The 288,358-nt window shown below is 38.3% G+C and overlaps 1 protein-coding gene, 1 long non-coding RNA gene and 1 other non-coding gene across 3 annotated transcripts; 2 read left to right on the top strand and 1 right to left on the bottom strand.

The window, feature by feature from the left end:
- Positions 1 to 88,673: 88,673 nt before the first annotated feature.
- Positions 88,674 to 285,259, top strand: FRMD4B (FERM domain containing 4B). The gene is given in 25 exon segments (XM_028517963.2): positions 88,674 to 89,254; positions 140,624 to 140,689; positions 143,073 to 143,167; positions 168,897 to 168,989; positions 185,156 to 185,240; positions 222,482 to 222,538; positions 223,461 to 223,483; positions 245,011 to 245,094; positions 246,750 to 246,815; positions 249,121 to 249,178; positions 250,527 to 250,613; positions 263,507 to 263,583; positions 264,947 to 265,085; positions 265,531 to 265,672; positions 266,569 to 266,702; positions 266,813 to 266,932; positions 268,030 to 268,258; positions 271,715 to 271,771; positions 272,949 to 273,096; positions 274,922 to 275,041; positions 275,845 to 276,206; positions 276,209 to 276,274; positions 276,277 to 276,633; positions 279,657 to 279,789; positions 283,736 to 285,259. Coding segments are annotated over 25 exon segments (3,084 nt in total). The 5' UTR covers positions 88,674 to 89,092; the 3' UTR covers positions 283,860 to 285,259.
- LOC118501666 lies at positions 260,059 to 261,983 on the bottom strand. The gene is made up of 2 exons (XR_004904300.1): positions 261,638 to 261,983; positions 260,059 to 260,975 (listed from the first exon to the last, which is right to left on the bottom strand). It is a non-coding gene; the product is annotated as an uncharacterized LOC118501666 (long non-coding RNA).
- On the top strand, positions 264,226 to 264,330 carry LOC114502249. The gene has a single exon (XR_003685079.1). It is a non-coding gene; the product is annotated as a U6 spliceosomal RNA (small nuclear RNA).
- Positions 285,260 to 288,358: the final 3,099 nt, after the last annotated feature.

The raw sequence follows: 288,358 nt of genomic DNA, 5'->3' as shown, positions 1-288,358 counted from the left end.
CTCTGTGGTGGAGACTTTTCTACAATTAGGGCCATATTTTGTGTGTGTGTGTGTGTGTGTGTGTGTGTGTGTTTATGTTTGTCTGTTTTTTCTATCACTAGATATACAAATATATATTTTTTCTTTAAATTTTGGTATTGACCTAATATCACATACTTCTCACTTACTCCATTCCACCTTCCCTACTCTGTTTTATAGTTACAAAGTAAATTTTGTTCTCTTTCCCACATTGCCTTGTTTCTCTTCCCTACTCTTATTATGGCCCCTCCCTCTACCCTCACCAAATCTCTTTCAGTGAGTCATCTCATATTTTTTTCTCTTTCCTATAATAGTTTTAATCTCTTTATAGTACAGGTGGCAAACACAAGGCCAGTGGGCCAAATCCAGCACCTTGTTTTGACTGGCCCAGCACCTTGTTTCTACCTGGTGGCAGCACTGAGCTCTCACTTAACTGTTAAGGAGTAGTTGCATTTAAACTGTCCTAAAATTACCTTCAGCCCTTTGAAGGTAAGGCTGATGTGGCCCCTAGTGAAAATGAATTTGACACCCCTGCTTTATACCATTATTAATATTAGCAAATTATATATTGATATCATAATTGTGCCTAGGGGATTTCTTTGCGGGTGTGAGTCTCCTGGGCTGTTTGGTTTGCATCCTGGCAGCACCTATACGATAGTATAAAACACATGGAAAGGGGAGTGACTCTCAGTCAGTCGTTCAGAGGGAAGAACCCACCAAAATATAACCAAACAACCACCAAAATCCAGTTACAATTACTTAAAATGAATAAAGGGCACCACAAGAGGTTCAAGTGCAGGTGATCAAGTGTATTGCATCACTAAGTCCCAAAGGTCTCCTACCACTTTGACTGCCTGTCTTCATCACACCACAAAGACAGTGAGTCAAAGTAGATAAATCTAACAAACAGAAAAAAAAACAAGAATAGTCACCTAAAATGGGGAGACAAATGAACAACACCTAGTTGAAAGAAAAAAAAAGAATCCCCAGAAATACTGCTAAACAAAGTTGAGGCAACCAAACTATCAGACTTTGAGTTCAAAATAATAATTATAAGGATGCTCAAGGAGCTCAGTGAGAACTTCAAGGAACTCGAGGGAAGCTTCAGAGAAAATACTGTAAAGTACACCAGCATGAAAAAGCACATAGAAACCATCAATAAAGACAAGAGGAAATGAAAAATACAATATCTGAAATGAAGAACATAGTAGAAGGAATTAAAAAGCAGGTTCGATGACAAAGAAGATCAAATAAGTAAGCTGGAGGACAAGGTAGAAAAAAAATTTACAACAGAGGGTAAAAATGAAAGAAGACTCAAAAAAAAATGAGGAGGAATTAAGGGTGTTTCAGGACAACATGAAAGTACTACTATCCATATCATAGGAATACCAGGAGAAGAAGAGGAACAAGGGATAGAAAAAAACATTTGAAAAAGTAATGACAGAAAACTTCCCTAACTTAATGAAAGAAAAATTCACGTAAGTTCAGGAGGCTTAATAAAACCCAAAATAAACCCAAAGAGGCCCACTCCAAGACACATCATTATTAAAATGGCAAAAATCAAAGACAAAAAGAGAATCTTAAAGGCAGCAAGGGAGAAACAGAAAGTAAAATACAAGGGAACTCTGATAAGCCTGGGAGCTCTAATAATTGTAGCAGCTGATTTCTCAACAGAGACACTACAAGCCAGAAGCAAATGGCAAGAAATATTCCAAGTAATGAAAAGCAAAGGCCTGCAATGAAGACTGTTCTATACTGAACCCCTCTCAATTAAAATGGAAGATGATATAAAGAGTTTCCCAAACAAAAAAAAAGCTAAAAGAATACACCTCCACCAAATCAGCATTGCAAGACATGCTAAAGGGACTGCTTTAAGAAGATGAAGGAAAAGAGTGAGAGAGAAAGAGAGAAACATAGGTAAAAGGGGGGAATTAGCAATAAATATCAATAATAACCTCAAGTGTAAATGAAGTAAATTCTCCAATCAAAAGACATAGGGTAGTTGAATGGCTAAGAAAACATGACCTGTGTATATGCTGCCTACGAGAGACCCACCTCAGAAAAAGACCTACACAAAATTAAAGTGAAGGGTTGGAAAATATATTCCAAGGAAATGAACAGGAAAAAAGCTGGCATAGCAATACTTATATCAGAGAAAATAGATTTCAAAACAAAAGCCATAAAAAGAGACACACAAGGTCACTTCATAATACTGAAAGGAGGAATTCTCCAAGAAGACATAAACATTTTAAACAAATATGTATCCAACATAAGAACACCCAATGTGTAAGGAAAATCTAGGGGGCTTCAAGAAAGATATGGATAGCAATACACTTATAGTAGAGGATTTTAACATCCCACTTTCAACAATGGACAAATCTTCCAAAGAAAGAATGAACACAGGTATTGTAGCACTGAACAATGCCCTAGATAAAATGATATAACTGATACATACAGAACCTTTCACCCCTAAGATGCAAAATATACATTCTTTACAAATGCACATAAAACATTCTCAAAGATAGACTGAATGATAAGACATAAACCAAGCCTCAGCAAATTCAAGAAAATTGAAATCATATCAGGCATTTTCTCAGATCACAATGGCTTGAAACCAGATACCAACCTAAAGGAAAAAACTCAAGAACAGTCAAATTCATGGAGATGAAATAAAATGCTATTAAACAATGAATGAGTTAACAATGAAGTCAAGGAAGAAATCAAAAAGATTCTGTAAACAGATGAAAATGAACACAAAATATCCCAAAAACTATTGGGACATGGTGCAAGTCCTGAGAGGCAAGTTCATAGCAATGCAGGTGTAACTAAAAAACATAGAAACATTTCAAATAAACAATGAAACCCTACAACTGTAAGAACTGGAGGAACAACAACAAACAAAGCCCAGAGTGAGTAAAAGGAAGGAAGGAATCAAGATCAGAGCAGAATTAAATGACATAGAGACTAAAAGAACAATTCAAAGCTTAAATAAGTGCAGGAACTGGTTCTTTGAAAAAATAAACAAAATTGGCAAAAGCTTTCCAGACTCATCAAGCAAAAAAGAGAGTGGATCCAACTAAGTAAAATCAGAAATTAAAGTGGAAAAATTATAACTGATACCACAGAAATACAAAGGATTATAAGAAAATAGTATGAAAAACAATATGACAAAAAATTTGAAAACACGCATGAAATGAACAAATTTCTACAAACATATAATCTTCCAAAACTGAATCAAGAAGAAGCAGAAAGCCTGAGTAGATAAATAACAGCTAGTGAAATTGAAGCAGTAATCAAAAACCTCCCAGCACACAAAATTCCTAGACCAGATGACTTTACAGGAGAATTTAACAAAATATTTAAGGAAGAGCTAACACCTATCCTGCTCAAAATATTCCAAAAAATCCAAGAAGAGGGAAGATGCCCAAACTCTTTTTATGAAGCCAGTATCACCCTAATCCCAAAACCAGATAAACACACAACAAAGAAAGAAAATTACAGGCCAATATACTGATGAACATAGATGCTAAAATCCTCAACAAAATATTGGCAAACTGCATCTAGCAGTTTAATGATCTACATTAAAAAGATCATATACCACAATAAAGCAGGATGCATCCCAGGAATACAAGTGTGATATAACATTCACAAATGAACAAAAATTACATGATCATCCCAATAGGTGCTGAAAAAGCATTTAGTAAAGTACAGCACCCATTTATGATAAAAGCACTCAGCAAAGTGTGAATAGAGGGAGCATACCTCAACATGATAAAGGCCATATAAGAGAAACCTACAACCAACATCATACTCAATGAGCAAAAACTAAAAGCTGCCCCACTTAAATCAGGAACAAGACAAGAGTGTTCGCTTTCACCACTTTTACTCAATATAGTACTGGGAGTTCTAGCCACAGCAATCAGACAAGTAATAGAATTAAAAGGCATCTCAATTGGAAAGGAGGAAGTAAAACGATCACTGGGGGCAGATGACATGATAGTGTACAGAGAAAACCCTATAGACTCCACCAAGAAACTACTCAACCTAATAAGTGAATTTGAAAAAATGAAGGAATACAAAGTCAATATTCAGAAATTGAAGGCATTTTTGTACACCAACAATGGAATATCTGAAACAGGAATTAGGAATAAAATCCCATTTACTATAGCAACAAGAAAAATAAAGTACCTTGGAACAAACCTAATGAAGGAGGTAGAAATCTGTACTCAGAAAACTGTACAACACTGGAGAAAGAAATTAAGGAATACACAAATAAATGGAAGCATATACCATATTCATGGATCCGAATAATTAACATCATTAAAATATCCATACTGCCAAAAACAATGTATACATTCAATACAATTCTCATTAAAATAACAATGACATATTTCACAGATATAGAACAAACATTTCAAAAATTTATATGGAACCATAAATGACCCCAAATAGCTGCAGCAAATTTGAGAAAGAAGAACAAAGCAGGAGGGATCAGAATACTTGGTATTGAACTATATTACAAGGCCACTGTAATCGAAGAAGTCTGGTACTGGCATAAGAAAAGACACATGGATGAATGGAACAGAATAGAGACCCCAGAAATAAACCCAAGCCTCTATGATCAATTAATATTTGACAAAGGAGACAGGAATATAAAATAGAGTGAAAATAGCCTCTTCAATAAATGGTGTTGGGATATCCAGACAGGTACAAGCAAAGAAATTAAATTAGATCACCAATTTACGCCATACACAAAAATAAACTCAAGATGGATAAAGAGTTAAATATAAATCGTGACACCACAAAAGTCCTGGAGGAGAACATAGGCAAAAAAAATTTCAGGTAACCCATTCAGCAGTATTTTAACTGATATGTTCCTAGGGCAAGGGATATAAAGGAAAGAATAAACAAATGGGGCTACATGAAATTAAAAAGCTTATTCATGGCTAAAGGAAACATCAGCAAAATGAAGAGAACCAACCATATGGGAAAACATATTTGCAGTGATACCTCAGGCAAGGGTTTGATCTCCAAAATACATAATGAACTCACAGGACACCACACCAGGAAGACCAACAATCCAAATAAAAAACGGGCAAGGGACCTGAACAAACACTTCTCCAAGAAGGACATACAGAGGTCCCAGAGACATATGAAAGGATATTCAGCATCAGTAGTCATCAGAGAGATGCAAATTAAAACCACAATGAGATAACATTTCACACCAGTCAGAATGCTCATCATTAACAAATCAACAAACAAGAAGTGCTGACAAGGTTGTGGAGTAAAGGGAACCCTAGTACACTGTTGGTGAGAATGTAGACTGGTGTAACCACTGTGGAAAACAGTAATGGAATTCTCTCAAAAATTAAAAATGGAACTGCCTTTTGATCCAGTGATTCTACTGCTGGGTTTATACACTAACAATCTTGAAACACCAATTCCAAAGAAACTATATGCACCCTAATGTCCATAGCAGTGTTATTTACAGTAGCCAAGTGCTGGAAATAGCCTAAGTGTCCATCAGTAAATGAGTAGATCAAAAAACTGTGGTACATTTACACAATAGAATACTACATAACAGAAAAAAAAAAGAAGAAACTCCTATTGTTCAGGACAGCATGGATGGAACTGGAGAGTATTATGTTAAATGAAATAAACCAGACAATGAAAGACAAATACCATAAGATCTCACCTATAAGTTGAATCTAATCAACAAAATGAACAAATGAGCGAAAAACAACCAGAGACATGATAATAAAGAGCAAACTGACAATGATCACAAGGATGGGCAGAGCGGGTAATGGGGAGAAGAAGGGGAAGGATCAAGTAACATGTACAAAGGACTCATAGACAAGGACAATGGGTAGGGATTGTCTTTGAGAGTGGGGTACTGGACAGGGCAAGGGAGAGCAACGGGGGAAAACTTGGGAGAACTCTTACTGAACTACAATAAAAAAAGCAAAAAAAAGAAAGAAAGAAAAATAGAATTGAAATATTTTTTACAATGTGATTATTTGACCAAAATATCTAAGTGTCCTTCTAGGTTGGAAATTTTATATTTAATTGAGTGGGAGTTAATGGGTAGCGTCTAGTAGATGCATTCATCAACTATTTTTTGTCCTGGTAGGTGATGATTATTTAAGAGTCAGACACTCTTTGATGATAAAGAATTTTCATAGCTCCTGTGTGACTACTCTGGAAGCAAAATAACCTCCTTTACATTAAAATCATGAGTTTCTCAAAACAAATGTGTTAGGACACAGTATCTGTTGTCATCTTCAGTGTCTCTGTGCAAAGTATGGCATTTCATTATAGAACATTTCTGTCTTCAATGTCTGTCTGGTTGTCTAATTTTAGTTGTTTTGTGATATTGAGATTGTGAAGGTAATATTAGAATTAAAATACTCAGGTTTTTATTAAATTTCTTACATTTGTAGATCTCAAGCAGTTTTGGGGTGATAAAAATTTGAGTTATGCATTGCATTAAGCTGAGTTATATAAAGCCTGTTGAATATTAATTTTGTAATGATTCACCTTAAAGTTTTATGACTACATATAAAAAAGATATTGTGAATAATTGATCCCATGGTCTATAAAATGAAGCCTAAAAAAGAGGGAGTAATTTTAAATGAAGAGAGCAAAGCTTTTTCCTTCTTTGCTGAAGTCATATTAATTCAATCCCAGCCCCTTCCTACAAATTTAGTCCCCGTAGTTTCTTAGAGCATTAGATGAATGTAAAGAATACAAAGCTAATAAAATGTGGATATTATTGTTTTCATTATTTTTAGTTTATCTTCTAAATACATTTGATTTTTATAGTCTAAATATTTTATAAATTCTTTTCCAAGTTACATTTTTTCAAGATTGTTTCTAAAATAAAGCAAGTTTGTTCACATGAGAAATGAAATTACTTATATCTCTTGCCTCTGAAATTGCCATTTGCAGAAGTGATACAAATAAGCAATAAGCATGTAAAAAGATGCTCAACATTATTAGCATCAAGGAAATGCAAATTCAGTGCACTGTTAAGATACCACCTCATTCTTATTTGAATGGCTAAAATTGACTGATAATACCAAATGCTGGTGAGGACATGGAGCAGCTGGAACTTTCGTGCACTGCTAGTTGGATTATAAAATGGTAAAAACACTTTGGAACACAGTGTTCAGTTTTTATAAAATATGAAATACCCTTATCATAAGACTTAGCCACTCTACCCCAAGGTATTTACAGAAGAAAAATAAAAAATATGTCTGTACAAAGACTTGTACTAGAATAGTCATGCAGCTGCATTCATGATAACCCCAAACTGGAACAATTTAAATATCCATCAGTAAATGAATGGATAAACAAATTGGTGTACAGCCATAAAATAAAACAAAATGATAAAAAAGCAAACCACTAATATGTGCAACAACATGGATGTATTTCATAATGCTTATCAAAAGGAGCTAGACACAAAAAATTCAGACTGTACAATTCAATTTATATGAAATTCTAGTAAAGTACACTAATATCTAGTGACAGAAAGCAGATCACTGACTGCCTGGTACAGAGGTAGGAGGTGATGGGGAGGGTAGAGTGTAGAGGGGCATGAAGGAACTTTCAAGTGATAGAGTGGTGGTAGGTATAGGAGTGTATGTATTTGTCAAAAATCCCATAAACTGAAGGGGAGTATTTTATTGTACTCCCCTTCAATAAGTAGGGATAATAAGTAGGGACAAGGTGGTTGATTTTTGGAATGCCATTTGCAATCTCTCTTGTTGGTTCATTAATATCCATAGTAGCTGATCTTCTAAGATCTTGATTCCAAATCAAGCTTTGTACTTTTTACTCATTTAGGATCTATGAGATCTGAAAAGTACATTTGACAAACCTCCTAGAATTGCCCTGAGAAACAAAAGAAATACTGAATATATAAAAGTGATATATAAAACAGGATATTGTGCAGAAAATTCGCATGGCTTGTCACTACCACTGTGTAGTTCACTGTGCGAGTAAGAGTGAAATTACCTTTAAGGTTGGGCCCATTTATAATTTAAATTCGTTGATCCTTTTATTTGGGCCTTATATGAACTACCCCCCACCTGGCATATTGAATGCCTAGTTAGAACACAGAGTAACCTACCAAATTTCCATAGCACTTTAAAAATATTCATCTGCCTCATTCCATGTGACATACTGATTAACCCACTCAGACTCTAAGTACTTCACTTCCACTGGTGACAACCTATAAAATTGTTCCCCCAAGTCAAGACACATTCTACATGTCATTTCAGTTTGTCAGTGAGGTTTAGATTTCATTTGACATCTCCAAAGATTCTTCTGATTTCAGACTCTAACCTAGTTGTGGGGTAACGATAAAGATATTCATAGAGAGAGAGATGTCTCTTCTGAAAATTAACAACTTGTCTTCCAGACAAGAAATTGAGTTTTTTGCTCTGAATGGACAGAACATTGAAAAATTCGGGCCCTGATTTAATCTAAAACAGCACTTGTTTTCATTTTATACAAAGTCACTGAGTATCTGCCAAGCACTTTATCCTAGGCTCTGAGAATTTAGCAGTGAACAGGACAAACAAGATCTCCCTCCTCATGAGCTTACATGTATAGGTGGTGGGAGGTAGCAGCAATCAAATAAACAATGCAATTTTGGGATCATACAATAAATAAATAGAGTGTAGAGTAACACAAATGCAGGTTATTACTATTTGGGATATAATGGTTAGGGAAGGTCATGCTTGTTGAGTTGGACTGTCCAGATGGAGCCAACTCTGTAACTGTGCAGAAACAGTCATGTAAGCAGTAGGGACAAAAGTGCAAATGGACTTGCAAAGTAATGAAGGAAAAGAAGTTTTGAGAGTAAAGGAAAAACTTACATAAAATGAGGTCTGAGAGATGCAGAGAGGATGGAACTTAAGTTTTATTGAATGAAAATCAGAAAACACTGGTAAGCTCAAAACAGGGGAAAGAAATTACCTGATATATAAATATGGCCACCATGTGAAGAAGGAATTTTTTCAGGGGGTCAAGTGGGGAAATTAGTACAAAGGCTATTGAAGCAATTTTAGGAAAACATGACAGTGGATCGGACTAGGATTCTGGCATTGGAAATAAGCAGACATAAACAAGCAGAGAGAACAAGTGTTAAAGACAGTGCTGCTAGGGGTTAACAAATGGGAAAGGGTATGAAAAGGGAAAAGAATACATACTTTTATGACCTGAACAACCAAGAGGTTGTGGGAGTCTTTCTTAGCAGATCACCTAGAGTGATGGTTGGGATATCTGCATCCTTTTGTCTTCTGTTATAGCAGTAACCAAATTACTTCAAAGATTGGAATAGTCATGTTTGTAAATATCCTGTGACAGAAACTCTGGTTGTTAAGACACTATAATCCCTTTCTATGATTCTCCAGACATGCTAATAAGTGGGTGCTGGGAATGTCATGATTTAATCACAGCCTGCTTTTCCTAGAGCCTTTTCAGCAGACATCAGTCCAGGGTGAGATCCAACCACTCTGGCTTCTGTCATTTATTGCTGGTGTGTCACTGGGACAGCAAAGTCACTGCAGGGGGAGGGTTCCTATGAATTTACTTTTCCTCTGGGGGTGCTTTTTGGAAGGCTACCTATTTTTGTTAATTATAGTGGAGGAACTACTTTGTCAGAAATGTTGGAACTTAGAAATCTAAAAAACTTACAAGATATTAAATATTTAAATATTTCTAATTTCTCCGTATAGTATGAGATTTTAGCTAAGATTGGATCTTTGGGTTGTTTAACTCTAGGTTTACTATTCAGTATCAACCTTGACCTAGGTGTGTTGAGATTTTGTTCTTTCTTATATTCATAAGGAGAAGGAAAGTATGTCAACTTGTAAAAATCCTGTTTGAGTAACAATGAGAAAATTATTTTTAGATGTTTTGGATTATTTTCCATTATAATATAAGCTCATCCTAGAAAATTTTCAAGGTATGGGATAAAAATTAGCCATCTTACAATCACAAAGAAATCCATGAGACGTTGAAATTTCTCATCAAATGTTGGAACAGAAAGGGAATTGTTGAATCACCTGGTCCAACTTCTCATTTTGCATACGAAGGATCTAAGGTGCAGGGCAGTGTGGAGTTTGGAATCCAGGTTTCCTAACTAACAGTTCTGAGCACTTTCATTAATTGTTTATGTGGTTTCATAAGCATGTCAGATTCTTGCAGGGAGAAGACAAGGACCTGATACATCCCCTTTTTGATCAAAAGAATATGATATACTTGAACTATGTGCGCATGTGGCTCCATCTGCCCCATGGTGTTACAGAGGCTGCATGGTCTTAAATAAGGATGGCATTAAATGGCTTTGACCTGGGTGAGCATTTCTCAAAGAAGGTTTTTGGACCACCTCCATTGTAATCATCAAGGGTATTATTGAAAATGAAGACTCCTGGGCTACCCCAGGTTTGTGGAATCAGAACCTCTAGAGGTAGGAGGGAGAATCTGCCTTCTTAGCAAACTCTGATCCATTGGGGAAAAAAATTTTGTCAACAAGAATAAAATTTCTTATATTCAATCATTCAAATTGTCTAATGTATGATAGATGATGATAGGTAGATGATGATAGATAGATGATAGATAGATAGATAGATAGATAGATAGATAGATAGATAGATAGATAGAAGATATAAATCAATAAAAAGTTTCTGGCTCCATACCAAGACTTTGTTAATGGTTATCTTTTGGGAGTAGAAATGGGGTGAATGAATGAATGGGTCTAAGTAACTTAGAAACCTGGATATACAGAGCATAGGTGTTTTCAGATTTATTTAATTAAGTATTCCTGCAATTAAGTTATTTTTTGACGTATTTGAAAGGTCCAACTAACATTACCTGTTTGTTAGTGTGTGTGTGGCCAGTAGGAGAAGGGGAATACTCCTTTGTTAATCTAAGAGAATAGAAAGAACAACCAGGAGGACCAGGAGAGCTCCAAGTTCTTTCATTTATTCACTCATTTATTCAACAAACATTCATGGAACACCTAGTATGTGCCAGGAACTGTTTGGGGAGCTGAGGACACAGGAGAGAACAAGACAGCAGTGTCCCTGACCTTGTGGGGCATATGGTCTACTATGGGGAAACAAAAAAAAGGAATTAAACAAGATAATTTTAAATGATGATTAGTGCTGTGAAGAAATACAGGAGCTATGTCATTATGAATGATTGGGGGGCTATTCTCTGGTGTGCAGGGGTAGTCTCTCTGAGAGATAACACATGATCTGAGGCTCTGATGGCAAGAAGAGACCAGCCTTGTGCATATATCTGGGGAACGGGGTTCTAGAAAAAGGAAGTGACAAGGACAAGAGTCCCAAGGTGAAATTAGCTTGACGTGTTGTGCATATAGAAAACCAGTGTGGCTAAAGCTTAATGGCTAACAGAAGATGCAAGACAAAGTTCAAGAGGAAGACAGGGCCAGGCCATGCATTGTAATCACACCACAAAAATGAGTTTGAATTTCATTGCAAGAGGAATAGAAAGCCTTAGGACAGCTATGTTCAGGGAGGGATGAGTTGACATATTCAGACTTTGGTTGTTTTAAAAAATCACTTCAGCACTGAAAATTATGCAGAAACCTAGAGTAAGTTTTAAAATAGAGTGAGTAGAACCTTTAAACCTTTAGGAAGGAAAAAAGAGGATATCTTTATGCTCTTAGGATAGAGTAGACTTTATAAGCCAGAAACACAAAAATCATACTGAAAAATAACAAGAATGATGAGTTTCACTGTAATAAAATGTATAACTTCTACACAAAATAGCACCATAAAATTAAAAGGCAAACAACAAACCTATAGAAATCTGTAACCCAAAATAACTAACAAAAACTACATTTCTAGAATCTCCAGTTAACTCTTACAAATCAATAAGGAAGATTCAAACTACCCAATAAAAAAAAAAAGGGTAGCTATTTACAGGTGCTTTCCTAAGAGGGAGCTATGAATGAACAATAACAATCAATATGAAAATGTTTTCCACATCACTAATATAATCAGGAAATGCAAGTTTAAAATTCTAAGATAGCACTTTATGCCTATCTGAGTAGCAGAAATTTAAAAGGCTGACAAAGAGACTTAGTAAGGAAATAACGTAAACAGGTACTTTGGAGAGCAGATTGTCATTCCTCATTAGACTTGAACATGCTTATATTGTACAACACAGAGATTCTTTAAAGGCAATGATCAGCAGTGTTGCTCAAAGGAGGGACTTTGGGTATTTGAGGCAATGCATTTTGATCATTCAGGGCTTTCATGCACTGTGGAAAAGTTAGTATTTCTTCCTCACCCCACCCCCAACTCACAAAAACACTCTCACACATTTCCCAATAACACCTAGGTGAGCTGGACTACACCAGGTAAGACCTTCCAAGAGGATCCTACACAGAATCCTCCATTACCATCATCCTTTTTCATCAGCCTAAACTGAAACTCTAGGCCCATTAAACAATGACCTCCCATTTCTCAGTTCCCTCATTCCAATAACCTTTTGTATTTTCTGTCTCTATGAATTTGATTACTCTAGATACCTCATACAAATGGAATTATACAACATTTGTCATTTTATACCTGGCTTACTCCACTTAACATTATGTTTTTGAGACTCATCCACATTGTAGCATGTATCAGAATTTCATTAAGAACAAATATAATTTCATTTTATGTTTATATCACATTTGGTTTATCTGTTTATCTGTCAATGGGCACATGGGTTGTTTCCACCTTTTGACAATTCTGAACAATATAATAGATAATGAAGCTGTGAACATCATCTACAAATATCTATTTGAGTCCCTGTTTTCAGTTCTTTGGAATATATACCCAGAAGTGGAATTGCTGGATCAGAGATCAATTCCATGTTTAATTATTTGAAATACTGCCTAACTTTTTCACAGGGGCTGTACCTTTTTACATTCCCAGCAAGGTACAAGGGTTCCAGTTTTTCCACATTTTCTCCAACACTTGTTATTTTCCAGTTTTTAAATAATAGCCAAAGTATTGGGTGTGAAGTGGTAATGGTGTAGCATTATGCCTTTGTCCTATACTTCTTTCATGTATAAGAAAGAATTGTACATGTCTTCTGTCTGGTTGATCCATAATATTCACATCTTTTAGTACATCAGCATTTCCCCAAATGTTTTACATGGAACATAGGTCCTATTACTGGCTTCTGTAGGGGTGGGGGAATAGAATAGGGGGTATCTGAGGTTAAATAACATTGAGAGGTGATGCAAACTATCAAAGTCAGATGAAGTGCATATTTAACTTCAAAAAATTCAAGAAGTGCATGTGAGATGCTCTCTTGAATCTCCCAATCCCTGCTTCATCTTAGTTTCTTCAACCATCTTACCAAGCCCAGAGTGATTCTATTATTTAAAAATACGCATCTTTTTTATATAAGTGGCAAATAAAGCCTATTATTTTATAGAATTGCTGGAAGAAAAATTCATCTGTTATAACTTTGGAGGGAAAAATGGCCTTGTGGATGGTGCCTGGGATAGTGGACTCCTCCACACTGCTTTCCTTAAGGAGTGAGTATTCAGTGTGAATTTTGACCATACAGAGTTTCAGTTTGAGCTGACTTTAAAAACTCCTTCCCATGTAAGATACAATTGTACTATACATCTTCCTCTTAAAGTTTGAAAATGTATGTTTTCAAGACCCTAAGGAATCCTACAAAAATAACCTCTGATTAACATAGTTTAAATCAGATGTTGGCAGATTATTTCTTTGAAGGACATGATAGTAAATACTTTTGTCCCTGTGTCTCCATCACAACCAACCAACTGTGTAGTTGTAGTTCCATGGCAACTATAGACAATCTGTAAATAATGGACATTCACCATGTGCCAATAAAACTTTATTTAATAAAACAAGCAGCAGGCTATATTTCACTTGCAGGAAGTTTTATGACCTCTGGTTTAGACCATTGTGGAAAATTACATTAAATTATGGCCCTTCCCTCCTTTAAAAAAACCTAAAATCTATAATAGTCTTAGATTTCTAAATTCAAATATTAGAGGACTTTAACTCTTCATGAGTGACACTGAAGGTAATGACATAAGCTGAACTAGTTATGTGGTGGATGTTATGGGCTGAATTATGTTCACCCAAAATTCATGCATTGAAGGTCTAACCTCTAGTACCTTAAAATATGATTAAACAGAGCAATAGGGCCTTTGAAAAGGTGATTGAGTTAAAATGGGGCTATTAATGTGGTCCCAATCCAATCTAACTGATGTCCTTATAAGAAGAGGAAATCTGGACACAAAAAGACATACCAGGGTTGTACAAGCACAGAGGAAAGACCATATGAAGAGGCAGGAAGTGGGCAGCCATCTACAAACCAGGGAGAGAGGCTCAAGAGAAATGACCCCAGACAGTACTTTATCTTGAACTGCCAACCTCCACAACTGTAAGAAAATAATTGTCTGCAGTTTAAGCCACTCAGTCTGTGGTATGTTGTTATGGTAGCCTGAACAACTAATACAGTGGATGATCGTAACTTGTTGAGACCTTAAACTTCTTTGGTCACCCTTTATGACAAGTATCTTTCTCAGAACTTTATGAGTGAAGTTATATGATATGCTGTAATTGTATTTGCAGGTTTAGCATGTCTAAAAATCTTAAGATATGATTTTTCTCATATCTTATATATTTTCATAATGCTCTTACCTCTCTTCCTTTCTTTAGTCTCCATCCAAATACTCTCCATTATGCTTCTATTCCTGTTCTGAGTTTTTCCGAGAGATGCTGCAGTTTCTGTGTTTTATAGTGCTGCATGTCACAGGCAGGAAATTGGTGTGCATGGTGGGCCAAGGAATCAGAGAACTGACTAGCTGTGTGTAACATTAGATGAGGTATCATATTTCACTGACTCAGTTTTCTCATGTTCATGATATGATAATACCTATATTACTTTCAGAATTTCTACAAGCATTAACAGCTATGTAAGTGATGTGCCTGAGACACTTTGGCTTATGGTGGGCATTCAATATGTGGTAGCTTTCCTAGGAAATCAGGAACTATGTTTGTTTTTTTGTTTGTTTATGTTGTTTTGTGATCTGAGCTGACATCAGCTATGCAGTTTTTGTCAACCTAAAGAAGTAAAGAACTTAACTTGTTTCTTACACATGATGTAGACACTGCTTGTTAGACAAAGTTTAACGTTCTCAAGGAGTAAGATGACAGCTGTGGAGAGATGCATCAATAAAGTAGAAAACATGTTGAGTCATTCCAGGACCAGGATCTTGGTGGAAACTTTTGCAAGTCGCCTTCACTCTGAGCCTCATTTATCCCATCTGTAAAGCATAGGCTTGGTATTCAACATACTTTTACTGGACTCCTTCTAACCCCAATGCTTTATCTAAAAGTCATGAGAATTAAGGAGATGACTGAGTGTGAGAGGTCTTCATTCTGATTTAGTGCTACCCAAACTGTTACCCATGCAATTGACTACACTCTATTAACATTAGCTTTCAGTATTTAAATTTAATTTTGTTAATGATGAATTTAAAATACTTAACATAAAATTAGCCTCCTATTAGCTGTAAGGGTTTTCCTCCTAATAGGATACTGAAAAGCACTGCCTACAAGAAGCTCCTGACCTACTCCATGCTCATTGTAGTTGAGCTCATTGAAGATCTAGTTTCTGTTAGAAAAAATGGATTTGTCATATGGCATCAGTAATGAGAGAAGGGGCAACAATGCTTGTGACACAATCGTTCTGAGTTCTTTTTGCTTACTGGCACCATTTTCACCTCATGCCAACATTCTCGTCTTGGGAGAGTTGAGGGCAAGATGGGTTGAGAGTTCAGGGAGGAGGTACGATGTAGCATTCCCTTAACCACATGGTAAAACAGTGCACACCCCTCTGCTTCTCTGCCTTCTTCTGTTTCAGTGTTTGCACAATGCTGTGTATGGGACAGTTTGGGCCTGGTGTTGACAAGGGGGAATCACAAATACATATAAATGAATACCTTATATGGTGCAGTATGCTAAATTTCATCAGTACTCATGATCTGCCTTTCATTCCCTCCACAACTGACATCTGTTAAAAATTAGATTAAGAAGTGCCATCCTGGTTTCAATCATTCTGAAACACAAATTCTGACATGATGTTTTATTGCTTTCTCCCACTTTGACAGCTCTGATTTTACAACTTACTGTAGATAACTTTTACTGCTTCAGAATCTCCTTCTACAGAGAGAGAAGTCTAACACCTTGTTTTCAATGAAATGCATCTGTAAGAAGTCAAAGTAATATCAAATGTTTAGTTGTTAAGGAGAATAGCCTCAATTTCATCTGTATTTTGAGATAGCTCTATTCTAAATCTCATCTGATTAGGTGAATTCCTAAAACTGTGATTACACTGTAGCCAGCCAAGGGAACATTGGAAATAAATTAGCAGTGTCACTAACCTGAGCTTTTAACTCTTTCCTACATGTCTACAGAATGAAGGAGCTTCTCTCTTCTGTATTACAGGCTTTAATGAGAAATCCAGAAGAAACAGTATGTAAGAGAAAAAGATAACCTCTGCCATGGCAAACAAAATTTGAAGATTATTAAAGTGAAAACAGAAGAAGGCAAGAGAATACTCCAAGTTCAAGGTAAATGAACATCTCTGTAAATGCTGAACTTGGATGTATCAGAAGGGAGAGTAGTTTTGTCATGTTTATGTGTCAGTGTTCATCCACTTGTCAGGTAGAGGTAAGAGAGGATATGATAGGATCTACCATCAAAATGTTTGTGTTACTGTTACAGGACAAAATAGGATTCAGCCACCTGCTGTTGTACAGAAGCATAACACAATAACTGTTAGGGAAGGAAAAAGGTTTTTATTAACAGGTTGCCAGATATGGGGGAGTTGGAGCTCCCCTGCTCCAAGCCATTCTCTTCAGCAAAATACAGAAATCCACTTGTTCACAAAAAGACTTGAAATCCAAATCCATGCTCAGAGACATTCCCAAGAGACCTTCCCTCTCCATTCTTATCTGTAGCCCAAGGCTGCTACACAGATAGATCTGTGTCTCTCCAACTCCAGCCTTTTACTCTCTCTGAAGTGCACACTTGTGAAGCCAGGAACTCCATTGCCCTGATACACCTTTCTCCATTTTCTGGGATGGGCACACTGCCAGATCACTGCAGCAGTCTGCCAGAGGCTCAGTCCACTGGGCCCCAGCATCCAGGGCTGCTTGCACCCTTGGGAGCTGGCAAAACATTCCCAGCCCACGTGTCTGTGTGCTGCTTTCAGGGCAAGAGAATGGGGGCAGTTCAGGACCCATAGCATGCAGGTTGGGACTTCAGTGTCCCACAGTCCCGCCATTGGTGGGGTGCACATCCTGCATGAGCCTGCCCCAGACCATGTGAGCAGGGTAACACAAGAGCCGCTAGCTGGGCCCATCATCCACTGGGTCCCACAAACACCCAGGCTTCTAACTGGGCTGGCAAGAGGTAGGAAATAAAGTGAGATTCTCTGTGTCTTCCATTTTTAATACTTCAGTCCCAAATCCCATGCGAGGTGGAAGTGTCCAAATTCCCAGGCATTTTGGGCCAGTGTCCACCATGTACTTCAGCCCTCACTGTATCTCTGCCTGTCCTCCCACTGCCATGATCCAGAAGCAGGTAAAAAGTGTTTTCTAGCCACACAGGGGTACCACCTCTCTGCTGGGGTGAGGTGTCACCTTCTTACACGTGTGTTGGGACCTTTTCAGCACCTCACAGGATCTGTGCAAGCTGCCCCTGGCTGTGCCACACCACACTATTTGGTTGCCAGGGCAATGCATGCTGGTGCACTGTGCCAGCTTGTTTACTGTTGCCTCGGTGGGTATGGAATCATGTCCTAGCTCTGGTTTCAATCCTGGGCTGCCTTTGGTCCTTCCCAACCCCTCTTAGGTGTACATCTTTCCTCCACAGGAGTGCAGCCTCTCACTCCCCAGTGATCTGGCCAGACCTCTCTATTACACTACTAGCAATGAGGTAGGAAATTAGTAAATACATTTAGTCCCCTACTCTCAAATAAAAGCTAAATGCCCAAAAGTTGGATAATAGTGTTACATTTTGTAAAGGGGTTTTCTTCCCAGAGAGCAAAACAAACAAACAAACAAAATAAACAATGCACTAACTGTACTGTGCATGTTTCCAATATTTTATATATAAGTTAGTAAAATTATTTTCTTTTTATTTTCAGTTAAGCAGTTGACCAGCTCAAGTTCCATGGGCAGTTGAGAAAGTATAATGGTTTATTGGCTCTGTGTGTTTTTCAAACACTTACTGATTTAGGTATTTTGAGAAGTATTGGGGAATATAGTCAAATGATGTAGAATCTTCTTAAATTACAGCATATCCTCAAATAATGTCCTTTTATTCAACATCATTTTATTATAATCTTGATTTTTTTTAAAGTCAATTTCTGGTGGGGCTACTATCTGTATGGAGTTTGCACATTCTCCCCACATCTGCATGGGTTTTCACCAGGACTTCCTCCCACATCCCAAAACTGTACACATTAAGTTAGTTGGCATGTCTCCATTGTCCCCATCTAAGTTAATATGAGTGAATGTGAGTAGCATTGTCCTAGATGGGCATTCTGTCTCGGTGGGTTCCACCTTGTGCTGAGAGCTTCTGGGACAGGCTCTGGCCACCCACAAACTTAAACTGGAATAAGTGGATTGGAAAATAATTATCTTACTTGTTTTTATTCATCTTCTTGAAATGTATGCATAGCTCATACTTCTTTTGATGTATAACATTAAGTGTTTGGGGTCTTCATTTAGAAGTTTGGTCGTGTTTCTGTGACCAGAAATATGCTATAAGAATTTAACTCTTGTTTTTATCACTTAGCCTATGGTGAAAATGGTTTCATTATACAGTCATTTCCTGTAAAGTCAGGTTCCAAGAACCTATTGAGAACGTCATGTACAAATCAGATCATCTAAATCACTTTGCTGTAATCTGTAAGACCTGGCCCTAGACATGTTCTCCAACCTCACTCCTATTGACTCCTTCCAGACCCTCTAAGTCACATCAGCTCATACCCACCTGGAGCCTTTGTGCACACAGCCCAGTGCAGCCTGGGTGCTTTCTCAGCCTTACACCTGACTCCTTTGCCTTTTTCTTTCAGCCTCAGACTAGTCTTTCTCTGGTTCTCTACTAAAAAGGGCCCTCTTTGTGATATTATCATTCAAATTATCACCCCACTGTCATTCTCATCAACAGTGACTAGGATAGCTTGTTTGTCCATATCCTTGCAACAGGAGTACTCAAATTTTTTTTTCATCCTTGTCAGTCTGATAGCTTGGTTATTTACAACAGGTATAAGAGAGGATGAACAGATATGCAAATGAAGGCTGAGGTTAGTCAGTTCATTAATTCATCTCCAAAGCATGCTTCCATGATAACAGTGGTCCCCAACCTTTTTGGCACCAGGAACCGGTTTCATGGAAGACAATTTTTATACAGATCGAGGGCAGAGGATGGTTTTGGGATAATGTAAGTGCATTACATTGATTGTGTACTTTATTTCTCATATTATTACATTATAATATATAATGAAGTAATTATACAATGCACCATAGTGCAGAATCTTTGAGACCCCTGAGCTTGTTTCCTGCAACTATGTGGTCCTATCTGGGGATGACTGGAGACAGTGACACCAGATGTGTGTTACTTATGTCCACTCTACTCCATAATTTCATTTTGGTTGCTATCACTGCAGAAAACCCTGCTTCACAAAGATAGAATGTTGGAAATTGAAGCAAGCTTTTCAATGCTTTTGTGGCAATCTCAGGATGTTCTGCCTTAACTTTAACCCAGAATGTATGGAGATTTGAAGTTGTCCCAAACACACTTTTAAGGCCGCCATCATTTGTGATCTCAAACAGTTGATCTTCTTCTAACACAAACTCAATTTACCTGTCTTATTTAGCAAATAGGTCACGGATCTATTCCCTCCCAGTTTGAAGGTCTTTGTGGTTGGGAAGTAATACTCAACCTCTTTTGAAAGCTGAGGTAGGTGACCATGCATTAGCTGGAAGGAAGAAGGCCCTGGCTCAGTCTCTTTCAAAATCTCTGTTAATGTTAAAAATGTGTCAACAATCTCCATGTTCACTCGTTGCCCTCATAATTCTAGTCTGGCCTTGAATTCAGCCACTTTATCTGCTGACTTGAACACAGTTGTTGTTCTACCCTGAAATGACAGATTTAGTTTAATGAGCAGGTTGAATATGTCACACAAAGAAGCAAGTTTGCAACCCATTCTTTGTCACTGAAATGTGCTGCCACTGGTGATGGTTTTCTAAAAGTAATCTCTGAAGTGGCTTGCATAACTAAAAATCTCTGGTCAGTGATCTACCTTTAGAAAGCCATTTCACTTCTGTGTATGAGAGGAAACATGTGCACTCTGTGTCCATCTCCTCACAGAGCTGCATGAACAGACGTGAATTAAGGGCATGCACTTTAATGCAGTTGGTAATTTAAACCACATCCTGTAAAATGTTGTTAAGTTCAGGTGACATTTTTTGGCTTGCCAACATTTTTTTACGGATGAGACAGTATGTAGATTCACATTCAGAAGTGACCTCTTTGACCTGAGTAGCAAAACCAGAAGCCATACAGTCATGGCAGCCACTCTGTCCATGCATATGCTGACACAAAATAACCACTTCAGTTTTTCTGATATGTAATCATTTAAAGACTTGAATAGTTCTGCAGCTGTGGTGTTTGTTGGCACCAAAATGCACATAACATATCCTCATGCACATCCTCCTGGAAAATATATCACACAAGAACAAACATTATTGCCTTGTTTTCAACATCGGTAGACTTATCAACCTATATTGTGTACCACAGTGACTCATTAATCCTCTCTAACAATGGTGCCTCAGTATCTTCTGCTATTTCATCAGTCTAGTTGTGGTGCTAGCTGAAAGAGGAACAGGTGCCATCTTTTGAACTATATAGCCTCTCCTAAAAGTTCATAACAACTGTCCTTAGCAGCAAGCCTGATCAACTCTTCACTAATAGTAAAGGGCTTCTTAGCTTTACCAATGTAGTTAGGCATGAAGAATAATGCTGTCAGTGCAGATACATTTGATGAAGTGGTGGCCTTCAATAATTGCTTCTATTCTTTGTGTTCATATTTTTTCTTTTGAAAACTCCAAAGCCTTGTATTTTAATGCAGAGCCCTTGGTCTCTATGTCCTGAGCGCTTTTGAAGGTTCCATGGCTTTGTTAGATAGCCAGTCGCCACATATTATACTAATTGGGCTTAGAATGTGAATCACCTGTTGCAATGAACCCATAATTTAAGTAAGACTCTTGGTATTTTCTTTTAAATGCAGTTTACTTTTTGTTAGCAGTCTTAGAGTCTTCTCTAAGTGAATTAAGGTATTCACTTATACCTAAATGAATAATTATTCAAGAACTGTCTTATCATTGGGTCTTTCCCCCTTCTCAAAGAACAGTGACATTTGCCTTTTACACATTTTGGCTAGGATTAGTATGTGGCCTGACCAAAACTGTGTCTGAGGCAAGTGCACAGTGTGGGAAAGAGGCATGGAAAGAAGTGGTAAATAAAATGATGGGTGGGCCACACATGGACTAAAATATGTCATTTCTGACTTATAGCCTGCCATCAGATCCAGCTGTACAATTGAAGTACATCAACTCACTTGCCTCTACAAAGCCTCCCACCAGATGCAGATTAATTGTCACTTGACATTCACTGTCATAGTTTTCATATGAGTCTGAAAGCAATTGATTTATTGTGGTCCCTGTGCAGTCAAACCTTTCTGCTAATGATAATTTGTATTTGAAGCTGCTCCCCAGCATTAGCAACACCACCTCAGCTCTACCTCAGATCACCAGGCATTAGATCCTCATAAGGAGCATGCAACTTAGATCCTTTACATGTGTAGTTCACAGTAGGGTTTGCTCTCCTACGAGAAGCTAATGCCTCTGCTGATCAGACAGGGGGCAGAGATCAGGTGGTAATGCAAGTGATGGGGAGTGGCTGTAAATACGGATGACACTTCTCTTGCCCACTGCTCACCTCCTGCTGTGTAGCCTTAGTTCCTAATGGGCCATGGGCCAGTACCAGTCCATGGCCCAGGGTTTAGGGGACTTCTTCTTTATAACACTCATTACTATTGGGAATTATTTCACTTGGCTCTTCAGTTATTTTTACCTGCCTTTCTTACTGTTTTATAGGTTTCATGAGGCCCAGGATGTGTTTGCCTTTTCACAGTAATACTCTGGGATCCTGGTCCAGCAGCTGTTGTATATGAAGTGCTGGAAAATATTTGGGGAGTTAAAGAGTGAATGAGAAAGACAGGGTATCTACCCCAAGGAGTACAGGGTTGTAACTGAGATAAACAATCACTTTACAGTGCTCTTAAAGGTTCAGAAATAGAGTGAAGAGGGAATCAATGGGTTACTCAAAAATTACTCATATAGTCAGAAACAATATTCTAAATATTAACAACCGGTCAGTACAAATAAGGATCAATTTGAACAGGCATCAGCCATAGTGTAGGGCAGGGTGTTCACCCTTCATTACTGGGTTGTGCAGACATGGGGTAGGTTTGGAGAGTGGAGCCAAGGGCAGTGATCAGTTGCCAGCCAACATGGAGGGATTTTCAGTATTTTATTTTGACATAAAGCACAGATGCATGTGTGCATTTCTATAGAATATCAGCCTCAACCATAGTATCAAGTGGAACCCCTGCTGGTCTTGTTTTTTCTGAAATCCTGTTCTCTACCTTGGTATGTAGGACTCTGACACCCTCAAATTTCACCCCTGCACCCTCTTCCCTCACTTCATACCTACACAGCTTCCTTTATACCTACTCTTAACAACCAAGCACATCACCATCATACTGTTGAGGATGAAAGAAATTCTACATATGCTTTGTGGGAAGGATATGGACCAAAAGGCTATCATAGCCACTATTGGTGAGAATGTCAATAGGGGCAATATTTTTGGAAGCTATCTTGGCAGGATTTATGAATATGTTAAATGTACATTCTTCATGACCAAGTAATAGAACTGGTATAAATATCAAACAATGTATGTACAGGTATGTTCACTCTAGCACTGTTTTAATTGCAGAAGTACAGCAACAATATATATGTCTACTAATATAAAAGTAGTAAATACATTATGGTAGTTCCATCTAATAGAACAATGTAGCCCTTAAAAAGTGTTAAGATACACTTTTTAAAAGGAATTAAGTGAAAAGGAAAAAAACTTCCAAAATTATGTATATTATGATCATATTTGTTCAAAGCAAATGAACACAATCTAAGTGTCTATCAGTAGATGAATAAATAGGCAAAATTTGCTATACAATGGAACATTATTCAGCCATTTCAAAGAATAAAGTTCTGCAATTACATGTATCAGAACTTCATTCCCTGAAATATTATGCTAAGTGACACAAATAGATAAATATTAAATGATTCCACCTTTATGAAATGTCTAGAATAGGCAAATTCATAGAGACAGAAAATAAATCAGACATGGTCAGGAGTTGGGATGAGAGGGGAATGGAGAATTATTGCTTAATGGGTACCATCTGGAGTGATGAAAGTTCTGGAAACAGATGTACAACATTGTGAATATAATTAATGCCGCCAAATTGTACTTAAAAGTGGTTAAAATGGCAGATTGTATGTCATATATACTTTATCATAATAAAATAAAACTGTAAAGAAAAGGCAAATGAACAGACAAAAAATAAAAGCCCCAAAACATGCATGCACACCATATAGTCTGGAAAGATACCTTCAAATATTGGGGGTGGTTATGTCTGATAGATGGAATTAGGACAAAAGAGCAGAAGAGGAGAACATTTTGTTTTGTGCACTTGTGTATTTTTTGCATTATTCTCAGTAAGCATACATTTTATAATTTTTTAAATAGAAGGGCTTTTTTTTTAGTCAGTCTGACCTGTGCTAAAACTTTAGAGTCCGTACAATTTTCTACTTTGTGCAGCAACACATCCTGACATCTCTGTTTGCAGTTGAACTTGTTCTTGTCTAACATTCCTGTGCAATGTTTGACCTGAAGTGAATGTTTAATTACAGTTTAAAACACAAACTGGTTTTCTGTTTCTAGATGAAATTACATCTTGTGGAGAAAGTCTCCAAAAATAGAAAGAATTTGGGCTTACCCCTCCCTCAGTGAAGACTGACTGCTCTATCTAGTAGTTTACTGCAGAGCGAAATGCTTCTGTTTGTAGTTTTACATTCCTTTACTTGATAAGGTATTTTAGACATGTTGGCTATTAAGATGAGTCTCAGTATTAGAACACATAGAAATTTTTATAGATAATAACAGATTTTATTAGGAGTTAAAAAACTCCTAATAAAGTTGCAGAAAAGGATCCATTATAATCAGTTAGCTATTTTACAAAAAGTTTAAACCCTATAATGTGATCACAAGTTTGTGTAAGTAAAGAGAAAATATGGAAGGATGTATACAGGCTATTCATGTTGGTAACCTCAGGAAAATTACCTGATAGATAGTATCAGATGAAAGGTTTTTTGAATTTTTATATACCTGTGCAGTGTTGAATTATTATAATTAAGGGCTCTTCCTCAAAGGATTATTGAGGTATAAATGACCTACCATAAACTGCACATATTTAAAGAGTGCAATTTGTTAAGTTTTGACATATGTATGTACCCATGAAACCACCACCATATGCAAGATAATGAAAGCATCTGTTATGTAAGGAAAAGGGGACCCTTGTATACTGTTGGTGGGAATGTAAACTGGCACAGCCACTGTGGAAAAAAAGTGTAGAGGCTTCTCTAAAAAAATAAAAAATGAACTGCCATATGATTCTGTGATTGCACTTCTGGGAGGGTATCTAAAAGAAACAAAAACACTATATCAAAGAGATATCGGTAGCCCCCATGTTTATAGCAGCATTATTTACCAGATCCAAGGCATAGAAACAACCTGTCCATCAATGAATGAATGGATAAAGACCTTGTGGTACATATATACAGTGGAATATTACTCAGCCATAGAAAAGAAGAAATGCTGTCATTTGTGACAACATGAATGGACCTTGAGGGTGCTATGCTAAATGAAATAAGTCAGACAGAGAAGACAAACACTATATGACCTCACTTATATGTGGAATAAAAGGAAACTCATAGAGATTAGATTTGTTTTTACCAAAGTTAGGGCATAGGGTGGAGAAGAAATTAGATCAAGGTGGTCAAAAGGTACAAACTTCGAGTTGTAAGATAAGAACACTAGGTACATAATGTACAGTGTGATGATTATACTTAACACTGCTATGTGATATATATATATATATTTATAGTTAACTATATATACATATATGAGAGTAAATCCTGAGTGTTCTCATCTTAAGGAGAAAAATATTGATTTTTCTTTTATCTATAAAAGATAATGGATGTTAACTGAACTTATTTCAGTAATCATTTTATGATATATATATATATGTCAAATTGTTATGCAGTACACATTAAACTTATACATCACTCCGTCTATTATATCTCAGTAAAACTAGAAAATAATTTTTAAAAGCAGCACACACAACAAAAAAAGGTCAATGAAAACATCCATCATTCTCAGAAGTTTTCTCCTTCCTCCTGGAAATCCCTCTCTCCCAACTTGCCCTGGCCCTGTCCTTCCCCAGGTAACCACTGGTCTTCTTTCCATCACTGTACATTAGTTTGCATTTCCTATCACATCATATAAATACAATCACACACTAGTAATCTTTTTGTTTGATTATGGCAACCACTGATTTGTTTTCTATTTCTACAAATATTTTGCATTTTCATACAGTATGTACTCTATTTTACTTGACATATTTTTAAAAAATTTTAATTAGAGTTGTCATTCAATATTATATTAGTTTCAGGTATACAGCCTAGTGGTATCACACCTATAAGTTTAGTACCCCAATTGACACCATACAAAGTTATTACAATATTATTGACTATATTCCCTATGTTGTATTTTACATTCCTGTGACTATTTTGTAACTGTCATTTTGTGCTTAAAATCTCTTCACCTTTTATTACCCAGCCCCCCAACCCTGGCAACCATCAGTTTATTCTCTGTATCTATGAGTTTGTTCCTATTTTGCTTGTTCATTTATTTTGGTTTTTAGATTCCACATACAAATGAAATCATATGAAATTTGTCTATCTCTGTGTGATCCTAACCCTCTAGGTCCATTCATGTTGTCACAAATAATAAAATTTTATTTTTTTATGCTTGAGTAGTATTCAATTGTATATGTGTACCACATCTTTTTAATACAATCCTTTATTGATGGTCACTTGAGTCTTGTTTTCTTATTTGTTCAGCTACCCCATGTCTTTTGATGGGAACATTTAATCCATTTACATTTAGTGTGATTATTGATAATGTGATTATCAATGTGATTATTGCCATTTTATCACTCATATTTATGTTCTTTCTTCTTAAAGAAGTTCCTTTAACATTGTTTATAATACTTATTTGGTAGTGATGAATTCCTTTAGCTTTTTCTTATTTGAGAAGCTGTTTTTCTCTCCCTCAATTTTAAATGACAGCCTTGTGGTGGAGTAGTCTTGGTTGTAGCTTTACATCACTTTGACTATTTCATGCCAATCCCTTCTGTCCTGAAAATTTTCTGTTGATAAATCAGCTGACAGCCTTATGGCTGCTCCCATGTAGGTATCTAACTGCCTTCCTCTTGCTTCTTTTAAGATTTTCTCTTTGCCTTCAACCTTTGGTATTTTAATTATTATTTGTCTTGGTGTGGGGTCTGTTTGGGCTCCTTGTTAGAGACTTTGCACTTCCTGGACTTCCATGTCCATTTTCTTTGCCAGGGACGTTTTCAGTCTTTATTTCATTATTTCTTCAAATAGGTTTTGAATCACTGGCTTGCTCTCTTCTCCTTCTAGTAACCCCATGATGTGAATGTTGTTACACTTGATGTTGTCCTAGAAGTCCCTTAAAGGATCCAAGTATCCTCATTTATTTTACTTTTTTTTTCCTGTTCCAGTTGGGTGTTTTTTGCTACCTTGTCTTCCAATTGTCTTCCAAATTGCTGACTCAGTGCTCTGCTTCATCTGATTTGCTGCTGTTGGTTCCATCTAATGTGTTTTTCATTCCAGATACTGTATTCTTCATTTCTGACTAGTTTTTTTTTATGATTCCTATGTACTCTTTTAAGTTTACCCTATTTGTTGAAATTCTCACTGAGTTCACCCACTCTTCCTCTAAGTTCATTGAACATCCTTATAACCAATGTTTTCAACTCTGAATCTTTTAGCTTGCTTGTCTCCATTTTGTTTAGTTCTTTTTGTGGAGTTTTGTCCTGTTCTTTCATTTGAGACACCTTTCTTTGTCTCTTCAATTTAGCTGCCTTCTTGTGTTTGTTTCTACATATTAGGTAGATCTACTACATTTTCCTGTCTTCTCAGGGTGGCATTATATAGTAGGTATCCTGTGGGGCCAGTGGTGAAGTCTTCCTGGTCACTTGAGTCAGGTATTCCAGGGGTATCTCTTACATGGGTTGTGTGTGCCCTCCTGTTATAATTGAGCCTTCAGTGCAGTTGACATGTCAGTAGGTGGAATTGACCCTCAGGCTGACTGGCTATGAAGACTAGCCACATCTACAGCAGACAAGCTTTTGTGTGGGGACTGACACCTGGAGAAGGATTACTGTAGCAGGGCTCTGGTACCTGCTTAGTCCATCTTCTGGGTGTGTTTTTCATCAACTTAATTGCACTTAATGGTACTCTAATGTCGTCCAAAGCTGGTCTCTGGGTGTGTTAGTTCTGGTGCATCAAGGGGAGGGGCTCCCATGAAGATCCAGCTTAGCTGCTTCCTTTTCTCAGCCAGGGGCCACCCAGTATGAGCTGCAAAGTAATCTGTGGTTGATAGCTGCCTATGCAGGGCTTGGAGGCACCTAAAAGAGGCTAAGCTTCAAACCAAGACTGACTGCTACTACAGCCTGGTTGGCTACAGCTTAGCAAAAGCAATAGGGAGCTCCAAAGCCAGTCACCATTTATTTGGAGTTTGTGGACCTTTCAGAGATTTTAGGGAAATCCACAGTGTAGGCTGAGGCCAGCTGCTTGTCAATAACAGCCACTGAAAGAAGTTTTAGCCTATGAGCAAGTTGGGTCAGGCAAGTTCTCAGGGAACCACCAAAGTGGGGGTGGGTTTGGTAGAGACTCAGATGTGGTCCCCTCCTGTGCCTGCAGGCTGAATGAGCGGAGGAGCAATGGTACCTATCTGCCAGCTCTGTAAAGGTAGGGCTCAACAAACAAAGAAAATGGCTGGGAGCTGCCCCACCTACCCTCACACTGAATTCTGACAACTTAATTTCTCCCCATCTGTCCCTGGTGCTTTTTGAGCTGCTTCCCAGTGCTGGAACTCAGAGTGAGAGGAATCCATCAGTGAGAAAGTCCCTCTGGACCTTTAAAAAGGAATACCTGGTATTCCAGCAGCCTTCCATCTCACCTGTAAAGAATACTCACTGATTTTCACAGACAGACGTTATGGGAACTCCTTTTTCCAGTACTGATGGTCTGGGCTGGGGAGCCCACTTTAGAGGTGAGAACCCTTGCTCCCTGAAGCTGAGATAGCCTTCTTGATTCTCAACTACCACATGTGGGAGTGGCACCAGCCTGTTTCCTTCCATAAAGCTGTTTTATATCCTTGGTTATAGGAGTTCTGCTCAACAAGTCTTCAGACAGATCTTAAGGCTGGATATTCAGTTGTAATTTTGATGTGGTTGTGGAAGGAGGTGAGGACAGTGTTTATTTACCTACTTCTCCATCTTGATGGGAGGTCTTGCCTGACTTCTTTCCCTCAGCACCATTATTTTGAGGTTCATTCATGTTGTAGTGTGTATGGATATCCCATTTCTTTTTATTGAATAAATGCCATTTTGTTTATTTATTCAGCTCTGATGGACATTTGAGTTGTTTACAGTTTTTCACTATGATGAAGAAAGCTACTATGAACTTTCATGTTCAAGTCTTTGTATGGACACATGCTTTTATTTCTCTTGGGTAAATAGCTAGGAGTATAATTGCTGGATGAGATGCTAGATGTATGCTTAACTTTTTAAAAACTTGCCAAACTGTTTTCTAAAGTGATTGTACCATTTTATATCTACACCTGCACTGAATGAGAGTTTCCCTTTCTCCACATTCTTGTTAATACCTAGCATGATCAATTTTTTTTCATTTTATCCATCCTAATAGTTATATAGCAATAACCCACTGTGGTTTTTATCTGTATTTCCCTAATAACAAGTTGTTGAATATCTTTTCATATACTTATCTGCCATCTATATATTTTTCAATAATTTGTCTGATTCAATCTTTTGCAAAAATTTTGGGTTTTTTTGTTTTTTTTTTTTGTTGAGTTTTGAGAGTTCTTTATTCTGGATACAAGTCCTCTATCAGATGTATGCTTTGCAAATATTTTCTCCCACTATCTAGCTTGTTTTTTTCTTTTTCTTAACAGTATGTTTCAAGGAGCAACAGTTTTTGATGTGTTTAATTTTTTTAATTGTAATTATTACAATGAGGGCATTTAAAGATATTTGTCAGTCATAGGAATATTTATATTTAGATATCCACCTCACATGATATCAAGCATATTAAAATGGTCATATTCACCATTAAAAATAATTTCTTACTCTATACATTTCTTTAAAAACCCTAAAATTTTGCTTTGAAGATGTTTGTTACAAGATATTGCCATAGTTTGTTAGGACTCATTATGTGTCCTTGATAATTCATGCCAAGTAAAAAAAGCTAACCTAAAAATTATTATAAAACATGATATAATTTTATGAGTATAAGGACTTATTAAGTAATGAAGATGACAATGTGTTACCTTTTACAGATATTAAATTAAATATTTATTACTTTAGCTTGGGTAGTTTTCTTCTCATATTTAGAAGCAAGTAAGATTTTGTTTTTGGGGTTTTGCTTGCTTTTTAATGCTAGGATAATTTTTTCTTTTTATTTGTTTATTTTTAGACAGAGGGGAAGGAGGAAGAAAGAGAGGGAAAGAAGCATGAATGTGTGGTTACCTATCACACACCCCCTACTGGGAACTTGGCCCACAGCCCAGGCATGTGCCCTCACTGGGAATTGAACCAGTGACCCTTTGGTTTGCAGGCTGGAGCTCCACTGAGCCACACTAGCCAGAGCCATAGAATAATATTTTTAAATCCCTGGAAAGTGTGTCATTTCTAGATTTTGAATAAAACAGCTTGGTTAAAGTATATTTAAGGAAAAATATAATAATTAATAAATTAAAAAGAAAACAAATAAACATCTTCCCAAGCATTTAATAAACAATCATTAGGTATGAGTAACAGGACTTGAAACAGACATTTGGAGACTGGCATTTGAAACAGTAATGTTAAGGAATTTGATGTGTTTCTACTGGTACTTGAATTTTTTGCTGAAGTTTGATTAAAACAAATAGACTCTCCTCTGGCTCTGTACCCACCCCCCAAAATGATGACTATTATTTTAAACATTTTCCTATTTTTTAATTATTTTTATTTCAAAATTAATTTTGATTTTTGTAAAAATTATTCAAACAGTAAAAGTATTTTGTGATGTGAAAGTTAACTTTTAAACATTTTATACAAACATATAAGATAGGTATCTTTTTTTTCCCCCTACAAAGCAAGGAATATCTCTCCATCATTAATGATGCATATGAATTTTGGAGAACCTGAATGTCAAATGAGTGCTAGGAATTAAAATAAGTGCTCTTCCTATGGAAGCCTGAAAAAACATTAAAAGAAGTGTTAAATGCTCAATATCACCAATTATTAGGGAAATGCATAACAAAACCACAATGAAATACCAGTTCATATCCATTAGAATACACACACATGCATATATATATATACACACACACATATACACATATATATACATATATACAAACATGTATATATACATACATATAAAGTTTGGTGAGGCTTTGGAGAAATTATAATTCTGTGCACTGATGATGGAAGTGTAAATTGGTATAGCCACTATAGAAAACAGTATGTTTTCTATAAAACAAGTCTTCCAAAAAATTAAGCATTAAATTACCATATGATTCAGCAATCCATATATGGATATATACTTAAAAGAATTGGAAGCAGAGACTTGAACAGATATTTGTACACCAATGTTCATAGCAGTTTTATTCACGATAGCTAAAGGTAGAAACAGCTCAAGTGTTCATTAAGGAATGAATGGATAAACCAAATGTGATATATATTGTACATGCAAAGAAATATTACTGTTCTTCTGGCCAAGCTAAAGGCATAGGTAGACACACTGTGACTCCTCACACAACCAAAAGAAGGACAAGAACAAATTAAAAAAAAAAAAAAAACAGAACTAACAGAAAATCAAACTGTATGGAAGTCCAACAACCAAGGAGTTAAAGAAGAAACATTAATCCAGATTAGTAGGAGAGGCAGAGAAAGGCAGCCAGGTGGAGAGGACTCATGACAAGGTGGCTTCTGGAGGACAGGATAGTCCCACATTTGAATGCAGATAAACTGGGAGGAACAACTGGAGAGCAAGATATACCATACAACCTATGGTCCCAGAGTGGGGAAATAAAGCCTCAAAACCTCTAACTGAAAACACCTGTGGGGTTGAGGTGGTGGGAGACGTTCCCAGACTCACAGGAGAGCTCCCTGGAGAGACCCACAGGGTCCTAGAAAGTACACAAACCCACCCACATGGGAATCACCACCAGAAGAGCCCAATTTGCTTGTGGGCAGTGGGGGAAGTGACTGAAAACCTCAGAAAGAAGAGCAAGTGACACTGTCTTCCCTTGGACCCCTCCCTCACATACAGCATAACAATGAAGCAATGTGGGTTGCCCCACCCTGGTGAACACTCAAGGCTCTGCCCCTTACTACATAACTGGTGTGCCAAAAAAAAAAAAGGGGCCTAAATGGAAGAACAAATCAAAGCTCCAGAAAAAATACAACTAAGTGACAAAGAGATAGCAAACCTATCTGATGCACAGTTCAAAACACTGGTAATCAGGGTGCTCACAGAATTGGTTGAATATGGTCACGAAATAGATGAAAAAATGAAGGCTTTGCTAAATGAAATAAAGAAAAATGTACAGGGAACCAACAATGACAGGAAGGAAACTGAGACTCACATTAACAGTGTGGACCAGAAGGAGGAAAGAAACATTCAACTAGAACATAATGAAGAAACAAGAATTCAAAAAAATGAGGAGAGGCTGAGGAACCTCCAGACGTCTTTAAATGTTCCATAATCTGAATCATAGGGGTACCCGAAGGAGAAGAGGAAGGCCAAGAAATTAAAAACTTATTTGAACAAATAATGAAGGAAGGAGAACTTCCCTAATCTGGTGAAGGAAATAGACTTTCAGGAAGTCCAGGAAGCTCAGAGAATCCCAAAGAAGTTGGACCCAAGGAGGAACACACCAAGACACATCATAATTACATTACCCAAGATTAAAGAGAAGGAGAGAATCGTAAAAGCAGCAAGAGAAAAAAAGACATTTACCTACAAAGGAGTTTCCATGAGACTGTCAGCTGATTTCTCAAAAGAAAGCTTGCAGGCAAGAAGAGGCTGGAAAGAAGTATTCCAAGTCATGAGAGGCAAGGACTTACATCCAAGATTACTCTATCCAGCAAAGATATCATTTAAAATGGAAGGGCAGATAAAGTGCTTCTCAGATAGGGTCAAGTTAAAGGAGTTCACCATCACCAAGCCCTTATTTTATGAAATGTTAAAGAAACTTATCTAAGAAAAGAAGATAAAGAAAAAAACATGTATAGTAAAAGGACAGCAAACTCACAATTATTAACAATCATGCCTAAAGCAAAATGAAAAGAAACTAGGCAAACAACTAGAACAGGAACAGAATCACAGAAATGGAGATCACATAGAGGGTTATCAGTGGGGGAATGGGAGGGGAAGAGAAGGGAAAAGGTACAGAGAATAAGTAGAATAAATGGTAGGTAGAAAATAGTCAAGGGGAGATTAAGAATAGTATGGGAAATGTAGATGCTAAAGAACTTATATGTATGACCCATGGTCATGAACTAAAGTGGGGGAATGCAGGTGGGAGGGTGTGTGCAGGTCAGAGGTGAATAAAAGGGGGAGAATGGGACAACTGTAATAGCATAATCAATCAAATATTTATTTTTAAAAGAGAAGATTAAAGTACTAACTCATGAGATTGTTGTGAAGATTAAAAGAGTTAACACATGCAAAGTGCTTAGAGTACTACCTGACAAATAAATTCTACATAAGTAGCTATTTTTTAAAAAGTGTGAGACTCTGTTCTGGCTGGTGTGGCTCAATGGAATGACTCCTGGCCTGCAAACCAAAGGTTTGACAGTTCAGTTCCCAGTCAAGGCACATGCCTGAGTTGTGATCCATGTCCCCAGATGGGGGTGTGCAAGGGGCAATCAATTGATGTATCTCTCACATATTAATATTTCTCTCTCTCTTTCTTTTTTATCTCCCTTCGCCTTTTTAAAAAAATAAATATAAAAATATTTTTTAAAAAGATAGAAAGAAATATTACTCAGCCATAAAAAGGAATGAAATTCTAACACATGGCACAATACAAATGAACCTGTAAGACATTATTTAATTTATTCTAAATGAAACAGTCAGACACAATAGGACAAGTATCAGAGGATTATGCTTAAATGAGGTACTTAGAGTAGTCAAATTCTTAGACAGAAAATAAAATGGTGGGTGCCAGGGGCTGGAGGGAGAAATGGAGAGTTAGTGTTTTAGTGGATACAAAGTGGCATTTTGGGAAGATGAAACTGTTCTGGTTGTGAATGGTGGTGATTGCCCAACAATGTAAATTATTTCATGCCACAGCACTGCATACTTAAAAATGGTTAACATGTAACATTTTTTAAATGTTAAGAAAGGAAAAATTCCCAGTGTTTCCAAATAAAAAGGGCTAATAGCTTAAAATATCACCCTAATGCATTTTATTGATGTTGGCCAAAATTCCTTAATGGTCCCATGACATAAAACAAAAGTATATTTTTTGAACAGAAAAAATATTTTTCTTTTAAACAATGTTTCTTAGTCCTGACTTTAGTAGTAAAAATTCAGAAACATCAAATTATGAGCCAAGTACCAAGCACTCATTTAAGACTTTATTTTGTTACTTCATTTAATCATCAACAGAACTGATATTCCCACTCAGTTCTGATATTCAAGCAACACTAATATTCCCATTTCACAGATGAGGACATCCAGAACAGAGAGGTTGTATAATAGCTCAAGATTACACAGCTAGTGAGAGGTAGAGCTGGCCATCAAACACTTGAGATATGGCTGTGGAGGCCACAGCTCTCTGCAGAGCTTTAGTATCAGGAGACCTGTCTATAACTGTGCAAGCCTTTCTAGCGTTTTCACTGGATGGTTATAACAGAAAAGTGTGAACATATTGAGACACTGTTAGCTTTTCTTCAGAAGAAGCCCAAAACCTGAAATATATCAATGATTTGTCTCAAGCTGAAAATTACTCTTTAACATTTACCCAGTTCTTAACTAATGCCAATTATGAAGGAGAGATAAGAGTATGCTACACATAAAAATACAAGTTTTTGAGATTTTATCAGAAAAAAAAACTTTGGAAAGGAAAACTCCATTTGGGAGGGAAAAACATGACCCCATAGTCTTCTCTTCCCCCTAATACTCACGTCTTTCAAAATAATAGGTTAATTAAAATATTTTTCATGTCTATGTTCAGATAAATTTAGGAAATATTTAATGAAAAGTTATAGTTTCTTACTGCAGAATGTCTTAAGGACTTACTAATAAATACTCTGAATTGCCAAGAGAGGAATGTGATATGTCTAGTATATTAAATAGTATATGAGTATATAATATAAAATTGTTTCCAAGTTATTTTACCACAGAGTACTTCTCCTTTGGAAATCATGAGGGTTTTGTGTTTCCTGGCACACTTTTGGGACTCTTACACAGTTCTAAGGATTTCCCAAACCTGCCATGAGAGGGCAGTCCCCCACACACTATTATGTTATGACAAACAATGAAAGTTTATTTTCCTTCAGCACACCTGAGAGAGGCTGACACTTTCAAGTTGAATTTGCTAAGACTTTTAATGGGTGAAAGAAAGAAAGAAAAGTTAAAAACATCATAAGTGTTGATGTGGATCCTGGCCGGCAGGATCCATGTGTTGTGGCCATGAGAGACAAATTCACACAGACTGCAGAAGTCCTGTGGAGAAAAAGGGACAGCATGGCCACTCTCTAAGTGAGAGAGAGGGCCCCTGCCCCTGCCTGGACAGGCTTTTTTGCTTTTTGGGGTACATTACATTGAGGATGCTCTTCATTTACTATGTACAGGTTGCTGTAGGTGATTACCTTTTACAGATAACAAAAGAATGTTGCTAATTACTTCAAAGAAAAGGATGTTACAGATCAAGGGGAAAAGTGGTTGCACTGGTTAAACTCCATGCTTGGGAGGTTTAGCACAGATTTTAGGAAGTCACAGTAAGCACTTGCTGCCTCAATCCAGGGTGAGGGAGTTTTAGCAAAAGCAAGTTTCATAGCAGCCTAGATACAACACAGGCCTGATTCCCTGCAGGAGAACCCATCCACGGGTGTGGCTCCTGAGTGCTGGAACCACACCCCCCCACACTGGCCTTTTGAATGGGTGCTGGGCTACATTCCCATGCCATGCAGGAAACGATTTTCTATAAGTAGTCATATTTCCGAAGTGCAAGAGGCTGAACCAAAGAAATAGCAAATCTGCCCATCTCACCTGAGCCAGTCCGGGACACTGGTTCTCAGCTATAGCACTTGGCTTTTTCCTCCTGTTGTTCAGCCAAGTGGCCTTCCCATCACCTCCACCCCCAAGAGCTTTTCTTATGGGCTTATCTCACCACAACTGATGATGAATCCCACAGTCTCTTGTATTTTCAAATCAAATTCTTTCTGATTTAAATTTGCCAGATCTGCACTGGGACCTTTCCTCTCAGTCCTGGCTGGCAGCTTTGAGGTTACTGTTGTGGTGATGAATAGATGTGGAGTCCCATGAATGTGCCCTCCCATGACAAGCCAGACCTTAATCAGCACAGCATGCCCCTTTGTAGGATTCAGGACCTGCCTCACAGTCCTTCTTCACACTGGCTTCAGACAGGCATTACCAACCAACTGCCAGTGCTGCAAGTGGGACACGGCTGTCCTCCAAGCCTATAGGTGCATTTCTCCCACCTCCGATTAATCCTTTTGTGGTGTCTATCTCCCTAATCCTCTATCCTAAACTAACCTCTGTTTCTCTCTCTCTGTCTCTCTCTCACACACACACACAGACACACATTTTAAAACGTGTATTTTAGATCCACTGTAATGAATGTTTCCATCCCAGCTCCATCACACCCTTATTCATATCTTACCTAAATATAATACACTGCACAGGTGCCCACCTCTTTGGAAGAAGGGCCTTGTTACATCCCAGCCTGTGCCAGAGGCTCCAAACTTGGCCCATTCTGTTGTTTAACTTCTGACTACTACTGATGTCATGAGTTGTGTGCCCCATTTAACTTAGCATGCCCTTAAACTTTGCTTTGTTAGAGGTTCTCAGAAATAACCTTTGTTCTTTGCTGAACTGAAGCAAAAGTTGTGTCAGGTATTAACAGGCCCAACCTGTGCAGTAGGCTTTGAAACTGCCATCTAACAAGTGTTTTTTTTTTCTTTAATGCCTAAAGTTTATTTTAATAAACTTAATGTTTATGTTAATTATATTTAATTTATATTAATATATAAACGTAATAATGAATTGAACATAAGGGCAGTGGAAGTGTAGTCATTAAGTGTGACCTCTAGAGTTAAATGGGGTTCAACTCTTTGCTCTGCCAACCCCTTCTTTTGGAGTGTTATTACTAACCCCTCCAAACTTCTGAAAAATAGAGATGTACTAATACCCATTTCATTGTTCATCATTTACAAAATAAATGTTATTGTGCATTATTGTAAGGATTGAGTGGATCCAGGCATTTGATTCCCTTGGCACTGAAGTTTTATACTATTATTACTCCTCTTTTAAAGTACTCTTGTTTCAGCTGAAGCTGTCATGAAAGGTGGGGCAAAAGAAAGCCATGCATGTTCCTGAATTCCGAACCCACCAGAGATAAGAATAAGGTGGCGGGCCAGCAGAGTACATATTTTGTTTTTAAACTATGCATTGGTGGTGAACTTTCTTGAGTGGCCAGTGGAGTGTGCTGTGTGAACACAATAGTTACTTCCAGGGCTAGTTCCAGGGTACAGGTGGCTCTTCAGCCCAAGAGAGTGGGACCTGAACATGACAAGCTCAATGAGCTGAAAATGAACTCTGCTGCTGTACTCTGGCTTCTGTTTCCTGACTCCGTCCATGTTTGTGTGACAGCATACTTGAGTGACATTTATTAAATGTCCTCTTTGCCCAGTGTACTTCAGAAACATAAAGATGTGGTTGAGGTCATTTCAATGTGAGAGGAGGTAATGCTGCCACATGAGTGATGCCTAAGAAAGCATTATGAAAATACTGTAAATGAGAAATTAACTATTAAGAAGAAAGAATACCGTCATGAAAAACTATGAAAGACAAGGAAATTTTTTAAAGCTGCTAGGTCTTCCAACTTCCTATCAGCCAAAGTCACCAGTTACAGTGACAGACAAAGGGGTGGGGACAAAACATAGGTGAAGGCAGAGGACCAGAGGTACATAGAAATATAGGCTGTTATACTCCATGTCCTGATTACCAAAATGTAAAGTTAATATCAACAGAATCTATGATTTTTATATTGCTTCTATTTAATTTGTGATTTAGAATCTTTCATTCTTTAGCCTTGCCTTTTGAAATCAGCTTCAGAAATTAACCCAGTCCACCTAAGTAAATTTTAAAGCATCTGTGGTCCAGGTGGATCCCAGAGGCAGGCAGGTGGCACTATCTCAGCTCTGGGCTGTGAGGGGGACAGCTCAGCTTCCCCTAGCAGCTTTAAGAGAAGGAGATGCTTAGCATAATATTTTCTGGTTCCATCCATGCTGCCGTGAAAGGTAGGAGTTCCTTCTTTCTTTCTGCTGTGTAGTTCCATTGTGTAAATGTACCACAGTTTTTTGATCCACTCATGTACTGATAGGCACTTAGACTTTTTCCAGCAATTATGCTAAGTGAAATAAGCTGGTTGGTGAAAGAAAAATACCATATGATATCACCTATAAGAGGAACCTAATGAACAAAACAAAGTAACAATCAAAACAGAACCAGAAGCATGGAAACAAGAAACAGACTGACAGCAACCAGAGGGGAGGAGGGAGGGGGGTGATGGTGGGAAGAAGGGGAAGGGTCTAGTCAAGAAACACATATGAATGACCCATGGACATGGGCAACAGGGTGGGGAATGACTGTGGGACTGGGGTGTGGGCTGGGTGGAGAAGGGCAAAAGGGGAAAATTGGGGCAACTGTAATAGAATAACAATAAAATATTTTTTAAAAAATGAAAAGAAAAGGAGAGGCATAATTCCTTCATTGGCTGGGGAGGGCAGTAATGAAATTGTATTCAGTTCTGCCTTGCACTTTGGGCAAATGTTGGTTGGGATGATGAAAGAATAACTTATGTGTCATTCACTTTGCCAAAATAGGGTTGCTCTTAGCACCTTGCTCTGGGAAAGGGGAGGCCTTCAGTAAGGTGAATTCCTTCTCAGAAAAAAATGTTTTTAAGTTAAAATAATATTGAATTGTATTTAAATAGTGTTATTAAAACATTTGTGATAAAACATTTGTGATAACATTTGTATTAAAATTTGTGAAATAATAACAAAGGTGCTGATTTATCCATGCAGTAAATAACAAGATCTAGTGTACCATATTTCAAAGCAGTCAGGAGTAGAAACAATGTTTTCAGTATTGACAATTAGTGTAGTGTGATACAGGAGAATTAGATTTCTACTAGAGACTAGTTATCATCTTCAGTTTGTTACTTATAACTGAAGTAATGGTAAATGTTGAGTAGATGTTTGTGATATATTTTAAAAGATGTTATTTTACACTAATTTAAGTTCTATTCTTGCATTCTGTGCAAGGATCCCTTGGTCTCTCGGTTTCAATAGGAATAGGGGTTGACTACAAAGGGCAATGGGGGAATTTTTTGAGGTGGTAAAACTGTTCATACTTGATTGTGATGGTGGTTAAATGACTGTATATGTTTGTGAAAATGGGAAATTTTATGGTATGTGAATGAGAACTAAAAGAGAAACAGAGGGAAGCAGGGAGGGAAGAAAGAGATAGAGATGAGAAAGAGATGAGTTAATGAGTTAGACATTGCTGTTACTGGAAGCAGCCACTGTAAAAATCCCTTTTGCATTGGAGCTGGGTTTCTTCTACAATTAGACTGTTCTTTACTGAGAGTCAATGTAGCAATAGTGATCAAGAGAAAAGACTCTGAAATAAGATTCCCTAAGTTGAAATCCTGGCTCTGCCATTTGTTTGCTGTATGACCCTGGGCAAGTTACATGATATCTCTGTTTCTCAGTCCCATCACCTATAAAATTAAGATGATAATAACTATGCCTTCATAACTTCATAACTTCATAACTTCATAAGATTATTTTATTATTAAATCAATTAATATACTTAAAGTGCTTAGAATAGTGTCTGGCATAAAGTAAATATTATAATGTCATCTAATATTTAGAATACTTAGGAAGAAGCCAAGATTATAATGAAGGACTCAATCAATGCCAATGATTGCAGCAATAATTACTGAAAGACTTTATGTTGTCAAGAGAAGCTAATCATTAACAAAAGAAAGTGTGTGTATATGTGTCTCTAAGACACATCAATGTTCTTGTTAATATTCTCCTAAATGCATTTGAAACTTTTTGGGGGATGCTTTGCTTGAACCTCAATCCTCAGTTGTATCAGCTCTCAGCATCCTCTTCTGTTTCCACATAATTTCCCATGCTGGGCCACCTCACTCGATGTATTTCCAAAGGACAAATCCAGTGCATTTTATGCAATGTTGCAAATGAAAATCACTCCCAAGGACATAACAAAGGTGCCTGGCCTCCTGTAAAACCCTGGTCAACTCACACAAGGAATACTTAGATTTTTTTTTTCTTTTTAAGATTTTATTTATTTATTTTTAGGGAGGGAAGGGCGGGAGGGAGAGAGAGAGAGAGAGAGAGAGAGAGAGAGAGAGAGAGAGAGAGATGTGCGGTTGCTGGGGGTTATGGCCTGCAACCCAGGCATGTACCCTGGCTGGGAATCGAACCTGGGACACTTTGGTTCCCAGCCCGCACTCAATCCACTGAGCTACGCCAGCCAGGGCTAGGAATACTTAGATTTTGGTTATTTATTATGATTGATATTTAGTACCATTCAGATAGTCTACAAAACTGTGTTGAATATTTACAATGTGGCAAAGTGTTCACCTGCCAAATTTGCAAGAGCCCCATAGAGACATTAGGCCTGGGGTGTTTCAGGCACAGTTTGTGAGGCTGAAAATTACCTAGTAAAACCTTTACTGAAAATAGCTTTCTATGTCATATACTGGAAAACAGCCCATTTATGCAGAGAACCAAAAACGAGAGAATTGTGGAAACCTGAAATCGAGAAATAATTCAAAAACTTTATTTAAAATAGTTTCAACCATTCTCAGTAAACTTGGAGTACAACTTATATGGTAGGGGAGAAGGACAATACAGGATATCACAGAAACAGCTTTTTAATGTCAGCAAAAATGTACACAATCAATTCTCATTATTTACAGTAGTTCTGTTCTATAAAGTCTCTAGGAACACTGAATTAGCAATTACTAAACCATCGTGCCATCACAGGTTTATGTTTCTGTGAATCTGTGGTCACAACATTTTCATCAACCAATCAATATATAAGCTTGTTTTATGTGTGTGTGTTTTTAAAGACACTTTGTTCATAGTGTATCCATTAACATTAAACTCAGCCAATAGCACTGTATCTCATGTCTGAATGAAACTTACCTAATGCACCTTTGTCTCTGTAAGACACATCACAGCCTTCCTATGCTGAGGACCACTGACCAGCATTTTGGCTCTAGGGTTGGAGGCCAGTTTAAACAGCAAAGTCACCAACAAAAACCACAAAAATGTAAAAACATTGTGCTACAATGACCATGAAAACACACTTCTTGACAATAGGAGAGCTGAGACAAAAGGCAGAATCACCTTGTATGACCTCAGCTGGGGCCTTGTTCTTGGGGTGACTAAAATTTTTTGCCCCTCTGCACATGTCTGAAAATGATTTCAAAAGCACCACAAGTACTTATTTGGGGGTTACATGTAAATTGTGGCAGGTAGACAGATTTGCAAATATAAACTCTAAATAATGAGGATTGCTCTATAAATACAGAAGTCACTAAGAAGGGCCTATGTGTTTCACCCTTCATTCCTGAACAGCTTTTGCCTGAAACTTCCATCAGATAAATGTCCAGTGAATCATATACATGTGCCAGAGCATGACTGTCCCTGGCCTGTGGCTCACCAGGCTGTCCACCAGGAATCTCACAGGACTTAGGGGTCAGCAAACTGCAGCATGTGAGCCAATTCCCACACACTACCTGTTTGGTACTGTCCCAGGCTAATAAAGGTTTTTTTCACTTACAATAGATAGGGGGCAGAATCAAATGAAGACTCATGATACTATTTTTTTAAAAAAACATAGCTTATTGATTATGCTATTACAGTTGTCCCATTTCCCCCCTTCACACCCCAACACCCTGTACACCCCCCCCACCCACATCTCCCCCCTTTAGTTCATGTCCATGTGTCATACTTACAAGTTCTTTAGCTTCTACATTTGCCATACTATTCTCACCCTCCTCCTGTCTATTTTCTACCTACCATCTATGCTACTTATTCTCTGTACCTTTCCCCCCTCTCCTCCTACTCCCCTGTTGCTAACCCTCCATGTGATCTCCATTTCTGTTGTTCTGTTCATGTTCTAGTAGATTGCTTAGTTTGTTTTGTTTTAGGTGTGGTTGTTAATAATTGTGAGTTTGCTGTCATCTTACTGTACATGTTTTTTGTCTTCTTTTTCTTAGATAAGTCCCTTTAACATTTCATATAATAAGGGCTTGGTGATGATGAACTCCTTTAACTTGACCCTATCTGAGAAGCACTTTATCTGCCCTTCCATTCTAAATGAAAGCTTTGCTGCATAGAGCAATCTTGGATGTAGGTCCTTGCCTTTCATGACTTGGAATACTTCTTTCCAGTCCCTTCTTGCTTATGAGGTCTCTTTTGAGAAATCAGCTGACAGTCTGATGGGAACTCCTTTGTAGGTAACTGTCTCCTTATCTCTTGCTGCTTCTAGGATTCTCTCTTTCATTTTAATCTTGGGTAATGTAATTATGATGTGCCTTGGTGTGTTCCTCCTTGGGTCCAACTTCTTTGGGATTCTCTGAGCTTCCTGGACTTCTTGGAAGTCTATTTCCTTCACCAGATTAGGGAAGTTCTCCTTTATTATTTGTTCAAATAACTTTTCCACTTGTTGCTCTTCCTCTTCTCTTTCAGGTACCACTATAATTTGGATTTTGGAACTTTTAAAGATGACCTAGAGGTTCCTAAGCCTCTCCTCATTTTTCTGAATTCTTATTTCTCCATTCTTTTCTGTTTGGTTGTTTCTTCCTTCCTTGTGGTCCACTCCATTGATTTGAATACCAGTTTCCTTCCCATCACTATTGGTTCCCTGTACATTTTCCTTTATTTCACTTAGTGTAGCCTTCATTTTTTCATCTAATTTGTGACCAAATTCAACCAATTCTATGAGCATCCAGATCACCAGTGCTTTGAACTGTGCATCTGATAGGCTGACTCTCTCTTCGTCCCTTAGTTGGTTTTTTTCTGAAGCTTTGATCTTTTCTTTCATTTGGGCCATTTTTTTTTGTCTTGATGCACCTGTTATGTAGTGAGGGGCAGAGCTGTAGGTGTTCCCCCCAGGCAGGGCAACCCAGTTGCTGTGTTGTGATGCAGTATGTGGGGGAGGGGTCCAGTAGGGGACTAGGGCACTTACTCCACTCTCTGCCAGATTTCAGTCACTTCTGCCACTTCCCCCAAGCAAATGGGGCCCTTCTGGTGCTGACTCCCAGGTGGGTCAGTTTGTGTACATTCTAGGCCCCTGGGGTCTCTCCAATGAACTCTCTGGTGAGGCTAGGAGTTCATCCCAGCACCTCAACCCCCACAGGTGTTTTGAATCGGTGGTTTGAGCTTTATTTCCTGTACTGGGACCCTGGGTTGCACAGTCTCTCTCACTCCCCAGTTTGTCCTGGTGTATCTGCACAGGAATGTGGGACCACCCAGTCTGCCAGCCACCTTGTACACCATTCCCCTCCACCATCTATGCCTCACTGTGTCTGCCCACTGTTGCCTTGCAGCCAGCGTTCTCTGCCCAGCCACCCAACTCCACCCCTCCTACCGGTCTGGATGAATGTTTCTTCTTTAACTCCTTGGTTGTTGGACTTCCATACAGTTCAATTTTCTGTCAGTACTGGTTGTTTTTTTGTTTCTAAATTTTTGTTGTCCTTATTTTGGTTGTGTGAGGAGGCACAGTGTGTCTACCTACACCTCCATCTTGGCCGGAAGTCCAATTTGTTCAAGACTCATGATACTTGAAAATTATATTAAATTTAAATTTTGGTATCCATGGGTACCAAAAATTAGTATTGAGTATTAGTATTAGTATTAGTTTATTGAGACACAACCATGCCCATTTCTCTACATGTTGTTCATGACTGCTTTCATGTAATAAGGCAGAGACCAGTAGTTGCCACAGAGACCATGTAGCCCACAAAGTCAGGAATATTGACTCTCTGGTTCTTTATAGCAGAGTTCACTGAACCCTGATTGAAAACCTTGCTGGCTGTCACAAGCACTTCAAATCTCTGTAAGGAAGTGAAACTTCATCCAGCAGTAGAGTGGGAAGAGTACTAGGCAACATAAAATAGGGTTTCTCCTTCCCCCACCCTACCTCCTTTTCATGTTTAGATTTCATATCCCTAGGAATTAAGTACCTAAAGTATTTACTTTTCATGCTGAAGCAGATTAGAAAGTATCAGCTGTTTTTGATTAACAAAACTGTTGAAACCAGTTTAAATGCAGCTGGAAGGAACTCATCAGTGTGAAGAAAAATGATGACAGCAACCTTTCTTTGTTGGTATTACACAATGAAGTTCCAGCTGCTTTGTTTCCTATCAACTGAGAGAGAAAAGCTCATTTCATTTTGCCTTTATATTGAGTTTTAAAAGCTTGAAGTTATCTTAGAGATCACTTAGCTCAAGCCTACCAGGATTGTCTGTGACATTAGGCATATTCCACATGTGCATTGTCTGGTATGGGAGCCACCCATCCATGGGCTATTGAGCATTTCAAATGTGGCTGCGGTGACTGAGGAACTGAAGTTTTAATTTTTGTTTAGTTGTAATTAATTAAATTGAAATAGCAACATTTGACTAGTGGCTACTCTATGGTCCAGGACACATCTAGACTCAAGATTGCAAACCACCTACTATATTGTTGGTTTGCTTGCACAGGGTTTTAAGGAGTTTGGATTATTGCCAGCACTAAAAGATTAGGAGATCTGATTAAAAAAAAAAGATCCAAATTTTGGCTTCTCGTGGAAAATGGGAACAGATGGAGACCCCAGGAATGCTCTTTCTAGACAGGATATTCTCTGTAGCCCCCCTGCTCCCTCCTGTCTTACATTTAGCCTGCCACATCATTGTCCTTACCTGCTTGGTCTCTAATGGCACTTGAATGTACAGTCCCTAACCAACTGAAGCCCATATTTTTCATATGGGGAACTGAAGCCCAGAGACAATAAGTACCTTACCCAGAGTCATCCAGTAATTAATACTTAGGCACACACCACAATATCCTGGGCCATGCTCCCTCTACTCCAGGGTCCTGATTGAAGTCTCAGGAGTGTGTGGGTGGTGGGAAAAGCATGTCCCATACAGCACCTGGGTGTGTCTGGGCTGTGCTCACAAACCTGATCCTCCCTATTTCCAGGCCAGTTGAAGGTTGGACTTTAGGTGGGTGAGGTGTCTGCTTTCCTCCTATATGAGCTGACTCAGTGAGAGCCACAATGGGCACTGATAATGTAGAAGGGAGCGAGGCCTGAACTTCCCTGGCCATTTCCCTCTCCCTTCTTCTTTCATTGTTTACCTCTGACATCTCCAGTGTCCTCAGTTTCAAGTGCCAAGTGGTATCCATGGGTACATAAAAACCCTTGTCCCCTGCTTATCTGCTGGTATCTCTGCTTCTGCAGTTCCTCTGCTCTGTGGAGTCTACCTTTCTTCTTCCAAAGACCTTTTGATTTTCTTCTGAATTCCTGATCAATTAAATCCTGGACCAAAATACTTAAATGCATGAAGAATGCTTTGAAATAGTCTTTCACAGTATGGGAGTTAAATTTGATTGGGCATTTGTCCATTTTTTTCCTGGTCAGGTTAAGGCTAATTCAGAAAGAGGAAGTTTAGCTCAGGGACTATGGGACACACTCACCTGGGTTTGAGTCCTTGTCTACCAGATACCAGGTCAGTGACCTCAGGGAAAATTTCTTAACCGCCTAAGCTGAATTTCCTCAAGAGTCAAAGTGCCTACTTCCTAGGTCTGTGGAGGAGGTGTACACCTGACAATAAAAGTGTACATAAGGTGTAAAGCTTGGCATCTGTGACCTGATTATTGCTTTGCAGATGGAAAAGGGTACAGCATTCATTTAAATATGACCCTTCCACATCAGACAGGCTTCTGCTGATCTCCTCAGGCCCCAGCCCTTCTGAAACCTTTCCCTGAGGTTACCTGGTTTATGAACTCTTGCAGAACAACCAACTTGACTCATTTTAACCCTCAATACCTCTTCTTACATATCAACAAGGAAATTCTTCTCTGTGTACTCCCAATAAAAAGTTCCACTTGCCATTTGATTCTTGACTTCAAAGGGCTTCTTCCTCCTCTTCCCACACATGGAGCTGGCATCATGTACTTCTGCCATGTTGCATGCTGGGAACAGGCACCCAAGACCCTTTTCTGTCCAGCAGCCAGTCTTTTTTCTTCTGATAAGAGGACCTCAACTGTCCTTTGGCTGAAGCCAGTCTGCTTTACCAACCTTGTCTGGTGTCACCATTGGACAATCAACATGTCTGGCCATGCAAAGCCTATGAAGAATCACTGAAGGACTCTTGTTGGAATTATTGGAAGAGAGAATCCATCTTCCACAGGGTTTGCAAAGCTAGCTGTATGTGAGCTTGGACCTGCTAGTGGCCACCACTTGCTCCACTGGGAAGTGAGAATGACAGCAACACTGAGGAAAGGAACTGAGACAGACAGTCAGAGTATCAGTGCAAGAAGCCAGTACCAGGAACTTCTCTGTTGTGTGAGCCAGGAAACCCCCCAATGTCATCTGTACTGGAGCTAGTCATTCATATTTGCTTTGGCCAGTTTGAGTCGGCCACTAACTGAAAGAATTCTGCTAAAACTCCCCCTTTCTGTATCCAAAGTTTCCCAAATCTGTCTCCCAATGTATTTACCAGCTAATATAGGTCCTGGGCTGGCCCTAAACCATCTCATGTATGTAACACATGTTTTTCCAGGTGTACTATGCTACCTGGGCATCTGGTGCAGTTGACTATCTTCATTTGGGCTGTCTATGATGATCTATTCTCCATGTCAGATCTGGAAACAAACACTTCACAACCCAAGTGTATTAGTTTTCTCTTACTGCATAACAAATTACCACAAAGTTAGTGACTTAACACAAATTATCTCAGTTTCTGTGAACAGGTGTCTGAGCCCAACTTAACTGGGTCCTCTGCTTGGGTTCTCACCAGACTGAAATTAAGGTGTTGGCTGGGGCTGTGATCTTGTCTGAGACTCATGATCTTCTTCCAGGACTGTTAACAGAATTTAGGTTATTATAGTTGTAGGACTGAGGCTGTCAGCTTCAAGAGAGCACCTGCAGTTCCTTGCCATGTGCTCCCTCCAAACATGATGTTTCCTTCTTCAAAGAGCAGGTGAGTCTTTCTCTTTAATTTCCTAAAATGGAGTAACCATGGCAGTGACAACCGTCACCTTTAGCATTTAATATAAGCTGGTCAGGGAGTGACGTCCCACATCTTTGCCATATTTTCTTGGCTAGAAAGAAGTTCCAAGCTACAGCTACACTCAAGATGGGGAGATTACACAGGGCATAAAACCACAGTGTGGGAACCATGGTGCCATGTTATAATTCTGCCTACCACACCAAACTGACTTCCCACCAAAAGATCTAAACCCAATTCAGATAGTTAACATTTATTGATTTAAAAAGTTCTGCATACAGATATAGATTTTTAGTAAATATGTTATTTGTTATAATCTGTGTGTACATTTTAGGGTTGAAAAAGATAGGAACAGTAGGCTGAATTATGGCCTCCAGAGACATGATCCTTAGGTTGGTCAGTGATGCAGGCTGTGAAAGAATTCACAAAGAGAAGAAAATGCAGAGAGCAAAGTTTTATTCTTTCCAAGAGAGGAAAAGGACTCAAGTGTGGAGAGATAACACCAGCAGTGAGATGTAGGGGCTTTGAGTATTTATTGGATTATTAAAAGGTGGAGGATTGCTGTCATGTGGTGGCTGGGCTGTTAGGGGCACTGCTTTATAGGAGGTTTTGATTGGTTTTGCATAAGCTTCAGTTTGCTACAATGGTATCTTTTGCCTGTGGCTGTGGGGAGTGGTTAGTCATATTTTGGTCTTTCTTTTCCAGCAGTTTTAAGGTCCTAGAGACATAAAGTCAGAAGAATAAAATGGAAGTCATGTTTACTAAGGGTATAAGCCTGCTCAGCAAATGTCACCACAATAGCAAATGGTGTCAGCTTTGTCCTTTCATTTCCCCCTCTGGTTTCAAAATGGATTTATTCTTAATGACCTGGCCCAGTTTGGGTTCTGGGGAATACAGAGAAAAGTATCATCTTCTTTTTTATGTCTATTTTGTTAACTATATCTTATTGATTATGCTATTAAAATTGTCCTGATTTTTCCTTCTTTCACCCATCTATCCAGCACTGCCCGTTTCCTCAGGCAATCCCCCCAGCATTGTTCATGTCCATGGGTCATGAATACAAGTTCTTTGGCTATTCCATTTCCTATACTGTATTTTACATCCCGATGGCTTCTCTGTAACTACCTATTTGTACTTCTTAATCCCTTTAACTATTCATTCATTCCTACCCCATCTGGTAACCATCAAAATGCTCTCCATATCCATGATTCTATTCTTGTTTGCTTAGATTGTTTTCTGGATTCAATTATTAATAGATATGTATTTTTGCCATTTTATTGTTTATGGTTTTCATCTTCTTTTTCTTAAATAAGTCCCTTTAACATTTCATATAATAATGGTTTGGTGATGATGAGTTCCTTTAGTTGTTTCTTGCCTGGGAGCTCTTTATCTGCTCTTCGATTCTAAATGATATCTTTGCTGGGAAGAGCAATCTTGGCTATAGGTCCCCGCTTTTCATGACTCTGAATATTTCTTGCCAGTCCCTTCCAGCTTGCAAAGTTTCTTTTGAGAAGTCAGTTGACAATCCTATAAGAACTCCCCTGTAGGTAACTAATTTATTTTCTCTTGTTGCTTTTAAGATTCTCTCTTTAACATTAACCACTGGCATTTTAGTTATGATGTATCTTGGAGTGTGTCTCTTTGCATCCATCTTATTTGGGACTCTGTGTTTCCTGGACTTCCATGTCTATTTTTTTCACCAAATTAGGGAAGTTTGTTTTCATTATTTTTTCAAATAGCTTTCTAATTTCTTGCTCTTTCTCTTCTCCTTCTGTCACTCCTATGATGTGAATGTCAGACCTCTTAAAGTTTTCCCTGAGGCTGCTTATACTATCTTTTCTTTTTCTTCTTGATCTGATCGGTTGTTTTTTGTTTCCTTATGTTCCAGATCATTGATTTGGTTCTCAGCTTGATCCACTTTACTATTGTTTCCCTGTAAATTGTTTTTTATTTCAATTAGTGTATCCATCTTTTCTGACTGGATCTTTTTTTATGCTGTTGAGCTCCTCCCTAAGTTTCTTGAGTGTCCATACAACCAGTGTTTTGAATTCTTCATGTAATAGATTACTTATCTCCATTTTGTTTAGGTTTTTTTCCTGGAGTTTTGATTGGTTCTTCATTTGGGCCATGTTTCTTTGTCTCATTTTGGCAACCTCCCTGCATTTGTTTCTATGTATTAAGTAGAGCTGCTTTGACTCCATGTGTTGGTTGTGTAGCCTAATGTAATAGGTGTCCAATAGGGTCCAGTGGCACAGCCTCCCTTTTCACCCAAGCTGGGTACTTGAGGTATGCCCTTCATGTGGGCTGAGTACACCCCTCTTGTAGTTGAGCCTTGGTTGCTGTTGGCAGATCAATGGGAGGAATTTAGCCAGGTCAATCAGCTGTAAGAATTAGCTGTGACTATTTACCACTAATCTCTGCCCTCTGTGGAGAGGATCGGCTGTGTAGGGACAATGTGTTGTGCTCCAATGTGGTCTGTAACTGCCTATTGGGTAAACAGACCCTGGCGTGTCCTGGGTGGTGCAGACCAAAATCAGCCCCTACCTGTGGTTTGTCCAGGGACACCCTGACTGAGCTGTAAAGCAATATTAGATGGCTGCTACTTTTCTGGACTTGGAGATTCCCAAACAAAGCCAAGCTGTGAATTTAGGCTGGCTGCTGCTAGAGCCTGACCTGGAGCTCACTGAGGCCAACAGTTGCTTGTTTGAGGGGATTTAGGTAGTTGTGCAATATGAGCCAAGACCAGCAATTCATATGGAAAAGCAACTCAAGTGGGCCCATAAATTGTATGGGGTGGAATCTCTGGGCACTCCAAGGTGTGTCAAACTGTGTTAACCATGTTAATGGAGTCTCAGATATGACACTAGCTTGCTGGCTTTGTGCAGGGAGGGTTTAGAAAAGGGACAATGGCCTCTGCTTGCCTTGATGCTAGACACTTCAGTGTCTCCCTGTATACAACTGGTACCTTTCAAGCTGTTATCCCAGTGCTGGAGATCAAACGGAATGAGTCTGAGTAGGTGAGTCCTTTAAGAGGAAGGGCTTGGGGCTCCAGAAGTTTCTTCCATCAACTCAATCCCTGCTGGATTTTGCAGCCAGAAGTTGTGGGGACTTTTCCTGGCACTTGAACCCTGGGTTGAGGAGCTTCTTGTGGGAGTGGGTCTCCTCACTCCTGAGATATCCCTCCTGAATTTTTATCTACCACTCATGGGTGTGGGACCAATCCATTCCACCTTTGTGCCCCTCTTATCTGTTGGATGGACTTGGTTTCTTTAATTCTGTAGTTGTCAAACTTCCGTTCAACTTGATTTCTCATGTTTCTGAGTGACAGTCGTTCTATATTCTAGTTGTAATTTTCATATAGTTGTGCAAAAAGGCAAGCCATGTCTGCCTACATCACCATCTTGACCAGAAGTGGTCTCATCTTCTTATGGCTACTTCCTGCTGGTTTGGGATGTACAGTTGTCCCTACCTCAGTGTCTGCGTATAGGTGGAATTGAACAGCCCCAAAAGCAAGGGGTATGACTGGAGGCCATTTGTGGAAGCAAAAATCCAGTGCCTGGATGCTCTGTGGAATGAAGAATATGAGATATTTGAGGATACATGGCCAAAAGTGAGAATAAAGAAAAAAGTTGCTATAGGTCCTAAGAAGGGTGTTAGCCAGGAAAACCAGGATCATATATTTCTCTTAAAATTCCACCTGTCATATCCTCCAGATGCCATAGCCAAGGGATTGAGTGAAATGGTAGCATTGAGAATGTCCATTTATCTCAATGATCAAACAGGTTTTGGAAGCCCTAAGGAGTGGGTCAGATTAGAGCAAGCAGCACCCATGTCTTATAAAATATAATGGGCTTACCTGCCATGTCCAAGGTCACCTGAGACTCCTCTGGTGTGATGATCAGATGGTCAGTAGGTGTGGTAGGAGGCCTCAGGCACCATCACATTTTGGAGCTATTAGGTTCCCTTCAGACCCTAGAACCCTCAACTTTTCTTTAATCTTCCCTTTTGCAGAGGGGGCACAGTTCTGGAGCACTCCCTTTCCAGTGTCCTCCTCACCTGTAGAAAGAGCCCTGCCCCTTTATTGTCCATTGTAGTCTAGGGGCTGGGTGACCCTGAGGTGGCATAAGGCTTAAAACTACAGCTGACAAGTGAGCCTTTTGTTTCCATTGATTGGCTCATTTCACTCCTTCTGCCCTGTCTCAATTGCTATAAAACATTGAAAGCCATCTCTACTAGTCAATCAGTGGAGGTCTGGAGACCCAAGGCTAGCTTTTGTAGCTTTTTCTTGGTATCTGGGGTTGCCTCCTGGTTAAAATGCATACCCAGAAGTGCTTGGCCCTCAGCAGACTTGAGTCAATATGTGTGTGCTTTTTTAGAGATTCAGTTAATTGTCCCTGAAAAAAGGCAGGGTTTTTTGTCCTTTCCCTCTTGTACTTTATCTGTCCCAATTTGATAGACCCATTTAGGTTCCTGAATTGGTATTGTGTTTCCCCTGGTTGAAATATGCCTTGGGAAAAAATAGAAAAATTAAGATTTAGTTCAGTTTTCGGTGACAATTGGGCATTGTGATTTCCATTTAAATCCAATTTCTCTCCCTAAAATTACTCTCATTTTTATCAAAGAAACTGCATTAAGTCCAGCTTCAGTTTGGCCTGATTGTTTTATTAATGCAGCAAGAATAGTAATTGATCATGTAGGCTCTTCCAAATCTGCTTTGCTGGAATACCACAAGGAAACTTCAGATTGAGCTTTAGTTAGCCCTTCAGGACCCAGAAACCAAGCCAAACAGTTGGCATATAACTTTGGCTGCAATACGTATGGGTTTGGGTGGATTCCTAAAGTTATTGAGGTCCTCAAAATGTCTTCAGGCTCCTTCCTTGCCATCTTTCAGAAAAACAACCTTTGTTCCTTACCTGGAAAGACTGCCAGGAACCACATGCCAAAGCAAGATACCAGGCCATTTCTCCAAAGGCCTCTTATTGGCTTCAAAAGTCAATCTTAATTCCTTAAAATTTTCTGATGACACCCACAGTCCAGGCATGTCTTTTTTAATCATGACACTCCAGACAAAAATTTAATTAAAAAACTATACTTGGAAACTGATGCTATTATAAACAGAACAGATTCTTGATGGATTTATGCAAACAAATAGATTTTCAAATTACCAGGTAGGGAGAAAAATATAAATACTTCAATATTGCTTATGTGGGTATGACTTATCAAATTGCTTTATGGAAAAAATGTTTCCTTATATCTGGAAAACAAAAAGATTTAAAATTAGCAATATTTTTAACAAAGTCATAAGAGTAATAATTATCTTAAGTTCATTTAGTCTTGTATAAACAATTTTGTTTTTTTTATTTACCAGTATTTCCATGAATCCTGTTATTCCTTAGAGTTCTATAAATCTTCATTTACTTTAAAGATATGACCTACTCACATACCTGTAATTTAGAATAAGAGATAGTTGTTTTCATGAACTTTTCCAAAGACATATTTGCCAATGCATTAGAGTAAAACAATGACTATAAATGACAAAACTTAAAATGACATGCTTATGGATTCTATTAAAATGAAATTGATAAAGAACTTTGGATCTGTGTAAGATTTAATATTTCAAGACATCAATTTCTTGGCAGGTAATAATTACTATGAAATAGGATAAAAGAACAATATAAACCCCACATTTTTAAATTTAACACACAATCACAATATATATATAAAGACCAAGCAGTATGCAAGGTTGTAAAACACTGTAAAGTACTTATCAAAAGTGTGCACTGAGCATGGGAAACAATTCATAAATTCCCAACATGTGGGTTACAAATACCAGAGTACTACTACTTGATGTCCCCACAGGGAACCATCACTTGTCCAGTGTTACTGACAGGACACCTGCTACCATTGAAAGTTTACTATTTGAACTTACCTTTGAATTTTTGCAAGTTTCTTCCTAGGTCTAATTGAAATTTCTACAATATCTATTTTGATAAAAATATATGTATATAAATACAACATACTATTATTCTGTTTGGCAAAGCTTTCCATGTAATTTCAAGCATATTAAATAAGACTAATGAATTCACAAAGACTCTTTTGAAAGGAGAGACAATAAATCCTTGATATGTTCTAGGGCTCATTAGAACAACCCAAAGTGATTTCTCAATTAAAAGGTCTTTTAAAATTTGAACTTTCAAAAGGTTGTCAAACAAGCTTAACTAAAAGATGATAATATAACCTTTTTGTAAAACAAACATATTTTTAATAACTCTAAAAACCGTTAATCAAATTTAAAACTGGTTTTGATATTAAACAGTTTGTCTAAACCACAGGATCCTGTTTAGTTTATGTCAGTATTTAATTTCTTTAAGCCAATAAAATATTACCCCCTAGTTATGCTATCCAGAGGCAGAAAATGTACCATGCATAATACATAGACAAATACATATCACATAAAGATGATACACATAATAGAAATTACTAATTTTTGTAGGGAAAGCATAAGATTTTTCTCATTTGCTTTTGACAACTTTAGGAAGACTGAGAAAAGGGATGGAAGCTTCTAAATACCAAGTAAGAAGACCTGTTGACTCTCAATGCAATTTTCAAGGACTGTAAATGAGCATTGGAAATAAAGAAAATCTTGGCTTCAATTCAAAGAATCAAGCAGCAGGGGAGAGCCTGGGTGGGGTTGCTTTGGCTCCCTGAATGGTCAGAAACCTGTGAGAGAAAATAAATGCTCCAGATAGAGCACCAGGTGTTATAGTCCATACCAGAAGGGAAATACAAAAAGATGGATGTGTTTACCCTGTGCCTCAGAGTGACCTTACCAATGAGGAGAGTACCAGCCAGATGCCCTGGGAATGGATTTAACCAACTCAGACAGGGGACTCAATAGAAAGCCCATTTGAGAGACCACACTAGCAGAGAAAGAGTGAGGGCAAGTGAGCATGTTTGACAATGAAAACAACCCCAGGTACCACCAGAGTCATCACATAATGTCACCAGAGAGAAATTCTGTGGAGGAAGGGGTGTTACAGCCTGACTGAGGTTTCTTTCTTTACAACTTTATACAACCTTCACAACATTCTATAAGCTTTTTTATGACTTTCACAATCTTTCTTATCCATTCAGAAATAACCATCTTTAAAACAACTCACTTTCAAACTTTGTCCTACAAAATTTCATATCCATGCCTTATGCCTTCTGTTACTAAAATCATATAATTTATTTCCAATTTAATTTGAGCTTTTAACTCTTAGAAACCTTACTTTCCAATGATAAACAAAAAGTAAGCAGCCAGTATTCCTTAGTTGGCTTTTATGAACACATTTTATGACAGAGAAAGGAGGGGAAAAAAGTTTATGAGTAAGGTAAATTAGAATGAAAAGGCATAGTTAGGACAAAGAGGCCTGTAATCCCTGCTGCAGGTTAAAATATTGTCTTCTCAAGAACAAACCTAAGTAGGGGATCAAAATGGTGACAGTAAAGGTCCAGTTGGAGGATAGTGTTATAGTTAAGAGATTCACCTCTAGACCAAACCTTCTGGTTACCCAGTTTATATTAGGGCCAGGCTGTATTGCAATAGAGAACCAAGTGCATGGGTTTGAGGTAGGTAAGTACCAGAGCCTTCAAGTTCTTAAGTAGACATCCCCATGGTGAGTCCTTTGGTGGGGTCTACTGAGTATTGTGCATGATGAAAAAAAAAAAAGGAAGGATGTCTCAAGGATAAGAACAAATTGCAGAGGGAGAAGATTGAGGAGGGTGTCCTCAACTCAACAGCCTAGAGATGTGCCATCAGAGTTGAGCATCCTTGAGCCCAAGAGCAGACAAAGCAAAGACCTGTCCCAGAGTCAGGTGTCTCTGAATTTGAGAGCAAACTAAGCTATGAAGATCTGTCGCAGAGTCAGGCATTCCTGAGTCTGAGAGCAGACCAAACACAGCAGAGAAATTGTTGAGAGGTATACCTTACAGCCAAAACCACAGGAAAGTGATAGACCCAGCACTGGGGTTTATTATAATGAGATAGGGGGCTAAGCTATGGCTTTTGACAGAATAAATGTATTTGTCCAGAGATTCAGAAAGACTTACCAATCACTGGATGTGTAGGGGGTGAGGAAGAGTCTGTCTGTAGAGTCTATAGAGATAGAAAGGGATTAGGATCCTCTCTTCAGACCTCACAGAGACAAGATTGGGGGTAAGCTTGGGATGAGCATCCACTGCCCACTACTCCCTGGTGTCAAGTCTCAGGAGGAAGAGAAAAGGGGGAAATAGAGAATGTCCCCATACAGGCCACCAAAACATTAGGGTGACCAGTGGTGCAAGCTGTGAAAGAATTCACAAAGAGAGGAAAGCACTGAGAGCAAAGTTTTATTCACTTTCTAAGCAAGGAAAGGGGTTTAAGTGTGGAGAGATACACCAGCAGTGAGATGTAGGGGCTTTGAGTTTTTATTGGATTATAAAACGGTGGGGGGTTGCTGTTGTATGGCTTCTGTGCTATTAGGGGCATTGCAACACAGGAGGTTTTGGTTGGTTTTCCACAAGCTACAGTTTGCTCCAATGTTATCTTTTGCCTAGAGCTGTGGGAGGTTAGTCATGTTCTGTTCTTACTTTCCCAGTAGTTTTCCAGTCCTGGGAACATAAGGTCAGAAGAATAAAATGGCAGTCAAATTTAACAAGGTCATAGACATGCTCATCAAATGGTGCCATGATAGCAAATGTCACCAGCTTTTTCCTTTCCATCCTTATCCCTGAAATATATATTGCTTTGTATGGCAAAGTCTTTGCAGATGTGAATAAGTTAAAGTTTTTGAGATGAGGACATTCTCCCAAATTGTCTGGTTGGGCTCACATGCCATGGCAGCATCCTTAAAAGGGATGAGTTGAAGGAGATTAGAGAGACACAGGAGGAGATGACAATGCAGAGACAGAGACAGAGATTGCAATGGTGTGGCCACAAGTCAAGGAATGCTTACAGCCACCAGAAGCAGAAGATATAAGAATGGGTTCTCCCCTGGAGCCTCTGAAGGGAGTATAGCCCTGCTAACACCTTGATTTTTGTAAAGAAATACAGAACTTGGACTTCTGGATTCCAGAACTATAAGAGAACGCATTTCAACTGTGTTAAGCCACTCATTTGGAGATAACATGTGACTGCAGCCTCAGGAAACTAGTACAGTAGTGATACTGTCTGACATAGAATCAGGTTTGCATTTGAGGTTTTTGAACCTGAAGACAATTTAATTAGCCAGATTGCAGTGGATTTCAATCACACCTATCCCATAATATTTCCCCCAGCAAGGTTCTTGGAGAACCTGCACTTCATTTTGGGGGGATGTTTGTTTAAAAATGTGTTATTCAGAAACACCTGCCAGATGATGCCGATTATTAAGGACAAGCCACAAATTTGGCTTTGAGCTCCTTGATATTACCTGGGAGTTAAAGCAAAAAATAGTCCCCTAAGAGAAAATATTTCATACTTAATTTTTCTATGTGGGAGGTCAGGATACCTTGTATAGCAGGGTGTCTAGTTTTCCTTTTGGATAAGGGGTTATTTCTGCACACACTGCTATCTTTTATCTGATTCTTAATCAGCCAGTGCTTCAAGGAATTTTCACTCAAAAAACATTCCTTGAGCCCTTACACAATTTGCCATGATGGATGGAGATAAAAAACACACATTTCCTGCTCTCAGGAAACTTGCCACACTCTGGAAAAGACAAAAATTAAATAAACAGAGGCAAAAAAATGGCCCAAATGAGAGAACAGACCTCCCCAAAATACAACTAAGTGATGAAGAGATAGCCAACCTATCAGAAGCACAGTGCAAAACACTGGTAATCAGGATGCTCACATAACTGGTTGAATATGGTCACAAAATAGAGGGGAAAGTGAAGGCTATGAAAAATAAAATAAAGGAAAGTATACAGGGAACCAACAGTGACAGGAAGGAAAACCAAGACTCAAATCAATGGTTTGGAGCAGAAGGAAGAAAGAAACATTCAACCAAACCCAAATGAAGAAACAAGAATTCAAAAAAATGGAAAGGCTTAGGAACCTCCAGGACATCTTTAAATATTCCAACATCTGAATCATAGGGGTGCCAAAAGGAGAAGAGGAAGACCAAGAAATTGAAAACTTATTTGAACAAATAATGAAGGAGAACTTCCCCAATCTACTGAAGGAAATAGACTTTTAGGAAGTCCAGGAAGCTCAGAGAGTCCCAAAGAAGTTGAACTCAAAGAGGAACATGCCAAGGCACATTATCATTAAGTTACCCAAGATTAAAGATAAAGAGAGAATCTTAAAAGCATCAAGAGGAAAGGAAAGAGTTACCTACAAAGGAGTGCCCATAAGGCTATCAGCTGATTTCTCAAAAGAAACCTTACAGGCAAGCAGGTGCTGGAAAGAACTACTCCAGGCCATGAAAGGCAAGGGCCTACATCCAAGATTACTCTATGCAGCAAAGCTTTCATTTAGAAAGGAAGGGCAGATAAACTACTTCCCAGATAAGGTTAAGTTAAAGGAGTTTATCATCACCAAGTCCTTATTATATGAAATGTTAGAGGGACTTATCTAAGAAAAAGAAGATCAAAAATATGAACAGTAAAATGACAACAAACTCACAGCTATTAACAACCAAACCAAAAACCAAAACCAAAAACAAACTAAGCAGACAACTAAAACAGGAACAGAATCACAGAATGGAGATAACATGGAGGGTTATCAGCAGGGGAGTGGGAAGCGGAGAGAGGGGGAAAAGGTACAGAGAATAAGTAGCATAAATTGTAGGTAGAAAACAGACAGGGGGAGGTTAAGAATAGTATAGGAAATGGAGAAGCCAAAGAACTTATATGTATGACACATGGACATGAACTAAAGAGGAGAATGCAGGTGGGAGGTGATATGCAAGGGGAGGGGAATAAAGGGGGGGAAATGGAAGAACTGTAGTAGCATAATCAATAAAATGTATTTTAAAAAATTATTTAATTAACAATACAATTAATTGTTGGTTGCTTCTGCAAAAAAAAACACAAATAAACAAACAAAAAATAACACATCTTTTAGTTGCTATAAATAAACACTGACATTTGGGAAAGCCACTAGAACTGATTTAGTCCAACACCCCACCTAGGGTGAATGATACTATGAAAAGTTGAGGTTTGGTTCAACTTTCCTGTGTAATAATCTTACTATGAAGGATTAAAGTGCCAGAGTAAGATGCCTCTCTGCAAGGAGATTATCACATATTCTACAGAAATAATTAGATGCCACATCAGCTACCTCACTAAACTAATTATAAAGGAGAAAACCTAGGTTGTCAATATAATGAAACATGAATTTTGTTATTATATTCCTTTAATTGGACTGAACAGGCTTAACAGTAACCATATCCCATAAAGAACTTATTCCAAGAAAGTAACAATAAACTTCTAAAAAATTAAATAATTCATGAATAAATGTATAATTTCAGACTGAGATAAGTCTGAAGGAAAGAAACATATTTTGAGAAGATTATTTAACAAAAGAGCCTTGGCTAGACTGAAAAAATCATGCACAGCTCTTTCCTGGACATGACTTTTCATCTAAGCATTGACACTAAGTAGAACTGAACTGGAGATGCATGAAGAGTCTGAGGGTTCCTCCAGAAGCAACAGCACATGCAATAGCCATAAGACCAAATGGTGTGGTACATTAGGGACTGAGAGGGAAGTGGCAGGGCCTAACTGTGGACATGGGTCACTCATAAAGGAAGATCAAGCACATAGGGTTAAAATGAAAACAATTAATGGTGTAAATCTGCTCCTCTATTCACCATATTGTGTGATCCTCCTTCCCTTTGTAGGTAGTTGCCCAACCTTGAGAAGCCATTATGGGGCTTTGTGTACATCCATTTGAGTGATTCACTCATTTTATTTCCAGTTCACGAAATATGCATGTCTAATACTTCTTTCTTCTTACGGGCTGTGGTCACTGCCTTAAAAGGCTTGTGAGCTATGGATCTCATCCTCAGTAGAAGCCAAGATTACAAAAAGAAGTCCCCATGGGTGTTCCTAAGGGACAACACTGCTGTCTGCTTCCTGAGCACACCTGTGCCTCAGGGAACACCTGTGATTTCCTTGAAATGTGCTGCATATCTAATCCAACTTAACAGCAGCTAACCTGCACCAAAAAACAATGTCTATTGACTTAACCCTGGTGGAAATCTAAGATTACCATTGATCTTTTTCTGCCCATTGACTAGACTTTCATGGAAGGAATGCCTTCTGGTTAAAAGGGAGCATTATTTTCCCATGTGGAAAGGAAGAACCTTTCATTTTCTGAGATGCTTGGTTCTTAGCCACATATAAGTTCATTAGAGGGAGGGAGCATACTTTTCAAGCAGAATTAGTTTGTATTATTCATCTGCCTCATGGAGAGTCCTATTCTGCACATTATTTCCTCCTGACTGAAGCCTTGTGAAGAGAATGCTACATATTTTATACATGAAGATCTTATAGTTCTATTCAGATATGCATGTATTACCTATAGTCAACTTTCTCTTTTGGAGGCTTTCTCTCTACATGAATGAAATATCACTTTGTGATCATTTCTAGTCTCTCTTGGGATATGGGAGCTCGCTGACATGGGAAACAGTTGAAAGTATTCCATATGCATATCTTTACCCTAGGCCAACATCACCTTTACTGAAAAACAAATTCAGTATAATGAAAATCCCAACAATACAGCCAGAAATCAAGAAGTTCCAGAAGTTTCCAAATTCCCAAGGGAAAGGAATGGATGGCATTGCTGTAAACAGAAGAAATTAACAAATAGATTTTCTTTTCTCCCCTTCTTTTCCTTGCATCTCTGAGAAGTAACTAGGAGCAGTTTGTACTGTTTTCTTCTTGCTGTCCTTCCCTCTGCAGCAGACGAGATGTGGAGTTTTATTGTCTTTATTCTGCTCCTTCTCAAAATGCTGCCTAGCTTTTGATTCATGATGAATTTGTCATGTTCCTTTGAGATTACTGAGACAGTCAAGTCAGACTCTTCAAACTAGTGAAACAGAAGAGGGAAACATTCATATTTTAAGCCTCTTACATATTTGTCCCTTTTAAAGCCATTGTTTGGATTAGATGACATTTGAGGAAGCCTGCATATGAGGTGGGGTTACAGTGACTGCACAGATGCAGTTTGGAAGGAGCAGTAAGGTGAGAAAGTATTCTAGAAGAATTGGTGAGAGAACATAAGATGCCCAATTGCCTTCAAGCAGATCAGTCAATGAGGGAAATGCAGTATGAGGTTAAGAGATCAGATTGTTATGGGTCAAATTTAGGCACGACCTGGGCAAGTACAGCCTAGATAAGTGATCTTGAGTAAGTTATTTCACTTCTCTATAAAATGGAGATAATCAGAATAATGTCTCCATTATAGAGTAGTTAGGAGATTGAATGAAATTATTGTATATGTAAACATTTACCTTGTTAGTGCTCAAGAAATATTAACTGTTTTATTGATATTATTGACGAGTTTCATGTGTTGGACTAGTTAGGCAAATGCAGTCATTCAACAAACATGACTCATGCCCAGTATACATCAGGCACTGTGCTAGGTGTCAAGAATGTGGTCATGAACCCTTATCTGAGACCATGGGAATTATTGTATGAGATATGAATAAACTACTGTACTGCAACCAACAAGGAAACGGTGATAATTTTGAGATCCACTAGCACTAAAGGGAACCACAAAGGTTTTAGTGCCTGGGTGGTATGAAGTTTCCCAGTGGCTTTGGAGGATCTGGGAAGAAAATGGAGTTTGATGTTGGCATTCTCTCAAGTATCTTCTGCCTACCCTCCATCTACCCCCCAGGGGTCTCACCCTATAACCAGGCAGCATGGGGTCTGCCTTTTGTTGTCATGTATATGCATAACATGAAGAATCATGGGGAAATAAATAGGTTTTCATTAACAGGGTTCCCAACTTGAGGAGGCTGGGAGCATTCCTGCCCTGAGCTGATGAAGCCAGCCTCTCCTGCAAAGCATAGAAAATCCAGCCCCACCCCCTCACCCCACCTCACCCCTGCCCAGGGAGATTAAAGTTCAAATCCATGTCCAGAAGTTCCCCATTATTGCTCATCTTTAGCCAAATTTAGTTACTCAAACAGGCCTCTGTCTCTCCAGCTCCAAGCCCTCTCTATCTCTCTGGTGCTCAAGTCACCATCACCTTGCAGCAACTCTCTCTCTTTCTCAGGGTTTGGGTTGCACTGCCAGATCATTCAAGACAGTCATGCAGGGGAAGCTCCATTCACCAGGAACTTCCCAGCTCATAGTCCAATGTGCCGCTCTCAGTCTCTGTTCATTTCTCTTAGGGCAAGGGAGAAGAAGCAGTCCAGGACACATGTGCTACACTGCACTGGGTTGTAGAGTCCCAAGGATTGGAGCATGGTAAGGCATGCATCCCAGGATGAGACCCTGCCTCTGGAAGCTGGCTTCTGACCATGTGAAGCCTAAGCCCCAAGCAGCCCCAGCATCTGTTGGGCAAAACAAGACAGCCCATGAAATCAAAAGATCAAACAGCCAAGAGGCCAAGAGCCAATACAGCAAGCCTCTGCCTGCCTTCTGTTTAAAAGTCCTCTCCCAGAATCCCACATATACTGGAAGCCATTGAGAGTGTCCAGCTTCCTAACCAATGGGGGCCAATATCAGCCATCTTTGCCTTTGCCTCTCTTCCTGTGGCCATGTTTAGCAAGGGGGCAAAGTGTTGAACCACACATTTTCTGTACAAACTCCCTTCTGCCAGTCATCTGCCTTAGGCAATCTCCCTCCTCTGGTGGCCCCTCCCTTCACAGGGAGGGAGAGTCACTTTTAATCTTCAATTCCACCTTGGGGTTTTGTCCACACCCCTTGCCTTCTCCCAGCCATTCGGCCTGACCCCTCTGTTACAATCCCAGTAGCTATTGATTAACCCCCATCTTGAACATTTGACATAAGTTAATCCTTTCTACAATAAAACTTAAATGTTTGGAGAGACAGTCAAGTTCTGAATCTCAGGTAACCTGAGTAAATTCATGGTTAGAAAATTTTGAATGCTTAATAAGCTTACATTGCATTATATTACTGCCGTTTGTGCTTTAAATGGAATCTCAGCTACATGGATTTCTCTTTGGAGCCTACAGAAAAGAACTTCCAACAAGGACTCTCTTCCTTCTCCTGCTAACTTCAGGTGGTGCACAGTTCAATGTATCTCTTTTCTCCCAGCTTGAATCTGCTTTCACTCCCCTCAGTTCTCTCTAACTTTTGGGTAATCAAACCATATATATGTAGTAGTCAGTGAAATAAAATCAACCTTCTGACAACTGGACAATCCACCATATAGTCTTAACTCCAACAACAAGCTCTTTTACATTCCAGGTGCCCTTTTTCTAGGACATGAAGTGTCCTCAGTTTATCTATCCTCTGTTCTTATTCAAAAGGCCTTTTAAATCTGCATTTCAATCCATTGAGGCAATGAGGCATGGGTATGGGTCTTAAATGTCTGGGATTTGAAACCTGACTCTCCTACTCACTGGCTGGAAAACCTTGTATAATTTTCTTAATCCTCCTCTGCCTCATCTGGAAAATGAGGAAAATAGTATGCACCTCATAGGGTTGTTGAGCACATTAATAAGTTAAAAGATGAAAAGTTCATAGAGTACTGCTTGGCACATAGTAAGCACTCAATAAATGTTAACCATTATTCTTCTCATCTAAAGAGAAGTAAGAATTCTAACTAGGTAAACAAGTGGGTAATATTCTTGCTGTGTTCTGAGCACCCAGCTACTTGTTTTGCAATTTAGCTTAAAGACAATCAAATTTAAACATCACTCAGGAGTTTGCTCAGATTTGATATAGATATTTGTTCAAAAGCATGGACCTTGGAAATCTTCCATTTTGAGAAATATATGGTGAAACCAGGATTTGAAGCTAGTATGTCATTAATCAGACTTCCAGTGTGAATTATATTACAACCACATACCTAGATGGTTGGGTGTCCAAAATATTGTAAATTACTTAGTACTTTATGTAATAGACTTCTTCAGGATTCCCCTATAAAGGGGTGGAAGGTCAGCTTTGTAGCTGAAGACTGTTCAGTGGGTAAACATTTTCATGAAGATGAAACAGAACATTTATAATTCCTTATGCTTCTGACAAAGAGATTTGCCCTGTGTGATTCACATACTGTGTGATGAAAAATAGAATTCAGAAATTCAGTGCTTTGGCTCCTCCCTCTCTAAGTTTGAATGATGTTGCTTAGATACATTTATAATCACCCAAGTCTGGCTTCAGATTGAGGTGGGGTGGTTAACTGTATTATGTTTTTTTAGTTGAGTCATATTTGTGAGGTACTCTCAAGGCAATTAGAATTTAAAGGAGTTTTAGATTAAACCTATTCAGATCTAAAGAAACAACTGAGAATTTAAGCATGGTTTGTACACTGGTGACTTAAAGTTTAAATACCTAGAAAAAAATAGCCAGCATACAGAAAATTGGGGTGGTATGTGTATAAAGTTGGTGTACTTTTAAAATCAGCATTCTGCCACCCCTAGGTCACCATTGCCACTTGTCAATACTCAGAGCAAAATGATCATGTCCCTTTCCATTAGGTGCGCCAAATCTCTAGTTTGCCACAGGAAAACACAGTCCACAGGGCTCATATTCTTCACCTGGCTGACCCTCTAGCTTTTACAGCCTCTGTTACAAAGCCGAAGTACAGATTTTCAAACATTATATTACAATACAATGTAGTTCTCTGTCTTCTTTGTTCCGCAACCTTCATTACTTACTCTTATTAAAACAGAAAGCTGTGCCTTCTGGGTAAATTATCTTGTTATTTTCTTTTTTTTAAGGTCAGTCCTGGATCATAATTCCTTCCTGTGTTATCAGAGGGGTGTCTGTGACAGTACACCCCTAGGTGAATCACTTTTCCAGAGACAGCTGTTCACACACTGCATACATTCACACACATTGGCATGCACATACACACTTGTGCATCACACACATGCACTTACAACACACATAAACACTCACATTCACTCTTTTGCACAATAATGTCAGTAGTGTGTGCATTATTACGAGAATTTCAGAGTTGAAATTAGACCTGCTTTAAGAATTTGAAGTTGCTAAGACTTTGTTGATGGTAAATCATTCCAAAAGGAATGTCAGGACAAAGAACAGTCAGGACCAAGAGATGGGTTCAGAGGTGGGAAGCTGCCAAAGTGAAGTTCTATACTTTTGTCTTTCTGCTGCACAGCCTGAGGGCAGCAAGCCACAGCATGCTCCCCTACTCCCACCCACCCCCCACAGGAAATCCCATTTGTCAGGAAATGTGATCCATTTGAAGAAAGGGTGGAGTTCTTGTTGGCATTTCTGGGGGCTCTGAGAATCCTGGAGGTAGGAGAATCCAGGTGAGCAATAAAACCCCAATGTGAACAGGCTTAAACAATAGGGGTGTTTTATTGGCTGTGTAGCTGAGAAATCCAGAGAGTTCTAATTTCAGGTGAGGTTTAGTCAAGAGACTGACACAGTTCTCTGAGTTCTCTCTGTTCTGTCCTCACCCACATGTGGGCTTTGTTGTCACATTTTTCTTCTTTTACCGCAGTAAGCAATTTGATCTTTGCCTTATATGTGCAAAGAGAAGGTAACTCCCCCCAGAATTCCAAGCCTGAGACTCTAATGGACTGGTGTGAGTCATGGGTTCATTCATGTGCTAACTGATTCATGCCAGTTATTTTTCCCCTTGGAGTGGGGGTTGGGGTCAGCACATGGGTTGAATAAGGTGAAAATACATTAAAAATAGGTATTCACAAGAAGAGGGAAGATGGGTGCTGGTGGACACTGCACAACCTGACTAACCCCTTGACAATAGGTCATTATGTTCCTTGTGACTTACAGGGACTGATGGATGACACACTAATGCCCCTTGCTCCCAAGCTACAGTTACCTTGCTGTGGTAAACATGGAGAAATGGAGCCATGCCTAAGGATCTCCCTGACTTTACTAGTTTTTTTGTGTGTGAGTTCTTTTTTAAAAGATTTTATTTATTTATTTTTAGAGAAGAGGAGGAAGGGAGAAAGAGAGGGAGGAAAACATCAGTGTGTGGTTGCCTCTTACATGCCCTCTACTGGGGATCTGGCCTACAACCCAGGCATATGCTCTGGACTGGGAATCGAACTAGCGACCGGTTCGTTCTCAGGCCAACAATCCCACAGAGCCACACCAGTCAGGGCTCTTTTTTGTGAATTCTTATTATTCGAAGTCATTCTACAGCCCAATAGATCTGCCTGTCCAATTTAAGGAGAGAAGTTGAGGCATCTAGCTCTAGGTAATGATTACACCAGAATTTGCTAGTAACTTATTCTTCCTTTTGTGGCCTCTGCTTGGCAAAGAAAGGCTGAATGAAATGGAAGTGTCCAGCTGAAAAGGTCTGAGTGTTAAAGGACTGGCCACCCCTCATGGAAACTCACTGGGAGCTGGCCTGCCCTGCAGATGATACCACTATGTACCTATTACTTATTAACAACCTTAGGAAGGAAGGGTTTCTCTCTACCTGACACATGAAAAACCAGAGCCATAGAGGGTTAAATAATTTCTTCAAGGCCACAGAGCAGGTAGGGCAGAGCTCGGAATTTTATCCCAGGATGGGTACATTCTGGCCTCAACCCTGTACCCACCTCTGTCTCATGGACTTGGAATTGAGCTCTCTAGTCTTCGCCCCCTGCTTCCTTGAGATTCTCCCTATTCCTAGCCATCCTTGCTCTAAGAGTGGCCCTGCCCCCTGCCAGATGCATGCAAGACAAATGTGTTGTCTTGCACATCGAGATAGACGGGCTTGTTTACTGCCCACTCAGACCTACCCTGTCCAGCCAATGCAGCAAGCCCTGACTCCTCTGATTTTGTTTTCCCATTTTATTGCATTTTCCACTCAAAATGTATATGTTCTGTGCCCCCCTCCATCATGGACCTGGTGTCTATTAGCTAATATGTTCCCCAAAACTGTGGGTTGTTGTCCTAAGTGTTTTGCAGAGATAGGTATACTTTACAATGAGGGCATTCTGGAGGAAATGTCCACTAGGTGGAAACTTCAGACCAGCAAGACAGTGTCTTTGGGAGCATTTGGCTCTCAAACCATCAGGTAGCAGCAGCAGTCTTTTGCTTGCACACAGAAGAGTCCATGTTTGCATTATTGACTATTAATTGGCAGGAATGTCCCAGAAATGCAGGTTTGCCATTCCTTCAGGGGGTGCTTTTCAGGTTCGCTTCTGAATTGCTTTACAGACACAAATTTCCTCCTGATTTTACTTTCCTATTTCACCCATGAATTATCTCTTACCTGTATCATTCATAATCTTGATCAGGGGTTATCAGGCCATGGCCTGTTTTGGTAAATAAAGTCTTATTGGCACGCAGCCACGAAGGTATTGTCTCTGTTTTCCCACTACAGTGGCAGAGTTGCATAGTCACAATTAAGACTTTTTGTCCCACAAAGCCTGATATAGTTACTGTCAGCCCCTTTAGGTAACTAAGCTCCATACAGGCTCCTTCACAACCTTTAACACTGTTCCCTGATATGGCCAGAAATAAAAGTCTCACATAGCCTGGGCAACAACAACAACAACAACAACAACAACAACAACAAACAACAACATCAAATGCCTGAAACTTGGGAAGGAAAACTACAGTCTCACCCTCAGTGCTGTTCCAAGGAAAGCAAGTGTATGACACATCTGCAGGCACTCTGGGTCCCTGGAGACATGGCTAACTGATCATAGTATTATGTCCAATTGAGCTTCAGATTTCTTCTTCAAAGCAATTCCCAGGCAGCCTCTACCAATCAATTGGAGTTGGCAGTCAAGTGGAAAACTGTTTTCCATCCTCAGCCCAATGATTACTGTCAAGTGGTTACTGTCATATCAGAGAATCACATAAGACAAAAGTCATGTTTAATGGATAAACCTTGAACATCCTTTGGGTAGCCATGCCAAAGGCAAACATAGTATCTCTTGTTAAGTCAGAACTGGAACTTAACCCACTGTTTCTGTGTCTTTGATTAAGCACCAGATGAAGTAGTTGGCTTGCAATTAAGGACCATGATGTATGAAAAATGCCTCCACTTCCTTTTAAATAAGAGATTCATTATACAAACAAATCAGTGCTCCTACCATGAGAGGCACACAGGAGCTGAGGCCCACAGACAGTGTTCTTGGGTCCCATATCAATGTCATGATCACCAAGTGGCTTTATCTACAGAATCATTGACACTGTTGATGTTTTTTCTTTTTCTCTCACAGCTAATCCTTATTCTTTCTTCCAGCCAAGCTCCATTGTTGAATTTACATCAGGTAAACACACGTATGCCTTGTTTCTAGGGGCTGGACTTGGGGCATCCATATTACCATACCTTCCTTAAACTCTGTGTTCTGGTTAATTCAAATTTCAGGAAGCCCCATACGACACTCTTCTCAAATGCCGGTGCAGACACTTACTGAAAAATCTGACATGAAGAGGCGGCAGGTCAGAATTGGCTAAAGATAGTTTTCCATTCACAGCTGTGGGGACCTGCCACAAAGGTCATGTTGACTGCCACAAAATTGACTGAGCCTGCTTCCCAGGAGTTGGAATAGGTGATGATAGGTTGCAAATGAGGAAGCAGCATCACTTAGGAGTTTCTCTGATTCTTTTTTCCTGCAGAAGTTGGGGAAGAGGGCAGGAAGGAAAGTGAATATTTTATGAAGAAAACATGACAAGGATATTTAAAGGGGCTGTTGGTGAGAGAGATGTACTCCTTCTTACTGTCTGGGGAGCATGTGAACCTGTGGGTGTAATGACTATTGACTGTGAGGATCCAGGTGCACTAGGAACTCATTCGCACCTTGCACACTTGGCATCTTGACAGAAACTGTAAGCACCACTGTGGAGTATCGGCTAGAATCCAGTGTGGGGTTTTCCAACAGCCATTGTTCATCAAAACTGTCACTTTAAAAGTTGAGCCAGTGAGAGTGTGAGCATGCTTTTGGCCATTTAAAAACGTTAAGTCAACCTTGGCAAATGTTTTAGTATTTGGGACCTGTGTCTTTTTTGCATTGGATTATGGAAAGGGAATAAGAAGTACCCTCCCAGAAGACAATGGTGAGAGCCTTTTTAATAATGTCTTAAGCTTTTAGATTTATGGAAACCCAATAAAATTGATAATGTGGTGTTACTGATATTTTGGGGGTGGAAAACAAAAAAGCAATGCACTCTTTCTAGAACAAACAGGAATATTTAATAAGTATTATACCCAAGTTGTCATATAACCAAATCATTGAAAATGCAAAAGAATATTATTAGAAGTCACTTTAATGTAAAGACTATGGCTATCAATATGGTGTGTATCCAGAGGTACTGTTTCACCAAGATGGACCAAGTTAAATTGAAATTTCAGTTGGATGGGCTTCCACGGAACCAGGAGGACCTTTCTGCAGACCAGAAATCAGGTCACCATGAATTATTTAATTTCTGCTGCAAATGAGGGAAGGACTGGAAAATATAGTATTGGAGTAAGGCAGACCTCATGGTGTACTCCACAGTAAAGGTGACATGAGTTAGCAATGATTCTGCCTTAGCTTAGTGTTGGTTTGCCTCAAAGGCAGGAGGCCTTGGAGAGGACATCTAATGTTTCTGCTGCCCAGCACCCCTTTACCTTCTTCTTCTGGGAACAAGAATTGCCTTCACTAGAGGAAATGTTCTTTCCACACTTTTGATCCAGTTGTTTGACCAGAGACTACTAATAATGGGTCCCCACCCTTCTGGACCCTGGGATGGTTCCTGTTGCTGACTGAGCCAATCACTACACACACACCCAGACCCTCTAACCTGGCCGCAATGCTTGTGATAGTTAATCAACATTCTTTCACATGATTTAACATACTGGACCTGGCAGGGAAGAGTGCTTTTTTTACTTCGATCAGTAGGCTATCAGAACATGCACCTAGAGCAGTTTTTGGTAGTGGTTTTATACTCTATTGAGATAGCCCACCTGTTGAGATAACAAACCTCAGAAAATGAATGAAGTGCAAAAGAAAAAGTGGCAAGTACAAAGAGAAAGAGAAAATTATTGGCACCCTCAAGACTCATTTGACCCTGACTGTTCCCCAGTCTGGTCATATAAACTGATAAACTCCCTTGTTTAAATTAGAATTATGTTTCTATCATTTGCAGGCAAAGAGCTTTGACTACAGCCTCTCATCAAAAAATTAAAAATGGAACTGCCTTATGACCCAGTGATTTCACTTCTGGAAATATATCCCAAGAAACCCAAAACACTAATTTGAAATAAGATACACACCCCTGTGTGCATTGTAGCATTATTTATAATAGCCAAGATAAGGAAACAACCCTAGAGCCCATCAATAGATAAGTGGATTAAAAAGCTGTTGTACAAAAATACAATGGAATAGTACTTGACCATAAAAAAGAATGAACTCATACAATTTGTGACAGCATGAATGGTCCTAGAAAATATTATCTGAGATAAGTAAGTCAGAGAAAGACAAATACCATCTGATTTTACTTACATGTGAAATCTGAAGAACAATATAAATGAACAAACAAAACAGAAACAGACTCACAGATACAGAGATCAGACTAACAATTCTCAGGGGTGAGAGAGGTGGGGGGATGGGTGAAAAAGATGAAGAGTTTGAGAAATACAGATTGGTAGTTACAAAATAGTCACAGGGATGTAAATTCCAGCATAAGGGATATAGTCAATAATATTGTAATTAACTATGTGTTGTGTCAGGTGGGTACTGAAAATATCAAGGGACTATTTGGTAAAGTATATGATTGTCTATCCACTATGTTGTACACCTGAAACTAATACAAATAATATTGAATGGGAGCTGTAATTTAAAAAATTAGAAAACAAACAAACAACAACAACAAAAAGAAATCACAGCCTCTGTTTATATGGCACCCACATTTCTCCCCTAGGAGAATATGTGTCTCACCCCTTCCACTTCTACCACTTTCAGCAAGCTTTTCTGAGTGCCTGTGGGTGTACCCCCCTGTGACAGTCCCTAAAGATATGACTATGAGGAAGACAGTCATTCGTGGTCCCTGCCCTCTTGGTAGACTACTGTGGGCATCACAAGACCTCTTGTACTTCCTTCCATTACTGCTGGAGTTTTGGGTTCTGAACCACCAGACCCACCTTTCTTGATGCCTTGCTTTCCTTTGTTGGTGTCCTCATTTCTAACTGTTCACATGAATTTGGTTTTTTGTCTTTCTTGACTGACTCTGTTTGTGCCCAACTCCACCTAGTATCAAATGCTAACCTTACTGCTCTGCTTTATTGTCAGCCTCTGGGTACGCCAGTGTCTGCCTCTCTTCAGACTCTAAATCTAACCTGTCAACCTTCTTCACCTCTCTATGCCTCAGTTTCACCATCTGTAAAATAGAGGTAATAGTAATAACATCTCTTCCACAGGTGATGGTGAGAATTAAATGCTAACTAGGTGCTTTTTTTAATTTTTAAAAAGATTTTATTTATTTATTTTTAGAAAGGGAAGGGAGGGAGAAAAAGAGAGAGAGAAATGTCAATGTGCAATTGCTGGGGGCTGTGGCCTGCAACCCAGACATGTGCCCTGACTGGGAATTGAACCTGCGGTGCTTTGGTTCTCAGCCCATGCTCAATCCACTGAGCTACACCAGCTAGGGCCAACTAGGTGCTTTATAATAAGAAATCAATATAGAACAACTATAGTTATCATCTGACACTTTAATAAACAGGTTTAAATATAGTCATATTTTATCCTAAGTATTAAGAAAGTTATATTTAAAAGATCTTGTAAAGTTTTAAATTTTATGCATTTTTAAATTTTTCGGTTTTATTACTGAACAGAAATCTCATGGGAAAAAATATATTTGCACTAGATTTCCCATTTGAGGTTTTTTAAGAGAACCCAGAATAAAACATTCTTAGGAATAGACTTGTCTATGATTCTAGGTAGAATTAAAATGTGCAGAGATCAGTATGTATGTGTGTACACTCATGTGGAATAGAGAGAGAATGCTATGCTGTATTTAATAAATGGACTACATTTAAACTTGTAAGGTCTGACCATCCTTAAAACTCTTATTTTCAAGCTTGATTGCATTAAATGCATATTTAAAGTTCCTACACACCAAAACCTGTCCACCCATTTATCCTGTCTGTGAACTATCCTGTCACTCTATTTGTATAATGTCTGATATTTCATAGTCTCGGGGGTAAGCAGTAGTTGCTGGAACTCCTTTTGTTTCTCCATTTACCTGATGAGAAAGAGTTTCCTCCTTCCTTGTTGAAATTTACCTATCACAGAGCCCGTTGCTAGAAAAGGACCCCTGATAGAATGCTATGTTATATGGCATTCCCTGTTGTATTTACCATTAAATTAATTATTTGTTTAATGGAAGTAACTGCTCCATTAGATCAGTTTTAAAATGGAAATGATGATAACACTTTTGAACTGTTGGGGACATTAGGATGGATTGATGGGTGGGAAACTCCCTAACCCAGTGTCTGACACACAACTTCTTTTCTCAGGAATATCAGGAAGGACTAAATTTGTCTTTTCTGAGGAATATTTGTGTGCCCTTTGGAGGCCTCTGTATCCATGCTAAACCTCAAAACATCTCTGTGATCTGAGCAGTCCCTGCTAATGAAGTGGTGCAGATTTTACCTAGTCTTTCTGTTTCATCAGTGTAAATACACATGGTATCATCAGGATAGCCTACACATCCAGCTGCTACTGCATGTCCTCCTGGATGTCCCACAGGTACAATGCTATATTCCTCTCCAGCATCCTGTGTTAGAATGATTAGTACCATAACTCAGACACCACACTGCAGTGCCTCCTTTGAACAAAATAACCATTTTGTACCTTTTTCACCTACTCTTTAGCCAGCCATTTTCGTTCTTGCTTCCCATGGGTTCCTGATACCTTTTTATTGCTGTTTGTCATGTACAATATTAGTCATAGTGAGGTCAAAGGTAGTACTAGCTCCTGAAGCCAACACTCTACCTACCTTCATGTCACAGTATCTACAATCTGGGTTGCTCATTTGGATATTAGATGTCTTAGAAGCCTCGAGTTGACAGGGATTTCCTATTGTACATCTTAAGTTTGATAATTCATTCAATGTATTCTTTCATATATGAATTAAGCCCTTACTATATGTAGGATATTGTATTGGCCTCTGGGATGAAAGACAAATAAATCATACATCCTGACCTTGACTAAGCTTCCAGTCTAATGTAAAGTATATTGTTAAAGATCTTCTAAAGAAACAGAGAAGGCACAAATTAATTGACTTAATTTAAAAAGATTGTATTACCTCAAGAAGTCTGGGTGGGAAAGCTTGAGCTCCTTCGCAGCACTACAGGTTTCTTCTTGGGAATTGTTTTGCTTAAATTGATTTCTGCATGGTTTCATCCTGTAGCTGGCAGAAAGGCGGCTCAACTAGCTCCAGGCAAAGTTTCCCAGAAGTCCCCAGTAGACTCCCCCATGGGGCTGAATCACCAAGACTGGCATGTACTTTCTTAAACCAAGCACACGGGGAGGAGAATGGAATTACTGCAAGTGGCTTAGGCTAATCATGGGTAGAATGGAGGTTGGTAATCACCCCATGACTACAGCAGTTGGACAGATGTGAGAAATGAGAAATTCACTATAGTGTGGCATGTGATATGACAGGAGTTTCTGTGAGACTGCAGAAGAATCATCTATACATAGCCTACTATATCTAATTACTTACTGATGAAAAAGTTTTATTTTACTCAGCTAAAAGCTTTTCTAAAATCTATAAAGATTATAGTGACTATATCCCCTAAAGTCTATATGTGTACTTCTATGTAGGATAATGCAATTTCCTCATCAAGGCATTGGGAAGTATCCTAAGTGATTATGGGAAACAATAACAACAAAAACATGGTGTGAAATTTTAGACAGAAAAACAAAGATATAGTATGAAAAAGAGTATAAAATCTATGTGAATCTTTAAGATAAAACAGGTGAATTCAATTCCTGATTGCTAACATTGCTTTGGGACCTGCCCTTGGCTGCTGAGGGTTCATATCCTGCCCTCTTTCCCATGTCATTACTTAGAAGGAAGAGTTGAAGGTAGCCAGTCTCCATAAATTTTCATTGCTATGAAAGCAAATTAAATTAATCTGGATGCTCTCCTTTCCACAAAACCATATTTCAATGATCATGGGCTTTTGAAAAATCTTCCCCAGCTTGAACATAACCAAGTATTTATGGTAGTTGTACTTGAACATGTAAATATAATGTTTGTGTTTTTGTGTTTCTCTGTTTCATATCTTAAATTATTTATTTTAATTCTTTATCTTCTCTGAAACTGTACAGTAGCATGTATGGAAAATGACATTCAAAACATAAGTAAAGAATGCCAATAACTGTTGGCATTCTTTGCACTCTTGTAGTTAATCAGTTAACAGACTTATGTATCTGTTCTAGAAATAGAGACAAAAAATCTGCAAGGCAAATGAGTTCAAGTCTTATCCTGCTCTTAGCATACCTTGAAGTAATAGAAACAGAACTAGTTTCTGAATGTCCTAAAGCACTTTTGATAGGGTTTTAGAGAACTAAGCCACTTAGGAGGACAAATATGCCTGGAGTAATCCCTGCTGCTACTGTCCAGATCTATTTGAATCAAATCAAATTAAAATTAACATAGTTCAGCTCAGAGATCTTACGTGTCACCTACTTTCTTAGCCTACAGTGTGCCCAAATGTATTAGAAATGTCTCACACTTGAGCCATCTGATGGCCTTCCTGGTCTCAACCATTGTATCCCAGTGTGGTTGTTTTCCATCAAATGATTGGCCCTGATCCACTATCAGCCTCATTTTTCTCCCTATCTCCTCATTGGAAAGAGGTTGGAAAATGCTTCTAGACCTCAGCGTTGCTTTCAAGCTTTATTGTTTTTAGCTCTCAGTAAATTTCAAGCTCTCTTTTAAATTGCACCTGATTTTTTTAATGAGCAAATTCTCTCCATTTGTAGGGTTATATGTAGTTTTTACATTTCCATGTAAATGTAAACTCATTTAACAGGTTATTTAGTACCTGCTATGAGCCAGACACCCTGCTAAGCAATGGAGATGCAGTGGTGACCAAATAGGTGGTCCCTGAACTCATGAGCTTATGGTCTGGTGGCAAAATCAGGCTGTAAGCAGTATTGTCAATGTAATGAATGTTCAAGGGGAAAGATTAAGTTGCTGTGATGGAGCACTCGCCTGCTTCAGAAGACTCACATTCAAGCTAAGACTAGAAAGATAAATGGGAGTTTATTGGGTGAAATCCTGGGAAGAGTGTTTAGGAATGAAGGAGCTTTTCAGGTGAAGAGCTTAGGCAGAGCTGAAACTCAGAAGACTAGCATTGCCTTCTGTAAGGAGGCAGGTAAAACATGTAACAGAAACACAGACAAAGTTAAAATGTTAGAGTGACAAAGTAATCCTTATAATTCAGATCTCATAATTTGAATTATTTACTGATTTAGCCATTATTACCCTAAGTAAACAAGTTGAAACTTCAGCCCAAGTTGAATGAATATAGAAATGTTGGAATGCAAATTAATAGAGTGCTGTAGGATTTCTATGTGAGCAGTTTCCTTGTTTTAGGGGACACTGGAGTGAATGAAATAGAAATCCCATCTTCACATGGGAGCACTCATTCTCATGTTTCTCAACATATTAAAAGCCAAAGCTTTGCACCGTGGAGGGTAGACTACATGCACATCACATCTCCTAAACTGTGGGGAGTGTGGTGAATGAAATACCAAATATGGACCCACTTGGCAATGAGTAACAAGCAATTTCATTTGCTGCTTAAGTAATGTATGTGAATTGTGAATGGCTAAGGTGGAAAACAGTCCAAGAATCAATGGAGTTAGGACTCTTCCCTTAAGGCTCGTTTGTTCCAAATATGTTTTTTTTTCCTTCCTTTAAATCCAATTTTACTATGCTACTTTGATGAGTTCTCTAGATGTATTTGAAATCTGATTATATTGTGTTGATTTTCTCTGCCATTTCTTTATTCTTTTTAAATAACTTTTTTGTACAAACAGTATCATGTATATGTTTGCATAACATAGACTATGTCTGGAGGGCTCTACAAGAAACTGGACATCATGGTTGCCTTTCAGGTGGGGAGCCAGGCAGAGCTTCCACTTCTGTACACAGCATTCCTGGACTGGGTTAATAACCCCACCCATTGCCTCAGCCATATGCCCTTGTGCAATAAGCAGCTTAACAACCTTACATAGCAGCCTGGAATTGAGGAACCAGGATGCAGAGAAGCATATGCTTTCTTCACTGAAAACCCTCTTGTATGATGATATATGCATTTCAAAAAAATTAAAAGGTAAAATGTGCTGATATAGAAAACCAGGAAAAGAAAACCCTCCTCACAAGTAAATGAAAATCATCCAGGGATCCCAACTCAGAAATGATTATGATCTATTTGATATCTTTTTCTCATTTTTTTCTGTGTGCACTCAGTTTTACAACGCAGTTCATGTGCAGGATTTTTTTCTTGCTTTCATTTTTACTTTGTTTTGTATAATAAGCAATTTTTTCCAAATAAGAAAAAATTGAACACCATTTTTTAAAAAACATAGGCATTTTATGCTCATTGTAGAATATATAGCAAATGTAGATGAAGTGTTAAAATGTAGTCCATCCTTTTTAACCTTTTTTGGTGACAGCTTTATTGAGATACATTCACATATCATCAAGTCCACTTGTGAAGCATACATTTTAGTAGCTTTCAGTCTGTTTAAAGAGTGGTGTATTCATCATTATAATAATGTTAGAAGATTTTCATTGTCTTAAAAAGAAACTCTGTGCCTACAGGCTTGCCCCCCATTTTCCTTTACCCTCTCCAAATGCCTTCAGCCCTAAGTAGCCACTGTTCTTTCTATCTCTTTGGATTTGCCTAATCTGGATGTTTTATATCAGTGTAATCATAAAATACGTGGTCTTTATGACTGGCTGTTTCACTTCATATAGTGGTTTTGAGATTCATCCATGTTGTAGCATGTATCAGTGTTTTATTCCCTTTTTAGTTATTTTTTATTGATTGCTTATTATTCTGTATTTTATTTATTCATATACTACAAAATTCACTTTTAAGTGTACAATTCACTGGTTTCTAATATAGTCACAAGGCTGTGCAAATATCATCACTATCTAATTCCAGATCATTTTCATTACCCCATAAAGAAACTCCATACCCATTAATAGTCACTGCCCATATCCCAACCCTACCCCCAAGCTGTTGGCAACCACTGATCTACTTTCTGTCTGTGTGGAAATATGGACTTTTGATCTGGCATCTTTCACTTAGCATAACGTTTTCAATACTCATCTATGTTGTAACATGTGTCAATACTTCATCCTTTTAATGGCTGAGTAATATTCCATAATATAGCTATACTCTCTCTTGTATATCCACCCATCAAGTGACATTTGAGTTGTTTCCATTTTCTGACACTTAATAATAAAGCTGTAGTGAACACTGATGTCCAAGTTTTATGTGAACATGTTTTTCATTTGTCTGTATACTTCATTTCTTTTTATTTCTAAATAATACTACATTATATGTATATGTGACTTTTTTGAGTCTATTCCTCAACTGATAGACATGTGAGTTGTTTCCACTATTTGGTCCTTATGAATAGTAATGCTATGAACATTTGTGGGTAAGTTGTTTTAAGAACACAGGTTTTTTACTTCTTTTGGGTATATAACTAGGAATGGAATTGTTGAGCCACATGGCAATTCCCTGGTATTATGTTTAACCCTTTTAGAAGTCACCAGTCTTTTTGGCAGTGACTGAACCATTTTACATTATCCACAGATAACATATAAGCATTCCAGTTTTTCCACATCCTCATCAACACTTGTTATGTCTGCCTTTTTTATCATAGCCATACTAGTGGGTGTGCAGTGATATATCACTGTAGTTTTCATTTGTATTTCCCTAATTACTAATGATATTGAGCATATTTTCATCTTCTTACTAGATATTTGTATATCTGCTTTAAAAAATCTTTATTTAAATTCTTGAATAAGTCCCTTTAACATTTCATATGATAATGGTTGGTGATGATGAGCTCCTTCAGTTGTTTCTTGTCTGGAAGCTCTCTATCTGCCCTTCAATTCTAAATGATATCTTTGCTGGGTGGAGCAATCTTGGCTGTAGGTCCTTGCTTTTCAAGACTTTGAATATTTCTTGTCAGTCCCTTCCAGCCTGCAAGTTTCTTTTGAGAAATCATCTGATAGTCTTATAGGAACTCCCCTATAGGTAACTCTCTGCTTCTCTTGTGTTTTTAAGATTCTCTATCCTTAACCTTTGGCATTTTAATTATGACGTGTCTTGGAGTGTGTCTCTTTACATCCATCTTGTTTGGGACTCTCTGTGCTTCCTGGACTTCCATGTCTATTTCTTTCACCAAATTAAGGAAGTTTGTTTTCATTATTTATTCAGATATATTTCTAATTTCTTGCTCTTTCTCTTCTCCTTCTGGCACCCCTATGATATGAATGTTGGACCTCTTGAAGTTGTCCCTGTGGCTGCTTATACTCATTTTGGGGGGATTCTTTTTTTCTACTTTTTGTTCTGACTGGTTGTTTTTTGCTTCATTATGTTCCACATTGATTTGACTCTTGCCTTCATCCACTCTACTATTGTTTCCCTGTAAATTGTTCTTTATTTTAATTAGTGTATCCTTCATTTCTGACTAAATCTTTTTTATGCTGCTGAGGTCCTCAATAGGTTATTTGAGCATCCTTACAACCAGTATTTTGAACTTTGCATCTGGTAGATTGGTTACCTCTATTTTGTTTAGTTCTTTTTCTGGAGATGTGATTAGTTCCTTCATTTGGGCCATGTTCTTTGTCTCTTCATTTTGGCAGCCTCCCTTTGTTTGTTTCTATGTTTTAGGTATAGCAGCTATGACACACTGTCTTGTAGTGTAGCCTAATGTATTAGGAGTCCTGTAGGGTCCAGTGGCACAGCCTCCCCTATCACCCAAGCTGTGTACTCCCCTATCACCCAAAGGTCAACGTTGTGACCTTTGTGTGGGCTGTGTGCACCATCCTATTGTAACTGAACCTTGATTTTTGTTGGCAGATCAATGGGAAGGATTTACCCAGGCCAGCCAGCTGCAATGACTGGTTGTAACCACTGGTTGTTAACACTGACCCTGTGGAGGATCAACTGTTCAGAGGCAAGGTGGTGTTCTCCAGCATGGTCTGTAGCTGTACACTGGGTACACAGGCTCTTGGGTTTCCCAGATGGTGCAGGCCAAGGTCAGCCCCCACCTGTATTCTGCCTTGGGCTACCCTGCCTGACCTATAAAGCAATCTGAGATAGTTGCTACTTGTGCTGGGCTCTGAGAATCCCAGGAGAGGTCAAGCTGTGAATCTAGGCTGCCTACTGCTAGTGCTGGGCCAAGGGCCACCTTCAAGTGCCATGAGAACTGGGAGCTCACTGAGGCTGGCTATCACTTCTTTGATAGCATTTAGGAAGTCATGAAGCATAAGTCAAGACCAGCAATTCATATGGAAAAGTCATGTTGTTAACGGCTTGGGTGGGCCTGTAAGTTGGGTGGGATGGAGTCTCTGAGGATCTCCATGGTGGGGCAAACAGTGTTAGCCATGTTAGTAGAGTACCATATATGGTACTCATCTGCCGGATCTGTGGCTCTTTGGAGGGAGGGCTAAGAAAAGGGACTATGGCCTCTGCTCACCTTTCTGTCTTAGCAAAAGCTGTGCCCCAGCTCCCACATTGATGCCAGTCACTAAAGTTTCTCCCTTTATGCCACTGATGCCTTTCAAATTGCTATATCAGTGCTGGAGCTCAGAAGGAGTGAATCTGAGTAAGTCCATATGTGGGTTATTTAAAGGGAACTGCTTGGGACTCCAGAAGTTTCTTCTACCAACTCAACCTCCTCTGGTTTTTGCAGCTAGAAGTTATGGAGACTTTTCTTCCTGGCACTGGAACTCTGGGCTGGGGGACCTGGTATGGGGCTGAGACTCCTCATTCATGAGATATCTCTCCTAAATTTTTATCCACCACACATGGATATGGGACCAACCCCATTCACTTCTCTGCCCCTCCTACCAGCCTATATGGCTATGATTTAATTCTATAGTTATCAGACTTCTATTCAACTCAATATCTAATATCTGAGTGATGGTTGTTCTATATTTTAGTTGTAATTTTGATATGGTAGTGCAAAGAGGCAAGCTGTGTCTGCCTACACCTCCATCTTGACCAGAAATCTTGCTTTTAATTTTTACTTTTATGTTTTTATTCTTATCCGAGGACATGCTTATTGATTTTAGAGGGAGGAGAAGGGAGGGAGAGAGATATGGAGGGAAACATCAACTGGTTGCTTCTCATGCACACCCCCACCAGGGACCAAACTCACAACCTAGGCATGTGCTCTAATTGTGAATCAAACCCGTGGCATTTAGATTTACAGGACAATGCTCCAATCAACTGGACCACACCAAACAGGGCTTAACTCTTCCTTTTAATTCTTTAATCTATCCTGATTTTTTTGTGTATGGTGTGAGGTAGGAGTTCATACTCATTCTTTTGCATGTGGCTATCCAGTGGTCCCAGCACCATTTGTTAAAAAGAATATTCTTTCCCAATGAATGGTGCTGTAATGCTTGTCAAAAATGAGACAACCATAAATGTAAGAATTTATTTCTGTACTCTTGATTCTATTTTATTGATTCATATATCTACCTTTATTCAAGTACCATACTATCTTGATTAGTATAGCTATGTGGTAACTTTTGAAATGTGATCTATTAAAAGTAACAAAACTTCCAATTAATATTAGCTTAAACTATGTAAGGCCATTCATTGTTTACATCTCACTACAAGTCATCTATAAGTCAGTTGCTCCCAGGTTGTTCCACATCTAAATGTTGTCAAGGACCCTGATTTTCACCATCTTCTTTTCTACTGTCTTTGCTGTCAACACATGTCCTCTTGGTCACAAGATAGCTATTATAGCTTGAAGTATTGTGTTTTCAAACAACACTATTCCAAACAGGAATCAAGCAATGTATTAACAAAATTCTCATGTTGTTCCATCTCTTCAAAGAAGGAAATCCTTTCCAAAACTCTTTAGAGAGCTTTACTATCTTTTTGCTAGAATGGGTCATGATGTCTTCCCTTAGAGTCTAAGGGAAGGCATGACAGGGGTGTCAAACTCATTTTCACCAGGGGCCACATTAGCCTCGTGGTTGCCTTCAAAGGGTCAAATATAATTTTAGGACTATATAAATGTAACTACTACCTTAACTAGGGGCAAAGACCTTGGCACTGCTGCCAGGTAGAAACAAGCTGCCAGGCCAGATTTGGCCCTGTGTTTGCCACCTGTGCCTTACTTAGAGCAATCATAGTTCATCCTGGGGGCATGGAAAATAGCCACCCACAAAGTCAGTCTTTGAAAAGGGGGTAGATACTGATGGATAGACAGGCAACAGTATCTGACAAAATATATAAGCGTACAAAAAACCCTACAAATTTATCTGTAAAACCACCTAACTGAGATAATAATGGAATCTTTTCAGGGTGAGGAGGACTACCTTAAATTTATTTGAGGCCAGCTCCATCCAAAGTGATATTCCTGTTGTCTTTCTCTTATGGAATCAAGACAAGATCATAGTTCTGTTCATTCTTCTTAAGCACTTCTAGGAGCTATCTGAACTCTTGGTCAGAAGAATATACAACTTTATGTCAACTTTATAAAATGTACTTAGGTCTTGAGGCCTGTAGCATGCTGCTTTTGGCTTCTTCATCTTCTTTTAGGCAATTTATTTGGTAGTTGATAGCTATATATTGTTACTGTCAGTTAATTTTAGGAAAGCAAAATACAAGAAATATATTTATGTTCCTTTTTTCTAGATGCTACATTGCTTTTATTTTGCTCTTGCTTCTAAGGGCCAAATAGTTGAAATTTTTTAACAATAGGCTTGCCAACTCATTCTGTATTTTTCAGTAGTAATGTGAAAATAATCTTTTTTATAACCTATTGCCCATGTTTGTTTGATAGCTGGAGTATACTTGGCTTTGAGAGTTTTGCCACTTTGCAATGCATTGATTTTGGCTGATTTCAGTTTTTCATTTTATTAAATTATCTGCATATCAGTAGAATGGTTAATCATTGGAGAGTCAAGAGTTTCTATATATCTTTTCATTTTTCTTCTACCATAAGAGTGAAGGTCCATTGGATTTTAAGTAACTACTCTCTTATCTCCCATTAAAAAATGTTACTTTTGTAATAGATTTTCTTTTTCTTCTCATTGTTATTTTATTCTTATTTAAATTGGGGAAACCTAAGGGGTGGACATTTTGTCACATTCAGTTCCTGGCGTATTAAATAAACCTTAGAGCCATCTATACCTTATATATTTTAGTATGAAGTCAAAGCAAATGATAACTTATCAAAGAAATTGTCCTTTTGTCTCTCAATTAAAGCAGGACTGAAAAATTAGCAGCACACCTTTTCAAAATGATTTTAAACTCTTCAGCAAATTATTCAGCTCTTCTGTGCCTCAGTTTCTTTAACCATGAAATGAAGTCAGTGATGGTTTTCTCCCCTAGATGTAGGGAGAAGATTGTGAGAATCAAGTGAAGCTGTATGTGGAGCTGCCTTTATTAATTTAGAAATAAAGGGTGCTATGTAGACAAATTTATTACTATTTTTGTCATTGTTGACATCCATGTAAATTAGGTATAAATAAAAGGTGACAAATTATGGGGATGGGTGATAAAAGATCAGATTGATACTATTTTTTCTTTTTTTTAATTTACTTATTTTTAGAGAGAAGGGAAGGGAGGGAGAAAGAGAGGAAGAGAAACCTCTATGTGTGTTGTCTCTCATGCACCCTCTACTACAGACCTGGCCTGTAACTCAGGCATGTGCCCTGACTAGGAATTAAACCAGAAATCCTTTGGTTTGCAGGCCAGCACTCACTCCACTGAGCCACATCAGCCAGGGCTGATACTATTTCTTTAAAGAAAGTCACCTCTTTCCCTCTTATCTACATGGGCTTCCTTGGAACCAGCATCCAAGTGCCTTCACAATTACCAGGGACTTCTAAAATTTGAACTGGCTTAAAATCTCCATATGTTTTCAGTGGAATATCTAGTAAAAGTGGATACAATGCAAAGTCTAACATGTTGCTCTCTTTTTTATACTTCTTTATACAATAAAGATAGCATCCATCCTCTCCTTTAAGCAAGCAGAATTTGATTTAATAAAATAACAAATGAGATTTTTGAGAAAGATGGAAATGTGTTTTGTTTTCTTTTCTTTTAGGAGTGTGCCAAACAATAGAAGCTGGATAAATACCTTAGCACTTGGATATTATGAGTATTTAGTTTGTAGTGTTTTTAGCCAAAAAGCTGTTGAATGTCATGAAGGCAGCTGCAGAATTTAACAGCTTGCTTACTTGTCAGCCATGGGCTAGGACGACCATGGCTTGTTCCTTCCTTTCAGATTCCACTGCTCTGAATGTTCCCTTTCATCTCCTGCTGGAGGCTGAGACTGAAGGATGCACCTTGCTCTTTCAGCCAAAGGGTGAGAGGAGAGAAAGTAGGAGAGGAGGGAGGAGCAAGACCACCCAGCCTCTGGTCAAGTGAAACTGAAATAGAACTTGTCTCCCACAAGCCCTCCTGCCTCCTTCTTGGGACAGGAGATGGAAGGGGAAGGGCATGCAGACCCTCTAAGTGGGTGGCCTGCCTCTGCGCAGTTGGGCAGCTCTCCCAGAGGCCATGAGAGGTACTTGCTTTAAAGAGGGTAGCTTTTCCCACCGAATTCACCCCATGATCCCAGGAGGTGCTGACACATGTTGACTCCTTCAGTTCAGTTGTGTGGACATTTCCACAATCCTACCATAAGCTCTTTATTCTCACCCCTGGAGCTCTGCAGCAGCCTCCCAGCTAGGCTTCCCCAGATCTCTGAAGCATCACCTCCTGCTCCTTTCCTTAAAGCTGCACAAATCTGAATCCCTCTTTCCATAAAGCCTTAATTTTTACAGCTTACTCTGTGTAGGACTACTAACTCTCCTTACTCAGCCTTCAGGTCTCAGCTGCACCATCACTCTCTGAGGGAGGCACTTTATTCCCCACATTCTGCGTTACACATCTCTGTTAGAGCCTATGTGGCAGTGGCTGCCCCTTTGTATCACTTGTTCAACCATTTGCCTTCCCCATTCTCCTCTATGACCCACTTAGAGAGAGACTGTCTCTGTTTTGTAACAGTTCATTCCAAGTACTTAACTCCTGCCTGACATGGCATGAAAACTCAACACATAATTTTTTTAATGAGTGTATTTTGGGAATGGATTAATTTCTTTCTGTATTCTCTGTTGAGACAGAGTCATTCATTTGTCAGGTCAATAAGGGGTAAAGGGCAGAAACCTATACTTGAACAACAATTAAAATAAAATTTAAAAATGATCAAAAAATAAAAATTAAAAAAAGAAAAAAAATTTATTGATTGCCTGTAATGTGCCAGTCACAGAAGAAACAAATATGAATAAGATTCTGTACCTACTTCCACCAGTTTTTTAATGAGGGTGGCTACCACCCACCCAGAGGCACTCAGAAATGTGTTCTTGTTGCTGTCACAATAACTGGGGGCACTATTGACATGTAGTGGGAAGATCCCAAGGTCACTAAAAATTTTCCAAGCAGGGATTCCTCACTGAGCTTACAGTCAAACAGAGAAAAGTGGACTGAAGGGGCAGTACACTGTCAGAGCAACACCCAGCACCAGGACGCATCAGCATTGCACCTTGGTCTCCTTATGGGAGATTCTTTTTTCAGTGTGTTTCATCCCCACTAAGGAGCTTTTAATTTAAATTAAATAATAAAACTAGAAGTTAAAGTAATAAAATATAAATAGCTTATGATGAAAATTACTATCCTTATTTTTATGACAAATATTCCAAAAAGGTTAATGAAAATAATGGAAATGACATTTTAGTTCTTTCTCAAAGGACTTACCTCTTTGTTGAAGTAATGAAAACAATTATAGAATGGTCATTGCATCTCTTCCCAATTTGCCTTTTGGGGAGGAAATATCAGGAGAGAAGAGTGTTTCCCCACAAAACTCATGTGAGAGGAACGGCAGAGTGTAGTGCTTAACTAGACCAGAGTTCCTCAATCATTGAACTATTAATATTTAGGGAAGAATAATTCTTTGTCTTGGGGACTGTCCTGGGCATTGTAAGATGTTGAACAGCATACCTGGCCTCTACCCACCAGATGCCAGTAACAACCCCAAGAAAATTTCTACTCAAAATATTGGACAATCAAAATATTTCCAGACATTGCCAAATGTCCCTGGGGTATGGGGGGGAGGGCAAAACTTCTTGGATTGAGAGCCCTGTGTCAGATACTCATGGTCTAGCAGGAGTTAGCCACACTGGTGTCAAAGGTACAAAGTATGGTTTAACAATGTCCACGGGCATCAGGTGGACTCTGGCTTTCTGATGGACAGAGGGGACCTCTGGAAGCTGCTATATTACCAACAGGCAATCTCTTTCCAGAGACAGGTTGGCATTTGTGCTGTCTTCTTGCTGATTGCTCAAAGGAGAACCTACAGGAGTCTCAGGGATGATGATGAGACAGTTTCTCTTTTGCATCTCTAGCAGAACTCCCAGGAGTGTGAGTAATGCTGTCACCTGAAGCAGCGCTATAAGCCTCCAGAGACAGCTTCAGGAAATTACAGTGAATTGCAGGGAACTCTGATGCTGGAGAGAAAACAAAATGTTCTTCTTAAATTATGGAAAAAAAAGAAAAAGAAAGAAAGAAAACACAAGACAATTTTGAAGCTAGCTTGATTTAACACCCTTTCAAAGGAAATTTTACACCAGTTTCAAGGGTGAGTGTCTGAGATCTGGTATGTGACGGGATCACCCACTGGCAGTGACCGTGGAATGCTGTGGATGGCTTGTCAACACTCGAGAAAAACATACACAGAGACAACCAGCTCTTGTAGGGAAGTAGGAATGGAATGGCTACTCTCTCTAATGGGGAGTGCACGCATTCCTCTGCCAGAGAAGCTTTTTATTGGTTTCGTTTGCATAAGAATTCAGGTAAAGCTCATTACTCATTGCTAGGAAGTAAGGATCAAACAATAGGTAACATAGAAGTCTGAAGGCCTATTTTGAGTCAGGGTCAAGCAGCTGTAAAAAACTTTAAGGAACAAACTTACTTCTTCCCTGGACCCTCATCATTCAACTGAGAGCATTCTAAACAAAACAGGTTTCACAGGATTTTACATATTCTTTCTTAGGCCTGATCACCCAGGGAACCCGCCCTTTTCAACACAGAGCTGCACCACCCTGTCATTGTGTCAGGCTTAGATGGAGCCAGGGAAGTAAGGCAACCAAGAGATAAGGAGATTTTCTCCCAAATGAGGAGGACTCAGGCTACGTCAAAGCTGAGGAGCGAGGGTCCATCACCCCCTTTTGCTGTAGCCCCCAAAGTCCTTTCTTGGGGGCCTCCCACATGATTGTGCCTGTCTTAGGTCATTCCCCCTTTGGGGAATCTTACCCATCATTGGCTAACTGACCAAGCTTTGGGGTTCAGTTATGAATGAAGCAGCAGAAGCAGCAGAAGCAGCGCTCCTGCCAGGAAGATAAGCTTTTGTCTCCTTGCTGGCTTATGGTCCAAGGTCACTCCCTCAGCCTTAGCCTTCGTGGGGGTTACAGCTTCTGATACCAGGCAGGGTGGTTCCCAACAGGTATGTCCCACTTGGCTTGTCAATTTTAAGAATGATGCCTCACTTTGGTCACCCTTTTCTCCACTGTTACACATTCAGTTTCCCTTGCCACCCAGTCAGTCTCCTGTGTGGGGGACCTTGCACTTCCTTCACTCAAAAATCCTACTCATTCTACCCTCAGCTTCAGATTTCTGCTGTAGGAGAGGAGAGCTGCTGGAATAAGAAGAAGCATCAGTGTTTATAGAGGTGGAAACAATATATCTTTTCCTGACTTTGCATGCAGCTTTGAGCATACACTATGCAGAGTCCCCAGGAATGATTGGCTGTGGTGGGGAAAATCTAGCTCCAACAGCTTTGGGGGGATTTAAACGAAAGTTGCAATACTACTCTCCGAACAAGTCACCACCAACTTTAACACCCAACACACAGAAAGGGATAGGAAAGCAGATGTTGATAATTAGCCAAGAAATTTTTTAAAAGACCACACAGTTTACTTGTACTGTTTTATCTGACTACAAAAAATAAAAAGAAAAAAATTCCTTTTTCAAGAGTGGTGGTAGTTTCTTTTCTTTAGGTGCTTATGCTTTGCCACCACTACACTAAACACTTTATACAGAATATTTTATTTAATTTTCCCCAACATTCTCTGTGATTAATTGTGATATCATACCCATTTTATAGATGAGGACATTGAGGCTTTGTGGGTTTAAAGAGCTTATGCAAGATCCCACAGGTCTTACATGACAGGGATTGAAGTCAGTGGTGTCTCTCTTAGGACACTTGTCTCCTAAATACCATGCCCTACAATAGTGCTTCTCAAACTCTAGCATAAGTGGAATCACACAGAGGCTGCATGATAACTGAGATCCCTGACCTAATGCCCTGGAGCAGCTTGGGAACTTGAATCTCTAACTAGTTTCCAGGGGATGTTGCTGCTTGAAGGATCATCCTTTGAGAACCCCTATTACACAACACGCTATTTTCTAGAACATAGTGTAAACATTGACTTTGGAAACCTTGAATGAAAATGACTGAAGTTGGAATTGACCACTGACATTAGACCTATGAACAGCCATGGTGTTTCCAGAGCAACACTTCTGAGAGAAAGGATGATGTCATAAGACAGAGGCAATTGCCCTGTTGTAGGTTTTATCCTGGTATTCCCTTGGCTACTCAACATTTTTAAGAAGACAGTCACACTGCATCATTTAAAAAAAGAAATGTACCACTACATTCATTGATACAAATTGGCCATTTTTGAAGTTCAGGAGTTTGTTATCAGAATTACAACATTTCTTTTTCAAATTGCCCTATGTTTATTTTCTTTTGATTCAGTAAAACCTAGTATATTCTGATTCTGTATCAATACTGTGACCATTATCTTGGAGAATATCTTTAGAATGCTAATACTAATGAGCATGCAGAGCAGACTTACTATAAAAAAGAAAATTCACAGATCTTGGATCAGATCTTATGTCCATTAACAAATTCAACAAAAGCTCTCAGGCAACTTTATTGGTAATAAAGAGAAATAAAAAATAGTGAAAGAAGAAATCTCATTTAAAAGTTTCTTGATTGTGGTTGCTTTGAAAACAACAGGCACTTTGAGGGCAGATTTTTGTGTTCTTTTGACTGATTGAGTTTCACCTGAATTAAGATTCCAACGGTATATTTGAAACCTGAAATAAAGCTGATTAACTTGTGGATAATCTGTTCTGAGGCCTTCTGAGCTAGTTCAGGAGAAAGGCTGTGGCTCCTTACCCTTCTACCACATAATGGCAAAGATAACAGCCCATGTGTGAAAGTGCCAATAAAATACAGACAATTGTCTTACAGATGGATTCAGGAGAACACAACAGTCTGAAATGGGCTGCAGTGCTTTTGCTATAAGAAATGTCAGTCTACCTGAATAAAATCTGCACACATCCTACAGAAAAACAGAGACTAATAGTATGTGGGGCAATCTGGGGTCCCCTTACCAAATACCTCGGGCAATATCAATTCCTGAGGGAGAACTTTAAAAAACATTAATTATCTGGTGAGTTTGTGAGTGGTGGAATAGCTTCTTCTGGTTTGAGTAGAGAATAAACTACCTGTGCAGGTTTGTGCTGGCAGCTGCTGCTAGACATGTTCAGAGGCTGAATTTTCCAGAATCAAAACAAGGATTCTCTTGTGAGCTCATATGTTCCAGCAAATAATGAGCAGAAGCTACCTGCTAGAGACCATGAACCCTCTTTGTTTTCTTATAACTGACGTCTGCGTTGGAATGAACACAGTGGCAGGGGTGCAGGGACCTGCCCCCTGGCTGGCAACAACAGGCAAGTTGTCATTTTTTTTGTAGACCCTCAAGATAGCAAAGTCAGGTTCTGGAGCCACTCACACACTGTTGCTTTGTAACTGGTATCTTCATCTCCTGGCTCTAGCCCAACCAAGGAAAACATTCAGAGCTGTTCCCCCAGGAGTGGGGTCCAAAGGGATGCTATGGAAGACTTTTTTTTTTTTTTACTCCTGCATGGGTTGTTGCCCAGGGATATTTATCAGTATGAGCAGAACCAGATGCCAAGCACAGACCCTGTAGGGAAAAGTAAGGTGGTCTCCGAAGCAAATTAGGAGACTCAGCTGTGTGTGTGTGTGTGGGGGGGGGGGGGGGGGGGGGGGACGTACAAGCCACGTGTGCTAAAATGCAGCTCTCCTCTCCACCTGCAAAGAGTTGCTCGGCTTACCCCCCTGCCCAGCGCACTCCGGGAGCACCAGGGGGAGTCCTCGCAGGCCAGGGCTTCCGCGCCGGGGGAGAGCCGAGGGCTCGCCTGGCGGAGCTTAGCGCAGCTTGCTCTGGGCTGCCAGCGAACGGGGCGGAGTGGACACTGGGCTTGTGTGTGCCAGCCGCAGCCGTTGGTTGGCGGGCGCCCAATCCCAGGGCATGGGGCCGGAGCCTGGCCAGCTCGGACCGTGAAAGGCCAGTGTGGTGGAAGATTGACCCCCGGCTACTAGCAGAAGTCAGCGTCTGAGCCCAGGTGCTGGGATTGCTGTGATCTGCTCACTGGGCTGCAACTGCGGGAGCCGGGCATCCCGGGTTCCGAGGGAAGGAGGAGGCATGGCCTCGGTGTTCATGTGTGGAGTGGAGGACTTGCTGTTCAACGGCAGCCGCTTCGTGTGGAACCTGACCGTATCCACGCTGAGGAGATGGTACACGGAGAGACTGCGGGCTTGCCACCAGGTGCTGCGGACGTGGTGTGGGCTGCGGGACGTGTACCAGGTAAGGCAGGGCACGGCCCCCCCCACCCTGCCCCGAGGGCCTTACAGTGTGCAAGGCGCTCATGGGAAGCCGGTTCCACCTGTATGATTTTATTCTCTCTCCCTCTACATCTCTTCTTAAACTCCTAGCAGGCTGCTCGACTCTTGGGTCAAATGCTGAGAAGCAATGGGTAACTGTTGCCTGATAAAGCTTGTGAATTTTTCCCATGGGGCACGGGGGGGCACTTGTGAGTTGGTCCCAGCAAACGAAGACATCTGGTGTAGAGTGAGGGTGTACTGGCTAGCACTCAGCTAAGAAAGCTGTATGTAACTTTGTAGCACAGGGTCTTCAGGAGACAACCTTGACATTCAGATGGTTCCTTCTTTTTTATGTCAGGGGCAGAGATTTCACACTAGTCTAGTCAGGGGAGCATTAATGAATTTGCATTTTTTCCTTTGATTTTATTTCATTTTTCCATCAAGCAGCCCCAACTTGCAAGGCAGAGCCAGGAAAAGCTGATTCTGTGTCTACTGGCTTTGGGAAGGATGGACTGAAAATTGTGAACACTTTGCAGGAGGATGATGGGCTGGGGAAGGGAGGGGTGGCCTGGCTGGCCTTTGAAATGCTTATGTTTAGATTTACTCTCTGTCACACAAGACAACACAACCCCTTTATTTCTCTTCTAAGTCCCATCCTACAGGCAAAAAATGCAGCAACTTTATTCAACTAGGAGACACATCCTCTCTGGGATTGCAGCTTCCCTAGATTTTTTTTTTTAAGCAGTCGTTTGTAGATTTAAAAGTCATGTGTTTTGGTTGTTAATATCTTTGTGGTTTTTTAAAAAATCTACATTGTATGTAAGAAGATTATACATGGTGTTTATTATAGGAATAGAGCATAATGGTTTTTTTCTTCCTTTTTATGTGGAATAACTTTGTTGCAGCTCTTAAATTCCCCCTACCCTGACCCCATTCTCAGTGTAACCATAATTTATATCTCACCCTACTGAGTCCCATATGTGATCAGGCCCCCTGGTTCTGACAAGCCACAGTCTTCCATCAATCAAGTAAAATGAAAAGACCAGCACCTACAACTAAACTGCGGGCATCTAATGAATTAGCATCCTCTTGTCATCCTTATTAAAATGTGAGGAACATTTTACTTTGTGCTTTCACAAGTCCTGCTTTGAATAACTTGTCTATAATGTATTGCATTTTGAAAGAATCCCAAAGCCAGGTTGAGAACTCGAGCAGCATGTGAGGCTTTGAGAGTATTATGGAGCTGGGGATATATCCCATCTGGCCATATTACACAGATTACCTGGATTTTTGGAGCCAGAGGTATGTCTGCCTCCCAACCTTTTTCTTTTTTGGGAAACCGTTGTTCAGTTTGGTCTGCAAGACAAAGTAACCCTGATATAGTTTTGTTTTTTTAATGTCTGAAAAAACTTTCAAAAGAACACAAGTATTGTAGCCAGCCAAACAGCTTCCATGCCTCTCTCCCCAAGGAATCAGGATACTTCTGCATTATTTTTTCTACTATTAGGGATCAATTCAAACATGAAGTTTTTAGAAACCTCAGACCCCATGGGTTCTTTATAAGGTTGATCAATAATTTTTTTAAAGCAGAACAGCAATTTGAAGGACTAACCTACTAAACTATAGGTTTTTCTTTTGTAAAATGGGTAGTGACCCAGCCAACAAAACCCTCTCATAATAATAAGAAAGAACATCTAAAATAATGATGCCCACTTTATGAGGCATAAGTAGAAAATGATCTCAAAGTTTAAAGTTGCTTATGTCTTTGGAGAAATAAGATTTTAAAAATATTTTAAAACTTTGGGAGAACCATAGATTTTTCCATTGCACAATATAGTTCATTGTTAGCAACCAAACACCATTTTATCTAATGCCTTTGAAATATCTAGCAAGAAAATAGTGACTTTAGTTGCATAGAACTAAAGGGTAGTAAAATAAAGTGATTAATACCTTCAGCTCCAAGTTATATAGACATACAAATGAACCTTCCCTCTGCCCATGTATGACTGTGGGCAAGTTACTTAGTCTAACTCTGTTTTGGTATTATTGTTTATAAAATGAGAAATGTAATAGTATTAGTCACAGACATTGCTAAAAGAAATAACATGTGAGATATTTAGCACAGTGCCTAGAGTTTTTGAAGCATTCAATAAATGTTATCTGTTTTATCAGTTAGGATTCATTTATTATAATAGGAAGCCCAACTCAACTAACCTACAGAATAAAAAGAAGGGACTTTTGACACACTGATAAGTCTAGCAGTATAATGAACTTGAAATATGGCTTGATCAGGGCATCATGCTTGTTCCCCATGATTCTGATTTGTGTGTTAACTGTTCTTCAGGTGATTTCTTCCCTCAGGATAGCAGATAGCCACAGTAGTTTCAGGGCTGAGATCCACATGGCAACCCTTCAGATAGAAAAGAATGCCTCATATTCACTAACTATCAAAAATTTTTCCAGTTCGCACTCCGTGGGTCAACTGAGGATCTGTGCCCACCCCCAATGCTATGTATGCACTGATTGACACAGGGAATAGGATTATAATAAATGCATTCTCAATAAGTAATATGGTACCCAAAAGGCAAAAATAGTTTCCTGAGAATAGGAGGGGACAAAAAAATCTTACCCTTTTTATACATACAATCGATATCCAAACTATAAACAGATATATAGTATATCTGTGGCATTAGAATATGGGGTGGGAAGAACTAGCTAACAAAAACTCTGCCCTGGCATGTGTGGCTCAGTTGATTAAGCACTACCCTGTGAACTTAAAGGTCACCAGTTCAATTCCTGGTCAGGGCACATGCCTGGGATGCAAACCAGGCCCCCAGTTGGGGGTGTGTGAGAGGCACCCAATCAATGTTTCTCTCACACATCAGTATTGCTCTCTCTTTCTCCCTTCCTTCCCTTTTCTCTAAAAATAAATAAAATCTTTTTAAAAAATCTAAACAGGCTTATTAAGGGGGTGATAATTAATCAAATATTAAGAAACACTGAATTATATTGATTGGTGTAGGCATGGAGGAAAGGACAACCATGTAGCAGCCAAACAATGAGGGAGGGTCAATGCTTGGTTGAAATGCAATCAGCAATGTTCACTGCATCTGTGTTATTAGACTCTCAAGTCTAGAGCTCCTTAAATAAAATAATGAGTTGTTTTTCAAGGCAAGTACAAAGATTCATGCACAAATACATTGGTAAGTATTTTGCCACAGTAATTTGAGTTAAGGAGGAGGGACCCATCATTAGGAAACCCATATTGCTATCCCATCATTATGAATTCTAAGCAATAGAGGGGAGTGTTCCATTGGACCACCTAGTTTTCTGGCATATGAACTGGAAACACATACCAGAGAGTTGCATATTTTACTGAACCCAATTTTTTATCATCTTGATAATACAAAGGTGTCATTTTTCTTGCATCTCATATGAATGGTCTTGTTTGTAAGGAAATCCAGACCTCAATTACTCTAGAGAGAAATAAGGGTGGGGCAGGAGATATCCATTACATGAAATACCTGGCTGTCCCCTGGGGTGTTTTCTTTATTCATACACTATAAGTGATATAAGATCTCCCACCTATTCATAAGGAATTTGGCAACAACCTTATGGCCTGGCTGGCTGCACCAAGGAAGCATAATTTATTTGGAATGGAATGCTTCCTCCTCTTCTAGATATTGGAGAAGCAAGTGCTTTAATTTACCAATAACCATGAATAATTAAGATACTAGCTATAAGGCACTTCTGTAGTAATATGACTAAATGAAAAGCAGGCTGAGGCTGCACTGAGCTGCCTTTTAACAAAGACACTTTAACACTTTGTGAGTGAAGCTTTGAATTAAGTTAAAGTTGCCGACATGGGATATTCACCTTCAATTTTGAGCTAAATACTAAAAACTGATTTGTTACTTATATAGCTATTCTACTTATATCTTGCCTGGATGGGTTGCATTATAGCTATTAATTAGATTTAACCAGCAATTAAGGTGAGAATGATGGGGGAATGTTGTTTTAAAAAACATCAACACTCTGCTTTTTATTAAGGGTGACATGTTCTAACAAAGCCCTCAGTTTGTGATTTGGGATTAAGTTCTCACTTTCTTCCCCATGTCTTAAAGGTATAATTTTGTACAAATCCTGAATGGAATCATTGCCTCCAGTGGGAGCAACTTGGATAGAATCCAAATGACCTTCAAATCGTGTACATTTTGTTTGTTCCCACCCACTGTCCACCATCCAGGCATATAAATCATATAGACTAGATGGCTGACAAACTATGACCCACAGAAAAAACACTGACCTGCCTTTGTCTTTATAAATAAAGTTTTATTGGCACACAGTCCTGTTCATTCATTTATATGTTGTTTAAGGCTGCTTTCTCACTATGGTGACAGAATTGAGTAGTTGTGACTCAACTACTTAGAGCTGAGTGGTTGAGACAAAGACTACATCGACCACAAAATCAAAAATATTTACCATGAAGCCCTTTGCAGAAAGAGCTTACCAATCCCTGAAATAGAAAAACATCAACAAAAAAAGTGTATTGGTTAGACAATGCTACAGGAAATCCAGAATTCAATCATAGAAAAACAGAACTTGAGGGAATATGAAAGAATTTTCTCATGAAAAACTTAGTCGCTAGGAAACTAATAAACAAATGATGAATGCTCAGTTTACTTTTACTAGGTCTTTCCTTATAGAACATAATAATTGGAGTTATAGTTGGGTTCATTTGTCTATTTATTTATACCTAAAAACCAACAGGTGCTTACCACATCCCAGTTACTGTGCCAAGGTGTTAGCAACACAAAGTCAAAATAGATATTTTTCATGCCCTCCTCAAGAAATGTATGGTCAAGAAGGGGAGACAGGTAAGGAAGTCAAACTCTATAGAAAGGTTTTTCCAAGAGTGCTTTAGGTACACATTAAAGGGGTCTAAATCAGACAGGCATAAAGCAAAAGGTGGTGGGGGAAGCCAAGGAAGTTTCCTGGAGGAGTTGAGCTCTAGCTAAGGTTTGAAGGACAAGAAGGAATTTGGTAGATGGAGAAAGGCAGGGGGTATTTCAGGCATGGGAAGACATAACTTTGGGGAATTTTAAGTATTTTAAGGTTAATGAAGAAAGAGGGAGAGACAGCATCAGGCAAACAGAAATTTTATGTAAGAACAACATCTGAACTTGATTGATCTTGTACTTTAGGATAAGGATTTTGATGTTTTTCTTCAGAAGTTCGGGGGAAAGGGAAAGATTGATAGAGAAAAGCACTGATAGCACTGGCCATGTCACTGATAGATTTGGGAGAGCGTGACATAGCAGAGGTAGGAAGAGGAGGGAGGTTGGGAGGCTGCTGCAGTGAGGAAAAGTTATAAATCAGGATAGGATAGGTTTTGCTATAGTAATGAACAGCTGCCAGGATCCTAATGGCTTAAAACAATAAAAGTTTATTTTCAGTTTATACTACCTATCCAGTCACAGGTTGGCTATAACCTCTGTCATCACTGTCACTCAGGCTCACAGAATGTTCCAGAACATAGCCAGTTGCCATGATTGAAAGTGAAGAACTCTTTGGGCCTTTTCATTGGCAATTAAGTGCTCAACCTCTAAGTGGCTCATGTCAGTTTTATAAGTCACTGGTCAGAGCAGGTCATGTAAACCTGCTCAACCACAGAGACCAAAGAAAGCAATCTTACTGTGGAACAGCATGAATACTGATCCTTAGGAAGTGGACTCTGAACTGGAGATTACCAGGGGACGTTTACTCTCAGGGTCAAGGTCTACAGGAGAAAACAGGAAGAGGCAGAGTTGAGGAGAGAAGCTGGACTACAATTCAGCTCGACAAAGGCCTCCACTGAACTCATGGGTAGCCCTGAAACTGAGAGTTGTTCCCAGTTGGAACAAGAGGGCTGGGTCTTCCCCTCATCTACATCAACCCATCATCAGTGGTGGGCTGCCCTTGAGAAGGCGGTGTGACCTTGAACTAGGCAGCTCTCTCTGAGGCAGGACAATTCCCAGAGGGAGTTGAGAGCTAAGAGCTGTCAGATCACAACAGTCCCAAGAGCTAATGAAATAAGTCTGGACAGCACATCACAGCAATATCTACAAATGCCTTCCCAACAGGTGCTGGGACCAAAGCCTGAACTAAGGTGGGGCCAGTGGGAAGGAAGCAGAGAGTGAGGATTGAATTGAGGGGAAGGAAGTAGGAGAATCTAGTTTTAACAGATGGCCTGGCTATCAGAGCAGTCTCCTGACTAGATCCTATACTCTGTTAAAGGGATGGGTAACCATGGAGTCAGCTACTAGTAGTAACACATACAGAAAGGAAAGAAAACTTGGCTGATAAATGAAATATGAGTCCATTTATTACTGAGCAAATTCATCTTCCACATTTTCTGGGTCTAACCAAAGACTGTAATTGTATGGCAGAGAACTAAGATGCTAAGTTCCCCCAAAACTGGGAAGGAAAATTATCTTAATATTTTAGCCCATCACTTGATATAAATAAATTTCTAAAAGACCATGCCATGCCCTAGCTAGTGTAACTCAGTGGATTGAGCGTGGACCTGTCAACCAAAGGGCTGTGGATTCAATTCCCAGTCAGGGCACATGCCTGAGTTATGGGCCAGGTCCTTAGTTTGGGGCACATGAGAGGCAACCATACATTGATGTTTCTCTCCCTCCCTTTTTCCTTCCCTTCCCTTCCCTTCTCTCTAAAAATAAATAAATAGAATCTTAAAAAAAAAATAAAGTGAAAGACCATGCCATTTAAGATCAACAAGATTAGTGTCAAGATCTTTGAAAAGATCCATGCTTGTGGTTCTGAGTGCAAACTCTGGCATCATTCCAGCCCAAACAGCCACAGCCTAGGAGCTCGGTGTCTCATTTTTTTGTGTTTGAGATGGGGATGACAGTAATTCTACCTCCCATGGTTGTTGAGGGGACAACCCTAGGTCACATAAATGAAGATCTCACTAGGGTGCCTGGCTTGTGGTAAGTATTTTAAAAGTATTAGCTATGGTTATTTCTACTTAATGCATATTTTCCATATATCAGACATAGTGCTAACACTTTATATTTACCATTTCATTTAATTCTCCTAAGAATGACATGAATTAGGTATTATTAAACCCATTTGGCAGATGTAGAAATTGTTTAGACATATTAAGTAAGCTGTCCAAGAGTAAAGATCTGTCTAAATCCAAATCCCATTCACTCAGCCATCGTATATAATGGACTTAGTTTGCAAACCATTCAGCCTCTTCCTTTTCTTCACTGCCCTTCACAGAATTCTTCCCAGGACACACTCAGTCTCTAATCTCTCCCTCTACCAAATCCTGGAACCACAGCAGGAATTAATAAACTCACTGAGACTAAATGGATAATGGCATTTTTTTCTGAGGTTTATTCTCAACCCAGCCTCCAGATTTTTTTGTAGACAAACCTATTTTGTTTATTTATTTTTAACTTAATCTTTATCATATTTTCCCATTACCATTTACTCCTTTTATATCCTCCTCCCCCAAGCCATCACCACTGTTGTCCATGTCCATGAGTCCTTTTTCCTTGTTGCTCCATCCCTCCACCTCCTAACCTCTCCCACCCCAAGCTGTCATCCTGCTCTTCACCTATGAGTCTGTCCCTATTTTTCTTGTTAGTTCAGTTTGTTCATTAGATTACACATACGAGTGAAATCTCGTGGTACTTGTCTTTCTCTGACTGGCTTATCTCACTTAGCATAATGTTCCCCAGTTTTATCCATACTGTCGAAAAAGGTAAAACTTTCTTCTTTTTTATGGCCAAGTAAAATTCCATTGTGTGAATACCCCATAGTTGTTGTACCCACTCATCTACTGATGGACACTCTGATGATGCACTTCTCCTATACAAAACCTTCCAATGACTTCCCAACTTGAGAAAAAGCCAGACTTAACTCTACCAACAAGCTCCTGCATGATTGGTACCCCCTGCTCAGTGTTCCTCCACCCCTACCACCAGCAAACACACTCAAGGTCTGGTCGGAACTCCCAACTCCTTTCCTCTTTCATCTTCTAATTCTAATTTTCTCCAGAAACACTGGCACTCTTGCTGTCCCTCAAACTATCCAAGCACATGCCAGCCTCAAAGACTTTGCCCTTAGACTTTTTCTGCCTGGGAACCTCATCACCCAGAAATCCATATGATGTGCAGGTCTTCCTTCAGGTGCCACCCAAACTGAGAGGCCACCCAACCATTCTCTTCTCTGCTTCATTTTCTCTATAACCCTATCACCACCCAATGTTGGGATAGATTTATTTACATGTTTATTGTGTCTCCCTGCCAACCAGAATGTCAGCTGAAGGCCTGGTGGAACTCATGTTCATCATTTATCCTCAGTGCCTGTAACCTAGTATGTCCTTCAGAGACACTTGTTGCCTAAATAAATAAGGAATCAGCTCTCTCTTGCACTCTGGGGGAATGGCTGGTGAAAGGTAAAAAACAGTTAGGAGGCCTTTTCTTCATGTCCAGCTAAGAGACAATGGAGACCTGGGCTATAGTGGAGGCAGCATGTGGTATAGAAGATGCAGAGAATTTGGAGGAGGGGGAAGAAGCATTAGGGGGACTCTATCCAAAGACAGTGTTTGAATTCTAGGGAGTTTTGGAAACCTCATCCAGGAAGAAAGCCATGCATGTTGAAATGTATCTGTACATGTGTGTTTATACTTTATTGTAATGGAAAATAGCCCCAAACTGTGTAAGCTAGTTAAGAATATATTGATTTGTGTTCTCTGGTGGCCATTTGATTAGGGAAGACTTTTAGAGAACAGAACAGGTCACTGCCTCCAGCCCCTGGAAAACAGGTTCACCAGAGAACCCTAGGTAGCTTTTGTGTCCAGCCAGCTGCAGGTCCTAATCACGCCCAGCTAGGGTGGGGAAGTTGGCAGTTTCTGCAGTTCTTGTTAGCTCCAATAGTCAAGTGATGGCTGCTTCCTGTGCCCAGCCCTGTGGTTAGGCTCTGGAAAGTGCTGTTTTGCCTGACCAATGCTGACCAATGTTTCAGGCATTTTTTTTTTTCCTTTTGGCATTCTATGGACATCGCTTTTCATTTGGACCCTGGCTCAGGTCTTTCTTGTGCACTGAAGTTAAGGATGGAAGGATCCTTTGGATTTGCCTGAATTCTTGGGAGGAAAAATAAAGCATTTTTCTGATCTTCATTAGTGTTTAATTAAAAACTTTCTTTCCCCAAGTCTTTGGCTACTTCCAAGCTTTTTAAAATTCTGCAAGCACAGACAATATTATAAAGAGAGTTTGACCCTTTGAGTACAAAAGCTGGTTATTTTGTCTATTTATCAACCTCAAATAGTGACAGAATCATAATCTCTAGAACAAAAAGTAATGCTAGGTATTGCCCAAGTAGTTCCTGAAGACAGAATACATTTACTTTTAATAAGTAGTCTAATGCCAATTTTTAAACAAAATTAATGTTTAAGTTTGAAACAATTTGGTCAAGGTATAAAGAATCTTAACTCTCAACTCATGTTTAAATTTATGGGATTCCTTCTTCCTTAAGGTATTTATACATTAATCTTTCTAGATATTGATACCAGATATAGTTCCAGACAAGCATATATAGTTACAGCTGAGCTCATAAGATTCTGCTCTCAAATTCTTTTTAGAAATGAGATTTTTTTAGTGAATGTGTTTTTCCTTTAATAATTTTTTGAGTTTATTAAAGAAGCCAACTCAACTTGGAGTTCAAAAACATTTGTGAGATGTTAGTGCCAGATCTTGAACAGTGCTCTTTATTCACTACTGAGTTGCATCAGTTTAATTTTTTTTTCAGGCTCATACACTAGATTAGTTTACAAATATAGTAAAAATTTTAACACTCCTTTGTGCTGTATACTGTGTATTTTATTTGTGTATCAAATTTACTTATGTTCTACCTTTTTCTCTTTTTCCCTGTTTTTTGTACATTTTCTCTGAGCTAAATAGGTCATGTTTAAATGTATAAATACATTTTATATATGAACATATCTATCACAAATGTGTACTTACATGGACATGCATATATTACTGTATCTGATTTTTTCCAGAAAAAAAAAAAAACCATGAACCAACATATTCACCAAACATAGCATATTTTCCCCAATCATCAACATCACATCTAAGGTTATATTATGACTCTGAAATAAGTAGTCAAACCAATAACATGATTAAGTTCCATAATAGATTGTATCCTTAGGAAGTTGCTATCAGTTTTGATGAAGTTCAGTCAAAGAAATTTTTGTGAACAACCAGAAAATTTGTTGTGTGCTATAACTCCCATGTTACCTCTTAGTTGGCCTGCTCACTCATTTATGAAAAGGGACCAGGCCCTGGGCTGCCACCCTGAGCTGCCACTCTGGGGGCTGCTGAGTAGTAAGTAGAGAGCAGCAGAGCAAGTCACTCAGTATTAAGCACTTGCCCACCCTCCTTACCCAGCAACCCCATTGCAGAAGGAGGATCAGGTGGGTAGCTATAGGTGGGAGGGACTGTGAGGAGAAAGAGGGAGCAGCTTGGGAAACAATAGTGAGTTCCTTGGCCAAAGCAGCTTCATTCATTATTTACAGTTACTTAATGACATCAGTCTCTTTTAATAGATGTTATAATGAAATGAAAAGTCTTATCTATTTCCTTTGAGTGATTTGCATATATCTTTTGAATACATATTACAAAAAATAAGAAGATAGGTGGGTATCTAAGGCATGTTCGTAAGTAAATATGTTTCAAAACAAAATGTATAGGATGATTTCATCTCTGTAAAATTTATATTAATGTAACATGTTTGTCACTACATGAGGATGTTGGAGTCAGATGGATGTGAGTTCTAATCCTGTGCCACTCTGGCTGGATGCCTAATCTCCTTGAGCCTCAATTTCCTCCTTTATAAAATAGGAACATAATATCTTATAATGTTATTGTCAATTTTAAATGGGAGGATGCCATATGGCTACTTACACCAGTGTCTAGAATATGACAAGAACTCAATAAAGAGAAAAGCTCTATTAAAATATGCAAAAAATAAAAAGAAAAAAGGAAAAGTATCCTAGAAGTAGGATGCTCTCTTTCTTTCTCATGTAGATGGAATTAATTTTGATGCACAAAAAAATAAACCATAATTGATTTGGTAAATTGTTACAACCTTTTTGTAACACAGTTAGTTGTATCCAGTCAAAATGTAAGGTGTGTGCTCTCTTTGACCAAACGTTTCCATTTCAGGAAATCACCTTAAAGTACATTCTCATATATTGGTGTATGTACAAGAATGTTTATTGCAACTTTATTTGAAATAGTAAACCAGTGGAAACATGAATTGAGGAATGATTGATTAAATAATAGTACCAGTTGACCCTTGAACAATACAGGTTGAACTGCACATGTACACTTATATGCAGATTTTTTCAATAAATACTGTAAAGGTATTTTCTCTTCTCTTGCTAACATTTATTTTCTCTAACTTACTGTATAGTAAGAATACAGTATGTAATACATATATCAAAACATGTGTTAATTGACAGCTTATTTTGGTAAGGCTACTGGTCAATAATAGGCTATTAGTAGTTAAGTTTTGGGGGAGTCAAAATTATATGTAATTGGAGCATTGTTCTGTACACTAAAATGTTGCAGGTTCTATTCCTGGTTGGGGCACATACCTAGGTTACAAGTTTGATCCCTGGTCAGGGCGCATATGAAAGGCAACCAATAGATGTGTGTGTGTGTGTGTGTGTGTGTGTGTGTGTGTCTCCCCCTCCCTCTCCACCCACCTTCGTCTCTCTCTACAATCAATAAGCATATCCTCAGGTGATGATTTTTTAAAAAAATTATATGTGGACTTTTGAGTTTGCTGGAGTAAGGGGATTAGGTCACCACCCCTGACCCCCGTGTTGTTCAGGGGTGAACTTTCTCTTCCTACCATGGAATTCTGAGGTCAACAGGAAGAACAAGCAGAGCTCTGTCCCAGACCAAAGCAAAAGCAAACAACAGAAAAATATACAAGATGTGCATATGTATATATAAAAATAAATAGATAATATACATGTAAAAATGTGTCTCTGTGTTCTGGTACATAGGAAAATAGGGTTGGAAATATATATACCAAACCATTACTAATTTATACCTCTAGGAACTGTAAGTGGATGAAGGGGGAGGTTTCTAGTTATTTCATAATTCTGAATTAAATTTTTATAGCAAGGATATATGTAATTTTTGTAAAACTTCCTATTCACACATTAATCCAGGGACTTATATTGAGTGTTTATGGAAAGCAAGGACCTGTCCAATTTCACCCTGAATCACAGCACCCAGCATATAGTAGTATTTCTGCAAGTGTTTATTATCTAGTGTGTCCATTCAATAAAGATCATTACTTATTATGACATGATTACTGTTGAATAAAAAGGAATATTTGTGCTCATTTGAGAACCATAGATTTTTTTATAATTAAAATAAGTCCATACGTTGAATTGTTCTAGAAATGCATGGCTTAAAAGTGAAAGTACTTTTTCAGTGGTATACACTCATTAGATTATTTTCTAAATACGTAATGACATACATATTACATCGATATAAATTTTACAGAGATGAAATCATCATGTATACCTTATTTTTAAGTGTATTCACTTACTAAGATGACTTATCTCATTTTTTATAGCTTGTTTATTCAATGGTATGAATGTAGTTTAATTAATTTCACTAAGCACCTATTAATGGGCATTGAGGTTGCTTCCAAATCTTTCTTTTTTTAAGAGAGAGGAGAAGGGAGGGAGAAAAACACAGAGAGAAACATTGATGTGAGAAAAAAACTTCAATCTGTTGCCTCACACCCCTGACCTGGGACCTAACCCACAACCTAGGCATGTGGCCCAACATTTGTGGGAAAATTTCTATAAGATAAATACCTTGCTTTGAAGGAATTGGATTTCCAGAAAGGTTGTACAATTCATGCTGCTATTAATGAGAAAGAATCCCTCTTTCCATACTCTAGCCAACAACTTTTGATTTGTACCACTCTACTAGCCGAAAAATTACATTTTATATCTATTTTTATTTTATTTCATGTTTTAGTGGAGCTGTCCAGTTTTCATAAATTTCTTAAGGGCCATAATACTTGGATCATGGGAATCATTCTCTCCTGAGAAGATAAAGGGAAGCATTCTGCCTTTTATCACACTGTAAATCGCTCTGCATGTTTTCAGAGCCAGACTTGAGAGAAATTTTTATTCTCTTAGAAAATATTTGTTGTCTCAAAGTGATATGGATTTTCTGTGTATAGTTAAAATAAGCTTTATGCAGAGCACTGCTGGTTAAAATCCTCTACTGTCATAAAGACAGGGTCTCCCATAGCCCTTCTGTCATGCACCAAAGTCTTAAGATTTAGGAATAGCTGAGCATAGTGCTTTTTTTTCACATTCACTATACTGTTGATTTCATACAGTACTTCCCATATCCATTGTTTGCCTTCTGCAGTTTCAGTTACCTGTAGTCAACTGTAATCCAAAGCTATTAAATAGAAATTTCCAGAGGTAAATAATGCGTAAGTTTTAAATTGTATGCCATTCTGAGGAATATGATGAAATTTCAGGCATCCTGCTTAGTCCTGCCTGGGAGATGAATCATTCCTTTGTCCAGTGTCTCCAGCTATATCAGACTGACTGTTGAGGTGTTGCAATGCTTGTGTTCAAGACACCCATTTTTACTTCATCATACCACATTCACATAACTTTCAATACAGAATATTGTTATTATTATTCTATTTCATTGTTAGTTATTGTTAACCTCTTATGGTGCCTCATTTATAAAGCAGACTTTATCACAGGTATATATGGATAGGAAATAATATAGGATATATATATAGGATTTGGTTCTATCCACAGTTTCAGGCATCCACTGGGAGTCTTGGAACATATTTCTTATGGATAAGGGGGGACGACTGTATGGTTTTCCACACTTACTATTTAGTGGATTTCAGCAATTTTATCTCTTCTGTGAATGCTCTATACTTCATTTAGAAAGCTGGAAAACAATTATCAAGGCATGTATTTATTATCTATCTACTTATACAAGGGATTAAGTTTAGCAGAACAAAATGATACATCATTTATTTTCTCTTTCATCTTAGATGCCTGAGGTCTCTAAGCTTATTTGGCCCTCTCAATCCATGTTTACTAACTTAAACATAATTAACCAGAGCCAAATTATCTCAAAGAGATTTCAGAGCCACAAGCGACTACCCAGCTGTCATTTGTCTCATTTTGGAAGGCACCAGCATTGATTAGTTGAAAGATGATTGAAACTGCTGGTCCCATAAATGTCATGGTTATTTGCCAAAAGTGTTGACCTGCAAGTTTGCTTGGATACAGACTTTCTGCAGGGCCAGCCTAACTCAGAGGTAAATTGGAATTGGTACAGGAAGCTCCTCAAAGAGGGCTTTTGTCACAGTTTAGCTGGCTAGCACTCACCATCAGCATCTTGTTAACCATCCATCTCCCTTCTAAAAGTGCCCACCAGAGAAGAGGGAATTTCAGGGTGGAATGGGTAGGGTTTACAGGAACAAATTTAGAGGACACATGGACAAAAACTAGGGGTGGGGGGTAATGGGGGGAAGGGGGGAGGGTTGGGTGGGTGAGCTGGAATGGGAGTAGGGGGGAGAAAACTGTACTTGAACAATGATTAAAATAAAATTAAAAAATAAATAAATAAAAAATAAATATAAGTGCCCACCAGGCAAATATCCAAAAGGCATATCCTAGTGAGGGCTTCCTGCCCAGATATTCCTGTCTGCCCTCGTTTAACTAGAGGCAGGCCTAGGGGCTCAGCTTGGCCAATGCATGCCTGCACATTCCTGTGTTCCTACATTTGGAGTGTTGAGCTAGAGGAGGGAACATTTGGAAGTCAGCACCATCAAGGAAGCAATTGAGGACGGGACACAGATAAGACAGTTATAGAGCATGATATTGGCTGTGTTTGCTCCCTTATGGGTTCTCTCGTTCTTGTCTATTTTCTATATCTCCTTCCAAGACCCATTTTTTTCTTTCTTCTATGCTGAAAGGCCTGATCTGGTTCAGGGATTGATATCACCTCCCCCACATCCTGGCTGGTGTCTAAGGCAGTGCTCCTCAACACTTTTCCAAGTCATAGAGTACATACAAAATTATAATGCCTGTATGGTACCCAGGGAAAATGTATATGGCTGCTCAGGGCTTGAGGTGGGCACTGGAGGATGCCCACCTCCACAGGATGTGTTAAGGGCTGAAAGGAGCTTATCTCAGGATAACTATTGCCCAGTATATCCATACATTGGTTGTAAAGCTGTGATCAAAGCTAATCAGGATGACCTTATTCCTCTTGGCAAGGACTGGTTTAGGGTAAAAATGCAACCCAGCTGTGGCCAGTAGAGGATGGCTAGCTGGTACATTTCTGTAAACACTCTCTAAAGAAACATAGAAGAAAGAGGGTAGCCATTTTTTGGAACAGTGGCAACTATATTGCCACCAGGAGGGAATGTTAGCTTGAGGAGAACATGTTGAATTGAAAAGGAGAGTTGAAAAGGAGTTGAAAAGGAGTTGAAAAGGAGAAGGGACCTGGGACTTTGGTGGCACTGCTAACCTGTGGACCTCATCAACCTGAAACTATCCTATTCTTAGATACTGAAACAGCAAAGCCATGTTATTAAAGTTATTCTCACTTCTTGTTTGCTCCTGCAAAAATGCATTCTGATATAAAATATTCTCAGTACTTGAAGATTGGAACTTATGGAAAAGTTGTGCAAGCAAAAAACATGCTCAAAATAAGAAACTTTTGAGTAATGAATGGAAAAAGAACTGATAAAAGGAAAATGTTTAAGTTCAGAGTAAGCTGGGTAGACGTAAAAATATTCTTTAAAAAAACAGTGTGCTTTATATTAGAGAGTACTTGTTTTTTTATTTTATTTATTTTTAATTAAAAAATTTTAAATACTTTATTATTCTATTACAGTTGTCCCAATTTCCCCCCTTACAGTGTTTTTTTTTTTTATTAATGTGATAGTAGTTTTGATTGGAAATATTTGCCAGCATCTCAGAAAAACATTAGAGAAAGGGAAAGGATTCTTTTTTATTTTATTTTTTAATTACAGTTTACATTCAATATTATTTTGTATTAGTTTCAGGTGTACAGCATAGAGGTTAGACAATCATATACTTTACAAAGTGTTCCCCCCAATATGTACATTACTCACCTGGCACCATACATAGTTATTATAGCATTATTAACTATATTCCTTATGATGTACTTTACATCTCTATGACTAAGGGAAGGGATCCTAACTAACAATTGCAAGAGACAGAAAAGCATACAACTCAGGGGCCTGAGTCCTGGAGCAAACAGCCTGCTCAGATCCTACATCTGCTACTTCTTCCCTGTGTGACTTCATGTAAGTTACTCAACCTCTCTGTGCTTCAGTTTTCTCACCTGTAAAAAGAAAATAATAGTTCCTATCTCAATGGTATTACTGAGTATATACTTATAAAGTATGGGAACAGGGTCTGGTATATGTTTGCTATTATTAATTTACAGTTATACTCATGTAAAAAGAAGCCACATAAACTCAGGTGCTTCTACTACTACATAGACACCAAAGTAGCTAACTTATAATAGAAGATCTGTAATACCAAGTGTTGACAAAGACCTTTCATGCAGTACCTGTGGGAAAAGAAAATGGTATAGCCTTTTAGAAAATAGGTCAATAGTTTCTTAAAAAATTAAATATATATCCACTTTATGATCCATTATTCTACTCCTACATATTTCTTTAAGCTAAACAAAAATGTGTATATAGACATATACAAACCTTATTAAAGAATGTTCATAGCATATATGTTTATAATACTCCTAAACTGAAAATATCCCAGGTTTCTATTAACAAGAGAATAAATAAGTAAACTGTAGTATATTCACGCAGTAGAATACTACTCAGCAATAAAAAAATGAATGTACTGCAAATGTATGCAACATCATGAATGAATCTCAGCATTTGCTCAATAAAATAAGCCAGACACAAAAGAATACATATGCCAATATTCAATTTATGAGAAGTTTTAAAAGAGGAAAAACTAATCTATGGTAATAGAAATCCAAACAGTGGTTGCTTATGGGGAATGAGGAAAGACTGGCAGAGGTAACTTTCTGGAAGTATTCTACATCTTGGCAGGGGTATGGTAACATAAGTGTATATATTTATCAAGACATATCGAATTATAATCCTGAAAATATATATTTTACTATACAAATCATAACTCAGTTTTTAAAAATGAAACAAAAAGCAACAACATGCTGCAGAGGTCTTGGTTAGTAAGTGCATAAGATGAGCAACTTTTCATCCCAAGTAGCAAGGAAAATATCAAACACTTTCAAGGTCATGTCAAAAAGATGGTATGAAAAAGCTTCTATTGACCAATGTAGGACAATTTGAACATCAGTGAGGAAAATAACTTTAATGGATTGAAATATATATTTAAATTCATGTGTTATATTAATAAATGCTTTAAAAACATTTTGGCCAGCATTAAAAGTGTCAACTCATTATTTTGAAAACTAGTATTGGTAAAGAATGAAGCACTCCATTTTCTGGCATGAATCATATCACAGGCTAACTCATTAGTATGTGAGGGGAAATTTCTTAGTATAGAAATATCCTAGCTGATGAGTAAAGGGCAATGAAATGGGAAACTCATATATTACAACAATTAATTAAATGGTCTAGCTATTGAGCATCACAGCTGCTAACATCATAAAAACAGATGCCCTTTCCTCAGTGAAAGGACTCCAGCTGGTGATCTCTGAGACAATCTTGCCACAAAAAAAATTCTAGTCAGAATTTGATTAAGCTGTCAGACTCTACCAAACTTTGGAAAACACAATGGACATAAGAATATGATGAATGACACCACAGAGATGTAATCAGCAACACTCCATGGTAGAATTTACAGCCCTGTTTTTTCAACAAATAAATTGCAATAAGAGAGAAAATAGAGAAAATGAGATGTGAATGGATGGAAATTAATAGGAAGCTAAAAGATGTCAACAAATTGCAAAGTGTGGACTTTTAAAATCTCAGTTCAGAGTTGAAAAATATAACATTAAGAAGACAATCGGAAATTTGAACACTGATTATCTGAAGATATTAAGAAATTATTTTTTCTTAATGGGGGTCATGTTTTTAAAGAGTTATTTTATATTGATATATTTACAGATGAACTTATTTGACATCTTGAATTTGCTTCAAAATAGTTATACAGAAGGACAGAAAGTGGGTGAACATATTGATGAAAACAAATTAATGAAGCATTGATAACTGTTGAAACTTGGTGATGGATACAGGAGTGTTCATTACACCAGCCTAACACTTTGTAAGTGCCTACAGTTTTCCATCATAAAAAGTTTTGTTTTTAAATAAAGAGAGAAAGAGAAAAACAAAACAAAAAGTCAGATTCTGCAGAAGTACAGGAAGGAAGTCTAACAACATGCCTGAATGTTAACCTCTGGGTGTATTTCTCATTGACTGTGGCAGCCAAGTGGAAAGGTTCTGTTTAAGACTATGGGCCTGGGTTCAGATCCTCTTCTTCTACACTCAATTGGGGGGACTTTTGTTACTAGATCCTCCGAGCCTCAATTTCTCATTTGTTAAGTACAAATAAACTAATACCCACTCCAGAGATTTGTTGTCAGGATAAAAGAAGATGATCTGTGGAAATCATGAGGCATAGTACCTGGCACTAGTCAGCACTCAATAAATGTGGTCTGTTGACTATTATTTTATTGCATGTAGAATTTAAAATCAGAAAATAAAATAAAAGTGAATATATGTACTTTTCAATAAAGGTTGGAACATTTTTTATGGTTTCTGAATTTCAAAGGTCTTTTTCTGTTCATTTTTTCATACATGGATGATATTAGGTTTTGCAAAGCTTATGTCCGTTACCTGAAAAACTGTATACGCCTGTGGTAAAACTGAACCAATAGTCATGGAACTCATCCTATTAAAACAGACAGAAAATAACACCCATTCCCATATGCACATACAATGCCTGCCTTTCTTCCTAACTTTTTTTCACCTGTTTTTCCACTTACGTTTAAGCAAGAGAATCTGCCTAGAGCAAGAAACTTCCCTCTTTTTCTGCCTGGGGGAGACCATGAGTAATGGACTTTTCCATAAGGGCTGTTTTTCCCACATAGGGTGTAACCCCTACAACTGCTAAAACATGTGATCCTGAAGGAGACCTTAACTGCACTTCAAATGTCCCTTATTGGTCAGAGATGCTGTCCCGATTTCTAATAAATTATGAATTAGTTTCCGGTATTTAGTGCTCTTCCTTTTTAAACAGAAGTTCTATTCATTCAAAATATTCAGCTAGTTGAGAAATTTCCACAGGCCACATGTTGTAGCAGAACAAGGCAGAAATGGCCCTGAAATCAGCCCCCAGCCATCCATAGTCCTAGCATGGAAGCTCCCTCTCACCGCCCTGTGTTCTCTGTCCTTCTTGGTCATGTCCTTCTGTTTTATTCTCTTCATAGGTCTTACCCTCATCTGAAATTACCTTATTTATTAATTAACTTATTTTCATTGCTCACCACCCTCTAGATGTCTCTGCTCTTTACCACTGTGTCCTACAACCTAGCCTGGTGCCTTCCACCAAGCTATATACTTTTCAGGACCCAGTGCACAATGAAAAGGTGGGGCTCCTTATTCACAAAGTTTTATTATAATACAGTAAGCAGAGCATTAACCCAAGCATAGGAACCTTCCAAGCATAAGATGCTGTGGGACTACATAGGTCATAAACCTATTCTAGCCCTCACACCAATAAGCACCCCAAAACAGTTATTGGAATGAATGCAAATCTAAGAAAAAATATCAGTTACCAAAAGAGCTCTAACATATAGAATGATAAAAGATTAAGAACAGAAACCAGTATGTTTGTAAAAAGATGCATAATTACAACCACAGGGCTGACTGTGAGGTGAAAAATAAAATGATCAATCTGCTCTCTTGGGAAACACTAAGTGTAGCCTGTAATGCCTGAGGATCAGGACCACAACGTTTCTCTCTGACTCTCCTACAGGACCTTGCACATATGCCATACTCAATGAACATTTGAAATGAATTGAATTGGTTCTAGAGCCAAAATTAGAGGAAAGGAGTTAGAATTATTCTTTTCTTTAGTGCAAAGTTCACTAAACTGAGAGGGAGATGAGCCAGTCTTAAAGTTTGTCCCCTAAGTTTATGAAAATGATCCACAATTATGCTCAGCTGTCAGAGTTCTAGAAATCTTGTGTTTTGCCTGTGTTCATACTTTATAGTGTGCCTGGCATTCATTCAGTATATGAGTGTTCTGTGATATGATGAAAGTGAGAGTTTTGCAATAAATGCAAAGCTTCTCATAGAGATTTCTAAGACTCTGTATTTCTGTAAAATTTGGTAGTACACTTCCACATATTTTTTCTAAATTGGTGGGCATATTTCCCTTGTCCCACTTCCAGGTCTGGTAAAAGCTCTCATGAAGTCACTGATCCACTTGTCCATGCTCACCAGTTAGATGATCATCTAATTATGTCACAATTTGTATTATATAAGCGTAATTCCCAATATGCTTTTATTTCATTAGGACCTATTCCAGGGTATAATTTCATTCTTAATGGAAATTCTTAACAGGGTTCCCAAAGTCTACATTCCTAGATCCCAGGTTAAGCCCTGCTCTGTTTCTGACTCCCTGGCAGGAGCCTTATGGGAGAGCAGTTGTTTCAGACCAAATGGAGATTAAGCTTTGTCATTATTCCTATTTGGGCCTTTGCAAGCCAGTTCTCTAAGACCACTTCCAAACTGATTCACTGAATATAAAACTTCTGTCTGATACCCTAGTACTGCAGGAACTATCCATTTCACCACTATTGAATCCCTGGCACCCAGGCATACCAGTGTCTGCAACTAGAGCTCCCCAAGCTCCCCTGTTCTGTATTGATAAGCACCTAAGTTGTTGAACACTTTTGGTCAGCTGGTGAACAGTATCTGGCTCCAGCTCTCTTTTCTCCCACAAACTGACATATTAAATAAGACCTTTTGTTTACAAATGAATTTTTTAAAATTACAACTAGCTAAATAAAGGTGTCTTAGAACTTCTAGTCAAGGTGGTGGAGTAGTTAAACTCTGTGCTCACCCCCTCCTGTAACTGCATAAAAATTACAGCTACATTGTACAACAACCATTCTCAACCATTTTGAGAACCACTTGAAGAGTAGCTGAACAAAATTCCCATAACTGAGGATATAAAAAGTGTTAAACAATGGAAAAAATGAATAAAACCAAAAGCTGGTTCATCAGAAAGAGAAGCAAAATAGATAAACCTTTAGCCAGATTTATCCAGAAGAAAAGAAAGAGGGCCAAAATAAATAAAATCAGAAATGAAAGAGAAGTGATAACCAACACCATAGAGATACAAAGGATTATAAGCAAATTCTATAAAGTACTGCATGCCAACATATGAAACAACCTGGAAGATATAGATAAATTCTTAGAAATGTACAATCTTCCAAGGATGAAGTAAGAAGAAACAGAAAATGTGAATAAGCCAACAACTACTAATAAGCAAAGGTCCTGGACTGAAAGCCTTCATAGGTGAATTTTACTAATCATACAAAGAAGAATTAATACCTACCCTTCTCAAACTATTCCAAAAAAATTGGGAAGGGGGAGATTCCCAAGCTAATTTTATGATGCTAGCATTACCCTGATACCAAAACCAGACAGACACAGTACCAAAAAAAAAAAAAAAAAAGAAAGAAAGAAAGAATTGTAGGCCAATATCTCTAATGAACATATATGCAGAAATGCTCAACAAGTTATTAGGAAACTGAATTCAGCAATATGTTAAAAAGATCATACACCATGATCAAGAAGGATTTATTCTTGGGCTGCAAATTTGATTCGATATCCACAAAATAATTAACCCGATATACCACATAAACAATAAAATCACATAGTCATACCAATAGATGAAGAAAAAACATTTGACAAAATCCAGCATCTGTTTACAGTAAAAACTCTGAGCAAAGTGGGAATAGAAGGAATATGCCTCAACAAAATAAAGGCCATATATGACAAACTTATAGCTAACATCATACGCAAGATGGAAAAGCTAAAAGCATTTTCCTTAAGGTCAGCAATAAGACAACGGTGTCCATTTTCACCACTTCTATTCAACATAGTATGTTTTAAGTCCTAGCCACATAAATCAGACAAGAAAAAGAAATAAAAGGCATCCAAATTGGAAAGGAAGAAGTAAAGTTGTCACTCTTTGCAAATTCCATGGTATTATATAGAGAGAACCCTAAAGATTCCACCAAAAATAATTAGAACTAGTAAATAAATTCAGTAAAGTTGCAAGATACAAAATTAATATTTAGAAATTAGTTGCATTTTTACACACCAACAACAATCAGAAAGTGAAATTAAGAAAAAATTTCACTTACAACTGCATAAAAATAAATCTTTAGAGATAAATTTAACCAAGGAGATAAAAGACCTGTTCTCAGAAAATTATAAGATGCTGAAGAACAAAATTGAAAAAGAGACAAATAAATGGAGAGATATAGTGTACACATGGATAAGAATGCTTAACATCATTAAAATGTCCATTCTACCCACAGCAATCTATAGATTCAATACAATCCCTATCAAAATACCAACAGCATTTTTCACAGAACTAGTGCAAATAATTCTAAAACATACATGGAACCACAAAAGACTCCAAATAGCCAAAATAATCTTGTTAAAGAAGAACAAAGTTGAAGGTATCATGCTATATGGTATCAAACTATATTATAAGTCCATAGTAGTTAAAAAAAATGCATGGTACTGGCATGAACAACAGACATATAGATCAATAGAACAGAATAGAGCCCAGAAATAAACCCATACCTTTAGTCATTAATATATGACAAAGGGGGCAAAAATATACAATGGAGTATAAACTTTTCAATAAATGTTTTTGGGAAAACTGGACATATACATGCAAAAAAATGAAATAACTAGCCACACCTGTCAGAATGGCTACCAATAAATCAACAAACAACAAGGATGCGGAGGAAAAGGAACCTTTGTGCACTGTTGGTGGGATTGTGTATTCGTGTAGCCACTATGGAAAACATTATGAAGGTTCCTTAAAATATTAAAAATAGACCCCACAATTCCACTTCTAAGTATTTATTCAAAGAAATACAAACACTGATTTGAAAAGGTATATGCACCACTACATTCACTACAGCATTACTTGCAATACACAAGATATGGCAGTTTAAGTGTCCATCAACAGACAAATGGATAAAGAAGAGGTGGTGCATACAGTACACAGTGGAATATTACACAGACATAAAAATAAAATTTTATCATTTGCAATAACATAAGTGACCCAGAAGGTATTATGCTAAGTGTAATAAGTCAGACAAGAACAAATACCATATGATTTGACTTGTATATGAAATCTAAAAAGTAAAATAAACAAACAACAAAGCAGAAACAGGCTCTTAAATACAGAGAATAAATTGATGGTTGACAAATGGCAAGGTGGTTAGAAGGAATGGGTGAAAAAGGTGAAGGATTAAGAAGTACAAATTGGTAGTTGTAAAAATAGTCACAGGGATGTAAATTATAGCATAGGGAATATAGTCAATAATATTGAAATAACTATGTGTAGTGTCAGATGGGTACTAGATTTATTGAGGTAATCACCTTATGAGGTATATACATGTCTAATCACTGGGTTGTATATCTGAAACTAATATATTATATGTCAATTATAATTGAAAATAAATTTAAAATTAATTAATTAACATTCCACAGAATTCAAAACAGTAAAAAATTAAAACTGGGTTAAGCAGAAGTGAAAATTATAGTAATTCAGATGGTCATTGGAGTTTGTCTCTCCCCAACATTTCTGTCCAATGTGAGGTACACTAGGAGCCTCAGGTTCTCATCCTGTCCTGTCCTTTCAGACTCCAGGACAAACAAGAACAAACACTCCTTCCTCCATGATGTCTATAACTAGTGAGTACAGTGATAGAATTTATTGGTTATTCCTGAATCACACATTCCCATGATATGGGGCATAAGTTTAGATTCATCCTACTCATTTGGATGGTGACCTCATTGGAAAGCAGGGATCTGTGATTAGAAAAAGGTAAAACAGACACCGAACAGGCAAAAATAACAAACATTCTGATTATTTCCTAGTTTTAACCTTCTCATGTGCTTTCACAGCCATAACCTGACCTTGTCCCACCTCTGTGTTTGGTCTGGCATCCTTCACCAGGCCCTTCAAGTTGGCCATCTTATGGTATTAGCCCTTCCTATTGCCCTGGTTCTGAAATTGGTTATCGAAATTGTAATTGTCCAACTGCAGTGAAAAGTTTTTATCATAGAAAATGTCCCATGAGTTCTCTTAGTATTCTATCCAACCCAGTGAGAAAAGTCACCATTTATGGAGTTTTTACTGCCCATATGTCCAAATAGAAGGTTTCTCCAACTATAAAGTAATTCCCTATTTTCCCAATAAGAAGATTCAAAACAAATGTTTTGGGCCAATTTAAATATATAAAAATGTAGGAATGTAGATGAAACAGTAGACTAGTGCTGACATTTAAGTTTATTCTGTAGATTAATCATTAAAATGATTGCAGTCTGGCACTCTCCCTCTTTTTCTTAGCCTCTTCACCTGCATTCGTGTGTTGGACCTGAAACATAAGTCCTTCTCTAAGCCATCCTTGTGGCTTTCCTAAGCTCAGCACCTTTGTTTCTGTCCCATTAATTTGAGCTACAGCCCCTTTTGAATCTCTATGTGTGATATTCACTGGGAATATTATGGCATGACTCTTCCTTCTCCATTCATCCTGCAGTTGTACATAGTCTCCCAGAGTAACCACCTACTGCATAGCCTTTCAAAGTAATGTTTAAGTAACCTGTTTATTCTAACATCCAACCTCTCCAACTGTAAGGTCACATGCACAAAATAATTTGCTTCTGCTTCTTCATTAGCAATGCTTCTGCTTGCTTCATTGAATAACCTGTATAAGCATCCAAACTTAGTAACAGGCTGTTGTCTTCCTCAAAAATACATTATAGTTCAAGGAAGTTAGAGTTTTAATAAGACTTGAAGGTAAGTTACTTCCTCATTTCTGAGGAATAATATTTTGGGGGTTCAGTCATGGGAGGGTATCTGACCTTTTATTTACATAATGTATATGCCTATGTGTTTTGCATGTATTATCTCATTTAATTCTCCAACACTCCTTATTAGGTAGGGATTTTTATCCCCATTTTACTGAGAAGGAAATGAATTTTCAGAGCAGTCCACTAACGTTTCCAAGGACAGACAGCTACAAAACACCAGGTTTATCTGACTCTAGAACTCATATTCTGTGCCATACCACACAACTTGCACAAAATTCCAGACTGCCCTTTTTACAATTGAAGAAACATAGTATCTTGTTATGGGTTCTTAACATTCTAAAAATAAGTGTATTTACTATTTTTCCTGTATTGTGTAATACAAGAGAGGACCCAAAAAACAGAATTTATTTATAAGAAGTTGTGTATTTATTCTCACATGTTTAAACTTTAAAGTACTCTCCATTTGATACAAAACACCTATCAAGACATTTTCTCCATGGCTCAAAACAGTTTTGAACTTACCAATTTTGATGCCTTTCAGTGCTTCTGCCATTTTTTGCCTCACCTCCTCCACCTCAGCAAAAATGTTCCCCTTTAAGGTTTTTTATCCAGAGAAACAAACAAAAAAAGTTGCTGGAGGTGAGATCAGGTGAATAGGAAGGGCGAGGCATGGGAGTCATGCCATTTTTTGGTCAAAAACTGCTGAACATTCAGCGTGATGTCGGCAGGTGCACTCTTAAATCACCCATCATGAAATGGGCAAACACATTGAAAGACTCTTCAAAAAAATTTCACTGAAGCCTCTCATAACAATGCCAGCTGGTACACTGATACAGATGGGTTCCTAGAATGCTCACCTAGCTGGGGAAACCTGTACTACAGGGGGCCCGCCCTTTAGAAGATAATTCCAGTTTTGGGAGAATCCCCCCGCTCATACTTTTCTCTCTCCCTCACCTTGAATATATTTTTATTTATTACTTAACTATTTCAGTAGGAATTATTTTGTTAAATGCAAATTATGAAATAAGTCCTTTTTTGAGACTATAGTCCTGCAGCCAAGATTTTTGTTTGTGACTAGCCTCACTGATTGATAGCACAAAGGTTGTCCCATTAAATTATGAGTTTCTTTCTGAGTGTAAAAGCAAAGTTGAGTTCAATATTATTTCTATTTGTATACATTAATTTACCTACCTCATTCAGCATACGTAGAAGCTAAAGAAAGAGTCAAAATTGAAATTTGGATTATTAGATGGCATAGCCCATATCTGATTAATATCCAGCCCAAATCAAATATTGTCAATGAATTTTAGAAAACAATAAACATTTCATCATGCGCTTCAAACATTCAAAGCATAGAGACTTCAGGTGGCCAAAAGCAATAGCAGAAGTGTTTGGCTGTTGTTGTTAGGTTTTCCCTCTCCTTGCTCTCCTGACTCATGTTGAAAGTCTTTTGTTTCTAATCAGAGCAACAAACAGTAAGGTCATTTCCTCATGATTATATAGCAGCGGAAGGCGTCAGGGGGGTTTTAGGTCCCTACTTCCACCAGCTTGTGGTTGGAGAAAACACACACACACACACACACACACAGACATTGCAAGTGCTTAATACATGTGTCCTTTGTCCTGCACGTTCTCTACAGTCCCTTTAAATGAGCCGAGATCATGGTTCAGAGGTAAGAATAATTTCTCTTATAATCTTCTCATTGCTGATAGTGAAATGCTGCTCTTACTGTAATTTATTGACAAAATCTTGGTATATTTTAATATTATACTAAGGTGGACTAAGTACTAACACTTCAGAACCCAATTTTCAGAAAAGGAGACTACAAGAAATATTTATTTTTGCTTTTTTCCCCCAAAGAATCACTCTTTTCAAACAAGTACTGAATTATGCTCCAGTTTGATACTGAAGTAAAGATGGTCCTTACCACTCATTCTTTTGGAGGGTTAATCTGTCACTGTTTTAAATGTTATCTCTTCTCCCTTCAAGGTCCTAAAAGGCTGTTTTCTTGTTTTCAATTCAGAACTTTGGCAGTTTCTGCTGAGGTCTATAATTCTACCTCACTTTACCCTCCACCTCACTACTATCTTTTATCTTTCTTTTGTTCTTTTAGTTTTAAAAAATTTAAAGACTAGAGCTCTTTATAGACATGGGAAGGAAAGCTAGATTGCAGGAACTGTGTCAGTAAGCAGCATGAAAATGCTTTGAGGTTGGCAGTTGTTAAAGATCTCAGCAGATTGTGTTTGGGGGCTTCTCTATCTTTGTCAACTCTTGGCATTACAGATCCTGTGGGGCCTAGAACTTGTTGGTAATTTTTCTGGAAAGGCCTTAATGTTCATCCCTGTTTTATCTCAGAAAGAAGCAGGAAAATTGAATCCTGTCCCCCGTTCTTGTTTATGACAGCAATCAGATTCAGCAGTTCAAGGTAGAGATCTCGGAAACACCATTTTTGGGAATGGCTATCAATTAATTAATAAAACTTTTATGATTTGTCAGAGGAAGTCTTACATCCTAATTAGAAGGAAACTTTTTTTCTTTCCTTCCTTGTAATGTGGTTATGGTAAACTCATCAAGTCCACTCTGTGTGTCTGTCCATTTTTTCTTCCCTGGTAAGTAAATGTTAGAGATGGAGGAGGGGAGGAAAATCTGTGTAGATGTCAGAAAACAAAGGAAACTGTGAACCAGGAGACTGCAAAGCTCTTGGCTATAAAAGGAAGTCTGTGGAGGAAGTGGGTAGGATAGGGGAGAGAAAAGAAACGTCAAGGAAGTAAATATATCACAACAGGGACTGGGATAGTGTTCCCTTAGTATAACATAACAAAATAGTGTGGCCTTAGAAATGAATCAGTTGTCTCTAAATCAGTCCTGTCTAAAGGTATTGACTGATCTGAAAGAGTGAAAAAATATATAAATTTTCCAAAATGTAAACCTTGGACTTGGATTGTCAGCACGGCATCATTAGATGATCCTATGACTCAGGCCATAGAAGCTTCCTAGAAATAAGATCATCTTTCACAGCAGCACTTTCAGGAATCAGAAACTACACTTCTTATCAGAGGATCTAAAATATTCCCAGGCACTACAACATTATCCTTCCCTTATAATCATAATCTCCCATATTAATAGGTCTGACTGATTCCAAGTGGCTTATTAATATCACAGTGATGCTGCTTTGAGTATAGCAACTCAGACTCCTCTATGTTGAAAAAAACCAGACCTCATATAGTTTCTCACACTAACATCTGGCCAAAGGGGGGCTGCTAGCACATAAAATATTTAGTACTAAAAAAGGGGGACATGTTAGGAAAGGTGATATCAGTTATCCACTAGGTATTTTACCCTCTTAATTTTCCAGCAAAGGAATCTAGATACTGAGTAAAAGGAAAAGATGCCACCTGCAATAAATACCTCAAAGCAGAAAAAAACAAATAAATAAAATAAAATATTCCTGGGCCTACCAAGTCCCACTCCCAAGCATATTCTTTGTGTTCAAATGTACCATTTACTTGGTCCTCCACTTGGAGTATGTAGTAACACCCTCTTATCTGCAGGGGATAGGTGCCAAGACTCCAGTGGATACCTGAAACTGTAGGTAGTACTGAACCCCTCTATATACTATGTTTTCCCTAAACTTCATAACTATGATGAAGTTTAATTTATAAATTAGGCACAATAGAAGATTAACAACAGTAACTAATAATAAAATAGAACAATTATAACAACACGGTCTAATAAAAGTTATGTAAATATGGTATTACTAAGTAAATAAGGCCGAATTGAACACTGGGACTGAGATACCTCAAGAGTCAATCTGATAAATGACTAATAGGTGGGAGCACATATGGGGTGGAGACACTGAACTAAGGCCCCCAGGCTGGATGGAGGGGACAGTATGAGATTTCATTACACTACTCAGAACAGCATGCAATTTAAAACTTATGAATTATTTATTTCTAGAATTTTTCATATAGTATTTTAGATCATAGTTGACTGAGGGTAATTGAAACCACAGATAACAGGGGGCCACTGTACAGGGAGGTGGATGTTCCTATGCCTCCAGGTAAAGAGGGTACTCGGTAACTCTGGGAATAGTGGTAGACAAATGCCATTGGTTGAGTGGAATCATTAAATATATTTATGTCACAGAACATTTGACCTGGAAGAAATCTTGTCTAATTCCCTCATTCTATTGCTGATAAGATTGAGATCTAGAAAAATGAAGGAATTTTCCTAAAATCTCATCCCTTTACAGTCAGGGTACAGCCTAGCATCCATGTGTCCTGAGTCCTGATTCTGTTCTCTGTCCACTGCTATGCTGTTTCCACAACCCACTTATTGCTTTGCCTGATGTCTAGTTTCTGTGCGTTTCATGCAGCAGGTTTCTCTCATACACACATTTCTGTATTGGACTAGACATGTGGGGGCTGCAGCCCCAATGAGGTTTTGCATTGCTTCCAGTTGCGGGCAGAAACCAGAGGGCAGGTGCACAAAAGACCCTACAAAAAAGAACCAGCAGTTTTATTGCTAGTCACAACAATCTGTAGCCCTGGCTAAAATGTACTAAAAACACTTTCTCCTTGTTTTGTAAGGAATCTTAAAATATTAGTAAGCTCTTAATAGAGGCTTGTCTGCTTATTTTTAATGCAAGAACAAGATTATAACTTATCCCTGGGACAAAGCTCTAATTAAGACTTTTTCTTGCTAATGTTGGAGAACTACAAAAACATTCAAATGAAAGACTTTTTGTTAACTGGAAAAATAAAGCTGAGAGCAGGTAAAATATACATTAGCATAAGTTAATGCAATCTGTCAAGGTTAGGCAAACTGTATTATTCCAATAAAAGCAACCTAAGAAAAGGAAAATTCAATACATTCTCTGTTTATTTTGAATGCTTTAAAAAACACAAAAGCAAAAAAAATACTATGCAGTTGGTTCTGTAAAGGTATGTTCACTCCTGACCCCATGTATTAGTTTGTTTTCTCTTTTCATTTTCTTTTTTTTCTATCATTGTAAGTTAAAATGAACAAGTCAGAAGAGTTTGTACTTGATCTCTCAAGATTCTACTTTATACCACCCTATCAAATGTGTTTATATTCAGGTTTTCAAATCAGGAATGGAACTAGTCCAGAAGCTGATCTTCTATAATAGAGAACCTCTTTCAGGTACAGCAGAGTGCATAGCTGAAAAGCACAGTAAGTACAGAGAACTGATCCCAGGTCTAACTGCCACTTTTCTGACAAGCTCTATGACCTTGGGAAGCTCATTTTTCCTATCCAGGCTTCAGAATCCACGTTTGTTGTTGAAGGTATTAGACTAATGCTGAGGCTCTTTTTCATCTTTAAAATGCTCTGATTATTTGTAGTTCCTTTATGTCACCCAGATAAATTGCAGCTATATCTCTCACTCTGCTCTCCTCCATCTCCCTGCTCTCTGATCCTTTTTTCTGTTTTTCCTTTCTTCTTCTTTCCCTTTCTTCTTTCCACTTACCTTTTCCTTTTCACTGGAGAAGAATTCAGGGCTAGGATTACATGACAAGATGTCTTATGGTGCCAATGGCAGTATATGGTTGAAGAAAACTGAGTAAGGTAAGGTTGAAGATGGAGAAATTACCGAAACTGCTAACTGGCATCAGACACTGAGATATTGTCCACGAAGAAGTCAAGACCTTGTGGTAATAGATATAACTCTTATATTGATTATTTTTTCAACAGACTTTTTTTATTGTTGTTCAAATATGGTTGTCTCCATTTTCCCCCCACCACTCCGTGCCACCAGGTATCCCCACCTTCCACCTTCAATCCTATCCCCCTTTGGCTTTACCTATGTGTCCTTAATACATGTTCCTTGACAACCCTTCCCCCTGATCCCCCTATCATCCACTCCCACCTCCCCTCTGGTTACTGTCAGTCTGTTCTTAATTTCAATGTCTCTGGTTATATTTTGGTTGCTTGTTTGTTTTGTTGATTAGGTTCCACTTATAGGTAAGATCATATGGTATATGTCTTTCACACCCTCACTTATTTCACTTAGCATAACACTCTCCAGATTGATTCAAACTGTAGATAAGGATAAGATCTCCTTTCTTTCTGCTGCATAGTATTCCATCATGTAAATGTATAACAGTTTCTTGATCCACTCATTTACTGATGGGCACTTAGGTTGCTTCCAGCACTTAGCTATTGTAAGTTGTGCTGCTATGAACATTGGGTTGCATAAGTTCTTTTGGATTGGTGTTTTAGGATTCTTAGGGTATAGCACAACAATGGAATTGCTGAGTCAAAATGCAGTTCCATTTTTAGGTTTCTGAGAAAATTTCATACTGTTTTTCATAGTGACTGCACCAGTCTGTATTCCCACCAACAGTGTACTGGGGGTCCCTTTTCTCCACAACCTTGCCAACACTTGTTGACTGTTGCTTTGTTTATGATGGCCCTTCTGATCAGTGTGAAGTGGTATCTCATTGTGGTTTTAATTTGCATCTCTCTGATGACTAGTGATTCTGCACCTTTCATATGTCTCTGGGCCCACTGTATGACCTCCTTGTAAAAGTGTCTCTTCAGGTCCTTTGCCCATATTTTAATTGGATTGTTTGTCTTCCTGGAGTGGAGTTGTAGGAGTTCTTTATATATTTTGGAGGTCAAACCCTTGTCTTAGGTATCATGGGCAAATATGGTTTCACATATGGTTTGCTCCCTTTTCATTTTACTGATGTTTTCTTTAGCCATGCAGAAGCTTTTTATTTTGATGAGATCCCATTTGTTTATTCTTTCCTTTGTGTTCCTTGCTCTAGGGGACATATCAGTGAAAATATTGCTGCATGGAATATCTGAGATTTTCCTGCTTATGTTCTCCTGTAGGGTTTTTATGGGGTTGTGACTTATATTTAAGTCATTTATCCATTTTCAGTTTATTTTTGTATATGGTGTAAGTTGGTGGTCAAGTTTCATTTTTTTGCATGTAGCTGTCCAGCTCTCCCAACACCATTTGTTGAAGAGGCTATTTTTACTCCATTTTATGCTTCTGCCCCCTTTGTCAAGTATTAATTGACCATAGAGACCTGGGTTTATTTCTGGGATCTCTATTTTGTTCTATAAGTCTGTTCTTATGCCAGTACCAGACTTCTTTGATTACTGTGGCCTTGTAATACAGTTTGATATCAAGTATTGTGATCCCCCTTACTTTGCTCCTCTTTCTCAAAATTGCTACAGCTATTTGGGGTTGTTTATGGTTTCATATAAATTTTTGAAATGTTTGTTCTATACCTGTGAAATATGTCATGGGTACTTTAATAGGGATTGCATTGAATCTATAAATTGCTTTGGGTAATGTGGTCATTTTGATGATGTTAATTCTCCCAATCCATGAACACAGTACATTCTTCTATTGTCTATGTCTTCCCTAATTTCTTTCTTCAGTGTTGTGTAGTTTTCTGAGTACAGGTCTTTTACCTCCTTGGTTAGGTTTATTCTTAGGTATCTTATTTTTTGTTGTTATTACTACAGCAAATGGGGTTTATTCCTGATTTCCTTTTCTGATATTTCATTGTTGATGTGCAAAAATGCCTTCAATTTATGAATATTACCTTTGTATCCTGTTATTTTGCTAAATTCTTTTATTATGTTGGATACTTTTTTGGTGAAGTCTACAGGATTTTTTATGTACACTATCATGTCATCTGCAAACAATGACAGTGTTCTTCCTCCTTTCTAATTTAGATGCCTTTTATTTCTTTTTCTTGTCTGATTGCTGTGTCTAGGACTTCCAATACTATGTTGAATAGGAGTGGTGAAAGCAGACACCCTAGCCTTGTTCCTGATCTTAGTGGAAAACCTTCTAGTTTTTGCCACTTGAGCATGATGTTGGCTATGGATCTCTCGTATATGGCCTTTATTATATTGAGGAATTCTCCTTCTATTCCCACTTTGCTGAGTGTTTTTATCATAAATGGGTGTTGTACCTTATCAAATGCCTTTTCTGCATCTATGATCATGTGATATGATCATGTGATTTTTTTCCTTTCCTTTTGTTTATGTAATATATTACATGTATCAATTTACAAATATTGTGCCATCCTTGATTCCCTGGGATGAATCCCACTTAATCATGATGTATGATCTTTTTAATGTATTGCTGGATGTGGTTTGCCAATATTATGTTGAAGATTTTAGCATCTATGTTCTTCAGTGATATCAGCCCGTAGTTTTCTTTCTTTGTCATGTCTTTATCTGGTTTTGTGATTAGGATGATGCTGGCTTCATAAAAAGAGTTTGGGAGTCTTCCATCTTCTTGGATTTTTGGTGAATAGCCTGTGAATGATACGAGTTAACTCTTCCTTAAATGTTTTGTAAAGCTCTCCTGTGAAACCATCAGTGCAGGGCTTTTGTGTGCTGGGAACTTTTTGATTACTGCTTCGATTTCATCAGCTGTTATCGGTATATTCAGGCTTTCTGCTTCTTCATTATTCAGATTTGGAAGATTATATTTTATAGAAATTTGTTAATTTCAACCAGGTTTTCAAATTTCTTGGCATAGAATGTTCATAGTAATTTCTTACAAGCCTTTGTGTTTCTGCGGTATCAGATGCAATTTCTCCCCTTTCATTTCTGATTGTGTTTATTTGGGTCCTCTCTCTTTTTTTCTTGATGAGTCTGCTTAAAGGCTTTTTGATTTTGTTTATCTTTTCAAAGAACCATCTCCTGGATTTACTAATCCTCAGAATGTTCTTTTAGTCTCTATGTAGTTTAAACATGCTCTGATCTTGGTTTTATTTCCTTCCTTCTACTCACTGGGGTCAAAAAGCTTAATCAAATGTCCAAGGCCACAGAGCCAATAATTTAAAAGGCTGCAAAACCAACCTATTTTCTTTTCTCTTCTTTTAAAACCTGTCCTTGAAGCTAACACACCTGGTCATGGCTCCATTATCTGGAGTTTCAGCCATACCCAATAGCCAGTACACTCTAGAATGTTTCTGTAATCACAGAGTTCTGCTGAACATTGATGCAAAAGACTGATTCCTTAGCCTCATCTCTGCCCTATCTTGATTGGGAAAGTTGGAAGGTCACTTAGTGTGATATATCTCATGACTATGCATCAAAGAAAAATAATTTCTGGTCTCCTATGACCAAACAAAAATGTGCAGTCACCATTTTATCCCCAAGAGCCCTGACACAGTGTGGGTGCTCAAAAAATATTTATTCATTGGAAAGCAAACAAAACAACAAATGAAGCCAGCAAAATGGGCAATGTTCACCGTTTTTCAGGAATTGGGTACTACATAATCAGAGGGAAGAAATTATAAAACAGAATAATATCCAATTACAGAAAAAATAGTCCTGGTTGTTTTTAATATACTTTTCAGCAATAATTTACCACTGTGTTTGCAGAGGAAGGAGACATACATGAATTTGTGTAGAAACAAAGCAGGATTTCAGTTGGCTGTAATACAAAACAAAGGCATTATAATGGAATAAAGTGGAAAATTATACAAATATTTCTAATTCTCAGGCACAATATTCATGGAAATCTAAGGGATGACAGGCAGACATCTGACTCTGGCAGGTCCACACCTTCTTCCTTCATCCTCAGTCCTTGCTAGCACCAAGGGACCCACTTTTCTTAGTTAAATAAATCACTTTCTCTTTGGTAAAATTCTTCTCTGTTCCAAAGCATTAAACCCTTCAGGTGTCTGAAAAGGTAACAGCCATTAGAGTAATTGTTCCCAAGCCATTAAAAACAGGACTTTTATTTCCAGGACTGTTATAAAATTTTTAAATTTCTTAAAAGTGTGCTTCTTTTGACTGACCTCAGGAGAATATAAGGCTTCAAGGACTGACAGAGTGATCCATCAAGGCAGGCAGGCTGTGCTGATGGACACTGTGGATGCTTTACAATTCCAGTGTGATTACATGGAAGTCTTTGCACCATGAAATGCACAAGCTGGAGCCCTGGCTGGTGTAGCTCAGTGGATTGAGCACGGGCTGGGAACCAAAGTGTCCCAGGTTCGATTCCCAGCCAGGGTACATTCCTGGGTTGCAGGCCATAACCCCCAGCAACCGCACATTGATGTTTCTCTCTCTCTCTCTCTATCTCCCTCCCTTCCCTCTCTAAAAATAAATAAATAAAATCTTAAAAAAAAGTTAAAAAAAAAAAGAAATGCACAAGTGTGCAGAGCTGGCTTGTATTTCAGGGTTTTTTTTTTTTTAAACTTTACTTTTCAGTGAATACTTTTGTAAGGATGTGGAACTTGTTTTGGGCAATAGAAAGCAGGAACTCCACATCTGGATCCTTGGGTCTGTACAGCTGTGTGACCACAGAGATGTCACATCCTTTCTTTGGGTCTCAGTGGCCTCATCTACAAAATGGAGATATGGCACTTCTGGCACATTAAAACTTATAAAGTTCAAAAGAAGAAGTAGAAATGAAGGCACTTTGAAAGTTTAAAGCTCACCAGACAAGCTAGGTGGTGTTGTGGATAACTGGAACATTCAGACAAAGTTTATTCATGAACATAGCTTCTTATTCTTCCCTTTTTTAGAATACGGAGGCAAAGTAGAACGTGCTCACCACCCACTCAGCACCTGAACATGGCCTTTGAGAACATCCACCCTGAAAAAGTCTATAGGAATTGCTTGGGTTTTAGTCGTGAAAATTATAATAATATTATTTTAAACTGCAGGCATTTTCAAGTAAACCTCTCAGCCCTGGGGGGGGGGTTCTATTATTATTCTCATTTTCAGGTGAGGAAACCAAGGCTCAAGAGAAGTGAGGTACCCTGCACAAGGCCACACAGGTACTAAAGAGCAGAGCTGGGGTTGAAACACAACTCTGACTCCAGAGCCTATGCTCTTGACCCTCACACTTCTTAAATAATATACTACATGTACTTTTAAAAGGAATAATAGCTGCTTCTTATGGAATAATTACAGTGCACAGTGGTTACTCAGAAATGGTAAGCAGCTTACCTGAAGTCTCCAGCAAGTTAGAGGCAGAACCAGACATTATGCCCATCTGATTTCCCAACCCTGCCCTGCACCAAGAAGCTGAGTGGGCAGCTCCACCCTGTGTTATACCCCTGACTAAAGCAAGTGTGATAAAAAAAAGCACTAGGAGTTATGGAACTTAATGACTTCCCAATGAGTTTGCTTAATGCCCCGTCCAAGTCACTCTTACCAAAAGCACCCATGATGCTTGTTTAAGTGCCCAGCCCATCACATCCCTTCAGACATGCTGCTCCAGATCAACAAATCCAAGAGACAATGCTGAGCCAGGGCCATGAGGTAAATATTTGGTTCCCTGGATACAGCTGCAAGTGTTGGGTGATATTTCTTCTCACAAGTCTTATTCCTTCTGAGAGAGGCAGAAGGGAACTGAGATTTGAAAGACCAGTAATAGAAATGGGGAGAAACTTGCTGACAGAGCACAATGACATGTGCTCAATTCTGCTTGTAAATGAAAACACTGGAAACAGCTCTCACCAATGCTTCAAGGTCATGGTGGATTCCCTCAGCAGGGAAAAGCATGCCAATGGTTTGATAGATTCCAGAAGAACAGTAGCTACAGAGTGGGTTGGAATTTGGTAATTAAGAGAAAAAGAAGTCACTCAGTTTCCAATGAGACCTGAACAGTAGAAATGGTAGGAAACTTGGAAGTGAAGCAGGAGAATCATTCATTCCACAGATATTTGTTAAGCCCCATGAGGGGCTAAGCACTGTCTTAGGAAATAGCAAAGCAGCAGTAAATGAAACATTCTGGTGACAAATGACAGTGAGCATGAGAGGTACAGTCCTCAGTCAGGAGAACCTCAGAGGTGAGCTTGCTCACAAGGGATTTTATTGGAAGTATGTGTAATAATAAATTACATAGTTATACATGAATCTTTGACTGCACAGGAGGTCTGCACCCCAGCCCCCAGCACTGCTGAAGGGTTAATGGTGCACCAGTCACCTTTCATGCCGGCTTCTGTTTGCCAAGCTCTGTGCCAGGCATCCTGAGCACGGCTGCTCTGTTGGAAGATGTATTAGTCCCATTTTAGAGATATACAAAATAAGTCCTAGGAAAGTTAAGTGAGCTGGGCATTCAACACAGTTCTGTCTGAATCTGGAGCCTCCGTTCTTTCATCTTTGCCTCATGGTGTCTCAATGGCCTCAACATCCTGACATCATGCTGTGAGCATGCACTCTTGTCAAGACCCCCTTCTCCCATTGAGCTTCTCCAGGGTGTGATGCTCAGTATTAAACAAGCAGCTCTCTGGGGAAAAGGGCACCGATTTGTAGCATTTGCCAATTTCCATGGTGTAAATGCTCTCGCCATGACCAATTTCATGTTATCAATTAACATCACTTAGCTGGAAAGAGGTGAGCACACCATTAATTACCAAGGCTACCATACAGATTCAATAGACATAAATCACCTCAAGAACAAAGATAATAGTGAAATGTAATAAAATAATTGGAAAGTGACACGTTTTGAGCATTTATTACCTTTGCTTTTAATGTAATTTATTTCATTGCAAGTTCATAAACTTTAATTTTTAATATTGGTTATGCTTAACTACCAGCTTGAAAATGGGGCAGTGGGCCCTTAGAGGCTGCTGTGAGAGACCCCATGTCACTACTCCTCCTCCCCAAGGGTTCTTTGTCCCTCATTCTATTCCCTGGTGTTCTCCCAGAAATCTTTTTGGGCTTCTTTTTTATATTCCTTTTGTCTTCCTGACCTGTGACCTTTTGATTTTGTTTTAATCCTTGAATATTGTGTTAGCTTCAAGAAAAGACTGAATCTCATTTGAAAACACAACATGTATTAGGTGGCAAAAATATTTCTTCGCTAAATATTAGAAGTATCTAAGTTCAGAGAGAATGTTTCTTCTATGATGTTAAATTCAGTCCTGGACATTATGATTAAGGATTTTTCTATATTGTTCCAAACAAGTTTGACTTTTCTGTTTTCACAGTTTGGTAATGCTCTTCTAAATCTCCTACTCAAATATGGCAATGCCACCAGCCAAAGCTAGGCTCTGGACCTAATAAAATCTGTTTGTGTGAATTATAAACTCCTAAGGACTTATTTTAACCTCCATTTGTGTGTGGACCACTTAGAACAAAGAGACTTTGAAAAGCATAAGTCAGAGACATTCTAACAGGGTTGATGAAAAATTGAAACATGAAAACTCTGACAATGAGTGAGTACTCAAAAATTAATGTAAAGTTGGTTTAGGTTTTCTATTTAAGTTTTGTTTATTTTTAGGTTTCAGGGCAATGTATGTGATTTGTTTGCCCTGTGAATGGCTTATATTCAGACCAAAATTCCAAGTGAATAAACAGTACCTAAACTATCTTTAACTTACAAGCACTGCCATTTATTTTTTAAATTTCTTCACCCTAGCTGTGCTTGTCTTTACTTCTAAGTTTTTGAAAAGCGCAGTACTTTTGCTCCTTCCTACAGACTGTTTTTCATGGAAAAAGAGAAAACTGACGTTTGGCAAAGTGGAAAGTTCCCGGACCGCAGAGTATTTGCTACTTACATAATTGCCAAAACCAAAATTTCCATTTTCTACAAGGCGCCTGGAGTACTTCATTTTTAGTCAACCTGAATGGCACACCAGAAGTAAAATCCCCCACAGCCCACAGGCTATACTCTAGGCTTTTCTTGGTTACACTTTGTGACTTCCTGTTGACAGTATCTGTGCCCTCCCTTGTTTTTTTTTTCTTTTCTTTTTTGACTCATTGATACTGTACTGTGACATCTAAAAATACAGCCTAACAACTGGTCTTAAGTAAAGAGGATGTTTCTTTCTGGAAAAGAACAGCAGAAATATCCTGCATGATTTTCTGAAAATAAACATTTGACAGTCTCTCATCTAAGTTTTTAATTGGAAGAGTGCAGAGTATTTATAAAGAGAACCCTGCTATTCACTGCAGCTTTTTCCATGAAGAAGCTTCCATGAAGATGTGCTGCCTGTTTACCCCTTTGTCATTCGGTGAACTCCTTGTTTAAATTGGCTCAACCCCTTATTAGTCAGGAACCTCAGGCAAGTTATTCTCAACTTCTTTGTGGTCTCAGCTTCTTCAGTGTGAAATTAAGAGCACAACATTTATTTCAGGGGATTTGTGAGAATTCAGTGGATAAAATGTGTCTCAAAGCACATGACATAGACAATGCAGGCAGCACACATTCATCTCCACATCCTGTTGGTGAGAACGAAAGTGGCTGACACAAGCCACCATCTGGACACAGTCAGATAAGGTTCAAGAGTTTGCAAAAGTTCCCAGCTTTTGGCCCATGGGGAAGCTAAAAATGGGGTTCTTGAGTTAGCCTGTTGATTTATCACTAAGAAATTAGAGTGGAATTAACTTCTACCTTTTGGGTTGCCCAATCCTTCCAGTGTTTAACTGGTAGGTAGATTTTCAACTTGAGTATGACAGTTTGACCTCTTATTAATCCAGCTTAACTTTTTTCTGAGAAAAATATCATTCATCCAACTCAAAATAACCACTTACAGTTGTTAACAACTTACAAATCATTTCCACTAGTGATGGTACTCATTGCACTGGGGTAAAGCTGATAAGGCATGTTAGGCACTTAGCACAGACCCTAACAACCAAACTCTGCCCAATAGTTTATTACCAGTAACAGGATTATCACCTGTACCTTTTGTGTAGATTTTAGGTTCAACCCTCACTAGTACTATAAGAGACAAACAAAGCTAAATGGTATTGATTCTTATCATTCCCATTTCTCAGAGTCACAAACCAAGTTCAACAGCCAAGCTGAGACATAAGCCTAGCCCTCCTGATTCTAAACCCTGTGCACTCCTCAGGGACACCAGCCTGAGGCAGCCTGATGGCCTGCAGCTCCAGACCTAATAAGTTGTTTTGTTCTTTTTTCTTCCTTTGAAACCTGGCCTTTATTTATGCCAGCCTCAGGAGATCTGGCTATACTCTGATAAGGAATTGTCTTTTATGAGAATGCCTTCTCCAGGGACGATCTGCCAAAGCTGACCGAAATTGCTTGCCAGCTAGACACTAGAGCTGCAGAAATGTCTGTCCCCTGACCAGCCTTTCTTGTTTGTTGTCCTCCAACCTCTGCCACAGACAGGAGCTTGCAGTTGAGTGCTATTGTCCAGAAAACAGGGTTATTCCTCCCGTTTCTGCTAGGAGTCACTTGTCAAAGCAGCAGTTCACTGTAGGTTCTCCCCATCGATTTCCTCATTTCTCATGTTTCCTGCATAAGCACAGAGTTTTGAAGTAAGTTTTGCACATGCTAAGAAATTCATTCCAGTTAAGCTATTTCAGAGCCTTTACTGTTATCTGAAAATAATGTATTTAATGATTAATAGTTTCTTTTCTTCTTTTTACCTCTAGAGCAGTTGTTTTTAACCAGGGATGGTTTTGTTCCCCAAGAGACTTTTGGCAGTGTCTGGAGACATATTTTCTTGTCACAAGACATGACAGGGTGAGGTGGGGTGTTACTCGCAACTATTGGATGCAGACCACGGGTGCTGCAAACATCCCACAATGCACAGGACAGCCCACAACAGAGAATTATCTAGCCACAAGTGCCAAAGCTGAAAACCTGCACTCTGGCATAAGCTCCAGAGACAGTGGCCTTGCTTATCTCATTTGCGGATATATATTAGTACCCAGCTTAGTGCTTACACTTAGAAGTGCTCAGCAAATATCACTTGAGTGAATAAATGAGCAGATGATCCAGAGATCTTCCACATTGAATTATTGCATTGTGTGCTAGAGTACATCTTGAGCCCAACATAATGTGGAGTCAGGCCCAGGCAGCCACATAAGTGATTGAAATCATCCTGTATCCAAAATGTTCAATGTCAGCATGAAACAGCCAGCAGCCCTACAGGTGGAGATGAAGTCCATCCTGAGGCTCAAAGGAAATCAATAGCAAACACATAGACAGGTGCCCATTTTTAGAAGGTTCCCATATTTCTTCAGTGCAGAACCAGGAGATAGCCAAGCATGGTCATTACAGAAGCTTTGCTTCTTCTCTAGTCTTGCTTCTAGTTGAGCCAGACAAATGTGGTTTGGGGAACCCAGATCTAGTTTTCCTAGAACAGTGTTGTACTTGGCAATCAAATATGTGAAATCCTTCAGCTCTGTGTGATTTAATATATAAGGCTCATCAGATGGGACTTATAGCAGAAGTAATACAACATAGCAATGAAGACCATGGGCTCTGCATTCAGGGTGCCTGTGTTCATGTCCTAAGCTGCCTCTTCCTATCTGTGGCCTTGTGTGGTAGGTAAGGTCAGTCATGTACCTTCTGTAAGCCTCAATTTTCTCATCTATACAATGAAACTAGGATTGGAATCTGCCTCACAAGGTTGTATGAATGAATTTAAATGGCCCTTGTAAATTAAAGCTAGGATGCTGGACAGAGCCAGGCACAGTTAGCTAGCTGCCATTACTCATTAGCATTTTTTCCTAAGGCAGATAGTTAATTTTGTCTTTGGTAAGCTGAATTTACCACATCTTTATCACTCCCAACTCCTGCCCATTTTCCTTTCTTCATTTGTTCCTTTTATGCCCCTTCTTTTTCTTCCTCTCTCCAGTCCCTCTTTTTCCTCCTAACTTCTAGTAAACCTGAGAGAGAGAGAGACCAGAGTCCAGGTCACAGCTACATGACCCTCTCTGCAATTCAGTTCAGCCACAAACTCTAAATGTCTTACATTATTGAAGGGTTATTGAAGGAAGATACTGTGTGTGTGAAGTGCTTAGAGCTCCTGGGGCATCCAGCAAGTGCTTAATAGAAGCTAGGAGAATCATTTATTGATACTGAGAAAGCAGCTCCCAATGACTACACATTGGGAGGGAAGTGCTCTTGAAACCTGAGGGAAAAATCACAGCTGACATAGCTTGGAGACATCTGTGTCAGTAAAGGCCATTATCTGAATGCAAGTGTCGATAGCTCATGTTCAGTCAACACCCACAGATGGTATAAAGGGACCCCTGTTCAGCTGGAGTTGACATCATTTGAGTGAAATATAAAACTCCATCCACTCAATAGAACCTAAAGTAAGAATGTCCTAGATACATGCTTTCTGCCTCTCTCCAGTTCCTCCAGAGTAACTCATCTGATGAGGAGTTTAACAGCACACCTTGTTCTCTGGATGGAGAGCTAGCTTTGTATGTGTAAGTCTGTCTGGGCCAAGGCTTGGGAGATGTTTTGAAACATCCTCCTTTAACATTATGTTCTATGAATTTAAATCATTTGTGATTTTTTTCATTGTTCACTGTGTCTAGGTTCTGAATAGTTAAGGTTCCTTCACTGGGCAGATATTTATTTACCACATTCTCACTATGTGCCCAGCACTGTTGTTCTAGGCCCTGAGAGTACAATGGTGAACTAATCAGTCAAGGTCACTCCTATGAAGTTACCTTTTGATGGTGAAGGATAGACAACTATGAACAAAAAAAATGGAAGGGAAATACTAGCTATAAAGAAATGAAAGCACCGTGATATGGGAGAGCTCTACTTTATTTGAGGACAGTGAAGGCCTTCTGGAAATGGCGTCATTTGATTTAAGATCTGGGAGAGGCAAAAGCACCCAATCATGAAATGATCTGGGAAACGGTAGTCCAGACAGAGGGAACAACATACTCAAAGTTTTGAAGTAGGAACAAACTTTTGTTCTGAGGAGGAAAAGGAAGCCAGTGTGGCTAGTGTGGCAATGCAAGACAGATGTATTGGAAACAAATTAGAGAGTGGGGGCACAGGAAATGCAGATATTGTTGGTGAGCTGAAGATTCTCCACAGTGGTACATGAGAAGCCAGTGGGTAATTTAAGTAAAGTAAAGGAATGGATCTGTATTTTAGAGATATTACTACATGGCCATGCAGAGATTGAACCACCACAAAAGAATGCAGCCTGGACAGATAGCTGATATTGCATACATCCAGGCAAGAGACAATGGTGGGTTAGACTCTGGACAAGAAACCCCACAAAAAATCTTGAGGAGCTATTTTTGTGAGGTAGGCCCTCTCATGCTAAGTTTTCAGAAAAGGTCAAAAGGGAATGTAGGTGAGCAGGAGAGGGCAGGTAAGCTTGCTGCTTCCTTAGCAACCTTTCATACCTTTGTGTCCCAAAGAACTACTAAACCAAAGCAGGCTGGAGTTCTGCTCTTTTTTATAGCTGTCATTTACTGTTGCTCTCTAAGCTGATCCCAGTCATCCTGAATGGTCCCACACTGCCTTGTGCTGACTTCTCTTTAGGCTTCTCTCTCCTCTCCTAAATGAGGTAGTGGGGTGGGGATTGGAGGAGCAGTATAACCACACAGAATGAGCCCCACTTTGGGTTATGCTACACTAGAGTGCTCCTGGAAGCTAGAGGTCTGGTCTGAGGCCAATTCTTACTTCCCTCCTGATCTTTCTCATTTGACCAGTGACCAGAGGGACAGGTCCCTCCACCAACATGCAGCCCTTACTCTGAGAACCTGCTCTGTCACCTGGGCAGAACATGTAGAGCAGCCACAGACCAAGGTGGGATATTAACCAGACATACACAGTCAATCTCCATATTCCTGGGCTCTAACAGAGGGGGAGGTAGTGAGAAGTGCCTCAAGTCTGGGTAGGTGCTACATGGATATTTCCAAAGAGGTCATCTTTATGTTTTTTATTCCACACAATGCATTGACACTTTTGGCTGTCACTGGGTAGCTGGTCAAATCTGAAATTTCTGATGGTCTCTGTGGGGTCCAAAAGTAATTCTTTGTACCTCAATTTCACACACAAACAGAGAGGAAATTTCTTATGGAAAGAAATTTGCACTTTTTAGGAACTCCTTAAAATGAAGTGTAGTAGCCTAACTTAGGAAACTGGTTTTTGTCTGGGATGAGCAGACTGAAGAGCTAAACAGAGAAGACTCTTCCATCTTAAAGAAGGAAGTTTGTAATGAGAAATGCTCATTTACTTATTCTTCTCCTAAGCGGAATTATAGAACTCCTGTTTTTGTAAAGAAAGCAAATTGTCAGGATAACCAAGTAGAATGTGAAATGGAAAGTCAATATATTTTATTTCTTCCATGGGTAATAATTACATTGAAAAATGGGGTAGCCCTGACTGATTTGGTTCTGTGAGTTGGGCATCATCCCACAAATCGAAAGGTCACCAGTTCTATTCCCTGTCTGAGCACAAGCCTGTATTGTGGACCAGGTACCAAGTTGGGGGTGTGTGCAAGTCAATTGACCCATGTTTCTCTTGCACATCAATGTTTCTCTCTATTTCTCCCTCCCTTCCCCCTCCCTAAAAATAAATAAGGTCATTAAAAAAAAACAAAAACAAAAGGAAAATGCGGTAATAATGAACACAAGTTCAGGAGCTTGTCTGCCAAGGCTGGAATCCCAGCTCTGCCTCTTAAGAACTCTGTAACCCTGAGTAAGTTACTTGGCCTTTCTGTGCCTCAGTTTCTTCAATTGTAAAATGCAGATAATAGAGATATTTACCTCATATCATTAAATGAGTCACTATATATTAAATATATTGAATGTTCTCAATAAAATTAGGTGCTGATTTTATTTTTAAAATTTATTCTGTATTTATGGATATAATTATTGTGATCCATGAATAGCTTCCTACAAATATGACTCCTGTTGTTGAAATTAGAAGATAAAACATCAATGTGACTCATGTTTTAAATAAATAAGAAATGCCTAGTTTGATGTTTTCTTTTTTGTAGTTACAGGTTTTTTTAATTAAAAAAAATCAACCTACTGGCAGAAATGCATTTGAATAAGATGGTATTATTTATTAGGTGAATAACCTGTGTGCAGCATTTATGTGCTGGCCTCAAGATCACTGCCTTGAGTTTTAATCTCCGGTCTCCCATTAACTATCTGTGTGGCCTTGGGCAGGTCCATTCCTTAGTTTCCCCAGATCTCAAATAAGCGGTGTTTTTAGATGCCTTGAAAATTCTTTCTATTTACAAACTTTACACTTCCAACTATTCCTAGTGAGTGTATTTTTCTCTGGAACCAAAAGGATTTTTTTATGCCCATTTAGGGCACTTTGTTTTCCCTTTTTTGCCCACTCATCTCACCATCAAGAAAGGGCTGTGAGTGGGGTTGCATGGGAGGCTGTCCCCAAGCTGACACGTTGCAGTGTACTGAACACCATGCATAGCTAAGTGCTGAAGAGCTTGGGTTTTGGTCTAGTTCTGCCATTTATGGATCTTGTTATTTATAATCTCTTTAACATCATTCACTCATGATATTAGGATAAAACCATCTACTTCATGTGAGTATCACAGGATATTAATCTATGAAAAGTGCTTAGTGCAATGCCTAGAACATAGAACATGCTTGTTAGTCATTTTATTACTGTTATTATTAAAATGCCTAGCTGGTGCCAGGCACACAGAATGCACACAGGAACCAGTCAGCACCCTTTTTCTTTATTTCTGCTCCATCATCTCTGGAGAATATTTCTGCCATGTGATTGTTAAGTTTACCTGTTATTTATCTTTTTTTAAATGGGTAATAATCTTATTTAAAAGCTTCTTCTTTTTTTAATGGGAGAATAGATGGATTACAGAAAGATTTAGCTAATTGTTAATTTCAAGCCAATAAGAACTATAATAAATGTGGCCCTCAGAAATGGTTTATGTCCCTCCCAGGATGTCACATGGAAATCAATCAGGACATTGCTTATCATAATTATAAAATATGATTTTGAGTCAGAGTCTGGCTTAGAACTTCTGGGCAAGTTACATCATTTCTGAAGCCTCAGTTTCCTAGTCACTAAAATGAGATACCCGCTTCATGGGCTTGTGTAGAGGTTGAAATACTACACATTGATCAGGGTTAAGTGTCAGCACTTTCCCTGCTACATGATATCTTTGAGGTAGGTGGAGTCTCTTCCTTAGTATTACATGGACTTGAATCAGGGTTTGCTAATTCACATGATGGGACTCCCAGAAATCTGCAGATAATAGGGTTAAGTGAGCCAGGGACCACAAACTTCATCTAGACAGGAAGCTGCTCTGCCCCACCTGGGCCAGATGTTGCCATGGAGGAAATCCAACTCACTGTTTCCAGGTCTTACCATCCAGATTTTTATCAAGTGACATCTCCTGATTTATGATATTATCAACTATAATTTGTTCATAAGCATTGTCTCGATAAACAAAATACATCCACCACCTTTCAAACTTCAATTTAAGTAAGTGACAAGGGCAGGGCTTTCTGTTGCTGTCGATGATCAAATCAGCCCTGTGACTTCTCAGAGCAGCCATTCTCACAGAGAGGAAAGGACTTTGTGAACTCTGTGCACAGGTGGGCAGATGTGTGGGGTGGGATAAAACTGTAGCATTTTTCTCCCCAATTTCTACACTGCCATTCTCCAGCATGTATCTTATCACATCACACAATGAGGTATTTGTTCATAACTCCTCCCCACAAAATGTCAACCTTGCCCTTGGCCACTGTATTGTCATTGGTGGGAGCATCAGTGATTATGAGTTGACAACTTTATCATATTAATAACATCACTGAGGGAAGTTCACCCTTTGGAAACCTTTTGGCTTGATTTACAGTATGGATACTTGTGGTATCTTATGAAGATGCTTTCAGTTGCAAGAAGCAGAATCCAATTCAAGTTAGCTTAAGAGAGAGGGGAAAATGTGGATTTATTGAAGGAATACAAGGGTGTTGCATGGAACCCAAGGACAAAAATTCACCCAAACCAGTGGAAAGACTAGAAGTGACAGGAAGACATAAGGGATACAGACAGCAATTCTCTCAGCTGTTCCTCTCAAGGTGCAGGATTTTTCTTGCCTTCAATTAGCTGCTTGTCTTCTTCCTTCTCTCTGCAGATGGCTTTCCTTCTCCTCCACACATGGCAGATACTGGCTGCCTCCCAGCAACCACACTGTCATCCTGTCAGTCTTAATTCCACACTTCCTGGACTGAGGTTCTGAGTGGCCCAGCTTGGGTCAGGTGTGCATAACTGGTCCAATTAACTGAGGCCAAAGGGGCCAATAACATATTGGTATGTTATACCAATATGGCCACCACTGTCCACTATTATGGACATGTTTGTCCTGAGATGGGCAGGCACACCAAAAAATTTACAATTTAATTCTCTAAGACAAAATTATATGTTCACAAAAGAAACAGTGACTAGCCCAAAGGAGGTCCAAAGCAAAATGGAAAGGAAAAAAGATTTTCTTTTAAAAAAAAATCAGGGAATAAGGCCCTGGCTCGCTAGTTCGTTGGTTAGAGTGTCATTCTGAAACACCAAGGTTGTGGGTTTGTTCCCCAGTCAGGCCACATATAAGAATCAACCAATGAATGCATAAATACATGGAACAACAAATCGATGTCTCTCTTTCTCTCTCTCAAATAAATACATTTTAAAAACATATAAATAAAATCAGTAAATAAATTCATTTGGATTATGCAACAAGGTAGCTTGAAATACTTTATGAGTTTTGACATATTCCTTAATGGATTCATACTGTGTGAGTTGATCTTTTGAGTATTATTTTCTTTCTGTGGGTTGTGTATTTGAAATTTTCTTGTATGGGTTTTACAAAAGAAATAAAATTATTTGAACTGACACATTTTTAAATTTCTTCCCATAATAAAGTGGAAAAAAGATGTCTTTAAATCTTGACTTGGCTTTTTTCTTGTTTAGGTAACTTTGAGTACACTGCCTTAAACTCAGTTTTTTCCTATAAAATGGGGGAGTTGCAAGCTGTCCATAAAATAGGTCTATTTTATGGATTTTTGTAGAGCTTTAGTAAGGTAATATACATGCAGTGCCATAACTCACTACCTGGGACAAAGGTGTGTATTTAGCCTTGGCCTTACAAAGTTCAGGACATAATTAAGGCCAGTGCAGTCACCTACTAGCATAAAGTTATATGCGAAATTGGGATAATAACACCAATAACAGAAGGTAACTTTGCTGTGAAACTCAGAGATGATATATGCAAAACACCAGAGAAGCACTAAGGATGTAGCTCAGTGAGGAAGCATTTTTTAAAAAATTAGATTTACAGGTATCTAAGTTTCTAGGTCTTATTTATAATGTTGTACAACAGCTGAAAAACAAAATGCTGCCCATGCTTTTCAAAAATGACCCAGCAACTATACATCTTTGGGAAAAGCTGGATATTGCAAAGTTCATGTACATTGCTTATGGTAACAAAAGACCAAAAACAGAGTGTTTCTCAGCAAGAGTATAGTTAAATTACTGTATGTCTACACAATGATTTGATACTGTAGAACCTTTAAAAAGAATAAGGTTGGGCTACATATGTTGACCTTGGAAAGATCTCCAGGACGTAGCATAGTTACACTTGAACTGAAAACAGGAAAATGCACACACACATACATACACACCCAACATGCAAAGACCCACAAACACACAAAGTCACATATACATATAAAGTTTCTGGATGGACTTCTGATCAAGATGGAGGCATAGGTAGATACATTTTGCCTCCTCACACAACCAAAAAAAGGACAAGAAAAAATTTAAAAACAAAAAATAACCAGAACTGCCAGAAAATTGAACTGTATGGAAGTCCAATTCATTCAGACTGGTGAGGGGAGACTGACACAGGCAGTTGGGGTGGAAGGATGCATAGCAAGGTGGTGGCTGGAAGACCAGGTGCCCCTGCATTTGCATGGGGATAAACTAGAAGGAACAGCTGGGGAGCAAGGCAGACTGCACAACCTAGGGTTCCAGCATGAGAAATAGAAGCCTCAAAACCTCTGGCTGTAAAAATCTGTAGGGGTTGTGAGGGTGGGAGAAATTCCCAGCCTCACAGGAGAGTTCATTGGAGAGACCCACAGGGTACTAGAATGTACTCAAACCCACCCACCTGGTAATCAGTGCCAAAAGGGCCCAATTTGCTTGTGGGTAGCAGGGGAAGTGACTGAAAGCCAGCTGAAAGCTGAGCAAGCAGCATTGTTCCCTCTCGTACACCTCCCCCACCATACACAGCCACAATGCAGTGAAGTGGGTTGCCCAGACCTGGCGAATTCCTAAGGTCCCACTCCTTACAATGTAAGAGGTGTGCCAAGACAAAAAAAAAAGTCCCAAATGAAAGAACAGATCAAAGCTCCAAAAGTAGAACTGAATGATGAAGAGGTAGCAAACTTATCAGCTGCAGATTTCAAAACACTGGTAATCAGGATGCTCACAGAAATGATTGAGTATGGTCACAAAATAGAGGAAAAAGTGAAGGCTATGAATGTGAAATAAAGAAAAATAGGGAAGCAACAATGAAGGGAAGGAAACTGGGACTCAAATCAATGATTTGGAGCAGAAGGGAGAAATAAACATTAAACTGGAACAGAATGAAGAAACAAGAATTGAAAAAAAATAAGTAGAGACTTAGGAACCTCCAGGACAACTTTAAATGCTCCAACATCTAAATCATAGGGGTGCCAGAAGGAGAAGAGGAAGAGCAAGGAATTGCAAACTTATATGAAAACATAATGAAGGAGAACTTCCCTAATCTGGCAAAGGAAATACACTTCCAAGAAGCTCAGAGAGTCCCAAAAACTTTGGAACCAAGGGAGCGCACAGCTAGGCACATCATAATCACATTACCCAAGATTAAAAATAAGAAGATAATCCTAGAAGCAGCAAGAGAAAAAGGAGACAGTTACCTACAAAGGAGTTCCCATAAGACTGTCAGCAGATTGCTCAAAAGAGACCTCGCAGGCAAGAACGGGCTGGAAACAAGTATTCCAAGTCATGAAAGGCAAGGACCTACATCCAAAATTGCTCTATCCAGTAAAGCTTTCATTTAAAATGGAAGGGCAGATAAAGTGTTTCCCAGATAAGGTCAAGTTAAAGGAGTTCATCATCACCAAGCCCTTATTATATGAAATGCTAAAGGGATTTATCAAAGGAAAAGAACATAAAAACATGAACAGTAAAATGACAGCAAAATCACAATTATTAACAACCACACCTAAAACAAAAACAAAAGCAAACTAACCAAACAACTAGAAAAGGAACAGAATCACAGAAATGGAGATCACATGGAGGATTATCAGTGCAGATTGGGCAGAGGTAGAATGGGGGAAAAGGTACAGGAAATAAAAAACATAAATAGACAGGTGGTATTTAAGAATGGTATAGTAAATGTAGAAGCCAAAGAATTTATATGTATGACCCATGGACATGAACTAAGGAGCAGAGGGATTCTGGTGGGAGGAGAGGTGCAGGGCATAGGGGAATAAAGGGAAGAAAGAACATGGGACAGCTATAATAGCATAATCAATAAAATATATTTTAAAAATTTCTGGATGGTTACACATACACAAGCACAAATATTAAGAGTATTTACTTAATTTCCAGAACATGTGTCCAATACAATAATAAAGTAAAACCTTTACTATGCAATTTTTAAAAATATATATCCTGTATATATTGGAAAGTCCATAAAAAGACGATCTGTGAGGACTCTCTTCAAATTGACAGGGTAGTGGTTTCAGTAGGTCAAATGACTTGAAGTATGAGTTAATCAAGGGGAATTTTTGCATTTTTGCATTATTTAAATATTTTAAAAAGAATATTTCCTAGTATTGAAATTATAAGTGATAAAAATTAAATCTAATTGGAAATGTACCATCAAATATTTTTAACTGTGTATCTTAATTTTCTTAATTACAGTAGTGACATAATGTGGGCAGAAGTTTCAAAAGTGGAAACTTCCCATTTGAACTTCAGAATTATGTTTTTCTTCCTATAATTATGCATATATTATATTTATTAAAACACAGCAATGAATAAAGACACTTCATTTGAAAAATAAAATATTGATTCAAAGAAAAATATAGTAGTTTCCTCTGGGTAGGAAACCTACTTTTTATAATAAAATCTTATGTGCATGTGTAGGGAATATTTTTTCAATACATTGATTCATCTCTGTTTTTCATTCTCCTTTTAAATCAAAGAGCTTAAAAAATTTTAAGTTTAAAAATCCAAGAGCTAATGCCATGTAATAAATCTGTTTATGATGAAGCCTCTTGAGTAACTCAAGAGAAGCCATTTATAGGCTGAGTACATCACATGTGAAATAAATGATAAATCATATTCAAGGGTCTTCCTGCTAGCTCTGTCCCTGACACCACTTTTGATGTCTTGCCCCACAGATGACAGAAGGCAGGCATTGCCAAGTGCACCTCCTGGATGGTAGGAGGCTGGAGCTGCTGGTTCAGGTATGTGTTGCCCACATGATGAAAGCCCACCCTGGTGTCCTCTGGGAGCTTCATAGCCTAGATTCAGGCAGTTTGCTTGCCTGAGGCTTAAAGCCAGTGACTGAGGATTGGCTGAGGAGGAAAAGGTAGATTTGAAGTCAGAAAACCTGGTCTGTATGGACCTAGAGCTTGGTAACATATGAGAGGGGACCCAAAAAACCCCCAAATGAAACAGAATTATCTTCTGAAGAGTGGCCCCCTTGTATACCCCACTAGCTGAGTATTATAGGAACCCATCTGTCATTGTTGTGAGAGGCTGCATTCAGCTTCAAAGGGAAAAACATTTTGCAAATGTGGAAAAAGTGAAACAAAAAAATGGCAGAAGCACTAAAGGGCATCAAAATTGACTAGTTCAAAATCTGTTTTGAGCAATGGAAAAAATGTATCAATAGGTATATTGCATCAAATGGAGAATACTTTGAAGGTGACAAGTTTAAACATGTAAGAATAAATACAAATTTTTTTTTATAAATTCTGAGGGTTTGGGGGGTCCTCCCTCACATATACAGAGATACTTATGTTCCAATCTCAGCTTCGACACTCAGTAGCTATGTGACCTGGAGCAAGTGACTTTACTTCTTTGGACCTTTTGTTGGTAAATTGGGGAACATAATGTTTCCCTGAAAAGGTTATTGTGAGCTGAAAATCTGTATTCTGCCACTTTCCTGCTACATGACATTGTTCAAGTTAATTACCCAGTTTCATAAACTATAAACTGGGATTAAGATTGCCTAGCCTTCCTCGCAAAATTATGATTAAAATCAAGCTACATTATATATGGGAATGAAATCTCTGTGTAAAATACATGGGACTATATGAGTAATGATATAGTGATTGTTGATGCTTCTCACTTTATCTACCCCATACTTTTGACCAAGAGCCTTAAAATTGTGGAAGTCCCTGCTGACAGCCACATCTACGGCTATGGTTAGAATTCTTTCCTTTGATCAAACTTAAATTTTACTCCCTTCTGAGGCTTATCCCTAGCTCACTATGCATAGGTTTCAATTAGAATGAAAATAGTATAGTCAACAATAGTTTTCCAACTAATTCCAAACCATGCTTCTTCACACCAAGTCCAGTACTGTTTAGGCAACCAAAACATTATGTTCCCCCATTTACCAACAAAAGATCCAAAGAAGTAAAGTCACTTGCTCCAGGTCACATAGCTACTGAGTGTCGAAGCTGAGATTGGAACATAAGTATCTCTGTATATATGAGGGAGGACCCCCCAAACCCCAGAATTAATAAAAATAAATTCACCAGAGTAGACATTTTAGTCTAGATTTCTACCTGTTTTTTCTTTTCTTTTTTCTTTCTTTCTTTCACTTTCTTTCCTTTATTTTTTTCTCTAATCACGACTTTTCTTTCTTCACCAATAGCAAACATTCAACGGTCAAACCATCATAATGAATCCTAAACTGGCTCCAAGTTCAAACAGAATCCATCCAGCATGCCCACCTAAAACCCCCTTTTATTCCCCAACTTCAGCAAACCCAGCATCCACTGTCACTCCAGACATTCTGACTAATTCCAAACCATGCTTCTTCACACCAAGTCCAGTACTTCTTAAAAGCCCATAGATTAGATCCTTCCTGTAGGTGCTTAGTATTAGTAGTCACCATCTATACAATGGGTACAATTACTCCCTGGAGAGAAATGAAACACTTAGGCTTTGTAATCAGATGGAACTGGGTTCAGATCCCTGCCCTCACTAACTAACATCAAACAAGGCCCTTAACTTTTCATGTCCTCGGCTGACTCATCCACAAAATGGAAATAAGAACCTGTACCTCAAAGGCTCATTGTAAGAATATGAGATAATAGATATAAAGAAGTTCAGCACAATGAATGGTTATTGTTATTATTATTGTTGTTATTGTTAGTTCTACCTGTGATGACCATCACCCCCACAGCCTTAAGTCTTGATTCTTTTCAACTACCCTGCACCAGGCAAAATTAATCCTACAGTTCAGAAAATGAGGTGTTTAACATCCTGAAGTTTTTTGTCTTGATCGCTAGCACCACACTACATATAAGAGAGTGTTTTTCCAAAATACCAATGCATTAGTAAGCACAGTTTTACCTTAGAAGAAAGAAGTAAGGCACTGGACTGAATTTCAAATGTATGAAAATGATGATCTCATTGATGTTCCTATTCCCATTTCCCTTCCTTCCCAATCACTTAGAGAATGGTCTTTAGTAGATTTATTGATGCAGCACAGGGGGGCAGGTATTTAAAAACAAACAAAAGTTGTTTCAAACTATTTGGGGCAGAGGATGGTGGTAACAATAAGAGAGAAAGGCAACCAAATTGTTTCTAATCAGATTTTCACACTGACAGCCCAAACTTTTATCAAGAGAGTTGCTGGACCTCGTGGCTTCACATTTCAACCTAAAAGAAAAAGAATACTTTGGAATCACCTTTACAGATGACACGTAAGTTTTTTTTCAGTTGTTTTTATTTCTTTACCTTTTGCCTGGGCTACTGACTCATTGTCATTCACAATTAGCAAAGCAGGAGGAAAATGCTCCAATAATTAGAGTACATCCTGCTTAAAGATTTTTTAATGCAAGATTTTTCTTCTAGGACTATTGCAAAAAGAGAAGAAAATGAATATTGATCATTGTAAGAACTCAAGATATTGTCCTGTTTTAGAAATTTGAAGGCACTGTGCTTGTTTCTTGAGCTCATGTATCAGTGAGAGAAATACAAGATAGTCATTCATTCAGATCTTAAAACTGAATAATGTTTTGGTGTTGGTGACAAGATATAGTTGGTAAACTATATATATAAATATATTCAATATATATATTTATATATAGTTTAATATGGAGTGGACTTCTTAACTTCCATCTAGGTCTATTTTATATTATCCCCTCATCATCTTTTTTGTTTTACATCCATTTTTTTGATAACTTGGATATTGTATATATTTCTCAACAATTTAAATCTTCTCCAAAATGAGGCAAGTCTATTTACAATAAACTTGTGATAATTTAAAATTCCATGTAAGCAAATGTGTTTGGACTTCTCAGCACTTTTCTATGTGTGTGTGTGTGTGTGTGTGTGTGTGTCTATCTGTTATTGGCAACAGCCCAATTCACCTGTATTCTAATTCACCCATATTATATTCAGATTCATACATTATCAAAGGAATTCTCTCCCTTTCTGGGGATAATTTCCAAAGATCTTATCAAATATTAAAATTTAAGAAAATGTGTCCCAGACAAACTATATTGGCCAACCACTCAGTATTCTTTTTTGACTCTCCAATTTAAGTATTCTTTCAGTCTGCAGCTTCACCAGACATAGGATCATCTCCAGAATGGGTTAATTTGTTTTTCACACCTGTGACTTCTGATTCTTCCTAGCCTTGTTGGCTACAAAGATAGGACCTCCTGGAAATTCCACTGGCTCAGGACTTGGGCTGAGGGAAACCAGGCAGCTAAGTTCTCAGGAGACAGGGAAAAGCCTGAAAACTTTGATTCTGGACTCAGTGTATATATTTTTAACTTTTTTATTCTTTTTTATTTTTACCCTAGGACATGCTTATTGATTTTAGACAGAGGGGAAGGGAAGGAGAGAAACCTTGATATGAGGGGGAAACATCAATTGGTTTCCTTTTATAGGGGCCCCAACCAGGGACCAAACCCAAAACCCAGGCATGTGCCCTAACTAGGTATTGAACCTGTGGACTTTCTGTTTGTAGGACAACACCCAACCAACTGAGCCTCACCGGCTGCAGCTGGACTCAATATATTTTCTGAGTAGGGTTCAACAACATAGAAAAAACTGCACTCAACAACACCTACCTCACTCTGAATCACAAAATTATCTGTTCACTCAGCAACTCATTGGGACTCTGCATGATCAGTCTTCTGCTGGATAAAAAAGGAAATGCAGGTGCCCATTGACCAAATGCTCTAGCGGGAAAACCAGGACTAACTAGTTCATGTGGATCAGTGATTACACACACACATATACACACACATTGAATCTGAATGTGAATGAAGTAATAGCTAACAGTGTAAGACATAAAACCATAAATACTTAATGGTTAAGCTATATGTTACAATCTGTATGTGCCATAAACACTATAATTTAAGGAGGTCACAGAGTAGAGGCTAAAAGCATAAATATTGGAGTAATTTGCCCACTCAAAAATGTTTCTTGCATGCCCACTAAATGTCAGGCATTATTCTAAGTCCTGAGAAGTCAGTTGTGAACCACACAGGCAAGGTACTGGCTTTCTTGGACCTTATATTGCAGTGGTATGGTCTAGCAGAACAAATAAACAAATAGATACATGGGAAAATACCAGAAATGATAGTGCTTTGAAGAACATAAAACAAGAGGCCATGATCAAGAAAAGCTGAGGTACAGTTTTAGATAAGGTGGGCTAGGATGGTTTTTAAATGTACAATTAAAAAAAAACCAGTATGGAGTTTCCTCAAAAAACTAAAAATGGAGCTGCTGTTTGACTCAGCAATCCCACTTCTGGGAATATATCCTAAGATCCCAAGATACCAATCAAAAAGAATATATGAACCCCTATGTTCACCGCAGCATTATTTACAATAGTCAAGATCTGGAAACAGCTCAAATGCTCATCAGTAGATGAGTGAATAAAAAGTCATGGTACCCCTGACCAGGGTGGCTCAGTTCATTGGGCATCATCCTGCAAAGCAAAAGATCCCCCATTTGATTCCCAGTCAGGGCACATTCTTGTATTTTGGGTTTGGTCCCTGGTCAGAGCACATATGAGAGGCAACCGATCAATGTTTCTCTCTCACATCGATGTTTCTCTCCCTCTCTTTCTCCCTGCCTTCCCCTCTCTCTAAAAATAAATAAATAACACTGACTGGTGTGGCTTAGGAAATTGGGTGTCATACTGCAGTTGAATTCCCAGCCTAGATTGAGAGACGGCTAATTGATTTTTTCTCTCACATATCAATGTTTCTATAAGATCTTTTTTTAAAGCTATGGTACATTTGCAGTGGAACACTATGCAGCTATAAAAAAGGAATTCTTACCCTTTGCAACAACACAGATGGACCTGGAAATTATTATGCTAAGTGAAATAAGCCAGTCAGAAGAAGATAAATACCATGATTTCACTCATATGTGGAATCTAATGAACAAAATAAATTGACAAAATAAAAGAGGCATAGATACATGGAACAGACTGACAAATCTAAGAGAAGAGTGGCAGAGGTAGGGGGAACTAGAAGAAATTAGGCAAAGAATATATATGCACCACAAAATTGTGGTGAAGGCCAGGGCAGGAGGTGCATGGGCTAGGTGGAAGGAGCAGAAGGGGGAGAAATGGGGAACACCTGTAATAGTGTCAACAATAAAAAAAATTAATAAATTTTAAAAAGCAAGAACCAAACTTCCAGCCAAGATGGAGGCATAGGTAGACATACTGTGCCTCCTCATACAACCAAAAGGACAACAACAATTTAAAAACAAAAAACAACCAGAAATGACAGAAAATCAAACAGTATGGAAGTCCAACAATCAAGGAGTTAAAGAAGACACATTCATCCAGACTGGTAGGAGGGACAGAGTCGGGCAGCCGGGGCAGAGAGGGCTCCTGGCTAGGCGGCAGCTGGCGGCAGTCAGGCAGCGAATTGTGGATTGGGGTGTGCAAGGCTGCAGCTGACCAGCAAAGCAGTGGCTGGTGGACCAGGCAGTCCCACTTTTGTGTGCAAATAAACCAGGCAAAACAAAGAGGGAGTAGGACGACTATACAACTCAGGGTCCCAGCGTAGGGAGATAAAGCCTCAGGCCACTGATTGAAAACACCTGCAGGGAGACCCACAGGGTACTAAAACATACACAAACCCACCCACACAGGAATCAGCACCAGAAGGGCCCAATTTGCTTGTGGGAAGTGGGGGAAGTAACTAAAATCTGGTAGAGAGTGAAGCAAGCGCCATTGTTCCCTGTTGGACCACTTTCCCACACACAGCATCACAACCCAGCAATGTGGGTTACCCTGCCCTGGTGAACACCTAAGGCTCCACCCCTCACTATATAACTGGTGCATCAAGACAAAAAAAAAATGGCCTAAATGAAAGAATAGATCAAAGCTCCAGAAAAAATACAACTAAGCAATGAAGAAATAACCAGTCTATCAGATGCACAGTTCAAAACACTAGTAATCAGGATGCTCACAGAATTGGTTCAATTTGGTCACAAATTAGATTAAAAAATCAAGGTTATGCTAAGTGAAATGAAGGAAAATGCAAAGGGAACCAATAGTGAAGGGAAGGAAACTGGGACTCAAATCAATGGTGTGGACCAGAAGGAAGAAAGAAATATCCAACCAGAAAAGAATGAAGAAACAAGAATTCAAAAAAATTAGGAGAGGCTTAGGAACCTCCAGGACATCTTTAAACATTCCAACATCTGAATTATAGGGGTATCAGAAGGAGAAGAGGAAGAGCAACAATTGGAAAAGTTATTTGAACAAATAATAAAGGAGAATTTCCCTAATCTAGCAAATCTATTCCTGGAAATAGACTTCCAGGAAGTCCAGGAAGCTCAGAGAGCCCCAAAGAAGCTGGACCCAAGGAGGAACATGCCAAGGTACATCATACTTACATTACCGAAGATTAAAATGAAGGAGAGAATCCTAGAAGCAGAAAGAGAATTGGAGACAGTTACCTACAAAGGAGTTCCCATCAGACTGTCAGCTGATTTCTCAAAAGAGACCTTACAGGAAAGAAGGGGCTGGAAAGAAGTATTCCAAGTTATGAAAGGCAAGGACCTACATCCAAGATTGCTGTGTCCAGTAAAGCTTTCATTTAGAATGGAAGTGCAGGTAAAGTGTTTCCCAAATAAGGTCAAGCTAAAGGAATTCATCATCACCAAGCCCTTATTACATGAAATGCTAAAGGGACTTATCTAAGAAAAAGAAGGTGAAAACATGTACAGTAAAATCACAGCAAAATCACAATTATTAAAAACCACACCTAAAACCAAAACAAACTAAGCAAACAACTAGAACAAGAACAGACACACAGAAATGGAGATCACATGGAGGGTTATCAACAGGGGAGTGGGAGTGGGAGAGAGGGGAAAAAGGCACAGAGAATAATTAGCATAGATGGTAGGGAGAAAATAGACAGGGGGAGGGTAAGAATGATATGGGAAATGTAGAAGCCAAAGAAATTATATGTATGACCCATGGACATGAACTAAAGGGGAGAGGGATGTTGGTGGGAGGGAGGTGTAGAGTGGAGAGGAGTGTGGGGGGGGGGGTGGGACAACTATAACAGCATAATCAATAAAATATATTTTTTAAAAAGCAAGAATTAGTTCTGTAAATTCTAGGGATGCATTCCAGACACACACACAAAAAAAACAAAAAATAGAAAAAGATGGCAGCAAGGTAGGTGGGAGCAGACCCCACTACTCCCTGTGCCCAACTGGAACACCTGGCCAATCTTCTGAGGAACTGAATGAATAGCCAATGGAATCCCAGTTTATATGAAGTTTGGAGGCCAAAATCATAGAGGACATTGAAAACAGATGGTAAGGAGATTGCATTGGGATGGTAAGGTCCCTGGGATCTGGCAGGGACCAAGGCTCCTGTAGCCTGGCCTGGTGCCTGCTGTAGATTCCTTGGTGAAAAGTCAGGTCACCAGCTCCCTCCCCTACCAAAATAGGGAGGACAGAGAGGCTCCAGGATGGATCTGGATGCTTGAAGTCACTGGGGGGGAATAAAGACAAAGTGGGAGACACACAGAGGTGGTGTTCAACCACTGGGACTGGACATCAGCTAGGTCATTACCAGAGAGACTGGGGAGCAGGGTGACACCTGGAGATGGGAGAAGAGTTGGGCTATGTTGGACCTTGACCTGGGTAGTCTCCAGTCTGGTTGGAAAGTTGGACTGTGTGAAAAGCAGGGCACTTGCTAAGAACGGTGGACTTAAACAAGAGAATTTTACTCAAAAAAAGGTTCTGAGCTGCTGTTTAAGGAACTCTTGCAAACTTCTGATAGTTTTCACTGCTCACACAGCAGCCAATTTGTTCTGCTCGCCGGGAGGCTGACTGGCGCCATTTGCCCAGTGGTGGGCTCTGGACATGGTAGACTCAAAAAGAGCAAGGAGGAGGGACACCACAGCGTCCATGGCACAACTGGTGGATTAAAGGCAGTGACCCAGTACAAATAGATAGTTGGGGCCTGGCAGCTCACTGAGGACCTCAGCTAGAGGCTGGGCATCTGTGAATATTGCAGCCCAGACCTGGCCCTCATCCTCACAAAACCACAGGATGGTAAAAATAGAGAAGACCAGCCCTCCTCTGCCTGTGACATACAGGAAGATCAGCAGAGCTCACTTGGAGAGTTTAAAGTCAGGAGGAGGCTTTTTTTTGTCCTTTCTTCCCCCAAGACAAACAATAAGACATGGAACCGTGACAGGTCCAGAGACAGATCCAAAGAGGGAGCACACGGCTAACCCCAACAACTGAGAAACTGAGACAAGTGTCACTCTGCCATCCTATTGAACTTACATTTTATTCTTTATTTGTATTATTATTATTATTCATTATATTTACTTCTTTTATTTTATTAGTTTTTTTATTTTTCTTCTTTCTCTTTAGTTTTCTGTTTTCTTTGTTAATTGCATTGTTTTAATGGTTTTCCTTATTCTCTCTTTTATATTGTATTTTAATCTTCCTTCTTTCACTTCACTCATTCCAATAACACACTACACTTGATCACTTACTTTCTATTCTGGTTATTCAAATAATATATTTCTTGTCATGTTATTGTTGTTCCAGTACTATTGTAAATAATTGTTGTTTCATACAATTGTAAGTGCTACATAGAACCCCTCTCTCTTCTTAGCCCATTTCACTATCTCCTTTAACTTTATTACTGTTGTGGTTCACTCTATTCTCTTGCACACTATGCCTACTTTATACTCTTTACTCTCACTATATTTCATCATCTAACCTTGCACATGTGCTCTGTTTTCTGGATTCAGCTCACAACCCTTCTGTCCTCTAACAAGAGTCTTACTCTTTTTTACCTTTTATAAAAAGTGGCTAGTTGGGTGAAATATCACCATTAACACTATACTTATCCAAGGGATCTCCTATCTCTTCTGTACTTGTTGGTACTTTAATTCCCATAGAATACTCTCCTGCTGTATTAATCCATTTTGCCTTCCCCCTGCCACTGATCACATGCAAGATTAGGTAGGAGCTGTGAACATCAGTATACCTGCTAGAGAAGAGAACCTACCAACAAAGGAACCACAAACAGGTAAAACCCCAAGTACAACAAGAAAGCCCACACAAACAGAAGGGCAAACCTAGAACATCCAGACAAGGAGATCAAAGAGACCATACCACTGAATCCCATGGAATTCCTACCATAGAAGTTCACCTTACAAAGGCAGCTACCGAAGCAGAACAGCATAAAGCACAGAAACAAACAAAAACAGTCACCTAAAATGGGAAGACAAAAAAAGAACCTGCAATCAAAAGGAATGGAAGACTCCTCAGTAAAGGAGCTAAATGAAATGGAGGTAAGCAAACTATCAGATATAGAATTCAAAATAATGGCTATAAGGATGCTCAAGGAACTCACAGACAACTATAAGGAACTGAGTGAGAACTACAACAGACTGAAAAGGAAATAGAAACTATAAACAAAAAGCAGGAAGAAATGAAAAATAAAATTTCAGAAATAAAATTTAAAAATGCACTATGGAAGGAATTACAAGCAGGCTGGATGAAGCAGGGGACCAAATTAATGAGTTGGAAGACAAGGTGGAAAGAAAAACCTAAGTATAGCAGCTGCACAAAAAAAGACTCAAAAAATATTAAGATAGCTTAAGGGAACTCCAAGATAACATGACATGCAACAACATTTAAAAAATAGGAATACCAGAGGGAGAAGAAAAGGAACAAGGAATAGAAACCCTGTTTGAAAAAACAATGACAGAAAATTTTCTGAACCTGGATAGGGAAAAAAACCATGCAAGTTCAGGAAGCACAGAGAGTCCCAAATAAGATGAACCCAAAGAGGCCTACTGCAAGACATATCATAATAAAAATACCAAGTTTTAAAGACAAAGAGAGAATCTTAAAAGCAGGAAGACAGAAGGAATAAGTAACATACAAAGGGGTCCAATAAGGCTACACGCTGATTTCTAAACAGAAACACTCCAGCCCAGGAGAAAATGTCAAAATATATTCCAAGTAATGAAAAACAAAGCCTGCAGCCAAGATTATTCTACCCAGTGAGACTCTCAATTAAAATGGAAGGCAAAATAGGAGTTTCCCAGACAAAAGAAAACTGAAAGAATGCACCTCCACCAAACCAGCAGTACAAGATATGGTAAAGGGATCACTATAAGAAGAGAAAGGAAAAGAGTGAGAGAGAGAGAGGAATACAGATAAAAAGAGGGGAAAATGAATAAATATCTATCAATAATAACCTTAAATGTTAGTGGATTAAATGCTCCAATCAAAAGACATAGAGTAGCTGAATGGATAAGAAAACATAACCCACACATATGTTGCCTACAAGAGACCTACCTCAGAAAAAAAAGAACTACACAGACCGAAAGTGAAGGGCTGGAAAAAATATTCCAAGCAAATGAGCAGGAAAAAAAACCTAGGGTAACAATACTCATATAGGACAAAATCAACTTCAAAACAAGGGTGATAAAAACACTCCCAGAAGGACACTTCATAATACTCAAGTGAAGAATCCATCAGGAAGACATAAAGATTATAAAAATATATGCACCCAACATAGGAGCACCCAAATACATAAGGAAAATGTTGGAGGACTTCAAGAAAGATATTGAAAACAAAAATGTATAGTAGGGGGTTTTAACACCCCACTGTCAAAAATGGACAGATCTTCCAAACAAAATATCAACATAGATATCGCAGCATGGAACAATGCCTTAGATCAAATGGACTTAACTGATATATATAGAGAGGCTTTCATCCCAAAGAAGCAAAATACACATTCTTTCCAAATACCCATGGAACGTTTTCAAAGATAGACAACACAATAGGACACAAAGCAAGCCTCAACAAATTCAAGAAAATTGAAATCATATCAAGCATTTTCTCTGACTACAAGGGACTGAAACTAGAAACCGACTTCAAGAAAAACACTCAAAATCATTCAAATTCATAGAGACTGAATAGCATGCTATTAAACAATGAATGGGTTAAGAATGAGGACAAGGGGGAAATCAAAAATTTTCTGGAAACAAATGAAAATGAGCTCACAAATACCCAAACTTTATGGGACACAACAAAGGCCATCCTGAGAGGGAAGTTTGCAGTGAGTCAGACCTACCTAAAAAAATAGAAACATTTCAAATAAACAGCCTAACCCTACATTTACAAGAACTGGAGGAACAACTACAAACAAAGCCCAGAGTAAGAAGAAGGAAGGAAATAACCAAGATCAGAGCAGAGTTAAATGACATAGAGACTAAAAGCACAATTCTAAGGATCAATAAATCCGGGAGCTGGTTCTTTGAAAGATAAACAATATTGACAGCCTTTAAGCAGATTCATCAAGAGAAAAAGGAAGGACGCAAATAAACACAATCAAAAATGAAAGAGACGAGATTACAACTGATACCAGAGAAATACAAAGTATTGTAAAAAATTACTATGAACATCTACATGCCAAAAAATTTGAAAACCTGGGTGAAGTGGACAAATTTCAGGAAAAATACAGTTTTCCAAAACTGAATGTAGAAGCAGAAGGCTTGAACAGACTGATAACAACTGATGAAATCGAAGCAGTCATCAAAAAGTTCCCAGCACACAAAAGTCTGGGTCCAGATGGTTTCACAGGAGAACTTTACAAAACATTTAAGGAAGAGCTAACTCGTATCATTCACACACTATTCACCAAAAATACAAGAAGATGGAAGACTCCCAAACTCTTTTTATGAAGCCAGCATCATCCTAATCCCAAAACCATATAAAGACACAAAAAAGAAAGAAAATTACAGGCCAATATCTCTGAGGAACATACACTCTAAAATCCCCAGCAAAATATTAGTAAGCCACATCCAGCAATACATGAAAAAGATCATACACCATGACCAAGTGGGATTCATCCCAGGGATGCAAGGATGTACAATATTTGTAAATCAATACATATTATATCACATAAACAAAAGGAAAGGCAAAAGTCACATGACCATATCAATAGACGTGCAAAAAAAAGCATTTGATAAGGTACAGCACCCATTTATGATAAAAATACTTAGCAAAATGGAATAAAGGGAGCATAGCTCAACATAATAAAGGCTATATATGAGAAACCTACAGCCAACGTCATATTTAATGGGCAAAAACTAAAAGCTTTCCCTCTAACATCAGGAACAAGACATGCATGTCCTCTTTCACCATTTCTGTTCAACATAATAATCGGAAGTCCTAGCCACAGTAATCAGACAAAAAAAAGAAATAAAAGGCATACAAACTGGAAAGGAGGAAGCAAAACTGTCATTGTTTGCAAATGACATGATAATGTACATAGAAAACCCTACAGACTCCACTAAAATACTACTCGATCTAATAAGTGAATTGTTTTTTGGCAAACAGTGGGATACAAAGTCAATATTTAGAAATCAAAGACATTTTTGTACACCAACAATGAAATATCAGAAACAGAAATCAGGGATAAATCCCATTTGCTATAGCAACAAGAAAAATAAAATACTTAGGAATAAACCTAACCAAGGAGGTAAAAGACCTGTTCACAGAAAACTACACAACACTGAAGAAAGAAATTAAGGAAGACACAAACAAATGAAAGCATATACCATGTTCATGGATTGGAAGAATTAATATCATCAAAATGTCCATACTACCCAAAGGAATTTATATATTCAATGCAATCCCTATTAAAGTACCCGTGACATATTTCACAAATATAGACCAAACATTTCAAAAATTTATATGAAACCATAAATGACCCTGAATAGCTGCAGCACTTTTGAGAAAGAAGAGTAAAGTAGGGGGGATCACAATATCTGGTATCAAATTGTATTAAAAGGCCATTGTAATCAAAACAGCCTGATGCTGGTGTAAGAACAGACACATAGACCAATGGAACAGAAAAGAGAGCTCAACAATAAACCCAAGTCCCTATGATCAATGAATATTTGACAAAGGGGGAAGAAGCATAAAATGGAGTAAAAATAGCCTCTTCAACAAATAATTTAGGAGATCTGGACAGCTACATGCAAAAAAATGAAACTCAACCACCAACTTATACCATACACAAAAATAAATTCAAGGTGGATAAAAGACTTAAATATAAGTCGTGACACCATTAAATTCCTACAGGAGAACATAGGAAAACCTCAGATATTCCACACAGCAATATTTTCATTGATATGTCCCCTAGAGCAAGGAACATAAAGGAAAAAATAAATAAATGGGATTTCATCAAATAACAAGCCTCTGCATGGCTGAAGAAAACAGCATTAAAATGAAAAGAGAACCAACTGTATGGGAAAATATATTTGCCAATGATACCTCAGACAAAGGTTTGATCTCTAAAATATATAAAGAACTCACACTACTCCACTCCAGGAAGACATACAATCCAATTTAAAAGGGGGCAAAGGACCTGAGCAGACATTTCCCCAAGGAGGACATACAGAGGCCCCAGAGACATATGAAAGGATGCTCCACATCACTAGTAATCAGAGAGATGCAAATTAAAACCACAATGAGATACCACTTCACACTGATGAGAAAGGCCATCACAAACAAATCAACAAACAAGTGTTGGAGAGGAAGTGAAGAAAAGGTAACCCTAGTGTGCTGTTGGTGGGAATGCAGACTGGTGCAGCCACTCTGGAAAACAGTATGGAATTTCCTCAGAAAACTAAAAATGGAACTGCCTTTTGATCTGGCAATTCCTCTTTTGGAATTATACCCTAAGAACCCTGAAAATCCAATTCCAAAGATCCTATACACCCCAATGTTCATAGCAGCACAATTTGCAATAGCTAAGTGTCGGAAGCAACCTAAGTGCCCATCAGTAAATGAATGGATCAAAAAACTATGGTACATTTACAGGATGGAATACTGCAAGAAAGAAAGAAAGAAAAGAAAGAAAAGAAAGAAAAGAAAGAAAGAAAGAAAGAAGAGAAAGAAAGAGCGAGCTCCTACCCTTTGGGACAGCCTGGATGGAACTGGAGAGCATTATGCTAAGTGAAATAAGCCAGGTAGTGAAAGACATATACCATATGACCTCACCTATAAGTGGAACCTAATCAACAAAACAAACAAGCAAGCAAAATATAACCAGAGATATTGAAATAAACAGCAGACTGACAGTAACCAGAGAGAAGGTGGGAGGAGATAATGGGGGGAAACAGGGGAAGGTTTTGAGGAACATCTATAAAGGACACATGGACAAAACCAATGGGGGGTAGAATCAAGGGTGGGAAGAGGGAATGTTGGGATGGGGGGAATCAGAGGAGTAAAATGGAAACAACTGTACTTGAACAACATTAAATTTAAAAAAAAACTTTTTAAAGAAAAAGAAAGTTATATTACTTGATAAAACAATGCAAAAGATGTGACTAAACTTGACTCTTTTTTTAGAAAGTCAATAAAATGCCAGTGTGCCTAGAAATATAGAGAGTAATTGGCAAAAATGGGACAGGATATCATATTGGGAGGGAGGCAGGGAGTAGATATAGAATCTTGGTAGCTGTCTGATCTTGGACCAATTACTGAATATCTCAGACACCTAAGTTTTCTCATCTGTATAATGGTCATAATAGTACCCATATAATAAGTACTACATAAGGTACATGTAATGGGGCACTAGTGTTACGTACTATTAAATCGGGTACGTATGTAAAGCCCATAGCACAGGCACATAATAAAAGGAAGCAGTCATGGCAGTAAGTAAGTGCTCAGAATGGGACTGGAAGAGGACTGGGGTGCGATCCACACAGCAGAATAACTAAAATTGGACTTGGCAAGGCAAGTAGATTTTAGATAGAGGGGACTAGAGATGATATTCCATGGAAGAGTCATTTTGTGACCAGTGTACAGACATGATAATGAATGTGATTCATTTCCTCATGGTAAGGAATCTGACCTGATTATGGAGATAAGATATAACAGAGACAAGATCATAGGTGAGCCGATAGTTGAGTTGATCATAACTCATGTAGGTGGGAGAGGAACCCTTAGCCATGGGAAGGTGTTAGATAGAGGATCGACATGATTCGGGACTGTGGGGTCACAGGTTCGCCAGGCTACAAGGGTGGAAAAAAGGGTACTGGCCCCATAGAAACTTCTGGGAAAGCTCTGAGCTCAGGTGAGCATAATCAAACAGTGCATAAATCAGAGGTTGAGGCTGTAAGACCATTTCTTCAGAAAGAAAAGGAAGAATATGAATGATGTCTTTTAATGACCTGAGCCACTTTCCCCCTCTCTTGCCCTCAGATTTCTTTCTAAATCCTCTGTTGAGAGAGGATTGTCTCACTCAGGCATCCCTCAGTTATCTCCTTTGGTGTCAGTGGCCAATGTTAACGTCTTTCCAAGAAGCCTGGTTCCAGAATGTCTTCTGTGCACTCCCCTGCAAGGGACAGCAGAGTCTATTTTTGAACTATGACCATTTTGGAAGGTGTCTTCTGGCTCTAGCTATGTTTAGTTTCAGAAGAAGTATGAGCTGGGCTTTTTGTTGGGGTGGGGGATGGTAAGTAGGAACAGTCATTTCCACCTTTCTGTGGAATAGGTCTGGAAAATTGCTTCTGTTTAAGGGTGTCTCCTTGGAATGTCTTGGTCACCAGCCTAGTTCTTTTTGCCTGGTAAATATTTTTGGAAAGTAGTTTCTTCCAGCACTCCCCCATACCATAACACCAGAGTTGGATCCCCACCAGGAAGCAGTCTGAACTGAATATTCCAGACTAGATGCCACCTCAGTCATTTGGCTTTGATGACTGGCTCTAAATAAAGTAGAAATAGAGATGGGCATTTTGTAAGTGAAAGTAGCTAATGTCTATAACCTACAACACAGACCAAAAAGAGAAATGGAAAAATAGAATCATGTGGTTACATAATAAAAGTAGTGATGATGACCAACAAAAACAAATTCATGGTCCTATTAGAGGGAGGGTCGAACAGTTTCTTGAAATTTAACGTTGTTACTTTGTTTCCTTTCTGGTGTTCTGTGTGCAAGGTGAGTCTTTTACCCCTAGAGGGCAGTCATGGCCCTCCTGTCACAGTGGCCCTTCTATTCACAAGGGTTCCCATTTCCTTAAACTCATTTCATATTTTTTCTTCTCTTGTTTTGAAAAGATTTTCGGAATAAGTTTTGCTTATCAAGACATAACAAATAGGTTTTACAACACAGTTATGACTTTCCACTATGGTTCCATCTGATGGGCCTTGAATTGATACAGTTCTAGCCAAAAAGGAAACTGGCTTTAAAGCTGACTTGTACAACTTAATAGAAGTAAATGTGTAGATTCAAATGCCTTTCTGAGAAATTGATTAGATCTGTTATATTTGCTGATAGAAAAACTTGAGCAAAACAGGTTTTTTTATCTCATGTGAGCCTCAAAGACTATAAAGTAGCATGTTAACTTTGATTACACCTTGGTGATAGAGTTATGTGTAATTTTTTACTTATTATTTTATCCTGTCGAGATTAAAAATGTAATTTCTAATTTACCCTTTAAAAGTTATATTACTTTTACATGAACATTTGTTATAAAAACGTATAATATTATAGTTGAAGCCTGTCACTTTTGATTATAACAATTTGTTTTATGTGTCTCCAGAACTAATTCCAAGAAGTTTCATCTATATATAATAGTATTTTGAGTGTGCTTCTGTGATTAATATAATTGATGTATCCATTCTTGGATATCATTCCATGCAAGTTCATATAAATAGACATTATCCTTTTTAAGTAATGCCACATCTTTCCTGTGTAAAAGCAAAAAAGACTATTCAAAATAAGTCTCATTTTCCATAAGAAAACTTTTAAGATCTGATACTATACAATATTTTATGTATTTTAAGATACACATGTGAACACCTGTAAAACTGGATGTATCTTTAATTCAGTACCATCCTGAACTTGATAAAATACAGTGTAAGAAACCCTAAACTTCCAGCCCTCCATTTTTATATTAGTGTACACACAACACCAATAGTTCTATGAAGCTCTCCTTATATCACTTATATTAGCTTATCTTCATAATATGCCTCCAAGGAAAGGTAGGAACAGTTATCAGAAACCTAAGTTTATAATTACAGAAACAAAAATAGCTTTCTTCAGTGTTAAAATTATAAGTGACGGAGATCAAGCCATAAGTTATTATAAAATTTAATGCAACTCTCTCATCTCATTTTTCTCCTGTATTGAAAGTCCTGGGTTCAAATCCCAGCTCTGCCACTTTCCTTGCAGAGTTATTGTTAAATAGAGTATTCATGCATAAAAGTCCCAGCTCGGCTGGCACAGAGCAGTTGCTCAATAAAGAGTAGCTATTATAATCAATATTAATGCTATTTATGCCCATTTTCCTCTCTATTTATAATGAATACAGCTTACAGTTTTCTGACTTTTTTTTAAGTATTTACTTTAAGACCAAAATAGTTTATAAAATGTCTTCTGGTCCATTATAGATTTTGTTATAATTTGACACAACCCACCACTATCACCATGTTAAGTTTTATGTAAGCAGGCAAAATGGAGTCTATGCCCTGCAGGAATTCAGAGTCCAAAATGGATCAACTAGTTAAAAAACCTTGAAGAAGTCATGTAAGCAATTCTGAACCACAGAGTCATTAGCCCTTTCCAAAAGTCTGGAAGAAATATTTATACCCATGAACGTGGTAAGGACCTTGAGTAAATAAATATACAGGGTGGGGCAAAAGTAGGTTTAAGTTGTGAGTATTGGAATGCAGAGCCTACTCTTGCATTATTATTTGTTAATCATTGTTATTTTCCATATGAAGAGCTGTAAACCTACTTTTGCCCCACCCTATATATGCTTCAATGTTAGAAAGTTCAACACACACACACACACACAGAAGCAGCACCCAGACAGTATTCAACCCTGCACTTTTTAAAAAGTTATAGTATTATTATCTGTGTCTGTCCAATTTCATTAAATGACCAAAAGTTTTTCTCTTTTATGACTATCTAAAATACTTCAGATTTTATATTTAATAAGAATTTAAAGATTGATATACTTTTTTAATTTTGTTATTTTAATCATGTTCATGTACAGTTTTCTCCCTTTACTCCCATTCCAGCCCACCCACCCAACCCTCCCCACTTCCCTCCCATTACCACCCTCCCCCTAGTTTTTGTCCTTGTGTCCTTTAAATTTGTTCCTGTAAACCCTACCCATTCCCCCCCTGAAATTCCCTCTTCTCTCCCCTCTGGTCACTGTCAGTCTGTCCCCTATTTCAGTGTCTTTGGTTATATTTTGCTTGTTTCTTTGTTTTGTTGTTTAGGTTCCTATTAAAGGAGAGATCATATGGTATTTGTCTTTCACTGCCTGGCTTATTTCGCTTAGCATAATGCTTTCCAGCTCCATCCAAGCTATTGCAAAGGGTAGGAACTCCTTCTTTCTTTCTGCTGCATAGAATTCCATTGTGTAAATGTACCATAGTTTTTTGATCCATTCATTTACTGATGGGCATCTAGGTTGCTTCCAGCACTTAGCTATTGTAAATTGTGCTGCTAGGAACATTGGGGTGCATAAGTTCTTTTGAATTGGTATTTTAGTCTTCTTAGGATATACTCTCAGCAGTGGAATTGCTGGGTCAAAAGGCAGATCCATTTTTAGTTTTCTGAGGAAGTTCCATACTACTTTCCATAGTGGTTGTACCAGTCTGCAGTCCCACCAACAGTGCACTAGGGTCCCCTTTTCTCCACAACCTCTCCAACACTTGTTGTTTGTTGTTTTGTTTATGATGGCCATTCTGACTGGTATGAAGTGATATCTCACTGTGGTTTTAATTTGCATCTCTCTGATAGCTAGCGATATTGAACATCGTTTCATGTGTCTTTGGATTTCCTGTATGTCCTCCTTGGAGAAGTGTCTGTTCAAGTCCTTTGCCCATTTTTTAATTGGGTTGCTTGTCTTCTTAGAGTGGAGTCATGAAAGTTCTTTATATATTTTGGAGATTAACCACTTGTCTGAGGTATCATTGGCAAATATGTTTTCCCATACAGTTGGTTCTCTTTTAATTTTGATACTGTTTTCTTTAGCTGTGCAGAAGCTTTTTATTTTGATGAAAACCCATTTGTTTCTTCTTTCCTTTATGTCCCTTGCTTTAGAGGACATGTCACTAAAAAAGTTTCTGTGTGAAATATCTGAGATATTACTCCTACATTCTCCTCTAGGACTTTAATGGTGTCAAGTTTTATATTTCACCTAGGTTTTACGTCTTTTATGCACCTTGAATTTATTTTTGTATAAGGTGTAAGTTGATGCTCGAGTTTCATTTTTTTGCACATAGCTGTCCAGTTCCCCCAACACCATTTGTTGAAGAGGCTATTTTTACTCCATTTTATGTTGCTGCCTCCTTTGTCAAATATTAATTGACTGTAGAGACTTGGGTTTATTTCTGGGCTCTCTCTTCTGTTCCATTGGTCCATGTGCCTGTTTTTATGCCAGTAGCATGCTGTTTTGATTACAGTGACCTTGTAGTATATTTTAGTGTCAGGTATTGTGATCCCTCCTACTTTACTCTTCTTTCTCAAGATTGCAGCAGTTATTCGGGGTCATTTATGATTCCATATAAATTTTTGAAGTGTTTGTTCTATGTCTGTGAAATAAGCCATTGGTACTTTAATAGGAATTGCATTAAATGTGTAAATTGCTTTGGGTAGTATGGACATTTTGATGATATTAATTCTTCCAATCCATGAACACATTATATGTTTTCATTTGTTTGTGTCTTCCTCAATTTTTTTCCTGAGTGTTATGTAGTTTTCTAAATACAGGTCTTTTACCCCTTTGGTTAGGTTTATTCCTAGATATTTTATTTTTCTTTTTGCTATATCAAATGGGATTTTTTTCTTGATTTCTGCTTCTGCTGTTTCATTGTTGGTATACAGAAATGCCTTTGATTTCTGGATATTGACTTTGTATCCCTCTGTTTTGCTATATTCATTTATTAAGTCAAGCAGTTTTTTGGTGGAGTCCATACAATTTTTTATGTACACTATCCACTGAGCTATGCCAGGGCCCTTATGTACACTATCATGTCATCTGCAAACAGTGACAGTTTTGTTTCCTCCTTTCCTATTTGGATGCCTTTTAATTCCTTTTCTTGTCTGATCACTGTGGCTGAAACTTCCAGCACTATATTGAATAGAAGTGGTGAAAGTGGACAGCCTTGTCTTGTTCCTGATCTTAGTGGAAAAGATTTTAATTTTTGCCCATTGAGTATGATGTTGGCTGTAGGTCTCTCATATATGGCCTTTATTATGTTGAGGAATGCTCCCTCTATTCCCACTTTGCTGAATGTTTGTATCATAAATGGGTGCTGTACCTTATCAAATACTTTCTCTGTATCTATTGATATGATCATGTGATTTTTGTCTTTGCTTTTGCTTATCTGATGTGGTACATTTACTGATTTGCGAATATTGTACCCTCCCTGCATCCCTGGAATGAATCCCACTTGGTCATGGTGTATGATCTTTTTAATGTATTGTTGGATGTGGTTTGCCAGTATTTTGTTTAGGATTTTAGTGTCAATGTTCATCAGCAATATTGGCCTGAAGTTTTCTTTCTTTGTTGTGTCTTTATTTGCTTTTGGAATTAGGATGATGTTGGCCTTATAAAAAGAGTTTGGGAGTCTTCCTTCTTTTTGTATTTTTTGGAATAGTCTGTTCTGGATAAGGGTTAGCTCTTCCTTAAATGCTTTGTAGAATTCTCCTGTGAAACCATCTGGTCCAGGGCTTTTGTGTGTTGGGAGTTTTTTGATTACTGCTTCAATTTCTTTGCTGTTATTGGTTTGTTCAGACTTTCTGCTTCTTTTTCGTTGAGTTTTAGAAGATTATATTTTTTCTAGAAATTCGTCCATTTCACCTAGGTTTTCAAATTTCTTGGCATACAGTTCTTCATAGTAATTTCTTATAGTCCTTTGTATTTCGGTGGGACCTGTTGTAATCTCTCCTCTTTCATTTCTGATTGTGTTTATTTGGGTCTTCTCTCTCTTTTTTTTTTTTTGATGAGTCTGCTTAAAGGCTTGTCGATTTTGTTTATCTTTTCAAAGAACGAGCTCTTGGATTCATTGATCCTTAGAATTGTGCTTCTAGTCTCTATGTCATTTAATTCTGCTCTGATCTTGGTTATTCCTTCCTTCTGCTTGCTCTGGGCTGTCTTTGTTGTTGTTCCTTGAGTTCTTGTAGACATAAGGTTAGGTTGTTTGTTTGAAATGTTTCTATCTCTTTTAGGTGGGCCTGTATTGCTATGAACTTCCCTCTCAGGACTGCCTTGGCTATGTCCCATAACTTTTGGGTTGTTGTGAGTTTGTTTTCATTTGTTTCCAGAAACCTTTTTATCTCTTCCCTAATTTCATTCTTGACCCATTCATTGTATAATAGCATGATATTTAATCTCCATGATTTTGAGTGTTTGGGATGTTTTTCCTTGGGGTTGGTTTCTAGCTTCAGTTTCTTGTGATCTGAGAAAATGCATGGTATGATTTCTACTTTCTTGAAATTCTTGAGGCTTGTTTTGTGTCCTAGCATGTGGTCTATCTTTGAAAATGTTCTGTGTACATTTGAAAAGAATGTGTATTTAGCTTCTTTGGGATGGAGGGCTCTGTATATATCAGTTAAGTCCATTTCATCAAGGGTATTGTTCAATGCCACAATATCTTTGTTGATATTTTGTTTGGAAGATCTGTCCATTTCTGATAGTGGGGTGTTAAAATCCCCCACTATAATTGTGTTGCTGTCAATAGCTTTCTTGAAGTCCTCTAAGATTTTCTATGTATTTGGGTGCTCCTATGTTGGGTGCATATATATTTACAATATTTATGTCTTCTTGGTGGATTCTTCCCTTGAGTATTATGAAGTGACCTTCTGAGTCTCTTTTTATGACCCTTTTTTGGAAGTCTATTTTTTCTGATATGAGTATTGCTACCCCGGCTTTTTTTCCCTGTCCATTTGCTTGGAAGACTTGTTTCCAGCCCTTCACTTTCAGCTTGTACAGGTCTTTTATCCTGAGGTGGGTCTCTTGTAGGCAGCATATGTGTGGGTCATTTTTTTCTTATCCATTCAGCTATGCTATGTCTTTTGATTGAAAGATTTAATCCATTTACGTTTAAGGTTATTATTGATAGGCACTTATTCATTGTCTTTTATGTATGTGTGTTCGTCTCTCTCTCTCTTTTCCTTCATTTCCTTAAAGCAGTCCCTTTAGAATCTCTTGCAGAGCTGGTTTGGCGGAGGTGTACTTTTTAGACTTCTTTTGTCTGGGAAGCTTCTTATTTGGCCTTCTATCTTGACTGAGGGCCTTGCTGGGTAAAGAAGTCTTTGTTGCAGACCTCTGGTTCTCATTACTTGGAATATTTCTTGCCATTCTCTTCTGGCTTGGAGTGTTTCCATTGAGAAGTCAGCTGTTAGCCTTATTGGGACTCCCTTGTATGTTACTTCCTGTTTTTCCCTTGCTTCCTTTAATATTCTCTCTTTGTCTTGAAATTTTGCCATTTTGATTATGATGTGTCTTGAGGTGGGCCTCTTTGGGCTCCTCTTGATTGGGACTCTCTGTGTTTCCTGGATTTGTGTGACTTTTTCTTCCATCAAATTAGGGAAGTTTTCCATCATTACTTTTTCAAATAGGTTTTCTATCCCTTGCTCTTCTTCTTCTCCTTTTATCCCTATGATACAGATATTATTACATTTCATATTGTCTTGCATTTTTCTTAATCCCTCTTCATTCTTTCTGAGCCTCTTTTCCTTTTCTTGCTCTTCTGGGTGTTGTTTTCTACTTTCTCCTCTAGCTCACTAATCCAATCTTCTGCTTCATCAATCCTGCTTTTCATTCCTTCTGTGTTCTTCAGTTCAGAAATAGCATTCTTCATTTCCTCTTGGCCCTTGTTCATAGTTTCTATTTCCTTTTTCATGTTGATATAGTTTTCAGTGAGATTGTTGTAGCTTCCCTCTAGTTTCTGTTGCTCATTGTGAGTTCATTGAACTTCCTCATAATCACTGTTTTGAACTCAATGTCTGATAGTTGAGTTGCCTCTATTTCATTTAGCCTTTTTTCTGAGGCTTCCTCCTTTCCCTTCATTTGGAGATTGTTTCTTTGTTTTCTCATTGTTCGTGGGATTCTTCTTGTTAGCCTCTGTTTCTTAAATTGATCTGTTCTGGTTCCCTGTGAATATGGTGTGAACTTTTGTGGTAGAATACCTGTGAGATTCAGTGTTGCAGTCTCCTTCATGTATCCTGCTCTTCACAACTTCCCCCTACTCTGTTTTGTGATCAGTTGGAGGAGTAAGGCAAAATGGTTTAAGACAGCAAGACAGTATTCTATAGTATTTACATTAGCAGCCAGTAGAGAAGAGATGGGATATCCTTTGGCATTTATAGTGTTAACCATGATCCTCCACCCCACTAGCCACGTTTTAGAAAGGATGGAAAGAAGGTAAGACTCTTATTGAGGATGAAAGGATTGTTAGTTGGATCTAGAAAGCTGTGAGGCTGTGGGAGATCAGATTCTGAGCTAGGGTTGAAATAAAGATTAGTAAATAGGAGTAGTGTATAAAAGAATAGAGACAACCCCCACAATAATATAGTTCAGGAAATTGCGAAGTAGGCTGAGATCAGGTAGGGGTGTTGAGTACTATTTACAATTGTATGAACTAGGTCTTATTTACAGTAATATTAAAGCAACAAACATGTGGCAGAATCTATGAGATCTAGATAACAAGAATAAGGAGTGTAGAACCTTGAGAAGTGTACTAATGGAACACAAATGAAGGATAGTAAATTATCAACACACTATGACTGAGATAACAGGGGGAACCTATCAAATGAGAGTATAACCAGCCAAGCAAAGAAGATTGTACAGAAAGGAAAAGAATTCCAAAATATTATTAAAATAAAAAATGTCAGAAAAGTGAGAAAAAGATACAAATTTGCAGTACCTTGCAAGCTCAAAAAAAAAAGGTTAAAAAAGCAGAAGATGGAGTGCAGGAGAGATAAATTTGGAGTGGAAGGAATAATACTAGGATGAATGGAAGAGAAACATAAGGGATTGAGAGATATAAAAATAATAAAAATTGAAAAATAAAAAGTCACTTAAAGCACAAGATAAAATCAATCAACCAACAATAGCCAAAAACAAAACAAAACAAACAAACAAAAAAAACACTCAAGTTGGTTTCTAACTGGCCAGACCAGTTTTTCTGGCCTTGCTGGCTTCAGCATGCTGAGGGGTGTTTGGAATGCTTATCACTCTTCCCAGTCAAAACTCAGTCAGTCTCTCAGGTACTGTCCCCAGGGCCAGCAGGGCGCTCTCCCCAGAGCCAATCCGACTTCCCCCTGCAGGACCCTGGGCACTCCCGAGCACGCTCTCTGGAGCTCACTGCTGGGTCTCCCGAGCTCCAGGACCCTGAAGAGCACCTGCCTCTTTTCCAGGTTCATGGTGCAAGCTCCAGGGATTGCAAGGAGATGCGCCCTTCTCCCAAATTTCACCACGGTGGGCTCTATGTTCTCAGAAAGCACCCTTATCTTTTCTGGATTCACGGTGCAAGCTCTGGGGATCTCAAAGGGGCACACACTTCCACCAATTTCCCTGTTTCGGGCACCAGGAACCCCCAAAGTGCCACGTCCCTTCCAGTTTCACAGCACGAGAGTCAGGATTCCCAAAGGGGCGTGCACTTCCACAGTTCACCGGCGCCAGCTCCAGAAACCCGAGAATGCCCATGCCCTTTCCTTGTTCAGGACTGCAAGGTCTGGGTTTTCCAGAGATCTACACTCCCACCAGGCTGGGGGTGCAGGCGCACGTCCAGGCTGCTCCTGGTCATGCCAGCTAGAGGCACTCACTTCTCCCAGGGCTCTGGGTGGGTGCTTGCAGGCCAACTTTGCAGGTCTCCCAGTCCAACTCCCCTCTCTGTGCCTTCAAGCCACAAGGTCTCCCCTGGTGTTGCTCAACCCCCGTTGTCCAGGGAGGGAGCAGCGACTCCACTTTCCCGGGTGCCCTGAGGCAGACCCGGGAGCATCGGGCGTGGGGGTTGCAACCCCCCTGGTCCCGTTGCTGATCCCTGGGTCCCTGTTGTCCTGAAGCAGTCTCCTTACCATCTGGTTTTTCAATGTCCACTATAATTTTTGATGTCCTGTTTTCAAAAATGTTTTGGTAACCTAGGCCACTTGCTCTGTTCCTCCGCCAATCCGCAAGTTTCTCTCCCCTGCACAGAAACAGAGAATCATGTTCCCTCAGGCAAAACTGCCATCTTTGCTCAAAGATTGATATACTTAATTTCATCTGGTTTTTGGTCTCTGAAAAAACAAGTGTTATTTCTTTTTAAAAAATATATTTTATTGATTATGCGATTACAGTTGTCCCATTCCCCCCTTCACTCCCCTCCACCCTGCACACCCACTCCCACCCACATTTCCCCCTTTAGTTCATGTCCATGTGTCATAAGTTCTTTAGCTTCTACATTTCTCATACTATTCTTACCCTCCCCCTGTCTATTTTCTACCTACCATCTATGCTACTTACTCTCTGTACCTTTTCCCCCTCTCTCCTCCTCCCTCTCCCCTGTTGATAACCCTCCATGTGATATCCATTTCTGTGGTTCTGTTCCTGTTCTAGTTGTTTGCTTAGTTTGTTTTTGTTTTTGTTTTTGTTTTAGGTGTGGTTGGTAATAATTGTGAGCTTGCTGTCATTTTACCATTCATGTTTTTATCTTCTTTTTCTTAGATAAGTTCCTTTAACATTTCATATAATAAGGCTGTGATGATGATGAACTCCTTTAACTTGACCTTATCTGGAAAACACTTTATCTGCCTTTCCATTCTAAATGAAAGCTTAGCTGGATAGAGCAATCTTAGATGTAGGTCCTTGTCTTTCATAACTTGGAATACTTCTTCCCAGCCCCTTCTTGCCTGCAAGGTCTCTTGAGAAACCAGCTGACAGGATGATGGGAACTCCTTTGTAGGTAACTGTCCCCTTATCTCTTGCTGCTTCTAGGATTCTCCCCTTAATTTTAATCTTGGGTAATGTAATTATGATGTGCCTTGGTGTGTTCCTCCTTGGGGTCAACTTCTTTGGGACTCTCTGAGCTTCCTGGACTTCCTGAAAGCCTATTTCCTTTGCCAGATTGGGGAAGTTCTCCTTCATTATGTTTTCAAATAAGTTTGCAATTTCTTGCTCTTCCTCTTCTCCTTCTGATACCCCTATAATTCAGATGTTGGAATGTTTAAAGATGTCCTCAAGGTTCCTAAGCTTCTCCTCATTTTTTGAATTCTTGTTTCTTCATTCTTTTCTGCTTTGTTGTTTCTTTCTTCTTTCTGGTCCACTCTATTGATCTGAGTCCCAGTTTCCTTCCCATCACTGTTGGTACCCTGTACATTTCCCTTTATTTCACTTAACATAGCCTTCATTTTTTCATCTAATTTGTGACCAAATTCAACCAGTTTTGTGAGCATCCTGATCACCAGAGCTTTGAACTATGCATCTGATAGGTTAGCTATCTCTTGGTTGCTTAGTTGTATTTGCTGTGGAGCTTTGATCTGATCTTCCCTTCAGGCCATTCTTTTTTGGGGGGGTGGGGTCTGGTTGCACCTGTTATGTATGAGGGACGGAGACTTAGGTGCTCACCAGGGTGGGGCAGCCCAGTCAGTGGGTTGTGACGTTGTAAGTGGGGGCGTAGTCTGAGAGGGAACAATGGTGCTTGCTCTGCTCTCCGTTGGAATTCAGTCCCTTCCGCTGCTTCCCCTAAGCAAGCTGGGCCTTTCTGGTGCTGATTCCCATGGGTGGGCTTGTGTATGCTCTAGAACCCTGTGGGTGTCACCAACGCACTCTCCTGTGAGGCTTGGAGTCTTTCCCTGCGCCTCAACCCCCACAGATTTTTGAGTCAGTGTCCCAAGGTTCTATTTCCTGGAGCTGGGACCCTGAGTTGCTGGATCTGTCTTGCTGCCCAGTTTCACCTGGTTTATCTGCCCAAGAATGTGGGATTGCCTGGACAGCCAGGTGCCATGTGTACAATGCCTTGCTTCACAGTCGCCACCTCGCTGGGTCTGCCAGCAGCCTGCACGCCCAGGATCTGCCTGCAGCGGTCTTGCACCTGGGATGCCTTACACACTTGGTGCCACTGCTATTTGTGCCTCGACCCCTCTCCCAACCCAGCCTCCTGACTCCTCCCTTCCTACTGGTCTGAATGAATGTGTATATTTTAACTCCTTGGTTGTCTCACTTCCATACATTTTAATTTTCTGTCAGATCTGGTTGTTATCTTGTTTTTAAATTGTGGCTGACATTATTTTGGTTGTGCAAGGAGGCACGCTGTGTCTACCTATGTCTCCATCTTGGCCAGAAGTCCCTGTTATTTCTTGTTTAACCTCTCAGAGATATGTTTTTAGATATTCATATATATTCATGCATACCAATATGTATACCTATTTTTTATTTTAAAATATAGTAATATACTGTACTTAGTCTTATGCATCTTGCCTTTTCATTTAATATCACATCTTGGATATTGTTCAAAGTAAGTTTTTAATCAACACTTGGATAGTGTTGATCTTTTGTATGGCTGCATTGTATTTTATCACTCAGGTTAAATTCATTTCTTAAAACAATATCCTGTTAGACATTTAGGTTGTTTTGAGCCTTTTTGCTATTATGAACAATGCTACAGTGAGTGAATTCATATGCAGGTCATTTTCCACACATGCAAGTTTATCTTTATAAACCCCTGGAAGTGGAAATGCTGATGCAGAGGCAGTCACTTTTATAATTTTTATAGAAATTGCTAATTGTCCTCATTACTAGTCGTAACAGGTTAAATAGCTACCATTAGTGTATGGGAATAACTGTTTCTCCACAACTTTGCCAACACAATGTATTATTGAACCTTTATCCAATTTTCTATTTAACCATTTTTTTGTTTTGTTTTTTTGCTTTTCTCTCACAGAGGTCAGCAGAACTGGTTGCAGTTAGATCACCGAGTTCTTGACCATGATTTGCCCAAAAAACCAGGCCCAACCATTTTGTACTTTGCTGTGAGGTATGTATCTATAGACACACCCAACATCCCCTACCTCCCTTTAAAAAAAGAAAAATTCTGGTAATCAGAGATCAAGAATTTAAAAAAGAAGCAACCTATCAAAATACTATTATGTGAAAGAGATTCTCTACTTCCTTAGTCTGGGGACCAAGTTACCATACAAGAATGGTTTTCTTTGAAGATGAAGGGATAGAATCACCTACCTTTATTACTCAAATCATCTTGGATCAATTTAAAAATCTATGTACCTAGGTTATAGTACCTATAATTTATAGTACCTATGTTTGAAAAACATAGGTACTATAACATACTTTACAATTTTTATATTTGAATTATGGCAAACTTTTATAATTACATTTTCTGTAGGAATGCTTTATAGAAACTGTGGAAATAATTGAATTTATATAATTTCACACCTTTAATTTGAATAGAAGATAAAATGCAAACAAATGCTCACTGAAAGAATGATTTTAGCACCGCAGAAATATGAAGTCAGCTAGCAGGCAGACAGAGAGACTTCCAAGAACAGTGTAGTCCTTGACTGTTCCCTGAGCTCTGCTTCAGTAAGTCGTGTAATCATGCCAGGGGTGGGGAACAGGGGATGGGTCATTTCCTCCTGCAATGGATATTTTAATTAAATCTCTGATTTCTTAAAACCAGGCCATGATGGAAATATTTTTCATGTTAATTATTCACACTCTAAGATAAATGAAATGTTATGAATAGTAACAGTTATGTCCCTGTATCTAGCTTAAGCAATAAAACATTACCAATTTTGTTAAAAGCCCCTCTCCCCACTATCCTGAATTTGATAAATTTTGCTTTCCTGGTCTGAAGCCAAATATGATAAAATAAGCTAAGATAATAGATTTACCATAAATCTATATCAACCTGAAAAATATTCCTTTAGTTTGAGTTTATGTTATTTTTTGGATGTTGAAATGTACTTTGTTTTATGACATGATAGTGGAAGCTTCTTATTTTTCTTTTGTGGGGGTTTTATACTATGATTAAGGAAAATCATGTTGATTTTCACACTTTTTTTCTTTAACTTCAGTGTGTTCCATGAAATCCAAAAGTGTGGTAATAAGTTGTCCTCCCTTTTTCTTTAAGGATCTTTTTATAATCGGAATTGATGGTGATTGTAGATGGTAGCTACTCTTTACTCAGTAAATGAAGTGGTGACAACCCCAATTTGATTTCTGCTTTCTGCTCTGAAATCTGGTTTAGAATTTCTTTTCACCACCAGAAATTACATTTTTAAACCCCAGGAATGGAGAGTATAATGGAAATTTGTCTAGGAATGCAGCCAGTATGGAAAAATGCACAGAAATCCAAAAGAAAAACACAGGAGCTTCTTGGAAGCAGTGTGACATGAGTCCACTGCTTGTGTCCATGGAAATGCAAAAAAAGACAAACATAAGCCAGCAAGGAAGAGGAAAAAATTCTATTAGTAATAAAACAGGGGTCAGAGGATAAAGAAATTTTAATCTTGTATTATGTAGGGAAAATGGCTCAACATATATCAGGTTTTTTACAAAGAATTATCACTGTAAACATTTCCAACTACATAAAAGTGTACTGTGAAAAATAAAAATTACTCTCTGCCATGCTTCTTTTTGAACCTCTACCCCCAATTCATTCCCCTTCTTAAAGAAAAATAAGGGTTATAAGTTGTTTGGTAACTATTTCTTTACTTCAAAATCATTCATTAGGTAGAAAAAAAATCTACTTTTGAGCTTCCATAATTGAGCTATCCAGTCTCCTATTAAGCATCTCAATTTCAGGTACTCCAATCTTTGTGCACACATGCAGTGTTTGTGGAGAACTTAGTGGAAGTGTTACATCTTCAGAGAATTTAACAAGTGCCACATATTTAGTAACCAGGCCTGTGTTCTAGTTCTTTGACAGCTATTATCTGGTCTACCATTGGTCTCAAAATACTAGTGGAGGAAACTATGTCTTCCCTTTTGTACAGTCATCATAAAGCCACCCTATCTTTTTGGAGCAAGTTCCTGAGATGCCAGAGTATCCTGCAGCTTGTCCCTGAATTTCAGCACTTACTTAGTATTATCTCTAGAGTGCCCCACAATCACTTGGCATGATGACTTCATGTTTAACACCCTTATAAAGTTTTTAATTATTCACTTAATTCTTCTTCCCAACAGAATAGTGAGATAATAATAGTCTTTGTTATTATTCTAATTAAGTACTTGTTGCAACTCCAATTTAATTAAAGAAATGATCAAGCAAAAACACACACCAAAAAATTATGGGAACTTGACAGAGGTCATTGAATGAAATGTAGTTCTTAGAGGTCCTACCAATTTGGTTGCTGTGAATTTGGTGAAGTCATGCTTTCAGGGGGCCTCTGACCTCCTCTTTCAAGAAAACAGAATGGATGGTGATAGTTACATCACAGCAGACACCAGCACCAATCTCTAGGTTGCCAGCATTACTAAATATTCCCTGAAGAACAGAACCAACAACAGTGTTTGACTTTGTTGGGTATCTGGTCACTATAGGAACCTCTGAAAACACCCAAGACCTCTCAATATAGCAGGGTCATTTTCATTACCTCTCCCATCAGCAAGGTAAGCTGTGTGCACTGCAACTTCGGTGACAGCCTCATTCATGGGCACCAAGCTGTGCAGCCACTGAGTTGTCAATGCACAGGGAGAAAGGAAAGTATCCAATGCCAACAGTGAAGATAGGTTCAGTAAGTTACAGCATATTTATAGTGAATAATTGGTCCCTTTGGTGAAAGAGATTAGATGAAAAGTACATTACTTTTCAGAGCTTCTCCCAGGGAGGGGATATATGAGCTTATCCTGTGAAATTTTTCAAATGACACAATCACGCCCCTCCAACCCCCAAATCCCCAGACCCACCCACATTCCTGGCCCAGATTCTGGTGCCCTGGAGATGGTGAGCATGGTCTTGGGCAAGTTGGTTGTGAGTAGTAAAGAGAGATCAGGAGGCACAAAATTATTTTGCAAAGTATTATGTAAGCATAATAAAATACCACCTTTTTTCATTGTAGCATTTTTGAAAAACAGAAAATATACTAGTTTTTCTCTCCAGAACCTTCCTCTCTATTGAACTATAGCATTAACCTTGGGTCAGGCACTGGGCTAAATATGGCTAATTGATTCCTGAACTAAGCCCTGGAGTCCTACAGCTTTGGGAGGTAAGACTTTCTCCTGGCTATTATTTCCCAGAATGCAGGGAGCAGCTTAGAAATGCCTGCTGCTTCTGCGTGGAGCAAAGAAAACATTTAAGGTTGAGGGTACTTAGTTCCCCCTTTATTAAACAGTTGTCTTTTCTTCAGTTATAATATCTCAATGATATATGCTAAATATGTACATGACATGTGTGTCCCAGTGACCCGTAATTTATTTATACACCATAATTCATTTAACCAAGTCTCCATTTCCATGTGAGTCCCAACTCCCTCTGGATGGTGGTGGAATTCTCGGGCTGGAGCTTGTTATTGTTATCTGCTGAGTAAATTATCTTCCCCAAACACATTGGCCTCTTTGGTAATGCAGCCCAGATGTGAGCATTTGAAAAGCTTGATAGTGAGTGAGCAACAGTTTAAATCAGAGAATAGGGACTTGGTGTGACCTCATGAGAAAAGCTCCCATTCCCTCCAGGGAGGGCAAGTGGAGGTAGCTCAGGCTGGTACCGCTCAGCCACATGCAAAGCCAAGATCTTGACATCTTTCACCCCCATTCTTCTGAATACCTCTAGTGTTCTTTTCTTCTTTCTAGTCTTTCCCTCCTCTTCCCCTTCTCCCTCCTCTTCCCCTCCTCCTCTTTCCAAGTCACCTTTTCTCTGCCCCAGGGCTATAAGGGACCATCAGAGGTACCCTGAAGCATTGTCTGTGACACTCAAGCCTGAGAAGTCACCACATTAGTGCAAGTTCTAGTAAGAGATGTAAAAGAAATTGCCACCTCTCTTGTCAAAGTAGCTGCAAACACAGAGTCTTTGAAAGACAGCTGAGTGCCTTTTTAGTGCACCCAGCCCTGGTTCTGGAAGTTTCAGCCTTTAGAAAGACTTTAACTCAAGGAAGCATCATGAGCAAACCCATGGGTCATCATCATTTGTCCTGATTTTTTTTAAAGAGAGCCAACTGTATGGAATACAATCTCACAGATAAAGGCTCTGGTGAATATGGAAAGGTGCTTCCAGTAAGCAGATCACAAAACAGGATGTGCGGCATGATTGCACTTATTTAGATGGATGGAAAATAAAGTTAAAAATGTTAACAGTAGTCGATCTCCAATAGAACAATTGTAGGAATGATTTTTTTTTTTTTTGCTTGTCTATATATTTTTTCCTACAATGAATATATAACTTGATCATTTTTTAGTGGAAGTCTGACTGATAGAAGGAAGAGAAGTTAAAAGGTTTGTGACTTTATGGCCATGAGTTATTTTAAAGCTATCAAAGAGTTGGTCATTTACAATAAGAAGAGGACAGGAAATTTATCTTTTAGGGAAGGAATGTGACTAAAAACCCAAGAGAAATGAGTCATTCCTCTTATGGATCACCAGAGGCTATTTGAGGGTGAGCTAGCCAGAGCTCTTTGCACACCCACCACACTCCCACCTGAATGCACGATACCCCAGAACCCGGAGAATGCGCTATCAGTTGTCTTAATATCCTCTGTGACCTAAGTGACCTAACCCATTCTTGAACTTCCAGGCAATTGGTTAGCAGCCTCCATCTGTGAGGATCCAAGATTCCTAATTCATATGAAAGTTCCAGGAAGGCACAGAATCTTTCAAAACTCATGCTCAATCCTGATTCCAGTTTCTTACAGGATTGTATATTTGTATGCTCCCTGACCCAACATCAGGCATCATTTGTGGAAATATGCTCAGTCTTCTCTGCAATCTGTCCTCAGAGTGACACCAAAAATGCAGAAGGAAAGAATCAGGATTGTGAGGGGTGAAAAAAAGATGTAGGATGCAGAAGTGAAAAGGTTGGCTTTTAGTGCAGGGTTTATCAATAATGGCACTATTGACATTTGGGGCCAGATAACTTCGCTGTAAGTAGCTATACTATACATAGGATGTTTGCAGCATCCTGGCCTCTATTCTCAAGATGTCAGTAACACCCTCCAAATCAAGACAACCAAATATGTCTAACATTATTGCCATGTGCACTTCACCCACCCAAAGAGAACCAGTGCATTAGCATCATTCTTGGGTTCCAGTCCCAGCTCTTCCATTTACTGAGAGCTGTGTGGCTCTTGGCCCCGTTATGGGCCTATTTCTTCATCTATAAAACAGAGCTGGAACTGGTTGTAGTAAAGGGGGTTTCAGAGGATTATAGGCATTAGCATGTAATGTAGAACCTCGATAAACATTAACCGTTTTTAGGATATAAATATTAGAGACTGCTTCAACCACATTCAGTGGGTAAAACATTTGTAATGTGACATATGGCTTTGAATATGAAAGTGTTGGGACTGTCTGGCTTGGGGCTAACCCATTCACTTTGTCTTCATCATTCACCAGGCCCAGCCCTACCTTCCCTGTTGAGCCTACCTTTCCTGTCCCCTACCTGCCTCATTCACAGAGCACACTTTCTATCTTCCTCTGGAGTGAGGGAGCAGGCTGTTTTGCAATTTTGAAGGGAAGAAGCAAGCACTTGGAATTTGCCTATGACCCTGATGTTTAATAGTTGCCTGGGGAAGAAGACTCCCTCCCCTTTGGACAGGTCACAGCAAGACTTTCTTTTCCTGGGCCTCTAGCTCTTCACTGGAGAACTCAGAAAACGTACCATTGTGGGAGAGGCACAGAGGGCAGGTTTCCACAAGCTTACCTGAAGGGTCATCTTTGGTCCTCCTGGCTGTTCCTAGAAATTTAGAAGCAAGGAAGAGTTTTCCTGGCAGGGAAGTCGCCAGGACTGCACCCCTTTCAGAGATGAAAGGATCCTATGGGACTCCCAGAGTACAACATAATAGCCTGAAAAAAGTGAAATACACTTAAATTACACTGCTATCTTCAGCATCATTATTAAGTCAGTCTATGATGTTGCAGGGTAATTACAAGCAATGAACGTGATCAGAATGTGAATTAGAATCTGATCAAAATCTATTTATGCAGGTGGCCACTCATTGTGAGTGATAAAAATTACCCACAATGGCTGAATGAGGTGTTTTAATTTATCCCTCACTGGATGCCAGCCACAAATTCAACATCATTCAGAACACAAAATAATTGAGCAGCCCTTGCCAATTTACCTTCTTGTCTGAGATATCACTCAGACATAGCAAAGGCCCTGGAACTCAAAGAATATATGCCCAGTTGGGAAGGAAAAGTCATAACTGGTCAGAACAGTTTTCATTTCACAGTATTTGCCCATTCTGTGTCAAAATCAGTGCTTCTGTAGCATTTTGCTTCCTTGAAAAAAAGATCTCAGGAGGGACACCTGGAATTTCCATTCTTGCTTTTATAGTTAAGTTTTAAAGAAGTTTTCAACTAAGTCATCACCTTTTGTTACAGTCCCTCAGTAGAGGAATAACAATGATACAGTAATAATCACCACTATGCACTGGCTGCTGACTGTTGACCACATTTAAAACATCTCTGAACCTGGCTGGCATGGCTCAGTGGATTGAGTACCGGCCTGCAAACCAAAAGGTCTCCAGTGCAATTCCCAGCTGGGACACATGCCTGGGTTGAAGACCAGGTCACCATTTGGGGGCAAGCAAGAGGCAACTGATTATCTCTCACACATCAATACTTCTCTCTCCCTCTTTTTCTCCTTCCCTTCAACTCTCTCTAAAAATAAACAAATAAAATCTTAAAAAATAAATAAAATAGACTTCCAGCCAAGACGGAGGTGTAGGTGTATACACTTTGCCTCCTCACACAACCAAAAGAAGGGCAACAAAAAATTTAAAAACAAAAACAACCAGAACTGCCAGAAAATTGAATTGTATGGAAGTCCCACAACCAAGGAGTTAAAGAAGAAACATTCATCTAGACTGGTAGGAGGGGCAGAGACAGGTGACCAGAGTGGAGAGGATAGGCAGCAAGCCAGGAGCTGAAGGACTGGGCAGGCAAGGTGGTGCTGGCAGTCCCACATTTGCATGTGGACATACTGGGAGGAACAACTGGGGAACAAGGCAGACTGTGCAACCCAGAATTCAAGTGAGGGAAAAGAAAACCTCAAAACCTCTGACTGAAAAGTCTGTGGGGGTTTCAGCAGCAGGAGAAACTCCAAGCCTCACAGGAGAGTTCATTGGAGAGATCCACAGGGTCCCAGAATATACACAAAACCACCCTCCTGGGAATCAGCACCAGAAGGGCCCAATTTGCTGGTGGATAGTGGGGGAAATGACTGAAAGCCTGCTGAGAGCCAAGCATGCAGCAGTGTTCCCTCTCTGACCTCTCCCCACATACAGCACCACAACTCAGCGACTTGGATTGACCAGCCCTTGTGAGTACCTAAGGTTCCACCTCTTACAACAAACAGGTGTGCCAAGACAAAGAAATATGGGGCAAATGAAAGAACAGATTCAAACTCCAAAATAGAACTAAGCAATGAAGAGATAGACAACTTATCAGATACACAGTTCAAAACACTGGTAATCAGGATGCTCACAGAGATGGTTGAGTATGGTCACAGAATAGAGGAAAAAGTGAAGGCTATGCAAAGTGAAATAAAGAAGAAAAATAGGGAACCAACTGTGAAGGGAAGGAAACCTGGACTCAAATCAAGAATTTGGAGCAGAAGGGAGAAATAAATATTCAACTGGAACAGAATGAAGAAACAAGAATTCAAAAAAACTGAGGCAAGGCTTAGGAACCTCCAGCACAACTTTAAACAATCCAACATCTGAATCACAGGGATGCCAGAAAGAGAAGAGGAAGAGCAAAAAATTGCAAACTTATTTGAAAACATAATGAAGGAGGACTTCCCCACTCTGGCAGAGGATATAGACTTCCAGGAAGTCCAGGAAGCTCAGAGAGTCCCAAAAACAATGGATCCAAGAAGCAACACATCAAGGCACATCATACTTACATTACCCAAGATTAAAATTAAGGAGAGACTCTTAAAAGCAGCAAGAGAAAAGGAGACAGTTGCCTACGAAAGAGTTCCCATAAGACTATCAGCTGATTTCTCAAAAGAAACCTTGCAGGTTAGAAGGGGCTAGAAAGAAGTATTCCAAGTCATGAAATGCAAGGCCCTACATCCAAAATTACTCTATTCAGTGAAGCTATCATTTAGAATGGAAGGTCAGATGAAGTGCTTCCCAGACAAAATAAAGTTAAAGGAGTTTATCATCACCAAGCTCTTATTATGTGAAATGTTAAAGGGACTTATCTAAGAAAAAGAAGATGATCAAAACTATGAACAGTAAAATGACAACAAACAACTACCAACAACCAAACCTAAAAACAAAAACAAACTAAGCAAACAACTAGAACAGGAACAGAATCACAGAAATGGAGATCACATGGAGGGTGATTATCAGCGGAGAAAGGCAGAGAATGGGGGAAAAGATGCAGAGAATAAGAAGCATAAAGTGTAGAGACAAAATATACAGGGGAGGGTTAAGAATAGTATAGGAAATGGAGAAGCCAAAGAACTTATATGTATGATCCATGGACATGAACTAAGGTGGGGACTGCTGATGTGAATGGGGTGCAGGGCAGAGGAGAATAAAGGGGAGAAAAATATGGGACAACTGTAATAGCATAATCAAAAATATACTTAAAATAAATAAATGAAATAAAACATCTCTGCTCTCTCTGATTTGTGGAGCAAGTAAGGAAGGTGAGACACTGAGAATCCAAGCATCTGTCCCAAGGCCCCAAGACCCATCAGTGTTGGAGCTGAGGTTCAAATTATTGGGTAGGCAAAAAAGTCTCTTTAGTTTTTTTGTAAAATCAAAGGTATGTTTTTTATTTTCACCAATAACTTTATTGATTTGGACATTTTTAGTATGTCAGCTATCTCCTTCTATTGACTTCTAGAGGGTAGAGACCAGGGGCACTGCTAAATATCTTCCAATGCATAAGACACCCCCACAGAAAAGAATTTTTGTCCAAAATGTCTAGTACCGAGAAACTTCACAAACCACTTTGATACATTTGATCAGTGACAGCACCTTCTCCATACACTGCACAAATCTTTTCTTTGCATTTCAGTTTCATGTTTATCTTTCTTGAAATAATAAAGCATAACACACTGAAAATTTTGTATTTTCTCCCCTCTTCAACATTAAAATAGCTGCACAAAAATTCACCAATTTTGATATTTTGTTTAAATGCACGCTGATAGTCAGCTGTCATAATACAATCTAACAAAATTGTTTTGAGTGAATTTAAAGACTACTGAGCACTACTAGAGCCATCACACACAAAAAAAAACCTAAACAAACATTTTGGCCAACCCAATAGTATCTCTCTAAATCCATTGTGTTGACTTTGACCATAATGAGTAAATGTGGCACAATAAAAATGGTAGCCACCTACAAATAAGAGACAGCTAATGATAGCCCATGCAAACAATCAGTGTTCCGCTCTGTGACATACGTGTGTTGTCACCTGGCTAACAGGTCTGCCTCCCCTCCAAGCCATCTCTGTCATGTCATTCAGGTGTGATGTTCTATTATCGCTGATGAGTGGTTAGGTGAACACCTGTCCCATCAAGAAAGGGGGAAAATGATAATGGGAGGAGTGTGAAAAGTAGAGACAAAACCTCCCCAAACAAATTCTCTTCTTAAGAAATTTTGTTACTCTGTATGAGATTTGTCTTCAAAACATATTACTAGTCAAAAAGCCTAGGTTCATTTTGATGCTGAATATTTAACCATAGGCTTTATCTCCACAAAATCTTAGTGAAAATGCTCACAGTAAGCATGCAGAAAGGAAATAGTATCCTTCTGCCAAAAAGGGCTGAAACAAAAAACTTATTTTATGAGTCTGGGGTAGTTCCTTTCATTTGATTAAGAAATCCTAGATTTGGTTTTCAGTTCATGGCACATGTTGATAGGTGCACCTGGGAGTCATTCTCCCAGATGATCATTCATACTCTTCATACACTCTATAAATATGAAATAATTACAGTGGTCCCCTTGAGGGAGAAATGGGATCATGAATTCAGCAAGCAGGTAATTGGATACCAAGGCAGACAGGTAGAAAGCAGAAGGATGAGTCACCAGAAAGTGGTAGGAAACAGGATAGGGACCTGATTACTAGAACTAAAGTGTAGTCAGGGGCTTGGGCTTCAGGAGCAAGGCCAACCCAGTTTCTAGTAAAAAGGTGTCTGTTCAGAGTTGAATAAGCCACAAGTGATTTGGTACTCAGCCACCCGTTTCCCTGCATATGGTTTCTTAAATTCTTGAAGACTAGCAAGAGGATTGCTCTGGCTAATATGCCCTTTCCCTGGAAGGCCCCTCTTCCCTTCATTACCTGGTGAACTCATGCATTGTTTAAGACTCAGCTCAATTGTCCCAGAGGACACTTATACTTAGTCCTATGGATTTCAGTTTGGCAGTCTTCTCCTTCTTAAATCATAAGCTGAGTTCATTGTATCCCTCCTTTGGGCCTCATTTCATTGTGTACATGTTATATTTCATTGTACTTATTATTGTAGGAAAGCATTATATCATATTGGCTTAGAATATGAACTTTGAAGTTTGATAGGCTTTAGTTCTCTAATCATGGCTCCACTATATGGTTTTGAGAAAATGCTCTAAATCTCAGTTTTCTCAACTGTAAAATAGGTTTATAATTTGCTATCTACAGCATCTGTTTGTACTGAACATTAAGGGAAATGATGCATGCAGAGTTGTGTTGTCCCTAGCACATGGGAAGGCCACTGTTAATTTCAATCATTTGGTTGCCAGCAACAGTAACCCATTGTGGTGAACAGAATTGAAGAAAAACTGAATTTACCAGGCCTCAGAAAAGGTATGAATCTAGGCAGAGATCTACAGAGCAGAAACCAAAGGAAGATTTCATCAAGGTATTGATGGCAGAACAATAGGCTCCAACCATCTTTGATCTTCAAGTCATTCTAATTATATTGATATTCCCAAGTGAAAGAATCTGACTGGTCTGGCTCAGTCACATGCTCATGCCTTGGAGACTGAGCTTGAGCTGAGTAGAAGGAATGTGCTCTCCTCTTTCGCATTAGCCAGTAACCCTCACAGCTTTTTGCCTATGTGACTCCTGCTGTAGACCACAAACACAAATTTAAAAAAAGTTTTGGAGATAAGGAAAAAAATCAATGACTAGATTTTAAATATTAAGGAATTATTATGAACTTTGTTAGTGTGAAAATTCTTTGAGGTTATGCTTTTAATACACTCCTTCTCTGCTAGATATATATAGAAATAATCAAAAGTGAAAGGTAAAATAATTAACCAATTTTGACAAAAAAAAAAAACAGATTGTGCATTCTGTCAATCTGACCTGAGATTTTCATAGGACAAGAAGATCACTTCCTTCTGAGACTACTCCTTTGAATTTTAAAAAGGTGTATTGTATGTGAATTGCAAACCTGTCACCTTATTTCACTCCCCCCCCCCCCCACACTCGTTCTTGTTCTGTTTTTGCAGCACTGGATAGCAAGCATACTTGTATGTGTTAACCTAGGGAACATTGCAGTGATCTTGTTTTTGTGTTTGATTTTACTGTGTCTGAGCTGCACCCAGCTACCTAGGGCTTAGCTTCCTGCATTAAATGCTGGTTGAATGAGGAGAGGTGGTCAGGAGGAGGTTCACCTAAGAGCACTGTGTATGGAGTCCCAAGGATTCAAATTGAGACCTTGCCCTCCCATGTAGATGCAGCTCTAAAACTCAGTTTCTGCATCTGTGAAGTGGGGATAATGATAGATATCTGTCTCTGGGGTTGTTGTGAGAATTAAACAAAGCACATGGAAAGCATTAGGCATGGCCAGGCCATCAGAGAGCTCAGGAAACATTAGCTGAGATGCTACTGCTGAACCTGCTCAATTTCTTAGAGGAAAGAAATAAAAGTACACAATGCAAATGCAAAGAAAGGGATTTCCACCCAAGGTGGAGGCATAGGTAGACACACTGTGCCTCCTCGCACAACCAAAAAAAGGACAACAATTTAGAAACAAAACAACCAGAACTGACAGAAAACTGAACTGTATGGAAATGTGACAACCAAGGAGTTAAAGAAGACATGTTCATCCAGACTGGTAGGAGGAAAGAAAACAAGCAGCTGGGCAAAGAGTACTCAATGAGGCAGCGGATTGTGGGCTGAGCGATCCCTCATCCATGCGCAGGTAAACTGGGAGAAACAACTGGGGAGTGGATGGACTGAGCAACCCAGGGCCCCAGCATGGGGAAATAAAGCCACAAAGCTCTGATTGAAAATACCTGTTGGGGGTTGAGCCACTGAGAGAAACTCCCAGCCTCACAGGAGAGTTCACTGGAGAGACCCACAGGGTCCTAGAACATACACAAACCCACCCACACAGGAATCACACAGAAGGGCCCAATTTGCTGGTGGGAAGTGGGGGACGTGACTGAAAGCCAGCAGAGAGCGGAGCAAGTGCCATTGTTCCCTCTTGGACCCCTTCCACACAACATCGTCACACTGTAGCAATGTGGGTTGCACCACCCAGGTGAACACCTAAGGCTTCACCCCTCACTATGTAACAGGTACATCAAAACAAAACAAAAAACTGGCCCAAATGAAAAGACAGATCAAAGCTCCAGAAAAAATACAACTAAGCAATGAAGAAATAGCCAGTCTATCAGATGCACAGTTCAAAACACTGGTAATCAGGATGCTCACAGAATTGGTTCAATTTGGTCACAAATTAGATTAAAAAAATGAAGGCTACGCTAAGTGAAATAAAGGAAAATGTACAGGGAACCAATAGTGATGGGAAGGAAACTGGGACTCAAATCAATGGTGTGGACCAGAAGGAAGAAAGAAATATCCAACCAGAAAAGAATGAAGAAACAAGAATTCAAAAAAAATTAGGAGAGGCTTAGAAACCTCCAGGACATCTTTAAATGTTTGAACATCCGAATCATAGGGGTGGCCAGAAGGAGAAGAGGAAGTGCAAGAAATTGCATACTTATTTGAAAATATAATGAAGGAGAACTTCCCCAATGTGGCAAAGGAAATAGGCGTCCAGGAAGCTCAGAGAGCCCCAAAGAAGGTGGACCCAAGGAGGAACACACCAAGGCACATCATAATTAGATTACTCAAGATTAAAGAGAAGGAAAGAATCTTAAAAGCAGCAAGAGAAAAGGAAATAGTTACCTAAAAAGGAAGGCCCATAAGACTGTCAGCTGATTTCTCAAAAGAGACCTTGCAGGCAAGAAGGGGCTGGAAAGAAGTATTCCAAGTCATGAAAGTCAAGGACTTACATCTAAGATTGCTCTATCCAGCAAAGCTATCGCTTAGAATGGAAAGGCAGATAAAGTGCTTCCCAGATAAGGTCAAGTTAAAGGAGTTCACCCTCACCCTTATTATATGAAATGTTAAAGGGACTTATTTAAGAAAAAGAAGGTTAAAATGTGAACAGTAAAAGGACAGCAAACTCACAATTATTAACAACCACACCTAAAACAAAAGCAAACAACTAGAACAAGAACAGAAACACAGAAATGGAGATCACATGGAGGGTTATCAAAAGGGGAGTGGGAGGAGGAGAGAGGGTGAAAAGGGACAGAGAATAAGTAGCATAGATGGTAGGTAGAAAATAGACAGGGGGAGGGTAAGAATAGTATAGGAAATGTAGAAGCCAAAGAACTTGTATGTACGACTCATGGACATGAACTAAAGGTGGGGAATGTTGGTGGGAGGGGGTGAGCAGGGCAGAGGGGAGTGAAGAGGGGAAAATGGGACAACTGTAGTAGTATAATCAATAAAATACATTAAAAAAGAAGAAAATACCTCTTCAATGATTAAAGATTTATTAAGAACTAAAAAATTTTAAAAAGCAAAGAAACCAGGAAACCACCACCACCTACTTGCACCAGAAGGTCCTTCAAGCTGCAAGAAACTGAGTGACAGAGGTCATTCCAGGTCCCATGCTTTGTGTCCACCATCGCAGCCTCACTGCTCTCCATTCTGCTCCATCAGCTCCTGCCCTTGACTTTTATCTGTTCCTTCCCTGACTCATGGCTGCTATGCAAAGCCTCTCTGCTTCCACCATTTCCCTCTTGACCTTCTCTCTGAGAGATTATGTATGATTGCTGTGTCCAGACCTTGCCTCACTGAAGAGGATCTTCTAACAAGGCCCTTCGTTCACCCATTCTGCTACAACCCACACCCCTCATCCTGCAAAGGCTGCTCTTGAGTCAGGTGACTAGCCTTGGTCTGTCCAGCAGTGGCCAGGGCAGGAGAAACTAAATTGATTGGAGAATACCCAAATTATAAAGAATTCTGCCTTGGTTAAAGCCAAATTATGAATGTTTATCACCCAAAAGAGATGCTCTTTACCTACAGTATTTTCCCCATCTGGATTTCTTTTTATCTTGCAGAATATTGTTTTATCCAAGCTTTCAGATATAATTCAAATCCCATCATGTCCTTTAAACTGTTTTAACATATTGCAAGTTTTGCTGTTAAAAGTTTTTGAATCCCTTTTGTGTGACAAGCAATATACTGGGTACTTTATGTATATCTCATTTAAATTACCCTCCTAAGTAAGCATCATTATCCCCTTCTGTGTACTAAGGATTTTAGACTCAAACCTGAAGTGTTAAATTCCAGAAAGTAAATTTTTGTCAAAAATTTGTTAAATAGTTTGTTTAAAAAGGTGTTAATTGTTAAACTGTATAGAGTACTTTAATATATTATCTCATTTAATTCTTCCCAAAACCCTGTGAAATGCAGTCATAAAACCCATTTTAGAAAAGACACAAAGACTCTATGTTCTAGATCTTTCTGATTCCAAAGCTATTTCCCCCAACCCTTCTGGACTTCTCTACCTTAATCCTTAACTTTTTCCTCTTACAAACCTAACACTCATCAATCTTCATTAATCTCACTTATAAGCAAGACAAACCCTGGTATGTGCAATATAATGGATTTATTCTCTTCCTGTAATTTCCCTTGATGATTCAACATTAGAGGTGAAATTCTTCAAATAATTTTACCATCTCAGTGATAAAATCTTCCATGGCCTTTTTTAGTTTTATTTACTTCTTAAATGTTTTGTCATTGTTGAAGACTGGTGAGGGGCAAGCAAATGTCCAAGGCCTGGCATGATTTTGCAGGCTAGCTTTATCCAGACTCTCAACCATTTGAGAGTAAATTCTCTTTCAGGACCCAAGCTGTAAATCGTCTTGGGATGTTATGTTCTTCCTGCATTAGTCAAGCTGGGTTCCAACTCTTGAGAAAAACAGAGCCTTGGATGGCCCACTCCCTCACCCCAGAGGCCCCAGCTTCATCCTATCAGGATTATGAAAACAGATATTGTGAAGGACTCTCCTCTCCTCTCTTCAGCTCTCCTAAGAGACCTGCAATCTCTTGGCCAAGCAAAAGCCAGGAAAGGGGATGGGGAGAGTGACCCCAGCCCCATCTGGAGATGGGGCCCAGAATGCTCTGATTTGCATGAGAAAAGACCAAGGTTAAGTACTACTGAGAATCTGGCTTCCAGCTCTGGGAAAGCCCAAAGCCTGAAAGGATGACTAGGAAGGAGGAGGATGAAACTCTCCTGCTGGAAGAGGGTAGGTAGACGGTAGGCGTGGGGCCCTCATACCAAACATGTCTGAAAACCACTGCACTGCCTGCAGGCCTCAAGGTTCAATTACATAGTGCTTAGTCAGCTGACCTCTGCTTTCAACCCTCAAAGCTCACTTGGGCCTGTTTTGAAGCTGTCTGAAGTGTTATAAGCTCCCAGAATGTGTGTCAAGGAATGGGCCCCACAGGGAAAGTGGGGTTTGCTGTTGGATGCCCCTGTGGATTCACTTTAACTCACCTTCCAACACACAAAAACCTAAGAGATTATCGGCATATATGCAAACATTCACCTACATACATATATGTTGCAGATTTCTTTGCAAAGGGGACAAAATGTACAACATCTACTGGTTTCTCAAAATTCTCTCATTGCTCTGGAAGAAATTAAATAAGGAAATGAAATCATGCCAAGAGAAGGAAAAACATCTGAAGAAACAAATTTGTGTTACTATTTTTCAGATTTTACATTGAGAGCATATCATTTTTAAAGGACAAAACCACTGTGGAGCTGTTTTTCCTGAATGCAAAGTCCTGTGTGTACAAGGTAAGGAAGCCTGTTATCTTCAAGGAAGGAGTCCACACAGACTGAAGGTGTAGGGAGAAATGGTGCTGCCTGTATTTTCATGTTCAAATGAAAAAAAAAAGCCATAATCTTTATTGTTGATTTTCCTACCCCAGCCTCACCCCCCCAAAATGGCAGCTCTTCTCAAATTCTGAGTGAGGAAGGCAGCTATCTGTCAAGGAGTCATGTTCACATAGTCACTACTACTTTCAATGCAGCTAATACTCCACACAGAAAAACCCAGAAAGGCAGAAAGATACATCGATCAAATTGTGATTGCAACTTCCCAAAAGTCACACCAGAAATCTTTTTAACAGAGTATGCCCCACATTCAGCACAACTCAAACCAAGGAGAGTTTAGGGGCCTCTTCTCAGATCCAGGTGTTTTAAAGCAGTTACTTACAGTGAAGAATCTTTTTAAAAAATGTTTTTACATGTATTAAATTGTTTTATATGTATCCAATTCATCAAAGACAGACTTCTTTTGTAAAATTCAATAAACACTTATTGCTAGAAAATGACTCCATGTTTGAATGTTGTAGCCATGTTACATTGCTATGTTTGAAACATGCTCAGTTCCTGTCTTATCCCCTTGCAGACTAGCATTACTTTAAACACCTCCAGTGTTGCCTTTCAGGTTATGGCCTCAGTGTTCAGGACCTCAGACCCCAAGCCTGTTTCCGGGGCTGTGGTGAACCTCTTCTGCTCATATACATGTATTCCCCTAAATCTGAAAGTGCCCAGGACAGGTGGGTGGTGTCTGGCCTGGAGAGACAAGGGAGAAAGGCTGTGGGTTAGAGCACCCACATTTGTGCTCATCTCCTAGGCTCCCAAAATGTTAGGGATGGCCCACTGAACACACATAGCTTCAATTGGTGTGAGGCTTGGCAAGAGCAGAGTTTTGTTTTTTGTTTTTTTTTAAGTTTATTGAGATATAATTGACTTTACACATTTAATTATATAATCTTTAAAGTGTTGACATACACAATAACTAGGAAATCATTAACATAATCAAGATAGGGAATATATCCACCCACTACAGGATTTACTTTTTCTCACAATAGATTAGTTTACATTTTCTAGAGCTTTATATAAATGCATCCATATGGTAGATAATCTTTTTGTCTTCTTTCAAAATTATCTTCAGATTCATCCATAATTGTTGCATGTATCAGTAGTCCATTCCTTTTGATTGCTGAATAGTAGCCCATTGTATGGCTATACCTTAAATAGTTTATCCATTCATCTGTATTTTTTCCATTTTTTTCAGCTTTACTGATATATGATTGATATATAACATTGTGTAATTTTAAGGGGTATGATGTAATAATCTGATACACTTATACATTATGAAGTGGTCCATTCACCTGTTGGCATTTAGATTGTACTAATTTGGAGACTATTACAAATAAATCTTCTATGAACATTTATGTACAAATCTTTGTAAGAATATGTATACTTTCTTTTCTCAAGGGTAATTAGCTAGGAGTGGAATGGCTAGATAATATGGTAGATATATGTTCAAGTTTTTAAGGAAATGCAAAACTGTTTTCCAAAGTGGTGTGCTATTTTAAATTCCCACCAGCAGTGCATGAGAGTCTTAGTTTTTTCACATCCTTTTACACACTTGGCATTGTTATTCTTTTTCATTTAGCCATTCTAATGGGTATGCAGTGATATCACACTGTGGTTTTAATTTGCATTTCCCTTATGACATATGATATTGAGCATTTCTCATGCTAATTTACCATCATGTCTTCTCTAGGTTTGATCTTTTGCCCAGTTTCTTTGGGTTGTTCGTTTCCTTCTACTGAGTTCTCAGAGTGTACGTATTCTGGATACAAGTACTTCATTTGTTATATGGATTGCAAGTATTTTCTCCCCGTCGGTGATTTGCTTTTTGCTCTCTTAATGTCTTTCAAAGACTAGGCTTTCATTTTGATGAAGCCCATTTTATCAATGCACTTTTACATAGATTGTGCTTTTGATATTGTATCTCAGTAAACTTTGCCCAACAGAAGGCCAAAAAGATTTTTTTCCATATTTTCTTCTAGAAGTTCTGAGTTTTCAGTTTTACATTTAGGTCTGTGATCCATTTTGAGTTAATTTTTATCTATGGTACAAAATATGAGTTGGAGCTCTGGTTTTTTTTTATTTGCATGAGCATATATAATTGTTCCAGCACCATTTATTGAAAAGACTACCATTTCTCCATTGCATAGCCTTTAAGCTTTTTCAAAAATCAGTTGTCCATGTATGTGTGTTTATTTCCAGACTGTCTATTCCATTCTACTGATGTATTGGTCAACATTTAAGCCAATAACATCTGTTTTGATTACTGCAGCTTTATAATGTGTTTTGAAATACGAACAAATTTCAATTTTGTTCTTTCTCAAAGTTGTTTTATTTATTCTAACTTTTTCCATAGGAATTTTAGAATCAGCTTGTCAAGTCTACAAAAAATAAATATGCTAAGATTTTTATTAGGATTTCACTGAACCTATAAATCAGTGTAGAAAGAATTGACAGTTCAATATATTGAGTCATCAGACTAATTAACAACATATGTCTCCATTTATTTATACCACCTTGAATTTCTCTCAGCAGTGTTCGATAGTTTTCAGTGTGTAGGTCTTTTTGTGAGATTTGCCCTTAAGTCTTCCATGTTACTTGACATGATTTTAAATGCTATCTTTTGGTTTCAATTTCTGAATGTTCATTACTAATATATAGAAATACAACTAATTTTTGCAATTGATCTTGAATCCTGAAATCTTGCTAAACTTACTTATTACTTCTGGTAGTTTTTTGTAGATTCCATCATATTTTCTTTATAAATGATCATGACATCTTCTAATAAAGATAGTTTTACTTCTTCCATTCTTATCTGAACACTTTTTTATTAGTTGTCAAATTTATAGGCATGATTGTTCATAGTATTTCCTTATTACCCTTCTGACATGTACAGTCTATGGAACTGTTACCTCTCTCAATTCTGATATTAATAATTGCTGTCTTCACTCTTATTTTACAATAAGTCTGGCTAGAAGTTTGTCAGTTTAGAGCTTTTCAAAGACCCAGGTTTTGCTTTAAATTATTTTTTCTGTTGTTTTACATTTTTCTATTTCATTGATTTCTGCTATGATCTTTATTGTCTTTATCTTTCATCTTTATTATTTCCCTTCTTCTCCTTCCTTTGGGTTTAATTTTCTTCCTATTTAGTTTCTTAAGATAGAAGTTAAGATTACTAATTTTAAATGTTCCTTGTTCAATATGGGCATTTAGTACTATAGTATTTCCCCCTAAGTATTGATTTCATGACATCCCACAAATTCTGCACTGTATATTCATTTTTATGTACTTCAAAATATGTTCAAATTCTTTTTGTTATATATTTACTGGTCTATTGTTATTTAGAAGGTTTCCAAATATTTGGGAATTTTTAGAGATCTTTCTTTTTTTATTTCTAACATAATCTTATTGTGGTCAAAGAACATTGTACAAATTAAATCCTTTTAAAATTATTGAGAGATCCAAAATGGCAAAGAAGTAAGTGGAAGCTACACTAACCTCCTTCTAGGACCAATCTGGAATCACAACTAAATTGTAGAGAAATCATTCTGAATAACCAACACTAACAGGAGAGAAGCCTTATAACCATGGAGAGACAGAAGAAAACACTTTACCACAATGTGACTGGTAGGGAGTGCAGAAGAGATGCAAGAGGGCTGTCTGAGCTCCCACAGGTGGAGGAATATTTCAGAGACAAGAGAATTACCCCTGATAAGTGTAGGGTCTAAACCCCAATCTGGGCTCCCCAGCCTATAGCAACAGAGCCAAAAAGGAACCCCAATAACATCCAGCCGTGGGAAGCAACAAAGGTTCTGTTGGTCAGGAAGAGATGGATGGAGACACAGAGAGCCTCTTAAAGGGCAAAGCACAAAATTTTGTTTGCAGTCAGTACCCTGGGTGCCAGTAAAGGGAAGGAAGACTGGATTAGAGATGCTTGAGGAGACTCTGAGGTTGGTGGCTCTGGGGAGGGAACTGAGGGAACAGCCCCCAGGATCCATGTGGTAAGTCATCCCCTAAACTGCCAGGGCCGTCTCTCCAAGGCAGAGCATGCTTCTCCAAATGGTATCAGCCTGAGGGGAGGCAATCCCCCACTTGCAAGAATTACTCTGCCCCACCCTGTGGCACTTAAACCTGACTTCTGATTATAGATTGATTAGATTAACAACTGCTCAGTTTAGTGGCTGATTAGTTTAGCATTCTAAGGCAGAATATAGAGAAATCAGCCAAAATGGGAAAAAAAGGAAACACACCTCAAATAAAAAACAAGAGAATTTTCCAGAACAGCTAAATGAAATGGAGGTAAACAATTTATCAAATAAAACATTTAGAGTAATGATTATAAGGATACTCAACAGCATGAAAAAAGTCATAGAAACCATGAAAAAGGATCAGTCAGAAATAAAGAATGCAATCGCTGAGATAAATAATACACCAGAAGGAATAAATAATAGGTTAGATGAAGCAGAAGATCAAATCAGTCATTTGGGAGACAAGGTAGAAAAAAACATGCAGGCAGAGTAGAAAAAAGAAAAAAAGAATTTTAAAAAATGAGGAGAGCTTAAGAAACATTTTGGATGACAGGAAGCGGAGCAGCATCTGCATCATGGGAATACCAGAAAAAGAAGAGAGTGAGCAACAGACCAAGAACCTATTTAAAGAAATGATCCTAATCTGGTGAAGGAAAAAGTCACACAAGTCCAGGAAGCTCAGAGTCCTAAACAAGTGGGGCCCAAAGAAGAGTATACCAAGACAGGTCAGAATTAAAATGACAAAGGCTAGACCTGGCTCAGTGGACTGAGCACAGCCTATGAACCAAGGGGTCACCAGTTCAATTCCTGGTCAGGGTGCATGCCTGGGTTGCCAGCTGGGTTCCCAGTGGAGGGTGCATGGGAGGCAACGATGCATTAATGTTTCTCTCTCTCTCTCCTTCCTCCTTTCCCCTCTATCTAAAAATAAATAAATAAAATCTTTCAAAGAATAAATAAAATAAAATGACAAGGCTGAAAGGTAAGAAGAGAATCCTGACAACTGCAAGAAAAAGGCAGGTAGTTACCTACAAGGGAGCATTAATTAAACTGTCATCTGATTACTGATCAGAAACATTTCAGGCCAGAAGAGAGTGGCATGAAATATTCAAGATGATGAAAAGCAAGAACTTACAACCACAGTTACTTTACCCAGCAAGTCTATCATTTAAAATCAAAGGAGAAATAAGGAGCTTACACACAAGAAAAAGCTAAAGGAGTTTGTTAACACCAAATCAGTCCTTCATCAAATGTTAAAGGGCTTGGGAGAAGAAGAAAGAGAAAAAGGAAAAAAAAGAGGAAAACAGTCTAACAATAAAATGGCACTGCATACCTGTCTATTAATAATCACCTTACATGTAAATGCCTTAAATGTTCCATCCAAAAGACAAAGCGTAGCTGAATGGATAAGAAAACAAGATTCATACTGGTGCTGCCTCCAAGAGACCCATCTCAAATCAAAATATTCACATAGACTAAAAAGAAAGGGTAGGAAAAACATGTTTCATGCAAATGGAAAAGGAAAAAAAGCTGAGGTAGCAGTACTTATATCTAACAAAATAGACTTTAAAACCAAGGCTATAGTAACAGACAAATAAGGACACTACATAATGATAAAGGGAACAATCCAACAAAAGGATATAACCCTACTAAGCATTTTTGCACCCAGTATAAGAGCACCTAAATATGTAAAGCAAATCTTGACAGACATAAATAAAAGGAGAGATTGATAGACATATAGTCATATTTGGGGGTTTAAACACCCCATTGTCTTCAGTGGATAGATCTTCCATGCAGAAAATCAATAAAGAGGCAGCAGCCTTAAATGATACATGAAATCAAATGGATTTACTGTGTTTTTCAGACTATAAGATGCACTTTCCTCCCCCCAAATTTGGGAGGAAAATGGGGTTGCATCTTATAGTCCAAATGTAGGTTACCTGGCTAGTAAATGTAGTTTACATTTACATTGGTGAAATATTATGTTATTTATGTTATTAAATATTTTACCACATTTTTTACTTCAAAAATTTTTTTCCTAGTTTCCTCCTCTAAAACCAAGGTGTGTCTTAAGGTCCCATGCATCTTATAGTCCTAAAAATATGGTAATTGATGTCTTCAGAGCATTTCACCCCAAAGCAGCAGAGTATACGTACTTTTTCAGTGCACATGGAATGTTTTCTAGGATAGACCACAAGCTAGGACATAAAACAAGTCTCAATAAATTTAATAAGATTGAAATCATATCAAGCATCTTCTCTGACCATAATGCTATGAAACTAAAACTCAATCACAAGAAGAACACTGAAAAACATGCAAAGACATGGAAGCTAAATAATGTACTATTAAACAATGAATGGGTCAACAATGAGCTCAAGGAAGAAATCAAATGATACCTTAAAACAAGTGAAAATGAAGACACAACAACCCAAAATCTGTGGGACACATGGAAAACAATTCTAAGAGGGAAATTCATAGCATTACAGGCCAATCTCAGAAAAAAACAAACAAACCAAGAAACAGTTCAAATAAACAATTTAAATTCACACTTAAAGGAATTTGTAAAGGAACTATAAACAAAGCCCAAAGAGAGTAGAAGGAAGAAAATAATTAAGATCAGAGCAGAAATAAATGAAATAGAGTCTAAAAAAAAAGATATAAAAGATCAATGAATCTAAGAACTGTTTCTTTGAAAAAATAAACAACATTAACAAACTTTTAAACAGACTCATAAAAAAAATATAGACAGAGAGAGAAAGGACCCAGATAATTAAATCAGAAATTGAAGAAGAGAAATAACAACTGACACCAAAGAAATACAAAGGGTTTAAAGAAAATATTATGAACAATTATATGCCAACAATCTGGACAAATGGGATAAAATGGATAAATTCCTAGAAATATACAATCTTCCAAAAATAAATCAGGAAGATTCAGAGTCTGAATAGACAGATAATACCTACTGAAACTGAAGCCATAATGTGCTTCCCAACAAACAAAAACCCTGGACCACATGACTTCACAGGTGAATTTTACCAAACATTCAAGAAGAGCTAATACCTCTCCTTCCCTATTTCAGAAAATTCAAGAGCAGGAAAGACTCCCAAATTCATTTTATGAGTCCAGAATTATCCTAATTCCAAAATCAAATAAAGACACTACAAAGAAAGAAAATTCTAGGCCAATATCACTGATGAGCATAGACACTAAAATCCTCAACAAAATATTAGCAAACCAAATACAGCAATGCATCAAAAAAATCATACCCCATGATCAAATAACACTTATTCTTGGAATGCAAAGATGGTACAATGTTCTCAAATCAATAAATATAACTCAATACATAAATAAAATGAAGTATAAAACCCACATGATCGTGTCAATAAGCACAGAAAAAGCTTTTGACAAAGCCATGCACTGATTTATGATAAAAACTCTCAGCAAAGTGGGATAGAGGGAACATACCTAAATATAATAAAGCCCATATATGACAAACCCACTACCAGCATCATACTCAATGGCAAAAACTGCTAGCATTCCCCTTAAGATCAGGAACAAGACAAGGATGTCCACTTTTACTTCTCTTATTCAATGTAGTACTGGAATTCCTAACCACAGCAATCAGACAAGAAGAAGGAAAAGGCATCCAAATTGGAAAGGAAGTAGTAAAATTTCTTTATTTGCAGATGACATGATACTGTACATAAAGAACCCCAAAGATTTCACCAAGCAACTACTAGGACTGATAAATGAATTCAGAAAAGTAGCAGGATACAAAATTAATATTCAGAAATCAGTTGCATTTTTATATGCCAGTACCAAACTAACAGAAAGGAAAATTAAGAAAACAGTCCCATTCACAATTGCTTCAAAAAGAATAAAATACTTAGGAATAAACCTAACAAAGGATGTAAAAGACCTGTACTCAGAAAATTATAAGACACTGAATAAAGAAATTGAAGAAGATACAAATAAGTGGAAGCACATACCATGTTCAAGGACAGGAAAAATTAACATCATTAAAATGTCCATACTACCCAAAGCAATTCACAGATTAACATGATTCCTATCAAGATGCCAAAAACATATTTCATAGAACTAGAACAAATAGTTTAAAAATTTATATGGAACCACAAAAGGCCCTACATAGCAGCAGTGATCCTGAGAAAGAACAAAGTTGGAGGAATCACACTACCTAACATTAAACTGTACTATAAGGCCATTGTAATCAAAACAGCCTTGTACTGACATAAAAACAGACACATAGATCAATGGAACAGAATAGAGAGCCCAGAAATAAGCCCACACCTTTATAGTCAATATTTGACAGAGGTAGCAAGCACATACAGTGGGCTAAAGGTAGTTTATTCAATAAATTTTGGGGAAAATTGGGCAGATACATGCAGAAAAATGAAACTAGACCACCTTCTTACACCACACACGAGAATAAATTCAAAATGTAACAAAGACTTAAATGTTAGACCCAAAACCATTAAACTCATACAACAAAACATAAGCAGCAAAATCTCGGATATAGCCCATAGCAATTTTTATCAGCTGTATCGCCCCAGGCAAGGGAAACAAAAGAAAAAGAAACAAATGGAACTTCATCAAACTAAAAAGGTTTTGCATAGCAAATGAAATCATCAACAAAGTAAAAAGACAATCCACTGAATGGCAGAACATATTTACCAGTATATCTGATAAGAGGTTAACATCCAACATTTATAAAGCACTTACAAAACTCAACACCAAAAAAAAATTTTTTTAAATGGGCAAAGGACCTGAACAGACACTTCTCCAAAGAGGACATATAGATGTCCAATAAACATGAAAAGATGTTCAATGTCACTAATCATCAGACAAATGCAAATTAAAACCACAATGAGTTACCATCTCACATCTGTCAAAATGGCTATCATCAATAAATCAGAAAAGAACAAGTGTTGGAGAAGTTGTGGAGAAAAGGGGACACTTTTGCACTGTTAGTGGGAATGCAGACTGGTGCAGCCACTGTGGAAAGCAGAATGGAGATACCTCAAAAAATTAAAAATGGATCTGCCTTTTGACCTAGCAATCCCACTTCTTGGAATATATCTGAAGGAACTCAAAACAGTAATTCAAAAGAACATAAGCACCCTTATGTTCACTGCAGTGTTATTTACAATTACCAAGATATGGAAGCAACCTAAACATCCATCAATAGTAGAGTAGATAAAACAAGTATGGGACATCTACATGATAGAATTCTACTTAGCTATAAAAAAGAAGAAAATTTTATCCTTTGCAACAGTATGGGTGGACCTGGAGAATATTATGTTAAGTGAAATAAGCCAGTCAGAGAAAGACAAATACCATATGATTTTACTCATGTGTGGAAGGTGATGAACACACTGAACTAACACACAAAACAGACTAGGGATGGAGAGCAGATAACAGCTAGATGTTGGGGTTGGAGGGATTGAGCAAAAAGGAGAAAGGACTCATGGACATGGTCAACAGTGTGCTGATTGCGGGGCAAAGGGGGTATAAGGGGGCTAAATGATAATGGGAAAATATAATAAATATAAATTTAAAAAATTATTGACACGTTTTATGCTCCAGAATATGTCTTATTTTGGTAAATGGTTCATGTGCACTTTGGAAGAATGTGTATTCTGTTGGTATTGGATGAAATGTTCTATAAATGTTAATTAAGTCAACTTAGTTGATAATGATGTTCAAGTCTACTATGTCTTGCTAATTGTCTGCTTATGTCAAGCAGGGGATATTGAAATCTCTAGCTATTTTTGTGGACTTTTCTATTTCTTTTTGTAGTTCTACTTATTTCTGTTTAATGTATTTTGAAGCTCTGTTATTTGGACATAAATATTTAGAATTGCTGTGTCCTTTCAATTATCATTATAAAGTGATTCTTATTATCCTGGTAATATATTTTTATTCTGAAATCAGCTTTGTTTGATAATAATATAACCAGTCCAAGTTTCTTTTGAAAAGTGATAGTGTGGTAAATCTCTTTTTCATTCTTTGAAGTTATTTGTGTGTATGTGTGTTTAAAGTGCATTTCTTGTATACAACACATAGTTGCATCTTGGTTTTTTTAAATCAATTTTGCTGATCTGTCTTTTCACTAGTTATTTACACTGTTTACATTTAATGTGATTATTGACATGGTTACATTTGAGTCTGTCATCTTGCTATTTGTTTTCTAGGTGTCCCATTTGTTTTTTATTCCTTCTTTCCTTCTTTTTTGGATTTATTTTGTATATTATGATTCCTTTTTACCTCCTTTGTTGGATTATTAGCTTATAACTCTTTGTTATTTCCATGGTTCCTTTAGGGTTTATAGCATACATCTTTAACTTATCAAATCTATCTTAAAGTGATATTATAACATCATACTCATCTTGTACTCATGTAGTACAAGAACTTTAGAATAGTATATTTCTATTTCTCCCTACTCAGCTATTATGCTCTCTGTTTCATGCATATTATTTTTAGAAATGTTATACATGTACAGAGCATTGTTATTGTTTTTATGAAACACTTGATTATCTCTGGCTACTTTTAAGACTTTCTCTTTACCATTGATTTGAGCAATTTTATTATGAGGTGCCTTGATACAGCTTTCTTTATTTTATTTTATTTTTTGTGATTGATGCTTATTGAACACCTTGGACTTGTGGATTTATGGTTTTGTCAAATTTGGAAATACCACAGTCATTCTTTGTTCAAATGTTTTTTCTATCCCCACCAACACATCTTTTGCAATGTTCAATTACACATACCCTAGGCTAGCTGAAGTTGTCCCAGAGCTCAGTGATGCTCTTTTCCTCTTAATTATTTTTTCTGTGTTTAATATTAGAAAGTTTCTATAGCTGTGTCTTCAGTTTCATTAATCTTTTTCATTAATCTTATTTGCCATTTTTCTCATCTTATATACTGGAATTTTATCTCTAAAACTTTGATTTGGGTCTTTTGTGCATCTTACATGTGACTAACTTTTGAACGTATGAGATACAGTTATAATAATTGTTTTAATGTCCTGTCTACTTATTCTAATATCCGTAAGTTCTGGGCGGTTTTCATTGATTGATTTTTTTCCTCATTATGGGTTAGGATTTTTTAAGTATATTTTATTGATTGTGTCATTATAGTTGTCCCATTTTTTTCTCCCCTTTTTGCCACCCTCCCTGCACCACCCCCCTCACTCTCCAGCATCTCCTCCCCACAGTTCATGTCCATGGGTTGTACATACAAGTTCTTTGGCTTCTCCATTTCCTATACTATTCTTAACTTCCTCCTGCCTTTTTTGTACCTACCTATTCTGCTTCTTATTCCCTATACCTTTTTCCCCTCAGTAATCCCCTCTCCCTTCCCACCAGTAACTCTCCATGTGATCTCCATTTCTGTGATTCTGCTCCTGTTCTAGTTGTTTGCTTAGTTTTTGTTTTGAGGTTCTGTTGATAGTTGTGTGTTTGTTGTCATTGTATTGTTCATAGTATTTTACCTTCTATTTCTTAGATAAGTCCTATTATTTCATATAATAAGGGCTTGGTGGTGATTAACTCCTTTAACTTTACCTTATCTGAGAAGCACTTTATCTGCCCTTCCATTCTAAATTATAATTTTGTTGGATAGAGTAATCTTGGATGTAGGTTCTTGCCTTTCATGACTTGGAATACTTTTCAGCCTTTTCTTGCCTGCAAGCTTTCTTTTGAGAAATCAGCTGACAGTCTTATGGGAACTATCTCTTTTTTCATTACTGCTTTTAATATTTTCTCCTTATCTTTAATCTTGGGTAATGTAATTATGATGTGCCTTGGTGTGTTCCTCTTTGGGTCCAACACTTTTGGGACTTTCTGAGCTTCCTAGACTTCCTGGAAGTGTATTTCCTTTGCTAGATTGGGGAAGTTCTCCTTCATTATGTTTTCAAATAAGTTCGAAATGTCTTGCTCTTCCTCTTCTCCTTCTGGCCAGCCGTATGATTCGGATGTTCAAACATTTAAAGTTGTCCCAGAGGTTCTCAAGCCTCTCCTCACTTTTCTGAATTTTTTTTTATTCTGTTCTGGTTGAATGTTTATTTATTCCTTCTGCTGCAAACCATTGATAGGAGTCCCAGTTTTCCTACCCTTCACTGCTGGTTCACTGTGCATTTTCCTTTATTTCACTTTTCATAACGTTCACTTCTTCCTCTATTTTGTGACCATACTCAACCAATTCTGTGAGATTCCTGATTATCAGTGTTTTGAACTGTGTATCTGATAGGTTGGCTATCTCTTCATCACTTAGTTCTATTTTTGGAGCTTTGATCTGTTCTTTTATTTGGGCCATATTTCTTCATTTCAGTGCACCTGTTATGTGTAAGGGACTGAGCCTTAGGTATTCACCAGGGTGGGACAACCCTCTTTGCTGCACTGTGGTGGTGTATGTAGGAGAGGGAGTTGGAGATGGGACAGTGCTACTTGCTGTGCTCTTGTCCCACTTTCTGTCCATTTCCTCACTTCCCACAAATGGTTTGTGCCCTTTAGGTGCTGCTTTGCAGGTGGCTAGGTTTGTGCACATTTTAGGACCCTGGGGATCTCTCTAGCATACTCTCCTGTAAGGCTGGGAGATTCTCCTGCTGTCACAATCTCCACAGATCTTTCCCACAACCAGTGGTTTTTGCGTTTTGAGTTTCCTATGCTGAAACCTAGGGTTCCTTGGTTCATCTCTCTTCCCCGCTTTCTCCTGGGCTTGTCTGAGCGCAAATGTGAGATTGCCTGTGTGATCTGCCAGCCACTGCCTTGCCCGCCTGGTCCTCTAGCCACCTTGCTGCATCCTCTCTGCCCTGTCCCTCTCCACCTCTCCTACTGTCTGGTTAAATATTTCTTCAACTTCTTGGTTGTTGGACTTCTATGCAAATGTTTTTTCTGGCAGTTCTGGTTGTTCTTTGTTTTTAAATTGGTTGTTTTCCTCCTTTTGGTTGTTGGAGGAAGTGAAGTGTTTCTGCCTACATCTCCATCTTGGTCCCCGAGTCATTATGGGTCATGTTTTCCTGCTAATTTACATGCCTGGTAATGTTTAGTTGGGTATTGGACATTGTGTAATTTTATCTTTTGGGGGTGCTGCATATTTTTATATTCCTATATTCTTCACATTTGTTTTAGGATACACTTTAGTTACTTGGATGCGGTTTGATTTTTTTTCTTAGGTCTTAATTTTATGATATGGTAGGCTGGTCTAGAGCAGTGCACATTCTAGAGCTAATTATTCCCCATTACCAAGTGAGACCTTCCTGAGTACTCTACTCGATGTCCCATGAATTATGAGTTTTTTCAGTCTGGCTTGTGGGAACAAGCACCACTTCCTATGTGAGAACCAGGCACACTTCCCTTTAATCCTTTCAGATAGTTATTTCTCCAACCTTGGGTAATCTCTTTCCATTCATGCAGTGATCAGAACTCTAATGAGTACTCAAAGGACACCCTCTGCAGAGCTTCAGGATTCTTTCTCTGTAGCTGTCTTTTCTCTGACACTCTGTTCTGCAAAGTCTATCCATTCTGGTCTCCCAGTCCCTCAGCTCTGCCTTCCCAACTCAGAGACACTACCATGCTCGCTCCTACTGTGTTTCCCCATTATAACTTGGAAACCTGATGGCAATAAATAGGGACAGCCATGGGGTTTACCTCTTTAAGTTTCATTGTGCTCCATTGCCTGATGTTCAGTGTTTTGAAAACTGTTGTTTCATATTTATTGTCTGCTTTTTTAGTTTTTTTTTTCAGGCGAGAGTGTAAATCCAGTTCTCGATACTCCAGTTCTTAATCTTAGGAGTAGAAATATTCAGAGCATAGTTTTTTGCTAATTCTATGGGGAAATTAAAATGTCCCCAGCACCACAGGCATTATTACAGTCTCTTCTGACACTTGGGTTGCCTTTAAAACCAGTGATTGACTGATAAGTAAACAAATGGGAAAGGAGAGAGAGAGAAAGAGACATTGATTTGAGAGGGGAACATCCATCAGTTGCCTCCTGTACACACCCTGACTGGGGATGGAAATGCAACCTCTTTCTTCCTTATTTTTTTTTTTTACATTTTCTTTAGTCTACAAAGGTCTCATAAGAGTAAAATAGATTTAAGGGTTTCTTTTCCTTTTTTAAAGATTTTATTTATTTATTTTTAGAGAGGGAAGGGAGGAAGAAAGAGAGAGAGAGAGAAACATCAATGTGCGGTTGCTGGGGGCCATGGCCTGCAACCCAGGCATGTGCCCTGACTGGGAATCGAACCTGCAACACTTTGGCTAGCAGCCTGCACTCAATCCACTGAGCTATGCCAGCCAGGGCATTTATTTCCTTTTTTTAAAAAAATATATTTTATTGGTTATGCTATTACAGTTGTCCCATTTTCCCCACTTCACTCCCCTCTGCCCTGCTCACCCCCTCCCACCAACATTCCCCACCTTTAGTTCATGTCCATGGGTCATACATACAAGTTCTTTGGTTTCTACATTTCCTATACTATTCTTACCCTCCCCCTGTCTATTTTCTACCTACCATCTATACTACTTATTCTCTGTACCTTTTCACCCTCTCTCCTCCTCCCACTCCCCTGTTGATAACCTTCCATGTGATCTCCATTTCTGTGTTTCTGTTCTTGTTCTAGTTGTTTGCTTTTGTTTTTGTTTTAGGCATGGTTGTTCATAATTGTGAGTTTGCTGTCCTTTTACTGTTCATATTTTTTATCTTCTTTTTCTTAAATAAGTCCCTTTAACATTTTATATAAGGGCTTGGTGATAATGAACTCCTTTAACTTGACCTTATCTGGAAAACACTTTATGTGCCTTTCCATTCTAAATGAAAGCTTAGCTGGATAGATCAATCTGGAATGTAGGTCCTTGCCTTTCATGACTTGGAATAATTCTCTCTAGCCCCTTCTTGCCTGCAAGGTCTCTTTTGAGAAATCAGCTGATAGTCTGATGAGAACTCCTTCATAGGTAACTGTCTCCAATTCTCTTGCTGCTTCTAGGATTTTCTCCTTAATTTTAATTTTGGGTAATGTAATTATGATGTGCCTTAGTGTGTTCCTCCTTGGGTCCAACATCTTTGAAACTCTCTGAACTTCCTGGAAGTCTATTTCCTTTGCCAGATTAGGGAAGTTCTCCTTCATTATGTTTTCAAATAAGTTTGCAATTTCTTGCTCTTCCTGTTCTCCTTCTGGCCACCCCTATGATTCGGATGTTCAAACATTTAAAGATGTCCTGGAGGTTCCTAAGCCTCTTCTCATTTTTTTGAATTCTCGTTTCTTCATTCTTTTCTGGTTGGATATTTCTTTCTTTTTTCTGGTCCACACCATTGATTTGAGTCCCAGTTTCCTTCCCATCACTATTGGTGCCCTGTACATTTTCCTTTATTTCAGCTGCCCTCTCAACCTCTTTCATAATCCAACCAAATGAGCAACCCAGTCAGGGCCTAATTACAGTTTTTACCAAAGAATGACAGAATGATTCCATAAAGAAGAAAATTTTACATCCAGTCTAGTAAAAAAAAAAAAATTCAAAAGCCCACTGGACTTCTCTCTAATCTTTTTACGTATCAGCTGAAAGTCAATAGTGATCTTTTGGAAACTAGTTCTGGTCAACTCTAATTATGAAGCTTTCTTGTATAGGCCACATTCAACCATGGCTAGAGATGAGTACATATGAGGATTTTATTCAAGCATTATTTATTGAATGGCTACTTCCTTTTCAGCACTGTTGAGGCTGTTTACAACTGAAAATGCTTTGAGAATTTCTTCATTTTTTTCTGTTTTTTTTTTTAAAGAAATAACATGTTTTTTACTCTGCGGAATATTGAACATTAAAAATATACAATACAGATAAATTAGAAACCACAATATTTTGGTTGAAGTACACTTGGCATACAATATCACATTAGTTGCAGGTGTAAAAGACAGTGACTGCACACCTATGTAGCTTACAAAGTGATCATCACCAGACAGAAGCCTACCTCAGCAGTGGTTATGATAATACTGATTTAATGTGTGCCTGTCCTTAAAAAGTAATTCAAATGATTAGGTGTTTCTATTTTCTGTCCACCATAGCCTGCAATAATTTGCAGTAAAAGAAAATACATTAAAAATCACACTGAGCCCTGGCTGGCGTAGCTCAGTGGATTGAGCACGGGCTGGGAACCAAAGTGTCCCAGGTTCGATTCCCAGCCAGGGTACATTCCTGGGTTGCAGGCCATAACCCCCAGCAACCGCACATTGATGTTTCTCTCTCTCTCTCTCCCTCTATCTCCCTCCCTTCTCTCTCTAAAAATAAATAAATAAATAAAATATTTTTTAAAAAATCACACTGTGTTTTGATCTTGAAACTGACATGTAATTCTAAGGAAAAGTCTCTGGGCTAGGGCTACCTCTTAGCCATACCATCTATGTGATCTTAGGAAAGGTACTTTACCTCACTGAGTCATTTTTTCCTTTTCAAAGTGAAATTAGGGCAGCATTTCTCACTGTGTGACCTTTGACTACTTTTGTCAGATTTACAACAAATACTCATTTTCAACAAGCAAATTCTTGCCACTTTCTCTCTCTAGACCAGAGTCAGAACTGAGGAAGGAGCAGGAAATCAGCCTTTTCTACAGAGTTCTCAGGTGATTCTTCTGAACACTTTATTTGAATAATCATGAGGTTTTCTTCATGTTAGATAGTGCAAAATGTTGTAAAAAATGCTAAATTTCACTTTGAGAAATATGAATCAAGGTCCAGAGGCAAGACCCTAGACAGATACCTTTTCGTTCTTACTCCTTTTTTACTGGATTCACCTTACAAACCAGGGAGCAAGGGAAGGTACAAAATTCATTTCAGCTTTGAGACTGGTGGAAGGAAGGAAGGAAGGAAGGAAGGAAGGAAGGAAGGAAGGAAGGAAGGAAGGGAGGAAGGAAGGAAGGGAGGGAGAGAGGAAGGAAATGTTTCCTACACATTACTATATGCCAACACTGTGCCAGGTTTTGCGCATTTATTCTATTTGATCCTCACCATAGCCCACAAAGAAGTAAACTTATGATCCCCTTTTAAATAGAACTGAAGCACAGAGAGGTTAAGTGGTTTGCTTAATGTCACAGAGCTCATAGGTGTAAAGTGCCCTTGGCAAGTTATACCATCAGGAGATTCTGGCCCTTTAAAGTGCCTCTCACTTGTCTCAGCCTTCTTTTAGTCATTGGTCTGGGGAAATAAAAGTATTCGCAGTAACTTGCAGCTCAGCAGCTATTGTTACACAGCAGGCTGGTCATAGCATCTAGCAAGTATTGAATACGTATAATTTGCTAGGTCGGCACATACTGTATAAATTCATTCATTCAGTTCTCATTCCAACCCTATTAGATAAGTTAGATAAGTTATATTATTATCCCCCATTTTACACATGGGAATACTGAGGTACAAAAGTTATGTGACACACACAAGGTACATAGCTAATGAATGGAGGAATCAAGCTTCATCCCAGGCAGTGTGATGCCAGCCAGAGTTCATGAGTTTAACCACTGCACTTACTGCCTCTCAGGGATGAGGACTGTGTACCCACTGCACGTTGAGGGGGTAGGAGAGAGGTGCATGTCCACTGCATCATGAGTTCAAACTCAGTCTTTCTTTTATTTCAAACATTGTTGTACATGCTGATACTCGTAGCCCATGGTGTTAATAAGGTATCTCTGGGCATCAGGGGCCAATTGACTTTTACAGGCTGGGCTGGGGGACAAACCAATTCAAAAGGATGCTTCAGAGGTGCATTAGCACTCATGTTGGAACAGAACCTGACAGAAAGTAAGGAACTGCCCATATGGGTCAAGTGTTCCCCAGGAAAGAGCTGTTGTCTGAGTTGTCATTCAAGTGAGGGCTCTTGAACCTGTTTGGCTTCTTTGGTGAGAATGCAAAGGGGCACACCTTGCCTTTGCAAAACAAGTGCCTGTGACAAGTGGAGATATGAGGAAATGCCAAAACTGACTCAAGAATGTGGAAGCAAGCACTTATCGTGTGGACTGAGGTCCACCTTGGACAACCTGTTGTCAACTTGGAGAAGCCTAAATGCACGAAACAGAACTGTAGGTTTGTTCCCACTTATTATTTTTGGAGGCCTCCTTACCATATCTGTGATTCAGTAGTCAATCCACATTTACCACCCCTTATTTTTAAATCAGTGATTTGAAGACACACTTGGAAAATTAAAATAGTATTGGCCACCTTGTCTCTTTTGTAGTGTGTAATGAGAAAGCAAAAGATGTGGAGAAGTAAATGGAGTTCAAAAGTGCTTTGTGGTAGAGATCATACACAGTGGTAGGGGAAGAAGGCAGCTTGACTTCAACTAAAGCTCACTAAGGTGCAGGCACGGTTTTCTCATGTGCTATCTAACTCATTTAATCCTCATGGCAACCCATACTGTTATTTATTATTACTTTAACAGATGAGGGATTGGAAGTACAAAAAGGTAAATAACATGGCCTGGCTCATTAGTGAAAGGCTCATCAGTAGTAGAATAATCACCAGGCAGTTTGGCTCCAGAAATAATGGTATTTGTCTTCATGTACATTCAGTAAAAAATTTTCAGTTCCTCCTAAGGGCCAGGATTTCTGATAAGTTCTGCATTATCTGTAGTACAATATTTAGTACTGGTACCTTGCTGTGGCCTGTCCTAAAGATTCCTTCATTTGTACATTTGTGTGTAGGTGTGTATTGAGCTTATTTTAGAGGCAATATGTCTCTGATGTTGCATTCTAAGATATAGTTGTGAAAGATGCTGGGAACTTGTAGGTGCTGAGCATACCCAGAAGTCCTGATGTTACTTGCTACTCCTTCCTACAAGAATATAAAAAGAAGTTTTGGATATTTTCTTAGCTCTGCAATATAAGAAATCTCAAACAGAATTAGGATTTTGTAATCACACACATACACAAATACTGTGCTTTTAATCTATAGCTCAAGATTCTGTCTCATAATCATAAGCTATTTTCATACCAAAAAGAATTTAAGAAACTTTAAATTTTAGAGCGCTTTCTTGGAGATTTACCACATGCTTTGATATATTAAAGGCTACAAGAAATTCTTCAACATATAAACATGTAATTACCTTTAACCCAATATTTTTCAAACTTACCTACATATGAAATTTTTTTCAAAGAATACTTATTAATAGAATTCTGACCACATTTTTGAAAATGGTGTTCTAAATATATACTATAGCATTACATAATAAAGCAAAAATATATAACCATAAGTCTGGGTGTTACCCTAGGTTAGGGCTTGCCACAGATAGAACCTAGATCTATTAAATAAAACATTTTAAGAGTCAATCGAGATGTTGGTCTGGGCACTGAGGTGCTTAGAACTTCATCTGTCCCAGGCTGAGCGGGAGACCATATCAAGTTGTAGGAGAAAATGGTTCCATAATGCTTTGATTGATTTCATTGTGCTCCCTTTTCTTTTCTCATTAGCATTCATCTCTTCGTACTTTGAATAAATGTAGAAGTACAAATAAGCCAAACATTAGTAATCCTATTAAAAAGTAGAATTATTGCAAGACTAGCAATCATGCTTATTTTTATCTTCCTTCTTGCCCCATTTCTTGGTTAAACCTTGTTAGGCATGCTTTTTCCTTAGCAGATGTGGTAAGATTCTCACTATCATCTCAAAACATGCTCTCACCCACTGCACTTGAGTGATACCACCTACAGAATGTCCTTAGAATCTTAATGCCATTCACATTTAACTGTGTTGACACAGAGACTCCTAAGCTCTCTTAAAAGCCCACATGGCTTTGGAAGGCAATTTGGCCATGTCCATTAAAATTAAGTTTATGTATACCTTTTCACTCAGTACTCCACCAACTTTAGGAATAATCACATGCAAGATTTTACTGAAATATGAAAAAATAAATATAAAATATCTTAGGTTATTATTTTTAATAATGGGAAACTGAAACTGCCTAAATATGCTTCACCAGAGATTAAATAATTTACAATTATTCATATGATAGGATGCTGTGAAATTATTAAAACAGTAGACTAGCCCTCCTCAGCTGACATGCAAACATGTCCAAACTACACTGTTAAATTTTAAAAAGAATCAAGTTACAGAACAGCAAATGTTGGGTGATTGTTTTTAACTTCATTATTTACTTTTATGTATATAAAATGTAGTCATAGGAAAAACTGTAGGAAAATGTATATCATAGTGTAAATACTTATTATTTTTAGGAGTGAGATTATGGAGGAGCTTTTTCTTCAAAGTAATGTTTTTCCAAATGAAAATTTTTTTAACAGGAAGCTTGAATTATTTTAATTTTTTAATTTTTTATTGTTATACAATTACAGTTGTCCCCATTTTCCCCATTACTTTCCCCTGTACCATCCACCCCCCTCCTACATTCAATCCTCCACCCCATCCTCCTCCCCATTGTCCTTGTCCATGGGTCCTTTATATATGTTCTTTGACTTGACCCTTCTTCTTTCCCCTGTTATCCTCCTTCCCCCTCCCCTCTTGTCACTGTCAGTTTGTTCTTTTTTTCCATGTCTCTGGTTCTGTTTTGCTCACTTGTTTTGTTGATCAGGTCCCAGTTATAGGTGAGATCATATGGTATATGTCTTTCACTGCCTGGCTTATTTCACTTAGCATAATGCTCTCCAGTTCCACCCATGCTGTCGTGAAGGGTATGAGTTCCTTCTTTCTTTTTGCTGTGTAGAACAATAAAGACAAAAATAACCATGTGTTCATTAAACTCGACCCCTTGAAAGCTGTAGGAAGAGAATAAAAACATGTTCTGATCACTTTATCTCCTTAGAAAAACTGTCATCTTTCTCACTTGACAGGGCTACATGGAAGTTGAAAGTTCCTACTTGCTTTATCTAGAAAAACAAAAGTTCTACTTTTAAAGACAACTGAAAGAATTGTTTTTTTCTGATTGAAAAAAATACTTGGTGATTGTGGAAAATTTAGAGAATTCAGAAAAGTACAATCAAAAAAGGAATGAACACATATGCCAACACTAGAGCATTAATTGCATTTTAACCTGTTTCTTTTGAGTGTGGATTTTTCTTGTTTGAGCTCAATTGCAGCCTACATTTTACATTTTGTTAGTAATGTATTTATGTATTTTGTCTGCTTTAACCTCATCTTGTCCACTTTTCTTCCTATATTCTCTATTGTCTTATATTACAAGATCAGTATGCAACATAAGGAAGGATTGCAGAGATATGTTGAAAATTCACATGTTTATTTCATTAAATATAAACTTGCACATTAAAGGTAGGGACTAGGTTTTCTTTGTGCTGGAATCTCCATGTGTTTACCTAGATGTTAGGTAAAAGGTTGATGAATGGATGAATAAGCAAACAAGAGAATGATTAAAGAATAAACAAATGGATAGCAAGATTGAGGCATTATAGAACATAAAATCAACAAGACTTAATACCTCCTATACTTACCATCTTAGCCTACCCCTGCTCCTTGAGAAGCTGTGTGGTGCAGTGACAGTGTTGTTGAGTTTAGACTGAAGCCAGGCAGCTTGGTTTCAGAAGCATGGCCTTGGCTCCAACCTGAGTGTGTTACTTAACATTTTAAGCCTCAGCTTTATCAACTGTAAAGTGGGGATAATAATAGTTCCTACAGCAATGGATGAGTTAGTATATACATGGCATATAAGATAGTGTCTGCCACAGAGACTGTTTTTCTATTAATATTTTTGCCATTGTAACTACTACTGTTACATATCAAGCCCCTTAATAGGACATACAAGCCCTGGCTTATCACTCTAGCCTCTTCCCACAATGATCCTGTGGTCATCCTGAAATAACCTCGCATTTCCTGATTAATACCAGTCTTGCTCAAGCTTCTGTGCTTTTTTAACATACTATGTCTCTGCTGAATGTCTGTCTCTTTTTTATGTTCTTATTCCTCTGCTGAGTGCCCTTCTCTCTCCCTTCATTTCCCTGTGGCAAATTTCCACTCATCCTTCAGAACTCGGCTCCAGAGTCCTTGCCCACTAAGCAATTCTCTCTTTCCCTTGTATGCACCACCACCCTTTCCTACAGGGAGTTAAGTTCTTCCAACCTCCAGAATATCCTTTAAACACTTTTTCTAACTATCTTCCCATTGTATTGAATTGTTTATGTATATGCCACCCCATAGCCAGACTGACTCCTTGGGACCAGGGTCAGCTCCAGCTGCTAATCATCTTTATGTCCCCACCACTGGCTCAGAGCCCAGCATACACTAGAAACTCTCAGTAAATATTTTTCAAGTGAGCAAAATAAATGTAGTTTACACTAGTAACTAAATTGATTAAATTTTACAAAATGGGCTTGTTGAAATATCAAGCCAAATTGAAAATCAATTCTGAGTAAACATCATAAAATGATAACTTTTTCAGCTTTCAGTTTTATTTTGTTTTTACTACCTATGATAGAGCTACTACTCCTAAATTCTATTCCAGAGTTGGCATTGTACTTGTAACCTTTATATTTAATATGCTAGAATACAATTTGACACCATATGATCAGATTTTAAAGCACATGAGTCTCAGCAAAGATGTTGCTTTATTTGCTCTATGCATTTTTTGGAGACGTTTAGGAGAATCACTGTAAAAATGATCTACAAAGATTGGTAGACACACTTCTCTGCTTTTATTTATTTTTTATTGATTTTAGACAGAGAGGGGAAGGGGAGAAAGAGAGAGAGACATTGATTTGTTGTTCCACTTACTTATGCATTCATTGGTTGATTCTTGTATGTGCCCCAATGAGGGATCAAACCCACAACCTTGGCATATCAGTACAATGCTATAACCAACTGAGCTACTATGCCAGGGCTTACACTTCTCTGCTTTCAGATTCAGACACCTTTTCTTTGAATTCCAAGAAAATGTCATCAACTTTTGATTGCCTTGAGGAGAAGCAAGTACTTATAGAGAGAGTCCAGTTAATCTTAAAACATCATGTGAGCCAAGTCTTCCAACATATTCTCCCACCCCAACCATTCAGCCAGACTATGCAGAATACTATCAACTTTCCTTTTTCCTTCTTATCATATAAGCAAAACAAGAATGGGAGAAAATTTGGAGAAATGAATCATCACAACAGTCAATAATGTGCTTCTGAATAGTCAAAGTGTGACTGCTTTTTGTGAGAAACATTGTCTTAAAACCTAGAAAGATATTTTGATAATTTAGTACTGTTCAGCTGCCTGTTCTTGTCAAAGAGGCTTTTTTACAGTACATGTTCATGGTACTTTCCCTATTACTATTACTATCCCTATTTATAATGCCTTAAGCAAGAGGAATTATTCTCAGCTCAACTTAACCTAAGAGAACTTTAAGCACATTCCTCTGTAACCAATGCCTTACTGTCAGCATTACACTCATGCTTCTCATCCCAGAATTATTCCATCTAGCTAAACAACCAACAATTTAGGTAGTTATGAAGAACTAAAATATTTGGTATATCTGCTAACCTGACAATTTTAGCATTTGGGGTTTGGGAATGTTTGCCTATGTCATTGTGTGTGTGTATGAGCATGTGTGTGTGTGTTAATCCTTAAGCTCACTTCAATATGCTGAAATAATTTAAAAGATCAGAAACTGAATTTTACAGCCTGTAAATTCTGTCCATGAGAGTTGAGCATGCCTTCTCATAACAACTGACCATTGATATTTACCAAGTGAAGTCACTTGGTTTGAGGAAGAGCCAAACCAGAAGGAACAAAGAAATCTGACACCATATTTTAAAGGGCTACTGAAAGTTTTATGACTATCTCACCTCCCTGTTTCATGTGGCTTTCCCTCTATGTTTTCATAACTTTGAAATGATGTGTCTTAAGCCGTGAGATTTTAGATATATGCTGCCTTGTGCATTTGTGAGAATTTGTGAGAATCAAAGTTTTCATAATGATAGCTTATAACACATGCCAATTTTAACCCTCAGGGACTTCCCATGTGCCCTGTGTCAAATGCCTTTACCACCTCCTCCCTATAGCGGGAAAGGGAAGGTGTTGGGTCTTCAAATGAGAAAACTGATGTCCATGAGGTAAAAGGGCCGAATCATGGAGTGGAGAACCAGGAAAGTCCCTGCCATTGGCACCAGCTGGGTGAACTTACACAGAATGAATTCTTTGTTTACTGACGTATCACCATCACCAGTAGTCTCTCAAATATTTGTTGAACTCATTGAGAGGACCTACTAAAAATCCACTGGGAAGACCTGCATTCCATAATGGTGCTGCTTAGCAAAAATTGTCTTAAAACATTTAAATCCAATATTGGTACTTTTGGTATACTATCATCACAGACATGGGATATAAGAATAGGCTATAAGAATGGGCTTATAAGAATAGCACAGAAATGGGCTATAAGAATAGGCTAAATTGTGACTCAAAAAAAGTTATAAAGATAGTATGATAAATGCTTGGATGGAAGTAGGAAGTAGCAGGTTCATTCAGCTAAAACTACAAAATTTTTAAATCTAGGAACAGGTAAAAAGACCCTGTAAGATATTTTCTATTTATTTTAGATGTCAAATTTCTTTGTACATTTCCAGCTTTGGAAAATGCTTAGGTTGACATCCTTGAAAACATAATCACATATTTCAAAAGGAACATGGCAAAGAAATTTCCAAAAACAAATTTACCCATACCATCCATTTACCCGCCCAGTTATCATCTATCTGTTATCTTTTTTTAACCCATTCTAGAAACAGATGTAATTTGGCTTTGTGCAGTGTTACACCTGCTTAAGAAGAGTGTGGAGGAGGTTTGAAAGGCTATCCTTATATTTTTAAAAAAGAATACATTGAATAATTCATTGAAATTATGAACTTTCATTTCATAATTAAATATTTCAAAATATTTAATGTTTTGTAATGTGGATCTATTAGGTAATTGATATTATCTATTTCAGGTAAACTTGTTGAATTGATCACACATAATTACCATTTTAAATTTACTAGGAAAATATGTAATGTATATTTTGAGTACAGTTTATCTCAGCTAAAGTGAAGTCAGTAAGTATATTTCAAACCAACCAAGACTGTTCACTCTTTGGAGAGACCATTCAAAGAAGGGGGTGGGGTCTGCAGAGAGGAGGTCCCACCTGGCTCCACCACTTACAGACTGGCCTTAAGTTTCTTTTTTTTAATGTTTTCTTTAATTTTACTTATTTATTTTTAGAGAGAAGAGAAGGGAATGTCCTTAAGCTTCTTTACCTTCTGAAGCTTCAGTCTCCTCACCTATGGAATGAGGCAATCTCTTCACAGGGTTGTCCTGGGAATTCAATGAATCAATCTATGCCAACCTCCTGGAACAGATGATTAGGATGTGAATGTTTCCTGTTTTTTGTTGTTATTGACAGTATTATTCTAAAATTCCAAAAACAACTGCAGTAATGTGTTCTAATTTATAAGAATTACTTGAGCCCTGGCTGGGGTAGCTCAGTGGATTGAGCTCTGGCCTGCGGACCAAAGGGTCATTGGTTTGATTCCCAGTCAATGCACATGCCTGGGTTGCAGGCCAGGTTCGTGAGAGAGGCAACCATGAACTGATGTTTCCCTCTCTTTCTCCCTCCCTTCCCCACTGTCTAAAATAAATAAATTAAATCTTTTTTAAAATAAAAGAAGTACTTGAGCATACATACCACAATTATAGCAGAAAAGGAGAATGGTGGTGAAAACATTTTCAAAGTGATATGCCCTGCAGGAAAATAAAATCATAAATGGGAGACACAATCAGAGGAATGCACAATAGTCTTGAAAATAAAATTATCATTGCATACTTACTCATACAAAATGTCCAGAGAGGATATTGACTTTAGCAGGGCTTCTTTATTCAAAGGCTCAGTTTTAACTTCATGACCATAACTTTGTTGCTCCTGAGTCATCTTTTTTTCCCACTGATAATCCTTGATTATTTTGTAAGCACCTTATACTTTTTAAAAAATGTATGTATGACTGGTTTTCTATCAGAACAGTCCACTACTACAAATTCAAGTTGTAATTGCAAATTGGTGCCAACCTGCATTTATGCAATTAGAGTGCTGTAATTAAAGTCTACTCTGTATGTAATCTTATAACGAACAAGGGTAAGTAAAGAGGTTGAGAGGTGGGTTCTAAACCTTTGTTTAATGATGATTATTCATCTGTTCTACAGTAGTCTCCCTGCAGATTTAACAGATGTGGGTGCCTTGAACTTCCATGCTTATTAGCAGAGCCTCAACTAGTTAGGCTCCCTGCCTTTCTTGCATCACATAACAATTTGTCCTTAGTTTGCCACACCTCTAATTTTCAAGGCAGTCTCATAAATATTCACTCCCTGACTTTGAAAATCTGTTGGTAAAAGAGTTTGTTAAAGGATTGTTGGAGCCAGTCTTCTGATGTTGACCATGTGACAATCTCATTCTTCCTGGGCTTAAAAGGAATACAGTGTAACCACAAGACCTCAAAACAGGAGGAGAGTAAAAATAAGAATTGGGGGGAGAAAGACTCAGTCCTGATGATTTTTTTCAGCCTCATTTGGCAAAAGATCATCAAAAGGTTTAGTTTTGAAGTATAGATTTATTTGTTGGAATATTTATTGAATGTCCACCCTGTGCTAGGCACTATATAGGTGCTGCTGGCTGGGAAGTGGCGAGCTAAACAGATCTCTGCCTGTTGTGGACTTTAGAGTTTTATGACATTAATCCCATATCTCACAGATTGTGTGTATCTAGTATGTATTTATTGTTCAATGTGTAGTTATTGGTCAAATACTTCTCATTGTCTAATTGTTCCAGTAATGTTCTTTACAGCACTTTTCTCCTTTTCTAACCCAGAATCCAGTCAAGAACCACACATTGCATTTAGTGACACTTTAGTCTCCAGAACTGGAAACAGGTGTCCAGTCTTTCTTTGGCTTTTCTTATACTGGTATTTGGGGAGTTTAAGCCAGTTTAGGATATTTCTTCTCAGTTCAATTTGTGAAAGATGGATCTTCTTAATTCAGTAGTTCCAAACATGTATTATGTTGGTCATGTCTCAGAATTATCTGGGAACTTGGAGAAAATACAGAGAACCACGCTGATTTCATCCTATCCTACTTCAATGAGCCTGGCCTCTCTTTCTCTCTCTCTCTGTTCATTATTAGCTCTTCAGATAATTCTGCCCCACACTGAAGTCTGAGAGCCTCTAGTCTAATATGATTTCCTTGTGGCAGGAACATTACATATGTAATCTTGTGTTCTCAATGTGTCTCAAAAAGAGGCTTGCAGTGTCAGTAAGCCCTGATTTTGGTTAAGGTGGTATCTGCCAGTTTTCCCTTCATCTTTCCCTTATGTGATTAATTGCTTGTCTGGAAATGATGCTTGGAAGCTGTTTGGCTAAGGTACTTCCCAAGTCTTTGTCCCAGTAGTCTTGGCCTCCAGTGGGGACTTTGCCAAGTCAGCACTGTGGTGACTGGAAATGGTAAGTCTCTAATTCTACCACCGTCATCATTTCTTAGCATTCACTTGTAAAGCATAACTTTCCCTTTTTCTCCATCTCAACCTTTGAAAAATACTTTTTTTAATATCAGGATGGACTCATGGCTTCCTTTGTATTCAATGCATTGTAATCCATTCTGTCATTCTGCCATGGCCTTGGAATCAGCCGTTTTTCCTTTTAATGGAGAATGGGAGCTAGAAACCAAGATCTGGTTTCTATTTAAACTAGTTGGAACTTCATCCCAAGAACAAAAATACGTGTCACCTGTCCACCTAAAAGTAAAATGCACTACACAAACTGTAGCTGGGCTGATCCTCAAAAGTATGGTCTAGTTAGTTTTCTCTCTTTCCTCATTTCCATATCCACATGTTTATTTGTATTATCCTCCCACAACCAAACACTAATTCACATGCTACAAGTTTCCCTCTCTTTTCTTTGCTCCTATCTTCATTGTGACCAAGTTTCTGAGAAGCAGTCTACCCAGATGGTGGCCATACTGCTCATGTCTTTGGAACTGTCATACACACCCATAAAAATACCTGTACAATGCTTGTACTTTTACTTTTTTTCAAAGCACCTTTATATCTGGTTTTCCTTTTTGCCCTCCAAACTCCATGAATTTGTGAGACAAATATTATTATTTTTCTTTTGCATTTTAAGAAAGTGAAGCCAGAAAAGTGGAAGACTTTTTGACATCTAGCACCTCATTGTGTTTAGCATTTTGAGTTTACATGTCTACTCCTGGCCACCCAGGTACTATGCTTACAGGTCTCCCCGCTGTCATTGGGGAAGCCTGGGCTATGTTCTAACAGTTCAGAAAATTGGGATTCTTTACTCTGAGTTGAAAACCAAGTCAAATCTACTGCATAGTGAATCAAAAACACAAGAAGCATTCCCCTAAAAAACAAGACTGATAAAAATACTCCCAACAACTTTTTACCTTACTACTCTTTTAGTTGATATTCTATAAATATATTGAGCACGTGCTGTGTGTCAGACAGTGTTCTAGGTCCTGAAAGATAGCTAGGGCCAAAATAGCTAAAAAGCTATGCTCTTAAAGATCTTACCTACCAGGCAGGAGCAATGGCACGCGGGGAAAAAGATGATAAAGAAAATAAATAAGGTGTATAATGTACTCAAAGGTACAAGCAGAGTCCCCAAATGCAGTGCACAGATTGTTCACTACCCAGCTTTGTGCCATGGAGGTCTTGGACCCAAGCAACTAAGGATAGAATTGCCATTACATAAGATGATGGGGCTATAGTGAAGATCAGGGGTTCTGTTTGTTTGTTTCTAAACTGTATATTGAAGTATAATACACATACAGAAGAGTGCAGCTCCATGAACATTGCAAATTGAGAGCACCACATCACTAGCATCAATATCAACAAAGCAGAATGTTACCAGCACCTGAGAAGTCCCCCACATGTTCTTTTCCAATCATTAATCCCCCACTACCATGATTTTTAACAGCACTTATTAGTTTTGGCTGAATTTGTATTTTATACACCTGGAGTCATACAGTATATGCTCTTTAATGGTTGGTTTCTTTTGTTCAAATTATGTTTTTAAAATTCATCCATGTTATGTGTAGTTGTGGCCAGCTTGCTCATTTTCACTGCTGACTAATAGTTCATAGTATGAATGTGCCACTGTCAATTTGCCCACTGATGGCCATTTAGGTGGCTTGCAGTATGTGGTTGTTACAAATAGCACTGCCATGAAGATCCTTGTGCCCATCATTTAGTGGACTTATACAAGCATTCTGTTAGGAAAGGTGTATGCATATTAAGCTTTAGTAGACCCTGCCCAGAAGTTGGTCCAGAACTAACTTACAATCCACTACGTTAGTAGGAGAAAAATCAGTTCTGATATATTAAGTAAAATGTCTATTTCATACAATGCAATCAGATACACCATCTTACATTGCAAAGAACTGTACCAAAATATTATTGGGAGATGACTTTACTTTGTGCCTACAAAATGAAAATAAATTAGCTAAAACTTATTGGCATTATTGGCTTTGATGCAGAAATTGAATATAAGTTATATAAGTACAATAAAATAATAATCCTACATAATGATTACCAGATAAAAAGTAGAATGAAAAAAGTAGCTTGTTTATACTGGAAAACATAAAATACCATATTTGCCATGTATAATGCACACCCACATTTTCAGCCCAGACTTTCAAGAAAAAAATCTTTTGTTTTAGTTTTTAATTCAATTTCAGTTTATTTACATTTAGATATTTGTTTCTTGTATTATAAAGGAATTTTAGCATGTATTTTTAAACATATTCTGGTACAAGAAATTTTATACAACAAATAATTACAAAACATAAGAGCAGATACAAGCTATTTCGAGTACTACCCATGTATAATGCACATCCTTATTTTTCCCTCAAAAATTTGGGCAAAAAGTGAGCATTATACATAGCAAAATATGGTGTTAACCCTAACACTGGATTATGTGACCTTTATGGTATATCCTAAAACTTTCTGATCACTATAAATCAATTTCAATAGAGACATATTATGATCCCAGAAGAAGATATGTTATTATACCTTTTAACAAACTTGACAAGAGTATCTTAAAACTTCTTTTAAACATAGGTGAAAGAGCCTATCAAAGATTACATAAAATTAAAACATTTATCCTATCAAATATTGAGACATATTATAATAACAGTGATTGTTATGTAACTACACAAACATTGACCAGTGTACCAGAATGAAGTAGATAACTATAGATACAATGGTATTTAGGAATATAAGAAGGAGCATGGCAAACATTTGTGCAGAGAGTCTTTGAATGCTGGACTATATGATAAATGCTTTGTATATGTACTTCCCTTAATTCCCTAACAACTCAATAAATTCAGCATTCCCCACTTTGCAGATGAGGTACTGGGTTTCAGAAAAAATAACTTGCTTGAAGCCCCACAGATTCTTCCAGCAGGAGAAATAGACCCCAGTCCAATCTGAATTCACAAATCAGGAGGAGGCCAGAAGGAGGAGAAACATCAAGGGAGAACAGACTGAAAGACACAATTTGTTCCCAATAGAAGAACTGTTAACATTTGTAGCTCAAATTACATCTAAGCTCTCAAACAGGTAAGTGAACAAAGGGTCATTTCATAAACAAGCAATAGCAAGTAATATTCAATTGTAAGGAAATATGTACTCACACTGGTTAGTAAGTAAAGAATTGCAAATTCAAACAATTTTGCAGTATTGCTTTATACTTTTCTAATTAACAAAAATAATTTTATTGATTTGGATGTGGTTTATAAGAACATATACATTCCCCTCAGATAAAATTTAGAGAAAATGTTTGATATCTTGACCTGGGTGATGGCTACGTGAATATATACGTGCTTATGTATACATGTCAAAATTCATTGAGCTGTACACTAAGATTTGTGCATTTTATTGCATGTACCTCAATAAAGAAGAAAAATAAAGTAAGAGATGACATCAAAGTTATCTGTGAGAAAACAAAGGTAGAAATAATTAGATGCTGTCAGGGTTAAGGTTAGTATAAAACATTTATCGTGTTTAGTATAAAGCATTGAGCCCATAAATGTGAAATTCAAGTTCTCTCAAGAGCAAAGCAGAGAAGGGCTTATGATCACTGTCATAACTCACAGTGGTCATTAAGGTCCAGACAGAGCAGCTGCTTGAAGGAACACAGTTGATGCTAGTCCTAAGAATCAGAAACTTCTCCCAGGGAGCAGAGGAAGAAATATTAGATGATGGAATGGACTATGTCCTTAACATACCTGGAGTTATTAAAATGATGAGTTTCTGAGGGTTGTCTCTTATACTGATTCTACAGAAGTCAGTGGAGTAACGCCAAAACACGGTTCCAAAAACAATTTTACCTGGAACAACTATGGGATTCAATTTTGTAGGTTTCTGATGATGCTAGCTCAAACTGAGAATAAGACTTAGAGAATTAAATGGATCAATTTTGCGCTCCATGGGTAATTTGGAAATGCCTGGGAACATTTTTGGTAGACACAGCTCAGGGAAAGCTGCTGCTAGAATCTAGTGAGTGAAGGCCTGGGATGCTGCTTAATACATTACAACACACAGGAGAGTCCCGCAATAAAGAATGATCTCACTCAAAAAGTTAATTGTGCCAAGGTTGCCAAACCCTGATTTAGAAAAATGAACAATGTATCAACTAACTTGGACAAAAAGTAGAAAGTATTGGTTCATTTACACATTAGGAAGAGGGAATACAGATGTAATTATGGCCTGGCCTTCCAGGGGCATGATAACACCTAGAAAATAGGAACTAGCACAGGGGAGTATGTTTCTTTGGCCTAGCAAGTATTGCCTTGTTAGACAGTAGGTAGGTATTAGGTGTTGATGTTGCCCTTCCACCAGCCTAACTGTCTGAAAACTAGTCAGCTCATAGATATGAGCTTCTCTGGCCTGGAAGATTCCTCCTCCATATAGAAGGATCCACACAGAAGGAATTAAAGAGGTTTCATGGAGCTACACCCACTGACTGACTCATTTGTGTTCTTATCATATCTGCCCTTGGCATTGTTTACAGATCTAGTGGTAAACCAAAGTGAGAGCAGCTAAACAATGTCTAAGGCATCCTTCTTGCCAATTTTGGCATTTTAACCAGATTCTGAAGACTGATCCAGCTCAGTAGTAAATACCATTGACTACCAATGTCAAGAAACCCCCTTCTCTCCATCTGCAGACATTGATTCTCTTTGGTTCACATCTTCCCCAAATTTGTTCCCAGAAAGAGAGATAGAGAGCTTTCTTCCTTAGTTCTAATTTAAAAAATTGCTGGGTAGGTCTCTGGACCAGTATCTATTACTTTCCCACAAAAGTATGATTGTGTTTTCACTAGAGCCAGTAGAAAAAGAATCAATTATCCCAAAAAATGGGATATTCTGCTCAGAATAAGAGAGGGGTACTAGACATTCAAGACAAATAAATATCTTACACTCTAGGAAAATGTCTTTTTAAAAAAACTTTTTATTTTGAAATAATTTCAATCTCACAGAAGAGTTGCAAGAATAGCACAAAAATGCCAGTATGTCTATCAAATGAATCCACCATTTGTTAACATTTTGCCACATTTGCACATATTCTCTTTCTCTCTCCCTCCCACAACTAAGTGTGATATTTTTTTCCTGAACCACTTCAGAGTTAGTTACACTGTTTATCCCTAAATATTTCACTGAATATTTCTTAGGATCAAGGACATCCCTTATATAAATACCACATTACAATGGTCATATTCAGAACATTTAATGTTGAATCTGTACCATTGCCTAATATATTATACAATACAGTTGTACCAATAAAGCCTTTTATAACAACTTCTCTTGATTCAGGATGGTGCACTGCATTTAGTTATGATTCTTGTCTCCTTTGCTTTGGAACAGTTTTCAGCCTTTTGCGTGTGTGTGTGGCATTTATCACATTGACATTTTTAAAGAGTATGGGCCAGAAATTTCATAGAATAGCCCTAGGTTTGGTTTCTTTCCATGGTTCCTCATGATTAGATCTAGTTATGTATATTTGGCAAGAATACTACCCAATGGTATGCTAGACCCAGCTAGTACCAGCTATGAGAGCAAATTCCCACATCTTTTCCCAATGCCATGTTCTGTGATATCATATTGGTAGCTTAAAATGAGCTAACATGGAAGGATTTACACCATGGATACCAACAAATGCTATAAGTCAGGGTCTTCTCTCTACTCCTACCCCTATTACTGTTTGTGAAACATTTACATTTATAGCACAGCACTGCATATAGTTGTGTCCTCATTGCATACTATCAGAAGGCACAGGATGCTGGTCTATGCAATTATTGGTGGCATTTCATTCGTTGGTTGAGACAGTATCTGTCAGGTTTCAATTCACCATGAAGAGTAATCATTTTCCCCTTTGTAATTAATTTTCCCCAAGGTGAGATCCTTTGAGACTATGTCACTATCCTTTCCTGTTTCTCCTCTAACTTTGACCCAATAGCTTTTATCTATTGAAGTCTCTGTCTGAATCAATTAGTACTATAATTGTTGTAAGTGGTAATTTTCTGTCTCTTTCATTTCTTCTACATTTATTTGTCAGTGTTCTACAAGTTAGTTTTTTTGTAGATTTAACCCTAAAATAGATAAGTAATTGTTAATAGACTTGTATGCAAACTGACATCTCCCAACAGTTTGTCAAGTCATTCTAAGTATTTGTGACCAAGTTATTAATGCCTATTGCTATAGTGCAGAATAGTTTCTATGGACAACAACATCAATACAGAAGAAGCAGAATGAGTGTTCAGAAATGATTTTCCCATTCAATTATGAGTGTATGTGTTTGATGATGACATACTTTCCCACCAACAGTGGAGGGGCATTTGGAGTCTTTTTTCCAATCTACCTAATTCCAGTAAATCTTTGGGAGATTTCTGGTGAGATATTTGCATTGCACTCATAGAAAGTTAGCTAGTGCTTGGCAGAGTGGGAAGGGCACTGCGGGGAGTCTAGAGTAATAACTGCTATGGGATTGGACAATGCACTGAGGATTGTGTCCTTGTGGAGTGTCATCATCTGTAAAATAACAGGAATCATAGTTCCACTGAATTTACTCTCACATTCTAAAACTATCTTGTATTTTGTTCTCCTACTTGGGAAGCAAAAACCTAGAGTTCACCTCATTAGCATGATATCTCCATCAATGAGCCAACAAGCCAGGGAAAAAAAATAAGGTGTCCAATGTGGAGCCTGAACCCAGTGACCCACTGATTGAATCCACAATCCAGTTAGATTAACCATGAGGGTGCAGCACCAGGACCTGATACTGTTTCATATTACCTCTGGGCATTCAGCCACATCATCTGACTGACTTCTCTGCTTCTCTTTGTTTATCCTTGACAGTCTTATAAACCCACTGAAGGATCCAATTACCTCTCTCTTTAAGAAGATCCGTTTCTCAAGTGTTAGCTTCCCAAGTACCTATAAGGTTACCTCTGTTACCATGGTTGTGAGTAAAAAAAAAGTTCTATCCTAGGCCAGACTGGAGTTTCTAAAGAACTTTTACACTCCAGGCATGAAATTCTAGAGTTCAGTATAAGTCTTAATTAAATTTCACCATGCGGAATTGCTAAGAATCAGGCAAATAGTATTATTCCTGGTTTATCCATGGTTTGGTGAATTCCATACAAAAGTCAATTAACCTTGACATGAGTATCAGAACTCAAAATAGGTTGCCTTGAATTTCCAGAACAGAGGTTAGCCCAAGGGTGAGGTGGGGGCTGAGGTATATAAAAGAATGTGGGGCACTGCCAAATTATGCTTTCTTTCTCAGAAAGAAAGAAAGTCTACAAGTAAGAAAGTCTACAAGTAAGTTGCACGTCTGTCTTCCCACTCTGCTGGAGCTGTCTCAGCCTGGTACTTCCATGCTCCAGCTCCACATTTCATCGTTTTTAATATTTAATGGCCCTTCTAAGGTAGAGAATTATTTGACAGCATCCTTAACAGTATCTGTCTGAGATCTTTTTATCTGCTGAACTTCCATTTACTAAATTGAAAAGTTGGTATCTGGAGTATTGTTTGGCCTTGGGCAGCATGGCTCAGTTGGTTGAGCATCATCCACAGAGCAAAGGGCACATGCCTGGGTTGCGGGTCCACCCCTGGCTGGGGTGAGAGGCAACCAATCAATGTTTCTCTCCCTCTCTTTCTCTATCTCTTCCCCTCTCTCTAAAAATATCTAAAGATTCTATTTATCTAAAAATAAATAAAATATTTTAAAAAGTATTGTTTGGATGACTCACCTAAGGTTCTGATGACCAAAAGGGGTCTTTAAGGGGTGGACAAATATTTTCAATATATTTTATTCAGCTTTAGTTATTTTAATGCCCAAAATAATCCACTTTTTCTCTTCTCTAAGATTTTAAGACAAATATAACTTTCACTTTGAATTTGAGCCTAATTTCAAATTCAAAGATGCTTTAGAATTCCCCCTCCTCTTCCCCCCTCACTGTACACACATTTTGTTAGTTTCTTTGTTGTTTGTTTTTTACTTTGAGTGAAAGGACTTTAACCTTTCTAAAATTTAATCTTAATCAACACCCACCTCACCTGTTGAGTTAACTGTTTCCATCATCTTTCGCCAGATTAGAAAACCAGTCTCTTGCCTGAAAGACAGAGGGCAATTGATTCCTACCATCAACCTAGCTTCTTTTTGTATAGTCTGTTTCTAGAGATTATAGGCAAGCTTTACATTCCAAGGCTACAGGCCTCTCAGCTTGTGAAGCAGAAAACTTTTGAAGCAGATTCACTGCCTCCAGTTTCAGAAGGGACACTTAGGTGTTGGTGAATAAAGTTAATTTGTGCTCACTTTGTAATGCAAGAGAAACATGGATAATTATCTTTGCTGACATTGTAATGCCCTTGGCGTTTGGTTTGTTTATTTCATTATTTGACTTTGTTTTGTTTTTGAAAACCCCAGTGAAATCACTCAGAAACCTGAGAGAAAAGCATAATCCTTCCAGAAAACCTCACAGAGCTAACTGCTTCTATAAATCCACTGAGTGTGCATTTACTCTGGTCTATTTAATTGCTCCTCATTGATGTACTTGGTATAACTGGAAAATCCTCCAGCCTGGATTCTCAGGTAGAAGGGAAAAGGGCAGAGGTCAGGGCAATTTCCAGGCCCAAGAGTTCCACATCATTAAACCCTATGCACCTTTGAGTGCTGATTTATACAGGATCTGGGAAAGGGGTGAGGGATGTGGAATTGTTTCTATGTTTGTGTATGCTTACAAGCTAGAATATCACCAATATTTTTTTAAAATAGAGATCCTTCTAAACCACATATTTTTGCATTATATTACAGAATGCAGAGACAGTATTTATATATATCACCATATTTAATAAGATAAATGAAGGTGCATTTGAGGGTTGTGGTTAGATCCAATACCCCTTCTACACACACTTATGAATCCCAATCTGGCTACTGAAAGAGCATTTTTGTTAACCAAGGCTCAGAACTCCTATTTTAATTTGAGATCTTAAAGGATGGAAAAAATAAAATAATGAAAAAATGATAAATTAAAGCTCATCAAATGTCAATATAAAGCAACAGAAGTTTAGTTTTTGAAGTATTTGCTATAACTGCTTAAGATTTTATATTTTATATATAATGCTACAAATATTAGTTCAACAATGTGTCATTGTCACAGAAGTGAATTTATACTTTTAATAATGTTTGCATTGTGTGTATACCAAAATAAGCATGCTATGACACAGAGAAAAAAATCTCAGGAAAGCACTAAACTGATTTTAAAAAAATATTATAGTTTAAAAATAAACTTGTAGAGATATAAATTATTCATTTAGAAGTCTGAATTTTCAGCCTCAAAGTCATTCATGTTCTTTCTAGAAGTGCTCTGTAAACAAACTCGCACAATTAACACACACACTCACACACACACACAATGTGGCTTCCTCTTAACCCTGGAGGAGGCTCTGCACTCCCCCCTCCCTTTTCTCTCAATGGTATGATCTGCATTTGATCCCACACTGAGGTGCCAAGCTGTGACAGCTTCCCCAACTCCACAGCCATTTGCTACAACAAGGGGCGACCTGAGTGCACTGATGCTTTCCTTTCCCACCAACAGGGGCAAATTGAAGTAGACAGTGAAACCGTCTTCAAGTTAGCGGGGCTGGTTTTACAGGTAAGAACTGACCAGCTGCTCTTTTTCATTTGTTGCTTTTGTGAACTGCCTGCAACTATGAAACTTCTGCAGGGGCCAGTCGCTGATGGATTTCTAAGCCAGCTGCTTGTTTGCCAATGAAAAATGGGAGCAACCGTGTTCTGTTTTAGCATAGTTTGCATGAGCTACAGCATGAGATTGTGTATATCAAAGGAAAATGGATTTTGGATTGCTCTGAAGGAAGAGTTAAGACCATGTTCCTGCAAAGGAGCTCTGGGTTAACGGACAGGCCGCAGTTGCTACAATGGCTGCAATTGTAATGTAAATTTAGCAACTTTTGTTGACATTTTCTTGAGGCTAAGATAAAGGACCCTTTAATTCTTTTTTCTCCCTTTTTATTGAATTTATGGGGTGTCACTGGTTAACAAAATTATACAGGTTTGAGGTGCTCAATTCCACAACACACCATGTGTACACTGTATTGTGTGTTCCCCACCCCAAGAGAGCCCTTTAATTCCTAAAAGCACTGGTAACTAAAAAACCAAGTGTGCCCCATGCTGGTTTGAAAGGAGTAAACAAATAGCATGTGTTGATTTACCTGGATCATGGTTGAAAAAGTCTGCTCCCAAACTAAAAAGTATGCCATTCCAATAGACAAGCATTTATCATGTGGCCTTAGAAGCATAAAAGGAGAAATAATCCTCTATGCTTCTAAAGATACATTTGTTTCTAATGTTAAGAATAAGAACTAGCTCATGACTACTAGTGTTTCCTTATGGACACCACATTCTTCCCCATGGTCATAGAGAAAGTGTTCCTTGGTACATTATTCAAAACAAAACAGAACCCAGGGACTTTAAGAGGGGTAAATAATCGAGTAAAGTTCATTTAGCTTCATTAACATAAATACAAATCAATCATCTATTTTTGTTTTTCATTCCAGGAAGCCAAAGGGGATTACACCAGGTAAAGTGGTTTCTTTTCTCAAACTACTGTGCAAAATAACGTGGGCTGAGTCTTTTTATGCTATTTTAAATAACAATGGGTATAAAATCAGAAGAAAATAGATCCCAAGGCATGAGACTGAGATCTTTTTCCTCTTCAAATAGAGACCCATTCTTTTTTGTGAATAAATCGGCAATGAGGCTTTCTTACAACTTTTCAATCCAAAATGACAGTGAGTTGTAGTAAGAAGCTCTCAAAGTTCTTTTTTTCTATCATCGGTTAACATGACAAAGAAATCTGTAAAAAGCTTTGGTATCCTATGCTGACTTTTTTTAACTTACAATAATCTTGTGTTTGAAGAGTTATACCATAAACACGAAAAGATTAAATCTATCAGCTGCTTAGTTAAAGGATTAATAGGGGCTTTCTCTTTGCAGCTGCCCTGAAGGGGCCTCACCCTTCATACACTTGACCTAACAGTTGTATTGTTGCCACCAAATGTCTTACTGGTTCTAACTGCATAACTGGTCACAGAGTGTTCACATTTGAATTTAGCCTCCACTCGCTCTACTCTATCTGTTTAATGTGATAGTTGTAGTTGGAGAAGTAGAAACAGTTCAACGTGACAGAGTGCATGCCTCACCCCCACATTTACATGTTTGACCCCTGTAAACTTTACCCATAGATTATTTACAGATCAGCTAGTGCTCATTCACAGCCAAGTCTTTGAATAGTGTGTTCCTTAACAAACTGATAACAAACCAGTGCCTTCCAAGTTTGAAAACTTCCAGTCTGGAGTAATGCTTCACTTCAGACTCAGAGCACTCTTGTTGGCTGCCCATTCACTTTGGTAGAATGACTGAGGAGTGCACTTAACACATCATGATCCTCTCACCACATCCCTTATTACCTCCATTTGTGCTATATTATTATTTTTAATTGTTTTAGGTTAGGAAATATGTTTGAAGAAATCATAAGTATCAATAAACATCATTTTCTTAATTAAAAGAAAATGTCAGGAGATAAAATGGGGATCAATTATCAGTAGTTTCTAGCTCATTAACATCAAGATCTGCTGTGTCCTTCCTGTTGTCTTTCCTGGAGGAAACTTATTTCCTAGGAAGATCAGATATGCAAGGAATGACATCATGTAGGGAGGGGGTGAGTCTGAAGTTGATTTACAAATGAGGGCTCCAAGGCCAAAAGCTCATACTATGTAGTCTGTGGATGGCTAGTCCTTCCTCCCCCCCTTTCTCCCAGTCTCTCTGAGCCTCACTTCCTCATCCAGAAAAGGGCACCATCCCTTTTCAAATGTGTGTAAACATTGCCCAGGGCAGTGTCTCTATACACTTAGGCCATTATTATTATAGTATCATTATTGCCCTGATCATTATCATCATCCTGTCCAGTCTCTGGGCCACCTCTGAAGAGACTTTTGGGACTAACGTGGGTCTAGAGAAGCCATGATAACATGTCAGGGGAAAGAACAGGAGAAAAAGGTTGATTCCAGAAACTTTCCTCAGAGGGAGAAGAAATTTTAGAAAGGACATTCCTGTGGTAGTCCAGACCATTTAGCCCTAGTACTTCAGGGTTAGCAAATTGGTCTGGACAAGCCCAAACCAATCCGTTTGCTTAACTTCTCTTTGTTCCCAGTGGGTTCCTGAGTGATTGCTAGCCTGAAGAAATGGGGGCACAGGTTTGAAATTATCTAAATAATGCTGACCAGTAGGAGCATGGAACTGGGAATCAAGGAACTAGCAACATGACCCAGAGTGAGCCATTTGTCTTTCCTGGGCCTTGGTTTCCTCATCTGTAAAGTGGGACTTATAATAATAGTATATTTCCCATAGGATTGCTATGAAGATTAAATGAATTAAAATTTACAAAGTGCTTAGAATAGTTTCTGCAATTTCCGGGTTAATATTCCATCAAGTTGATGAACACAATTTATCACTTTCCTGTTGTTTCAAATATGAACTGTTTCTCATTTTATTGCCAATATTAAAAATGCTGTGGTGAACAACTTTGTGTAGTTAGGATTGTGGTTATTGTGATTATTTTCTTAAGTGATATTTCTCAGGTGGGAACAAGCAGAGGGAAATTCCTTAAAGGAGGCAAAAAGCTCAGGTGAAATGTACTTATCCTTGATACTACTAAATTAAAATTGTACAAAATGCATAACTCTACCAGTAACATCTAGTGGATGCCTGAAATGTGTCAGCACCATCTTGGCTCTGAGGATGTAGAATTATGGGACAGGGTCTTTCTTCCAAAGAACTTGCTTTCTAGCAAGACTACCTAGGGGACAAATCTAAATTCCATGGTATTGTTGTTCATATGTAGGTGACTGCAGCTTTTGGCTTTTAGAACTTCACTGAGTTTACTTTGAACTTTAAACATGGGCCAGAAGCTCTCCCCAAATACTTTCCTAAGGGCAATGTGGCTTTTTCCATTAAAACAAATGGAACACCCAAGTCTTAAAGCTCTGGTCTACCCACCCCTTGTGAATATCTCCCTCTCTCTCAAATTTAGTATTTCCAAAGCTAAACTCATCAGCATCCCAGTCCCCAGACCACCTCCTCTTCCACTGTCTTCCCTTGAATAACATCACCATTCTCTCTTGATCATCTCTAAGGATTGCTTTTCCATCCTTCCATCCATTTCTCCCTCTGTCAGCCCCCCTTTTTTTGCCCTTTTTATCAGAACCCCAGCTCCCCAGCTTGTTCAGACACTATTCTTCACCCAACCTGACCATAAAAATTTGTGTGTGTGTATTGTTTGTCTGAGTGCTTTCTATGACATTATTTAAAACATCCATCTCTGATTTTATTCAATCTCCATATAACTGTTATCATTGCCATTTAACAAATGAATAGATGGCAGTTGTAGGCCTAAACAGACCTTGCCCCATGGCCATTGAGTGCCCAGATCGATTCTGATCCCATTGCACACCACCCTCTGCACATAATCCCAGTTAGTTTTCTAAGACATAAACTTGATCTTGGCTGTTAATTCCAACAATCTCACAGTTTCTCATTCTACCCTCCCACCATCCTAACCTGGCATTCAAGGCTGTACTTAATCTCTATTATACACTTTAATTTCCATCCTCTGTTGTTCATGCTCCTTGAGATCTAACTATGCCTCTCCCCTCTCTTCTCCACATAACGTCTGCTACTTTGCCTTTGAAGCTTTACTTAACTCCTTCTCCCAGAATGCCTTTAAAAACAAGAGTCCTCCTGTTCTCACTCTCTTCCTGCCCTGTTTCCTTAAGAGTATTTTAAGTTAACATTATCATAACCAGTAGGAAACCTCACTCTCTGAAAGTTAATTAAAATAGTGAAGTGAGGACTTCCATTTTCTTGAAATAGTTGACAGTCTGAATTTCCAAGTCAGCCCTTAAGTTGCAAAGATAAACTACTGGGGTAACACAACACAGACAAACGCCAAGAATTCCTGAAAGCTGGCTCAGCAAGGAGAAAAGACCTGATCACTGAGCAGCTACAAATGAGTTTGTAAAAGCCAACTTTTTTTTTTAATCTCTCTCTCTCTCTCTCTCTCTCTCTCTCTCTCAACATCTCCAAAGGTGGAAGTTTCCAAGAGACTATGTACTTAGGGCACTTCTGCTTATAAGAAAAAGCAACTAACTACAATTTACAATTAATTGCTAGGTCAGAATGAGACTATATTGTCACCCAGCTTCAATGGGAAGGATTAATTCACAAGATACAGCTGTGGAACCAAATGCAGCTGTTTCTCATGTGAAAGGAGCTTCTCTGGACACCCTGACAGTAGTTAAAGAAGGAGGTGGGAATCAAAGACTTTAAAGAAAGCCTACCCTAGTCCTTACACCTCTAGAGCACTTAAAGCTCTAAAATGTCATTCTATTTTCAGGGCTTTTAAAATCCGTGACAGCCTTAGCTGGGAGAGCAGTTGGTGTGAGCATCGTCCTGTACACCAAAAGGCTGTGGGTTCAATCCCCAGTTGGAGTGCATAAGGAAGGCAACCAGTTGATGTTTCTCTCTAATCTCTCTCTTTTTCTCTCCCTTCCTCTCTAAAAATCAATTTAAAAAATCCTCGGATAAGAATATAAAATAGAAAGTCAGTGACAGTAATAACAATAGCAGCTCCCAGGGGCCGGTGCTATGCTGAGTACTTACTCTCACCAATGAGGAAGCCATAGTGAAGGCAGGGGCTCGAGTACTTAACTACACGGGTTCAAATGCAGGCCCAGTCATTTGCTGCACAACTGTGGAATTAAGTATTTGTCTCAATGAATATCATGTGTTGTTGTTGTTATTATTATTACTGTTGTTCAATTTTCACACCAACTTGTGAGGATAGGCACTGTTGGTATCCACATTTTATAGTTAGAGAAGCTGAGCTTTGCAGCAGTAAATAGCTTGCTATCCAGGTCACATGGCTAGAGTGTAGGGTCAGGGCTCCAAACCTCATGCTCTTGACACACAGGAGCCTCCACTTTTGTATTTCAGCACAAACTTATAAAAGTCATTCCCTTCCTCTACGGCAGAATGAAGAAACCTGACTTGACAAAAATTGAACGTTTCTGTCTTATTTCAGGCCAGGGTTTTAATGAATCAACAAAATGTTTGGGGATAAAATTGTTATGAAGTAGCTTTCCTCTCTCTCTCTGGAAAATGACTCTATGTTAAGAATTGATTTAAAGATACAAATAAGTTCTTTTGTAAATCAGTTTGTTGCATTTGTATTTTATTTTTAATGATTTATAAGTACTTCTAAGTGTTAAGCTGTTGGGTTGCAGGTTTGATGCTGGTTGGGGTGCATACAAGAGGCAACCAATTGATGCTTCCATCTCACATTGATGTTTCTCCCCCTCTCTTTCTCCGTTCCTTCCCCACTCTATGTAAAAACAAATAAATAAAATCATTTTAAAAAGATAAGGAGTCAGGGGCAGTCTGTTCTTCAGACGCCCTGGAGGCTTCATTAGTCCCTCAATTTTAATTTCGTTAACTATCAGGCAGGATAAACATCTATCAAATTCTGAAACTTCTTTTGCTGAAGCAGTTTAGAATCATACAATGGGCACATTCTCATCTGCTCTGAGCATAGCATGTTAGGGCTGCCCTAAATGATGCACTTGAACCCTCATTTCACAGCTGATGAATTAAGAGTGACATATCCATGACAATTCATGTAGACAAGACCAGGCCTACAGTCCCCAGGTCTCTCCAGCTATCTCAGAGAGACTATTTTAACTTACACCTGTATAAAGAGGCCTACATGGATTCTTGCTGTCCCTGACAGAAGGTAATGAGGAACAGCAGCAGTTGACTCCACCATGCTCAGTGGTGTAATCAGTGGAGTAGCCCCAAGTCTAACATTAGTCTCTTGATGAGATAGCTTAAGAGTAAGAAGGCAGGAAATTAGCACTCACTCATTAGTACCCTTGGAATACCTTTCTTTTTCTCACTGCTCAACCCCACTCATTCTTGAAAATTAAATACTTGTAGTGTATAAAGCACTGGACCAAGCAGGGGCTATGATGGAGACAAATTGAGTGTCCACTGTTACTTTTATTACTGAGCCACAATGATCCTACATCCTTTATAGGAGCCATTGGGGAAAGGCATGGACTCTGGATTCAGAAGTGAATCTGAGACAAGCTCTCATCTGCTAGTAGGTGACCCTAAGCCAGTTTCAAGCCATCTGAATCTAAGGTTCCTTTTCTTCAAGCGGTTTGTTGTGAGAATTGCATGAGATAAAGCACATTGCAGGGTGGAGACTCAGTTCTTGGGAGTTTACTTCCACCGCCACTGAATCCTATCTGTTATAATGAGATGTGTTTTTGTTTTTATCATCTTAGTCATTTTTAAGTGCTTAGTTCAGTGGTATTAAGTACATTCACATTATTGTGCAACCATCACCACCATCCTCCATGACTTTTCACCTTACAAAACTGAAACTCATGTCTGCTAAACAATAACATACCTCTCCTCCTCCCCTGGCCTCTGACAGCCATCATTCTAGTCTGTGTGAATTTGTCTTTTAGGTACCTCATGTAAGTGAAATCAATCAATATTCATCTTTTTGTGATTGGCTTATTTCATTTAGCATAATATCCTCAAGATTAATCCATGTTGTACCATGTATCAGAATTTCCTATATTTTAAGGCTGGATAATATCTCATTGTATATACATAGCACATTTTGTTTATCCACGCATCCATGGGTGAACACTTTGGTTGCATCCACTTTTTGGCTTTTAAGAATAATGCTGCTATGTACAGGGATACGCAAATATCTCTTTGAGACCCTTATTTAAATTCTTTGGAGAAAAGAGGTGTATTGTTTAAAAAGAGTCCCTGGCTTCCAGGTACTTAATTATATTCTACCATTCATTGGGGTGGGTGTGGGGTTTGGGTATAGAAATATAAGATAGATATCAGATCATTATTCTAAAACATTGGATATTGCCTATTAAAATTAATACTTGAAGAGTTCAGTACTTACATTAAAAATATTGATGTAGGTGAATATTTATTGACATGGAAAGATGATTACCACATATGAAGTGGAAAAAAACACAAGTATACATATTATTCATTCTTTAAAAAAAAACTTGTATACCAATATATTCAAACACATGATATACATATAAAAACAGATCTATTCTGGTCTCTAATTGTTTTTGTTCATTTAGTCCCATATATGTATTCTCAATATATGTATACTTTATTTATTCATTTATTTATTTATACAATTATGTACATGTAGAACTATACCAGTATCATATATATTTTTAAATATTCACAAAAGAGGTCTGTACAAGTGTTGCCTAGGGTCCACTTCCTTCACCTTCAGACTAGTTGAACTATATAGCATAAGTACATATTCTTACTTCTCCTAAAGGAAGCTGCAGAGGCAGGCTCTGCCCTGCCAGGGGAGTTCTGAAGGTTTCCTGCTTGCTGCCTAAAACTGGCTCAAAAAGTTCACCCGATTCTGTGGAAAGACTGAGTCATTCAATTGTGGTCTCAGGCTGCATTGTCCAATTCAGATTTACCATAATAAAACTGGTATGTTGATTTCTGTCTGGGGAAAAAAATTCACAAAAGAATAGCATGTCAAAATGAATGAAGCAGAATAACATGTTCAAAGAAATGGATAAAAGTAAATATCATTCAAAGTTCCAATATTTTATTTCTGCACAGCTGCAGACCTCTCCACTATAAAGACCACAGTAGATAGACTGTAGATTCAGACTAAAGATTCAGAAAATAGGGCAAAGCTGAGCTGTCCCTTCTCACTGGCGAGCAATATTGGCTAAATTACTGAACAACTTTAAGCCTGTTTCCTCATGTAAATAGGAATAATTACAATTCTTTTTTATTTTTTTATTACTGAGGTATGATTGACATATAACATTACATTAGTTTCAAGTATACAACATAATGATTCACTATTTGTATATATTGTGATATATCAGCAAAATAAGTCTAGTTAAAATCCATCACCACACATAATTACACATTAGTTTCTTGTGATGAGAACATTTAAGATCTATCCCCTTAGTGACTTTCAAATATGCAATATAGCATTCTAGTGTTTGCACTCTGGTTTATAGTGAGGGCAGAAAAAAATGAAGCTATCATCATTGGTGTCATGGCTAATGGTTTTTCAGGGTGGTGGGAATAGAAACGTTTACAACTTTTCTTCTTTGTATGGCATGGTGTTTTCATTTAACAACAGTGAAAATGTGGTACTTTTGTCAGAATTTTTTTGTTATTTTGTATGTTTTAAAAACTCAGAGCTTAGCACAGTGATTTACCCTCCACTGGATCCTCTTTCAAAACAAGTGTAAGAGTTGTGGAGGATTACTCACTTTGCCTAACTGAAACTCCCAAACCTGTCCCTGCCTCCCAGAACAGCAAGCCTTTCAGCCGCCCTGTCCACAGCCTGCTGCCATCTGGTGACCTGTGTGCCTCTGTGAACAGCTCTCTCATTTCCGGGCACAGGGGCCAGGGGCTGGGCAGGCAGAAAGGAAGCAACTGAGACAGTGGAAACCTACCAGAGAATAAGCTGTGGGCAAGCTGACTGCACAGGGTGTGACCTGTGCCGTTACACAGGGTCCCCTGCTCAGAAGGGTCTCTTGCTTGGTTTGAGGCTCCTCTGTCACCAAATAATTCTTAAAGATTTTTTAACAAGAGGCTCCACATTTTCTTTTTTCACTGGGCCTTGAAAATTGTGTGACAAATTCTGGCTGTCGAAAACTGTATGACATTGAGAAGGCCTGTATGTTGAATGGATGCTGAAGGGGCCCTTCTGTAGGTGTCTAAATAGCAGATCCACTGGGAAAGGTGGAACCACACAGAATTCTACAGACCAGGTTTTTTGCATACATGTCTGGGAACTTCTTAGCCCTTTCTGATTCCAATATGCATGATCTCCGAGGTCTAAGGCACAAGGAGTAACATAGTCTCCACCTGCTAATGAAAATCAAGAGCAAAAATACACACAAAGGAGTTAGAACAGTGCCTAGCATCTGGAATGCTCATTTCTAAAAGCTTCCTGAATCCTTGTATCAACTCTATGAGCTAGGCAGTATCATTATCCTTATTTTACAGGTAAGGAAACTGAGGCCAAAAGAAACTGAATTTGCCTGTCACGCAGCTGGTTAGATGTGGAGCTGAGATTCGAACCCAGGCCTCTGATGGCAGATCTCATACTCTTGCTTCATCATTGTGCATGCTGCTTTTACAGTTATCTACTAGGTGCCAGGTACTCTTACATACTTCATACATTTTGTCTTCAAATTGTACCTGTTTGAGATGCTCATTGTGCAGATTTGGAGACTGAGGCCTGGCAATCAAGGTCACATATCTGCTATACATGTGGTTGTCAAAATTATGACAGACATTATCCAAGACAGGTATTGGGAAGAACTGTAGGAGGAGCTCTCATACCCTCTTTCTGTCACTGGTGAAGGGGGAGCTACAAGGACTCCATAGTCATAACCACCCCTCCCCCAACCTTCCTCTTCCCCCATGAAAGAGAACTGCCCCCTTCTATGTCTCTAAACTGGTGAAGGCTCCACATACCAGACTGCAATACTTTCTTTTTCCCAAAATAAATCCTTTTTTCTGATGGAATACCTGGTCAACTTTTTGCTTACAGTTGACATGGTAGAACTTGGATTTGAATCCACATCCTTGGAATTTCCGCTCTACCTTTCCACTTCATAATGCCTCAAAAGTGAATCCAAAAGATATTTAATGGTATCTAGTTGACTGGGTTGACAATGCAGGTACAGTTAGACTTTGGGGAACTCCTGGACCCACACAACAGGCAATTCTGCCAGCTTGTTTCTGGCAGTAATGAGATGTCCTCTGCACTAGCTCAGACCCTGGAATCCTGCCTGGTTCTAATCCTGACTCAACTCTGAGCAGCTGTGTGGGCTTCCACACATCTCATCATGCCTTTAAGTCTTAGTTTTTCCCTCTGTAAAGTAGGGTGGTAATCTTACCTGTGGAAAGTATTGTTGTGAGGATCATGAAAAGTATCTCATGTTACATGCTTAGTTCAGTGCCTAGTATGTTGTAAGTATTACAAACAGTGATATCTTTACCCAGGTACCAAAAGCACAGTGAGGATCAGTCCTGTGTAGGAAGTAACATTCTTGATCTTTTCCTCTCTGGGTGTGAACTGGGCCATTACACCCATCACTGTGACTTAGTACCAGAATGAAACTCAGTCTATCTGAGCTTTTCGCATAGTAGCTGGCTACAACATTTGCATGTTTGGTATTTGGTATGAATAGAAGCTAGCATGACATGCACACCATCCGGAATCTATTCAAGCTAAGGGATGGCATTTGGGGATGATGGCTATAGTCCCACTCTGATACACATTCAGTGCCTTTGGTGTGGTTGAAGAAACATGGAGTGACAACATAAAGCATATTCACTCTCATTATCTTTGTTCAAACAGCTGATGTAATTAATCCAGTTTTTGTGTGTTCAGGAAGGACACACTGAATCACACATTCAGGAAGAAGAAATAAAACCTTGGGGCTTATAAGTAGAGCACAAATAATCCTCACTTGTCTAGTAGGACATTTCCCAGGAGAGGAATAGATTTCTTTGACTTTACATCCTTTTGTAGGAAAGCACTGTCTGATTGTTCTTCTTCCATGTGCCTTTTTTTCTAACTCTAAATTTGTATGAGAGGGAAATTTTAAAACTGTGGTAAAATATACATAACATAAAATTTACCATCTTAATAATTTTCAAGTATATAGTTGAGTAGTGTAAATATATTCACATTGTTGGGCAACCAACCTCCAGAGTTTTTTCTTCATTTTACAAAACTGAAACTCTATGCCCATTCAACAATTCCTTCATTCCTCCTTCCCCTTAGTTCCTGACACCACCATTCTTCTTTCTGTCTCCACAAATTTGTGAAATATTTTTACTTTAAGTATTTACAGATTTTCATGTTAACCTGTTTCTCAGCATAAGTCATTCTTTCAAGAGAGTTGAAAGTTCAAGTAGACACATTCAGAAGCCTCAGCAAGCTGGCTAATGTTTAGAAAAATCTTTCATCACATTTTCGTTATTATTAGCTATTCTTTAGACTTAAAAAAGAAATAGTTTGACAGTTGATCCCTGTCAAGCATACTGATGAACAGAATAATGTGTCCTCTATTATTGGTTAGACCACAGACAAAAATTTATTGGCAAAGGAATTCTAGCTGACAGGATGCTCTGTTTCCCAGAACATAAGCACCTTTCTTGCATCTTTGGGAGAGTGCTGAGATGAGAAGGGTCCAAAAGAGTCTGTGGATCAGTCCTGATCTTGGATCAGTCCTGATATCGAGAGCAAGTGTCAAGGTGGGACTTCCCCAGTGACTGTGATTCTCTATTGAACAAACCCTAAAACTGCTTACAACTTTCAACTTGGCAGTGGTTTCAAAGTTCTTTTCTCTTGTGGTTTATTACCAACCCTTAGAGTTGCCAGTTTTAGCAAATAAAAATATAGGATGTCCATTTAAATTTGAATTTCAGACAAGCACTGAAATATTTTTTAGCATAAATGTCCTAAATATTTAAACTGGCATCTCTAACCTAGATCACCCACTGTGCATTTAGTGGTAATAATCCACCACTAGCCTGGTCTGAGAGTGCTAGGAATACAACATTTGGAAAAATCTTTCTATGATGAGGAAACCAAGGCTTACAATGATTAGTTTATCTAAGACCACAAAACTCCTTAGAACATGGAGACGTGGGACTGAATCCAGTTCCAAATCCAAAGTGTATTACTGCAAATCAGAGTTCTAGGGCCAGCTGGTGGGTCTGTTTGTTTCTAAGTCTGTGGAAGCTTTTCAGTAGCCTGCATCTAAATCCTGGTTGCCCACAGCTGCAGTGGGACAGTGGTGGCTATCTAAAGCTCAGTTTCCTTATCTGTAAATTAGAAATGGCACTGTTGTAAAGGTTTGCTACAGGATTAAATGAATTCCTATAAGTAAAATGGTAAGTACTTGTCTGTCATACCACACTTGCCTAGGAGAGTCCCCTTTAAAGCCACCAGAATTTCTTTCATTGTCCTGTGAAGGGGCTGAGAGGTCTGGGGGACCTGGAAAGCAGAGGCAGCCTAGAAATGGTCACACCTGAACCTGAGTGAGGGAGTTCCATTTTGTGAAGATGAAGGGGGCATCCCTTTCCCAGAAGCAGTGGGGCACCCACTTTAGCAAATGCCAGGAGAATGGCTCCTGTAATATTTCAGTTCTCACTGTCCACACCATGGATTACTACAACCTGATTTGGCTAGAGGCCTGATGGAGAATATTTAAAAGAGGTGGGGAAGGGCAAGGTGTAGCCCGGCCAGCCTGCCTTTCCCAGCCCCACCCCTCCTCCACTTTCCTCTCCACCCAGCTCTCCAATTCCCTCCACTCCTTCCTACTGCTGCCCTGGGACCAGCCCCCAGTCACTGTCCCTCTAGCTTTAGGGCCTTTGGTAAGTGCTCACACAACAGAGGGGTGTTCCCCTAGCTTTGAACTCAGTGCTTCAAGGGCTGGCTGGGTTTCAGTGCTGGCACTAGACCTGGAGAAGATTTGAGCCCCAGGCCTCTGACAGCTTGTTTCCTGTTCTCCCTCTGGTCTCTGGCCTTGGAATCCTGGAACAGGTGCCTCTTCAAGGGGAGAGATCTTGCAATGAATTTTTTGAATCAGTATAAAAAGTCGAGTACCTATGTGGTTTAAGGTATCTGTTGGGGTGTTGGGCTTCTCACCTGAAGCGGCATGCAGGTGAGTTTGAATGCCCTGTTTTACAGTTGTGCTGAAAATAATTAGGGTCTGATTTTGTAGCTCTGTTAGAAAAAAATTAAACTAAATTTGGTATCTTCGCTATTACAGGACAACTAGAGACTGTAGTCATTTTGGTTTGGTTCAAGAAACACTAAGTTATAATGTATATATTTGGTCTTGTTATCTGTGTTCAGATCTCTTATGTGGTTTAATCCAGTTTTTGGCTAATTCAGATTAATCTAGTGTTTAAAAGTCTTCACCCAAGAAATAAACTTGTTAGTAGAATTCATCAGTGGCCACTATAAGTGCTGAAGCCCCAAGTTAAGCTGAGGGAAGTCTTCCCTTCCTCCCCATTTACTCCTTCCCCATTTATGTACCCTCTTAAGAATTCTGGAGGAGTTAGCAAAAGTTACATAAAACACAGGTTTGGAGTCACATCTACTTTCTTGTTATATGAGTTTAAATTAATCTCTCTTATCTCTCAGTGTTCATATGTGTGAAATGGGGATACCCGTGTCAATAGCATAATATGCCATAGAGAGAGGGTTACCCAGACTCTGCCACCTACTAATGCCCAGTGAGTGTGAGTTGTTCAAAGTTACTTATTTCAGGGACTGATTGATGGTGCTCACTTTGCATCACTGGTGGTCAGCTTCTAAGAGTCTTCTGGGCTATCAACCTCTCTGATTTTCTTTCCTATTTTAAATAATTGATTACTATCTCTTTCTTGAAAATCTCCCAGTGGCTTATGATGTGATTATTCAATTATTCTGTTGCAGTGGTTCTCAGGCATTTGTTAAACAGATTACTGGATCCCACCTTCAGCCCTTCTGATTCTGTAGGTCTGGGGTAAGGCCCCAGAATCTGCATTTCTAACAAATTCTCAAATAATACTGATGCTGTTGATTAGGCAATTATGGTAACAGTTGACCCTTGAACAATGTCATGGTTAGGGGCCTTCACCTCACCCCTGTGTAGTCAGAAATTCAAGTATAACTTTTGACTCCCCAGAAACTTAACTACCCTCAGTATCTGTGAGGGATTGGTTCCAAGACATCCCCCCACTGCAGATATCCAAATCTGTGGCTGCTCAAGTCCCCTATGTAAAATAGTATGGAACAATTCACACAGTGGGCCTTCCACATCCACAGACTCCTAACTGCAGAACAAAAACAGTACCAGTATTTATTGAAAAAAATCCACATATACCATATTTTGCCATGTATAATGTGTACTTTTTTGGCCAAATTTTTGAGGGAAAACAAGGATGTACATTATACATAAGTTTAATTATTTAAATACCATGGGTATAATAATGAGTGTAATAGTCCCATACATAATGCACACAAAAACATGGGTGCGCATTATACACAGCAAAATGCAATGTGTGGATATACACAGCTCAGGGTCAACTGCACTATGTTTTCTTTTTCTTGTTACTTTTAATATCCCTTTGCCTAGGAATTAGTAGAGAGGAATTTACTGTTAACACTTCATAGTTATTTAGTCAAGGAGATAATAAATGAGAATTATTATTGAAGGCCAAGTTCCCAGGCAGCTGAGAGAAATGTGATTTTTTTTCATTTAATAAAGGGTGATTTGAAGACAATCTGGCCAGTGAAAAACTCATCTAAGTAAACTGATGACATACCTTAAACTGCTAATCGCTGAGCTGTTGATCGGTGCCAGTAGTTTAGTTGAGGAAATTAGTGTTCATACACAGTAACGAAGATCCTTCTAATAATGACAAGTTTAAGCAAGCTGCCATCCTCAAACACTGCTTGAATGGTTTAGTAGATAAGTTAGCAGCTATTACACCTATAACAGATATGAAATATACTTTCCCTAACTGTTATGATCATTACCGTGTCCCACTCCTTCAGGATCACACACTACTTTGATGGTCAGTGCAGGTTTCTCCCAAGCATTGGTAAGGAAGTGGCTTATCACCAGGGTTTGTACAAGGCAAAACCTGGAGACTGGCAAATGTCTCTAATTAGCACAATTCCCAATGACAGGAAATCTGCAGTTTCTAAGGGACACAGCATTAAGTAAGGCTATCAGCTGTGACAACTTTCCTAAGTTCTCTGCCACCCCTTCCCATAACTTTTATTTAGTTTCTGGTGATATTTAGGCTACAGGTTGGACTTTATCTTGAGTGTTCAAACAGGCAGTATAATGTTTTTACATTTGCATGTGCGTTTTTGTGAAATGTTACATTTTTAGTTATGGTTATGTGTGAATGAAAGATTGTAGTCCCAAGCTGCATTTAAAATAGCTCAGTCTATTTCTGTGAACTACACAAAGTTCCTATAGAAATTCGCATTGAGTCATTATATTTAATATATATGTTTCAGGCACATTTGCTTTGGGTTTCAGGTAGGGAGAGCTTTAGCTTTGAAAAGAAAAGGGAAGTTTGGGGCCTGGGCCTTTTTTTCAAACCATCTTAAAAACTGAGGGGTCCTCCACACCAAGCAGAGCTGGGTATCATCTTCTAGAGAACTCGGTGATTCCTTTGCTCTAGGAAGGCTCATACCCACAGGTTGCTAACTGCCCCCAGTTCCATTCCATTTAGCCTCAGAATGGCAGATGGCTGATTGTCACTGGGAGCTAGTTCCCAGTTAGCCACAAACAGGTGCACACATTTGCTGGTGGTGGCTGTTTCCTTGCAACTGCTCCAGCACACACAAGGGATAGGGGTAGCCTCTGTTTTGCCAGCCATGTGGCTTTCCCCAAAATAAGTGAGGTTGACACGTTCCTACAGGGTTTTTGAGGTCAGTGAAGAAAAACAACAGGCATGAAAGGAGTCTTGAGAGTGCCAAGAAGAATCATTTCCTGAAACATTGTTGCAGTGGCTAAATGGTGGGTCATGGACAGTTTCCTTCCAGAAAGCTGTCAGAACAGGAATCTGGAATACCTAAAGGATAGGGTGAGCCTAATCAGATAAAACACAAGCAGTTTCTTCATTGTGACATCTCAATTCCTGCTGAAATTATGAAGAAAAGAAATTGCTGCTTTTGTTTCTGAGAAGTAGCAAGTATGTGATTTGTAGGCACTCTCTCTGGCTAGGACCTGAAGAATCAGTGCCCCTTGGCAATTCTGGTTAAATGTATCTTTAAAATAATACTTCCATTTGCCGCTAAGGTCAAGAATGTCCAGACAGGGTGAGTTCATTTACTGCTGGGGAATGGCAGAGACGTTCCCCTTCCAGTGGCTCACCTCCTGGCTGCTTTCAGGCCCTCCCTCCAGATCCTGAGTCACATAAGCCCAGCCCCCTTCCTGCCCCAGGGCCTCAGCAGATCCATGTGGCCTCAGGCTCCAGGCAAATTCCCCAGCCAAGGTGCTTCCAAGGGCAAACAAATGAACACTCACAAACTGTCCTCAACTCAAATGTGAAATCCTGCTTGGTCCTGAACTCTGAAAATGACTGGGATTAACTTTAGGATAACATGACAGTGTTTCTAACACACTGGTGGTTAAACTTTTTGGTTAGTAAGCCCTAGCCTCTTACACATGCTGCCCCTCTGCACCCTCACTGCCCCCACTAGCCAGATATGATCCAGTATTCCATGTGAATTTTGTCATAGGGAAGAATGAATAAAACCTGTACATACGGTTTAAGGAACAAATTAAGAAAATGCACAGCCACGTAAACACACTCAAGTGAGGAATGTTGCCAAGACCCTACGCACTTTGTTACCAAACAACAAGGGGGGGTGCCTAAGGGTGATATACCATTACTGAAAGAAACCCCCCAGGTTCGTTATGTCCGCTGCCTGTAGGAAAGACATCTCTCAATGCCAGAGATTCGTGAAAAAGAAAGAAATGTTTATTTAATGCTGTACAAACTTAAAGTATTAACCTAATTAATGTCTTCATCAAATCCCAAAGGTCCCTTAAAACACCCATAAACACACACAGTCCTTCCTTCCCCCTTTTCCCAGTCTGGGGTACTGTATCTCAGGAAAAGAAATAGAAGTCCGAGGCTCAGGCAGCCCTGGGTTCTTCCCAGTAATCCATCTCATCTGGTAGGCCTCTCTCAGTTCCTGGTACCAACAGCTTTGTCACCGGGATCTCTGCTAAAGCTGAGTGGTGGTCCCCCCTTCTAAAGCTGCAGGGGTCCCCACCCTGGCAAAGCCGAGTGTCTCTCCTTTCAATTGCCACAGCCTAGTGGTCCTCTCTGCACAATGGCTGTGGGAGTCTCCGCTCTGGCAAAGCCATGTGACTCTTCCCTCAATGGCTGCCGAGTCTGGGTTTAAATCCCCGAGCCAATCTTCCTCTGCAGCCCCATTTCCAACTCCTCTCACCATTGGCTACACTTGCTAGCCCTCTCATATCCTTGCAGCTTCACTGGGCTGCCATCGTGAGTCTGGGCAGGTGTGGCCCCATGCCATGGAGCCAATCTTCTCCAAGCTCCCACATAGGCACTGTAACTCAGGGGACCTGCCCCCCAGTTTCATCTTGGTGGGGAAGTTACTTCCATTCCCCTAGCTCAGAGCATGGCCACAGCTATTTAACATACCTATGTAGCCAGTTAAAGGTTATAGATATTTTAAATGACCACACCAGAAGTTAGCTGCAAAGCTGTTGCTTTGTGAAACAGCTCTCAATGGCCCTGCTCCATTTGTCCCTTCCCCCAAACCACACCTGACAGGGAAGGGATGAGGACATCTTAATATTTCCTGGAAACCTTGAGTTCTGGACCCCATTCCAAATCCCTATTTGGGGTCCCCCTCTTGACTGCACCCTGTTACAACTTCACTGTGTACAGTGTCCCCAATACCCTGCCCACCCACAATAAAATCCTCTGTCCTGAGAGGTACTCTGACTCTGGTACATATTTTCTTGTTTTGCTTTCTTTATACTTTTATCACCTCTATAGGATTCTCTCCAGTTTCATTTTACTTGTTTTGGAACTTTATATATATGGCATTATAATGTATGTATGTTGGCTCTTGCTTTGCTTAATATTCGTGAAATTCATCATGTTGTGTGAAGCTCTGGTGTATTTTCTCTGCTCTGCAGTCATGCATTGTATTACACTGCAATTTTATGATTCCATAAAATTGTTGGGGAATATTTGGGGTTTTTTTTGTCCTGTTGTGAACAATGCTACTATAAACCTCACTCTTTTGTGTGAGGTATCTCTGGGTATACACCTAGGAAAGGATCCCTGCATCCTAGAGTATGCAAATTTCCAAAATGATGGCATCAATTGCCCTACCCACTAGCAATGGATGGGAGTTCCTCTTGCCCTACATCTTCACATAAACTAGGTATTGTCAGAGTTTTAAAAGTTTGGTAGTCTGGTGCATAATGGTGATTCATAGAGGGTTTAATATGCATTTCTCTGTGTACTTATGAAGCTGAACACTTGCTTTCCTCTGTTGGTCATTTGGATTTCTACTTCTGTGCACCATTTTTTGGAAGACTTAACCCATCTTTCTGCCAGGATGTTTGTTTCAACCATCTTTGGATCCCACTGGAGCTCTGTCTCTTCTGGTGTTACAGCTAGGTCCACAGCTCAGTTGCCTCGGTTTAAGTGGTGACTTGTTTGAAATGTGTTATAGAATATGTCCTTATAGGAAAGTAATGCTTTATATTCACAAGGGAAAGATGTTTTGCAACAGCACAAATAACCAGATTTGAAAGAACAATAGGAACCTTTTCCAATACAAAGAAATAAGCTTTGTTCTTTCCCGAAAATGTTATAATTCGGGATGGTTCAGATTTAACTTAGTCAAAATTACTTATGTATCTTTTCTACTCATGCACTACTAACAATTTTAAGCTGTTAATAAATTTACTAAAACTGGAAACCAAGCTGAGAAGCTGAGATGTCTTCTCCATTCTTTACTAAGAGTTTATGTCAGAAATTGCAAAGAGATGGTGATGGTCTGCTGGTATTTTTCACAATAGATGGCCTGAACTAAAGAATGTCTCAGTTTTTTAGTTTTTTTCCTTTTTTGGTTGAAGCAATATTTTAAAATTCACATATCTTACATAAAATTGTCAGATTTTGCCTTATTTTTTAAAACATGCAATCAATAGTGGATCCACATTCCCACATGGCAGAAATTTCCTAGGTCTGAGTAATGGTTCCTTATCAGCAATGGAGTCTGATTGTTTTTCCCCAGCATTTAATATCCTTTTCTTCCACATTAATAGAATTTTTAGCTAGCCATGTGGCTGCCCTAAATAAAGACTACATATCCCAGTGTCCCTTGCAATTAGGTATACTCTTGTCATTCTGTAACCGGAAAAGACACCTGCATTCGGGCTGCCTGTCACTACCAAATCCAATAAGCAATGACAGTGATTGAATCTTTTATAGACGCTTTATTCAGATGGCCAGCGATCCAAGAAGATGGCGGGTTCATACCCTAACAAACCATCTTTTCCTTTCTTTCCTGGCCAGATCTTTTATAAGGGGGGGTTGGGGAAGACAAAAAAGAAGTCAGTGAGAGAGAGAGTCCTGGAAGTTCCCAGCTGCATATCCTGGCAATTAGCTGTCTCCAAGTGGGAGGGGTAGTCGCCTGCTTCTTCCCCATAGGGATGTCTCCAAGTGGTAATCTCTAGCCAGCATCCCAGGAGGTCATCCACTTTTTCTCAGGTGCCAGATGGGCCTTATCTGTAGTTTCTGAAACAAAGAGCTTAACATCCGCATTACTTGCTAGATTTATGGCTATTTACCTTAAGCTAAAACTTTCTAAGTCTTAAGCCCCCTATCAATTCTGGCCAATGGGGTTAGAGAAAGTAGGTAACTTTATCATGTGACACTTGCTTCCTCATGCTAGGTATGCAGTACACACACATTATACATACTTGCTAAATGAATAAATGAACTTATGATAAATCATAGCTTCTACTCTAATGAGGTCTTGATTACCACAAAATTAACTATAATCCAAAGAATAAATGAATGCTGGGCTCATACAGTTCACACAAACCCAGAAGATAATGCAACATGCATGTGGTTTGTGGTGATGATTAATAACAAAAGTGTTGTTCTTTGTCTATCATTTTAGAGCATATATATGTACTTGTCTTTCATAAAAAACTGACAAGCCAACTTCTTTAAAAATGAAATGGGATTTGAAGGACAGGATAGCACATAAAAGAAATTATTAAGAAAAGTAAATATCATTACTAGAAGTTGGCAGGTGACCTTTAGTATGAATAAATTGAATTGTGATTTATTTTAGTTTTCAGGAAACCCAAACCAGTTTCTCGAGACTGTCAATGTGGTTAAGTGACACTGTTCAGATGAATAGAGAGATTTATCCTTATGTAAGAGCAGGAGCCAAGTGACTTTATTTCCTGTAGCCATCTGTAAAGCCAGATATTTCACCTTTAAGAGAGGACATGAACCTGATTTTGAAATGAAATGCTGGCAGGTACAAATCATAGTGTCTCCAAGCTAGACGACACTCAACTCTAATTCTCTGTTCCTACTGAAAGACAGTATGTCTATGTACAGTTTGCTCAGTGGGTTTACTTTGTTGCCTATGGGATGGTCAAGAAACTTGGAAACCAGAACCAGAAAACAAGCTTCTGTAGACAATGAAGGAGAGTCACTTACACCACCCTAATCAAGTGACAGAAGTGAGCAATTTCTAAGACAGCACAGCACAATGTGGACCAGACAAAACCTGTCTTCAGGCTGTACTTGGTTCCCCATTTGACCTATAGCAAGTGATGTATGAGTGTTGAATGAATGCTTCGGGAGGAAATTCATCTTGGGTTCAGTGTTTGGTTCTTCAGTTGAGGGTTCATTCCTTTCAGTATCATGAGTCACATTCAGGCAAACCCTAGGGACGCTCATGTAAAAATGCATAATTGATGGATTTTGAAATTAATGGGTTTGTATTTTCATTGGTAACTACGAGTGAGGGTTAAGGGGAGCTATGCCTTTTTAAGAAATGAGAATGTTTACATGAGCTCTCTAGGACATGCTCTGAAAGTGTGTCAGGGAATAGGGTAATAGAATATAATGGTTATGGTCTTGGCCATTAAAGCCAAGCAGATTGCATTTGACTTCTGGCTTCTCCATGTAGCAGCTGTGAGACATTGAACAAGTGGCTTAGCCCCTCTAAACCTCACACTCTGACCTATAAAGGTGGGTAAAAATAGTACCTACTGCATGGGAAGAACTATGATAAAACTTACATGAGGTCAGTAATACCTACAAAATACATTGCATGGTGTCTGGCTCTTGGTAAGTTCTCTACAAAGAGTAGTTAGGGTACAGGTATAAAGAGGTGGAAAGTAGCAGAGTTACCAACATGCTACTTGATGAACAGCTCTTTGATCAAGATTTTAAGTAGCTGTTTTATGGACTTGCTCTAGGTTCTCATAAACTCTGGAGAGTCAGGTCTGCCCCTCACAGACTTCCTCCTTAAATATCTGGGCCAAGTAGAGAGTGTTTCCTCCCATATAATACAGGACCAAGTAGGACTGGGTTGTATCGCCTGCTTTCCTTTCTGTTAAACTCAGTAAACACCACATTCTTCTCTTTTGACATGCAGAATTTTGCCATTTTATAATTAGATAACAGCTGACCTTAAAGGGGGTACATTTTAGTTCATGATGCAAATTTAATGATACCTTGAGTCTCATTAGAAGCACATTTTTAAGTCATCTATTCCAGTGATTTTTGCAGATGGCCAACTTGGTCCATTTTATCTTAGAGTCATGAGGAAATAATATATGAGTAATAGACAGGTCCACCTAAACCTTTTTATTGCAATGATATCTGTTATTAATATCAGTGACACTATGTGAGTGGTTTTATGATAACCAGTATTCTAAAATAATGAATAATTATGTAGCCACTAAAGATAATTGTGAGGTTGCTTATAATAAGGCAGATAAAGTATATAACAGAATTTGAAAAATGCTGTATTAAAATAGAATATGGAATGTGTACAATATAATATAATTATGTAGTAATATAGATACATATAGGAAATATGTAATTAAAATGGCTGTAAGTTTATGAGGAGAATAAGGGAAATAGGGTTAAGGTAGTTTAGTATTATTATTTTAATTTTTTTTATTTTTTTAAACTTTAAAACATCAAATGATTTGGCAGGGTTGTCAAATTAGGGACTATCTCTGATTAGAGACCAGAGCCTTATCTGTACTGAGAACATTTTGATAGAGCCCAGTGTGCTGTAGCTAATTTTCAGATTCAGCTGGTTACTAGCTTGGATAGTATTGTAGGTAACAGTGACTGACATTACTCTCATACTCTTCTTTTTAGTGATGAAAATGCCAGGAAAGATTTAAAGGCACTCCCAGCCTTTCCAACCAAAACTCTTCAGGAGCATCCATCCATTGCTTACTGGTAAGCCATGCTTCTCAGTAAATTGAAAGAAATATAAGTGAAGACAATATCAAATTGTCCATCAACTGTGTCAAAGTAACCATAAGTAGATTGTGATCCATTCAATGAAAGGACCTTGTTCAAGTTCCCTGGAAATCATTGTACCAAGAACACAGTCATTTGCAATGAGCAACTGGCTAAGTGCCTTCTTATGAAAGTGAGTAGAGGGCCTGCCGAGTGTGCGTTAGTGAACACAATGCTCAGTAGATGTGGACTCATTGTGTGATATGTCCTGAAGCTAGCAGAATACAGTATAAGTGGTATCAGATACAGATTTCCTTAGACAGAGGTTTACTTAAAAAGCAGAAAATGACCTGAATGACCAGCAGTTTCCTTTAGGGCTAGAAATCATTGTATATTTTGAGCTATTTGTTTGTATTTTAATGAATTCATAGTACCAATATTTATGTGACTTTTTTTCTAGAAAAGTACTTTTCCCCCCTTTGAATTACTTACATTCATCCCTTTAAGTATATTTTCCTTGGTTTAAGGCCCCAAATCCTGAAAGTGGTTTTCCTTCTACTAAAAAACTGATTACAAAATAATTATTCAACATTAATAGCTTTAATATGAAAGGTGGAATACATTTCCCAAATAAGCAGCAAAATCAATGCTGAGGTTACATTGCATCCTGAGTCAGGAGTTTTCTAAACAAATCATTGTTAAGTAGTATTTTCTTATTTTCTTAAGAAAAAAAGACTGATTACTATTGATTACCTGATATATAGAGATAATAACATTTATTCTTCTAGCTTATACTTGAAATATGACTGAAAATGCTACCCATCTAAAAGTAGAGTACAATAGCTAAATGCCAGGGTTGCTGGACTTCAGCTTATATTTCCTTTTTTCAGCCAATGTTTTATCCTAGGATAATAATGAACAGTTTTCCCCCAGAGCAGTGTGTCCTAAGTAGTAACAGTAGAGTACTTTAGATTGAACACGGACTCAGAAGCAGTTTTAATTCTTTCTAAATCTTTTGAATAATTTCAGGAAACTTTAATACCTAATAGTTGTTGATCTCTATTACTAACATTATTTTGCATTTATTATATTTTATTCAGTTATGACAAAAGATATTAGTTTTTCATTTGATAAATTGCTATTTTGTCTTTTTCTTTTTTTTTAAAGATTTTATTTATTTATTTTCAGAGAGAGAGGAAGGCAGAAAAGAGAAAGTGTGGGAGATAAACAGATCAGTTGCCTCTCACACACCCCTCAACTGGGGATCTAGCCTGCAGCCCAGGCATGTGCCCTGACTGGAAATTGAACCTGCAACCGTCTGGTTTGCGGCTGGTGCTTGATCCACTGAGCCACACCAGCCATGGCTGTTTCTTCTTCTAATAAATTAAGTTTTTAAAGTATCAACACATTACATAAATACATTATATAAAATATAAATTAAAAATCATGACAAGGTAGTCAAATGTCTGAGTTTTGAATCCTTCTGGAATCCATGTCCTATATAAACAAATGTCAGCCAGCCTTTCTCTCCCAAACAAATTGATGAAGGCCTTCCTTCTCAGGTTTCTCAAGTAGCCACCTAAGAACCTTGTAATGAACTAGTATCTCTGATAATCATGCATTATCATCCTTTTCATTTCCTTGTTTTACAGTGAGGACAGAGTAATTGAGCATTACTTGAAAGTCAAAGGTCTAACTCGAGGTCAAGCTGTCGTTCAGTAAGTATTTCTTTTTCCTTTTGCTTGAATAAAATTGTAATGTCTTCTGTTTGTGGTTTGTGTACATATAGCCCTTATCTGATTAGAAATATCTTACCATGACTTGTAAAATTTCATGGATAATTCCATATATTGGTGTTATCAGTTCAGATGCCATCAGAGTCAGGCAGGTAACAAAATGAGAAATGTAGGCCAAGTATAGGACAGTAGGGAATGGTGGGGACTGTGGTGAACTAAAGAGATTTTGCCCTGGATAGAAGAAAGCTACATAGCTTAAGAATTCTGTTAGAATGTGAGCCCTGGCTGGCATAGGTCAGTGGATTGAGCACAGATTGGGAACCAAAGGGTCACAGGTTCAATTCCCAGTCAGGGTGCATGCCTGGGTTGTGAGCCAGGTCCCCTGTGGGGGCCATGTGAGAGGCAACCACACACTGATGTTTGTTCTCTCTCTTTCTCCGTCCCTTCCCCTCTCTAAAAATAAATAAATAAAATCTTTAAAAAAAGAATTCTGTCAGTATGTTACTAGATATTCTGATATTTTCCAAGAAAAGTTAGAATTTCTGATTTTTAAATCCCATTTTAAACATCGTAAAATAATTTTAAGGAATTTTAACACAAAGTGAGCCTAACAAATTCTGTCTGGAGGCTTTGTTTAGTTGCCTGGTTTGTGCCCTTACTTTGGGTGAAACACAGTATTGGCATTGGATAATCTGTTTCTTTATTCTACCAAAAAAGGCCATAATGATGTATTTTTGCATTTTTCCACTCTTAGAGTCATCATCCACTTATTAAAAATAGTTCACAAGTGCCCCGACAGCATAGCTCAGTTGGTTGGGCATTGTCCCACAAAGCGGAAGGTCACCGGTTTGATTCCCACTTAGGGCACATGTCTGGGTTGCAGGGTCAGTCCCCAGTTTGGGCACATATGAGGGGCAACCAATCAATGTTTCTCTCTCACATCGATGTTTCTCTCACTTTCTTTCTCCCTCCCTTCCCCTTTCTCTTCAGAAAAGAACTTCACAAGTTGCATTGTGATTTTTAAATTATAAAAACTAAACTTAAAAAATAAACTATTGAATATAGCTCAGAACATGTGGGAACTGAAATAAAGCCTTGGAGAGGGGTTTTCCCCAGTCAGTGTATATGTAGATTTCCCCTATATCCTCCCTTACCTCTTACACTAATCTTCTTAGTATCATAACATACCTTCTGTGATCTTTAAGGTAGAAATCAGAAGTTAGTAGTCCTGAAGTTGAATCCTTGACATTTTAATTCATTTTGCCTATTTTCTGAAGTGAAATAACTAAAAGAGTAAGAATTTATCTGAGGATTTTAGTTAGGCTAATGAGCATATTGTGAAGTATCCTTGTTTAAATAGTCTTTTTACTTCCCCTGACCATTATCATTGTGGCTCCAAACAAGAGACTATCTAACTTGGTACTTAAGGCTAGAGACTGTAAAATTCGACTCAATTTATTAGGATCGTGTCTACACAATGTAATTGCTACACAATGTAATGACCTTAGCACACTTACCTGAGCACTTATATTCATATACATGTACATATTTGCTTTTAAAATTATCAACTTATTGATTACAAAGTCCTGAGCAATTAATCTTCAAATATCATTCAGTCCACTTTTATCAAATAGAAGCCTTCAATTCCACATAGGCAGAGAGGCAGTCTTCCATAATTGAGTCCACGACATAAAGTCTTAGAGGTACACAATAAATACTTGTTGAATTAAAAGTAGAAAATGGGAGCACCATTACTTTAATTTTTACTTTTCGGGGGGAGTAGGCATATTTTTTTAAATCAGGATTTTATACAATAAACTTCACCATTTTTAAGTGTATATTTCTAAGAGGTTTGACTTAGGGGTTGATTATATATTTCTAAGAGTTTACCACAATGAATACATGGAATAGCTTTATTTTTTACTTATTATGAGAATGACCCAAAAGTTGATTTTTATTGCTTTGCATTATTAGGTGCTTAGTTTAAAAAATACTTGCAATTTCAGTGTATAGTACAGTACAATATGTTTCTAAGCCACATAACTTTTAATATGCAGAAAATAACATTTCCTATACCTTTTTGAAATTGAAGTTTTGTTAGTAACTTCCTCACATTTGGATAAAGGAAAATATATTACTCCCTAGAATGGTTTATTTTATTTCTACTTTAACCAAAAACATGGTTATAATGAAGGAAGTGAATACAAAATGTGTTTCTTTCCATCACTTTTCCCAGAAGGGCCCTCTGTTTTAATAAGGGGTTATAATATATATTCATCTTCTACAGGTATATGAAAATAGTAGAAGCTCTACCAACTTACGGAGTCCATTATTATGCAGTAAAGGTAAATACTTTTGCATGGCTAAGCTTTCATAATGACCATGTAATTCTGTGAGGGTTACTGAGCAACACCAACCTTTTGAAATCACATAAATCAATGTGCATATATATGTAAATTGTCTAGAAATGTAAGCATTGAGAATAGGATTGATTTCTAAAAATATTAAAACTTGATTATATCTTGTCATTTTAGCACGTTATAAAATGTATTTCTGCCAAATACTTGCTATGTTTAAATGTTTTCCAAAGCCTTTTGTCCTAAGATATTCAGATCATCTGCTATTCCATGTTCCATTAGCTATTCTTACTTATTTTTCTCTTTTCCAATTGTTTCCTTTTCTAATGCTACCAGAAATTCATTTGATGATGCCTTTGTATGAGAACCATGCACTCTTCAATGTTATTTCAGTAGCTTCATAAATCTTCAACACTTTTCTAGGACTTGCAATACCAATTTTCAGTCAATATGCTTTGTATTTGTGTAGTGTTTTCAGATGTTTATTGCAGGAAGAAACATTGTGCAATGATAAGACATAAAGCAGGTCAAAACAGGAGTGGTTTTTGAAAGCGGAATAGTTTTCTAATTGATCAATCTTGACTTTCAAATTCCAACAACATTTGCAATTCAAAAATGGTGGAGGATTGGATAATAATACTTGCATAATGAGGACACCATGTACTAAAAATGTATACTAATGCAACTTTAATTTCTACTGATTCTTAGTGGATTTGCATATGGATATGTTTCAGCCTAAGTTTTTCTTTCCCTGTGTCAATACATCTTTGCTTTTCAAGACCTAAAAAATAAATTTATGAAAAAAATTCTACCCTCCCCATATGTGCCTCAACGGCATTATTCAAACATCCTGTTTTTCAGTATTCCCATGTACACTATTAAGTGTATTATAAACATCAGGATTTGGAACCACTTTTTATATCTTTGTAATTCTTTGGAAAGTTCCCTGACCTTTACTGGTTACTAATCAGGAGAACAAAGAGCTTTCTTTCTCTTTTTTTAAAACAGATAACTGGCTTTGTACTTTGGATTAATTCCTGAATTACTTATATTTCACTTATTCTCCAACTGTTTAATCAAACAGTAGTGCTTTATTCTTTTTGATGGTATTATTAGTAATGGTCTATAGTAATAGTATTGATTTACAGATCTTATTTGAAGAACTCTAAGAAGGCATTTTAATAACAAGGTTAGGTTTTTACATACTGTTTTGTTTATCAAGACAGCTTTACTTTGACTTTCTTATACTTGTTAAAGGATGAAACTGGTGAATATTACTTTACCTCTAGAAGACTTAACAATTAGGTCTTGGTTGTCATGCTTTTCCATGTTCCAGGATAAACAAGGACTTCCTTGGTGGCTTGGAATCAGCTATAAAGGAATTGGCCAGTATGATTTACAAGATAAAGTGAAACCTCGGAAAGTAAGTGTGAATCATTTCAGACACTTAGGAGAACATTGAGTTGTTCTAGACCTGGGAAACATTGCTTTAAGAGGCACTGAACAGTCTTGGGCAAAGACATTTGATTGGTGAAGCCATGGGTTCAGGGAAGGCACAGGTTAAGTGTAAATGTGTGCACAAAGATTAACACTGATCACAACATAGTTTACAAGTGCATACAAGGAGGTTTCTATCTTGAGTGACTACGAACAGGACAATGTCATTTTTTAAATAAATTTTATATATACACATAAACATATAGGTACATATTTAATTGGATAGATAAACAGATGGATGAATTGTAAAGATATAAGCAAAATTTTTGGGTGCCTTTACCTCTCAGCAATATAGTTATGAGTACTGTAATCTTCTTTTTACTACTCTTTCTATTTTTGCTTATCTTGGTTTCACAACTTTCCACACTAAACATCTCTGCTTTTTGTAAAGAAAACTAAGTTATGTGCTACTTAGTAAAGAGTCACACTCTTTCAGGTTTGGATTTTCCAAAGCTAATAAGTTACTTTATTTTTCATTTGAAATTTGATTATGAAGTTGTTTCCTTGGATCCAGCACAAACACACAATACATTTTTGCCTATGTAAAAACTGAAAAGTCCATAGAGATAACTATTCAGCTGCCCAGGCCTAGTTAGTATTCTAAGGATGTAAAGATTTCCTCATTCTGCCTAGTCAGTTTTGCCACCCTATGCTCTCCTTCATCACAAAGAGTCATAGCAGTGAAACAATGGCTTATAAAACAGAGCATGATCAGACTGCCTATATTAGCACATCCTGACATCACAGCATTCAATAACTTCTATCATTAATGAACTTTCAAAAACAGCCATATTCTTCATGAAGTTAGGTCCCTGTAATCATACCACAGGCTCTTCATCTAAGCATCCTTTCAATTTCAATCATGCTCACAATATTCCTTTGAGTTTAAGAGAATGAGTAAAGCTTCCATTTTCTCCCCATTTTATGGCAGTGAAACTGATGCAGACAACACAAAAGGGTGGGCCATGGCCACCAAAGCCCCCTTCTACTGACTATTCAGCTCTCTAAATCATATTAGTTTGGCATTGAGGCTTATCCAAAATTATCAATAAAAATATTAAAAGATTAGTTTACAACCAAGATCCATTGAGGTGAGGACAATGAGTGAGCATGTATGTAATCATACAAATAAAATGTTGTCTCTGTAAGCCCTATGACCAAGAAAAGTTGAAGGAAGAGGATACCTGAAAATTTGCTTCTAAGACCAAATTAGAAATGAGGGCCATATAATTTCAAATTTTTTCAAAATTATTTTTATTTACAGTTATATATTTTAATTTTTACCAAGATTTATAATATTCATTGTAAAGAAATGGGAAAAGCAAACACCACAGAAACATGTCAGTGAAGGTAGAAAGTCCTTCTGCAGTCCCTATTTCTCCCCTACAGTAACCAGTGTCAAGAGAAGGCTATGAAATGGTTCATTTAGACTTTGCCAATATGTACTAAGCTTTTACAGAGAAAAAGAAATCTGACTGTGTACCCTGTTCCATAGTTTGTCATATTTCTTCAGGTCACATAGACACAGGTCTTTTTCACTCTTTGCAAAGCTGCATAGTATTCCATTATGAGGAAATATATAATGTATTTAACCAGCTCTCTTTGATGCCTACTACAGTGTTTCCATCGGGGAAGGGTGGGCAGGAGTTGAATCCCAGCCAAGGAAACAACTAACCCCTAGTCTATCCATTTTATAAGATCAAATTATGGCTTATCATGTTTTCTTAAGGTATACCTATTATGTAAACATTTTTGGTCATTTATTTCCACCATAATTTTTACTTTAAGAAGTAGCATTTAGAAGTCTTGCTGGTTTTCTGAATCTTGCATGTAAAAATATAATTCAAGTTGACTCACAAGTAATTTCTTAGCTAACGTGGCTTGATAAAATTGAGATTCCCACAGACTGTATGTGCTTTCAGTGTAAACAACCAGCCTTCTCTTAGAATCACGGCAAATCAGAACATGTACAGTGAACAGTGCAGTGAATCTGCTGTTGGTTGCTTGTGACTTACAGGCCTTTCTTTCCCTTCACAGTTTCATAAAAATTGGTAAGTGTTGTTTGACAATGACCACAATCAGGTGTACTTGTTCACTCAAGTTTAAATAAGGGTCAGAAGCTACTTCCTTTTTTCAATTTGCAGAGTTTTCCTGTTTCATTTATAAGACATGCCATTCAGCTCAAAAAACCATAAATGGGCCATCTTGTGTTAATCACTGTCCTGCCTTCCACTCCTTGGTTATTTAAGCAGGTGTCCATTCTATACCATTGTTTCCATCCTCCTTTCTTCTTCTGTTAACTCTGACAATGGGTTTTGCTTCTGTATCTTTATTTTCCCACATCCAAACAATTTAAGGATTTATTGGAGGGAGGGTATTTTATAAGTCCCCACCTTGGACCAGCTGACACAAATGAAAAAATGCATCATTTAAAGGGCCATGAGAGCAGGCTTATGAAAGGAGGATCATACTTCAGCTGTTTGCATGGACCTATGCATATAGCAAGTTACCAATGGTCAGGTACAAATGAAGGTCAAATTGGCAAACTCAAATGAAACAAAGATTGTAATGGGAGGCCTTGAACATGCTCAGCCTCTTGAACCACATGCCTACTGTGTTGTAATTATATGGCCTGAAAACAGGCCAGGAGGAGGAAGATTTGCCAACGATAAGAGAGGCTGACTGATGCCAAACAGCTGTTTTAAAAAGGGATAGGTCCAAGATCCACAGACTGAGTCCTTCTATCCTTTCTACATAATGCCTATCAATTATAGCCTATGAATGTTGGGGCCTGTGTTTGTCTTCCCTCCCAGAATACCCAGCAAATGCGCTTGATGTATTTTGACTATAAGGCTTTTGCCAGTCATAGGGCCAAGTTGCTTTTAATCCTGTCATATTGTGGGATGATGAAAAAAACAGTTTGGGAAGCAACCCAAAGCCGGTCTCTGATGTCTGTTTGCTGTGTAACCTTGGCGTGTTGTTTAATCTCTCTTTAAATGCAGTTTCCTTATCTGCACAATGGTATGCCCATAAATGCACACAGGGTGGTTATACGTGTACCACTGGGCCTCATACATAGCCATCACTCTATAACTGGTTAGTGAGGGAGAGAGACTATAAAGAAGGGTAAGAGAAATATCCTTGGATCACTATTTGGATAGAAAAAGACCCAACATTGCTGTAAGCCCACAGCCCTTATGCTCCATCTACTAGTCCTAATAGTCAAATTTTTTGCTTTCAGAGACTGGTAAGCACTTTGTCTCTCCCAATTCATTAGCAATAATGCATGATGCAAATTAAGAGAAGATTGTAAAATTCTGAGTTACAAAACACAGAAATTCAGGGTTTTAGAAATTCAGATCATAAGCAATTTTTTTAATCCTCCCTTTGTGCATAAAATGTGTCATTGGAGACTCATGGAATGTGAAAACACACCAAAACTCAACTGAATTTCAAATATAGGACATTTGATCTTAAAAGCAATGAAATTTTACTTTTAAAAGAAAAATTGCAGACTTGTATTTCTTCTAGGTTTTTATTATTTATTCAGTACTTCATGGAAAATGTCTGTTCTTCACAAAGCAGACAGTGGGTCAGTGGCTGATTAAAGTATATGTCATGACTGATTTTTACCCCTCTGGCAAGTTATTTCACCTGGGAAAAGCAGAACCAGTCAGAGATGAGAGAAAGAAAAATTTCATGCTAGTCAAAGTGTCATGCAAGGTGGTGGGACAAAAAGGCCTTTTGAGATCAGTGTCTTTCTATATTATAACAAGCAGAGAAAGTCCAAAATCATCCCAGGGCATTTCAGGGTAGGGAGAAAAGGTTCTCAGCCTTAAGTTAACTGATTATTTTTTAACTATTAGAATTCCCAAATGCCTAGAGCAAGATGAATTAAGTAACAAGCACAAATGTCTTTCTGTTTCTTTATCACAAAAGTACAGGGTTTATTTCATTTAAACTCAGAGTGACTTGCTTGCTTTTTCTAAGCAGAGCTATCTTGATCATTTCTAACCTCCCCTTGCTTTTCCCACAACTATCACACCACCATGGATCTCAGTTAGGATGCTTCTTCTAATGCTGTTCAAATGCTGGATGAGGTTAACTGTAGAAGAGAACGTGTGCTGTCCAGTTGCACTCTCTGCATCAATACAACAACACAGGATGGTGTGGAGGGAAAAACTGAATCACCAAATGTCAGCTGGAGACGGTTCAATCCTGTCTATAAAGTGTATAATTAAGTTTCAGCCACACCAAAAATCAACCTGACTGTTAAAACTTCTTGCAGGAGCAGTGGGTGGAGAACTCAAATCCTATTGCTTGGATTTGAAATAAGAACCGGTCCTGCACTCCTGTTTACCAGTTGGCGGACCTGGAGCTGTCACTCAACCTTTCTGGGTTTTTACTTTTTAATTTGTCAAGTTCAGATAACTCTGTCTGTACTATGCTCCTCAGAGATTATTCTGAGGACCCAATGAGTTAGTGGATTCCTTCACTGTGTAGATATTTTCCCTTCACACAATACTCTATAGAAAGTTTACTGGACAAAATTGGTATTTCTCTTTCCCTCCCACAGTAATCACAATTAGGTTTTTCAGCAGCTCTTCTAAGACAAGACAGTCTCAGAGAATTGGTTGGGAATTGGTGAATATCCATTTTCATTTCAAAACCAGCAGGCAAATGGAAAGAATCCAAGGCAGGCAAGCCATATTATTTATAAACCACCCAGTCTCATTCATTGCAAGGGAGGCTGGGGCAGGTAGTCTCTAGGTGGCCATGGCAAAGCCATACCTCAAGGTGTTCTATTAGTAAAAGGAAGGAAGGAAAACAGATTTTGAGGGTGATAAGTAGTTTTTGTCACACTGTGTTGTTTCCTTTGAAGTGTTTTGGGGGTGGTAGTTAATGAGAAAATATAAGCAAGAAATAAGACGATTATAAATTTTGACGAGTCAACCAAATGAGATGGGACAATAATGGGATGGGTGAAGAACATTTGGTGTGTTCAGGGAAGGCTTCTCAGGAAAGGTGACATTTAAGTTGAAATATGAACGGTGAGAAGGAATCAGGCTTGTGAGGAATAGGTTGGCATGTTCTAGTTAGAGAACAGTTTGTGCTGCTGGGAAGGAGGTCAGCACCTTATAATACCTGAGGGAGACCACTGAGTTAGAGCTTACAGAGCAAGAGTGATCCTTATAGAAACTGAGGGTGATGTGTGAAGAAGAGAAATGCCTGCTGGATAGGCAAAGCCATTAGATTTCATTATTTCATATTATCTTATATTTCCAGGCATTTGACAATGGCTGAATTGTTGGCACATAGAGAAAAATGAAACATAGCTCTTTAATAGGGTTGACTAGCCCAAATGCAGAGAAACCAAATAGTACATAAGTCATTGTGAAAAACTGTTCGATGAAGGTGCATAAATGGTAAAGTTTTCTTCAATACATGCTCATGACTAAAGATTGGTTTCATTTTAATTCACTCAACCTTCAAGAACAAATTTCTAGCAAGATAGTGCAATGTACAAAGCTTTTGTTAAATTTATTGATACCATTCTGATTGCAAGGGCCTTGAGCTAGTACTTTTATTCTTTATCTATTTAAGGAAAAGCCAAGTCCCTGTCATCAAAGATGTGACAGTCTATCTGGAAAGACAGAATCATATTCAAAATTAGGGATTTAGTTAAAGATATTTAATAACCAGACTAGGTATCAACCTGTGAGGAAGGATGCCAGCTATAAACATCTGGAAGAACCACACAGGTGCCTGTGAGCAACTAGTCAACTGTGGTTGTACCACATGCATGCAGTCAATGTTTTGATGCACATACAGACAGGAAGGCATGAGGTCAGCCTGGAAGGTTAGACATTCAGCCACAGAGGAAATCTGGGGGAGATGGCATCCTAACTAGACGGTTAGATTTTTATTTTATGTGTATCCTGATACCCAGAACTTCTTCATCTAAACTTTTTCAAAAATATCAGAATGGCTGGCTGGTGTAGCTCAGTGGATTGAGCGCAGGCTGTGAACCAAAGCATCGCAGGTTCGATTCTCAGGGCACATGCCTGGGTTGCAGGCCACGGCCCCCAGCAACCACACATTGATGTTTCTCTCTCTCTCTCTTTTTCCCTCCCTTCCCTCTCTAAAAATAAAAATAAATTTAAAAAATCTTTTAAAAAATATTCAGAATGGTTTACTCCTTGCATTTGGATGTGGTGTTTTATGTATAGAGGGTTATGATATTATATGTGAAAAATAATTTTCACTACCTGCGTGTGTATCATTTGGGTATGTTATGAAACTTGAGTTCAGCACACCCGACACTGATAGCAGGCCCTCTTCTGGTTTGATCAGGTGTCATAAGTCCCTCTGGTAGGTAACATCTTCGTTTAGAAAACAATCTGAACAACCATTTGTTCCTAAGGCATTACCTAGTTGAGAAAAATAGAACTCCAAACTTCATTTTTTAAAGCAAAAATGTTATCTTCCTCAGCAATACACTCTATTGACCACAGTATAGTGTTCATCACCAAAGGTTATCCTCTGAGTCAGTTTCTCAGCCTCTGCACTTCTGACATTTTGGGCCAGATAATTCTGCCCTGAGCATGCTATGATGTTCCACAGCATCCCTGGCCTCCCTCACAAGATGCTAGTAGCACCCTCCCCTCCAGTGTGATAAACAAAAGTGTCTCCAGACCTCTCCAGATATTCTGGATTATAGGTGGGGATGGGAAGTGATGCAAATTCATCATTGGTTGAGAACCACCAGCCTAAGTAAAATGGTAGGGACTCAGTATCCTTTTCTACAAATGCCACAATTGATGCTTTTTTTCCTGTGAGTTACAACTGGGAGTTACTCCTTTTTCTTTCTTTTTTTGTTAATGTAATAAATGTGCATAGAACACACTTGTGAGACAGGTAGGATGGTGGGCTGTGGTTAGGCACTGGGGTTTTAGAGCCTGGGTGTGCCTTGCTGTGAATCCCAGTTCTACCCCTGTTTAGGTATGTAACTTTGGCTAATTTAATATCTGAGTATCAGTTTTCTCTTTTGTAAAATGGGATTAAAAGCAGTACTTCCTATCGGGTTGTTGGGAAGACACAATCTCAGTCACGTAAACATTTGATGTATAGAAGAATGGCTGGGGTAGATACAAAGTAGGTCAATTTGGCTTTCTAAAAGCCCATAATCCAGCAAAATTCTATTTTTGTGGTACTTCAGAAGACCAACAGATCCACTAGCTGGTTCATAAACAGTATATTCACCAAGTATAATGTTTTTTAATACAAAATAAATAAATCAATGATACCATGATTTTGTTTCTTCAGTTTATAGCATGGGATGACCCTGTGTGAGTCATTGATGTACAGTTGCACCCTGCAGCTGTGACTAGCCCACATTTAGTTTATTTTGAGTATTTTATACTTAAATGATTAACCTATAAGTGCTATTTAAAAAAAAACAACCAAGCCTCTGATGATGTCTCTCCTGTCCTTGCCTAATGTTAATTCTCTGTGTTATCTACTTTCAATTTGTCAAGATTTAAATAGACAATTTGATCCTTTATGTCTGAGACTTTTTCTCTGTCTTTCATTAACCCAGGAGGTCCCTCTGGCTGGTGGCAAGTGCACACTCCTCAGCACTCTTGAACCTGTTGGGGCACATTCCTTTACTGGGTACCCAAGACAGGAAGGAGCTTGCTGCCTTGCATCTCCCTGTGGGGCATGCCCTTGACCCGCTTCTCCCTCCACCTCTGTGACCTCCATGTAGCAGACAAGTGAACACATTTCCTACCTAGAGGGTGTATTCAGAAACCACCAATGAGACCAACAGATATATAAGTTTTTACAAAGAGTGAAACTTAGAGAATTGGAAGCCTGAGTGATACAGGTGTGTCAACAAAATAACCTGGCTGTTTCTCATCAGCAGAAAGACAGATAGTGGATCCAGGTAGCTGTTTCTTGTTCTGTTTCTGCTATTAAGTGTCTGTCCTCCATCTACACAAAGGCAGGATAAAATTAGGGAACTGGACTGAGAGTCCTAACAAATACAACTAGCTTTATCACTTACCAAATGTTATTCTCTGTCAAGCACTGGGCTGTGTCTCACAGACATAATTTCACCGAACCTTTCAACAACCCTCTGAGGCAGGTGCTGTTAGTCCCACATTGCAAATGAGGAAACTGAGACTCTGGAAAGTTAAGCAATTTGCCAAATAAAACACAAATGGTGGAACCAGAATGCAAACCAAGGCAGTTTGACTTGGTCCAATTGGTTCAGGTAAGCCCCACAAGGGAGGGGACCTGCCCATTATTCGCCAACAATAACAGGACCTCTCACATAGAAGGTGGACAAGAAATATTTGTTGACTCAAGAGGAATGAATAACTGACTCCATGAGTTACTGAAGTATACATCACCCTGTCTCTTAAAAGTTCCTCTGCTTTTCCTTGTAGTCTTGTAATAAAATTTGACAGTAGTTTCTAGTATTTAGGAACCATTGAAACTGTGGGGTGGGAATGAGGAACAGGTGATTTCTTCTGGTACTTTTAAGTCTATAACAGAGGGATCTAACCAAAAAATTGATTGTAGATTTCAAGAAAATAGCTTAAAATATTCAATCCATGCATTTCATTAAATTAAGTATAATAATGCAGGCAAATTATTCTAAATCATCAACTTCCTTTACATCTAAGGATAAAAGGAATTTATTCTGATTATGTAATGTTTTGCATAAGTTCACTTTCAGAATAGGGTTTGAGTCTGCTTTGGTTTTCTGCATCAATTTTTTAAATTTTGACAATTTTAAAAAGGTTTTATTTATTTATTTGTTTACTTACTTAAGTAAGCAAATAAAGATTTCCTTTATTTATTTTTAGACAGAAGGGAAGGGAGGGAGAGAAACAATGTGTGGTTGCCTCTCGTGCACCCCCAACTGGGGCCCAGGTCCACAACCTAGGCATGTGCCCTGATTGAGATTCAAACTGGCAGCCCTTTGTTTCACAGGTCAGCACTCAATCCACTGAGCCACACCAACCAGGGCTATTTAATTATTTTTTAGAGAGAGGGGAAGGGAGGGAGAAAAAGATGGAGAAACACATTGATGTGTGAGAGAAACATTGACCAGTTGTCTCCTGTGTGACACCAACTGGGGAACTGGCCCACAACCCAGGCATGTGTCCTGACAAGGAATCAAACCACTGACCCTTCATTTCACAGGCTGGTGCTCAATACACTGAGGCACACTAGCCCGGGTGACACTTGTTTGTTTAAGACAGAATGATTATTGACCTTAGGATATGTTTTCTTCCTGTTGTAGCTTTTGATTATCTCTTTGTTAATAACATTGTTCATATTGCTTCTCTTTACTTTTCCTATTTTATTTATTTATTTAGTGGTCTCAAAATTAATCCCAGCTATTATTTCATCTGTTGTTATCTACTTCCTTCTTTTGATGCTGAAGGGCACAACTGGTTATTCTAGATTGGTGTAGGGTAGGAAGAAATCTGGAGACCTAACTTACAGTTTTATTTTTACCACATAAGTATTTTCACCATAAATTCTAAAAATTGTACAATTTATAACTTATACCTACTAGTGACTATCACATAAACAACAATAAATACTAATAATTGATGGTTATAATGCTTATTTAATGATCACTTTAGAAAGCAGTCCCATTTCATACTCTTAACTTTGTGTTGCAAAGCAAATAAAACACATTTAAATCTCCAAAAATGGTAATTTGGGCTTGGACAAAACATTATTTTCAATTTTAATATGAGAATTACAAATGTGTCTATATACATACACATGCATAAATAATATATATAGTAGTCATGTCATACCCTTAAGACATTATACCTGGTAATAATCCTACCTTATATGGGCACCAGTTATTCTTGAAATAATAGAAAATTTGCCTCCTTCTACCTTTGAGCTTTGACTCTTTAAGGCCCCTTCATATTTCAGGTGATTTAGAATATTCCTTATTCCATTACAGACCATTTCTCTAATGTACAGGCCCCAACAAATTAGGTCAGCCTGGTGGATAATTCTTTCATCAGTTTCCCCTTCTCCTTTCATTGCTCTGAAATATCTGCATGATTTTGACAGGAGCATGGAGGGGACTCTTACTTATCCTTCAAAGAAAACCCTGGCAAAAAGGAAGGGAATGAAATTAGTCAGTTGCCTGCTGCGTACAAGGCCCTGTTGCATGGACAGTCTTTCAGTCTTTCCATAGAATACTTCATGTCAGCTCCATTGTCATTTTCAGTTTCATCCTGCCTTTCTGAGGTCAAAAGCACAAAAACAAATAAAAGCCCAATAGAAGAATAATTTCAGGAATTTCAAGAGAAAAAGTAGACTATTTCCAGCTGCTAGCTGAATCTAGTGCCCCCACAATTACAAGTATTTTCCTAGCAACCTCAAACATTGATAAGAATGACAGTGATAATAAGTGTCTAAAACAGAGGCCTCTTAAATGGTTAGGAGGTGGACATCACACTATTGTATAAAATAGACTGATCTATGTTCACTTTATGTAAGCATATCATTTTAACTTGAAAAATTTTCATTTCCTTTAATTTTTAAAAAAATACAGATGTACCAAGAAAATGACAATACCTACATAACCACTTAAATTGACAAATACTAATATTTTGTCATATTTACTTCATCTTATTTTTATTAATAAAAAAATAAAACATTACTGGTAATGAAGTTTTCTGTACTACTTGCCCTTTGTACATTTTACCATCCCTGCCCTAGTGGCAATTCCAATTCACTATTACAGGCACATATATGAAATCACATTTTGCATAAACTTTTACGATTTCAGGTAGGGAAATGTCTTTGCCTTTCAGACATAAAATCTCATCCCCAGGACTTCTTTTGCAAACCCAGTTGCCATCCAATTATTTCAAATTCTTTAAATAAACTGAAGCCTCTCACCTTTTAAGTAGGGTTTTGCTTGTAGGAGGCACGTTTGCTCTCAAAGCCAGGGACTGGCTAAATGGAGGCAAAAGAGCTAGGATTTCAGTTTGTAAGTACTGCGGGGAGGGGGTGGCTTTCAGAGATCGTGTTTCAAGTCAGGCCCTCGTTTTTATGTGTGTGGGAATGGACGCAAAGGAAACACAGCTGCGCTGCGCTGTGGCTCTTCCTGTAGAACCTGTTCGTGCCCAGGGTGAGGAACTCCGTACAAATGGCTCCCTGAGCAGCTCCGGTGAAATCTGTACCTGTGTGGAGAGCAACCTACTTCCCAGGAGGATCGTCTGAATCCACACTGTACCCCATTTAAAAAATGAGTCTCTCTTCTGGGAAAATCTGCTGGTGAGAACTTTGCCCTCCCACTGGTCGGAAGAAGGAGTGGAACTGGGGAGGTGTCCCCTGATAAGAGTTGCTGATGTCAGCCGTGGGAGGCTCACTTTGTGAAACTGAGTTACACCTAAGTGTCTTATGAAACTCAGTTCAGAGCTCACTGTGCTGCTGCTGTTTGGGAGGGGCCGGGTAGAAAGAACCTTAGGGTTTTCCCTCACATTTCTGACCCATTTTTGGAACCTCTGGATTAAAAGAAACGAAAGCCTCAAGTCTACGGACATTTTAAGAAATTGGTATGTAGCTTTAAGCTTTCACTAATAACTCTTTGAACCTGGGTGAGTGTTGTAGTTACTGATGACTGCATGTGTCTTAGTGTGGGCTGCTGTGTTTCACTCTAGGAGTGCAGATCTAGTTTAACACTTGTCTCCTGACTGCATATGCACAGGACCCTTAAACTCATGCTGTTCCCTTACATGAGGGTTACGTGTTTGTGAAATACTTTGGTTCTTGTACTTCAGGAAATGGTTTTACTGATAGCACATTGCAGAGCAGTTATTTAGATAATGAAAATACTCTTTGAAGAATCTTTTAACATAATTTTTAAAATCCAGCCAAAGTCTAATAATAGAATGAAATCACTGTTGCTATTATTTCCCTAATAATCAAGACTAGAAATGGAGTAGAGGAATTCTGTGACGTCCCAGTTGAGACAAGATGAGGCTCAGGCTAGCACAAGTTCTAACATAAGGGGCCAGAAAATACAGCACGGTACACTCAGTTCTGTGAAGCTGCTTTTTTACAAATTATGTGGTTTTCAAAAGCACAGTGCTAGTAAAGTCTGTTTTCTCCCAATAAACTGGCAAAAAAACACTGAGTGCAGCATTAGAATATCAGCAGTGGGAATGTGGAACTGGGTTCCATTTACAAAAACTGGAGGCTTCAGCTCAGAAACCAAAAGGGCAGCTAGCTCCTGCATTCACCCTACCCCACCCCTGCCTCCAGTTCCTGGTTTCTGTCCCATTTAGGGGAATATTTGTAGGCAAGAAAACTGGTGTCATAGAGAGTCACCCCTGCTTGGGGTTCCGGTTTACTTTCACTTTGCTTTCTTTTGATATTTAATCTGTGGTCTTATTGAAACATCTCTTTGAATATCTTTCCTTTTAAATATGCTATCAGTGTCTTTGATCAGTAGGCATATGCTTACTGGAATCTATGAGGATTTCCTTACTAACTCTTTTATTTGGTTGAGTCACAGGAAAAATAGTATGCATATTCCCCACAGTTGCCTAATTTTATTGTTCAAAGAGTTGTTCGTAAAGATTACTGACAAAGAAAGGAACAAAATGGTTTCTGCTTGTAGTTGGTTTGTAAAGAGACTGCATCACATGTTTGTGCTTAAATCTTAGTGCACCTTCTTGATTATGTGATTGTTAAGCTGATTTCTAGACTTAGTAAAACAACATAAATTAAAGCTGTGTGGTTTTTGTTTTCTTGATTTACTAGCTATTCCAATGGAAACAGCTGGAGAACTTATATTTCCGTGAGAAAAAATTTGCTGTTGAAGTTCATGACCCACGGAGGTGAGGATCACAGTTTTTTCTCTGTATGGTCCTGGTGACTTTATGAATAATGATATGAATGTTCATGTGCAGTTTTTGGATGGACATGTGTTCATTTCTCTTGAGTAAATACCTGGGAGGAGAACTACTGGGTGTAGGGCTAACTCTTTCTTTAACCTTTGGAGGAATGGCCAGAAGGTTTACCAAAATGGCTACACCATTTTCCATTCATACCAGCAGTTTATATGGGTCCATTTTCTCCACATCCTTCCTAACACTTGTTATTTTCAGTTGAGTTGTTTTTTTAATAGTCATCGTGGTGGTGTGATATAGTAGCTTATTCTAGTTTGGATTTGCATTTTCCTCATGACTGATGATGGCTGAGCATCTTTTCATGTGCTCATTGGCCATTTGTATATCTTTGTAGAAATGTTTATTCAGGTTCTTTGCTCATTTTAAAATCTGGTATTCCTGATCACTTTGAAAAACAGCTGCCAAGTTGTCAACGTTAAAGTCGGGATTTTGGTTTCTCCAAACTCTTCAGAGCAATTCTTTATCAGTCCTCAGTGGTTGCTTTTCAGATACATTTGTGAGTGTTTGGAGGTAACAGGGATGGGGGAAACAGCCCTTCACAAAAAGATGGCCTAAGTTCCTACAAAGAACGTTCGCTTCGGCAGCACATATAATAAAACCGGAACAATACAGAGAAGATTAGCACAGTCCCTGTGCAAGGGTGACACGCAAATTCATGAAGCATTCCATATTTTTTTTCTGTGAGAGGTTAGGGGGAATAAATAATTGGCACAACTCTAAAAAAAATGATGACCTAAATTCCTACAAAGAACATCGGTCTCTTTTTCCCTCCTCTCCCTCATCCTTCTCTCTTTCACCCTGTCCTCCTTTATATCTGGTTTGTGCATAAGCAGAACTCTGGACCAGGTTTGGAGTTGAATACTTTCAGGCAATATTATTGTGTTCATCCTCTAATAATGTGTGAGCCAGACAAGTCTATCTAGATCCAAGATGCTCCTTCACCTTGAGGAAGGTGCTGATCCCATGGATCTGCACCTCTAAAATATTATCACATTTATTCCAGACTGCTTATGAGGGTTTTAACTAAGTGTTTTAGTACAACCTAATTTGACTATCCCTTATCTGCTTTTGAGAGGGTGTATGTATTTTTAATATGCTAGTGTTATAGAGAGATATTACCTAGGTGTTCTTGGCTTTGTCATAAAAGAAGAAAATCAGAACCCTGTCAGCATGAGAGTGTGGCAGTGGAAAAACAGTTAAGAAGATGCTCTACTACATTACTCACTGGATATATTTTGTGCTGTGCTGGGACCAGAGGCAAATAATTTGAATGCTTTTCTTAATCTTTCAGGATTTCAGTGTCAAAAAGAGCCTTTGGGCAAAGTGGCCTCTTTGTGCAAACCTGGTATGCAAACTCTTCTCTCATCAAGTCCATCTGGGTAATGGCAATTAGTCAGCATCAGTTTTACCTGGATCGGAAACAAAGCAAAGTAAGTGACTACAAGAGGTTCTAACTATCAGAAATGGATTTGTTTTGTGTTCAAAAGATAAGCATTTTCAGAAAAGATGCAAGCACATGGGGTTTTGTTCTTAATTTTCTTTACTACCGTTTTAATTTTTCTTATATTTAAAGAATGAGCAATATACTCACAAAACCTGATTCGAAAGTTGTACGATTTGCCAGCTTTTCAGCATACATGTAGGTATACCCTGGTGACGTTTTAAAGCTCATGATTGAACTATACCATAAGGAAGAATTGTACATCATTATTAATACATTCTAGCTACAAAGCTTCAGTATCTTTTTAGTATATGTATAAAAATTCTAAATTGTCTTCCATGTTGACATTTTTATTCTATAGTAACTTACTCATCATATTAATTTGAAATAGGTTTAATTAAGTGAATTCCATTACAATGTAGTATATCTTATAGGCAAAAATTCCTTCAGCCAGAAGTTTAGATGATATCGCAATGGATTTGACAGAGACGGGAACACCAAGGACCTCCAAACTGGTCACTCTAGAGGCAAAAAGTCAGTTCATTATGACCAGCAATGGCAGCTTAATTTCCTCAGGTAACTTCTGGTATTAAGGAAAGTAGAAGTGATCTTTACAGTATTTCACTTTTTTGTTGTTGCTGTAAGCCAATTTTAAATGTATATTTTAACCCATTATTTTGAGAATAAATAAACATATTAAAATTACACTATGCGGCAGTTTTGAATAAAATTTTTAAACTAATTTCAAAAAGTAAAAAATTAAATTATAAAGGGTTGCATAAGTAACAATATGTACAAAGATAGTCAGTGCCTAGATGTGGCTTAGAAAGACATTTTCTCCCTGTAAATTCCATCAGCTTCTTATTTACCCCAATACTTAGTTTTTGATATAGACAGTTGTCTAATTCTCCATTTAATACAAAATTAAATGTGACTAAAGAGCTTTGAATGCTCACCCCACTCCACCTCCACAGTGATTGATTCCCCAGACCTTCGTATGCAGAATCTGGAATCTTTAATCACTAAGTACACATAACTTCACTAAAATGGATATCCCCATTGAAATCCCATTGTCAACTTGTGAAACTGAAGCACAGAACATTCCTTTGCTCTGCTTGCTTGCTTTCTGAAAGAACATTCTAAACAAATCCCTCAAGGAACATCTAACCTTCTCACCTGCTCAGAAAAATTAATTTTTTTCCTTGAGTGGTCTAAAATGTTAAGCATTTTATTATTGTTTCTAAAATGGTTGTGCCAAAATGCTCAGGCACATTTTATTATCAGGGTATGTTTGATGCCCAGAAGCATGAGAAAATGTTCTCTAGTTTTCTTTTATTATATTCAGAAATAAGGAAAAACAGAAGAAAACTACCATTTAATAGCAGGTTTGGCATTAAAATCTTTTGTCCTTTGAAAAGGAAGGAAACATTCATTGTTTAAACTTTCCCTGACCCCCTTTTCCAATTCTCCAGGTTCTCAAGACTCAGAAGGTAGTGAGGAACAAAAGAGAGAGAAAATCCTTGAACTCAAGAAGAAGGAAAAGCTGTTGCAAGAAAAACTCCTGGCAAAAGTTGAGGAGCTTAAGAAAATCTGTTTGCGGGAGGCTGTAAGTATCTTCTGTTTTGTAAGGGGCAAGGCTGGGGGTGTTCCTCAAATTGTGTCTGACAACTCCAGCCAGTGTCTGTCATCCCCTCTCAATTATATTTTGTTCTACAGGAGCTCACAGGCAAAATGCCGAAGGAATACCCACTGAACATAGGTGAGAAACCTCCTCAGGTCAGAAGGCGTGTAGGTACCACATTCAAATTAGATGACAACTTGCTGCCCAGTGAAGAGGTATGACTACCAGCTCCCAGCGTTTCCATTAACAGTGAAACATAAAAGCTGTCTGTTGACCTGTTCCTTTGGTTTGTGAGTCACTGCTGTGAATTTTTATCTCACCAGTTGAATGTGATGATATAGACCAATTGAATTCTTTCTTTTATGCACAGTTCAAATGAAATTGTTATTTCTCGCTAGTTACTCTTCCAAACATGGAGAGTATTCAACAAACCCCAAATGTTTATAAACTGAGAAACAAGGATTAAGAATTCTAACATTAGATTCTTCTACTTAAAACTAAGTAGCAACCTAGGGCAAATACTTTTCTCTCTTTGAAATCATAATTCTCAGGTCTCATTGAGAATCTATAAAAAGGGGGTACAATGATTGTTTTTCCCTCTGAGGATGCAAGCAGTATTCAATGAGATGATACATGAACAGCACGTGAGTACAATAAAATCGAAAGATTTGTTAGCCAATATAGAATGTCCTTTCTCATTGCATGTTATCAGTGTCACCTTACTCCTGTTTCTTATAGAAATTTAGTCTTCCTGAAATGAAAGCAATTTCCGTCAATAAGAGTGAGCTTTGTTATTTATTGAGCACTCACTGTATATCCAGCTCTGAACTAAGAAAAGTACATATACTTATGTAAAATACATGTTATTTCTATTTTACAAATGGAAAAAAAACTGAATCATTAAAAAATTAAGCAGTATGTCCAGGGTCATGCAGCCAGGGACCACCAGAAAGAAGACTCAAACCCAAATTTATCTGTCTCTAAAGCTATGAATGTTAATACAACATTCCACATCTATGAATCTTGGGTTAAGAATCCCTTCTTTAAAAATATGATCTTCATCCAACTGAATGAATGAAATGCCATCCCTTTTGAAAGGTAAAGAGGATGAGAAGTTTATGTAAATGGGTGAAGGAGGCCTTGTCTTTTAGGAAAATGTTTGAGGATACCCATGTAGTAAAAATTAGGAAGATTTTATTCCCAAAGAGCATCTGATCTGAGACTGCACAACAAGTTTGATTATTTACCCAGTGAGAGTGAGAGTGATTGTATGTAACCATAGAAATAAAACAGCATCATTGTATAAATGCAGGATCCTGCTTTGCAAGAACTGGAGAGCAATTTTCTGATACAGCAAAAGCTGGTTGAAGCTGCAAAGAAACTTGCCAATGAGCCAGACCTTTGTAAAACCGTGAAAAAGAAGCGAAAGCAAGAATACATGGATGCAGTGAAAAAACTTCAGGAGATTGAAAATGCAATCAATGAATACCGAATTAAATGTGGAAAGAAACCTAGCCAGAAAGGGACAGTAATGTTACCAGGTTAGTAACAAGTGAAGTTCTTTTTGAGTCCCATAGTCAAGACTCTTAATGATATGTAGCATTTCCAAACCAGTTCATCTGGTGAAACATAAAAGAAAGAACAGGATTAAAAGTAACTTTCTTGGGATAAAAATGGTTTGGAATGTCACTCTTAAAAAATATGTAAACTTGGTTTTTGGTGACATTCTCACTATTGTAATAATGCTATCCTACTTCATTGCTTTAATTTTCAGGATGAAAGGGCTTTCACAACATTACTCCTTCATAATAAGACAGATTCACCTTTTACTGTCCTGATGCCATTGCAAGAAATAAATTTGACAACACAGTATTAAGAGAGTTGGGTCCTACCCAGTAGTTTTGCAAAGGTTTTTAATGCACACCATAGTTTTTAAGGACCTATTCAATTTAATGTAGGTGGAAAAGAGTTTTACAATTACTGTCATGTAATTCTATGGAGGCTACTTAAAGATACAGGCAACTGTGCGTGATATAACATAAAATGCAAAAGGCAGGATACAAAATTGTAACCACAACATGTTCCCAGCATTATATAAATATGTCCACGCAAAGACTTGTTGGGAAATATTTTAAAATAGTAATAGCTGTGGAATTTCAGGCGACCAGACTTTCTTCCTAACACTCTTTTGTACTTTCAAAATTCTCAACATTATGTATCTAAAACTTTCATGTTCAGAAAAAAAAAGTAAACTAAAAAATCCCCTTTATGTAGACTTCAAGTCCAATTGGCCTACATATTTATTAGCATGGTTTTTAGCCTTGATCATTGGTTGAAATCTGATTATATATTTCTTTGATTCCCAGACATTTTCCTTTTTAAACATCTGTGAAATTGGGATAATTCTTATACTAGACTTATATAGTTATGATTGGTGGTAAATTTTTCTTTTTTCACTGAGACATAAAGTAATCACACATATTAGACTTGACAAAATATGGTAACTAGGTTTAAAGCATATTCAGGTTTAGAGCACAGGATTTTGAAAAGAGAGATAAACCCTGGCCAGTGTGACTCAGTTGGTTGGAGCATTATCCCATAACCAAAGGGTTTCAGGTTTGATTGCCAGTCAGGGCACATGCCTAGGTTGCAGGTTCAATCCCCAGGTGCAGATGACGCTCAGTCCAGGGGTTGCATAGGAGGGAACCCATCAATGCTTCTCTCTCTCTCTTTCTCTCTCTCACTCACTCTCTCTCTCTCTCATTGATGTTTCTCTATCCTTTCCTCTATCTCCAAACCCAATTTAAAAATGTTCTCAGGTGAGGATTAAAAAAATTAAAATCAGAGATAAGACTTTTGGAAAGTGAATGCACAGGTATCAACACACACAAGTATTAGTCAACTATGGCTGAAGAATTTAGGATGTCTTTGACTCTGAATGCAAAATCCAGCTGACCTTGTTGGTGGTGGTGGTGACTTACAGAGAAGGCTGATTAGCAGTGTACTTAACTTTTATAGCCATTTGCTGTGGCCCATTCATTCCCAGGTTTGCAGGATTCCATTGTTCTTGACAGTGACTGGCATTTATTTGGGCAGCAGGTGGTGCCAATGGTTGAGTATTTACACTGGATAGATGTTTTTTAAATGTGTCTGACAGCTGACTATACTGGCACCTTGCCTTCAGGCTCCACTATGTGTCTAATTAAGAGATAGTCTACCTGGTTCTGATAGAGGTTAATATTTGACATTAGATGGGGTAGATTCCCTTCACAGTGGCTTTGAATCTCACATTGGGGGTTCATATTTGCCTGTGATCTTGCCAGTACTTGACACCCAGTAAGGAATGGTTTGCCAAAACATACCAATGAATACTGAGAGCACTGTGGGCATATCCAACACCAGAATTCTTTCTCCGGAACACTGTGTCTAGGTAACAAAATAGTAAGTATGGTTGATGTTTATTGACCATGTGTCTGTCCTCTGCCAGAAGTTGGGCTAGACTTTACATCCATTACTTCATGTAATGTTCACCTCAGCACTATTCACCAGGTCCTATTCTTGTCCCACTTTAAAATGGAGCCAAATAATGCTCAGAGAGATTAACTAATTTACCAAGATTTGAAACCAGGTCTGTCTTATTCAGAGGTTCTCAACCAGAAGCAATTTTGGCCCCTAGGGAACATTTCACAATGTCTGAGGTATTTTTGTTTGTCAAACTGAGGGTGGGGTGCTGTGGACATCCACAAGGTAGAGGCTGGAGATTTTACAAAGCAAAGGGCAGCTCCCCACAACAAGAACATCCAGTCCAAAATGTCAGTAGTGCCAAACACTGCTGTAAGACCCTGGTCTAATTGAAAAGCTTATGTACCACAAAAAGTCCACACTCTATTAAGAAAAGGCCCCTTTCTTCAGGAAAGGTATCTAAAATAAGCAATACTAACAATAGATTCTCAAGTGAGCGTTTATATATATGAGGTCTGTCCAGAAAAAGTCCAGCCATTGTTAATATAATGAGACGGTTTGTGATATCTGGCATCCAAGGAGAGTGAACTGGAATGCACATGTGAGAACAATGATGACTTCACTGTACTAGTCAGTGGGGACAGTAGACATCATTGAGTGAGCATGTGTGCTGTGTGCCCATCACATTCAAAATGACTGAACAAGTAGAGCAACGTATTTGCATCACATTTTGCTTTAAGCTTGAACATTTGTCCATGGAAACTATTTGGGTGATTCAGGAGGCCATAGTTATGGGCAGTTAGTGATTGACAGCTTCATTATGACAACTCGCCCACTCACACATCACATCTCATGCAGAGTTTTTTGGCAAAATATCAAATCACCCAGGTGACTCAACCCCCCTACAGCCCAGATTTGGTACTCTGCGACTCCTGGCTTTTCCAAAAACTAAAATCACCTTTCAAAGAGAAAAGATTTCTGACTGTTGATGAGACTCAGGAGAGTATGATGGGGCAACTGATGGCGATTGGGGGAACTATGTGAGGTCCCAAGGGACCTACTTTGAAGGGGACTGAGGCGTCATTGTCCTGTGTACAATGTTTCTTGTATCTTCTTCAATAAATGTCTATTTTTCACATTGCATGGCTGGATACCTTCTGGAGAGGCCTCATATATAATGTAACACTTAGTACTTATGACATGAATGGCGTGATTTTTCTTATCAGTTTGTGGGTTAAAAACAGTCAATGGGTAGGATAAAGTTTTCATCCCACATAGAAGCTAGATTGAAAACTAGTTAAAAACCAAATTTCCCTTGAAGTCTGTTCCATTTAAGAAATAATCCAGTATAATATGTATACAATATGTAAAATGTTTACATCTTCAGTAGTAAATTGTTCTTTCTTATAATAATTGTTCTTAATGTACTGTAGTTACATTTATCTAAGATGTGCTCCACTAGAAATTGCTTTATTGAACTCACAATAGGTATATAAATGCACAATTATACTAAAAGCATTCATTGTTTTTCACAGAAGACATAATCCCCTCAGAGAGCAGCTCCTTGTCTGACAATACTACTGGCGATGATTGTAAGTAACTCACCTTTTTTGGTTTAAATATTACATATTCCAAAATACTGAGATAATTTTTTAGTTAACTAAAGCTTATTTGTTACTCTTCAAGGAATAGTAGTATCAACTCACAGTCATGCAGAAAGGCTGGGAAAGGGGGGTTACAATGTACTTCTACACAGGTTAGCATTAAACATCTTACAAATTGCACGACTCTGGGAATTAGAAGACTTTGTAAATTTTTTTTAAACTTTTAATGGAATAATTATATATCTGCATAAATAATACAGACTCCTTCACCCAGATTTTCCCAGTGGTAACATTTTGTATATTTGGTGTCCAATATCACACCAGGAAATTACAGTGTAGACTGTGATTATCACTACATTTGAATAACTGGGAGTTTATTTTCTTTAGGAAGAAATATACATTTAAAAAATTAGGTTACATGTTACTATGTCAGTTACACAGGTACAGTATTCTGATTTCCTGTGTTTATTCACATTTCATGGTGGAATGGATTTCTTATCAAATGAGACAGTGTTTTCTTGTAATCCTTTGTGCCTAAGGAGAGGAGTGACTCTCTACCTGATGGGATTTAAGCAGTCTGGGGGAGCCTCTGACCCACACTGCTTTAGCTTCCCCCAACTTTTATGGTGCACAAAATGCCACCATTTCAGAATTCTTCCTTTGAGCTGAGGTTTGGTCATACTTGCCATTCCTCTTTGAAAATACAAATATTAGTGGGAGATATAACATGTCTCCAGTCTCTCAGCATAAATCAGTTCCATTACTTTCAATAACTGGATGAGACTTTGGTCAGCCACAGAGGCCTAAGAACTTTAAAAAGTAAAATTAAACAACTTCCTCTTAGCCCTGTATGCATTGGGTTTTCCTGTAGTATAACTCCTGAAAAACTATAGTATCATCCATACCACCTAAGTAATTTCTTTGCTTAAGAGTGGCACCTATTGAATTGGCAAAAGTTGGGTTGACTATTCAGTAACTTCTTTTTTGTAGTGTATAAAATATAAAAATAAATTTTTGATAGTTACATGTCTATAAAAACATCATCATTGGAATAACACTTTGTTCACTGGATATTCTAATTTCTTTTTTGGGATTGTTGGTATGGTTTTTATTAACTTATTTATTTACCTACTTATTTACTCATTCATTCACTTACTTCTTATAGCCAATGACACCTTCACTCTTGCTGGGCAGCGATTAAGTTCAGTACCTCATTCTCCAAGAATTCTTCCCCCCAAGTCTCTTGGTATTGAGCGAATCCATTTCAGAAAGTCATCCATCAATGAACAGTTTGCAGATGCCCAGCAATCCAGGTGAGAAGCTGTTCAACACTGCTCAGAGTGCTTCAATGTATGTTAATGAATTTAATCCTCATAACAATTCTGATAGTACTGCTGCTCTCATTGTCATTTACAGACGAGTACATAGAGGATCAGAAAATATGCATACGTTGTTGGGTTCATCAACTAGTAAATGTCAGGATTAAGATTTGAACCTAGGTAGCTTACTCCCAAACGGTTTATATGATTTTAGTCAATATGTTATACCATAACTCATTAAGATAGAAATTGGCTTCAAAATAAAAGATTATTTAGATTAAATAATTTTTCACTCATGAAAGTAAAACCAACCTTGGTTATATAACTGATATGTCAAAGATCATACTAACTCTAGTTTGTGTATTGGCTTTTAAGAACTGTTGCCTTAAGCAGCAGAGAGATATGTTGGATTGAACTCTTCTATCTAACATAATTAAAAACACATAAAATTAAAAATTCATTTCCTCAGTTATACTAGCCATTTCAAGTGCTAATAACTCCATGTGGCTAGTGTCTATACTATAGGACAGCACAGATACAGCTCATTTCCATCACTGAAGAAAGTCCTGTTAGGTAGCACTGGACAAGTGTGCAGTGTGGGCAAAAGTAGGTTTATAGTTGTGAGTACACACAACACAGAGTTTATTTTTGTATTATTATTTATTGATTATTGTATTATTTTCCATATGAATTACTATAACCAAACTTTGCCCACCCCTGTACTTATTATATAGGGAAAACTAAGCAATTTCAGCAAAAGGAAAAATATTACAAAGAGCCATATCTTAAAAATTATTATATCTACATCCACAATAGTTTTAAATGAGTTTGCTCTTTGACCCAGTAATTTCACTTACAAGAATTTTTCCTGTTGTTTATATTAGTGTCAAGTTGAAAGCAACACAAATCTATCATGTAAATACATTATAGTAAATCTTTATAGTGAAATGTTACATAGCCATTAAAGTAAAATTGTAAATAAATATTAAGCAACATGAAATGTTAGATATAATTTAAAATTTTTAAAGTGGGCTTTGAAAGAGTATTTACAGTAAGATCTCATTTTTGTTGTTTAGAAGTATATATGCTTAGGATAAATATCTGAAAATATTTAGTATTAACTGGCTATACCTAATGTATCAGGTTATGGACATTAAAATTTTTTAATCTGTATCTTTGAACTTTTTGCAATGAACTTGACATGTTTTTGTGATAAATAAAAAGTTAATCAGAGTCATTCAATAAAGGATTTAAGGATGTTGACTTCTAGACCAGGGTCCAGCAAACTTTGGCCCACCGGCCAGATTCATCCTAATGCCTATTTTTATATGGCCCATGAGCTAACAATGGTTTTTATATTTTTAGGTAGTTGGAAGGGAAAATCAAAAGCAATAATATTTTGTGATGTGAAAATTATGAAATTTGAATTTCAATATTCATAGTCAAGTTTAATTCACTTATATATCTCCTACATTACCTCCCCACTTCAGGGCAGAGTTAAGGACTTGAGACAGATCACCTAGGCCACAAAGCCAAAATATTTACTCTAAGACTCTATAAAAAAGAGGTTTGCTGTCCCTGGTCTAATTGCCTATTTTATTCAGTATAATTTTTTTTAAACTTTTTAATTTTTTCATATTTGTGACTCAGAGAGTCAGACCACATGAACTTTATTAAAACTTATTTAAGACCTACCAGGATCCCATACCACCAAGACACCTTTCCAAGTTTCTTCCCATGTGCCCTTTCCATCAGCTTATGACACATTTGCTAGAGATGTTGGGAACTCATCGTTTTTGAATTCTTTTGCCTGTCACAGAGAAATGCTGTCAACACACAGCAGCCCTTACAAAATCCTGGAAAAGCAGCCCCAGGGAGGACGAAGCATGCCTACCACCCCTGTGCTCACCCGAAACGCATACAGCAGCAGCCACCTGGAGTAAGAACCCTTTGTTCAGTCTCTTGGGCTTTGTTAATCTTTGCTTTAAGGTTGTGTTTACTTGTATTTGCATTCATTTTAAGGGACTTTGGTAGCAGGTCTCTATTTTATGAATCTACATTTTCTACTCACAGTTTCACATATGTCAACAAAGAATATTGTATTATGTTCAAGTTGATATGGGATTTTTTTGTATCTTAATTTTTCCAGAGAGATATTACCATTTGCTATGTATGTAATGGTGAGTTTGAAGATAATGACAATAGTGACATTTTGAAGTGTTTCCTGAAGGCTATGCTGATATTTTAGATGCACCATATTATTTAGTCCCCGTAACAAGCCTAATGGTAAATATCAGGTACTATGTTCATCCTCACTTTATAGAGGAGGAAGCAAGACTCAGAGAGGTTAAATACCACAGCCAAGCACACACAGCTGGGAAATGGCAGAACTGAGTCTCATCCAGACTCTGCCAGACGAGCCCAGGCTCTGTGCATGTACTTTCTTATCCCTCTGGAAGGCAGGACCCATCAAAGACTGTGGGGTTTTTTTTCAGACTTTGATGCAAGTTTACATCATCAGTTTATCTTTCAGGTTCCCAAGAAAGGATGTGGATTAGACAATTGACAGAACCTGGTTCTTTTCTCATGTTGATCATAGCAGTGAACTGTACTTGAACCAATGGGTTCTGTTTTGGAAACCTTAAAAGTTCTATTAACCCTTCAGCATTACATTTTTTCTCCTCATTTCTGCTGTTCTTTCCTCCTTTCTCTTTGACAAGTTTGCCTTTCTTTCTATTTCAGGCCAGAGTCCTCTCAGCACTGCCGCCAGCGGAGTGGCAGCCTGGAGTCCCAGTCACACCTGCTGTCGGAGATGGACCATGACAGACCCTTCTTCTCCCTCCGAAAATCCCAAAGGAGCACCAGCACTGAAGTTCTGGATGATGGGTCCTCCTGCACCAGCCAGTCCAGCACTGAGTACTACTGTGTGACACCTGTGAGCAGCGCCCACACCCTGGACACCCGTGCCAGGGGCCGGAGAAGGTCCAAGAAACAGAATGTTTCCACTTCGAATTCAGGAAGCATGCCCAACCTTGCCCAAAGGGATAGTCTGAGGAATGGCATCTATGCAAAGAGCCATGAGCAGCCCCCTTCCAGCTACTACATCACGGGTACACACCACATGCAGAGTGTGACCTCTATTACAGCGGTGGCTATGTCTATGAGAATGACACTGAGGACAATACAGTGTCAATCCTTCCTACCGCTCAGCCTACTATGGATATGACTGCCAAAGGGACTATAGCAGGTCCTTCCATGAAGATGAGACAGACCGGGTACCTCATAACCCATATGCAACCCTCCGGCTGCCAAGGAAGGCTGCTGCACCTGAGCGCGTCACCAAGAACATCCATAGGGCCTTAGTTGCAGAGCACCTGCGTGGCTGGTATCAGCGAGCCTCTGGGCAAAAGGAGCAGGGGCACAGCCTACATACCAGCTTTGACTTGGATAGGGGATCACAGGGTTACATGGGGTTTGCTGGCCTGCAAGTGCCCTGTTCTCCAGGCAGTCGAGCATCTTCCTACTCTTCAGGTAAGAATACTGAGGAGGCACTTGATACCTGGATTTACAGTAACTTACCCTTATTCCCCTCCCACCCAAAACTGTACCCCTCAAGGATCACCAGACCAATACCCAAAGTCAGGAGGGTGGTACTATGGGGTGGACCCAATTGCCAACTTAAAAATGGTTCCTTCTAACTTTCCAAAGAATTCTGTCACACAGGTCTGATGAAGCAAGTTGTAGATTGAAATCTAGCAAACATTTATTGAGCACCTGGTCCATTTGCAGCCCACGTGAGGAGCTTTCACATGATTTATCTTTTCTAGGTCTTACATTGACAGTAACATCTCTTAAATGTGTTCAGGTCATTGAGGTTTTATATATTAAAAGAACAGACCAAACCCTTCAGGTAGGAAGAAAACAATTATACTTCTTTCCCTGTGTACCACCAAGAGTTTCATCAGTGTGTTTCAAATACTCTGGTACCTGCATACAGATTTTCATAATTGTAATAGAAGCTGGCATTATTAAGTACTGTTTCTGACACTGTTTAAATAATTTTGCATGTCTTGATTCAACTTGATAATCATATATAGTCTAGTTTACAGTTGATTTAAGAGATTTTCAGAGGTAGTTTTGATTAGTGTCCCCTTTGTGCATTGACTTTGTCCCCTAACTCTGCTAGGACTTACTAGCAGTGAACAGTAAGTTCAGTGATGAACTTACTGAATCCTCTACAGCTATGCCACATTCATGAAATAGAGAAATGGATATTAAGAGTTAGTCCCTGGTTTAATTTACTCAGTAAACAACAAGCCAATGTTGAAACAGTTCCATGCCTTGATGAGCTCCCACTTTAGTTAGCAGCCAGAGGAATGTATGAAAATTCAGCAATTTTAAAGCTTCTAAAAAATGAATAGATTCTTGAACAGCATGAAAACCTGAGAGTGTGAGTCTTGCCCCCTCCTTCAAGCATGACTCTTTAGTAAGACATGCACAGGAATTCCTAATTCATGGTGTAATTAGTCAGTGAAAACTGTACCTTTAAAAGTTTCATAAGCTTGATGACCAGAGGCATTTCTATGGTGATTCTGTTTGGGTTTGAGTTCTCTTCTGTTTGTGCAGGACTTTGGACTTCCACTAGTACTTTCCCATCTATTACCACATCTAACAGGAAGTCTTCTGTAATTATTTCTTGTTACGTATCACTCCATTCTAGAGAATATCTTTCTTACTCCTCAAGTTCAAGGCATCTCATGAGAAAACTGATAGAAACCAAACCTGGACAGAGTGCTACAAAGAAAGAACCAAGCAAAGAGGGCTGTGAGATGTTTGTGTGTGGTCATCAGAGTGGAGGGTAATGCCTCCTTAAATAGTGAGGCCAGGGAGAATCAGGTGTGACCCAGAACCATCAACATGCCTAGCAGTTGGCTCAGTTCTGCAGCAAAGGTGAGAAGAGTTAACATGTCCTCATTTGGACCCCATGTGAGCCTTACTGATACCTGCAGGATTTGGCCCCACAGACCAAAAGGCACCATTTTCTAAGGAATGAGAGAGATGGAATCAGTGCTCCCAAAATTGCTTTAGAAAATTTCCTTGTTCCTGTTTATATTTTATAGCTATTGAAATGTATTACAACAGCCATGGCTCATTCTCATTCAGAGATAAGTTCCCGATTATTTGCCAAATTAGTAAGGGGTTTTGTATTTCCTCCAAGCCACCTAAAGCCTCTCAGTGACTCAGTTTTAATAGTAATGACAGCTTCCATTTATTAGTATCTTACCATGTGCCACACAGCACACTCAGCACTTTACCTGCACTATCCCATTTAGTGTATGCAACAGTTCTATATGGTAAGTGTTGTTATGTTTATTATTATTATCCTAATTGTGCAGCCGAGGCATTTCTGGCTTAGAGAGTATAAATAAGCCTGCCCAAGCCCCAAAGCTAGTAAGTGGAATGGGAATTCAGTCACAACTCTGACATCTTAACCATCAAGCCTTACAGCCCTGACTGATAGCAGTGAAACATTCTTGAAGCTCAAGTGAGACTATTGCATCTTTGTGTCAAAAACCTGGTGGTATCCAGGGTTTTGAAATGTGTTTGTCCCATACAGGTCACAAGTGCTTTGTGGATATGAGAGAGAAGAGGAGGGGGTTAGCTGCCAGGAACAGAAATGGAGGTCGGCTGCAAGGACCCATGAATAGTGATGGTTATTTGAGTCTTAGATGACCAGATGGCACTGTGTTCACCTGTGCATCCTAGGTGTGGAGCAGAACTGGTTTAGAGAGAGGACAACAAATGCCCAGTGATGAATCATCCCCTGGGCTTTGCTCCCAGATTATATCCTTGTCTTATTTCAGACAAGTACCTCAGGAGAAATAAATCTATTCTTCCTGAAATCCTTCCAATATTAGTTACCTTCACCACCTCTCTATCTTTTTATGAAGGAAAAAAATGCCTTGATTCTACTAGTGTTTGATGTTGCCTTTGGCTGAGAAACAGTCAAATCTCAACAACTCAACTTACAGAATGCTTTCTCAAATGGCTTTCAGGAAACTCAGTTATTACCTTACCCAGACAACTGAAGCCTTATGCACCAGCCAATGTAGGCCAAATGGGAGGATTCTCTTAATATATCAGGGTTTTTTTTCTGGCTTGCTTTTCATATTTTGTTTTTAATAGAATGTCTTTTAATTAACCTTCTTTCCATTAATAATAGTTATCATTTATTGAGTCTACTCTGTGCCAGGAACAGTACTAAATATTCTCATACATTACCTTATTTAATCCTGATATTATCTCTATAAAATATATTTATATTATTATCCCCACTTTTTAGATGAAGAAACTGAGATTTAAAGAAGATAAGCTATTTGCCCAAAGTCACATGGCCAATAAGTGACCAAACTGGAATAGGAACTTTGTTGATTACAAACATTGTCTCTTAATTTCTGTTTTGCACACAGCTGATTACAAGGTACATGTAGCCTAAATACTTTCACTTTAAATATTACCACTAATTTTGTCTATTTTCCCATTTTTATTTCTAGTGTCTTCTACAAATGCTTCTGGGAACTGGAGGACCCAGATAACAGTAGGGTTTTCTGAATACGAGACCCTGGCACATCCTTCTTACACCAGCTGCTATGGCAACATCTATAATCCTTTGCCCTCTCCAGGCAGGTAAGGAAGCAATTCTCAAAAATTCTAGTAGTCTGTTCATGGTCAAAAGAATCCAGGAATCCTATTTTATTTTCTGAATTCTAAATAATCTAGCTCAAGGGTTGGCAAACTCTAGCCTATGGTTGAAAACCAGCTGTCACCTGGTTTTTATAAATAAAGTTTTACTGGAAAATAGCCATACTCATTCATTTCATATTATCTATGACCATTTTTGCATTAAGAGGGAAGAGCAGAGTAGTTGTGACAGAGACCATATGGCCAACCAGATACACTCATACCTAGCCCTGTAAGGAAACTTTGTGGACCCCTCAAATCTAGCTTATTCAAATGTTACCCTGTTCTTAGAGTTCTGTACATTAAATTCTGTGTCTGAAGGTTTTGTTTTCATTGGTAACTGTAGTACTAAAACTGTATCATTGATATATCTATTTAGACTCTTCTGGAACCTTGCAGGAAAAATATCTGCTCCAGAAAAAGGCTGCTCATACCAAGATTCCTCATAGACAGTTGGTGGGCTGGATTTCAAACAATTTGCTGCCTTTTTGTATCTCACCCTGTGTTTATTAAGAAGCAACAGACACAGCCAGCTGTCCTATTTGTAAAAAGTAATTCTTTGTAAACATTTAGAGGAAACATATAAGACAGTTTGTTCAAATGTGATTTTCAAAAGATTGCAAAGTCTGAATTACATATTTTTCAGTTATTCGTATTACACAGAAGTTAAGTTTGAGGAGGTCATATCTCCCTATCACTTTCCCACAGCATACAATCCACACCTATGGTGGCAAAAAGTAGAATATTTTCTGGGGCGATTTAGAAAATTCATTTTGCTTTCTTTAAATCCGATGCTTCAGGCATAGGCAACTTACACAGACTCTAATTATAAAGGTCTTTTTAACCTTTTGAAAGGTTACTTTCTCTAAAGCACTCAGTTACAAGCAAATTGGACATATTCACCCCCAAAACCTTAGTTTTTCCTCTCCATATTCAGCAGGAGTTTTTATTGGCTTGAAATATTAGTCCAATTGTCTTACCTCAACAAAGGGTGTACTCAAAGTAGAATGTTAATGAAAATGTACTTCAGAGGATGTGACATAGCTTGGATTTCTATAAATGAAGCTTGAGAATGAGTGAGGAGCAAGAACCAAATTGATTTTGGCTCAAATCAATTGTGCTGAATTCATTGTGATGAATTTTTTTCAGTTCAGTTCAGTTCTATTTATTTTGTATAATACATGTGCAAATAGTTTTCATGTTCGTATAATTTTAAATTCCTTTTTTGAATCAGAAATGATATAAAACATTCAGTGTATAAGACAGTTCCAATAGTATCCTTAACACCACACTCAGTAGATTCAGGAAGTGCTAAATATTTTTAGGGAACATCTGTTTCTAGTGAGTCTATGCACCTATCTCAGCCAGCCTAAGATGGATTGATAGGATAGTCTGATGTCTAAGGGGAACAATGTACAGGAAATTAGAACTATTTAAAGTTCCCTATTGTGTGTGTGTGTACATACACATAATATGAGCTCATTGTGTAAAATTAAGAAAGTAATGAAGATAAATAAGTAGAAAATAATTTACCCATAATTTCACCATCTAGAGATAGCAGTTATTAACATTTTGGCCCTCCCCCAATTCTTCTCTGCCCATTTTTAACACAGTCATAATGATATTTTATATAATTATATATTTTTTATTATATATAAAATTCTACATCCCAGTTTTTAATATTATAACATAAACATATTCCCATATTTTTTAAAACTCTTTAAACCTATTTTATGTGACCGAATATGATATGCCATTAATAAATACACCATACTTTATTTAACCCATATTTTGAATTTGAATGATTTTTGGATTTTCATTCTTTTTTTATTGTAAGTAATGATGCTGTTAATAACATTTTTTGTACAAAGTATTTGTCTGAATTCCAGATTATTTTCCTAGGATATATTCTAATTAGTAGACTTAAATGATTAAACAAAAAAGTATAATTTTTAAAACTCTTGCTTTCCAGAAAAATTTTCCAGTTTATCACCTCAGCCAGAGTTATGGGACTGCTTATTTTCATTCATCTGTCCATTTAGGATATTTTTTAAAATTATGATACAGTTTGATCAATTTAACTTGACCTATTAACAAGGCAAGTATAATAATAGTCATCCATAAAGCTTTAGAAATTTTGCCCTATAGTTTCATGTTGTTATTGATAAAAACATAATTTTTTAAATAAGAGAATTTGGTTTCAAGATAAAGATAAAAGACTTCAGATCTTCTCAAATTAAAGATTTGAAGTGCTTAGCAATAAATCAGTGATTAGATCAATATAAATGAAGTGCATATTATTTAAAGATTTTTCCCCCAAAGTGTCCAGGTCTTGATACTACAGAAAGCAACAAATTTTGTTTAAAATTTGATTTCTTAGTATAATATGGTATAATTGTCAGCAATGTAAACTTTCCAAAATTAGAAATGTTAAAAGTCTCTTGTGCTACCTAGTATATAATATAGTCAAAGTCTTGGCATTGCTGCCAGAAATTGTGTTTTCAAATAACATTTTTCTTTCACTCCCTGTTTTCCATTTCCCTTCCTCTTCCTTATCTCTCCCTACCCATCACTAGACAAAATGATGGGCTTCTGTCCCAGAGAGCAGTTGTGTTTCCAGAAATGAGATCAGTTTTAAATTTTCTTTTGCTAGGTGTAGCCAGCTGTAGTAAGTACAGTCACTCAAACCTGTGTGTTGCTTCTTGCATAGCAAAGAGTTCTGCTTGCTCTGACTGATGTGTGAATTTGTGGAAATCTGACTTTGTTTTTATATTAGATGAAAACACTAAGTACCCAGATTCACATAGTGGTTATTTCCAAAGCTCTTCTTCCAAAGCTTTTATTACCCTCACTAAAAGGCATTAAAGTTTAAGATAAAAGGAAATCTACTAACTACCTAATCTTTTCTAACCTGCTACTACAAGAATGAAGTTTCACTTATTTGGAATGTTTTGTGTAATAGAACGTTCTCATTTGGATATACCATCTAAATATGTCTATGATTTTTTATATATGATGCTGTTTCCAATTTATACTTGAACCATAAACCCTAGGGATCTAAAATATGTCCCAAGGTTGCCCCTGCCTCCCTCTTAATATATTCCTTTGCCTGTGAGGAAAACATCTGGTATATTCCTTTAATTAGAAGAATACTTAAAATATGGCTGTCGAAAATACCTTTTAAAGAGTTAAAAATATGACTCTCACATAAATGGAAAATGAGCATGTGTCAAGATTTATTTACCATATTTTGCCATGTATAATGTGCACCCATGTTTTTGTGCATAGTCTACACAGGATTATTAAATTATACCCATAGTATGTAATCAGTATACCCACATATAATGCACATCCTTATAATTCCCTCAAAATTTGGGCAAAAAGTGCACATTATACATGGTTAAAAAACAGCAAGTTATTAATGAGAGAAGTAGCAGAATGGTAAAGCTGTTCCAAGAGAATTCAAGAGAATATATTCAACCCACTGAAAGCAAAAATGCTAGAGCAAGATTACTTGATTAGATACAAAACCAGTTTATGTCCTACTAGGAAATACAACTATAACCATGATCTCTCTTACTTGATAAAAATTATTTGTATTCTTTCAGACCAAAAGCAAAAACAAAAAATTCTTAAATTAACGTCTAATTTAACATAATCTGGGTCCAAAGTAACAGTAAATATAAGTCAGAGAATCAAATACTCCTGCATGGGCCTGTTAGACAATGCTCCAGGATGATTTTGGAAGAACTACAGTCATCCATTGCCTTATTTCCAAGTTTTGGATAATTTTATTAACAGTGTTTTCTACTAATTTCTTTTGAGTGTAGTAATTTTGTACTCTGGGAACTAAATGACCACAGGTAGTAACTTTCTCGTTTTCCTTTAATAGACAATACACAGAGAACAGTCAACTGGACAGTACGGATGGAAACCCGTTGGAACCAGACAGCCAGGAAAGTAGTGAGCAGAGGCTCTTTTGGCATGAAGATTCAAAGCCTGGAACATTAGTCTGAACTGCAGCAGGACCTCTTGACCAAGCACTGCTTTCTCACACTAGTGTGCCTTGCAAAATGTGTTCGTCTTCCCAGAAGGCTGTTTGGCTTTTGAACCTAAAGACATCAGAGGTTGAAGCGAGGACTCACATTGCCCAGAAGTGAATCCCACACTAAGCTGCACAAAGCCCCTGCAGGACAACCTACCTTTCAAAGTCTGGACACTAACCTAACAGAGCAAAAGGTCAGACCACATGTTGAACCATTGCCAAGGGAGGACTTAATCTTTATCAATAGCAAACACTTTTTAAGGAATAAACATTGTGGAAGGCAAACCTCAAAACTGTGAAAAGTGCTTTCAGGATCTCCAAGAAAAAAAAAAGGGGTGGGAAATTTCAGAGCCCAATTCAGAATGATGAAGGGAGGGAAGCCAGAACTTTCAACCATCAGAAAGTTTGGATTTGTGAGCTGACAAAGAATGATGCTATTTCTACACGGACATGAACAACTTAGACAGTATTGGAAAATTACTTGAAGAAAAGCTGGATTTTCATGAAGTTCTGAATGAGTGTAAATGTTTTTAGGATTTTATAAAGAGTGATGATTTTCATAAGCACCGTGAAATTGGTTCTAGAAAGACTTATTGCCACAACATCCTGTAACAAACTTTATGGTAGCAAATTGGGGAAAATGAAACAGCCCACTGAATAAATGACAAACTCTGCTTGGGGAATTTTCTGAGGTACAGTATCATTGAGCTCCATTTTTCTTTCTATGCCAGTGGTATGATGAGCTCTTGTTATTCAGGCTCTTAACTCTCTAACTTGGCTGTCATTTGAAATGGCAAACTTGTGGCAAACTTGATATGGAAAGTTTTCTAATCAAGAATTTGAAAAAGTATTTTAAGGTGTTAGGGAAAGAATCCAAACAAAATCAAGGAAAAACACCTACATCATTTTAGATGATTTGTGTGCCTTAAAATGGTGACCACTGGAAAATAAGCATATTGTCAGGATTCCACAGGTAGTTCTAAGTCACCAAGTGACAAAAACAAGATTAGTTGGTTACAAGAAAAAAAACCCTCCAAGCTGCAGTAGATTTAATTATGAGGCTAAAACTACCTCATACTTTCCATGGAAGAACTAATTAGCTGTAGTTCATGGTTGAATTTTTTTAAACAATTATTTCCATCTTTTTTGTCATCTTTCCTCTGCTTCAAAGTTCCATAAAAGGTGCTCCTTCCCCCCTTTTATACAGGTTTTTTGTTTATATTGTAACTAGAGAAGTTTCTACACAACTGTTTTGGGACATTTCCTATCTGTATTCCAAACCATGTTTATATACATAAAGTTGATTTGTTAAACTGGTCCTTAGTCATTTGTATCATTAAAAATGAAGTCTGGGAGAAAAAAAATTGGAACCAAAAAAAGGACATGCAAAAAAAATAACTTAGTCCTTTTGCATATTTGTGTAGCCTTCTAGAAACAGAAATGCCCTTTTGCATATTCTTTTACTGTTCTGACTTTTCAAGACCTATTTTTTTATGTAGGTCAATAAACTAAAAGTGTGCTACTGAAAATGTTTCTGTGTTCCTCCATTTATGTTGAGGGTTCATAAAAAGCAGTTTAAGGTACTCTACATCAAGTAATCATGTTGGACAAGGTTGTAGATTCTTAGTTATATAGTATTACATGAGTTATTTTCAAGATGCAAGTGTTTTATATTTATGTATCTGAAATCAGGGTGATCCTTTGATTGATGGCATTTTCTAGTTGACTTGGCAGTGTTTTTTCTTTCTTAGTGATGCATAAAATAATGCTGTGTCTTACAATAACTTGTCTTAAAATTGATGGAATACAATAGTTTATTGCCTCACTGATGTGAATTTTTAGGCTTTCTAATCTTGCAAATGTTGTTTATTTTGTAACGTGTGATTCATCCTAGTTTTTCTGACTAGAAGACAGGTCTTTTAAATTCAGGAAAATATTTCACCTGACATCTTTTTATCCTGCAATGGGGGAAAGGAGCATTGGAAATGAAATGTAGGAAGATCTTAATATTTCCCAGCAAGTACCTCACATGGGAATGAATTTTCTATTTTATTTTATTTGTTTAAATATATTTTATTGATCATGCTATTACAGTTGTCCCATTCCCCTCCCGTTATTCCCCTCCGCCCTGCACACCCTCTCCCCACCCACATTCCCCCCCTTTAGTTCATGTCCATGGGTCATACATATAAGTTCTTTGGCTTCTGCATTTCCTATACTATTCTTAACCTCCCCCTGTCTATCTTCTAACCTACCATTTATGCTACTTATTCCCTGTACCTTCCCCTGCCCCCGCTCTCCCCATCCCACTCTCCACTGATAACCTTCCATGTGATCTCCATTTCTGTGATTCTGTTCCTGTTCTAGTTGTTTGCTTAGTTTGTTTTTGATTTTTTAGGTTCATTTGTTAATAACTGTGAGTTTGTTGTCATTTTACTGTTCATATTTTTATCTCCTTTTTCTTAGATAAGTCCCTTTAACATTTCATATAATAAGGGTGAGGGTGAACTCCTTTAACTTGACCTTATCTGGGAAGCACTTTATCTGCCTTTCCATTCTAAGTGATAGCTTTGCTGGATAGAGTAATCTTGGATGTAGGTCCTTGCATTTCATGACTTGGAATACTTTTTTCCAGCCCCTTCTTGCCTGTAAGTTCTCTTTTGAGAAATCAGCTGACAGTCTTATGGGCATTCCTTTTTAGGTAACTATTTCCTTTTCTCTTGCTGCTTTTAAGATTCTCTCCTTCTCTTTAATCTTGGGTAATGTAATTATGATGTGCCTGGTGTGTTCCTCCTTGGGTCCAACTTGTTGGGACTCTCTGAGCTTCCTGGACTTCCTAGAAGTCTATTTCCTTTGACAGATTGGGAAAGTTCTCCTTCATTATTTGTTCAAATAAGTTTTCAATTTCTTGCTTTCCTCTCCTCCTTCTGGTACCCGTACGATTCAGATGTTGGAATGTTTAAAGATGTCTAGAGGATCCTAAGCCTCTCCTCATTTTTTTGAATTCTTGTTTCTCATGTTCTGGTTGAATGTTTCTTTCCTCCTTCCAGTTCACATTGTTGATTTGAATCCCAGTTTCCTTCCCATCACTGTTGGTACCCCTGTACGTTTTCCTTTACTTCACTTAGCATAGCCTTCATTTTTTCATCTAATTTGTGACCATATTCGACCAATTCTGTGTGCATCCTGATTACCAGTGTTTTGAACTGTGCATCTGATAGATTGGCTATTTCTTTGTCGTTTAGTTGTATTTTTCTAGAGCTTTGATCTTTTCTTTCATTTGGGCCACTTTTTTTTGTCTTGATGCGCCTGTTACATAGTGAGGTGTGGAGCCTTAGGTGTTCACCTGAGTGGTGAAACCCACATTGCTGCATTGCGATGCTGTATGTAGGGAATGGATCCTAGAGGAAACAATGGCGCTTGCTCCACTCTCTGCTGGCTTTCAGTTATGTCCCCCACTTCCCACCAGCAAATTGGGCCCTTCTGGTGCTGATTCCTATGTGGGTGTGTTTGTGTATGTTCTAGGACCCTGTGAGTCTCTCCAACAAACTCCTGTGAGGCTGGGAGTTTCTCCCACTGGCTCAACCCCCAACAGGTGTTTTCAATCAGAGGTTTGTGGCTTTATTTCCGGGTACTGAAACTCTGGTTGCATAGTCTGTCTCACTCCCCAGTTGTTCCTCCTGGTTTATCTGCACGTGAATATGGGACCGTCCAGGCCACAATCCACTGCTTTACCGGGTCCTCCAGCTGCCGCTTTGCTGCAAGTCCTCTCTGCCCAGCTGCCTGTGTCTGCCCCTCCTACTGGTCTGGATGAATATTTCTTCTTTAACTCCTTGGTTGTAGCACTTCCATACAGTTCAATTTTCTGTCAGTTCTGGTTGTTTTGTTTTTAAACTTATTGTTGTCCTTCTTTTGGTTGTGTGAGGAGTCACAGTGTATCTACCTACGCCTCCATCTTGGCTGAAAGTCTCTGGAATGAATTTTCTTATTCAAGAAATGGTATATCCTCAGAATTTCAAGCGTACTTTTAAAAAACAAATACAACCTGGCTCCTAAATGGGGGAAAAAAGGTGTAGAAGTAAAAGCAGAGTGGGCCTGCTGTGTGAAAAATATTTCTCAATCATTTTATTATTATTAGGTTTATTAATAACCAAAAGTGACAGAGGTAAGTTATTTGACATGTGAATTTCCTTTTTTATTACAAATATACTCATGGTAAAAATTTTAAATGCCAACACAAAGCAAATATATAAAATAAAAACATAATTGTGCCCTATAAGCTAAATGTTATCAGATACAACAATTTATTGTATACTACTTTAGATTTTTTTCCACACATGTAATATTTTTGTTTAAAATGCAGTAGCATATAACGAGTACAGTATTATAACTTTTTTTCCACCTAACACATCTTTGGCCTCACTCTGTATCTATCTATCTATATATCTATCTATATATCTATATATATAT

Source organism: Phyllostomus discolor, chromosome 7 (assembly GCF_004126475.2).
Source record: "Phyllostomus discolor isolate MPI-MPIP mPhyDis1 chromosome 7, mPhyDis1.pri.v3, whole genome shotgun sequence".
NCBI lineage: Eukaryota > Metazoa > Chordata > Mammalia > Chiroptera > Phyllostomidae > Phyllostomus > Phyllostomus discolor.
The sequence above is the reverse complement of the archived record's forward strand: the minus strand, read 5'-3'. Positions and strand labels throughout refer to the sequence as shown.